Source organism: Hyla sarda, chromosome 4 (genome assembly GCF_029499605.1).
Source record: "Hyla sarda isolate aHylSar1 chromosome 4, aHylSar1.hap1, whole genome shotgun sequence".
Lineage (NCBI taxonomy): Eukaryota > Metazoa > Chordata > Amphibia > Anura > Hylidae > Hyla > Hyla sarda.
In genome coordinates this window covers 278,375,822-278,664,179 of record NC_079192.1, presented here as the reverse complement: position 1 = coordinate 278,664,179, position 288,358 = coordinate 278,375,822, and the positions used below count along the sequence as shown (strand labels likewise).

The 288,358-nt window shown below is 43.7% G+C and overlaps 2 protein-coding genes and 1 non-coding gene across 3 annotated transcripts; all 3 read right to left on the bottom strand.

The window, feature by feature from the left end:
* Positions 1–131,739: 131,739 nt before the first annotated feature.
* Positions 131,740–204,997, bottom strand: EPYC (epiphycan). The gene is made up of 8 exons (XM_056569389.1): positions 204,869–204,997; positions 191,909–192,075; positions 190,076–190,243; positions 165,066–165,231; positions 152,873–153,031; positions 149,970–150,172; positions 149,126–149,221; positions 131,740–132,247 (listed from the first exon to the last, which is right to left on the bottom strand). The coding sequence occupies exons 3-8, from the start codon at positions 190,232–190,234 to the stop codon at positions 132,077–132,079; spliced, it is 954 nt and encodes a 317-aa protein (XP_056425364.1). The 5' UTR covers positions 190,235–190,243; positions 191,909–192,075; positions 204,869–204,997; the 3' UTR covers positions 131,740–132,076.
* Positions 204,998–217,564: 12,567 nt separating this feature from the next.
* Positions 217,565–217,752, bottom strand: LOC130267923 (U2 spliceosomal RNA). Its single transcript, XR_008843337.1, has one exon. It is a non-coding gene; the product is annotated as a U2 spliceosomal RNA (small nuclear RNA).
* Positions 217,753–236,675: 18,923 nt separating this feature from the next.
* On the bottom strand, positions 236,676–274,342 carry KERA (keratocan). Its single transcript, XM_056569388.1, has 3 exons — positions 274,210–274,342; positions 243,722–244,614; positions 236,676–236,845 (listed from the first exon to the last, which is right to left on the bottom strand). Exons 2-3 carry the CDS (start codon positions 244,605–244,607, stop codon positions 236,676–236,678), a joined length of 1,056 nt encoding a protein of 351 aa, XP_056425363.1. The 5' UTR covers positions 244,608–244,614; positions 274,210–274,342.
* Between the last annotated feature and the right edge of the window lie 14,016 nt (positions 274,343–288,358).

Here is a 288,358-nt window from a genome sequence, read left to right as displayed (position 1 = left end):
ACTGCTGATGACAGCTGCGCAGATCCTCCTCCATCAGCAGCCTACGAGGAAAGAGAGCTGCTGCTTGTTTGGCAGCACAGGAAGAAGACCGATTAATGGCCGCCGCTCCCTTATATGGGTAGGGGCAGGGCTGTTTTGAATTGGTCCGTGTCAGCTGTCACTCACCGTTACAATGCATGGTGGGCGATCACCTGACTTCCTCCAAACGTCCTTGAACCATACACCATAGAGTTTTGGAACGCATCAAGTGACCTTGGTCCTGCGACACTACAACAAGGTAAGTACACTTTATCTACATATTTACACATTGAATTTGAATAATTTCAACTATTAAAGAGGTGACAAGGGGCTAACTATTGATGAGGACCCCACCGGTAGCTAAGGATTCTGACTTTGGGGACCTCACCACAAGGTAACGGATGCAATCCGGTACCGGGACACCACAAGGGGATAGGTTGATAAGTACTTTTAGGAGCACAGCGTAACAATTTTAGCTTCATCACTAACAGATCTAGCCACAGCAGGCCTCATCAAGGATGACAGACACACAGGCACAGTCCACCTTTTAGTCTTCTTACCATCACTACTTTTACTATAATTGTATTCAGGTTTACCTACATGTTAACAAGTAGTGATGAGCGACATAGACCATATTCAAATTTGCGGTATTTTGCGAATATATGTACAAATATTCGTCCTATATTCAGGAATTTCGCATATTCGTTCACTTTTTTTTCTTGTAATTAAATTTGCAAAATGCGCATGCACAATTACATCTTTCAACTAACTACTTTCCTATTGGTTGCTAGGGATGTTGCTAACCTCTGACAACAGTATTTGCATCCTTCTCATTGGCCCACAAGCTAAAAGAAGGGAGGGATCAGTGTCCTCTGGAAGTGCTGATATTTGCATTTCACATATTTGCATATTTTACTCCTTTTTACCACAAGCTGGAAGCAGGGAGGGATGATCACTTTTTATTTACACAGTTCACATCATTGTGATGGGTGCTGTGAAAAATAAATAAATAAATATTCATCATAACAAATATATTTTGATATATTCTAAATATTGTCGAAATCGCGAAGTGCCGATATTCGTGATAAAAATTCGCTATTCAAATATTCACGCTCAACACTATTCACAAGCAGATGGCAAGAGTGGTCAGACTAGTCATAATATTAAATCTCTTTCTAATTAATCAGAAATATTTGTCCTTCATAATGAAGCTCCCTGGCTCTTTAGATTACATTTTGTTTGCAAGGTTTACTTGTACTGCCCGAATTCTTCGTAAGAGTGCCCACATAGTAGTGCAGTAGAATGCCCAACAATGCAATCCATTGACCCCAGACTATAGTCAGTAGAAACGGATAACTGCTTTGTCATTATTGGTTGATTTATAGGTAATATTGGAAGAGATCTTGGTCTTTCAGATAACATAACATGACAGCTCTTACTGACAGTTGTATGAATCAATGACAGAAAACTTGTCACGCCGAGCGCTCCGGGTCCCGCTGCCTTCCCGGAGCGCTCACGGCGTTCCTCTGGCTGCAGCGCTCCGGTCAGCATTGCTGACCGCGAGCGCTGCTCTCTGGTCCCCGGAGGGGACGCGATCCGGGGCACGGCTCGTGTCCGACCTCGGGTTGCGCCCCGTCTCACTCACCTCTCGCCCCCGTCTGCTTCCTCCCGGCGCGTGCGGCCCCGCTCCCTAGGGCGCGCGCGCGCGCGCCGACTTGCTTAGATTTAAAGGGCCAGTGCACCACTAATTGGTGCCTGGCCGAATCACTCCCTAACCTATAAAAACCCACTTCCCCTTCCTCTCCTCGCCGGATCTTGTTGCCTTGTGCCCTGAGAAAGCGTTATAGTGTGTCCCAAGCCTGTGTACCTTGACCTTCTGCTGTTGCCCCTGACTACGAACCTCGCTGCCTGCCCTGACCTTCTGCTACGTCTGACCTCGCCTCAGTCTAGTCCTTGTGTACCGTGCCAGTCTCAGCTGCCAGAGAGGTCGAGTCGCTAGTGGGGAACACGACCTGGTAGTTACTGCCGCAGCAAGTCCATCCTGCTTTGCGGCGGGCTCTGGTGAACACCAGTAACTGCTTAGAACCGATTCCCCAGTACGGCCCGCGTCATCGCCTCTCTGGTACAGGGGATCCACCTCCAGTGTCTTCACCAGCCGCTAGTCCTGGACCCTGACAAAACTGTATACAAATGTGGCTAAACCATCAAATGTGATGTGGAAAATCAGCAAGGCAAAGGCCATGGAGATCAAAACTTATGGTGTAACTAGGTATATAAAACAGGTGCAGAGAAATGCAATGTCCCTTTTTACTGGGAGTCTTTAGTCCCATACTTACCCTTTCAGTTCCAACCAACAATAAAAATTAACAGACACTACTGCCCTGGGGTTACCTCATCTGACCACAGGGAATGTCACTGAATGCTGCTGTGACTTCTGGTGTCAGCAGCATTGCTCTCCCAGGCTTCCTCCTGCAGCAGAAGTCAGAGAAGAGGACCAGTTGGGGACCAGAGAGCTGGAAGGATGCAGGGGAGTTAGGGGGGACAGGGTTTAGTTTTTTTTTTTCTTTATTTCATGTTGCCGGGTTGTGGGGGGTTTGACACAATTTTTTTCCACTCCAGGTGACACAACCCTAGTGACACCACTACTAAAAAGCACAGTTTTTTATATCTCTGTTATCTGTGTAAAAGTCTTCATTCTAGTGCGGTCTCAGAGCACTACATACACACATATTACACATATATTACATAATGTTCAAATTACTTAACTCAGACCTGGCTTGGTCATCTTGTGAGAGATGGAGAGCATGTGCACATAACACAGGGCCGCTTTCCCTCCCCTAAAATCCCTATTCTTTATGTAGACCTTCACCCTGATTTACCTTTAGTATTAGTGCTTCATTTGCATACATCATGCCCTATCATGGTTTGTATTCATAGCATTTATATTAATTTGTAATTGTAAAAAACATAATTCAATGCACTAAACATCATATCCACATTTTATATTGATTTTAACAGTATTTAACATTGTTTTTTTTTCTTGTAAAACAGAATTCATCAGAACTGGCTTGAAATGCATTACAAATCAACATGAGTGGGTGGGCTGCTTTATCTGAATACTAAATAGGAACACAAATTGGATTTTAAAATGCCAAACCAACTGAGATTGGTTATTTGACTCTTGGAAGCAATTGCTACTTCTCTTGTATATAGTACTTATTTCTGATTTGCAATGGATGAGTGAGTTCTTTGTGTGGGACTTTTCTTTATACATTTCTTTTTTTTTTTTTTTTTTAACGGGGTATAGATCTCTTAAAAGAGACAACTGCAAAATATCAGGTTTCAATGGCGCTTCCACTCTGAAATATACTCAGACAGATGCAAGATTTCGTGTAAAAGAAGTTATTTTATTGCAGTATGCGCAGACGCGTTTCGGGACCTGCAAGTCCCTTTTTAAATGAGGGTATAGGCTTCATAACAGTCATCATTAAATACAGGGTATTTAAAACAGAAAAAAAAATGCCAAACAGTGATAGTTACGTCCACAATTGTGACGTCATAGGTCCTTAACTTTTCTGTTCATGGAGCTGTATAAGGACTTTTTTTAAAAGGGGTACTCTGCTTTGTAAATTACTACTATTTAAAAATCTTAATCCTTCCAGTACTTATCAGCTGCTGTATGCTCCAGAGGAAGTTCTTTCTTTTTTGAATTTGCTCTCTATTTTGCTTATTTGAATTTGCTTTATGAATTTGCTTACCACAGTGCTCTCTGCTGACACCGCTATCCATGTCAGGAACTGTCCAGAGCAAGAAAGGTTTGCTATGAGGTTTTGCTCCTACTCCGAATAGTTCCTAAAATGGACAGAGGTGTCAGCAGAGAGCACTGTGGTCAGGCAGAAAGGAAATTCAAAAAGAAAAGAACTTCCGCTGTAGTATACAGCAGCTGATAAGTACTGGAATGATTAAGATTTTTAAATAGAAGTAATTTACAAATTTGTTTAACTTTCTGGCACCAGTTGATTTAAGAAAAAAATGTTTTCCAGCGGACTACTCTTTTAAGCTATTCACCATATACTTTATCATTTTAACACATACATGCATCATATCATGTTTATTTTAACCCCTTAATGACAATGGACGTAAATGTACGTCACGGTGACGTGGTATTTAGCGCACCATGACGTACATTTACGCGCCGACATGATCGCGAGCACCGCCATGTCCGGCAGGTCCCGGCTGCTGTTGGCAGCCAGGGACCCGCTGATAATGGCGGGCATCCGCGATCGCGCGGATGTCTGCCATTAACCCCTCCGATGTCGTGATCAATACAGATCACGGCATCTGCAGCTGTGCGGTACTTTGCATGGATGATCGGATCGCCCGCAGCGCTGCCGCGGGGATAAAATCGTCCAGCATGGCGGCCGGAGGTCCCCTCACCGGGCTCCAGGCTGTCTCGCGGGATCTTCTGCTCTGGTCTGCGATCGAGCAGACCAGAGCAGAAGATGACTGATAATACTGAGCAGTGCTGTGTCCTATACATAGCACTGCACTGTATTAGCAATCAACTGATTGCAATGAATAGTCCCCTATGGGGACATAAAAATTGTAAAAAAAAAAAAAAAGCTAAAAAAATGTTAAGTAAAAAAAAATTGAAAAATACCCTCCCCCAATAAAAAAGTAAAACGTCAGTTTTTCCCATTTTACCCCCCAAAAAGCGTAAAAAAATAATTGATACACATATTTGGTATCACCGCATGCGTAAGAGTCTGAACTATTAAAATATATTGTTAATTATTCCGTAAGGTGAACGGCGTAAACGTAAAAAAATTTAAAAAGTCCAAAATTGCTGCTTTTTTGTCACATTTTATTCCAAAAAAATTTATAAAAAATATATAAAAATTAAAACCTAATCAAAAGTGGTACTGACAAAAACTAACGATCATGACGCAGAAAATGAGCCCTCATATTGCCCCATATACAGAAAAATTTGAAAGTTATAGGTAGTCAAAATAGGGCAATATCAAACATACTAATTTTGTTAAAATGGTTTGAGATTTTTTTTAAGTGGTACAATTATAGAAAAGAATATAATCATGGGTATCATTTTAATCGTATTGACCCACAGAATAACAAAACATGTCATTTTTACCGGAAAGTGTACAGCGTGAAAACAAAACCTTCCAAAATTTGCAAAATTTCGGTTTTCTTTTAAATTTTCCCACATAAATAATATTTGTTTGGTTGCGCCGTACATTTTATGGTAAAATAAGTGATGTAGTTACAAAGTAAAATTGGTGACGCAAAAAACAAGCCCTCATATGGGTCTGTGGATGGAAATATAAGAGAGTTATGATTTTTAGAAGGCGAGGAGGAAAAAACGAAAATGCAAAAATAAAATTGGTCTGGTCCTTAATGCCAAAATGGGCCTGGTCCTTAAGGGGTTAACTAAAGAGGAATGTGTCATTTATATATTATATTTAATTATATTAATTGGTTGAAGTTAGAGAAACTTGTGCAGGCTATAGTGTTTATAATTGTACTTTTACAGTTCACAATAAATGCTGCTCATGTGTTCATATTCGTATTAACATGTACATACAGATATAACTTATCATCCTTATGGCTTATTTTGGGATACCAATTTATTCATGTTAATTGCCTGGGATTTTTGGATAAGCTGGGATGAGGCATCAAGTATTGTGCTGTATGATGTACTCTAAAACACAAACTCTAAAATAAATGTATTGTCTATTTTTCAACAAAAGGCACCTCTAAGTAAAGCATAGTGCAGTCTCAAAGGTATCATTACTGGGCTTGTGCAGTAGTTGCACTATATGTCCACTAAACATTTAACTCAGGGGTCTCAAACTCAAATTATCTGGGGACCAATCAGTGGCGGATCCAGGGGGGGGGGGGTTTCTCTCAGCGGGGCAATTGCCCCTCCCCAGATTAATTTCCCCCCGCACATTCAGGACATCCCTGTGTCCCGAAAGATTAACTTTAAAAACGTAGGGGCCGCTGGGAGGTAGTGCAAACAGGGATGTCACTGTCACTGTCCCGTGTGTGCACCCATAGGAGCAGAGCGGAGCGGAGCAGCAAGGACACGCGCATGGTAAGTTACCAGTGGCACGTCATCTTCAGTGCTCCGACCACCGCTCCTCCAGTCCAGGGACCTACTGCTATCATGATCATAGATCATGACCCCGGACTGAAGTGGGGCAGTACACAGACATACAGACAGAAGCAGGGCTAAATGCCTGAAGAAATCATCTGCCCGGCACCCGGGCCGCAAAATGTAATTCCGTGGGCCGCAGGTCGGGAGTTTGAGACCCCTGATCTAACCTAATGATCACTTGACAAGCATTTACTGGCAGGTAAGCAGAGCCATGGCTGGACTGGTTTTACACACAGTGGCCCTCATTTACTATTCTAAACCCGACTTGGTTTTTTTGGCGCATCTTTGTCTGCGACATGTCGCAGACATAGTGCGCCAGCCTGCGACACGATGCAACATTTTTCCCGACGGACCCGATGTGGATTCTCCCAAACCCGAAAAAGGGGGGTAACCCGACATTTCTGAGCTTTCCCACGTATTTATAAAGGTTTCCAACCCGAATTTGTTGAATTGTTGTGGATTTTTTCCCGACAACTCAGAGGAGTTGGAAACCAAAACAAACTAAACCCACGTGCGACAAACAGGATGCGAAATAATAATAAATACCAGGGGAAAAAAGCAGTCGGGTAAGAAAGCAAGATAGACTTACAACCCGATTTTCTAAGGAAATGAGGGCCAGTGTTTTTTTTTTTTTGACCTTTTGTGAACCCTGTCTTATGGCTGTAATAAGTGAAAACAGAAAATAGAACAGTTTCTCTGACTTTTCCCATAATACTTTATTTGTGCCTCTTTTAAAGCTAACCCCTAGACAATACTCAAAATCCATAGACAGTTGGCTTCAGTAAATTGTACTATTTAAAGTATTAAAAAAAAGAAAGCTACTAACCTCTTTTTCTTACAATAGTTGTCACTTGGAAACATTCCCTGGAGTATCTCACTTTGAGGCAATGTCATCAGAAGCTGCCATGTTTCCTGAGCAGTCTCTGCATATATAGAGCATTTATTTGACTTTGTCCTCCTTTTCTTGTATTCCTACAGATATTTAAAAACATTCTGAGACTAAATTAACTACTACTGTTCTGTGATCTGCTTAAAGGGGTTCTCCATTGGAAACATCTTATCCCCCATCCAAAGCATAGGGCATAAGATGTTAGATCGCGAGGGGACCCCTGCAATCTCCAGGCCGGCAGCGGCAGCGTTCAAAAAAAGTCAGGCCCCCTCCATTCATGTCTATGGGAGGGGGCATGACAGCTAGTATAAAAGCCATCACACCTTCTCCCATAGATGTGAATGGAGGGGGCATGGAGGCTTGCATTACCAGTCATCAGGCACAGAGTGGAGTTCGTTCCTAACATCGAATGACAGGGGTGCCGCTGTGGAGATCGTTGGGGTCCCAAGCGGAGGGACTCCTGCGATCTAACATCTTTTTCCATATCCTTTGGGGAAAAAGTTCACACACATTACACATACAGGAAACAATACACTTCATACTCTTTTTACTGTTCCCTGTGTAGGAGAACAACAAGTTCTAACATACTCTGACTGTTGAAAACCTTAAAGGAAATCTGTCATCAGAATCACCCGCACTAAACCTGTTACACAGGCTTGTAGTGCGGGTGATCCTGATTAAAACGCTTCTTACCCGGTTAAAAATGGTTCAGCTGTTCTTCAGATATCTTTATTTTTAGTTTTCTGTTATTCCCTGGCTTGGGACTCAGGGGGAGGTGTTATCATCTCGGACTCGGCTACACGTCATTCTAGCTGGGCGGAGCGGCCGCCCGGCTCATGAATATTCATGAACTTATCCTCGTAATCTATCTCCTTTTTCTAGGTCTGGTGGGGAGGGCCGCGCATGCGCTGCGTTCCGTACACCCGTAAGCGGCGTTCTCCCCCCGACTTCACTCGCGCTGCGGCCCAATACAAGTAAGAAGACGGGCTGCATGAGTGAAAACCTGGGGGGAGAACGCCGCTTCCGGGTGTACGGAATGCGGCGCATGCGCGGCCTTCCCCACCAGACCTAGAAAAAGGAGATAGATTACGAGGATAAGTTCATGAATATTCATGAGCCGGGCGGCCGCTCCGCCCAGCTAGAATGACGTATAGCCGAGTCCAAGATGATAACACCTCCCACTGAGTCCCAAGCCAGGGAATAACAGAAAACTAAAAATAAAGATATCTGAAGAACCGCTGAACCATTTTTAACCAGGTAAGAAGCGTTTTAATCAGGATCACCCGCACTACAAGCCTGTGTAACAGGTTTAGTGCGGGTGATTCTGATGACAGATTTCCTTTAAGCCCTGTTGGGATTTGAGTCCTCCTTGCATCTGTAAAGCAATCCTTCATTAACCCCTTAAGGACTCAGCCCATTTTGGCCTTAAGGACTCAGACAATTAAATTTTTACGTTTTCGTTTTTTCCTCCTCGCCTTCTAAAATTCATAACTCTTTTATATTTTCATCGCCAGACTAGTATGAGGGCTTGTTTTTTGCATGACCAGTTGTCCTTTGTAATGAAATCACTCATTATATCATAAAATGTATGGCACAACCAAAAAACACTATTTTTGTGGGGAAATTAAAAAGAAAAACGCAATTTTGCTAATTTTGGAAGGTTTCGTTTTCACGCCGTACAATTTACGGTAAAAATGATGTGTGGTCTTTATTCTGAGGGTCAATACGATTAAAATGATACCCATTATTACTTACTTTTATATTATTGTTGTTCTTTAAAAAAAAAAACACAAACTTTTTAATCAAATTAGTACGTTTATAATCCTTTTATTTTGATGACCTATAACTTTTTCATTTTTCTGTATAAGCGGCGGTATGAGGGCTCATTTTTTGCGCCATGATCTGTACTTTTTCTATACCACATTTGCATATAAAAAACTTTTAATACATTTTTTAGAATTTTTTTAAATAAAATGTATTAAAAAAGTAGCAATTTTTGACTTTTTTAAAAATATTTTAATATTTTGGACATTTACACACGCGGCGATACCAAATATGTCTATTAAATAAATTTTTTACGCTTTTTGGGGGTAAAATTGTAAAAAACTGACGTTTTACTTTTTTATTGGGGGAGGGGATTTTTCACTTTTTTTTATTTTAATTTTACATTTTTTTACATTTTTTTTTTACACTTGAATAGTCTCCATAGGGGACTATTCATAGCAATACCATGACTGCTAATACTGATCTATTCTATGTATAGGACTTAGAACAGATCAGTGTTATCGGTTATCTTCGGCTCTGGTCTGCTCGATCTCAGACCAGAGCAGAAGACACCGGGAGCCGGACAGAGGCAGATGAGGGGACCTCCGTGCGGCGTTCTGAATGATCGGATCCCCGCAGCAGCGCTGCGGGCGATCAGATCATTCATTGAAATTGCGTACTGCCGCAGATGCCGGGATCTGTATTGATTCCGCCATCTGAGGGGTTAATGGCAGACGCCCGCGAGATCGCGGGCGTTGGCCATTGCCGGTGGGTCCCTGGCTGGAATCAGCCACGCAGCTGGAATCAGCCACGCATGACACGGGCATCGCTCCGATGCCCGCGGTTATGTACAGGACGTAAATGTACGTCCTGGTGCGTTAAGTACCACCGCACCAGGACATACATTTACGTCCTGCGTCCTTAAGGGGTTAAACAGAAGTCCAGTGTTCTGTCCATTCTGCACATGGAGGGAACCTGGACATGCTGGGAGGTATAGTAGCTAAGTGATTTTATTGCTCACACCCTTTTCTAGTTAATAGGACTCATGGGACTCACTGAGCACTGGTACGGTTGCCTCAGGAATAGTGATGTTGCGAACATAAAATTTTCGGTTCGCGAACTGCGAACGCGAACTTCCGCAAATGTTCGCGAACCAGGCGAACCGCCATTGACTTCAATGGGCAGGCGAATTTTAAAACCCTCAGGGACTCTTTCTGGCCACAATAGGGATTTAAAAGTTGTTTCAAGGGGACTAATACCTGGACTGTGGCGTGCTAGAGGGGGATCCATGGCAAAACTCCCATGGAAAATTACATAGTTGAGGCAGAGTCTGGTTTTAATCCATAAAGGGCATAAATCACCTGTTATTCCTAAATTCTTTGGAATAATGTGCTTTAACCCCCTTTAGGCAGCACATAGAGCCCCCCTTTAGGCATCACATAGTTAGATCCCTCCTTTAGGCAGCACATAGATTCCCCCATATTAGGCAGCACATATTTAGAGCCCCCCTTTAGGCAGCACATAGATTCCCCCATATTAGGCAGCACATAATTAGATCCCCTCTTTAGGCATCACATAGTTAGATCCCCCCTTTAGGCAGCACATAGATTCCCCCATATTAGGCAGCACATATTTAGAGCCTCCCTTTAGGCAGCACATAGATTCCCCCATATTAGGCAGCACATAGTTAGATCCCCCTCTTTAGGCAGCACATAGTTAGATACCCCCTTTAGGCAGCACATAGATTCCCCCATATTAGGCAGCACATAGTTAGAGCCCCCCTTTAGGCAGCACATACAGCCTCCTTTTAGGCAGCATATAGCGCCCCTTTAGGAAGCACATATTTAGATCCCCCCTTTAGGCAGCACATAGATTCCCCCATATTAGGCAGCACATAGTTAGAGCCCCCCTTTAGGCAGCACATAGAGCCCCCCTTTAGGCAGCACATAGATTCACCCATGTTAGGCAGCACATAGTTAGAGCCCCCCTTTAGGCAGCACATACAGCCCCCTTTTAGGCAGCATATAGCGCCCCTTTAGGCAGCACATATTTAGATCCCTCCTTTAGGCAGCACATAGATTCCCCCATATTAGGCAGCACATAGTTAGAGCCCCCCTTTAGGCAGCACATAGAGCCCCCCTTTAGGCAGCACATGGATTCCCCCATGTTAGGCAGCACATAGTTAGAGCCCCCCTTTAGGCAGCACATAGTTAGATCCCCCCTTTAGGCAGCACATAGATTCCCCCATGTTAGGCAGCACATAGTTAGAGCCCCCCTTTAAGCAGCACATAGATTCCCCCATATTAGGCAGCACATAGTTAGATCCCCCTTTAGGCAGCACATAGATTCCCCCATATTAGGCAGCACATAGTTAGAGTCCCCCTTTAGGCAGCACTGGTTTTATTTCACAGCCAAAAAAGGTATTTTTTTTTTTTTTTTATTTGAACAACTGTCACACCAAATGTGATTTGCACTAGTGTGACAATGAGCAAAAAAGGCTGCCAGCGGAGTTCCCCTTTTAAGCAGATGTCCCAACCAGGGTGCCTCCAGCTGTTGCAAGACACACGGACTGAACTTATAACCCTTTTAATACTGTAGTTAGTTGCTTGAAGGAACTTAAGTTTTACACTGGAGTACCCCTTTTAACCAGCGGTCCCCTCCCAACCAGGGTGCCTCCAGCTGTTGCAAGACACACGGACTGAACTTATAGCCATTTTAATACTGTAGTTAATTGCTTGAAGGAACTTAAGTTTTACACTGGAGTACCCCTTTTAACCAGCAGTTCCCTCCCAACCAGGGTGCCTCCAGCTGTTGCAAGACACACGGACTGATATTTGAGCCCTAAAAAGGGCTTTTTTTGGGTGCTGTCCTTAAAGCAGATGTTAGACTAGTGCTTTAGGAGTAAACTGGACCCTGAATACACCACCTAGCAGCAACCTAGCTATCGCTTTCCCTATTACAGCAGGAGCAGCTTCTCTGTCCCTCCACTTTCTAAGCCTGCAGCATGCCGAATTAGGGTAAAATGGCGTCCATGCAGGAGGTAGGAGGGTCTGGAAGGGAGGGACTGCTGCTGATTGGCTGTAATGTGTCTGCTGACTCTGACTCACAGGGTCAAAGTTTACCGCAATGTTAAAGTATAGGGGGCGAATCGAACTTCACATATGTTCGCCCGGCGATGCGAACGCGAACATGCTAAGTTCGCCGGGAACAGTTCGCCGGCGTACAATTCGAACATCTCTACTCAGGAACTGTATTACCCAGCGTGTCCAGCATTTCTCCCCGCCAATCTTTGTCTAATGGGTGGGAAAGCTCTCGTCCTGCTTCTCATTCTTTTTCCAGTTGCTCTTTATGACTGATAAAAGTAAGCACATGGTTTATCTGTATTTTGAGCTTATTTTTCTTCATGCTTAATGTTTTTTAATTTTAAGTTGACATTTCGGGGCTGCTAAACCAATTACAAAATTTCTATAGAGTTATGGACTCAACATACAATGATGTTCTGGAACTAATTCATATTGTATGTTGAGAGACCACTGTATTGCTAGCAATGTAGACAATTTTATGAGCCCCTTTTAAAAGAGGGTCATGCTAAGGTGAAACACATGTAGGCCCATAATAGATCCTAATTAACACGTGAAGAATTATAAATGAAAAATATCAGTGTAATAGATTTTTTTTTGTATTTTGCGCTTTTTTCAACAATCTTTATTGCTTTATAAATGATTCTAGTGTCCAATCTGTATGTTTTCTTTTAACAATGTGAAATAACTGTTTTCTATTGTGTCATACATCCATCTGTCTTGGGAATTCCTCTTTTTATCTCTGCAGGGAACAGCTAGAATAATTAGCATATAAATAAGCTGGATAAGTCTGCCGTACTTTTAAAGCTTGAAATATATTCCCTCTGGGAATTGGGAAAAGATGTAGAAAATAATTCACTCTGCCACTAATATTACTGGTCCCACTTTGTGTTTCAATTATCCTCCCGGGCTCATTATGCATTCTGTTAATTTCTCTATGTTAAAGGAACATACACATTTGATAACTCAATTAGTTCCACATTGTTTTAGGATAATTATTAGAGATGTGCCAATCGAAGCTGATGAGCCTGAATTCGTTACGAATTTCAGGAAATATTCGATTCGCAATGAATGCAAATATAGCCGCAATTCTATCGCGCAAATCACTTAATTAAACTCCATTTTACAGCGTTCCAGGCTCCAGGGCATCTAAAATGATGGGAAGGGAAGTATGTGGGATGACCCTGACTCACAAGCAGGATGCAGCCAGTCACCCCTGTGATGAAACAGCCCTATATAATTCACTTCATTCATTACACTGCAGAGAGATAGGATGGACAGCCTCTGTGTGTGTGTGTTACGGCAGAGAAAAGCAGTTTCCAGCAGTGTTAAACTTCCTCCTAGTCACATCAGCGTTCTCGTGGATGGATCGGAGCATTGTTTTTTTTCACTGAAAAGGATTTTTACTGCAGCCATTAACCTCCCAGTCACTTTCTTCGTCATAGTATTACAGAGAGGGGCAGATAGCTGTGTGTTGCCGCATACATTTCAACAAGCTGCTTCAACGTCATAAACCTTAGCAGAGGAGGCAGGAATAATTTTTCAGCGCAATTCAACAAATCATCTTTGTTCAACAAATCATCTACTGGTTATACTAGTCTATAGACAGTATAATACCCAGCAGTCCATTCCTAACAGTCTGTGACAGAGTGTCATTTTGTGTTTTAGTACACAGCTTTTTTTGGCTGCAGCACTGTTGTGTACTGCTGGTGTTTTACAAAAAAATATATTTTTTAAGGGTATTGTAGCGCATTTCTCTGCCCTCATAAGTGCATACCGCATATGTACATTTAAGTAGTGTACTATTTTGTACCTGTTAATCTGTCAAGGGCCTACATACTGTGAAAGGACAGACAAAAGTAATCACTGGCCGATGTTTTAAAAAAAGATTACAGAGTTTTTAGGTGCATTGTGGCGCATTTTTCTGCCCTCATAAGTGCATACCCCATATGTACATCTAAGTAGTGTACTATTTTGTACCTGTTAATCTGTCAAGGGCCTACATATTGTGAAAGGACAGCCAAAAGTAATCTCCTGCTGGTGTTTTACAAAAATTACAGAGTTTTTAGGCTCATTGTAGCACATTTTTCTGCCCTCAGAAGTGCATACTGTATACGTACATCTAAGTAGTGTACTATTTTGTACCTGTTAATCTGTCAAGGGCCTACATACTGTGAAAGTCCAGGCAAACATACTCATCAGCTGGTGTTGTACTCAGATACTTTTTTAAGTGTACTGTAGAGCATTTTCCTGCCCTCATCAGTGCATACTACATACCTACATCTAAGTAGTGTCCCAATGTTGGCACCATGGCCCTGCGTCAACATATGCTTCGCCACCATAAAGTGGCCTGGGAGAACCGTGGCTCCGATGTAGTGGTCCAGCCTGCTGCATCACCCAGTGGCACGCCGCTCCCTCTTTCAGCCAGCCAAGGCTCCACCACCTCAGCCGAAGGAAGATGTGTGTCATACCCTCCTTCTGTCTCTCCAGATGCTCCTGCTCCTCCTACTTTTAGTCAGCCATTCTGCCAACAATCCATCGGCGAAGCCATGTCGAAGAGACAAAGGTATGCGCCCACTCATCCAACGGCGCAGTAGCTGAATGTGCTTGTTTCTAAGTTGCTGGTGCTGCAGTCCCTCCCTTTTCAAGTGGGGGACTCTGCACTTTTCAGAGAACTGATGGCTTGTGCCGAGCCGAGATGGAGAGTGCCAAGCCGTAATTTCTTTGCGAATAAAGCAGTACCAGCCCTGCACAATTTTGTGGAAGAGAAGGTGCTCCAGTCCATGAGGCTGTTGGTGTGTACCAAAGTGCACGGCAGCGCCGACATCTGGATTTGTAACTACGGTCAGGGACAATACATGTCCTTTACGGCTCACTGGGTGAATGTGGTTCCTGCACAGCCACAACAAGAAATTGGACAGGTCACGCCGCTTCCTCCCCCATGCTGTCAGTTCGTTGGTCCTGTGACAGTGTGCGACTCCGTGTCCTCAGCCACCAATGCCCAGACATGTCTCAGTGGCCCTTCAGCATACCATGTGTGCAGGGCACGGCTGTGTCACACTGTTCTTCACATGGTTTGCCCTGGCAAAAAGAGTCACACAGGGGAGGAATTGCTAAAAGTCATTCGTAAAGAAATTGGTGCATGGCTTACTTCACAAAAACTGGAAATGGGAACCATGGTGACCGACAACGGGAAGAACATCTTGGGAAAAGGAAGGGCGAGCCATGTGCCCTGCATGGCACACGTCTTAAATCTGATTTTCAAGCAGTTCCTGAAGTGTTACCCCTATTTGCAAGGCATCGTAACAATGGGAAGGAAACTTTGCATGCACTTCAGCCACTCGTAAACCGCAAAGCACACCCTCCTTGAGCTGCAGCATCAGAATGGTATCCCCCAACATAGTCTGATTTGTGAAGTTTTCCACACGTTTGAATTCCACCCTCCAAATGTTGTACCGACTGTATGAACAGAAAAAAGCCATCACCGATTTCTTGATGATCCAAGCGGATAGGGGTACTCTGTGTAACTTCAATGTGAAACAGTGGCAGCTCATATGGGACATCTGCCATTTGCTCAGGCCCTTTGAGGAAGCCGCAAAGGAATGAAGAGAGTCCAGCTCACCTCCCGTGTCGTGCTATGCACGGACCGGTGCCCGGCCAGGCGCCCCGGATACTAGAAATGAAGAAGGAGTCCAGCACTGCAGTGAAGGCAGCTTTATTATGTGAGGAGCAAGCATTAAAAGCACACTAGTCAGACATGTTTCAAGCGCGAACGCTCTTCCTCGGTGACATCAGTGTGAGCACAGGTGAGCCATTATATACCCAATTCAAAGGGTGGGGCAAGGTGAAACAACGCCCATGTACCTGACATCACACTGATAGACAGGGATCGAGGTATACAGGTAAAATGCACATGCAGGATACAAAATACAAAAGAAGTATATATATAAAAGTGTATCAAAATACATAAATAAAATGTATAATACCACATACCAAAAAGGCTAAAAACTAACAAAGGGTAACAGGACTAACAGGACAAAATATGGGAAATTAATAATGAAACAACAGTTCCCGTCGGATATTTAACCCTGTGGGACTGCGTGTTCCTAAAGTGAACTGCCAGAAAGCTTCTCTGTCAGCTAATTTTTTCCTGATACATCCTCCTCTAATGTTAGATTTAACAAGTTCAATAGCATAGATGGTAAAGCCACTCGTATTACCATGATGCACAGTTTGAAAGTGAGCAGATGCAGCTGATCTGTGTCTGCTCGATGTAGTGGTACTGTCATTCAAATGCTCTAACGCTCTGGAAGCCACATTATTAGTAAGTCGCCAGGATTATGGGATGAACGACGTCATTCCACTGATTCAAGTATTGGAAACGATGGCCTATATCTCACGGCCACATGAGCCCAGTGGGGGCCGAACTGGAGGAGGAGGAGGATGAGGGGCACAGGGGAGCACAGTTTAGGTTTCATGAGATGGGCGGTGCTTCTAGTCATCTGGAAGGAGAGGAGGAGTATGATCAACTAGAGGAGCTAGAGGGTTATGAGGAAGGTGAGACAGAGGACACAGACACACCGTGGCAGTATGCAGTGGAGATGGAGGCAGTGAGTCCCTCTGAGTCACTTGCACAAATGGCACGATGCATGCTCAATTGCTTGCATAGTGACCGCCGAATTCTCAACATTTGGCAGTGGGAAGACTTCTGTCTCTCCACCTTATTGGACCTTCGCTACCTGCACAAAATGGGGACCTCTTTTACACCCACTGAGAGGGAGGGCAAGCTGACCTACTAAAGAGAGATCCTACGTAGTTAGATTGCCATCGGCGCCATTGTCCATCCACTCACAGGTCTTACTCGGGGGGCCCTCTGCACTCACCTTCCACTGCCATGGCTGATGGGGAGGGGGTGGGGTGGCAGAAGCAGTACTAGCTCCATCAGCAGCAGCCGCTGATGAGTACCTTTCTTCACCTGCATAGTGAAGCAACTCATCAGCAGCAGGTAGACATGGAGCAGGACCTAAACCAGCAGGTGGTGTCATACTTTGACAAGGCCATGCCAACAAACATTGGAGATCCACTGGACTTCTGGGCAGCCAAACTGGATTTATTGCAGCAACTAGCAGAGTTTGCCCTGGAAAAGCTGTCCTGCCCGGCAAGTAGTGTACCATCAGAGCGGGTGTTTAGTGCGGCGGGGGCCATAGTCACCCCAAGGAGAATTCATCTGTCCACGAAAAATGTGGAGAGACTGACCTTTGTCAAGATGAATCAGGTGTGGATCAGCCAGGATTTCCACACACCAATGCATCACAGTAGATTGACCATGGTGCTACACCAACACTTCACAAATATGGATAGTGCCAAACAGATTTAAGGCACTGCACCCCATTTACAAACATTCCAGCCACCTTCATCACCGGGTACTGGTATTGTCACCCACCGCACCACTCTGTCATCGGGTCACTTTCAGGACTCCTGATGCTGCTACTGCCACCTCCAGGCTGTCTCATTCAGCCACTTTATGGTCTCTTCTCATTCTTCAGCCTCATCCAAGCTGTCATTCAGCCACTATATAGTCTCCTCATGCTGCCAACACCTCCACGCTGTGTCATTTAGCCACTATATGGACTCTTCATACTGATACCACCTCCAGGCTCTGTCACTGTGCTGCTTTGCTGCAGTGATTCTAAAAGCGATGCCGGTAAACTGAATTTCATTCTGAATAACAGTATTATTTCACTACCCCAGCACACTCCATAAGCATGTTAGAACACAGCAAAGTGTTCTACACCCCTATTGAGGCTCTCTGTACGCCAGAAATAGCTGTTTTTAATATTGATTCGCTGCGAATAAATTCGGATCGCAACAAATTTTTTCGAAAAATTCGGAGAATCGTTTGAATCGAATTTTTCATAAGTTCGCTCATCTCTAATAATTATAATTGCCTTCTTACTCGTCTAATAATTATAAAACAATTTCTACAGAACCAAATTTAATGGGGCTGTAGCATAAACACAATACCTTCTATAGGCCAGAATGTAGAGCCTCTTCTGTATATGGCTATGTTTATAGGGTGTAATGTCCGTACGGAAGAATTCTGTGCAGATCTTCCACAGACAGCAGAGTGCTAGGATTACTCTCATAGAATGCTATGCCTTTCCGTGTGTACTCCACACAAATAATAGGCATATTTATTCTTGCTGCGGACTCCGGAATCAGGATTTCTGAAATCAATAGAACTCTGCTGCAGCGGAATGTCCGTGCAGAATTCTTCTTCTAATTTCATTGTGTAAACATAGCCTAAGATGATCTTATTCTGGCCAGTTCAAGCAATCAATTTTTAGACAGAATTAGCTACCTTTGAAGAGAAAATCTCTTTAATAATATTAATACTAGAGATGAGTGAACTTTTGAGAAATTCGATTCAGACGATTCCCCAGATTTTTTGAAAAAATTTGGTTCGATACAAATTTATTTGCAGCAAATCTATATTAAAAATGGCTATTTCTGGACTACAGAGAGCCTCAATAGGGGTGTAGAACACTTTTCCTTGCTGTAACACACATAGGGTGTGTGCTGGGTTAGTGATATAATACTGTTATTCAGTATGACATGCAGATTAGAGGTATCACTATTAGAATTGCTGTTGCAGAATGGCACAATGATAGAGCCTGGAGGTGGCATCAGTATGAGGAGACCATATAGTGGCTGAATGGCACAGCTTGGAGGTGTTGGCAGCATGAGGAGACCAGATAGTGGCTGAATCACACAGCGTGGAGGTGTTTGCAGCATGAGGAGACCATAAAGTTGCTGAATGACACAGCCTGGAGCTGGCAGCAGCATGAGTAGACACTAGGGCTTCACAATCCCTAAGATTAAAAGATGAATTTTGAGATTTAAATTGAAGATTTATGGTAGCTAGTGCTACCAAAACATTTTTTAGGCCCAGGCCCAGCAGCATCAGTAAACCATATATTGGTTGAATGACACAGCCTGGAGGTGACTGAAGCATGAGGAGACCATATAGTGTCTGAATGGCACAGCCTGGAGGTAGCGAAAGCATGAGGAGACCATATAGTGTCTGAATGGCACAGCCTGGAGGTGGCTGAAGCATGAGGAGACCATATAGTGGCTGAATGGCACAGCCTGGAGTTTGTGGCAGCATGAAGAGACCATATAGTGACTGAATGACACAGCCTGGAGGTGGCTGAAGCATGAGGAGAGCATATAGTGTCTGAATTGCACAGCCTGGAGTTGGCGGCAGATGAGGAGACAATAGGGCCTCAAAATCTCTAAGAATAAAAGATGAATTTTGAAATTTCCATTGAAGATGTATGGTACCTAGTGTGACCATAAACATATATAGGTAATGTCCTAGGCCCAGCAGCATCACTAAAGCATTTAGTTGCTGAATGACACAGACTAGAGCTGGCAGCAGCATGAGTACACAAGAGGGCTTCACAACCCCTAAGATTAAAAGCTAAATTTAGAAATTTCCATTGAAGATGTATGGTACCTAGTGCTACCATAAACATATGTAGGTAATGTCCTAAGCCCAGCAGCATCACTGAACCATGTAGTTGCTGAATTACACAGACTGCACCTAGCTGAAGCATTAGTAAACCATATATTGGATGAATGGCACAGCCTGGAGGTGGCTGAAGCATCAGTAAACCATATGTTGGATAAATGGCACAGTCTGGAGGTGGCTGAAGCATCTGTTAACCATATATTGGATGAATGGCACAGCCTGAAGGTGGCTGAAGCAGCTGTAAACCATATATTGGATGGATGGCACAGTCTAGAGGCAGCTGAAGCATCAGTAAACCATATATTGGATGAATGACAAAGCCTGGAGGTGTTGGCAGCATGAGGAGACCATATAGTGGCTGAATGACACAGCCTGGAGCTAGCAGCAGCATGAGTAGACACTGGGGCTTCACAATCCCTAACATTAAAAGATGAATTTTGAACTTTAAATTGAAGATTTATGGTAGCTAGTGCAACCATAAAATGTTTATGCCCAGGCCCAGCAGCATCAGTAAACCATATAGTGGCTGAATGACACAGCCTGGAGTTGGCTGAAGCATGAGAAGAGATCATATATTGGCTGAATGAGACAGCCTGCAGGTGGCAGCAGCAGCAGGAGTCCTGAAAGTGACCCAGTGACAGAGTGGTGTGGTGGTTGGCAATACCAGTACCCGGTGGGTGAAAAAAGGTTTGATGTGGAGGAATGTTTGTAACTGGGGAGCAGCACCATAAATCTGTTTGGCACTATCCATATTTGTGAAGTGTTGGTGTGGCAACATGGGCAATCTACTCTCATGCATCAGGCATTGGTGGTTGGAAATCCTGGCTGATCCATGCCTGATTCCTCTTCACAAAGGTCAGTCTCTCCACATTTTTCATGGACAGACGAGTTCTCCTCGGGGGTGACTATTGCCCCCACCGCACTAAACACCCGCTCTGATAGCACACTACTGACCAGGCAGGACAGCTTTTCCAGGGCAAACTCTGCTAGTTGTGACTGCAGATCAAGTTTGGCTGCCCAGAAGTCCAGCGGATCTTCAAGGTGTGCTGGCATGGGCATGTCAAGGTTGCAGTCATTGCAGTGGAAGGTGAGCGCAGGGGGCCCCCGATAGGCATCGGCCAACTGACTACATTGGATGCCTCTGTAGTAGGTCACTTTGTCCTCTCTCTCAGTGGGTATAAAAAAGGCCCCTATTTTGTGGCACTAGCGAGGGTCCAATAAGGTGGAGATCCAAAAGTCATTCCGCTGCCGAATGGTAACAATTCGGCTGTAGCTATGCAAGCAAGTGAGCATGCATCGTGCCATTTGTGCAAGTGACTCGGAGGGACTCCCTTCCTCCATCTCCATTGCATACTGTCACGGTGTCTCTGGGTCCTCTGTATCACCTTCCTCATAACCCTCTAGCTCCTCTGGCTGCTCTTGCTCCTCCTCTCCTGTAAGATTACTAGAAAAACTGCAGATTTGGCTAAACCTAAACTGTAGGCACCACATCTCCAGTGCCCTGACCAGCCATTGTTTCCAACAAGTGTTGTAAGAAATGAAGCAGTGGAATGACGTCATTCATCCCGTAATCCTGGTGACTTACCAATAATGTGGCTTCCTCAAAGGGCCTGAGCAAACGGCAGGTGTCACATATGAGCTGCCACTGGTTCACATTGAAGTTACACAGGGGAGTACCCCTATCCGCTTGGATCATCAAGAAATCGGTGATGGGTTTTCTCTGCTCGTACAGTCGGTCCAACATATGGAGGTTAAAATTTCAACGTGTGGCAACGTCACAAATCAGACTATGTTGGGGGATACAGTTCTGATGCTGCAGCTCAAGGAGAGTGTGCTTTGCGGTGTACAAGTGGCTTAAGTGCATGCAAAGTTTCCTTCCCATTGTTAGGATGTCTTGCAAATGGGGGGAACACTTCAAGAATTGCTTCACAACCAGATTGAACAAGTGTGCCATCAGCCTTCCCAGTCACAGTGCATGCAAGATGTTCTTCCCGTTGTCAGTCACCATGGTTCCTATTTCCAGTTTTTGTGGAGTAAGCTGTGCTCCGATTTCTTTACGAATGACTTTTAGCAGTTATTCCCCTGTGTGACTCCGTTCACCAAGGCAAACCATGTGAAGAACAGCGTGACAATGCCGTGCCCTGCACACATGGTATGCTGAAGGGCCACTGAGACTTGTTTGGGCAGTGGAGGCTGAGGATACTGTGGAGAATGAGGAGGCGGAGTCGCACACTGTCACAGGACCAATGGCCTGAGAGCGTGGAGGAGGAAGTGGTGTGACCTGCCCAAGTTGGGATTGTGAGTTGTTAAGGACATGTATTGTCCCTGACAATAGTTACAGCTCCAGACGCACTTCGGTACACACTGACATGCTCAAGGATTGGAACACCTTCTTTTCCACAAAATTGTGCAGGGCTGGTACTGCTTCTTCACAAATTATTGCCTGCTTGGCACTCTCCACCTCAGGTCGGCACAAGCCATCAGTTCTCTGAAAGGTGCAGAGTCCACCACTTGAAAAGAGAGGGACTGCAGCACCAGCAACTTGGACAGGAGCACATTCAGCTTGTGCGTCATTGGATGAGTGGGCGCATACTGTTGTCTCTTGGACATGGCTTCGCCAATGGATTGTTGGTGAAATGGCTGACTAAAAGTAGGAGGAGCAGGAGCATCTGGAGCGACAGAAGGAGGATATGACACACAGCTCCCTTTGGCTGAGGTGGTGGAGTCTTGGCTGGCTGAAAAAGGGAGCGGTGTGCCACTGGATGATGCAGCAGGCTGAACCACTAAATCGGAACCACGGTTCTCCCAGACCGCTTTATGGTGCCGAAGCATATGTTGACGCAGGTCCGTGTTGCCAACATTGGGACCCTGGCCACGCTTCACTTTCTGCCGACATATCTTGCCTGTGGCTATGTGAACCTCATTCGAATGCTTGATGAAAAACTGCCACACCGCTGAGCAGCTGATTTTCCCACCAACAGTCTGCACTAATTGACTGCTACTGCTGCTGTCTCCAGGAACCCGTTCCACTACCTCCCGGGAAGGTAGGCTGCTGCGAAGCAGGTGGTCTCCCGCGGGCACATTTGGCTTCAGAACTCCTCTGTGCACGTCCTGGCACTTCTCTGCCTGACATACTTAGTGCGAATATGAGGGAAGTATAATACGCTTCACTATGCTTAAAACAGTGTTTGTCTAGAACAGCAGCAGGTGTGTGCTTTTGACTGTCCTTTCACAGTATCTAGGCCTTTGACAGATTAACAGGTACAAAATAGTACACTAAATAGATGTAGGTATGTGGTATGCACTTTTGAAAAATGCGCTACAGTACACTTAATGGGGTATTCCAGGAATTCTTTTTATTTGACTATGCTACAGGGGCTGTAAAGTTAGTGTAGTTCATAATATAGTGTCTTTACCTGTGTGTGTTTTCTCACAATTCTTATGTGATTTTCCCCACAATATTTATTTTTAACAGCTTACAAAATGACTGTTGTCTCAGAATTTTCCCAGGTTGCAATGTGGCCGAGACCTGGCTCGCTAGTCAGCTGATGACAGGGAGCCTGTCTGCTTCAATGGGTGGAGCGTTCGCTTGGTGGGAGAGAGATCAAACTGCAACTAATTTAACAGCTGTCGGTACCCTGATTGAAAACCACAGGTCTCATTTATGTTTCAATGGGTGGGGTGGCTGATGTGTGGGAGGGAGGAAAATGGAATTATGGGATTTGTAGTAAAAAAAAAGAGAAGTCAAACAGGAAGTACCAGTTCACAAAAAGCTAATCACAGTATTATGGTAATCTCACAACGTAACCATTTAGGCCCAAGACAAGCGCAGATTCTTCCTAAGCATGTCCATTACTGTCTGCCAGGTACGTACTAAAATCACCTTATTGTGGATAACCCCTTTAAAAAAGTATTTGAGTACAACACCAGCCGGCGAGTACTTTTGCCTGGACTTTCACAGTATCTAGGCCCTTGACAGATTAACAGGTACAAAATAGTACACTACTTAGATGTAAATATTTGGTATGCACTTATGAGGGCAGAAAAATGCGGTACAGTATGCTTTAAAAAAGTATTTTAGTTAAACACACCCAGTGAGTACTTTTTCCTGGACTTTCACAGTATCTAGGCCCTTGATAGATTAACAGGTACAAAATAGTACACTACTTAGTTCTACGTATGTTGTTTGCACTTATGGGGGCAAAAAAATGCGTTACAGTACACTTAAAAAATTATCTGAGTACACCAGCCGGTGAGTACTTTTCCCTGGACTTTCACAGTATCTACGCCCTTGACAGATTAACAGGTACCAAATAGTACACTACTTAGTTCTACGTATGTGGTATGCACTTATGAGGGCAGAAAAATGCGATACAGCGCACTTAAAAATATCTGAGTACACCAGCCGGTGAGTACTTTTGCCTGGACTTTCACAGTATGTAGACCCTTGACAGATTAACAGGTACAAAATAGTACCATTTACATGATGGGTGAATAAACCACAGCGATTTCTCAGCTTATTTTTTAGTGCTGCTTCTTTTTTTTTTAGTACACTATTTAGATGTAGGTATGTGGTATGCACTTGTGAGAGCAAAAAAATGCGCTCCTGGATGCTTAAAATTTTTTTTTAGTAAAACACCAGCCGGTGATTACTTTTGGTTGTCCTTTTACAGTATGTAGGCCCTTGACAGATTTACAGGCACAAAAAGTACACCACTTAGATGTAGGTGTGTGGTAAGCACTTATGAGGGCAGAAAAATGTGCTACTGTACGCTTTAAGAAACATATTTTAGTAAAACACTAGCCGGTGATTACATTTTCCTGGACTTTCACAGTATCTAGGTCCTTGACAGATTAACAGGTACAAAATAGTACACTACTTAGATGTAGGCATGTGGTATGCACTTATGAGGGCAGAAAAATGTGCTACTGTACGCTTTAAGAAACATATTATAGTAAAACACTAGCCAGTGATTACATTTGCCCGGACTTTCACACTATCTAGGTCCTTGACAATTTAACAGGTACAAAATAGTACACTACTTAGATGTAGGTATGTGGTATGCACCTATGAGGGCAGAAAAATGCGCCACTGGATGCTTAAAAAATTTGTTGAGTAAAACACCAGCCAGGGATTACTTTTGGCTGTCCTTTCATAGTTTGTAGGCCCTTGACAAATTTGCAGGCACAAAATAGTACACCACTTAGATGAAGGTATGTGGTATGCACTTATGAGGGCAAAAACATGCGCTACTGTACGCTTAAAGAAACTTATATTAGTAAAACACTAGCCAGTGATTACATTTGCCTGGACTTTCACAGTATCTAGGTCCTTGACAGATTAACAGGTACAAAATAGTACATTACTTAGATGTTAGTATGGGGTATGCACCTATGAGGGAAGAAAAATGCGCTACAGTACGCTTAAAAACTCTGTATTTTTGTAAAACACCAGCCAGTGATTACTTTTGCCAGGACTTTCACAGCATTTAGGCCCTTGAAAGATTAACAGGCACAAAATAGCACACTACTTAGATGTACGTATTTGGTATGCACTTATGAGGGCAGAAAATTTGCTACAGTACGCTTAAAAAAACATATTTTAGAAAACACCAGCTGGTGATTACTGTTGCCTGGACTTTCACAGTATCTAGCCCCTTGACAGATTAACAGATAAAAAATAGTACACTACTTAGATCTACTTAGATGGTCTGCAGCTATGCACTTTTGAGGGCAGAAAAATGTGGTACAGTACGCTTAAAAACGTATTTTAGTAAAACATCAGACGGTGATTACTTTTGCCTGGACTTTCACAGTATCTAGGCCATTGACAGATTAACAGGTACAAAATAGTACACTACTTAGATGTAGGTATGTAGTATGCACTTATGACGGCAATAAAATGTGTTTTAAAAAAACTTATTTTTGCACAACACCAGCAGTACACAACAGTGCTGTTGCACAAAAAAGCTGTGTACTAGCTTGTTGAAATGTATGAGGCAACACACAGCTATCTTCCCCTCTCTGTAATACAATGCTGAAGAAAGTGACTGGGAGGTTAATGGTTGCAATAAAAATACTTTTCAGTGAAAAAACACTGCTCTCTGTCCACCGGAACACTGATGTGACTTGGATGTGAAATGCACACAGCGCACACAGCAATGTCTGTCGTATCTGTATGCAGTGTAATGAACAATTTGACGAGCTGCGAAATGGCTGCCGAATGTAAGACTCAACGCAGATGACAGGTACTCAGAAGGTAGTAGAACTGTAATACCACGGTGGTCTGGAGCAGGAGATGTAGGAGATGCGCTGGTTCTGTGAAGCAGATGACGCGGGCCGTGCCAGGGAGTGGAGTCTAAGGTGCCGCTGGTTTTCACCAGAGCCCGCCGCAAAGCGGCTTGGACTTGCTGCGGCAGGCTGCACCCAGGTTGCTACCCCTGGCACGACTCAACCACACAGGCGGCTGAGGTGAAGCATGGCACAGAAGGAATAGGCAGGATGTAGTCAGGCTGGCAAGAGGTCAGGGCAGGCGGCACAGGAGCGTAGTCAGTAGGGAAGCAGAGGGTCGCTAGGCGGCAGGCGACTAGGATGACGGTCAGGTCACGGAATGCAAAGGTCTGATACATGGCAAGGAACACTAAGGACTGCTTTCTCTAAGGCGCAAGGCAAACAAAGATCCAGCAAGGGTAATAGGGAGGAGCTAGAACTTATAACAGTGGTACAGGTGTGTAACTAATTACGGGCGCTCTGGCGCTTTAAATTTTAAAGCTCCGGCACGGGTGCGCGCTAGGAGGTGGGGGCACACGCGCTGGAGCTGAGGAACAGTGACCGGTGATGGAGGTGAGTGACGGGCTAGGACTCACATGCGGGCACGTCCCGCAATGCGAATCCCAGCCCCGCCGGCAGCAGACATGCACGGAGAGGTGCGCTCATGGCCAATATGTCCGGTCGGAGAGCGGTGCATAACAGTAGCCCCCTTTGGTCCCCCCCTCTTCTTGTGGGACAAAAATTTCTTGAGGAGATAACGGTCCAAGATGTTTTGCTCGGGCTCCCAGGACCTCTCCTCAGGACCAAATCTCCAATCGACCAAATTTCTGCCACGTACCATTTTTAGAGGCCAAGATCTCTTTAACTTGAACAATATCTGAGGAACCGGCGACAGGAGTGGTAACAGAATTTTTTCTTTGAGAATAATGGTAGATAACCAGAGGTTTGAGGAAAGATACATGAAAGGAGTTCGGAATGCGCAGAGAAGGTGGCAAACAGAGTTTTTATGAAACCGGATTGATTTTTTTTAAGACCTTGAACGGACATAGGAAACGAGGAACTAATCTGTAACTTGGGATTTTGAACCAAATGTACTTAGAAGATAACCACACTTTATCATCTGGAGAGAAGGATGGAGGAGATCTTCTTTTCTTGTCTGCCTGGGTTTTCATACGGGAGGAGGCCAGAGATAATGATTGCTGAGTCTGTCGCCAAATGGAGGAGAAATCTCGGACAAGTTCCTCTACAGCTGGGACACTGGAAGAAACTGGAACTGGAAGAGGAGACCGGGGATGATGACCATGAACAATAAAAAATGGAGATGTTTTCGTGGACTCAGAGTCTTTCTGATTGTAGGAAAATTCGGCCCAGGGAAGAAGATCAACCCAGTCGTCCTGACGAGCTGAAACAAAATGGCTTAAATAAGTCTCCAAAATTAGATTTACCCTTTCCACCTGGCCATTGGACTGGGGGTGGTAGGCGGAGGAGAAAGCCAAACTGATGCCAAGGCAGGAAGAGATAGCTCGCCAGAATTTGGACACAAACTGAACTCCGCGATCCGAGATGATATTTTCTGGAAGACCATGAAGACGGAAGACATGAAGTAAGAAGTGCTTTGCCAGTTGTGGAGCTGATGGGAGACTGGGGAGGGGAATAAAAGGAGCCATTTTAGAAAACCGATCATCCTCAACCCAGATGGCTGTGTTATTATGTGATGGTGGAAGATTGGTAGTAAAATCCATAGCAATGTGAGTCCTTGGAGTCTCAGGAATGAGCAATGGCTGCAAGAGTCCTGCGGGTCTTTGTTGAGGGGTTTTGACTCGAGCACAAGTGGCACAGGAATGCACAAATTCAGAGACATCATGTTCCAGACGCGGCCACCAATAGTGCCGGGAGATTAGAAGAAGAGTCTTGCGTACTCCAGGATGGCCAGCCAATAAGGAAGAATGACCCCAGTTTAGGACTTTACGTCTCAATCTGACTGGTACAAAAGTTTTACCAGGAGCTTGCTGTAGAAGATTGGCAGGAGCTGCACTAATCAGACGATCAGGAGGGATAATATGTCTTGGTGTAGGATCCAAACCCACAACGTCAGAGGATCTGGAGAGGGCATCAGTTCGGATATTCTTGTTAGCTGGACGGAAATGAATGAAAAAATTAAATCAGGAGAAGAACAAAGACCACCTTGCCTGACGGGGGTTCAAACATTGGGCAGACTGAAGGTACAGGAGATTCTTGTGGTCAGAATAAATACTGATCGGATGAAGAGATCCTCCCAACAAATGTTGCCACTCCTCTAAGGCGAGTTCTATAGCAAGCAGTTCACGATCTCCGATGGAGTAGTTTCTCTACGCTGGCAAGAAGGTTTTAGAAAAGAATCCACAGGTCACAGTCTTACCCATGGCGCTTTACTGGGTAAGAATGGCACCTGCTCCAACGGAGGAAGCTTCAACCTCCAAGGCAAAAGGTTTTCCCAGATCAGGTCTTGATAGCACGGGGGCTGAAGCAAAGGCAGACTTTAGGCTGGAGAAAGCCTCCTCGGTCTCAGGAGGCCACAACTTAGGGTTAGCATTCTTGGTGAGAGCTACAATGGGAGCGACCACAGAAGAGAAATGTGGGATGAACTGACGATAATAGTTTTCAAATCCCAGGAAAGCCCGTGACCGGTAGGGCAAGGCCATTCCAAGACCGCAGACATTTTTTCTGGATCCATTTGCAGTCCTTGATGAGAGACAATATATCCAAGAAAAGGAAGACTGGATTTCTCAGAAAGGCATTTCACCAATTTGGCATAGAGATGATTCCTCCGGAGGCGTCGAAGGACCAGACGAACATGAGTACGATGCTCCTCCAAGTTGGAAGAAGAAATCAAGATGTCATGAAGATAAACAACAACACAGGTATAGAGAAGGTCGTGGAAGATATCATTGACAAATTCCTGAAAAACAGCTGGAGCATTGCAAAGGCCAAAAGGCACTCAAAATGTCCATTTCGGGTGTTGAAAGCCGTTTTCCATTCATCTCCCTTTCGAATTCAAATCAGATTATAGGCTCCACGTAAATCCAGTTTGGAGAAGACTTTGGCCCCCTGAAGACGATCAAAACGTTCTGAGATCAAGAGAAGAGGATAACAATTCTTGACCGTGATTTTGTTGAGGCCTCTGTAGTCAATACAAGGATGGAGAGTACCATCCTTCTTGCTCACAAAGAAGAACCCGGCTTCGGCAGGTGAAGAGGACTTTCGGATAAATCCTTTTTAGAGGTTCTCTTGGATGTATTTTTGCATGGCTTGAGTCTCCAGGACTGACAAAGGATACATTCTACAACGAGGTGGCATAGTCCCAGGCAATAAATCAATGGGGCAGTCGTAAGGACGATGTGGAGGCATAGTCTCGGCCTGTTTTTCACAAAAGACATAAGAAATATCTTGATAAGGGGAAGGCAGACCAGGCATAGGAGGGAAGGTAGAAACTATTTTAGGCTGGACCAACTCTAGACAACAACTTTGGCAGCATTGTCCCCAGCGGGTGATCTCTCCAGATTTCCAGTCAAGCTGCGGGGAATGGCGCTGGAGCCAATGCTTTCCTTATGCAAGGCTCCAGCCTGCAAAAGAAGAGACTACGTGCGATATAGCACTCTACTGTCCAGATTTTGTCCAGTGACGGAAGAGATGAACAGTGGCTTGGCAAGGCGACTCACTGGAAGCCGATTTTCATGCACAAGAGAGGCATCAATGAAGTTGCCATCAGAACCCAGAGTCCAAAAATGCTGAAGCGAAGAAAGAAGTCTGAGCAGAAACGTGGACTTGAACGGCGATATTCAAACGAAGAGAGACGGTACTCACACCCAAGGATGTCTCTCCCACGTATCCTAGGAGCGAGCGTTTTCCCGGACACAGAGGACGGGAAGGACAGTCTTTGAGAAAGTGCTCCGGGCAGGCACAGTATAGACACAAATTCTCGCTGCGACATCGGGATCTTTCCTCCTGGGTGAAGCGAGTATGATCCACTGGCATAGCCTTTTCGGTAGGTTCACTTTCATTACGAAGCTCCTCCTGTCTTTCGGAAAAACGCACATCAATACGTGCGGCTAAATGGATCAGTTCACACAGGTTAGTCGGAGATTCTCGTGCATAACACTGAATGTATAAGGCTGTGACATCATGGGGTGACTGGCTGCTGATAAGCTGCATCCTGCATGTAATTCAGGGTCATCCCACCTACTTCCCTTCCCACTTTTCCTTCCTGCCTTCCCAGCGTTCCTTGCCCCATGTACTGACATGTGCATCCGCAATTTTAGATTCCCTGGAGCCTGGACTACTGTAGATGAAGTTTAATGAAGTGATTCGCTTGATAGAATCGCGGTGATATTCGCATTCGTTGCAAATCGAATATTTCATGAAATTCGTAATGAATTCGGGTTTGTCAGCTTCGATTTGCTCATTTCTAATTAATACCCTCTATTTCACATGTCCCCTCATTTTGCCGTGTGTCTAATACATTATGTTACTGTAATTAGATCATTTATTGTTAAAACAACAAGACCAGATGTTACACTGATATGAAAGGAACATCTGCAATTTATCTTTGGCAATTGAAGTTTATAACTTGGGAACGGATCCACTGAAAACAACTAGATAATGTAGGATTAAAAGGCTTTGGTATTTATGCAGTTGTGAAACATTAATTCAAAGATTCCATTTGTTTTTGAGATTCAAGGTTTGGTCACATCTGGAGGATCAATGATTACTTAATAAAACATTGGAAATCCCAAACATTCTCTCATAACAACTGGGATGTTGAAGTGAAAACATGACTTTACAGCAGCCGGCACAATTTTATTCATTATCGTACGAGTTGGAAGATTCTGTAGTTGTGAATGCAGGATGATGTTTATTCCAAACACCAGACCTTCAGGCTAAAGAGACTGAATACAACTGAAAGAAAGGACAATGGAGTCACTTATGTTACCAAATATATAAATATTATTCTATTGATGAACATTTAAAATGAGCATAATGTAAAAAAAAGGTTAAAAATGAGGAGTCATATAACAAAAAATACAGTAGCAAATAGACGTAAGTTACGTTGCACTTACCCTCCAATTGGCTCAGGTGAAGAAGGGGATAGGCGTAACCAAGGGGGTTTAACTGTGAAATAGAGCCATAGTTGCTCCCCTGTGCTCTAAGTGAGGTGCTGTGCTTTATTCCCCTGTTCCTGATGTTTTATGCACTTTTGATGTCTGAATAAAGTTTCTTTACTTGAGCTTATTGGAGGGTGAGTGCTATGTTACTTAAAGAGGTACTCCACTGGAAAACATTTTCTTTTAAATCAACTGGTGCCAGAAAGTTAAACAGATTTGTAAATTATTTCTATAAAAAATCCCAATCCTTCCAGTACTTTTTCGATGATGTATACTTCAGAGGAAATTCTTTTCTTTTAGAATTTTCTTTCTGTCTGACATGTTCTCTGCTGACACCTCTGTCCGTGTCAGGAACCGTCCAGAGCAAAAGAGGTTTGCTATGGGGATTTGCTTCTACTCTGGACAGTTCCTGACATGGACAGAGGTGTCAGCAGAGAACATTTTGTCAGACAGAAAGAAAATTCTAAAAGAAAAGAACTCTGTAGTAAATAGCAGCTGATAAGCACTGAAAGGATTGGGATTTTTTTTAATAGAAGTAATTTACAAATCTGTTTAACTTTCTGACACCTGTTTATTTAAAATAAAATGTTTTCCAGTTAAGTGCCCCTTTAAGTCTATTTGCTACTCTAATTGAATTATCTTCTGAACACCAGCACCCCATAGCCTTGCACTAACACTAGTGACTCCTACTATGTGCAACAGCATACATCACTACTATTTGTTCCTGCCGTTCCAGCAATCATCCTGGTGCCGAGCCCTTTGTGTATCTCTACAGTTCTGCTATATATTAAAAAAAATAGCAACATCACTCGGACCTCAACACAAAATATATAAAAAGCATTAACATTCATAATACAAATGCATGTACCAAAACAATGCATAAACAAACCAAAAGAATAAGTACAAAAGAAAGAGAAAAGATACAGCTAACAGATTTCAGATGCTTGCTATTATACAGCCACTTTAGGTGCACAGGTACAACACACAGCCATAAGTGTGATGAAACATAACTCAGAAAGGATTCCCCTGGAAACTGTTCATAGGAAAAAGATATCACACTCTAAAGACAATTAAATCTCTCTAAATTTAATAGAACACAGTTTAAAATGTGTAACAAAAAAATGGAGCACTCCATTTAAAAAATGGTGTGTTTCACTATGGCCTTTGTCAAGGATAACCTTGGCAAAGGCTAAAGTAAAACACGTAGATTTTTTCTACACATACTAGGATTAGGAGTGACATATTAATACACATTTTTCTACACATCCAAAGTACTTGCCTTTCCACATTTCGAGCCAAAATTAATTCAAATTTAAAAATAGGGGTTATCCATCATGTTGAGAGTTTGTACAGTGTTAGCCTTAAAAATATAGGAGACAAGTAGAGTAGCGATGATACCTTTATTGGTAAACTGAGAGGATATAGATTGAAAGCTTTCAAGACCTTTTAGGTCCCTTCATTGGGCATGTAACCTAACATCCTATATCCTCTCAGTTTGCCAATAAAGGTATCATTGCTATTCCATTTGTCTTCAGTGAAACAAGAATTTCTTTAAATATTTTTTTCTGTAAAGTATTTTATTTTCTCCATAAATTAGCACAACAATGATTACTAAGTCAAATGGTATTTTAAGCAAGTGTTGTATCATGTTTTATTAATCAAAAATGCAGTTACTCATTATTGTTGTAGTTAAATTTCTGTGTATACTATGGTATAGAAATCTTCAATGCTTTCAATTATATAAAAAGTGTCTTGATTTACTTAAAAATATATAATTGGTAGTGTAATGACAAAGATACCCTGATTATTTATATTGCATTGTCATGGTTACCTTTTGTATGAAGAATTAAATTGTTCCTGCATTTATTAAAACTTTTCAGGTTACAGAGACATGTAACAAGTTTTGATTGGTTGAAGTGTGTACAGCAAGGTTGGAGGTTTTCTTCAGTGCACAGTGTGCCAAATGTATACATGACTGGAGAAGAAGTTCCACAGAGAATACTACTGTGGCAGATGTGAGCACACATTAGAGATTAGAGAGGAGCAAAATGCAACACTGAAATCTATTGACAGGCTATCTTAAGAGGAGCATTCTGCTCACTAGCGAGTAGACATGGAGGGTGGAGAACTGAATCAGGACCAAATAAGTAGCTAGGATACTATAGTTAGAGGGACTACAATGGGTTCCAAGAGAAGAAATGCTACTCCTGCTTATTTGCTCCCAAGGGCTGCCTACTTCTGATTGCATGGGCACACTTGCTCTTCCTGATTTAGCAACTGCTTGCACCTCAAGAAATGCATTTTTGCCTGCATCATCAACCGGTTCAAGAGGAATATTTCTCATATTTACTTTTTAAATGGGCACTCTCATTAAAACTGATTTTTGCTATTGCACTCCTTATGGTAAATTAAAAATATTTCTGATATACTTTGTTTAAAAAAAATGAAGTTTTCTATGTTTTATTTGTGCTTAAAAAAGCTCAAGAGCACATTTTCCCCCAACTCATGCACAGACTTTGGACCAAAGTACAAACACAGGAAGTGCCGCCTGGAGTGCTGAGGGGGGGGGGGGGGCAACCAACAGCATATGGCAGTTATGTGTGAAAGGAGCTATGATTGGATGAGGCTGGACAGGCCCCCCAGCACTCCAGGCTGCACTTCCTGTGTTTGAACTTTGGTCCAAAGTCTGTGTATGAGTTGGGGGAAAATGTGCTCTTGAGCTTTTTTAAGCACAAATAAAACATAGAAAACTTAATTTATTTTAAACAAGGTATATTAGAAATATTTTTCATTTACCATAAGGAGGGCAATAGCAACAATTAGTTTTAATTAAAGTGACCCTTTAACATTGCTAAAACTTGAAATCAAGTAAAATTGTAACTGTAATTTTTGCACCTGACCAGTCTGTGTATTCTGCTCCCTCTACTCGGGTAAAAGTTACTTGCCTAGGTCAATTAGTAGTGTAGTGGGGGTATTTCTGGGCTCTCCAGCCTTTGTGGCTTTCTGCTGATTTAATTTTCACTTTCACCTTGCTCTCTTGTCTGAGCCTTTGCACACATGTACTTTGTATAGCCATGGCTGATTACTTCTGTCCTGTTGGGCTTTTACCATCTCTAGTTCCTGTAGTTTCTGTTTCTCTAGTTATCTGTCTGTACCTTGATTGGTGTATTCCTATAGTTTTGTGTCTGTTATTTGAAACTGTATCTTGGTTAGTATTCAGACCTATTTTGTATTCCTCCATGTTTGGATTTTGGTTTTGAAGTAAATCCTGTTCCTCCTATGGTTAGGTCCATTCCTTAGCCTTGCTCTGTCCCTAACATGGAGTTTATTTGTTTTTTGTATTTTGTATTCCTTCATTGTTGGAGTTAGTTAGGTAGTTTTTCTAGTGTGAATTGATTCTAGTGCATCTTTGATCTATGTAGTGTTTGACTTAATTTAACCTGTCTATTCCTGCATTCCTTGTTATTCTGGCCACTATACATTTCCTAGTATCTTATTCAGTTCATATTCTCATATCTACCATTTTGTCTTACTTTGCTTATTAGGCTGTTGTCTGTATGCTATATACCTGCTGCCTTGTTACACTAATATCTGTTTACTACTTTGCATTTCCATCGTTATTTAGTATACTGGTTCCCTGTCTGCATGCTATTGTTGTTAACCTTTCATATCCTGAACTGTGGCCCCGAACTTTTACTGTTCCTGTTTATTGTTTTGACTATGTCGCCCCTGCACTTTAGTCAGAGGGACTGGCGCTTAGTTGTAGAGCAGCAGCTTAGGGTGGCTATGCATGTAGGCAGGGTAAGTGGTTCTGGGATAAGCTCAGGGAGCATTCTTTCCTACCCTACGTGACACTATTTGTGACAGCTACACTAAACTTTTTAATAAATGTAAGCATTCTCAGTTTTTTTTTGTTTCCCTTCTTTACAGAACATACCAAAGACATGGTATGTCACATGATCTCAGCAGCCAATTGAGGCCTGCCACTAATGTCATATAAAAAGGTAATGAGTGGCTTGCACAAACTTGTGATATCTTGTTTACTAGACAGAATAAATGGTTTTCCTTAGATTTAATTCAACTTTGACAAGCTTTTTATCTGGAAATTTAAAGGAGTACTGTAGCACACATTAATAGCCACCCATATACATTAAAATCAGAAGTTATATGTGTCCCATGTACTTGTGTTGCATTCATTGTACCATTTACCTGTACTCTGACCTTCTGTGTCACCTGGAAATTCAGTAGTTCTGAATTGTAGCGTTTTCTTCAAGCTCATAGTGAAGCAATAGGCGGCCATCTTAGGCTCAAATCGTCATCAGCTGCACATGATGTAACGGGAGGGTTTTCCCTCCCCATCACCCTCCTGCTCCCTCCAGATGAACCGCACCTCAGTATAAATATGCATGAGTTCATTGAATATTCAGCTGCGATACGCTGTGTAGTAGAACCACTGTATTTTGCGCCCACATCTCACCCTCCTGAGTGCGCAGTGGCTCTTGGGAGATATAGTTTTTGCCACTGCTGCTCTTGCCTGTGTGTTCTGGATCCTTATATGCCAATAATGGGGGAACGCCGGCAGCCAGACATGATCCAAGCACAGCGATGTGTTGATGAGACAGACCTGCATTGCTAGTGGGATTTCATCTTGTAAGGTATTGACATCGCATATCTCCTTTAAGGTTCTTTTCACTGTAAGGATGTGCTCCAATACGTAAACATTCTTTCAGAAAACAAGAAAATTGATGACTTTCTCACTGTATTACTTTTATGTGGAATCCCTCATAGGCATCTCTATAGTTGAATAAAATGAGAGTGACTGTCACATGTGAAACCGGGGAAAGAGATCAGCACATAGCTGCCATAGTTATGAGCAGATAAATTTAGATAGCAATGCCTTCTGCAACCATAAAGCAAAACTAAAATACATAAAGGTGAAACAGAAATTCAATTGTTAAGAATCTGTCCACATTAGCCTACATCTTTTCCCATGATGTATTTTGATATCAACATTTTAAACTTAAGACAATTTTCTTACTGAACAGAGAAAAATGCTTCCAATGGTTTGAAGGAAATGTCAATGTCAAGCCTAGTTTCTATGTAACGGAATCCCAGTGCACTCTCTTGTTTGCCTTTCTGGCATGGAACTGTAGTGTTCAAACACCTGAAAATAGAAACAAGTTTAAATGTCACATGCTTTCAGTGCATAATGAAGAGTACTGACATTGGTAAAGATATTTAATACTGTGTTAAAGGAAAATCTTTTTGTATGAAAGGTGACATGTCAGACAGATAAACGCGAACACACTCCAAGAATTACTTCCAGGAAGGGGATCACTTAGTGATGACACTTCTCTTTACACCAAGGGTGTCCTGAAGAATTGCAATAATGAACTATACAGTAACTGTGTGAAACTAATCTTCAGTATAGGAACCTACCTATCATATTGGTCAAATTGAATTATAATATTTTCAGCAATAATTAATAATGTTATTCCTTGTGGAAAATACAATAGATATCGGACAGCAAATGGACCATTATGGAAATTTATGAAATTACCAAAAGTACCACTAGTTTGTATGCTTGAACTTACCTTTAAGCCCATTTTCATACAAGTTTAATGCAGCCACATTTTTTCATCTTTATTACAGCTAAAACCCACTGGTTAGACCCCTGTCAGGTTAGGACTTGCTTGGAACCAGCCTAAATCTGTATTTGGCTATTTGCACATAAGATTTATACTTTGGCAATAGGTATTTGGAATCTCAGCCACTTTCAGCAGAATAGGATGATTAACCCCTTCCTGCTCTGTGCCATAATGTGCGGAATGACAGGAGGGTAATTAGCACACAGCTCTCGCATGATGTGGTCATAAAGGCTAAGCCCATGCCGTCAGCAACATGAGCTGGCTATAATATACAGCAAGGCTTCCAGTGCAACTGCCAAGATTGTTGCAAGCTCCAATCCAATCAGTTTAACCCCGTAGCTGCAATTTAGGTGGTTGACAGGAGGAGGGAATTCCCATGTAACCTATCAGCACCTGGAGCCCATATCATGGCCTCTGGATCTGCCTTCTACACAAGCCTGTTACATATGTCTGTGTGAAGCTGACAGCTATAATATAATAATATAATATAAGTCTCCTAGAGAAACTAATAAGAATGAATTAGTTTTAAAAAAAAACATTTTTAGAAGAAAATTATTGTCACAAAAAGGATAACTCTTTTCCTATAAAGTCCTTAATTTTTTAAAGAAAACAATTACAAAAAAGAAAAGGACCAAGCCCATTTTGGCCTTAAGGACCAGGCCAATTTTCGTTTTTTTCTCCTCCCCTTGTAAAAAACCATAATGATTTTATTATGCACAAAATCTACGGTGAAACCAAAAAAAAATTGTGGGGTGAAATAAAACAAAACAAAACGCCATTTTGTAAATTTGGGGGGCTTCCGTTTCTATACAGTGCACTTTTATGTAAAAATGACACATTATCTTTATTCTGTAGACCCATACGGTTACAAAGATACCCACCAAAATTAGTATTCTGAAAATTGTCCTCTTCTGATCCCTTTAATTTCTGCATATGGGGCTAAATGAGGGCTCATTTCTTTTTGCTGTGGACTGTAGTTTTTGCCAATACCATTTTTGTTTTGATAGGCCTTTTTGATTGCTCTTTATTCATTTTGTATTGTGTATGAGGTGACCAAAATGCGCAATTTTGGCCTATATTTTTATGTGTAGGACCATGCAATTTAATTAACATTATATTTTATTAGTTCGGACATTAATGCACACGGCTGTTCCACATACCATATTTATTGGGGTATACCACGCACCGGCCTATAACACGCACCCTCATTTTACCAAGGATATTTGGGTAAAAAAAGTTTTTTACCCAAATATCTTTGGTAAAATGAGGGTGCGTGTGTGTGCATGTGTATACCCCGATACACTGTTTCTGACCCCGCAATAGCCCCCAGGAAAGGCAGGGGGAGAGAGGCCGTCGCTGCCCGCTTCTCTCCCCCTGCCTTTCCTGGGGTCTAGAGCCCTGCTGCCGCCTCTTCTCTCCCCCTGGCTATTGGCGCCGCTGCCCCATTGCTGGCGACGCTGCCCCATTGCCTCCCCCATCCCCGGTTTTACAATTACCTGTTGCGGGGGTCGGGTCCGCGCTGCTTCTGGCTCCAGTGTTGTGTCTCCTGTGTCGTTGCTATGCGCTGTGAGGCGCAATGACGAGTGACGTCATCAACGCGACGTCCGCATTTCCGATCCCCGCAGCTCGACGGTTGTTGATCGGAACGGGATGCCTGCTGAAATCATTCAGCAGGCATCAAATGCCAATGCCCAGGGGGGTCAATTAATTCACACCGGCGATTTGCGGCGATTCCGGGTCATACGGGTCTCTGGTGACCTGGAAAATAAGGGGGATGGGGTTGTCCAAGACACCCACGATCCGCCTGAATGGTATAGGAGTGAGGTGGGAGCGGCGACAAATAGCAGATCGGAGGCGGGGGAGGTTAATGTTCAATTCCCCCATTCTGCCCACCCACAGTGGGCTAGGCAGAATGAGGAAACTGAAAGGGATCGGCGCCGAAGGTCCACTTACCCCACGGCGGCAGCAGCGGAAAACGATCAGTGGCGGAAGCGGGCGCCGATCGGCAGAGGATGGCGATGCAGCTCCCTGAATCCTACGGAAGCCGGTGAGTTGCCTAGCAACATCTGGAGGGCTACAGTCTGAGACCACCATACAGTGGTCTCTAATCTGTAGCTCTCCAGATGTTGCAAAGCTACAACTACCAGCATGCCCAGACAGCTTTTTGCTGTTTGGGCATGCTGGGATTTGTAGTTTTGCAACAGCTGGAGGGCTACAGTTTGGAGATTACTGTGCAGTGGTCTCTAAACTGTGGCCCTCCAGATCTTGCAAAACTACAACTCCCAGCATGCCCAAACAGCTGTCGGCATGCTGGGAGTTGTAGTTATGTACCTCCAGCTTTTGCATAACTACATCTCCCAACATACCCTTTGGCGATCAGTACATGCTGGAAGTTGTAGTTTTGCAATAGCTGGAGGCAAAATACTGAGTTAGATAACAGAACCTAACTGAAGGTTTTCCAAAAAGTGTGCCTCCAGCTGCTGCAAAACTACAACTCCCAGCATGTACGGTCTGTCAGTGCATGCTGGAAGTTTTAGTTTTTAAACAGCTGTTATAGTGAGCCTTAACACCCCACAGGTGATTGATGAATTTTCATTAAAGTTGGATGGGAAAATGAGGAGAACATTTTTTTTCACTAAAATGCTAGTGTTACCCTAAATTTTTCATTTTCACAAGGGAAAATAGGAAAGAAAAGCCCTCCCAAAATTTGTAATCCCATTTCTTCTGAGTAAGAACATCCACCATATGTGAAGTGCTCTGTGGGTGCACTACAATGCTCAGAAGAGAAGGGTTTTTAGAGAGAAAATGTGTCTGGAATTAAAGGCCATGTGTGTGTACAATGCCCCCAGAGTGCAAGAACAATGGACCCCCCACATGTGACCCCATTTTGGAAACGACACCCCTCACGGAATGTATTAAGGGGTACAGTGAGCATTTATGCCCCACAGCTGTCTGACAGATTTTTGGAACAGTGGTCCGTGAAAATGAAAAATTTAATTTTTCATATGCACAGCCCACTGTTCCAAAGATCTGTCAAACGCCAGTGGGTAGTAAATGTTCACTGCACCTCTTATTAAATTCTGTGAGGGGTGTAGTTTCCAAAATGGGGTCACATGTGGGTGGGTCCACTGTTCTCTCTCCAAAATTCTCTCTCCAAAAGCTCAATTGAGCTCCCCCTCTTCTGAGCATTGTAGTGCGCCAGCAGAGCACTTGATATCCACACATGGAGTATTTTCATACTCAGAAGAAATGGGGTTACAAATTTTGGGGGCATTTTCTCCTATTACCCTTTTTACATTACATTTTTTTTTTCATTTACACATCTGATTTTAACAAAAAGTCGTCAAAAACCTATGGGGTGTTAAGGCTCACTGTACCCCTTGTTACATTCCTTGAGGGGTGTATTTTCCAAAATAGTAGGCCATGTGTTTTTTTTTTTGCTGTTCTGGCACCATAGGGGCTTCCTAAATGTGACATGCCCCCTAAAAACCTTTTCAGCAAAATTTGCTTTCCAAAAGCCAAATGTGACTCCTTCTCTTCTGATCATTGTAGTTCGCCCGCAGAGCATTTTACGTTCTAACATGGGGTATTTCCATACTCAGAAGAGATGGGGTTACACATTTTGTGGGGCATTTTATCCCATTACCCTTTGTAAAAATTGTAAATTTGGGGAAAAAACTGCACTTTAGGGAAAAAAATGATTTTTATTTATACATCAGATTTTAACGAAAAGTCATCAAACACCTGTGGGGTGTTAAAGCTCACTGTACCCCTTGTTACATGCCTTGAGGGGTGTAGTTTCCAAAATAGTATGCCTTGTGGTGTTTTTCTATTCTGGCACCGAAGGGGCTTCTTAAATGTGACATGCCCCTCAAAAACCATTTCAGAAAAACTCACTCTCCAAAATCCCATTGTCGCTCCTTCCATTCTGAGCCCTCTACTGCGCCCGCCGAACACTTGACATACACATATGAGGTATTTCCTTACTCTAGAGAAATTGGGTTACAAATTTTGTGGGGCTTTCTCTCCTATTACCCCTTGTAAAAATAAAAAAAACTGGGTTTACAAGAACATGCGACTGTAAAAAATGAAGATTTAGAATTTTCTCCTTCACTTTGCTGCTATTCATGTAAAACACCTAAAGGGTTAGCAAAATTTCTGAATGTCATTTTGAATACTTTGAGGGGTGAAGTTTTTAAAATGCGGTCATTTATGGGGTATTTCTAGTATTAAGGCCCTCCAAATCCACTTCAAAACTGAACTGGTCCCTGAAAAATTCCAATTTTGAAAATGTTGTGAAAAATTAGAAAATTGCTGCTGAACTTTGAAGCCCTCTGATGTCTTCCAGAAGTAAAAACATGTCTACTTTATGATGCAAACTTTAAGTAGATATATTGTATATGTGAACCAATATATAATTTATTTGGAGTGTCTATTTTCCTTACAAGCAGAATGCTTCAAAGTTAGTAAAATGCTAAATTTTCAATTTTTTCATAAAATTTTGGAATTTTTCACCAAGAAATTATGCAAGTATCGAAGAAAATTTACCACTAACTTAAAGTAGAATATGTCACGAAAAAACAATCCCGGAATCAAATTTATAAGTAAAAGCATCCCAGAGTTATTAATGCATAAAGGAATAGAGGTTAGATTTGAAAAAAATTCTCCCGTCCTGAGGGTCATAATGGGCTCTGTCCCCAAGAGGTTAAGTACTTACCTGTACTCCTTCATCCTTAAGAGGTTAATAATAATAAATATATTATTTATACCGCACAAATAAGCACTATAAAAAACACCTGTGACAGAATGCCTTTTTTATCCCACCAGATCAAACTGTTCAAAATGTAATATGTAGCCCAAAATTGTACTAATGCTTGTACTGCAAATAAACACATTGGGGGAGATTTATATTTCTATTCAAGCCAGATTAGTAACCAAAACACAGGTGATAAGAAAATGGGGACTCTTAGGGCCCATTCACACAACCTGTTTTCCTTGCTGAATTCCATTGTGGAAAATCTGGTGCAGCAATCTCTCATTGTTTTCAATGGGATTCAGTTCTCCAAGCGTGTGAATAAGTCTCCACTGAACCTAGTGCTCCATAATTTTTCCCCCGGCAGATAAGATTGATTGTATGTTACGCCAATTTGTCCAGGCATACACCACTGATAACTATATTTCTATAGACATATAACTGATATATTTTTTTTAAAGAGGCTTAAAGGGGTACTCCGCCCCTAGACTTCATATCCCCTATCCAAAGGATAGGGGATAAGATGTCTTATTGCCGGGGTACTGCTGCTCGGGACCCCCCGCAATCTCTCCTGCAGCACCCCCTGTCATCTGATGTCTAGGGGCGGAGTATCCCTTTAAATGTATGAAGTGTGTATCTGCAGCGGCACAAGCTTGGCACAACAGATCACACACTGAAAGGGCATATCTCTGGATAAATAGCAATTTTCACTTAATCTGCAACACATGAAGTTCTAGGGTCCAGTGCTCCCCACCTCTTGAGAGGTATAGTGTAAAAGGTATGATGATGCCTCAAACCTTAAGTTTATTTATTATGCAACTTTTTGATTTTTTTCATATACTTAGAAACTGAATGGTGAGTGATGGCGTGCTCAAATGTAAATGAAGCTAAAGAGAAATTTCTAGTCATGGTGAGTTGGTAGTTCACCACAGCTGGAATTGGATTACCTGCAGGCCTGTAGAATAGCCTGTAAACTAAGATATGCAGTTGTAGATACAGTTAAATCATATAGGGTGAGAATAATAGACAGTGAAGGGGGGATTAAAATGACTTCCCTGAAAGTGGGGTCTCTTTAAAGGGGTACTCCGGCGCTTAGACATCTTATCCCCTATCCAAAAGATAGGGGACAAGATGCCTGATCGCAGGGGTCCCGCCGCTGGTTACCAGCGACCACGGGGCAGGCGGCGTGTGACGTCACGCCTCCGCCCCCTGTGACATCACGCTCCGCCCCTCAATGCAAGCCTATGGGAGGGGGCGTGAGGGGACTGATTTTAACTGGGGTGCTGCGTGCAAGATCACGGGGGTCCCCAGCGGATAGAGGATAAGATGTCTAAGCGCCGGAGTACCCCTTTAACAAGACTATTTTCTGGCTGTATTTTGGAGAGGCCAAATGATGATGATTAGAAATAAGAAGCCAACTAGGTAGTATTTGGTGGATGTCGGAAGCCTCAATAGTGGGGTCTGTCAAAGAGACCAGATTGACAGATATTGGAAACTGAGAGATGGGTATGTTCCTGTGGGGCTCTAGTGAAAACAGGGACCAGAGACAAAGTTTACTGGATATTGTTATATACTTCACATTGGATTTCCTGAAGCACATAAGCCATTGTAAATGAAACCAAAACATTTTGGGCATCAGCTCAGATGTGCACCCACTAAGAATGCTTTGACAATGTAAATTTTAGTAAACTTTTTTTGTTTGGATTACAGTGGTCTGCACTTGTCTTCTTTTACAGGGAACCATGTGAAAGGATACGAACCAACAAACTGCACTCTACAATCTGTGTTTCGTTCTATGCAGAATAAAACATATGTTTAATATGTCTGCATCAGCAGATAATTGTATATACAAGTGCACATACAGTATTACCATATATCTCTTGTTGCTATTTTTAAAACCTGTTCACATGCTAATTTGAAAGCAATCAAAAATTATTCTGTCCACATAGTTATGAAAAAGAAAGGATATCACTTCTAATAAATATGCTTAGCTATGCTCCCTTTTTGTTCTGTAAACCATACCAAAGTATTCTATAATTTACTTTATTATAATTTGCCTGGAAAATTAAAGTAATAAACTCCAGTTTGTTGTTAGTCTGATACTGGCTGTGATTGTCACAGTGGGTGGTTGTAAACTCAGAGGAAAAAAAGGATTGTCAAAACCATATGCAGACAACATAAATGCTATTTACTCAAGCCTATTATCAAAGCAGTATTTTTAGATGGTGCACTGCGTTAAAAAATCCCCCCCCCCATGTGATAGAATCTACAGTTAGTGTCAATGCACTTTAAACTCACTAGTGCCTTTTATTTTCATTTCTTCTAGCTAATCCTGGATAAACTCAGCACCAAAACTGCTGTAACCCATAAAGGCATGGACTTGACCACTGGGGTATACTTGGGGAGTTTAGAAACAATGTCAATACCTTAAACTCTTTATCATGTTCTACAAACTATTCCTGAGCAATGATTACAGTGTGACGGGGGCATTTTCCTCCTGACAGAGACTCCTGAAATTAGGGAACCTCATTGCCATGATGGGTAAACTTGTTCTGCATCAATTTTAAGGTAGCTGGAATTTGCCAAAGTAACATCCACATAAATTACAGTACCCAAGTTAATATAGCACAACATTTCCCAAATTATCCCAACACCTTTGGTGGTTTGCCTTCTTTCCATAGTTCATCCTGGTGTTATCTCTTTTCCAGGTAACCAATGTACACTCAGATGTCCATATGGACAAAACATAAAATGTGATTCATCAGACCAGGTAAGATTTTACCATTGCTCTATGGTCCACTTCTGATTATTACATACCATTGTATGTTCTTTTAGGACAGGGACCAGCATGACTGCTGACTGGCTGTAATCCACTACCATGTACAGAGGTGCCTGGAATCAGCCTATGTATTCCTGGTGCATTAAAGGGTAGCTCCCACCATCCCTTTTTTTTCTTTCTGTCCGTGCCTATTGCCCATCTATCCCTAACCCCCTCCCTGCCTTTAATTTTTTTTTTACTATATTAAAAATGCTTTTTTGTCTGCCTGGTAGTGTGCTCACTACCAGGCAGACTTCCCCAGCAGGCATGACGTCACTGATGACTGCTGGGGGCCCGACTTCCGCCCTTAGTTCAACTATACAGGATGCCTCCAGCTGTTTCACCACTACAACTCCCAGCTTGCCCTGACATCTATTGGCTGTCAGGGTATGCTGGGAGTTGTAGTGGAGAAACAACTGGAGGCACCCTGTGGGGAAAACAGTCTCATCCGCAGCTGCCACACATCCCTCTCCCCCAGACCCCGCCGCGCAACACCCCCCACCCTCCTCCTACGCCCGCCCGAAAAAGACATTCCGCTCCCCCAAACTCTGCAACTACATCACCCCCAGACCCCACCACGCAACTACCCCCACCCCCTCCCTCTGCCCGCCCGAAAAAGACATTCTGCTCCCCCAAACTCCACAACTCCATCACCCCCAGACCCCCCCCTGCCTGAAAAAGACTAGTGCAGGGCAGTCCTCATAAAGTTCACCTTACTCCGGGAGCCAGGGCCGCCTGTCTGATTGACAGGCAGGGAGTGAGCGCAGCCTGACTGAATTTGGACCGATGCCCAGCATGGGTCTCAGGTACACACTGGGTGGCACTGGGTGGCACTGCCTTCCATTTTCTTGGAATACACCAATTTAGAAGGGTTTTGTCAATATATTCCCTCCTCTCCCCTTATAGATTGTGAGCCCTCACAGGCAGTACCTTCTTTTGCTCTATATCAATAAGAAAGTTCACCATGGCATATTGACATAGTGCTCTATTTTTTTTTATTTATGTTTTATTTTACAATATGCTTTTGGGGTAAATTTTTAAGTCCCCCTAAAATGAGTTAATACTACAATGCTAATTGTCTACAAACAAGTATAGATTTGATGGTGGTCCCCTGGTTCTTTGTGTGAGCAAAACATTGTGTTTCCTGTGAATTTCTGTCTGAGTTGATTCCCTGATTTGGGGAGTATCCTTGTTCATGCATCCCCTGGAGGGGAATAAGTTAGAGCCCCCTGAGGTTTGTGATCGACCCTGCATGGGTGTATGCTTAGGGTCGTACTGACCCCACTAGTGAGACTAAGTTCCAAGTATTTTTTTGATGACTCTTAGTATATATGAGTTAGCTTCATGATCTCCTTTGTTTACTTTGTTAACATTTTTTGATTTACTTCTACACACCTTTCTTGACAGGTTATAACTGTTAATCTGTGTTTTTAATAATACATTTTTTTGAGCTTTGCAAATAGCAATAAGAGGGGAACTGTTTATTATGCCTTCTGAGTGTGTTTTCAGCAGTTGTCCAGGAATTAGGGATCGGTGTGTAGATAGTAATATTATATGTCTAGTCTATGGGTCGGTAGTTGTAGATTGTGAGCACTAGATGGCAGCAGATATCCCTGTTACTTAGATATTGGTTACAGAAATATATATTGTCAATCAATAAGTAGTTGGCATTCAAGCTTAATATGTGTTTCCATTACACAGGGAAGCCCTTTCCATGCGCAAACCAGTGAGTGACTAGGACTCCGCTCATGCGTAGTGGAGCACTCCATGTTTTTATGTGACACCAGAAATTGGCATCACTATACAGATTAGTGTAGTAAACCGGGGTCTATGCTGGCTCCTGCACTCATTGATTGCACTTATATATCTATATGGGGGCTGGCACAAGATGTCATTTGGCTAATTATCTATGTATATGTGTATATATAGTTGTATTAAACACACTTTTTGTATACTTAAAAAGACCTATGCTGGAATGCAGAGTATATTGAATGTACTTTTTTTTTTAAACTATTTTTGGTGTTGTTGCTTTTTCTTAGATGTCAATGCCAGCATTTCGGGATACTGGCTAACTGACATTGCATCTTTTTCCCTCTACTGGAGGGATGGGTAGCCAATTTTTGTGCTGTTGGCCTGTTCTTTTTTGTGAATGTCACAGAGACATGTCAAACATTTTGATTGATCAGGGTTTTAGTGCAGTGACCCCCACCAATTAGTAGAACTAAAGGGGGAAAAGAGGTAGATCACTTTAAGCTTGTTAGTTCAGCGGATAATTGCATGCTTCTCTTCACGAGTTTTAAGATCGGTGAGGGTCTCTCTGACATGTAATTCAAATTTCATGTTTACCTAGGGTATCCTAAAATTACAGCCTTGCAAGATCCTTAAAAAATAATAAAAATATATAGCAATATCTCACACATGGAATCCCTAATGGGATGGAAAGTAATTACAAGTTATTACAAATGTCTTAACTAGAAAAAAAACTCTGTAACAAATGACCATACAAATTCAGAAATCAAGCATTGCAACTAGTTTTTACTGATATTAGGGTTTTCCAGGTAACAGAACTGGGATCAATTCAAATAGGCAATCAGTACAATTTTTAAACATATCATGACACTAATGTTAATACAAGCAAGGCCACATAGAAATAGGAACAATATAAGGTCCATGATCAGACCCTTCACTCAGATGTCCGCATTTTGAGATTGCTAGGAGAGAGTACTAGGTACTTTGCTTTTTTCCCACATGACAAAAACCAAAATATTCTGAGGTTAGATTGTAGTGCCTAATGTGAACGAAATTAATAATTAGAGATGAGCGAATTTTTGAAAAATTAGATTTGGCCGATTTGCTGAATTTTCCCCAAAAAATTTGTTTCGGTCCGAATTTATTTGAGGTGAATTGCTATTAAAAACTGCTATTTCTTGCCTACAGAGAGCCTCAATAGGGGTGTAGAATAGTGTTGCTCGCGAATATTCGCAATTCGAATATTATTCGCGAATATCGCATATTCGCGAATTCGCGAATTTCGCGAATATAGCGCTATATATTCGTAATTACGAATATTCGTTTTTTTTTTTTTTTTTTTCTTCACAGTATACATCACAGTGATCACCCCTCTCTGCTTCCAGCTTGTGTGGTGTAAAGAAGGCTGTAATACTACTGTGTGAGACTGGCGTGCGTAAATTCGCATATGCGAAAATTAGCATATGCTACTTTTCGCATATGCGAATTTCCACATATGCTAATTTTCGCATGCGCGTATTTTCGTATACGCGAAAATAAAACGAGGATATAACGAATATGCGAATATTCGCGAATATATGACGAATATTTGTCCATATATTTGCGAATATTCGCGAATTCGAATATGGCCTATGCCGCTCAACACTAGTGTAGAACACTTTGCCTTGCTGTAACAGGAATAGGGTGTATGCTGGGTTAGTGAAATAATACTGTAATTCAGTATGACATCCAGATAAGAGGTGTCGCTATTAGAATCACTGTCGCAGAGAGGCACAATGACAGAGCCTGGAGGTAGCATCAGTATGAGGAGACCATATAGTGGCGTAATGACACAGCGTGGAGGTGGCAGCAGCATGAGGAGAACATATAGTGGCTGAATGACACGGCCTGGAGTTGGCGGCAGCAGGAGAAGACCATATAGTAGCTTGATGACACAGCCTTGAGTTGGCGGCAGCATGAGGAGAACATATAGTGGCTGAATGACACAGCCTGGAGGAAGCGTAAGCATGAGGAGACCATATAGTGGCTGAATAACTTAGCCTGGAGGTGGCAGCAGCATGAGGAGAACATATGGTGGCAGTATGAGATAGCTTGGAGATGGCATCAGCATGAGGAGAACATATGGTGGCAGAATAAGACAGCCTGGAGGTGGCAGCAGCATCAGGAGTCCTGAACGTGACCCGGTGACAGAGTGGTGCGATGAGTGGCAATACCAGTAACCGGTGACGAAGGTGGGTGAAAAAAGGAGAACTTGGCATCAGATGTGTGGCATTAGGCAGGTGGCAGGATCAGAATAGTAGCTGAGGCAGGTAGGCAGGAGAAGACAGTCTCTTTTGTGAAAGTGTTAGTGTGCACAAGTAAGTATTGAGGATATGCATTACATAAAACTTAACTTTTACTAAAATGCTTAGGATAAAATATATGGACCCCAAATTTTTTTTTTAATAAAAAAAAGGAAAAGTGTGCAAAAAAAAAAAAAAAAAAAAACATGTGCCGCCTACACCACCAAGTACTCATGTGATGCAAAGACCCTTAAAAGGTGGAAGGGAACAACGTATGGTCCATTGTAACCGGTGGGGGTAAAAACTGCCCCTGTAAGGCCTTACTTTCGCATTATTAATTCCCTTCTTGGCAAGTGTTACTCGCCCTAAAAAGTGTGGCCCCACAAAGGAACCTCTCTCTATTTCCATCTACAAACACTGCCATTTCCCAGGGTTTGTAGGTGAAAATAGGGATTGGTTCCTGTGTGAGGATGCCCTTTTTAAGACGAGTAACACTTTCCTCGAAAAGGTGGAAGGGAACAACGTATTGTCCATTGTAGCAGGTGGGGGTATAAACTTCCCCTGTAAGGCCATACTCTCGCCCTATTAATTCCCTTCTTGGCAAGTATTACTCGCCCTAAAAAGGGTGGCCCCACACAGGAAACTCTATTTACACCGATAAACCCTGGGAAATGGCAGTGTTTGTAGGGAAAAATAGGGAGAGGTTCCTGTTTGGGGCCACCCTTTTTAGGGCAAGTAACACTTGCCAAGAAGGGAATTAATAATGCAAGAGTAGGGCCTTACAGGGGAAGTTTTTACCCCCACCCGTAACAATGGACCATACATTGTTCCCTTCAACCTTTTAAAGGTCTTTGCATCACATCAATACTTGGTGGTGTAGGTGGCACATGGTGTTTTTTGCACACCTTTCCTTTGGGTACATATATTTTATCCTAAGAATATTATTAAAAGTTTACATAATGCATATCCTCAATACTTACTTGTGGTCTGATGCGGAGGAATGTCTGCAACAGGAGAGCAGCACCTTAAATCTGTTTAGCACTATCCATATTTGTGAAGTGTTGGTGTGGCACCATGGTAAATCTACTCTGATGCATCAGGCATTGGTGGGTGGAAATCCTGGCTGATCCATGCCTGATTCATCTTCACAAAGGTCAGTCTTTCCACATTTTTCGTGGACAGACGAGTTCTCCTTGGGGTAACTATGGCCCCTGCCGCACTAAACACCCACTCTGATGGCACACTACTGGCTGGGCAAGACAACTTTTCCGGGGCAAACTCTGCTAGTTGCGGCCACAAATCAGGTTTGGCTGTTCAGAAGTCCAGCCGATCTTCAAGGTGTATTGGCATGGTCATGTCAAGGTATGCCACCACCTGCTTGTTCAGGTCCTGCTCCAGGTATACCTGCTGCTGATGAGTTGCTTCACTATGCGGGTGAAGAAAGCTACTCATCAGTGACTGTAGACTCAGGCTGCTGCTGATGGAGCTGGTACTGCTCCTGCCACCCCACCCCTCCCAGGCAGCCATGGCAGTGGAAGGTGACCGCAGAGGGCCCCCCCGAGTCAGACCTGTGAGAGGATAGAAAATGGTGCAAATAGGCATCGTCAAACTGACTATGTAGGATGTCTCTGTAGTAGGTCAGTTTGTCCTCTCGCTCAGTGGGTGTAAAAAAGGCCCCCATTTTGTGACAGTAGCGAGGGTCCAATAAGGTGAAGAGCCAGAAAACATCCCGTTGCCAAATATTGACAATTCAGCGGTCGCTACGCAAGTAAGTGAGCATGCATCATGCCATTTGTGCATGTGACTCGAAAGGACTCCCTGCGCCATCTCCACTGCATACTGCCACGGTGTGTCTGGGTCCTATGTCTCACCTTCCTCATAACACTATAGCTCCTCTAGTTGCTTCTGCTCCGCCTCTCCTGCCAGATGACTAGAAAAACCACCCATCTTGCGAAACCTAAACTGTGCCTCTCGCCCTCCTCTTCCTCCTCCTCCAGTTCAGCCCCCACAGGGCTCATGTGGCCATGAGATATAGGTGCCAAGTCTCCAGTACTCTGACTAGACATTGTTTCCAACACGCAGTAGATGAAGCAGTGGAATTACATTGTTCATCCAGTAATCCTGGCAACTGACTAATAATTAGGCTTCCTCAAAGGGCCTGAAGGGCCTGAGCAAACAGCAGGTGTCACGTATGAGCTGCCACTGGTTGACATTGAAGTTACACAGGGGAGTCCCCCTATCCGCTTAGATCATCAAGAAATTGGTGATGGTTTTTTTCTGTTCGTATAGTCGGTCAAACATATGGAAGTTGGAATTCCAATGTGTGAAAACTTTGCAAATAAGACTATGTTGGGGGATACCGTTCTGACGATGCAGCTCAAGGAGGGTGTGCTTTGCGGTGTACGAGTGGCTGAAAAGCATGCAGAGTTTCCTTTTCATTGTTAGGATGTCTTGCAGATGGGGGGAACACTTCAGGAACTGCTTGGCATCCAGATTGAACACGTGTGCCATTCAGGGCACATGTCTCAGGCTTCCTTGACGCAGCGCAGACAAGATGTTCTTACCATTGTCAGTCACCATGATTCCCATTTCCAGTTTTCGTGGAGTAAGCCATGCTCCGATTTCTTGAAGAATGACTTTTACCAGTTCCTCCCCTGTGTGACTCCGTTCACGAAGGCAAACCATGTGAAGAACTGAGTGACACCGCCGTGCCCTGCACACATGGTATGCTGAAGGGGCACTGAGACTTGTCCATGCAGTGGAGGCTGAGGACATGGTGGAGGATGAGAAGGCGGAGTCGCATACTGTCACAGGACTAAAGGCCTGAGAGCGTGGAGGTGGAAGCGGCGTGACCCGTCCCAGTTGGTGTTTTGGCTGTGAAGGAAACATTCACCCAGTGGGCCATAAAGGACAGTAATTGTCCCTGACCCTAGTTACAGCTCCAGATGTCAGCGCTGCCGTGCACTTTGGTACACACCGACAGACACAAGGGCTGGCCCACCTTCTCTTCCACAAAATTGTGCAGGGCTGGTACTGCCTTCTTCGCAAAGAAATGATGGCTTAGCACTCTCCACCTCGGCTCGGCACAAGCCATCAGTTCTCTGAAAGGTGCAGAGTCCACCACTTGAAAAGGGAGGGACTGCAGCACCAGCAACTTGGACAGGAGCACATTCAGCTTCTGTGCTGTTGGATGTGTGGGCACATACTGTTTTCTCTTGGACATGGCTTTGTCAATGGATTTCTGGCGGAATGAATGACTAAAAGTAAGAAGAGCATGAGCATCCGCAGCGACAGAAGATGGATAAGACACACAGCTCCCTTTGGCTGAGATGGTGGAGCCTTGGCTGGCTGAAACAGGGAGCAGCGTGCTACTGGGTGATGCAGCATGCTGGACTACCACATCAGAGCCACAGCTCTTCCAGGCCATTTTATGTTGGGACAGCATATGTTGATGCAGGGCCATGGTGCCAACATTGGAATCCTGGCCATGCTTCACCTTCTGCCGACACATCTTGCTATGTTAACCTCCTCCGAATGCTTAATGAAAAACTGCCACACCGCCGAGTAGCTGATTTTCCCACCAACAATCTGCACTAATTGATTGCTACTGCCACTATCTCAAGTAACCCCTGTTCAACTAACTCCCGGGAAGGTAGGCTGCCGTGAAAAAGGGGTCTCCCCCGGGCACGTTTAGGTCCAGAATTTCCACTTCTGCCACACTGCTGACTACCAACCATGCTACCACGTTGCTGGCTCAACTGCTGCCTCAGGGGAAACCTGCATCCCTCTTCTCCTGATGATGATGAAGCCCCTTCTGCGTCCGGCTCCCAATTGCGATCGGCTTTATCATAATCAAGGAGTGTCTGCATGTCACTAATGTCCTCCTCAAGTTCCTCAACAGTGTATGCTTCAGGAGCTGAACGTTGGCAACACCTCATCCCACATCACTCTCCTCATCACTACTTGCCCGCCTAGCAGAGGAAGTGGCGGATGTCTCCTCCACTTCTTGGCTGGGCAGTAGCTGCTGACTGTCCTCTATTAGATCACAGTCAGTGAATAGTGGAGCTGATTCCACAGCATAAGGCAACAGGATAGGACAGAGGGAATGGGAGGACAGGGACTGCTCCCAGGCCATGCCAACTGAGGGTTGTGTCTAAGGAACCCTCTGACTGTTGACTGGGGGTATCAGATTTAACTTGTGATGAAGTGGATGACCATATTAACCAATCGATAACGGCAGAAGGGTTCCTGGTCTAGACACGACTGCTAGCTGATACCGGGAGCTCAGGCCTCTCGCTGTGACTCCTGCTGCCACTTGCCCCTAGTCTGCTGCGACCTCTGCCTGCGCCTGATGAATTTAGGCCTCTGCCACTCCCCTGTGCATGTCTTGGCACTTTTCTGCCTGACATACTTAGTGCGTATGTGAGGGGAGTACAATACGCTTCACTATGCTTAAAACAGTATTTGTCTAGAACAGCAGCAGGTGTGTACTTTTGGCTGGCCTTTTACAGTAACTAGACCCTTAAGACTTTAAAAGGAACAAATTAGTACACCACTAAGATGAACGTATGTGGTATGCACTTATGAGGGCAGTAGAATGCGCTCCACTATGCTTAACAGCATTTGTCCAGAACAGCAGCAGGTTTGTACTTTTGGCTGTCCTTTCACAGTATCCAGGCCCTTGAGACTTTAACAGGAACAAATTAGTACACTACTAAGATGTACGTATGTGGTATGCACTTATGAGGGCAGAAAAATGTGCTACAGTACATTTAAAAAAGGATTTGTGTACAACACCAGCCGGTGAGTACTTTTGCCTGGCCTTTCACAGTATCTAGGCCCTTGAGACTTTAACAGCAACAAAATAGTACACCACTAAGATGTAGATAAGATGGCAAAATGGCAAAATAGTACACCACTAAGATATGGGCTATATACTTATGAGGGCAGAAAAATGTGCTACATTACACTTAAAAAAGTATTTGTGTACAACTCCTGCTAGTGAGTACTTTGGCCTGGCATTTCACAGTATTTAGGCCCTTGAGACTTTAACAGGAACAAAATAGTACACCAATTACATGTTCGTGTATAGTATGCACTTATGAGGGCAGAAAAATGCGCTACAGACACTTAAAAAAGTATTTGTGTACAAAACCAGCCGGTGAGTATTTTTGCCTGGCCTTTCACAGTATCTAGGCCCTTGAGACTTTAACTGGAACAAAATAGTACACCAATTAGATGTACGTATGTGGTATGCACTTATGAGGGCAGAAAAATGCACTACAGTACACTTAAAAAAGTATTTGTGCACAACACCAGCCGGTGAGTACTTTTGCCTGGCCTTTCACAGTATCTAGGCCCTTGAGAATTTAACAGCAACAAAATAGTACACCACGTAGATGTACTTATGTGGTATGCACTTATGAGGGCACAAAAATTCACTATAATACGCTTAAAAAAGTATTTGTTTACACCAGCCGGTGAGCACTTTTGCCTGGTATTTCACAGTATTTAGGCCCTTGAGACTTTAACAGGAACAAAATAGTACACCACTTAGATGTACGTATGTGGTATGCACTTATGTTAAAAATGCACATTATTAAAAATGCGCCAAAGTACGCTTAAAAAAGTATTTGTGCACAACACCAGCAGTACACAGCAGTGATGCAGCACACAGACGCTGTGTACTACACCCAAAATTGCACTCTCTCTCTCAATCTAACTCCGTTCCCTATCAGTGCTTCTAGGCAGGATTTGTGCTTAAGATGCATCGTTGCTATTCTTCTGTGCAACACACAGCTCTCTGTAATAGAACGCTGTAGACAGTGACTGGGAGGTAAATAGCTGCAGTAAGAATTGTTTTCTGTGAAACACACACTGCCCTCATTCTCTCTCTCTTTGCAACAGAACGCTGACTTAACTAGGAGGTGAATCGCTGCTGGAAAAAAGCTTTTCTGTGCAACACACAGCGCTGTCTGTCCCTATCTATCTCTTTGCAGTGAAAGGCTGATGTGACTGTCTGCAATATGGATGCCGATTATATAGGGCTGTGATATCACAGGGGAGACTGGCTGGTGATAGGCTGCATGCTGCATGTGATTCAGGATCATCCCACCTACCCTTGTTCCTGCCTTCCCAGGATTCCTTGCCCCATGTCCTCACATGTGGATCCACCATTTTAGATGACCTGGAGCCTGGACCGCACAAAATGGAGTTTAATAAACCGAATCGCGCAATGGAATCGCTGCAATATTCGCATTCATTGCGAATCAAATTTTTCCTGAAATTTGTGACGAATTTGGATTTGTCACATTCGATTCGCTCATTCCTACTTAAAGGGGTATTCCAGGAAAAAACTTTTTTTTTATATCAACTGGCTCCAGAAAGTTAAACAGATTTGTAAATTACTTCTATTAAAAAATCTTAATCCTTTCAATAATTGTCAGCTGCTGAAGTTGAGTTGTTTTCTGTCTGGCAACAGTGCTCTCTGCTTTTCTCGGTAACTGCACAGAGTAGAAGAGGTTTGCTATGGGGATTTGCTTTTAAACTGTGCGGTTCCCGAGACGAGTGTCATCAGAGAGCACTTAGACAGAAAATAACAACTCAACTTCAGCAGTACTGAACAGATTATTTTTTAATAGAAGTAATTTACAAATCTGGTTAACTTTCTGGAGCCAGTTGATATATAAAAAAAAGGTTTTCCCTGGATAACCCCTTTAAAACAGTTTTTATCTACAACACCAGCAGGTGTGTACTTTTGCCTGGCCTTTCACAGTATCTAGGCCCTTAAGACTTTAATAGGAACAAAATGGTACACCACTTAGATTTACAGGTTACACTTAATAGAGGACAATATGCTTTTAGTGCTCTGCTCACCCTAACTGGCTGGCTACTATTAGCTTTTCAGTTGTTGTACACACCGGTGCTGCAGCACACAGTCGCTGTGTACTACATCCAAAATTGCACTCTCTCTCTCTCAATCTCACTCCCTTTCCTATCGATGCTTCTAGGCTGGATTTGGGCTTGAGGTGAATCGTTGCTGTAAAAAGCTTTTCTGTGCAACACACTGTTCTGTGTCCTTCTCTGCAATGGAACGCTGATGTGACAAGGAGGTTAATCGCTGCTGTAAAAATGCTTTTCTGTGCAACACACACTGCTTTCTGTTCTCTCTCTCTCTCACCAAAGGGGTGGCTGGCTGTTGATAAGATGCATCGTGAAATTCATAACGAATTTGGATTCGTCAGATTAGATTCTCTCATCCCTAGTAATAATCTCTAGACAATACAGAGGAATATGTCAGAATAAATATCTAATATTATGTTTAAAATCGATGCACTGTGGAATTTGTTTAAATGGGCACCCTCATGATCAAAAACATTTTATATAATGTAGATGTATCTTTGTCTACATTGGCTACAAAAATGTGTATTTTTTTGGGTGAAAAAATGCTGTCTTGTCCCTTTGCCAAGACAAATTGCAGGAAGTGAGGCCAAGACAAGTACCGTATATACTCGAGTATATGCCGACCCGAATATAAGCCGTATAAGGCCATTGTTCCCTAACCTCTGAAGACGTCACTTTGGTGGCGAAACATGTTAGGAGGGACAGTGTGTTAGTATTTTAAATATCAGCAAAAGCACCCTTAATCAGCGCATTCTGCAGATGCGCTGAGTAGATTCCCAAATCCAGTTGGTCCCTAGGGACAACAAGTACACTAATACATGTGGTGCTAATATGCTGGATTTTTTAAAATCACTTATAGCTCTGAATATCCACCTTATTGTTTAATTAAAAGTTAAGTTTTAATGAAGTGAGGGATAAAAAGTGGACTTTTTGCTCAGTCCTTTTGGGCTGAGTTGAGGTATAAAATAAACATATGTTTAGTCCACCCCTCACTAGGGTCATTGATCCTTGTGATCATTATTTTTGAGTTTATTTTTTTAATATAAGCCGAGACCCCTAATTTCACCCCAAAAACCCAGGAAAAGTTATTGACTCGACTATAAGCCTAGGGTGGGAAATACATCATCCCCCCTGTCATCATCCAGACCCCCATCATTAACACCCTCATCATCATCACCCTGTCATCATCCCCCCTTCATCATCACCGCCTGTCATCATCCCCTGTCATCATCCTACACCCCCCCCTTCATCATCACCGCCTGTCATCATTACCCTGTCATCATCCCACACCCCCCCTTCATCATCACCGCCTGTCATCATCCCACACCCCCCTTCATCATCACCGCCTGTCATCATCCCCCTGTCATCATCCCCCCCGTCATCATCCCCCCCCTTCATCATCGCCTCCTGTCATCATCCCACACCTCCCCTTCATCATCACCATCTGTCATCATTCCCTTGTCATCATCCCACACCCCCCCTTTATCATCACCACCTGTCATCATCCCCTTGTCATCATCCCACCCCCCCTTCATCATCACCACCTGTCATCAGCCCACCCCCCCCCATCATAATCACCGATTGTCAATGTCTGATTACAGTGGTCTTCAACCTGCGGACCTCCAGATGTTCCAAAACTACAACACCCAGCATGCCCGGACAGCCATCGGCTGTCCGGGCATGTTGGGAGTTGTAGTTTTGAAACATCTGGAGGTCTGCAGGTTGAAGACCACTGCGACCTTCGACATCCTCCAGACCCCCCCCCCCACACCCCCTTTAGTTTTGTACTCACCTCCGCTCGGCGGGACGTTAGGGTGAGCTGGTCCGGGCCATCTGTGCTGCAGGGACCGTCCGGTGGGGAGGGATAGTCGTTGCGGGCTGTCCATCTTCACCGGGGGGGCCCTCTTCTCCGCGCTTCGGGCCCGTAATAGAGACGTTGCCTTGAGGCCGACGCACAGGGACTTTGTTCATGAACGTCCCTGTGCGTCGTCGCCAAGGCAACGTCATTATTCTGGGCCCAAAGCGCGGAGAAGAGGCCCCCCTGGTGAAGATGGACAGCCCGAAACGTCTATCCCTCACCACCGGATGGTCCCTGCAGCACAGATGGCCTGGACCAGCTCACCCTAACGTCCCACCGAGGGGAGGTGAGTACAAAACTAAAGGGGGGGGGGGTCTGAATGATGACGAAGGCCGCAGTGGTCTTCAACCTGCGGACCTCCAGATGTTTCAAAACTACAACTCCCAGCATGCCCGGACTTGCCGTAGTAGTTTTGAAACATCTGGAGGTCCGCAGGTTGAAGACCACTGAGGGCGGAGAGTTCACTCGAGTATAAGCCGAGGGGGGGGGGGGGGGGGGGTTCAGCCCGAAAAATCGTACTGGAAAACTCGGCTTATACTCGAGTATAAATGGTAGGCCTCTGAGGATTGGGGATAAGCAGGGCTCTGTGCACTGAGGACAAGCAGGGCTCTGTGCCCTGAGGATAAGTAGGGCTCTGTGCACTTAGGACAAGCAGGGTTCTGTTCACTGAGGACAAGCAGGGCTCTGTACACTGAGGACAAGCAGGGCTCTGTGCACTGAGGACAAGCAGGGCTCTGTGCACTGAAGCTCTGTTACACGCTCCTGGCTCACATAGAAGGAAGATTGACAATCCAGGAGCCTGCACGGAGCCCTGCTTGTCCTGCCCACAATTCCTATAATTTGTCCCAGCTAAGACACACAGACAATAGCTGCAGGGACAAGACAGAATTGTTTGACCCAAAATATGCAATTTTTTTAGCCAATATACAAAGTTTTTTCCCCCACAAATGACAGTTCCCATGAGGTCTGGGAGCTAGTAAGAGGGGATCTGGTAGATGACGGTGTTATCCAATAGTCCACAGAAAGTCAGTAACCAGGTCTAACCTCCAATCAATCACATTAAGCACAGTGACTTTTTAAATGAAACAGGTGATCACATGTCCAAGTTAGAGAAATAAAATACATAGATGCAGCTGAGCTGGAACAAAACAAGCAACACTGTATTGTTGTGTCTCTGTGTTGGAACACACTTGTCTACCTGTCCTGTCAGGTGAATTTCACTTTACCGTGTCTGCTCCTGCCCATAGCTTAGGTTTATATGTAATATATTTTACAATTTATTATACTGTGATTTCCATTGTTGAATGCACGAATATGTTTCATTGTCTTATAAAGGGTTAAGCTTGTCTGTGCAGGAGGATGCTCAGAGAACCACATGTATGCTTTAGCCAACCAGGGCCTCCTACCCTGCTCCCCTGGGTCTGCCGGACAGGGAGGAATTAGTCAGTTGTGTGGAGGAGAGTGAGTGGAGGTCAAGTCCAGACCTCTGCTGAGGGACCTTACGTCACCACATGAGGACAAGCCTAAGAGACACAGTTGCTGCAACCATATTTGTTCCTGAGCGACATCACCCTTACCAGCATCCCGCCTGTCCATATCAATTTCAGACCGAAATCTGCTGTGGGTAGAAAAGCCAGTGATATGAGAGTGAAAGCCTCAGGCAGCTCCGGTCCATACAAGTCCACCCTGGCGGTAAGCCCTTACACAGGATTACACAAGTGAAGTACAGAGTTAGTGATTGTTAGCTCCAAAGTCAAGTCAAGTTTAAGTCAGTCAAGTCCCCGTCAGCAAGTCAGTCTTTCCAGTTCAAGTTCAGACATCTCATCTGTATTTCTTCAAGTATGGCAAATTTGTTTATCCCTGGGCAAACCACTGAAGCTGCTTATTGTTAAAAGTCTGGATTTCTGCCACAGTCTCAGCCTAATCTAAATCACAAATTAATCTTCAAAGACTACAAGTCCCATAGTGCCAAGCAGTATGTGGTTCTCTGTTATAGCCTTCAGTGAATATTGAATTAAAGTGAGCTGTTCCTGTTTGCACTGCAAATTCTTAAAGATAAGTTAAAGGGGTTTCAATAACCTAGCATTTAAGGTATTTCTAAACCACTTATCCTTGGAGTGTGGTGGTTAACACTACCCAGGTATCACAAACTCCAGTCACAGATATAGCACCCATAGTGTACACAACACACCACCCATTAGTCACGACAGTATGATTCCTGATGGTGAGTGTGCATGACATGGAAAAAAAAAAAAAAAGAAAACGGAGGTCTTCTTTAATGAAAAAGTGCACATTACATTAAAAAGAGACTGGCAAAGAGTTTGTACTGTTTGCCAGAATTAATAAACGTTCTTAATGTTTTCACATGTTCAGAAATAATCTTTAGTAAACTGATGAGACTGGTAAAGGTTATATGCAATATATCCAGAGGTAGGACAAAATCATTTTATGAACAGCTGTTCAGTGTTTATTTCTTGTTCTCTGATCCATTATAATGAGGCTGATTAATACTCAGCGCAGCGAGATCATTAATCTTCTTCTAGTACTTTAGGGAGAAAACAGTTTTCATTTGCTTTCAGTACAGAACTAAAGTATTCTATGGGCAACAACAAGTCGTTAATAAATGTCAATAATACTTGTTTTCCAAAAAGTGTAAATGTGAGGGTTTAAGTTTACTTACCGTGATAAATGAAATCTTTTTTTTTGTTTGTTTTTACACCAGACAGATTTGTTTAGTCCAATGCAAAAAATTCCTATAGTTATTTTACATAATGAGAATTGTTTTATTAGACAGTTTATGTACTTAGATTTTATTTTCAAAGATTAGTTATTGGCAAAGAATGATGTTACATGTTTATTAAATGATGAAAGGAACAAAATTGAATAGTAAAACATCCTTTATATTCATACTGACAATATGTTCACAACTTGATGGGCTTCTTTATTCCAGGTATAGCTTCATTCTCTAAAAATATTAAAGAAACATTGTTATGCAGAGATAACTGAACATTAAAGGGGCACTCCGGTAAAAAAACTTTTTTTTTTTTTATGAACTGGTGCCAGAAAGTTAAACAGATTTATAAATTTATTCTATTAAAAAAACCTTTACCCTTCCAGTACTTTTTAGCAGCTGTATGCTGCAGAGGAAATTATTTACTTTTTTAATTTATTTTTTGTGTTGTCCACAGTGCTCTCTGCTGACACCTCATGTCCGTATCAGGAACTGTCCAGAGCAGCATAGGTTTGCTATGGAGACTTTCTCTTGCTCTGGACCGTTCCTGATACGGGCATCAGGTGTCCGCAGAGAGCACTGTGGACAACACAAAAAATAAATTAAAAAAATAAAGATTTTCCTCTGAAGCAAACAGCTGCTAAAAAGTACTGAAATGATTAAGATTTTTTAATAGAAGTAATTAACAAATCTGTTTAACTTTCTGGCACCAGTTCTTTAAAAAAAAAAAAAAAAAAAAAAAAAAAGGTTTCCACCAGAGTACCCCTTTAAACCCTTAAGGACAAAGCTCATTTTCACCTTAATGACGCAGGCTTTTTTTTTGCAATTCTAACCACTGTCACTTTAAACATTAATAACTCTGGAATGCTTTTACTTATCATTCTGATTCCGAGATAGTTTTTTCGTGACATATTCTAATTTAACATAGCGGTAAAATTTTGTGGTAACTTGCATCCTTTCTTGGTGAAAAATTCCAAAATTCAATGAAAAAAAAAGAACATTTTGCATTTTTCTAACTTTGAAGTTCTCTGCTTGTAAGGAAAATGGATATTCACATTTTTTTTGGTTCACATATACAATATGTCTACTTTATGTTTGCATCATAAAATTTATGAGTTTTTACTTTTGCAAGACACCAGAGGGCTTCAAAGTTCAGCAGTAATTTTCCAAATTTTCACGAAATTTTCAAACTCAATATTTTTTAGGGACCACTTCAGTTTTGAAATGGATTTGAAGGGTCTTCATATTAGAAATACCCGATAAATGACCCCATTATAAAAACTTCACCCCCCAAAGTATTCAAAATGACATTCAGTCAGTGTTTTAACCCTTTAGGTGTTTCACAGGAATAGCAGCAAAGTGAAGGAGAAAATTCAAAATTTTAATTTTTTACACTCGCATGTTCTTGTAGACCCAATTTTTGCAAGTGGTAAAAGGAGAAAATTTTTACTTGTGTTTGTAGTCCAATTTCTCTCGAGTAAGCACATATCTCATATGTCTATGTTAATTGTTTGGCGGGCGCAGTAGAGGGCTCACAAGGGAAGGAGCGACAAGGGGATTTTGGAGAGAACATTTTTCTGAAATGGTTTTTGAGGGGCATGTCAAATTTAGGAAGCCCCTAGGGTGTCAAAACAGCAAAAAAAAAAAAAAAAAAAAAACACATGGCATACCATTTTGGAAACAAGACCCAAAGACTAGACTAGTACAAAGCAATCAAGCACAGATTACATTGATTTATTTAAGCCATTTACTGATGGCTTATAAAAAAAAGTAAAAATCCAAATTAGTCCCCTGTTCTAATTTTTCAAAAAAAAAAAAAAAAAATACTGCTAAAAAAATAAATAAAAATAAATTACGTATTTGGGTCATCATCAAAAAAGTCCCATGATAACATCTATGACTCTAAAGCTTGAGAGCAAAGGTACCTGGAAACATCTTAGCCACTGCAAGAAGCTGTCTGCCTCCTGGATGTCTGCACCTGGGTCAAAAGCTTGATTTTAAAGATTTAAATCAGAAATACTTGTATGTTTAACTTGTTTGCCCCCTTTTTATCTATACATTTATATCTGCACCTCTTGAAAATTAGCTGACAGACTTTATTTAAGTATTGGATATGTAATGTATTCTTTTTCGCAAACCTATTCTGTGACTAAATAAGGAATGTTTTCTGGAGCCTTCATGGTCAGCAAAATAGTTTTAAACCACTTAGGATTTCAAGCGTGTTTCTAATAATACACTTTTTATTACAGAGATACTTCAATGTCAACACACATAGCCATATATCATCAAGCAATGAATGCAACCTTAGAAAAAAAAAATATATATAAATAATATATCTAAATATAGAGTAAAAACTAGCACACTATGACAATTGTATGTATAGCTCACATCAATCATTTTATCCAAATGTCAGGAATGGACATGGAAGGAGTGCAAACTATTCTCGCCCACTCCCCCTGTCCCTGCCTACTTGCGTACCTGTCCTAAATAACAAGTCCACAACCACGAAGACAGTCCTTTCCTGTATACGTGAGGGGTGTATTTGTCAAAATAGTAAACTACAATGACACAGACTTAGGTCTGGGGACAGTAGGATAACAGACAGACTAACAAAGAAAGACTAAACACTCACACAATAAGTCCAATGTCAACTATCTGCGTCTGAAGCCAGGAGATGTCACAGTACAAAATTGCTAATACCAGAGAGAATAGTCAGAGAGAGGAGCCAAAGGTTCAGCTAGCTAGAGTACAAACTGAGCTCTATAGCAAGCACTGACTGGGAGTAGACTGCCAGCTTATATGTAGCCAGAACAGGTTCTCCAATCAAGGTCAGCTGACCAGTCAGACAGCCGGGCGTAACCCAGCAACAAAAATCAACAAAGAACCTGTCAAAACCTTTTAACCCTATAGGTTCTGACACATAGACACATAAATGCATACACATAGGACATGTCATTTTCATAGATTTTTTTGTATTCCAAGTTTTCAGCACATGACCATAACCTAATTTCCTGTAAATGCACATCTAGTAGGAGTGAAACTAATAAAATGGAGGTTGTTGTCACAAAACATGACATGTCAAATAGCCATAATGGATTCTGATGGAGAACATATTCTTTATCTTCCTTTTGGTTTGTGGAATAGAAAGAATAGAGAAATTTTAACTTTATCCTTTAAGCCAGTCCAGGGTTTGGGTTGTCTACTGAGCCTCATAAGATTGCTCCTTAACGAGAAAGTGAGAAGCTGTTTACCCACACAAACCCAATAAATTGGGTTATAGTGCGGGTAAAAAAAAAAAAAAAACTCACTTATGTGTCTCCTTTTTTATATTCCTATTGCACAGCTCTGTGCATTAGAGGTGGGGACCTGAAAAACATTAGCATACTCCTTACGGCAGCAGGACAGACTGGGAATATGGAGGAGCAGGGGAGGTCAGAGAACCTGCTCTCCACCTCCATTGTGCAATGCCCCTATTCTGATCCCTATTACTTTTTATTTTATTTTCCTGTATACAGGACTATATAATTTTTTGCCTCATAAACTTTAGATTTTATCTGTACCATTATTGTTTTGAAGGGACTTTGATACTATAATTTAATAGTTTGGACAACTCTGTGGAAAAATCAAATAAATGTATTTTTTTTTTTGTATAAATAAAAAATGGAGGGGTATTTATGTTTTTTTATTTTTCTAAGGTGAGGGGCATATATATATATATATATATATATATATATATATATATATGTGCAAATTGAAAAAATGTTGCTGCATATTGTAATACCTCTTTTATTGGACTAACAGAATTTTGTTGAGACAAGCTCTTTCGGGATTCCTCCCTAAAGGATTTAGCCAAGAACATGTAAACATTTTTTTAATGTAATGAAAATTTCAAAATGCCTAAACCCAAAATGACTTACTTTAACTCCAAACTTTCCACTTTCCCCAATTAATCTTTTGTACACATTGTATTGTTCATAATCATCATTAACTATTTAAATTCATTTTTTGGGCAAATTTTTGATTGAATTGCTATTTGGCCCGCACACTAAAGAGTGGTATGCCTGGTAACTGCAGCCTGGCTCTCATTAACTCTCATTAAATCACTATGCCTTTTATTTATACCTATATAATGTGGTGGTTACTTGAAATCCAGCTTATGTTATTTGTAGAGATGAGCTAATTTTTGAAAAATTCAATTCGGCCGATTTGCCAAATTTTATAAAAGAATTTAGTTCGATCCGAATTTATGTGCCGCGATTGCTATTAAAACAGCTATTTCAGAGAGCCTCAATAGGGGTGTAAAACACTTTGCCTTTCTGTAACACACATAGGGTGTGTGCTGTGTTAGTGAAATAATACTGTTATTCGGTATGACATGCAGATTCTTTTGGAAATATCCTTCATGCCATGAGAATGTAGTGACAAGAGTTAGCTTCCATTCCGTGACTTCTTAGCTGGCTTTTAAGTATCGAAATTATTTATTTAAGTTATATTACATTTTATTTAAAAATTTACAAGTCACTTTTCATGAATCATAAAATGCCTTTAACCCCTTAAGAATCAGCCCATTTTGGCCTTAAGGACTCAGCAAATTTTTTTTTTATGTTTTAGTTTCTTCCTTCCTTCTCGTCTTCTAAAAATCATAACTCTGTTATATTTTCATCCACAGACGAGTATGAGGGCTTGTTTGCACGACCAGTTGTCCTTTGTAATGACATCATTAATTTACCATAAAATGTATGGCACAACCAAAAAAATGCTATTTGTGTGGGGAAATTGAAAAGAAAACCACAATTTTGCAAATTTATGAGGATACCATATAGTGGCTGAATGACACAGCATGGAGGCGGAAGTGGTGTGACCTGTCCAAGTTGCTGCTGTGGCTGTGCAGGGACTACATTCAACCAGTGAGCCATAAAGGACATGTATTGTCCCTGACCATAGTTCCAGACGTCGGCGCTGCCGTGCACTTTGGTACACACCGACAGGCTCAAGGACTGGCCCACCTTCTATTCCACATAATTGTGCAGGGCTGGTCCTTTTTCGCAAATAAATAATGGCTTGGGACTCTCCACCTCGGCTCAGCACAAGCCATCAGTTCTCTGAAAGGTGCAGAGTCCACTACTTGAAAAGGAAGGGACTGCAGCACCAGCAACTTGGACAGGAGCACATTCAGCTTCTGTGCCGTTGGATGAGTGGGCACATACTGTTGTCTCTTGGAATTGACTTCGCTAATGGATTGCTGGCGGAATGACTGACTCAAAGTAGGAGGAGTAGGAGCATCTGGACCGACAGAAGATGGGTATGACACACAGCTCCCTTTGGCTGAGGTGATGGAATCTTGGCTGGCTGAAACAGGGAGCGGCATGCACCTGGGGGATGCAGAAGGATGGGCCACCGCATCGGAGCCATGGTTTTCCCAGGCCACTTCATGGTGATGCTGCATATGTTGACACAGGGCCGTGGTGTCAACATTGGGACCCTGGCCATGCTTCACCTTCTGCCGACACATCTTGCATGTGGCCAGGTTAACATCCTCCGGATTATTGATGAAAAATTGTCACACCGCCGAGTAGCTGATTTTCCCCCCAACAGTCCGAACTGATTGACTGCTACTGCCGCCAACTCCAGGAACCCCTGTTCCACTACCTCTCGGGAAGGTAGGCTGCAGCAAAGTGGTTGGTGTACTCTGGGCACGTTTGGCTCCAGACTTCCCACTTCTGCCACCATGCTGACTCCCAACTATGCTACCACCTTGCTGGCTAAGCAGCTGCCTCACGGGAAACCTACAACCCTCTTCTCCTGATAATGATGAAGCCCCTTCTGCACCCAGCTCCCAAGTGTGATCTTCATCATCATCGAGTTGCGTCTGCACGTCACTGATGTCTTCCTCAGGTTCCTTAACAGTGTCTGCTTCAAGAGCCTGAACGCTCGCAGCACCACTTCCCACGTCACTCTCCTCATCACTACTTGCTCGCCTAGCTGAGGAAGCAGCAGATGTCTCCTCCACTTCTTATCTGGGCAGGTTAGTAGATCGTCCTCACCAAATAGTGGAGCTGAACCCACAGCATACAATACTTCTGTGGGAGAGGGAACAGCATAGAACAGAGGCAATTGGAGGACAGGGACTGCTCCCGGGTTATGCCAAATGAGGGTTGTGTCTGAAGAACCCACCGACTGTTGACTGGGGGTGTCAGATGTCACTTGTGATTAAGTGGATGACCAAGTTAACCAATCAATGACGGCAGATGGGTTTCTGGTCGAGACACGACCGCTAGCTGATACTGGGAGCTCAGGCCTCTCGCTGCGACTCCTGCAGCCACTCGCCTCTAGTCTGCTGCGACCTCTGACTGCGCCTGATGAATTTAGGCCTCTGCCACTCCTCTGTGCACATCCTGGCACTTCTCTGCCTGACATACTTATACACCAGCTGAGTGCGTATATGTTACACTTATGAGAGGAGGACAATATGCTCCACTCCGCCACAAACTGTATTAGGCTACAAAAACAAGTGTGTAGCTTTGGCTGGCCTTTCACAGTTAGTAGGCCCAAATTAGTTTGACAGGAAAAAAAAAACATACACCACCTATGTACGCACAAGTTACACTTATTAGAGGGCAATAAGCTCCACAACCTGTATTAAGCACTAAAATCAGGTGACAATGGCTTTTAGTGCTCAGTGCTCTCCCTAACTGGCCCCTATTAGCTTTAGAGTTGTACTACACACTAGTGCTGCAGCACAGAGTCGCTGTGTAGTACAGTCCAGTACAGTAATATTCACTAATAGCAGATGACTATGGCTAATAGTGCTCACCCTTACTGGCCCCTATTAGCTTCAGAGTTGTTGTACACTGCAGCAGTACAGAGTCGCTGTGTAGTACACCCGAAAGTGTACTTTCTCTCTCTCCCTTTCCTGTCAGTGCTTTTCTGCAGGGATTTGGGCTTGTGGTGAATCCCTGCTGTAAAGCTATTTTTCTGTGCAACATACACTGCTCTCTCTATGCAATAAAATGCTCTCTCTGAATTAAAACACTGAAATGGCTGGCTGCAAGATGGCTGCCGATTATATAGGGGTGTGACATCACAGGGTTGGCTGCTGATAGGCTGCATGCTGCATGTGATTCAGGGTAATCCCGCCTACTAGTCTTCCCAGAGTTCCTTGCCCCGTGTCCTCACATGTGGAGCTGCCATTTTAGATGCCCTGGAGCCTGGACCGCACTAAATGGAGTTTAATGAAGTGATTTGTATCTTGACAATATTCGGATTCATTACAAATTTGATCCGCTCATCCCTAGTTATTTGCACAGTAATAATTATAAAATATATATGGAATATGAAATATGATTATAACTGAAGTATATTATTGCTGTCCGTAAGAGAGTTGAATACATCACAACTGCTTTCTGCCAAACTACAAGCATTAGTTGTTATTGATGCAGGTAAGATTTGTTAATGATGTTGCAAGTAGAAAATATCATTGTCCCTGATGAAACATTTCATGCTGTGTTGACATCGACATATGCTCAGCCCGTATTGTTCATTGCTTTTTGATTAAGATAACAGTGAGCACCATCAACCTAAATATCTCAGCGCTGCAATTATGTTGTGTTAAATTATTTCAAGTGATTTTAATAAAACCACACATCAACTCATTGTCTTCAGGGACATAGTGATATAGCAATGTAACAATTAAATAAGATGAACTCTTCAGCGAGACAAAAAAAAAAAAGATAAAAAAGAATATGCCTTTTTTCTATGTTTACAAGTGAAAAGTTTTGTTAGAGCTTGTCTTATAACTGATAACCTCTTTAAAGGGGTATTCCAGGCCAAAGCTTTTTTTTTATATATAAACTGGCTCCGGAAAGTGAAAGGGTACCTCTCATCAAATAAACTTTTGATATATTTTAGATTAATGAATGTTGAATAACTTTCCAATAGCATGTTAATGAAAAATATGCTTCTTTCTATTGTATTTTTCCCGATCAGTCCTGTCAGCAAGCATTTCTGACTCATGCTGGAGTCCTAAACACTCAGAGCTGCCAGCCTGCTTTGTTCACAGCCAAACAGGCTGTGAACAAAGCAGGCTGGCAGCTCTGAGGGTTCTCCTTTGTGAACAAAGCAGACTGGCAGCTTGTAGTGTTTAGGACTTCAGCATGAGTCTGAAATGCTTGCTGCCAGGACTGGTAGGGAGACCTCTAGTGGTCATTTCTTCAAAGTGTAAAATTAAATAGAAAGAAGCATATTTTTTAATAACATGCAATTGTAAAGCTATTCTGCATACATTAATCTATAATATATCAAAAGTTTTTTTGATGAGAGGTACCCTTTAAACAGATTTGTAAATTACTTCTATTAAAAGATCTTAATCCTTCTAATAGTTATTAGCTGCTGAAGTTGAGTTGTTGTTTTCTGTCTAACTGCTCTCTGATGACTCACGTCCCGGGAGATGCGCAGTTCCTATGGGGATATTCTCCCATCATGCACAGCTCCCAGGACGTGACATCATCATTGAGCAGTTAGACAGAAAACTTCAGAAGCTAATAACTATTAGAAGGATTAAGATTTTTTAATAGAAGTAATTTACAAATCTGTTTAACTTTCCGGAGCCAGTTGGTATATATAAAAAAAGGTTTTGCCTGGAATACCCCTTTAAGAAAGATTGTGATAAATAACTTTTGCTGTGGGTCCAGTACACGAGACCCATGGCAAGTTGGTTTTGCAAGAGGATACATCAGCCGCTCATTGTAGACTGCTAAACTAAATGTCTTGTTACATGTGGTCATTCAGATTAATAGCTGTCCATGTAATTTATAGACTGACATAATCAGCCAGAGCAAGAGATGCTGAATGTTTCCTAAGCACAGTCTTCAAGTCTCCCCCAACAGGTAATGTTTTCAGGATTTATTTAATCTTTCACAGGTTATATCATTGTGGTCAGTGCATCAGACATCACCACAAGTGTTCTATGTATGGGATCTCTTCAAATCATGACTGGCTGGAGAACTGTGAACTGAGAACTGTGCTTGGGATACACTAGCTCATAGAGAGGGGAAACCCTCTCTACGATGTCCATGTCACCTAATAGAATGTATCCAATAGGCTTGTCAAGATGCAGCCACACACTTCACTCAATACATCCCATAATCCATGTAAATTGTATAGGAACTGTCTCTATTTGTACATATGTAGTAGAGGAAACAGCCATATGACTAGGTGGTCACTATGCATAGAAAGCTATATACAGAACTTTCAGTAAAATGTAAAAGGTGGGGGACTGAGAGGGGACGAGCCACTAACTTAATTGGGGAAAACTCTTTTATTCAAGTTTCAATGGTGCAAAATATGTTAAATTGACATGTGGTGTGTGTGAAGGCTAACGCAGTTAGCCTGTATTTGTGAGAGGGGGCGGGGTTAATCACTATAAGAACCCGCGGTGCCCCTAGCACAGTACGCCGCGGGTTCTTCACGTCCCACCCAACCCCCCCTCTTTTAAAAAATTCATTTAATCTCTTAGGAGTCTTTTCTATCTAAGGTATGCCCTCTATTTTATTCAGGTGTACCTACACGCGGCAGTATATGGCACAACTCAGACTGCCTGTTAGTTTGTTTATCAGTGGTTAGGCTGTTAGGTAGGTACGCTACGCATTTGAGCCACCGATCACAAATGATGATTTAACATTTTTTAATGTTTTTGTCATGTAATTTAGCATTTTTTTTTAAGTTGCATATAATAAATGTGTCTTTAAAAAACCACAACACTTAAACCACCACACCACTTTTGGTGCAAAACGTATCTTTAACCTGCTTCTATACCTAAAGGTAATTGTTGCAAATATTTGGATATATCTTTTAATAGAATATGTAGTGTTGGTTTTTATGGGGAATGGGGTGGCAATAAAGGGACATAAAAGAAAACCAGAAAAAAGCTAAATAGTCAAAACCAGAAGAGCAACACGTTAAATAATCGGAACCAAAAGCAAAACTAATAATACTCAAATGTCAAACCAAGTGTAAAGAGTAGGATTAGGTTCTAAGTTCAGAGTTAATTTTTCTGACTTTATGGTAGCATCGTACGTTGCTGTTCAGACATCCGGTCCTATCAGTGGGCTTCGACCTAGAAGCCTATTAAATCTGCTCTTAGCATCCACACCCATCCCATGTGCACGTGGTTACGTTTCTAGTCTGCTCAGGCTGATTTGTTCTATTCTGTATATTCTGACCTCGACTTCCTATATGTTTATTCTCTGTTTAGTGATTTGGTACCTTATACTCCTATCTCAGTTTTGACCTGGCTTAATTAGACTACTCTTGTTCTGTCTGTCTGTTTTGTATTTTGTTATGTACTTTTTAACTTATTGTGTCCTGACCAGTTTCTATGACCTTCATACAGTTTTGTTTATTGCTTTGGACTATTTTACGCTCCATAGTTTTACTCCAGCGCAGGGACTGTCATCCAGCTGTGGATCTTCAGACAGGGGCGGATATGTCAATAGGCAAGGAAAGTTGTGCGAGAGCAAAGTTGCACTTCTCCCTGCCCACAAGCAAAATCAGAGTCAAGAAACAAGCAAACAATAAAGACTCTGTAAAAGCTTAGCAGATATGCAAAATGTTGGCTAAGGCTATAAAAGACCAATTCTGTGCATATGTAGCTAGGAGATGCCTGTTTAAATACACACTGAAAGGAGGCATAGCGTCCCAGCCTTGCAATTGGTCCATTACTCTTGCCTATAACCGTATAACCGCTATGGTCAGCGCCATGTCACACAGCACGAGTGCCACTAACAACTTGGGAATGCTGTGTGTCAGAAGACAGGAGCATTGCCGGACACCTGAGCAGATGTGGTGCATGACTGAGGTTAGGTAAGTTCCTGACAGTGAGTTTATATATGTTCCCTAACTACGTCCTCCTATACCATATACTGCATACGCCTTTTTAAGAATGACATTAGCAGATTATTTACAATATTATACAATATAACTGTACTGTAATTTACACAAATTATTCTCTTACATTTAAAAGCAGTTAAAAATTGAAATAGCATTCTGATAATTCTGTAAAACCTACACATTCTCAGAGGTTGAGAACATGCCCTCTACTAGCGTTTAATATCTAAATGAAAGATACTGTATGGGATTTAGAAATAAGCGCTTAAAGCATGATTTAGATATTACATATGAATTAAATATTAAATCTCATTATGCAGCCATCTGCCATCTAACACGTTGTCTACTTGTTTTAAGGTCATATTCATAAAATGTATGTGCATGGGTAAGGTTTGTTTTCAGAATCATATGTATACTTACATACATACCAAATAACTTAAAATACATATTAGTGCTGATAATTGTAAAAATAAATATTTCTGTTCTATAAAATATAGTGAAATACTAAGGGTCTGTAGGCACAGGCACAAACCTGTGAAACAAGTCAGTGGAAGCAGGGTTTTAGACAGTAACAAGATGCTATTTTTGATGTGACAATTGTCGGAAAAAGTGCTTTTTATGCTCGTGTAAATGTACCCTTAAACTCTCTGCAGGGACATATGTAGGGCTCATGGATAATTTATTTAAAAAATCAATATAAAGCTTTGGCCATACTTTCCCTTAATCTCATAGCCCATGCTACAGCTGCCTAAGCATAGGTTGTGACTGCTAGTTATTGGGGGAGAAAGGTTCACAGTCTCCTCTACTGGTGAAGAGACTGGGATTCTTGCTTTTGAACCCTGACAGCCATGTGCTTTGCTAAGCAAAGTTTGCTGTACTGCATAGGCTTTGTTTCTTGTCCCAGCTTTGCTGTATCCAGAGAAAGGAGTTTCTAACAATAGAAGCAGATAGCAAGTGTTCAGGGCTGGATAGGTACAAAAAAATAGCCCTGGCACAGATTCCCCATCAGCACACATATACTACTTATGCCTTATGCTACTGTGGTATCCCGGTACCGTATCCTATCTGGTACTTGCGTGTGTGGGTCCCCTTAGCCAGAGTCCCTAGGACGTCGGGGTCCCCATTGTCTAGTTCACCCCTAGTCACCTCTCATCCAGATCGTTATTGCTCCAATAGCTTATTTAGGAAGCATGTAAATATTATATAAATGCCCTATAAATAGTTAATTACCTGTCTATAGCATAGCAGGACCTGCAGGTCACGTGGTTAAGTGAACTCTAGGGTATTTCTGCTTGAGGACCTTTGGAGGTCCTTTTGATGTAGTTAATCCCATCACACTGTGTAACAGTGAGTGACAGATGTTCGGACCAATCAGATTAGCCCCGCCCCCTGCCCATATAAGGGAGCGGTGGCCATGTTCTCGCTATCTTGTTCCGGTGCAAGCAAGCTAGAAGCATCTGTGCTGCTGAGATCAGTGAGTCTAGGCCTGAACCTTTAGGCGACGGCCGATAACTTCTAAATTCTGAGTGTATCAATCCCCACGCACTCTGCAAGATCACCGGACCTTATCTATCCCCTAAATCCAGACGGATCTGCAATAATTACCCTAAATTCAGAGACTTTAATTTATTTCAAGGTCCGCAACAATTGTCCCCAAGTTCAAGTACATTGTGGACCTTCAGTCATTTCATTACATGCACCTGTCTTTTCTGGGAAGGGCGGCGATAGGCCGGAGGATTACCTCAGCATACTAGCCCTCAGCCTGCCGTCACGAACTATAGGGTTAACATTAACCCCTCATCTACCGAAACAATACCCCCACTACCAACACCCCCCAAGGGCTACCACACTACCAGCATAAAGTGACATGAAATATCCATAAAGCAGGGACTCCTGTCAAAAAATGACAGAATTCTACTGCTCCACTTACTGGACAGGAATGATTCATACATCCCTGGCTAACTGTGAATAGATTTTCTGAGCTGGACCCACTTTCATGTAAGCAAGCAATATTTATATATTGCTAACTTATTGTAGCTGGTTACTGCACACTGTGTTTCCTTGGCAAGAGCAGGTTTGCTAGATTGTGGCACCCAATCCACGTGCACAGAGATCTTGAGCCAAAATCTAGTGCACCTTTTGCTCTTGCTTAAGATACCTTGTGGAAGTGCTCAGGGCTGGGTGTGCACTGGACCAAGGAAAGGTCAGTACCATAATTGTTACCCTATTTTTTCATAGCCCGGAGATTGCGGGGGTCCAAATGATCAGACCCCCACGATCAGCTACTTATCCCCTACAAGTTATCTTTTGCTGGAGTCCTCTTTTAACTCCCCCTGCCCCCTCCATGCTCTTATCCTCTTCCTGTAATGTGTACTGCTGGAAGCTCTGCAGTTGGGACATAGAGGTGGGGGGGGGGGGGGGTGTATAGACTGGAATTAAGTAATTGAGGCAAGGCTGCTAGTTCTCACATCAGTGCCATGATACAAGCACTGCAGTCATAAAAGAGAGAGTGAAGCAGATGCTCACTGAAACATTCAGGGCACCAGTCATTTAAGCTGGGGATTGTGTCCTGGACCTTACTGCCTGGAGACACCCCTGAAGTCAGCCCCGGCAGACAGCCCCCATGACTCAAGCCCCCCTTCCTGACCAAGGATATAACTATGCCTACTCTGAAATTGCACAGCCATTAAGAGTGAATCCTAGATCATCTGTCAGTGTTTTATACTGCCAGTGGTTTGGGCTGCAGAAAACTTACAACAAGATCCCTTTAAGGGGTTAATGTGATAAAAAAATATTTGATGTACTAATGGCGCTCACTCTAATTCTGTTAATTAATGTAAAATGAGATTTAGTATAAAGAAAGATGACTCAAATTTTACCATTGCTTCTTTCCTACATTAAATGCCACTATGTCAGCCAGGATGTTTATCCAGTATGACTACTGAAATGTGATCAGCGTGGGAGGTAATTACTGCATATGCACAGCTACAATACTGTAGATCTGTACCCAGAATATTATAATGATACAGGTAATAAAGAATTAATATCAAAATATTACATTGAATCAGTGAAATTATTTAGTGTGGGCTAAGTAGATTAAAATGAATAATTCATATGGTTAAATACTGTAGTTATAGGGAGACAGGAAGTGTAAGACTTGCATTGACCAAATTAAGACACTGTGTCTAGATGTTCTTATTTCCATGTGGTACACCTTTTGCTTTCATGGCATTTTTTTTTTTCAGACCTGCTTAAAAATGCATGTATAGATTTGCAATATTCACTTTGTGTAGATTTGTTTGAACATTTTTCCAGTACAGATCGCATAATTCAAAAAAGGGATTGTAGAATTAATCTAATCTACAAATCACATGATTTGTTCTAGAAAAAATGGCACATAAAAAAAAAGAAAAAAAAACAGGTACTATAAAACAAAATAAAGAAAGCTTGCTGAAAGAAAATAAAGTTGCATAAAAATGGCATTTTAGCAGATTTTTTTATGGCAAAAAATCACAAAAACTATCTGGAAGTGAACTACAGGGTCTATTCACACTGCAGAATTTTCACATGCAGAATTCTGTAAAGATTCCACAAGCAGATTCCACCTCAAATTAAAGGGGAACTCCACCCCTAGACATCTTAACCCCTATCCAAAGGATAGGGGATAAGATGTCTGATCACCGCTCTGTGCGTAATGACGGGCGATACAGGGGACGGAGCAGCGTGACGTCATGGCTCCGCCCCCTCAATACAAGTCTATGGGAGGGGGCATGGTGGTCGGCACACCCCCTGCCATAGACTTGCATTAAGGGGGCGGGCCGTGGTGTCACGAGGAGCAGAGCCATGATGTCACGCTGCTCCGTCCCCTGTATTGCCCATCATTACGCACAGAGAGAACTCGCTCTGTGCAGTAATGATAGCGGGGTGCCGCAGCGGAGATCCCAGGGGTCCCCAGCAGTGGGACCCTGGCGATCTGACATCTTATCCCCTATCCTTTGGATAGGGGATAAGATGTCTAGGGGCGGAGTACCCCTTTAAAGCCCAATAGATTTTTATGGGATTCTGCACTCCCATTCACACTTCAGAATTTCCGCCTCCGGATTCTGCACCAATTCTGCACAAAATCCGCACAAGCCAGAAACCACTCAAATGAATGCAGAAGCGGAATTGGTGAGGATGTGTGGAAATTCTGCCATGTGAATAGACTCTAACAGGAAGATTTATCAAAAACTGTGCAGAGGAAGAGTGATCGCTTCTTTCATTTTTCACAGGTTTCTTTAAAAGTGAAAGAAGCAATCTGATTGGTTGCCATGGGCAACTGCACCACTCTTCCTCTGCACAGTTTTTGATAAATCTCCCCCTAAGGACCCAATTACACAGTGTGATTATCAGCCTGTTTGCCTGAAATCACCCAGTTTAATAGGGTCAGCGATCAGCTAACAAACAAGCAAACATTTGTTTTGACATGTCAAAAAATCCTCAGGTGTCAGCTACACATCTCCCCTGACAGCATTATAGATCCCTAAGATAGATTCATATGATAGATCCCTATAATGCTGTCGGTTCAGGACTTAACCCAGTTCTTCTCCCACTAAATCTAACATTTATTGGGGTCTCTACATCTAGACCCCGACCGATGTCAATTATTTTTTTTTCAATTACATTAACCCCTTAACCCCTTGTGGAAGGAGCCCATTATAACCCTAAGGACCCGAGCATTTTTTGCACATCTGACCACTGTCACTTTAAGCATTCTCTGGGATGCTTTTACTTTTCATTCTGATTCCGAGATTGTTTTTTTGTGACATATTCTACTTCATGTTAGTGGTACATTTTTGTTGATACTTGCATAATTTCTTGGTGAAAAATTCCCAAATTTTATGAAAAAATTGAAAATGTTTTTATTTTTGGAAGACATCAGAGGGCTTCAAAGTTCAGCAGCAATTTTCCAATTTTTCACAAAATTTTCAAAATCAGAATTTTTGAGGGACCAATTCAGTTTTGAAGTGGATTTGAAGGGCCTTCATATTAGAAATACCCCATAAATGACCCCATTATAAAAACTGCACCCCTCAAAGTATTCAAAATGACATTCAGAAAGTTTGTTAACCCTTTAGGTGTTTCACATGAATAGCAGCAAAGTGAAGGAGAAAATTCATGTGGTGCCAGAACAGCAAAAAAAATGTCATAATATTTTGGAAACTACACCCCTCAAGGCACGTAACAAGGGGTCCAGTGAGCCTTAACACCCCACAGGTGTTTGACGAGTTTTCATTAAATTCGTATGTGTAAATGACAAAAAAAAAATTTCACTAAAGTGCATTTCCCCCCCAAATTTACCATTTTTACAAAGGGTAATGGGAGAAAATTCCCCCCAAAATTTGTAACCCCATTTCCTCTGAGTATGGAAATACCCCATGTTAGGATGTAAAAGGCTGTGCGGGCGAACTACAATGCTCAGAAGAGAAGGGGTCACATTTGGCTTTTGTAAAGCAAATTTTGCTGAAATGGTTTTTGGGGGGCATGTCGCATTTAGGAAGCCCCTATGGTGCCAGAACAGCAAAAAAAACACATAACATACTATTTTGGAAACTACACCCCCCAAGGCACGTAACAAGGGGTCCAATGAGCCTTAATACCCCACAGGTGATTGCCGAACTTTCGTTAAAGTGGGACGTGAAAAAGAAAAATTTGATTTTTAACACTAAAATGCTAGTGTTACCCCAAACTTTTCATTTACACAAGAAGTAATAGGAGAAAATGCCCCACAAAACCCCATTTCTCTCGAGTAAGGAAATACCTCATATGTGGATGTAAAATGATCTGCGGGTGCACTAGAGGGCTCAGAAGGGAAGGAGCGACATTGGGCTGTTGGAGAGCGAATTTTGCTGAAATGGTTTTTGGGGGCATGTCACATTTAGGAAGCCCCCATGATGCCAGAATAGTAAAAAAAAAAAAAAAAAAAACACATGGCATACTATTTTGGAAACTACACTCCTCACAGAATTTAATAAGGGGTGCAGTGAGCATTTACACTCCACTGGCATTTGACTGGGCTGTGCAAATGAAAAATTACATTTTTCATTTTTACGGACGACTGTTCAAAAAAATCTCTCAAAAACCTGCGGGGTGTAAATGCTCACTGCAACCCTTGTTACACTTCGTTAGGGGTGTAGTTTTCAAAATGGGGTCACATGTGGAGGGGGTCCACTGTTCTGGCACCATGGGGGCTTTGTAGACACACATAGCCTTCAATTCCAGTCTAATTCTTTCTCAAAATGCCCAATGGCGCCCCGTCTCTTCTGAGCATTGTAGTTCGCCCACAGAGCACTTTACATCCACATATGGGGTATTTATATACTCAGAAGAAATGGGGTTACAAATTTTGGGGGGCTTTTTTCCTATTACCCCTTGTGAAAATGAAAAATTTGGGGTAACTCCAGCATTTCAGGAAAAAAAAAACACAAAGTTTTAATTTTCACGTCCAACTTTAATGAAAATTTGTCAAAGACATGTGGGTTGTAAATGCTCACTATACCCCTTGTTCCATGAGGGGTGTAGTTTCCAAAATGAGGTCACGTGGGTGTTTTTTTTTTTTTGCTTTCATGTCAGAACCGCTGTAACGATTAGCCACCCCTGTGCAAATCACCAGTTTAGGCCTCAAATCTACATGGGGCTCTCTCACTCCTGTGCCTTGTTGTGCGCCCACAGAGCATTTTACTTACACATATGGGGTATTTCCATACTCGGAAGAAATTGCGTTAGAAATTTTGGGGGTCTTTTACCTCTTGTGAAAATGAAAAGTATGGGGCAACACCAGCATGTTAGTGTAAAAAATTTTTTTTTTTTACACTAACATGCTGGTGTAGCCCCCAACTTTACCTTTTCACAAGAGGTAAAAGGAGAAAAAGACCCCCAAAATTTCTAACGCAATTTCTTCCGAGTACGGAAATACCCCATATGTGTAAGTAAAATGCTCTGCGGGCGCACAACAAAGCTCAGGAGTGAGAGAGCGCCATGTACATTGCCACCTCGCTCCTATCCTCTAGGATGGTCGGAGCTGTCTCTGACAGCTCCGATCATTGTTATTTTCCAGGCGATCGGGTAACCTATGTGGTGGAGTCTGTCTGTATGTAAGAAGTGGTATGAAAGTCAGTGTGAACGATGCCATAGTGTGTGATGATTCTGAGGATGTGGAATCATTGTGGGTAGAATTACAAAAGGAGGGAAATACTGAAAAAATAGTATTTGGTGTAATCTACAGACCCCCTAATATCACTGAAGAGATAGAAGTTCGGCTTCATAAACAAATAGAGAGGGCCGCCAGGGCAGGTACAGTGGTAATAATGGGAGATTTTAACTATCCAGATATAGATTGGGGTCCGGGGTTGGCTAAAACTACAAAGGGGCGACAATTCCTAAATTTATTGCAGGATAATTTTATGGGCAGGTTTGTGGAGGACCCAACAAGAAGTGATGCCTTGTTGGATCTGATCATTTCCAACAACGCAGAGCTGGTTGGTAATGTAACTGTGCGGGAAAACCTTGGTAATAGCGACCACAATATAGTTACTTTTGACTTAAAATGTAGAAAACAAAGACAGGCGGGGAAGGCAAAAACATATAACTTTAAAAAGGCAAATTTCCCTGGGCTGAGGGCTGCACTACAGGACATAGACTGGGGGAGGTGTTGTCAAATACTGATACAGAAGGTAAATTGGACATCTTTAAATCAACTCTACATAACTATACAGCTAAATATATACCAAAGGGGAACAAATATAAACGATTAAAACTAAATCCTACATGGCTGACACATGATGTTAAAAGAGCAATAAACAACAAAAAAATAGCCTTCAAAAAATACAAATCTGATGGGTCAGCTATAACATTTAAACAGTACAAGGAGCTTAATAAAATCTGTAAAAATGTAATAAAAACAGCAAAAATTCAAAATGAGAGACAGGTGGCCAAAGAAAGCAAAACTAATCCTAAATATTTTTTTAGATATATAAATGCAAAAAAACCAAGGACGGAGCATGTAGGACCCCTTAATAATGATAATGGGGAGGTTGTCACAGGCGATCAAGAGAAGGCGGAGCTACTGAATGGGTTCTTTAGTTCTGTATACACTATGGAAGAAAGAGCTGACATTGGCCAGGTCAGTGCTGGTAACACATCATGTAATGTACTGAACTGGCTTAATGTAGAGATGGTACAAGGTAAGTTAAGTGATATAAATGTAAGCAAATCCCCAGGACCGGATGGCCTACACCCAAGAGATCTTAGAGAGGTAAGTTCAGTAATATCTGTACCCCTGTTCAGGATATTTAGAGATTCTCTGGTGTCTGGTATTGTGCCAAGGGGCTGGCGCAAGGCGAATGTGGTGCCAATCTTCAAAAAGGGCTCTAGGTCTTCCCCAGGAAACTATAGACCGGTAAGTTTAACGTGCATTGTGGGTAAATTGTTTGAAGGACTTATAAGGGATTACATACAGGAATACATAGGGGATAATTGTATTATAAGTGATAGCCAGCATGGGTTTACTAAGGATAGAAGTTGTCAAACCAATCTAATTTGCTTTTATGAAGATGTGAGTAGAAGCCTTGACAGAGGAATGGCTGTGGATATAGTGTTTCTGGATTTTGCTAAAGCGTTTGATACTGTCCCTCATAGACGTCTGACAGGTAAGTTAAGGTCTTTGGGTTTGGAAATTTTAGTTTGTAACTGGATTGAACACTGGCTCATGGATCGTACCCAGAGAGTGGTGGTCAATGATTCGTACTCTGATTGGTCCCCGGTTATTAGTGGTGTACCCCAAGGTTCAGTACTGGGACCGCTGTTGTTTAATTTATTTATCAATGATATAGAGGATGGTATTAACAGCTGTTTCTATCTTTGCAGATGACACCAAGCTTTGTAGCACATTACAGTCTATAGAGGATGTGTATAAGTTACAAGATGACTTGGATAGACTAAGTGTCTGGGCATCCACTTGGCAAATGAGGTTCAATGTGGATAAATGTAAAGTTATGCATCTGGGTACTAATAACCTGCATGCATCGTATGTCTTAGGGGGGATTAAATTGGCAGAGTCACTGGTAGAGAAGGATCTGGGTGTACTTGTTGATCACAGACTACAGAATAGCATGCAATGTCAGGCTGCTGCTTCCAAAGCCGGCAGGATATTTTCATGTATCAAAAGAGGCATGGACTCAAGGGACAGGGACATAATACTCCCCCTTTATAAATCATTGGTACGGCCTTACCTGGAATATGCTGTTCAGTTTTGGGCACCTGTCCATAAAAGGGACACTGCGGAGTTGGAAAGGGTGCAGAGACGCGCGACTAAACTAATATGGGGCATGGAACATCTTAGCTATGAGGAGCGATTAAAGGAGTTACAATTGTTTAGTCTTGAGAAGAGACGTTTAAGGGGGGATATGATAAACGTATATAAGTATATTAATGGCCCATACAAAAAATATGGAGAAAAACTGTTCCAGGTTAAACCCCCCCAAAGGACGAGGGGGCACTCCCTCCGTCTGGAGAAGAAAAAGTTTAGTCTCAAGGGGCGACACGCCTTCTTTACCGTGAGGACTGTGAATTTATGGAACGGTCTACCTCAGGAACTGGTCACAGAAGGAACAATTAACAGCTTTAAAACAGGATTAGATACATTCCTGGAACAAAATAAGATTAATGCTTATGAATCTTGAAGAAATATAAAATCTCATCCCTTCCCCAATATCGCGCCACACCCCTACCCCTTAATTCCCTGGTTGAACTTGATGGACATATGTCTTTTTTCGACCGTACTAACTATGTAACTATGTAACTATGTAACTATGCGCCCTCTGTCCCATTTTTTTTAAATCAACTGGTCCCAGAAAGTTAACCAGATTTGTAAATTACTTCTATTTAAAAATCTTAATCCTTCCAGTACTTATCAGCTGCTATATGCTCCACAGGAAGTTCTTTTCTTTTTGAATTTCCTTTCTGTCTGACCACAGTGCTCTCTGCTGACATCTCTGCCCATTTTAGGAACTGTCCGGAGCAGGATAGGTTTTCTATGGGGATTAGTTCCTACTCTGAGGTGTCAGCAGAGAGCACTGCGGTCAGACAGAAAGGAAATTCAAAAAGAAAAGAACTTTCTCTGGAATATACAGCAGCTGATAAGTACTGGAAGGATTACAATTTTGAAATATAAGTAATTTACAAATCTGTTTAACTTTCTTGCACCAGTTGATTAAAAAAATATTTTTTTCAGTGGAGTAACCATTTAAGGCCAGTTTTTGCACTTTTGTTTTTCCCTCCTCCCCTTCTAAAAATCATAATGCTTTAAATTTTGCACCTACAGACCTATATGAGGGCTTGTTTTTTGCATCACCAAGTGCACTTGGTAATGACATCAATCATTTCATTACAAATTCAAAGGCAAAAAAAATATATTTGTGAAGTGAAATTGAAAAAACAAACAAATGCCATTTTGTACCTTTTGGGGGCATCCGTTTCTATGCAGTGCACTTTTCAGTAAAAATGACACCTTATCTTTATTCTGTAGGTCCATACGGTTACAAGGATACCCAATTTATGTAGGTTTTATTTTATCTTACTACTTAAAAAAAAAAATATAACTACATGCATAAGTATGTTTAAAAATGCCTTCTTCTGACCCCTATAACTTTTTTATTTTTCAGCATACAGCTCTATATAAGGGCTAATTTTTTGCACCATAGTCTGTAGTTTATATCAGTACCATTTTTGTTTTGATGGGAATTTTTTATCGCTTTTTATAAATTTTTCATAGTATATAAAGTGCCCAAAATGCACAATTTTTTACATGTAAAAAGGGGGAAAAGGGGAATGATTCTAAATTGTATTAGGAAAGGGGTTAATTTACATTTATTAAAAAGTACCTGTCAACAAACTAAACTTTTAATATGTTATTACTTGTGTAATTATAAGACGCTGCTCTTTACTTGCTGTTAAAATTCTCAACCTTTCTTTGTTTTTAATGTATTTGAAAAAACATCCACTAGGCGGCTCTGTTCTGTCCCCTGCCACAGCTCTTGCAGGATTCAGTGATGTCCCGCCTGCTGGGGAATGCCCACTTTCTCCTGCCGGTAGCTCACACATTGTATGTATAACGTATGGTTTTTAAAGCTTAGAATTTTTTTTTTAAGGCAGCAGGGGTGTTAGAAGTAGTAAGGGAATATAATCTGAGTTAGTTTAGAAAAAAATGTTTGATGAAAGGTAATCTAACTTTTTTTTTACTTCTTTTCCACTATTTTTTTAGTCCCCATAAGGAACTACTACATGCAATCCTTGGATTGCATACTCTGTTCAATGCTATGCCAATGCTATGCTGACTGCCATGGCTGACTGGGAGCTTCCGGGATAGTTTTTTTAAAAACATTTCAGATGCCGCAATTAACATTGATCACGGTGTCTAAAAGGTTAATGCCTGACATTGGCCCAATTGGCAATACCCAACATTAACCCTGGGTCCTGGCTGCTCATAGCAATTGGGACCCACCGGTATAAAGCATGTGCAGCTAGTGAGCACGCTAAAAAAAACTGTAACGGGACCAGGGCGTAAAGGTACGCCCATGGTCCTTAAGTACCATGACACAAGGGTGTCGTCCTTAACAGGTTAATGATTCTACTATCTCATGTGATCATCTCATATTGCTTTGTAATGCCTGCCCTGCACTATTCTTTTGATTTGATATTTTTATGATTTTAAGGACTTTATACCCACGTATACACAATTCTGCAGCACTCACATTATACACACAGCACTGATGCAAACACATTGGCCCTCATTTACTAACAGCATTCTGACTCTTTTTGCCAGGTTGTGCGCCTAAATTCTGTGTACATTCTGAATGTGCAACAGAAAAAACCCGACAGAATCGGAAACTAAAAAAAAAACTAAACACTACAAAATGGGCGTGGTTTTCGTCATGTGCCCTACATTTCATCCAAAATCACTCATCTTTTCTGAAAACCACTCTGAAAATCATGTGAATTTTCTGGGAAGAAAACCCTACACTTTAAAGCATGTATAATGTTTCAGAAAAGCGGAATAAATTAAGAAATACCATAGGAAAATAAGGTCGGAACAGCAAAAAAAACAACAAAACCTACACTCTACCCTTAGTAAAGGGCCATTATGTGTGTGTATGTGTGTGTGTGTGTGTGTACGCTCTGCTACAATGCCACTGCAAAATGAAAGAAGCCATCTGATTGGTTGCTATGGGTAACTGGGCAACTATTCTTCTGGACAGGTTTTGATAAATCTCCCCCAAAAATCTTCTAAACACGCAACTTTGCTTCATCCACAAAGTTCAGAACCATATACAAATACAGCTCAGATATGTATACACACAGCTAAGGCTACTTTTACAGTGCTGTTAGGACACGGCAGTGTGACGGCCATCGGGGGAGCCCGGGGGAATAGCAGGAGAAAAATTACTGCATGTGCCATCTTTTTCTCCCGCTACTCCCGCTACAAAACAACGGGTCCCGAAGAATCCCATTATAGTAAATGGGATCCATTGGGACCAGTTATTGCCTGTTGTGTCCCATCCCGATAAAGGCCTAACAGTCGTTTGAGGACAGGGCACAGCGTATGTAGACTTTCCTACACATACACACCGACAGGTCTGCTAAACACATACCAACACAGTATCTTTCAAGAGGATGCACAGATGCCTAAAACAGTTCAAAAGGGGCCTGGATGTATTTCTGGAGTGTAAATATATGACAGGTTATGGTCACTAGATTATGGCCAGGGGTTATTAATGCAGGCCCCTCTGTGCAATGGCCCCATAGTCAGGCCCCTTTGTGCAATGCCCCTATAGTTACATCCCTCTGTGCAATGCCCCCTTAGTCAGGCTCCTGTGTGCAATGCCCCCATGGTCAGACCTTTCTGTGCAGTGCCCTCTTAGTAAGGCTCCTCTGTGCAATGCCTTCATAGTCAGGACCCTTAAAGGGGTACTCCGGTGGAAACAAAATGTTTTCAAATTAATTGGTGCCAGAAAGTGAATTACTTCTATTAGGAAATCTTAATCCTTTCAGTACTTATCAGCTGCTGTATACTCCAGAGAAAGTTGTGTAGCTCTTTCCAGTCTGATCACAGTGCTGCCACCACCTCCTTCTCTGGACAGTTCTTGACATGGACAGAGGTGTCAGCAGAGAGCACTGTGGTCAGACAGAAAATAACTACAATTTCCTCCGGAGCATACAGAAGCTGATAAGTACTAGAAGGATTAAGATTTTAAATAGAAGTAACTTACAAACCTGTTGAACTTTCTGTCACCAGTTGATTTGAAAACATTTATTTTCCACCAGAGTGCCCCTTTAGCATGTTCTCTGTTACCAAAATTAATTCCTAGAGCAGCAATTCCAACCTGGGTTATGCGGACCCCCAGTAGTACGCAGAAGCCCTCCTTGGGGTACGCATAAAAAATCCATAATGGCGGCTGCTCTAATGCCAAATGGCAAAATTGGGACAGTTCATATTAAAAGCAGTAGGGTGGGAGTGAGAGGTAAAATCAGGACGGTCATGATCAAATTGGTCAATTGGAAGGTATGGATTTGGAGTCAGGAAATAATTTTCTTCCTTAAAATAAAAATAAAAAATCAACTTCTGCCTCATAGTGGTTTGTTGCGGGATAACAGGCTGAGCCTGATGTTTCTTTTTTTTTAATCTTACAAACCATGTAGTTGTTTTAGACATATCTCCTCCATCTCAGTGAAGCTCTCATGCTGAGAGCAGTTTGTAGTGCTATTAACCCTTGAGTAATTGCTATGTTATACACTGCTCGAAAAAATAAAGGGAACCATTAAACAACACATTGTAACTCCAAGTCAGTCACACTTCTGTGAAATCACACTGTCCACTCAGAAAGCAACACTGATTGACAATCAATTTCACATGCTGTTGTGCAAATGGGACAGACAACAGTTGGAAATTATAGGCAATTAGCAAGACATCCCCAATAAAGGAGTGGTTCTGCAGGTGGTGACTACAGACCACTTCTCAGCTCCTATGCTTCCTGGCTGATGTTTTGGTCACTTTTGAATGCTGGTGGTGTCTTCAACCCACACAAGTGGCTCAGGTAGTGCAGCTCATCCAGGATGGCACATCAATGCGAGCTGTGGCAAGAAGGTTTGCTGTGTCTGTCAGTGTAGAGCATGGAGGCGCTACCAGGAGACAGGCCAGTACATCCGGAGACGTGTAGGAGGCCGCAAGAGTGCAATCACCCAGCAGCAGGCCTGCTACCTTTGCCTTTGTGCAAGGAGGAGCAGGAGGAGCAGGATGAGCACTGCCAAAGCCCTGCAAAATGACCTCCAGCAGGCCACAAGTGTGCATGTGTCCACTCAAACAGTCAGAAACAGACTCCACGAGGGTGGTATGAGGGCCCGACATCCACAGGTGGGGGTTGTGCTTACAGCCCAACACCGTGCAGGACATTTGGCATTTGCCAGAGAACACCACGATTAGCAAATTCGCCACTGGTGCCCTGTGTTTTTTACAGATTAAAGCAGGTTCACACTGAGCACATATGACAGACATGACAGTCTGGAGACGCTGTAGAGAACGTTGTGGCGCCTGCAACATCTTCCAGCATGACCGGTTTGGCAGTGGGTCAGTAATGGTGTGGGCTGGCATTTCTTTGGGGGGCCGCAAAGCCCTCCATGTGCTTGCCAGAAGTAACCTGACTGCCATTAGGTACCGAGATGAGATCCTCATCCACGAACGCCACATTGCACCACAGACTGTCCAGGAGTTGGTGGATGCTTTAGTTCTGGTCTGGGAGGACATCCCTCAAGAGACCAGGAGACTGCCACTTCATCAGGAGAATGCCTGGGTGTTTTAGGGAGGTCATACGGGCACGTGGAGGACACACACACTACTGAGCCTCATTTTGACTTGTTTTAAGGACAATTACATCAAAGTTGGATCAGCCTGTAGTATGGTGTTCCACTTTGATTTTGAGTGTGACTCCGTATCCAGACCTCCATGGGTTGATAAGTTTAATTTCCAGTGATAAGTCAGCACATTCAACTATGTAAAGACGAAAATATTTCATACAATTAGTTCATTCATTCAAATCTTGGATGTTTTATCTTAGTGTTCCCTTTATTTTTTTGCACTCAGACGGATCCCTCCAAGGAACAGACCAGGATAAAGGCAGCGCACAAGACTTCAAAGGTAAAATGGTTTATTTACCCGGCATGCCGGGTAAATAAACCATTTTATCTTTGAAGTCTTGTACGCTGCCTTTATCCTGGGCTGTTCCTTGGAGGGACCCGTCTGAGTGCTTCACCTGTGTGTCCAGGAGCAGCTGCCTTTCTTCGCCCGTTGCAGGGTTACTTCACGCCTTCACCATAGTTGTACTTGGTCGTAGTACAACTATACTTGGTGAGCAAGTCTTCTTGTTTGTTCATCTTCTCTTTGCATTACGGTATCACACTAGGAGCGCTCTCCTTGTTTGTATATTGCTTTATTTTTTGAGCAGTGTATGATAGGTTAAATCTAATAAATTGGCAGTTGCTCTAATAATAGAATTTTAAGACTGTCTTAACTTACACTTAACTTCCAGGATTAGCTACTTTGGCTTTTGAAACAAATAAAGGGTGTTGGCTGCATTTCCTTGCACAGATTGTTGGCTGGTGGCACCTGCTCATGGCTGTGCAAGGATTTTTGCTACCCTAGGCAAAAGCTTATTTTATGTCCGACAGGAGACTCCCGATATATGCAAATCTTTCTTTACTGACTCACATCAGCGAGGTACTTAATGAAAGTTTACAGGTAAGAAAACAGGTGCAACCAAACATTATAGGTAACAACAGGTGAACTAATCATGCTTCAGGACAGGTGATAAATAGTCTGCAAGGTGTAGTCCCACTCTCTTTCTTCGCTGCTCACTCAGAGATATGTGTCACAGATTTTTTTCTCTCAGTAACATTATTGTATTGCCATTATCTGCTGTGTTATATACAGGGTGAGCCATTTATATGGATACACCTTAATAAAATGGGAATGGTTGGTGATATTAACTTGTGGCACATTAGTATATGTGAGGGGGGGAACTTTTTAAGATGGGTGGTGAACATGGCGGCCATTTTGAAGTCGGACATTTTGAATCCAACTTTAGTTTTTTCAATAGGAAGAGGGTCATGTGACACATCAAACTTATTGGAAATTTCACAAGAAAAACTCTGGTGTGCTTGGCTTTAACATAACTTTATTATTTCATGAGTTATTTACAAGTTTCTCTTTGTTTACAGCCATTGACATGTCGTCGAGGTTAACATGTGAGGAGCGCATAGAAATTGTGTTGATGTCTGGTGAACGCAGTAACCGGGTCATTGCAGCAGATTTCAAGGCAAGACGCCCTACGAGACCACCCATCTCCAACAGTTAGCAAACTGCTTGCTATGTTTCGTGAAAATGGTTCAGTGTTGGATTTGCCAAAATGTGGACGCATGAAATCTGTCACTAATGAAGAAACATCAGTGGCTGTCCTAGCTTCATTCAGCAAGAGTCCACAATGTAGATGTCACTGGGGAGTCAAACATCCCTTCGGCGGATATTAGCTACTCACAAATGGCACCTTTACAATTCCAGCTACTGCAGCATCTCAACGAGGATGACCCAGATCGGCGCACTGAATTTGCAGAATGGGCAAAACTAAAATTGGAACAGGACCCTCAGTTTACGCAGAAGATTTTGTTCAGTGATGAGGCAAACTTTTATGTTAATGGTGAAGTTAACAAACAAAACCACCGCTATTGGTCTCACACTAACCCACATTGGATAGATCCCTCCAAGACTGTTGGAACACAAAAATTGATGGTATGGTGTGGTATATGGGGTACAAAGATAGTGGGGCCATTCTTCATCAATGGAAACCTCAAGGCCACTGGATATGCGAAATTGCTACATGATGATGTGTTTCCCTCTTTATCCACTGAAGCTGGCACGTTCCCTGAGTTTTGTGCACCACCACATTATGGGTGTCAGGTCTGAGCATTCCTAGATGAACAGATTCCTGGAAAGTGGATTGGTCGTCGTGGGCCAGTTGAATGGCCCCCAAAGTCTCCCGATCTGACCCCCTTAGACTTTTATCTTTGAGGTCATCTGAAGGCTATTGTCTATGCTGTGAAGAGACGAGATGTGCAGCACCTGAAACTACGGACACTGGAAGCCTGTGCTAGCATTTCTCCTGCGGTGTTGCTATCAGTGTGTGAAGAGTGGGAGAAGAGGGTTGCATTGACAATTGAACATAATGGGCAGCACATTGAACACATTTTATAAGTGGTCAGAAACTTGTAAATAACTCATGAAAGAATGCGTTAAAACCAAGCACATCATTGTTTTTCTTGTGAAATTCCCAATAAGTTTGATGTGTCACATGACCCTCTTCCTATTGAAAAAACAAAAGTTGGATTCAAAATGGCCAACTTCAAAATGGCTGCCGTGGTCACCACCCATCTTGAAAAGTTTCCCCCCTCACATATACTAATGTGCCCTAAACAGGAATTTAATTTCACCAACCATTCCCATTTTATTAAGGTGTATCCATATAAATGGCCCACCCTGGATATATATATATGTGTGAATATATATATATATATATATATATATATATATATATATATATATTTTACATTGTATACATCTGTTTTATTGTATTACATCCCCAGTTCCATAAGCCCTCCGTTAACATTGTATTTTGTATTCCCTGTACCTGTATCTCCCTTCCCTCCTTTTCATTCCCACTTATAACACTATCTACAGTATATATTATCCCTCCCTTATTATGTTTATTCTTTGTATTTTTCAGATTATTAGATGTTTTCATTTACATCAACTGGTTAATCTTCGTTGAAGTTTCTTCTCCCAAGTATCGAACATGGTTCAATCTAGGATCTTCATCCGGATCTACTAGACTTCAGTTGTTTAGACAGTTTATGTTCATACCCAAATCGATAGCCTATAAAGTTTATCTCTATACTTACACTTCAAGGATTGTCGCATCTTCGAAAGAGGGTGGAACTACACCTGGCAGACTATTTATCACCTGTCCTGAAGCATGATTAGTTCACCTGTTGTTACCTATAATGTTTGGTTGCACCTAAGTTTTCTTACCTGTAAACTTTCATTAATTACTTAGCTGCTATGGGAGTCAGTAAAGAAAGATTTGCAAAATTTGCTCGCCTCCTGTCATTAATAAAATCTATATTTTCCGTCATTAAAACTAGGAAAATCTTCAATTTTGCTGCTCCCTTGACTCCGCCCATTGGTCCTCCCTTTAACACGCCCTGCCTTACTACTGGGGTGACACACTGTAACAAGCCCTTTCCTCATGTAATTAGCTTACTACTGGGGTGACACACTTTAACAAACCTCCTCCTCATGCTGCTGGCTGAGCGTGTGGTTTGGATGCTGGTTGTCTAACTTTCTTGTGGCAGACAGATTGGTGCCCCCCCATCAAGAGGGCGCTCTAGGCGGCTGCCTATAAGCAGAGCCGGCCCTGCACTTGCTATAGAGCTATACCAATGTGTACAGCCTTCAAATGGAATGGAATGGAACCTTACTGATCAATTGGGGATACCCTTATCAAGCTGGTAAATCTTACGCATAGCTTATATGTATAATATATTTATATTTACATAATTTCACATCTACTTCATGAGTCATAAAGAGAATGTAATATTTCCATTGAATATGAGCAGAGATATCCAAGTGAATAGAGTGGCTGAATACTGTGCATATTCATTATGAATCATCAGCTCCAATCTCTATTATTTGCTTCATATTCTAAAGCCTTTCTACATGAACAGCAAGCTGTGATCAAATAGAAAAGATAATATGTGATAAAGTCAGCTTCCAGAAACACTGATACATAAAATACGGCAGACATTTTATGTATTTGGTACTTATTGTGATAAAGGCTTTAAGAGGATTTTGGGAATAACTAAAAGATTTCACTTTCCAGCCCTAAAACAAAAGTCGTTTATGAGAATAGCTGGTGCAGGTCATGATGACATGCACTTAAAGCGGATTCCTTGGATTAGAGAAATATGGCTCCATTTCTCTTAAAACAGTTCCACGACTGTGCACAGGTTCAGGATCAGTCAGCTCAGGATCAGTTACTTCAGTGGAGCTGAACTATAATATTAAATACAAACCATAGACAAGTGTGTGCTGACAAGGAACTGATCGACTCTTTGTATAGATTCAAGCACCAAAAATATCCAAACCATATATTGCTCACGCAGATGTTTGGTTTAACAGTTGTTTCCATAAGCACCTAAAGTACCGTATTTTTCACCCTATAGGACGCACCGGCATATAAGACGCACCCAATTTTAAAGGTGCAAAATCTAGAAAAAAAAGATTTTAAACCCAACAGTGATCTTCAACTTGCGGACCTCCAGATGTTGCAAAACTACAACTCCCAGCATGCCCAGACAGCCGTTGGCTGTCCGGGCATGCTGGGAGTTGTAGTTTTGCAACATCTGGAGGTCCACAGGTTGAAGACCACTGGAGGAGGTAATACTCACGTGTCCGGTCGTCCGCTCGTCATCGGTGCCCTGGATTTCGCTCCATCGCCGCGTCCCCGACGCTCCGGACGTCTTCTTCCCCAGGATCCACGCTCTCCGTCGCCGTCATCACGTCGCTACACACGCCACTCCTATTGGATGACGGGACGGCGTGTGCGACGATGTGATGACGTCGAAGGAGAGCGCCGGCCATGCAGAGGATCCCGGGACGGAGCAGACACTGAGGAGGCAGGTAAGGTCCCTCCCCGTGTCCTGTAAGCTGTTCGCAATTTCGCAGCGGCGGTCCCGAACAGCCCGACTGAGCAGCCGGGTTAGTGTCACTTTCCCTACAGACGCGGCGGTCAGCTTTGATCACCGCGTCTGAAGGGTTAATACAGGGCATCACCGCGATTGGTGATGTCCTGTATTAGCCACGGGTCCCCGCCGTTGATGGCCGCAGGGACTACCGCGATAGGTGTGTATTCGCCATATAAGACGCACCAACTTTTTCCCCCCAGTTTTGGGGAAGAAAAAGTGCATCTTATATGGTGAAAAATACGGTTAGTGCCAGGCTAGGTGAAATAATTATTCTCTTGCTATTGTTAGTAGGTTGCCTATAAATCTGTTGGTTGAAAATAGTGTACAACCCCATTGTAATTAATGAAAAGCCTCTGTGTGGAACTTGAGACAGGATCCCGATCATATATCATTATAAAGGAATCATGTTGTGGACTTATAATGTAGACAAATCAGTGTAGAAGGTGCCTCAGGAGAACAGTAATCATTCTTTTTTTTTATAATATATTTTTCATAGATTTTCTGAAGAATATAACAGGTGGCAGAAAGGAAACATAATGAGGAAGTTGTAGCAGCCTCATAAAATTTAAGAACATTCTCATACATATAAGAAATGCATGTAAATAAGTACACATTAACAAGGTGTAAGGAAAAAATAAAATAGTACAATAACTGGTTCTTACATATTACACAATCTAAGAGCATAAGCAACGAACCAAGGTAAGAGTCGCAGATCTCCAAGGTTCCAAAGGATTAAAAAAAGGGGGGGGAAGGGGAGGAGGGAGGGTATAAGAAGTGGAATGGGTGCAGGTGGAGGGGGGGATTGGTGGTGTAGTTCTGTAACCCAAAACCACGGTGACCGGGCTTCACAAATCCCAATATCTAAGGGGTGGTTGCTGACCACAACCGCCACATGTCCAAGAAGACGTCATGAGTCCTCATTGCTCTATGGGACATTTCCTCAAACCTGCACACCTGGTGAACCTTTGTAGACCATTCCTGAAGCGTAGGTGGGTCTTTTTGTAACCAGTGGAGCGGAATAAAAGCTTTCGCTTGGAACTAAGTGAGTAATCAATGAGTGCTTATTTGGAGTGAAACCACCAGATGGCAGACCGAGAAGCACTGCCTCTGGGGTTAACGTGACCTTATTTGGAACAATAGAGTTAATTTTGGAGTTAATTTCATGCCAGTAAGAAGCTATTATAGGGCATGTCCACCAAATGTGCAGGTGAGTGCCCACATGCTGTGTACACCGCCAGCAGAGGTTTGAGTCAGACAGGTCATGGTTAAATAAAAATTCCGGTGTCCTATACCAACTGGATAATACTTTGTAGTGAGACTCTTGGAGTCTAATACATCTTGAGAACCCCTGTGAATTACGCAATATCACCCCCACCTCCTCCTCAGAAAACGTTCTCCCTAATTACTTTGCCCAAGAGGCCACAAAGTGTGGAGGTGACTGGCTATGTGTGTTTTCAATACATTGAAGACATCTGGACAAGTTGCGGTGTTTGGGGTGCGAACCAGACATAATGCCCTGTTCAAATTGAGTGAGATTTCTTAAAGGGAGGAATTTTTGTTGGAAGAGCATGCAGCAATGATCATAGTGTCTAACGTGTAGGAATAAGGGCTTCCATTGATGCAGCACAAAGCACAATGTGTTTAGAGCAGGCGCCTCTCCGTCCCTAAAAAACTGAGCGACTGTGATATCACTCATCTTGTCCCACATGGGTTGAAAGTCACCTGAGCAGCAACCCACGGCCGCAGGTATGAGGCTAACAGGAAGAAGAGGGGAGACAGGAGGAGAAAGAGAGGCCGAGAGGTCTGCCCAAGTGGACACCACGCCCTGGTAGAGAAGATTATCCGAATCAGGTCTATATCTCGCTGTCTTTGGGAACCAGAGGTCCCCCAGTATAGTAAAAGAGTGTATAGTGTCACTAGCTCCTTGTAGTGGTTTCACTAGGTCTAGCCACCTCTGCAACTGTATGGATTTATAAAGGGCTTTGATATCGGGTAGACCCAATCCCCCCAGTTTTGGGCATCTACACAGCAAGCTACGTGTTGACGTAGGTCTGCTTGATCTTCACACATACCTGGAGATCATTCTCTGCAACTGGAGGAATAGCGATTGAGGGAGAGCTATGGGCAACATCCTCATTTTATGAAGTATTTTGGGGACTATGTAGCATTTAGCTAAGTTTTTCCTAACTGAAAATGAGGGGGATATCATAGTCAGAGAGGAGCTGTTTAACCTCAGATAGCAGTGGCAAGAGATTGGTGTTATAAATCTGTCGTAAGGATGGGGGTATGCGGACACACTCGTTAGGTGATGTATGCCTGAGCCCAAGGGAATTGGGATTTACTCCTGAGCCTAGTCACAAGCATGGTGGAAAGTGTGACATTGAGCAGCTCTTACTTACTGATGTTTACTTTAAAGTTAGATATGTGTCCGAAGTCTATGAACAACCGGGCCAGTCGTCCGCAAACGCAAGGACCTTTAGTTCCCCTACCCCAGAGGCTAGTCCCCTGATCGAATCCAGCTGACGGACCCTTTGCAGTAACGCCTCCATCATTAGAATAAACAGGGTGGGTGAGAGAGGGCAACCCTGTCTGGTCCCGTTGCTAATGTTGAAGGGCCTGGAGATGGTCTCATTAACTAGTAAGGATGCTGTAGGGCCTGTATACAAGGAGAGTATCGCGTTAACAAAGACGGGAGGTAAATTTAATTTCTCAAGTACCGATCTCATGAAGGGCCAGCTGACCCTATCGAAGGCCTTTTCTGCGTCAACTCCTAAAAGAACCAAGAGGCATTTAGAAATGTGTGTCTCATGTATACCTGTCAGGAGCCTAATGGTGTTTGCCCTTCCCTCTCTCCCCGGGACAAAGCCTGATTGCTCATGCCCAATCAGCAGAGGAAGGTAACGCTTAATTCCAAGCGAGAGCAACTTGGCCCAAATCTTTAGATCCAAATTCAGGAGGGAAATAGGGCGGTAGCTACCACATTCTTCAAAATTCTTACCCTCCTTAGCTAACAGAGTCACATGCGCCTCCAGGGTCTGTGTGGGGAGCAAAGCACCCTTTATGAGTGATTCACATAGAGCCGTAAGCTGGGGATTTAAGATAGTACCAAAGGCCTTATAGTATGACATGGGTAGTCCATCAGGACCAGGACTCTTACCAGGGGGAAAGGAAGCAATAAGCCTCTTAATTTCCTCACCTGTTACTGGTGTTAAGAGATCCTGTCCCATTTGTGTGCTCAGAGTAGGGAGCCTAAGGTCCCGGAGAAACATCTCCATGAGTTTCCCCCATTCCACACGTTGGGACTCCGTATCCCCACCTTGTAAATTGTAGAGTGCTGTGTAATACTTTCTAAAGATCTCAGCTATGGCCGGGGATGAGGATTGAAGTGTTCCAGAATCTGACCTGATAGCATGGATGTGCGTTTTTTCCCGTGCCTTTTTTAACAAAGCCAACATCAGCTTCCCACCTTTATTCCCATGAGCGTAAAGCTTATGGCTAAAATTCAGGTATGCTTTAGAGTATTTCAGTTGAAGCAAGTCCTTCAGCTTTTCTCTAAGAGCCTGTAACTCCCCCAGCACCTCAACCATCCTAGACCTCTTGTGTGAATTCTCCAGTTCAGAAATGCGCGACATCAGGGAAGAGACAGCCTCATTTCTCTCTTTTTTAATTCTACCTCCCCATGAAATGAGGATACCTCTTATATACGATTTATGGGCCTCCCATACTACAGGGGTCGGGGGTCCTGACTCCACGTTTAGTTCAAAATAAGTAGTAAGATGCTTTGCTATGTCAGCATTCATTCTAGGGTCCTCTGGAAGGTGTTCATTCAGGTGCCATCTAGTGGGAGCGGGGACGGAGGAAGAGAAAGATAGAGAGATAGAGATAGGAGCGTGATCAGAGATAGTGATGTTATCAATACCTGCGGACGTGAGTGAACTGAGCAGTGGCTTCTGAATGAACAAATAGTCCAGTCGCTGATATGAGTTTTGGACGGGAGAGAAAAACGAGTAGTCTCTACCAACGGGGTGGAGGTAACGCCATGAGTCTAGAAAAGAAAAATCAGACAGTTTAGATTGAAGTCTGGCTATGGCACGGAATGAAGTATGAGATTTACTGTCGGTGGAGTCCAGAAGAGGGTTCAGTGTAATATTAATGTCACCCCCCAAAACAACAGGGCCATCTGCAAATAAAGCTAGGTCATCTAGGGTTTTAAGTAGCCAATCTACCTGTCCCTGGTTTGGGGCATATATATTAGCTAGTGTGAGCTTGCGGGTTTGCAATTGTGTTTTCAAAAAAAGGTCTCTCCCCTCAGCATCAGTAAAGGTGTCTAAAATTTTCAGCGGCAAAGTGTGATGGATAGCAATAGAGACCCCTTTTGAGGAAGAGGATGGGTTTGCAGAGTGAAACCATCTGTCAAAGTGTCTGAGTGGTAACTTGGGGATTTTTCCCTCTTTGAAATGAGTTTCCTGCAGGAACAGGACAGAGGCCCCAGATTTTTTTGTAACTTCTAAAATCAGATGTCTCTTACAGGGGGCATTGAAACCTTTTACATTAAACAATAAGAATTTGGGGTAAGAGGGAGGTAGGGAAGGAGATCTGCGACTAGTATTTGATTACAGGTGAGAGAAGTGGACTCGAGTGGAAAATATACTGAGTCCACTAAATTCCCTCTGAAGAACAAGAAAGTAAACTAGGTATTCTCTGAGGGTTTCAGGGGTAGGAGGTAAACAGCTAAACTTAACTGTAGTCCCAGCCTGTGAGGCACAGGTCTTGTACCTAGCCAATGGGCTACGGACTGAGAGCAGCCTCTGGGCCAGGGAGGTAGGAAGAGGGTAGAGGGTCCAGAACCCGAGGAAGGGATGAGAGGCATAAAGTGTGTGTGTGTGTGTGTGTGTGTGTGTGTGGGGGGGAGTCAGAGAAAAGGAGAAAAAAATAAGAAGAGAGGCATAGGAAAGAGAGAGACAAATTATGGTGCACACTGGAAATGAGCACGGAGTAACGCTAGCAAAGGGAGAGGAGAGGAAGGGAAGTGAAGGGAAGGAGCATGAAAAGAGAAGAAGGAGATCTAGTCATAGAAAGTAGGAGTGGCGAACAAACCGCAGGAGTAGAATCATGGAGAGGGAGTGAGATAAGGTGCAGCGACGCCCAGCCCGAGCGAGAGAAGGAGGAAAGGAGGGAAGGATGAGGAGGAAAGAGAGAGGAGAGGAGAGGAGAGGAGGGAAAGGAGGGCAAGGGGGGGGGGGGGCGGGGAAAGCGAGAGATATCCAGGAATGAGGGGAATAGCTGATGGGAATGGCAAAAAGAGCTAGAAGTGTAAAACAGAATCTAACATAGTACACTTTACACTGGTACATCAGCGCACAGCTAGTCATAGGAAGATCAGTCTGATTCACCTAAGCACAATATGCAGAGTTAGCATGCAGAACTGAACTCAAACTGCAGCCTAATTGTGGTACGCTAGAGGGTTAAACATCTGAGTGTAGCAACTATCCTCCGACAGCGCCATTCATCATGTAGCTCTCCTACCTCCCTAAATTCCTAAGAAGGCTAGAGTCTTTTATAACACTGAGCGCAGCCGAACATGCAAAGGTTAAAGGGTAGCTCCCACCATCCTATTTTTTTTTTTGCTAGCCCGTTTCCCCCCCCCCGCTACGGCATTGGCCTTTCCCTCCTCAATCCCCAACCCCCCGCCCCCGCCCCGCATACCCCGTTCCCTCATTACACTTGCAGTTACTGCAGAGTCCGGCAGCGGGTGTGCAGGGACAGCGGCGGCAACGAGGCGGCGGTGGCGATGTGCGGGAGGAGGGGCCTCCCAGCCAGTGGTCGGGGAGCCAATGCGCTCGCTCCCGCCTGTCTGATTGACAGGCAGGGAGCGAGTGCAGCCTAACTGAAAAAGGACTGATTGCCACTCCAAAATCAGTCCTTTTTCAGTGGCCGGTTTTTGTAAATTAAACCTTTTTAATGAAAAAAAAAATAATAAAAGTATATTAGAGATATAATGTGCAAGGAGAAGGTGAAAAAGTCGGCAGACTCACCAAGGCTTCTTTTTTCAGGGTTGCTTCTTTATTAAATACTCACATACAAAACTTTGTGCGAAAGAGGAGAGAGGATCACATGGAGGGGGGTATTCACTGTCTGGCGACAGAATCTGTTTCACTCGGTAATCGAGCTTCTTCTGGCCATGAAGAAGCTCGATTACCGAGTGAAACAGATTCTGTCGCCAGACAGTGAATACCCCCCTCCATGTGATCCTCTCTCCCCTTTCGCACAAAGTTTTGTATGTGAGTATTTAATAAAGAAGCAACCCTGAAAAAAGAAGCCTTGGTGAGTCTGCCGACTTTTTCACCTTCTCCTTGCACATTGTATTTGACTCGTCTCACAAGTCAGAGCACTACCTCAGCTTCGGGGATTACTCCTATTCATCCTAGATCCAGGTCCTTTTCGGTGGTCAGCAGCAGTGCCGGACATTGATATCTCTGTTTTTTGCCTATATTAGAGATATGTTGTAGTACATAAGTACTACAACATATCAAAAAATAAAGTTGGTGACAGTGCCCATTTAAGTAACGTTCCCAACCAGCTAATGCAGTCAGCTTTAACATCGTTCTCAAGAACTAGTGTGTAATCTGGATGTACGGGACCCTCTAAAATAGATACCACCAACCCACCATAAGTCCCCAGGTCCCGAGTCCCCACAAACCATCAAACAAATGAGAGACTCCAATCACAGCTGCTCTCTCCAGGACTCCGAAGCCCGACAGCATTATCAGGAACTCCAGGGAACATCTAGGAGGACGGAGACATCAATCACCCTCAGCGGGGCGGCGGCGGACCCTTCACTGGAGTTTTCTAACTGCTTGTTAGCCTTCTGTATGGAGACTAATTTCCAATCCTCCTGCCTAGGAAAGGGAGGCAATGCAGGTTAGTCCGTCACCGGTAGCCAGGAAGGGAGATCCAGCGGAGGTATTTCAAGAGCAATCCAAACCGCCCCGAGGTCCTTCGGGTAACGGACAGTCAGCCGACGTCCATTAAGATTAATAGACAAGCCAAATGGGAATAGCCAGGCGTAATTTATGCCTTTACCCCTCAGATACTCTAGAAGCAGCTTAAGAAGCCTGTGTTTCGCCAACGTTGTCAGTGATAAGTGTTACGCCGAGCGCTCCGGGTCCCTGCTCCTCCCTGGAGCGCTCGCGGCATTCTCCTTTCTGCAGCGCCCCGGTCAGACCCGCTGACCGGGAGCGCTCCACTGACATTCACAATGGGGATGCGATTCGCATAGAGGGACGCGCCCGCTCGCGAATCGCATCCCAAGCCACTTACCCGTCCCGGTCCCAGGCTGTCATGATCTGGCGCGCACGGCTCCACTCTCTAGGGCGCGCGCGCCAGCTCTCTAAGATTTAATGGGTCAGTGCACCAGTGATTGGTGCCTGGCCCAATCAGTCTAATTAGCTTCCACCTGCTCCCTGTGTATATAACCTCACTTCCCCTTTCCTTCCTTGCCGGATCTTGTTGCCTTGTGCCAGAGAAAGCGTTTAGTGTTGTCCAAAGCCTGTGTTTCCAGACCTTCTGCTATTGCTATTGACTACGAACCTTGCCGCCTTCCCCGACCTTCTGCTACGTCTGACCTTGCCTCTCCCTAGTCCTTCTGTCCCACGCCTTCTCAGCAGTCAGCGAGGTTGAGCCGTTGCCGGTGGATACGACCTGGTTGCTACCGCCGCAGCGGCGGGCTCTGGTGAAAACCAGTAGCAACCTAGAACCGGTCCACCGACACGGTCCACGTCAATCCCTCGCTGACACAGAGGATCCACATCCAGCTAACCGAATCCTAACAGTAGATCCGGCCATGGATCCCGCTGAGGTGCCGCTGCCAAGTCTCGCTGACCTATCCACGGTGGTCGCCCAGCAATCGCAGCAAATTGCCCAACAAGGACAGCAGCTGTCGCAGTTGACCGCCACGTTACAGCAACTTCTGCTACTGCTACAGCAGCAACCATCTCCTCCGCCAGCTCCTGCACCTCCTCCGCAGCGAGTGGCCGCTCCTAGCCTCCGCTTGTCCCTGCCGGACAAATTTGTTGGGGACTCTAGACTCTGCCGTGGCTTCCTGTCTCAATGTTCCCTACATATGGAGATGTTGTCGGACCAATTTCCTACAGAATGGTCTAAAGTGGCGTTCGTAGTTAGTCTTCTGTCTGGAAAGGCCTTGTCTTGAGCCACATCGTTCTGGGACCGCCAGAGCCACAGTCCAGTCCTTCTTCGCTGAAGTCCGTAGTGTCTTCGAGGAACCAGCCCGAGCTTCTTCTGCCGAGACTGCCCTGCTGAACCTGGTCCAGGGTAATTCTTCAGTAGGCGAGTACGCCATCCAATTTCATATTCTCACCTCCGAATTATCTTGGAATAACGAGGCTCACTGCGCAACCTTTAAAAAAGGCCTATCCAGTAACATCAAGGATGTGCTGGCCGCACGAGAGATTCCTGCCAACCTGCAAGAACTTATCCATTTGGCCACCCGCATTGACATGCGTTTTTCTGAAAGACACTAGGAGCTCTGCCAGGAAAAAGACCTTGATCTCTGGGCACCTCTCTCACAGTATCCTTTGCAATCTACCCCTGTGCCTCCCGCCGAGGAGGCTATGCAAGTGGATCGGTCTCGCCTGACCTATGAAGAGAGGACTCGCCGTAGGGATAAAAATTTATGTCTGTACTGCCCTAGTACCGAACATTTCTTGGTGGATTGCCCTATTCGTCCTCCACGTCTGGGAAATGCACGCACCCAGCTCACGTGGGTGTGGCGTCTCTTGGTACGAAGTCTGCTTCTCCACGTCTCACTGTGCCCATGCGGATTTCTCCTTCTGCCAACTCCTCCTTCTCAGCCGTGGCCTTCTTGGACTCTGGTTCTTCTGGAAATTTTATTCTGGCCTCTTTGGTGAATAGCTTCTGCATCCTGGTGACCCGTCTCGTCAAGCCGCTCTACATTTCTTCGGTCAACGGAGTGAAGTTGGACTGCACTGTGCGTTACCGCACAGAGCCCTTGCTTATGAGCATTGGACTGCATCACGAGAAAATATAATTTTTTGTCCTGCCCAACTGCACCTCTGAAGTCCTCCTCGGTCTGCCATGGCTCCAGCATCATTCTCCCACCCTTGACTGGACCACCGGGGAGATCAAGAATTGGGGTCCTGCTTGCTGCAAGAAATGCCTCACGTCTGCTCCCAGTCATGTCTGTAGGGCCTCAGTGTCTCCTCCTGTGCCTGGTCTCCCCAAGGCCTATCAGGACTGTGCAGTGCCTCCTCATAGCCCCCATCCTGGTGACACTCTGCCCCGTGACAAGCTTCACCCTCTGCCCCCCCTCCCCATTCCCAATTCTTCTGAATTACCGGCCGCTGATGTAGCTACTTAGGACTTTTTTTTGTATGTTCTATGTTCTCTTCTCAGTTAAAGGGACAAGGAGACAAAGAGAGGGGGAGACCTAAGGGGGGGGGTACTGTTACGCCGAGCGCTCCGGGTCCCTGCTCCTCCCCGGAGCGCTCGCGGAGTTCTCCTTTCTGCAGCGCCCCGGTCAGACCCGCTGACCGGGAGCGCTGCACTGACATTCACAATGGGGATGCGATTCGCATAGCGGGACACGCCCGCTCGCGAATCGCATCTCAAGCCACTTATCCGTCCCGGTCCCCGGCTGTCATGTTCTGGCGCACGCGGCTCCGCTCTCTAGGGCGCGCGCGCCAGCTCTCTAAGATTTAAAGGGCCAGTGCACCAGTGATTGGTGCCTGGCCCAATCAGTCTAATTAGCTTCCACCTGCTCCCTGTGTATATAACCTCACTTCCCCTTTCCTTCCTTGCCGGATCTTGTTGCCTTGTGCCAGAGAAAGCGTTTAGTGTTGTCCAAAGCCTGTGTTTCCAGACCTTCTGCTATTGCTATTGACTACGAACCTTACCGCCTTCCCCGACCTTCTGCTACGTCTGACCTTGCCTCTGCCTAGTACTTCTGTCCCACGCCTTCTCAGCAGTCAGCGAGGTTGAGCCGTTGCCGGTGGATACGACCTGGTTGCTACCGCCGCAGCAAGACCATCTCGCTTTGCGGCGGGCTCTGGTGAAAACCAGTAGCAACCTAGAACCGGTCCACCGACACGGTCCACACCAATCCCTCGCTGACACAGAGGATCCACATCCAGCTAGCCGAATCCTAACAATAAGTCCTGGAACAAGGCTAATTCTTCTCCATACCACAGTGGACGGTGGTCTCTCGCAGCTTGTAAGATAGCTGAGGTGTCCACATATGAGAGGAGACCACAAATCACATCCCTCGGCGGCTCAGAGGGTTTGGGTTTAGGGCGCAATGCCCGGTGTATTCTTTCAATGACCACACTCGCAGCTCTCTCTGGACCCAGCAGCATAGTGAAAATGTCCATAGCTACCTTGCGGAGTGTATCAGGTGCCCAGGTTTCTGAGAGACCTTTGAAGCGAAGATTCTTTCGTCTGCTTCTATTTTCTTGGTCCTCAATGAGTGACAGGGCCGAGTTGACGTGGGCTTCTAAGCGGTGCTGTCTCCCAGTTAGTATCTCAGAGTGTGCCGCAGTGCGGTGGCCGATATTATGCACCTCAGCTTTTATCTCCGCAAGGCCAGCAATGACAGGTTTAAGGGCTTCAAGCAACGCTTTTCTCAGGAAAGTCTTTAGAAAATGCTGTGTAACAACTGCAGGGGCCACGTCTTCACCCTCTCCCTCCGAACACACGTCGTCCTCATATGCCTGATGAGAGGCCGCCCCCTATGCCATCTTGGGTTGTCTGGCGGGAGACACAGCGCCCTTCTTCTTCAAGAATTTCACCATGTCGGCCTGGTTTTTCCCCGGTCCAGGCGGCTCAGTGGGGTCACAGTAGGTTCCGCGACAATCTTGCCCATTGTGAAGCCAGGAAAAAGGAAATGATAGGTAAAAGAGTGTGCCAAGGAGGAGAGCTCTACACTCACACTTCCATTGCAGTCCGCGGCTAGGCTCCACCGAGAACAGTAATCATTCTGATACAAATCTACAGTATAGCAAGATATTGAGATCCAAAATCCATGTGATGCCCAAATCACAGAGTGAGAAACAATTGTAAAATAATTCTAAAATACTGATTATTATGTACCTTAAGATAGAAATGATAGTTTTATAGACCTTTTCACAAGATAATGGTAGTTATCACTTAACACGTTATAGACTAGAATTACTAAAGGGGTAAGTTAATAAAACAAAAACACCCCCCAAAACTTTATGAGGCAGGGGAGCTGGGCAAGCTGAACAAAAGTATAAAAGTAGTGTATGCTGCATTGTTTATATATTTGCATATTTTATACACCCATGGGACTAGCCCCTTAACTTTATATTCTATTTATACATTATATAACCACAGTGCTCACTCACCTTCAACTAATCAGTCCACAAAAGTGCTGGACTGGGACTAAAAAGCCTCCCTGGCATAAAAGCCTTAACAGTCTACATACAATATCATCTCTCCAAAACGAAAAAAAAATAGCAATGCACAACATGCTCTGTGGCAAATTTTGCATTATTTGGTCATGTCCCTAGCCTCCTCAGCCAATTTGTTTGACCTCAGCCTTAGAACTCATAGAATCCCTTTAATATGAGTTCTCTGTGCTATCATATGCTGGGTATAGAATACTTTTTTAGTACTAGTTGTCACAGCTCCAGGAACCTTCCTTTTGCCTTATGTGATTAACATTGCTTTAGAAATGTTGAATAAACCTAAGTGTGGTGGCCCAGTACGGGAGGTGTTACCCCTTACCCTTGCTGCCCTGTCGGGCAGCTTTCTGCAGTGTCCCCGGGGCCCCCATGCATCTGTTTATTGTAATTGTATATAATCCCTTTGTTATATATGTAAGAGTGTTATACCTTTAAGACTTTTTACCCTGTGATTTTTCATGTGATTGTTATCCAGGAGGTATCAGTGACCAGGGACCTAGGGGAGACCAAAAGGACCCCATTAGAGCCTCCCCCATATAAGCCTTGGGTGGAGCCTCTGCCCTCTCTTAGCCTTTGCTGAGGTCCAGTCAAGTCATGCCTAAGTGTGTGTCCAGAGTCATAGGAGGCCTAAAGTCCAGTCTGCAGCAACAAGCTACAAACCTGCAAATAAGCCGCAGTCACAGTTTTGTCAGTCACAAGTCAGTCAAGTCACAGTCATCTGTCTAGTCAACGTGGCCTGCACTAAATTGTCCACTTCTACTACAAGTCCCAGGAAGCCCTTAAGGTCTCTGAAGTCACTGGTCACCTTAGTGGGCCTGACTGAACTGTATAGACTTTTCCACCTGCCTAACCTCAGTAAAGCTACCGTTCTCCGTAACTTGGCGTCAGAGTCATTATTGCCCCCAGTGCCCAGCCCAGGATCTAGCGGTATACCTTTGGGTAGTATCGAGGATAAACCTCACCCTGGCGTCACAAATACAAGGGGTTAATGCCCTCTGCCCATAGGGTAATTCCATCTGCCCTTTGCATCATACCCTCTACCACATAAACAGCATAAAGGATAGCAAGTTGGTAAATCTACAATCCATGTTTATATCATGATGCTCCTAAAATTATTTATTTCCCCCTTGGAACCTGACATGAGTATAAAAACATAAGAAACAAAGATGCAGAAGCTTCTGAAAATGTCATTAGGGCAGTGAAGAAGGAATTTGTTGCATGAAAGTTGAAGCTGATGTGTTTTCTTCTCTCCTGTTGCCTAAAGCATACCTGTCATTTGAAAATATTTTTAATCCTTCAGAATAGTAACAGGGTGAATTTAGTGTTCTCACTGTGGTTATTGAGCCCTGAGAGACCATTTTGTGGTTCAAAGCTATTTATTGTTCTTTTTATTTCAGGAGACAAGCCCAGAGTTGAGCTGTTTGCCTCTAGCACTTACGTTGTTACCTGTTCTTACTATTCTGGCCAAGCACAGCACATCATATTATATACTCTTTCCCGCTATGCCATGACATAGTGCTGGTGAAGTGCACTAAACAGGCTATACAGTAAATTAGATGGCATGTGGGGGGAGAAGGTTGCTAATGCACTGGCTTTGCAAAGTCCTGTTCAAAGTCCTGCGAGTGCCGAAAAAAATACAGCAGCATGACAAGAAAAAAGCGTTAGATTTACACTTAACTGCTGCTGAGAAGTTAAAGGGAAGTGAGATCACTCTGCAGCACTGTGGACATAAAGCAGTAGGTAGACTGGAGAGAGACGAGAGGAAAGCTTTGAATTACCTTTCAAGAATAGTGTGGATCGTCTACAGCAAGCAGACCGCCCAAGCTGGCAGATACATAGCCCAGGCTGTAGAACATGCTAAGCCCCCTATGTTTTGTCCTGATCTAGATATTTTCAATAATAGTAAGTAGGGGGGATATTCAACACTGTTGGAGTTTCTGACATGGTAAAATCATGGATGCATAATAATGCACATATACATGCTGTGTTATGTGATCCCATTAGAACACATTATATGCTATATTGCCCAATAGGATGACTTTTCAAGGGAGATTTTCACATTCCATAAATAAATGTGGAGATGTGGCTTAATTTTTTTACTGAGCTTCAGAGTGCTGAATAAAAAGGATGTTATTTATCTTAAGTAAATTTTGTGTAATTTTGGGTAAACAATTATAACGTTTTGTGTGGAAAATCTCAATGAGGCTACCTGTTTGACAGAGTCCTTAAAGGGGTACTCCTCCCCTAGACATCTATCCAAAGGATAGGGGATAAGATGTCTGATCACAGGGGTCCCGCCACTGGGGACCCCGCGATCTCTCCTGCTTCACCCACCCCGTTTCTCAGCTGCACAGAGCGAACAGGGGATGAAGTATCGTGATGTCACAGCTCCACCTCTTCTTGATGTCATGCCCCGCCCCTTCATTGCAAGTGTATGTGAGGGGGCGTGCCAGCTGTCACGTCACGATATTCTTTCCCTTGTATCGCCCGTCATCAGCCATAGAGCGATCTTTGATCTGTGCAGTTGGGGAACAGGTGTGCTACAGGAGAGAACATGGGGTTCCCCAGCGGCGGGACCCCTGCAATGTCTAGAGGCGGAGTACCCCTTTAAGGAGACCATAAAGGCTTAGGTTACTTAGATAGGAAAGGAACATAGAAAGTTGGCATGATTTAATTGCACCTTTCTCCATCCATTACTTTCACATTAGCCAGCTGACATTGCAATCGATGCTACCACATTAATCCAGCTTTATAGAAAATATGGCGGTATGTATATGAAGAAACGCATTAGCAAGCGTATTGCCTTTAACTTCCAAAACTGTAATAATGCAACTAATATTTCACACTTTCTAAAAACTATTGTTTGGATTTTTATTCTTTTAAAACCTCAATCCAAACTATGGTGTCGTACCGGTGTGAAATAATATATTGCTTCTTGCAATCTTTGAAATATAATTGTTTTCAGATTATCTAGACAAAGAATGATACATTTGTGTGATTTGACAAGTGCAGAATAATTATTATTGTAAGAAAGAGCAAGACCAGAATGTGTTCTTAACCTTTATCTACCTTTTCATCATTTTAGAGAAAATGTGACTGAAATCACTCTCCAGCTATACAGTGCTACCTGGGGTTCCTAGGTTATTTATTCCCGGCACATTTTAGACTTCTAGACTACTTGATCTTTTATTAGCTTGGAAATTTTCAGGATGTGCATTGGTCTGCATGTGCATGGTTTTCAGAAGAAAGAAATTATATATTATCAAGTTCCAAATTCCTAAAAACTTGTGTGGTTGTAACATGTTGTATAGATGACCCTAAATTTTGTTGTAATAATTTGGTAAATGTCTGATTAACCCCTAGATGATGTAGGACTCACCTGTACACCCTGGTTTCCTGGTACTTGGTGCATCAGGACATAAATGTACGTCCTTGGTCTCATCTGGACTATGAAGCTAGCACTGGACCGGCCGTTAATGGTGGACATCAGCGATCATGCTGATGCCCACCTATACCTTGTGTAGGTAGAAAGGCGTACAATTCACACTGTCTCGCACCCACTGTGAAATTTAGTGGAGGATGGGTGATGATCTGGGGATGCTTCAACAAGGCTAGAATCAGGCAGCACCCTTGAATCAAGCCAAATAAAAGCATATCCTGGAGGAACACCTGCTAGCTTCTGCTCTGACAATGTTTCCTAACTATAAGTATTGATTTGTCCAGCAGGACAATGTTTCATACCACACAGCCAAGTCAATCAAGGTATGGATGGAGGGTTATCAGATAAATATCTTGTTATGGCCAGCCCAATCTCTAGACCTAAACCCGTTTGAAAGCCTCTGAAATCTGATCAAGAGGAAGATGGAAGGTCACAAGTAGAGATGGGCGAATCTTTCAAAAATTCAATTCGGCCGACTTGCCGAATTTTCCATAAAAATTTGGTTCAATCCGAATATATTTGCGGCGAATTGCCATTAAAAACTGCTATTTCTGGGCTACAGATAGCCTCAATAGGGGTGTAGAACACTTTGCCTTGCCGTAACACGCATAGGGAGTGTGCTGGGGTAGTGAAATAATACTGTTATTCAGTATGAAATGCAGATTACAGGCGTCGCTATTAGAATTACTGCCACAGAGCGGCACAATGACAGAGGCTGGATGTGGCAGCAGGATCGTAAGACCATATGCTTCCTGCAATGATCTCAATTGACAGACTATGAAATGACTTCTAAACACTCTGGTCAATGGATTTCCCTTGTGCTGATCTGTATTGTCAGTAACGCCCAAAATTCACCCATTTCTACTTGTGACCTTCCATCTTCCTCTTGATCAAATTTCAGAGACTTTCAATGGGGTTTAGGTCTAGAGATTGGGCTGGTCATGACAAGGTCTTTATCTGATGACCCTCCATCCATACCTTGATTGACTTGGCTGTGTGGTATGGAACATTGTCCTGCTAGAAAAACCAATTCTTATAGTAACACTGATTAGTGACCTCACAGTGTTTGCCCTCTCTCTAGTCAGAATGAATGCGGACTTGAGGTGAATGGATTCGCAGCTGTAAAGATCTGTATTGTCAGTAACGGTGATTAGTGTGCACATACAGTCTCTGCTCTTTCAGCTAATGCCGGTCTTCGGCAATGGCTGCTGAATATATATAGGGCTGTGACATCACAGGGCTGGCTGGCTACTGATAGGCTGCATGCCGCCATGTGATTTAGGGTGATCCCACCTACACGCCTTCCTGCCTTCCCAGACTTCCTTGCCCCATGTCCTCACACATGTAGCCACCATTTTAGCCCCCTGGCATGCACAAAATGTAGTGAATGAAGTGAATCGTTACTGCGAAGCGCGAGGAAATTCAGATTCGTTCAGAATCAAACTTTTCATGAAATTCGGAACAAATTCGCCTTCGTCAGCTTTGATTCACCCATCTCTAGTCAAAAGCCATCAAGCAAAGCCAAAGTATGTACAGTATGTTCCAGGACGACCATTGTATGTTGAAACCATTATATGTTGAGATCATAACTCTATGGAAACCTGGTAATTTGTTCTGAAGCCCCCAAAATGGCATCCAAAAATAGGAAGAAGTGAGGATTAAAGAAAAATAAGTAGATAACTAATTCAGATAAAGCAAATCCTTACATATAAAAGTAAGAAAGATCTGCTGGGAGCTGAAACTCACTGTCTATGTAGAGAACAGGAGCGTCTTCAGGGTCCTGTACAGTACATAGTTTCCCAAAAAAAAGTAACATGAAGCCTCCCGCACTTGGAGAAGCTAACCCTGGCACAGGCATAGAGTAGTACAGAACATGTAATACATCCCTGTACTGTAGGGAGGTACTACTAGGCAGGAATTCAGTGCATGCACTTCAGTAATACAGGTTTTTTTTCAGTGAAATGCTCCTGAAAAGACCATTGTGTGTTGAAAATATTGTATGTTGAAGCCATTGAAAGTTGAGGGATCACTGTATATACATTAGTTAGCATTAGGTAGTGGGTGAATTATTAGTGTCGGGTATATGATGTAGCTAGTGTTAGGCTTGGGGTGTTAGATGGGAAAAGATAGTTAGAAATATCTAGTTACATTTATTGTTAAATAATGTCTTTTAGCATTAGGTTTAGATGTTAAAGTGAGCATAAGAACAAAACTAAGGAATTTTTAGTATCATCATTCTCTGCCACAAGAGCAGTGTTGAGGAGTAAGAAAAACTAGGGTTTTCACAGGATTATATAAACTATGGATTCCAGAATTTAATTCCATTGTTGTAATCTGTATAACTGTCATGGGGTTTGTTGAGCTTGATTTTTTTTTTGTTTGTTTAGTCAGTAGCTTTTCAAGTTGATGATCGTGCATACGAATCTGTATACTGCACAATTCATGCATAATAACTCCATCTCATATTATGTGTAGCATCTTGTGGATGGTAGAAATGCTTAAACTTTGCTGTCTCCTGCCAAAAAATTTGGTTAGTTAAGGGAATTTGCATTCAGAAAATGACCTCTTGTTTAAATTAAGTTTTTATGTTAAAGGGGTACTCCACGGTGTGTCTGAGTTCTTTGTTTCGCCTTCCTCATAACCCTCTAGCTCCACTGGCTGCTCTTGCTCCTCCCCTCCTGTCAGATGACTAGAAAAACTGCAAATTTTGTGAAACCTAAACTGTGCTCCACTGTGCCCCTCCTCCTCCTCCTACAGTTCAGCCCCCACAGGGCTCATGTTGCCGTGAGATATAGGCACCATCTCAGGTGCCATGACCAGCCTTCGTTTCCAACACGTGTTGTAGGAAATGAAGCAGTGGAATCACGTTGTTCATCCCGTAATCCTGGCGACTGACTAATAATGTTACTTCCTCAAAGGGCATGAGCATACAGCAGGTGTCATGTATGAGCTGCCACTGGTTGACATTGAAGTTACACTGGGGATGGTGTTTCTTGCTCGTATAGTCAATCCAACATATAGAGGGTGGAATTTTTAAAGTGTTGAAACGTCACAAATAAGGCTATGTTGGGGGATACCGTTCTGACGCTGCAGCTCAAGAAGGGTGTGCTTTTCGGTGTACGAGTGGCTGAAGTGCATGCAAACTTTGTTAAGGTGTCTTGCAGATGAGGGGAACACTTCAGGAACTTCTTGACAAACAGATTGAACACGTGTGCCATGCCGGGCGCATGGCTAAGACTTCCTTGTCGGTCACCATGGTTCCCATTTCCAGTTTTCGTGGAGTAAGCCATCATTCAATTTCTTGATGAATGACTTTTATCAGTTCCTCCCCTTTGTGACTCCATTTGCCACCTTGCCGGCTCAGCTGCTGTCTCATAGGCAACCTGCAACCCTCTTCTCCTGATGATGATGAAGCCCCTTCTGCACCCGGCTCCCAAGTGCGATCGGCTTCATCATCATTGAGTTGTGTCTGCACATCACTGATGTCCTCCTCAAGTTCCTCAACAGTGTCTGCTCCAGGAGCCTGAACGCTCACATTACCACCTCCCACACCACTCATCATCACCACTCCTCATCACTACTTTCCCCCCTAGCGGAGGAAGCAGCGGATGTCTTCTCCACTTCTTGGTTGATTCAAGACAGAACACAATGGGAGTTTAGGGAAGTAATCCTGCGCTGCCAAACCTCCAGGAAAGGTCTGGTTTGGTTTGGCAGCGCGGGATTACTTCCCTAAACTCCCATTGTGTTCTGTCTTGCATCGTTGTACGCCATTGTGGCGTGGGAAGCCTGCAGCAGCCCAGAAGCAATCCACGCGATCTCCATTTTCTGTCCTCTGAGCGTTGTGCCTCGTTATTGCACAATTGTGAAAGGTGAGCACTATATTCACCTTTTTCTATATCTATATGCTGGTGGTCTTGCACATGGAAGCGGTCCTGAAGATACTTCTGTGGGGGAGGGAACAGCATAGGACAGAGGCAATGGGAGGACAGGGTCTGCTACCGGGCCATGCCAAATGAGGGTAGTTTCTGAGGAACCCCCCCTAACTGTTGACTGGGGTTGTCAGATGTCACTTGTGATGAAGTGGATGGCCGTGTTAACCAATTGATGACTGCAGATCGGTTGCTGGTCGAGACACGACCACTAGCTGATACCGGGCCTCTCGCTGCGACTCCTGCTGCCACTCACCCCTAGTCTGCCATGACCTCTGCCTGATGAATTTAGGCCTCTGCCACACCTCTATGCACATCCTGGCACTTCTCTGCCTGACATTCTTAGTACGTATATAAGGGGAGGACAATACGCTAAACTACTCTTAAAACAGTATTTGTCTACAACATCAGCAGATGTGTACTTTTGGCTGGCTTTTCACAGTAACTAGGCCCTTAAGACTTTAACAGGAACAAAATGGTACACCTTAGATGAACGTATGTGGTATGCACTTATGAGGGGAGTACAATGCGCTCCAGTACGTTTAAAACAGTATTTGTCTACAACACCAGCAGGTGTGTACTTTTGGCTGGCCTTTCACAGTAATTAACCCTTAAGACTTTAACAGGAAGAAAATGGTACACCACGTAGATGTACGTACGTGGTATGCATTTATGAGAGGAGGACAATGTGCTCCAGTATGCTTAAAACAGTATTTGTCTACAACACCAGAAGGTGTGTACTTTTGCCTGGCATTTCAGAGTATCTAGGCCCTTAAGACTTTAACAGGAACAAAATGGTACACAACTTAAATGTACGTATGTGGTATGCACTTATGAGGGGAGTACAATGTGCTCCAGTACGTTTAAAACAGTATTTGTCTACAACACCAGCAGGTGGGTACTTTTGGCTGGCCTTACACAGTATCTAGGCGCTTAAGACTTTAACAGAAACCAAATGGTATACCACTTAGATGTACGCACAGGTTACACTTGTAAAGGACAATACGCTTTTAGTGCTCTGATCACCCTAACTGGCTGGCTACTATTAGCTTTTCAGTTGTCGTACACACCCGTGCTACAGCACACAGTTGCTGTGTAATACACCCACAATTGCACTTTCTCTCTCAATCTCTTTCCATTTGCTATCAGTGCTTCTAGGCTGGATTTGGCCTTGAGGTGAATTGCTGCTGTAATTCAACCACAATTGCACTTTCTCTCTCAATCTCTCTCCCTTCCCTATCAGTGTTTCTAGGCTGGATTTGGGTTTGAGGTGAATTGCTGCATTAATACACCCACAATTGCATTTTCTCTCTCAATCTCTCTCCCTTCCCTTTCAGTGCTACTAGGCTGGATTTGGGCTTGAGGTGAATCACTGCTGTAAAAATGGTTTTCTGTGCAACACATACTGCTCTCTGTCCCTCTCTCTCTGCAATAGAACACTGATGTGACTGGCCGCAAGACGGCTGCAGATTAAATAGGGCTGTGACATCTCAGTGTCAGATGGCTGGCTGCTGATAGGCTGCATGTGATTCAGAGTCATCCAGCCTACCCGCCTTGCTGCCTTCTGAGAGTTCCTTGCCCTATGTTCTCACATGTGGATCCACCTTTTTAGATGCCCCCTGGAGCCTAGGATGCACTAAATGGAGTTTAATGAAGCGATTCCTGTGATCGAATCGTGGCGATATTCGCATTTGTTGTGAAATGAATTTTTCCTGAAATTTATAACGAATTCAGATTCACCAGATTCTATTCGCTCATCCCTAATAACAGTGCACAAGAAGATCTATCAAATTCCTTGACCTCCGATATTCGATGGCTGGTAAGTACTGTCTGAGTGTACTGTTACATGTCAACAACTGGCAATATTTTGACATTGATTGTTTCATCTTATGACATCTTGAGTTTTAAGTAGAAATAAATATTACTCTCATCCCTGATTCTAATACTGTTCAGGGTCTGAAAAGCACATCCCTTGGTGTATTCCTGGCTTGCCAGTTGCCTCTTGCAATGGATTTCTGATTGTACCCACTTTTCTGCAATCTTCTGGGGAGATCCACCAATTGCTTCTCAAACATCCTTTCATCTGAGCAGATTCTCTTCATTCTTAAGAAGGAATATTGTTTATCAAAAACTTAGGATGTTAGGAATCAGTGTGGAACAATTACTGCTGTTCTCTTCCTATAAACATCAACCAAACTTGCATAATAGGGAGGGCGCACATACCATCCCCATACCTTTCACTGTACTGATACTGTATTGTGCTGTTCATAAAAAAATTTCAATGCTGAGACCCACATGATCATCAGTAAGAGTGGGAAGAATGTTTGTATTATAACCTCACTAAGGGTTTTCTTGTAATACCGTATATACTCGAGTATAAGCCGAGTTTTTCTGCACGATTTTTCATGCTGAAAACGCCCCCCTTGGCTTATACTCGAGTGAACAAAAAAAACTTTCTGGCTTTAGCTGTGAGGGGATGGTCCCGGATGTCCATCTCTGCCTGTCAATCCCTTCTCAGTGGTCTTCAACCTGCAGACCTCCAGATGTTGCAAAACTACAACTCCCAGCATGCCCGGACAGCCATCGGCTGTCCGGGCATGCTGTGAGTTGTAGTTTTGCAACATCTGGAGGTCCGCAGGTTGAAGACCACTGCGGCCTTCGTCATCATCCAGACCCCCCCTTTTGTTTTCTACTCACCTCCCCTTGGTGGGAAGGAAGGGTGAGCTGGTCCGGGCCGTCCATATTTGATCACCTATGCTGCAGGAACCATCCGGTGGGGAGGGTTAGTCGTTCCGGGCTTCACCGGGAGGCCCTCTTCTCCGCTCCGGGCCCGCCCCAAACTAGTGATGCTGCATTGACGCCACCATGCGCAGGGACGTCACGGACGTTTGCAGTGCACGGACATCCTTGCGCGTCGTCATCAAGGCAACATCACTAGTCCAGTGCCGGCCCAGAGCGGAGAAGAGGGCCTTCCGGTGAAGATGGACAGCCCGGAACGACTAACCCTCCCCACCGGACGGTTCCTGCAGCATAGGTGGTCGAATATGGATGGCCCGGACCAGCTCACCCTTCCTTCCCACCGAGGGGAGTAGAAAACAAAAGGTGGGTCTGGATGATGACGAAGGCCGCAGTGGTCTTCAACCTGCGGACCTCCAGATGTTTCAAAACTAAAACTCCCAGCATGCCCGGACAGCCGATGGTTGTCTTTCCCACCCTAGGCTTATAGTCGAGTCAATCAATTTCTTTTTTTTTTTTTTTTTCCCCTGGGTTTTTGGGGTGAAATTAGGGGCGACAGCTTATACTCGAGTATATACGGTAACCTCAACTAAACACTCTTTTCTATGCTTAGAAGAATTCAAATCTTACAATCCAAAATATCAAAACATGTTTAAGAGATCTAAGAAAACTTCTTACCAGATTATCCTTATCTTGTGATTCTTTGGGGCAGTGGTGACTGAAGGGTTCTCTTTATGCAAGGTTTATTCTATCTGTAGAGAGGCTCATGTTCATATAGGTCACTTGTTCTAACAAAGACAGTGAATACAAACGTTGTCCTAGTTGAGCCCAGTTCACACGGTTTAGTATTCTTCATTTACATTATTGCATGCTATGTTTATTTCCAGTGAACTGATAGATTACTATCATCCCTAGAACTTTGATTCCTAATACAAAATTGTATTAACAGCGACTAGGAAAAAAGACTGTGTTTAATGGAGGCCAGCATTAAATTGCATCATTCTTTATTTGATTCTACACATACTAATGAGAATGAGATCATGGAACTCAATTTTTCTTGGAATAAGAATGCTGACACTTCGGTTATCTGAACGTCTGGACTTATACAAAAGGCCATAGTGCAAAAGGACGACTGTGATTATTATTCCGCTTCAGAGACAGTGCTACAACTGTCATTAAGTGCTTTTCCAGTTGCCTTGCCAGGTTTCTCATCTGAGGATATCATAAGATGAAAGCTTATGGTTTTCTTTAAGGCATAATGTCTTTCAAGACTGCTATCCACTTCAAACTGAATTCTATCAATCAACATGTGTAACGTTTTGTAAGAAAATATCTCTATGATTATCACAAAAAAATATTTTTAATTTATTGAAAAATGGTAAGAAAAAAGAAAAGCATTTGCAGTAACTGCGGTCCAATATAACAACACATCCTGCTTCTGCGTGTATCTGCAAGACATCAAACCAATATTATCTCAGTCCTTGGAAACAGCGCCATCTAGTGAGGAAACGCAAACAATGTAGCCTGAAGACAGCTATGGTATTAGTTATAATATTGTCGATAACGTTAACTTCAGGACCACCTGCATTACTAAATACATAGAATTGAAAATTCATATTACAAAACGTATAAAAATGTTGTAACATTCTGTTACAGATTCTTCCAGTACTTATCAGCTGCTGTATGTTCCAGAGAAAGTTCTTTTTTTTTTTTTTTACTTTGCTTTCTGTCTGACTACAGTGCTCTCTGCTGACACCTCTGTCCATGTCAGGAACTGTCCAGAGTACGAGCAAATCCACATAGCAGACCTCTCCTGCTCTGGACAGTTCCTGACATGGAAGAGAAGGATTAAGATTTTTGTTAATGAAAAAAATTATAATAATTCCCGGGGGGGAACCCCTTTAAGGATGCCAATTTCTATTTTTGGGTTTTCCTCCACACCATTCAAAATCCATAACTCTGTTATTTTTCCATCCACAGACCCATAGGAGGGCTTGTTTTTTGCGGGACCAGTTGTACTTTGTAATGACTGCTTTTATTGTACCATAAAATGTATGGTGCAACAAAAAACTATTATTTATGGGGGGAATATTGAAAAGAGAGAAATTTTGGGGAATTTTTGTTTTTACGCAGTGTACTTAATGGTAAAACTGACAAGTTCTCCTTATTCTGTGGGTTAATATGTTTAAAATGATACCCAGCTTCATATGCTTTTCTATGTATTGTACTGCTTTAAAAAAATAACTCTTTTAACAAAATAAGTATGTTTAAAATTTCACTATTCTGACCCATACATTTTCTTTTTTTCATTATTTTTAGTTTTTAGCTTTACCACTTTTGTGTAAATGTGACTTTTTGATGACTTTTTAATTCCATTTTTCTACCAAAAATCTGCAGTTTTGTACCTTGGTATTTTTTTTTTACATTTAAGCCGTTCTCCGTATGGGATTGCTAACATGATATTTTAGTGGTTCAAACATTTCTGCACTTGGCGATACCAAACATGACAATGCTGAGACCCACATGATCATCAGTGAGAGTGGGAAGAATGTTTGTATTATAACCTCACTAAGGGTTTTCTTGTAATACCGTATATACTCGAGTATAAGCCGAGTTTTTCTGCACGATTTTTCATGCTGAAAACGCCCCCCTTGGCTTATACTCGAGTGAACAAAAAAAACTTTCTGGCTTTAGCTGTGAGGGGATGGTCCCGGATGTCCATCTCTGCCTGTCAATCCCTTCTCAGTGGTCTTCAACCTGCAGACCTCCAGATGTTGCAAAACTACAACTCCCAAAAAGTTCTTTTTTTTTTTTTTTACTTTGCTTTCTGTCTTACTACAGTGCTCTCTGCTGACACCTCTGTCCATGTCAGGAACTGTCCAGAGTACGAGCAAATCCACATAGCAGACCTCTCCTGCTCTGGACAGTTCCTGACATGGAAGAGAAGGATTAAGATTTTTGTTAATGAAAAAAATTATAATAATTCCCGGGGGGGAACCCCTTTAAGGATGCCAATTTCTATTTTTGGGTTTTCCTCCACACCATTCAAAATCCATAACTCTGCTATTTTTCCATCCACAGACCCATAGGAGGGCTTGTTTTTTGCGGGACCAGTTGTACTTTGTAATGACTGCTTTTATTGTACCATAAAATGTATGGTGCAACAAAAAACTATTATTTATGGGGGGAATATTGAAAAGAGAGAAATTTTGGGGAATTTTTGTTTTTACGCAGTGTACTTAATGGTAAAACTGACAAGTTCTCCTTATTCTGTGGGTTAATATGTTTAAAATGATACCCAGCTTCATATGCTTTTCTATGTATTGTACTGCTTTAAAAAATAACTCTTTTAACAAAATAAGTATGTTTAAAATTTCACTATTCTGACCCATACATTTTCTTTTTTTCATTCTTTTTAGTTTTTAGCTTTACCACTTTTGTGTAAATGTGACTTTTTGATGACTTTTTAATTCAATTTTTCTACCAAAAATCTGCAGTTTTGTACCTTGGTATTTTTTTTTTACATTTAAGCCGTTCACCGTATGGGATTGCTAACATGATATTTTAGTGGTTCAAACATTTCTGCACTTGGCGATACCGAACATGTTCACTTATTTTTTTCATTTGCTATTTTTGAAAAGTGGAAAAAGGTATATACTGTATATACATAGTAACATAGGGGAGACATGTATCATTGCCTTTACACCATTTTTCATGTCTACAAATTTTGCTAAATTTTTTGCATTTGTGTTGCTTTTTTTTTGCTAGATGCTTTTCTAAAGTTGTCACCTGTTTGGTGTGCTATACACCACTTTATGCAGTGCACTGGTATGTATCATCTGCGCAAAAAATGTATGGATGTTTTTTTTTTTGCGCAATTGCGCTTTTGTTGGCAAAAAAAACTAAGACTGCTAGCAAGGACACGTAGAAAAGTGTCAGACGCTTCACTGTTTTAATCCAAGCAAGAGCGGCTCTTCAAATTGCTTTTTTTGTGTGGGGTTTCTTTTTGGAAGTGGTTTGTTAATATGTGATGTCATTGCACAGTGTTTCCCCTTAGGTTACTTCCCAATTATAAGTTGATTTTGCTTCTTAATGGTGTATTCACACGTACATTTATTCTGCGCAGATTTGATGAGCATGATTTTCTGCTGCAGATTTCAATGCAAACAGAATGACTGAACGCAACTTAAAATCCTGCGCATCAAATCTGCGCAGAATACTGTACGTGTGAATAGACCCTAAATGCGTTTATTTTTCAAACATAAATAATCACCAACATAAACCAGAAAAACAAGACATCATATTGCAAACACATTAAAACAAGCACAATAAAATATAGGGATATAATAAAAAATTAAAAATAAACATTTTAAAATCAGATTTGGCCATTTTGTGGTAACAGAAACCAAAACCAATGATTCTCGCTCGGAAACATTTTCCTTCTTAGTATATCCTAACTTGCGCCTATGAGATGCACCAATTTCTTGAGAGGGACCAGGTGTAGGAGAAGAATCTCCCTCTAAGGCAAACTCACAAGCAACATCCAGCGACTGATGATCTAAATTTATAATTAATACTAGCTGAGTACCCGGTGTTGGGGAGGAAAAAAAGGAGGAAGCTTTTGACTTCATATCCCATACCTATATATTGTTGTCATATCCCAACCCCATATCCTGTCCTCATACGCCGACCTCCTATCTTGTCCTCCTATCCCTCCTCCTATCCCGTCCTCCTACCCGTCCTCCTATCCCGTCCTCCTATCCTGACCTTCTATCCCGTCCTCCTATCCCGTCCTCCTATCCCATCCTCCTATGTCCACCTCCTATCTCCACCTACTATCCCATCCTCATATCCCATCCTCATATCCCCACCTCCTAACTCGAACGCCAATCTCGACCTCTTATCCCGACCTCCTACCCTGACCATTCCGTCCTCCTATCTCGACCTGCTATCTCGACCTCCCATCCCGTCCTCTTATCCCGACCTGTAATATGTGTAGCAGGTATTGAAATATCTCCAGCTGTACAGAAGTTCTGTTAGAACATATATTTCCCATTGATTTGCATGGGACTTTAAACAAAAAACCCCGACCCTCACAAATGGGGGTAGTTAAGGGTTAAATTAAATATCCTATATTTTAAGTGGACATATAAGAAACATGTGACCAAGTATTATCGAAATATCTTCAGCTGTTTGGAAGTTATGCATTAATATATATTTCCCATAGACTTGTATGGGACTTTAAACAAAAACCCTGACCCTGGCAAATGGGGGTGAGTAAGGGTTAAATTACCTATTCTATGTTTGTTGTTGACATATAAGTAACATGTATACCAAGTTTCATGTTAATATCTTCAGCCGTTTGGACATTTTTGTGGAACATACATACACACACACATTGGACCTCATTTACTAACAGGATCCTGACACTTTTTGTCGGGTTTTGCGCCAGAATTCTGTCTGCGCCAGAATTTGCACCAGAATTTGCACCATAATCTGGCGCACAACCCGACAAAATCAAAATCATTCAGTGAATGAAAAGAAAAGAAAACCCAACAAAAGGGGCGTGTTCCCGACAAAAATAGAAAAAACACTCCGAGTGTGAAGAAAACTCACAGGAAAACCTGTGAGTTTTGCTTCACAGAAAACTGACAGCTCAGAGCTGTCGGTAAATTCCTCAAAATGGAGTGAATCCTGCTACCCCCAGCATGGAACAGGGTCTGTTCCATGTTGGGGGTAGTAGTAGAGGGGCTGAGGGATTGATCGCACCGGGTCTCACTTTTGAGACATGATCCGATCAGATGTTATTAAGCAGGGGAGCAGGCGGCATGTTCCGATTCCCTGCAATGTAAAGTAAACTTTCATTTTTAAATAACCCACCAGTCCACCAGGAGCCCTGAATGGCCGGGGCCGAGGAGCCAATCAGGGCTCCTGACAGGGTTTTAATATAGAAGCGCTGTGGTGGGCAAAGATGTATAGAATCGCTGGGGGGTATATATCTGGCCCCTCCAGCTTTTCTATATATCTTTCCCCCTGCTGCACTATATCAAACTTAGTGCCCGCTGTGCTTGAATAAATGTACTGCACCCCCCAGCGCTATTATATATCTATACTGACCCCCGCTGCGCATATACTGACCCCCGCTGAGCATATTTATATATATATACTGACCCACCCCCCCAGCTGCACATATTAATATTCATGCTCTCCCTCCCCTGGCTGCCAATGAATGAAAACTCTATTAGCGGCGGAGCGGAAGGCTGCTGCCCGCTAACGTTGCTAAGAGTTTGTCATTCATAGTAGGCATATATATATAAATATGCTCAGCGGGGGTCAGTATATGCACAGCTGGGGTCAGTATCGATATATATAATAGCGCTGGGGGGGGCAATACATTTATTCAAGTGCAGCGGGCACTAAGTTTGATATAGTGCAGCAGGGGGAAAGATATATAGAAAAGCTGGAGGGGCCAGATATATACCCCCCAGCGATTCTATACATCTTTGACCACCACGGCGCTTCTATATTAAAACCTTGTCAGGAGCCCTGATTGGCTCCTCGGTGGGGAATTTAAAAATGAAAGTTTACTGTACATTGCAGGGGATCGGAACATGCCGCCCGCTCCCCTGCTTAATAACATCTGATCGGATCGGGTCTCAGAAGTGAGACCTGGTGTGATCAATCCCTCAGCCCCTCTACTATTACCCCCAACATGGAACAGAGCCTGTTCCATGATGAAGGTAGTAGTACAAGCACTAATGTAGTAAGAATTTGCAGAGACTTTTTTCTGTTGCACAGAATACATTTTGTGCGACAGAAAAAAAAAACCTGCGACAGAAAGAAAGGGAAATTGGGCAACAGATTAGTAAATAGCATCAGAAAAAAAAGAAGTAAAGGACGCGCAAAAACACAAACCGACACTCCACTCTTAGTAAATGAGGGCCGTTGAGTTATATGTATATATATATATATATATATATATATATATATATATATATATATATGTTCAAATAATATCTTTACTATAAATTAAATAGCAAAACAGAGAGAAAGATCAAACAACAATTATTTAAGCTGACTTTGGAAAAACAGACATGTGCCATTGAATAGAGCAAAATACCTTGATGCAGGATAGACCTTTTTGACAATCTTGTGCACTTTTGAAAATTTATCACGAGGCTTGTATTAAATGGTAAATTTGGTGCAATTGAGCAAAATTTGCACATCTTGAAAGCGTCCACAATGTAGTCCAAAATACAAACATAAAAAAGAATGATAGCATGCAATCCTTTCATTCCATTGTATCCGAGTTGTGTGCATATAGGAGTGCTCTCCCCTATATTCCTTCTCTATTGCATAGATAGTCTAAAATACACCAACATTGATGCATGTCCCCTTAGTAACATACCTATAATCCTAATGAGTCCCTACTGAGTTGATCCAGAGGAAGGCAAAAAGCTCTCATACTAGAGGTAGAAATTCCTTCCCGACTCCAAATATGGCAGTCAGAATAAATACCTGGATCAACGTTCTGTCCCTATAAATCTAGTATCCATAACCTGCAATGTTATTACTCTCCAAAAATGCATCCAGACCCCTTTTGAACTCTTTAACAGAGTTCACTATGACCACCTCCTCAGTCAGAGAATTCCACAGTCTCACTGCTCTTACAGTAAAGAACCCCCGTCTGTGCTGGTGTAGAAACCTTCTTTCCTCTAAACATAGAGGATGTCCCCTTGTTATAGATAGAGTCCTGGGTATAAAAAATCATGGGAGAGATCTCTGTACTGTCCCCTGATATATTTATACATAGTTATTAGGTCTCCCCTAAGCCTTCTTTTTTTCTAAACTAAATAACCCTAATTCTGATAATCTTTCTGGGTACTGTAGTCCTCCCATTCCCCGTATTTCTGATTGCCTGTCTTTGAACCCTCTCCAGCTCCACTGTATCTTTCTTGTACACTTGTGCTTAGTACTGTACACAGTATTCTATGTGTGGTCTGACTAGTGATTTGTACAGTGGTAGAATTATTTCCTTGTCATGGGCATCTATGCCCCTATTGATGCACCCCATGATTTTATTTGCCTTGGCAGCAGCTGCCCGACACTGGTCACTACAGCTAAATTTACTGTTAACTAAGACCCCTAAGTCCTTTTCCACGTGAGTCATCCCAAGTGTTCTCCCATTTAATACATAATCCCAGCCCGGATTATTCCTCCCCATGTGCATAACATATCAGTGTTGAACCTCATCTGCCACTTCCCAGCCCAAACCTCCAACCTATCCAGATCAATTTGTAACAGTTAACTGTCCTCTATTGTGCTTACCGCTTTAGTATCATCTGCAAATATTGCTACTTTACTGTTCAACCCCTCTACAAGGTCATTAATGAATATATAAAATAGGACAGGACCCAAGACTGACCCCTGTGGTACCCCACTAGTAACAGTCACCCAATCAGAATAAGTACCATTAATAACCACCCTCTGTTTCCTATCACTGAGCCAGTTACTTACCCACTTACACACATTCTCCCCCAGCCCAAGCATTCTCATTTTATGCACCAACCATTTATGTGGCACCGTATCAAATGCTTTGGAAAAATCCAGATATACGACATCCAGTGATTCCCCCTGGTCCAGTCTGGAACTCACCTCCTCATAAAAGATAATCAGGTTAGTTTGACAGGATCGATCCCTCATAAAACCATGCTGATATGGAGTCATACATTTATTTTCATCAAGATATTCCAAAATAGCATATCTTAGAAAACCCTCAAACAATTTACATACAACAGAGGTTAAACTTACAGGTCTATAATTCCCTGGGTCACCTTTTGTCCCCTTTTTAAATAGTGGTACCACATTTGCCATTCGCCAGTCCTGGGGAACAGTCCCTGTTACTATAGGGTCCCTGAATATTAAAAATAGGGGTCTGTCTATTACATTACTTAATTCTTTTAGAACACAGGGGTTAATGCCATCTGGACCTGGCGATTGGTCTATTTTGATTTTTGTAGGCAGCACTGTACTTCTTCCTGGGTTAGACAGGTGACCTGTACTGGGGAGTTTACCTTATCACACTGTATTTCACCTGGCATTTCATTTTCCTCGGTGAATACAGTGGAGAAGAATTTGTTTAATATATTTGCTTTTACCTATTACAGCCCACAGCTCCTGCTGTCCATTGCCATCTCCAAGCTCCCCTTCTCATATACACTACCCCAGTTTCACAGTTCATGCAGTCTGCTACCACCTACTGGCCTATCTGTTACAGGCAGTAGAGATGAGCAAAGTTACAGTGATTCGATTAGTCACGAACCTCGCGGCTCAGCAGTTGCTGACTTTAGCCTGCATAAATTAGTTCAGCTTTCAGGTGCTCCGTGGGCTGGAAAAGATGGATGCAGCCCTAGGAGACTCTCTCCTAGGACTGTATCAACCTATTCCAGCCCACCGGAGCACCTGAAAGCTGAACTAATTTTTGCAGGCTAAAGTCAGCAACTGCCGAGCCGCGACGTTCGTGACGAATCGAATCACTGTAACTTTGCTCATCGCTAACAGGCAGCTTACCATTCTTTGTATCAAAACATTTCCCACACTCCTATGTTTACTACACACTCCTTATTAGGGGCTCACATCAAACTCAATATGTCATTATCAATTAACCTACTTATACATATAAGGTATGCTCGTTAACACAGTTTCCCAGATATGCCAATCTCAATTAAACATTTACCACATTGTTAAAGTAATACCTACCTCAACCGGGCTTGATCCCACTCTAGGGTTTCCCATACTCACTCCAGCCAAACTCTCCCCTGCTTAGCTTGATTGCATTGGCCACTGACTTCCCATAGGTTATAATAGGCATGTTAAAGTCAATGGGCGTGCAGACATTTACAATGATACAGCTGTCTCATCAATACAAAAAAAAAACTAGTACAGCTTACATTCTATGAGACCACGGGAAGAAATTGACGTCACTCCTGACCCCGCGACCTCAACTCTCGCCATTATTTGAAATTTTCATGTGTATATATAGATTTATTTACTGTTTGTTGTGTAACGGACCTGAGGAAGAAGGGTTAACCCTTCAAAATGCATTGTCCACCAAGCCTTTTGTCATTCTGAATAAAGACACAATGTCTGCACCAATTGTGTCCTCGGATGAATGCACCATGAGCAAGAAGTCAGATTTTTCCTCTCCCAGTAAAAGGAAAATCCTGCCAGGTTACCCTTAAATGAGACTACTTACCTTCATCTAGCACCGTAGTGCCAACGCTACTGACGGACGGCTGCCTCCCAATACCATCCAATCACTGCTTCCCAGTGTTGTGCCTGCCAGCACAATACCCCAAGGTGAGCGAATCAGTCAGACCGCATAAATAATGTCTTACCATCATACAATTAGAATGTTCTTAGTTTATATGGAAGACTTTTCCAAAACTGCACTTAAACTGACTTTTACTTGGGTGGTAAGAAGGAAAAAACTGTGATGGCGGCCAGTGTCACCTATATCTACACTGCCTGCCATTTCCATTGCTTGAGCAAGTCCCCGTACCGTACCTTCTATACAGCTAATTTCTGCAGTGTCGAAACACTGATCTACACAGAAATGAAATGGCCGTCCAGCTGTTCAGATCAGTGTTTCATGGTGGGGATAGATTTAGTCTGCTGTCTGACTATGAGGGTGCATATTAGTGGTTAAAAGGGGTTGAATATGAGTAGAGAGGGCATATGATATCTGGCTAATGTCTATAGAGGGAGCATTATGACTGTACAGTCATAATGCCTGATCTGTAGCCACTATGCTCCCTTTGAAGTAATAATGCCACCTATGTAGCCAGTGCCACTATGCCCCTTTCACAGTCATAATTAGAGATGAGCGAATCGGAGCTGACAAAGTCGAATTTGTTCTGAATATCATGAAAAATTTGATTTGGTATGAATCCGAATTTCCTCGTACTTCGTGGTAATGAATCACTTCATTTACATTTTCTGCGGGCCGGGGGACTAAAATGTCAGCTACATGTGTGAGGACATGGGGCAATGAACTCTAAGAAGGCGGGTAGGGTACACCCTGAATTACATGGAGGCATGCAGCCTATCACCAGCCAGCCCTTTGATGTCACAGCCCCATATATTCGGCAGCCATTACAGAAGACGTGCATTTTGCTGAGAGAGCAGAGACTGTTACTGACAATAGAGATCTGTCTACCGGCAAATCCATTCACCTCAAGCCTGCATTCGTTCTGGCTAGAGAGAGAGCTGGCACTGTTACTGAAAATACAGAGAGATCAGCACAGGGGAAATCCAGTGACCTCAAGCCCACATCACTGTAGGCAGGCAGGGAGAGTTTAGAAGTTGTTTTATAGTCTGCCAATTGAGATAATCACAGGAAGCACTCCCCATTCAAAGACTGCAAGCAACCATAGTGCAGGCAGGCAGAGTTCAGAGAGAGTACGCTTATTTCTGGTGCAACCGTACTGGGGTGTATTACTCTAAAAAAAAGTCAAATATATATGTACTCAGCAGTTCAAATTTTTTCTGGTTAAAGCTAATAGGGGGCACTAAGTGTAAAAGCACTAAAAGAAAAAAATTGAAATATATATGCACTCAGCAGTTCTATGTTTTTCTGGTTAAAGCTAATAGGGGACAGTAAGTGTAAAAGCACTAAAAGACTTCCGCACTAGATTGTTATGCTTATTTCTGGTGCAACTGTACTGGGGTGTATTACCCTAAATAAAAGTTAAATATATACACACTCAGCAGTTCAAATTTTTGCTGGTTAAAGCTAATAGGGGGCACTAAGTGTAAAAGCACTAAAAGAAAAAAATTGAAATATATATGCACTCAGCAGTTCTATGTTTTTCTGGTTAAAGCTAATAGGGGACAGTAAGTGTAAAAGCACTAGATTGTTACGCCTATTTCTGGTGCAACCGTACTGGGGCGTATTACTTTAACCCCTTAACGACCACGGACGTAAATGTACGTCCTGGTTTGGCGGGACTTCCCGCACCAGGACGTACATTTACGTCCTGTGTATGACCGCGAGCATCGGAAGGGTGCTCGCGTCATACACGGCAGGTACGGCAGGGACCCGCCCGTAATGGCGGACATCCGCGATCGCATTGATGTCCGCCATTACCCCTCCGATGCCGTGATCAATACAGATCACGGCATCTGCGGCATTGCGGCACTTTGATTGGATGATCGGATTGCCCGCAGCGCTGCCGCAGGGATCCGATCATCCAGCATACTATAGATAGTCCCCTATGGGGACATAAAAAGTGTAAAAAAAAAGTTGAAAAATGTAAAAATAAAAAGTAAAAAAAAGGTGAAAAATCCCCTCCCCCAATAAAAATGAAAATTGTCCGTTTTTCCCATATTACCCCAAAAAAGCGTAAAAATGTATTTTTAATAAACATATTTGGTATCGCCGCGTACGTAAATGTCCGAACTATCAAAATATGATGTTAATGATCCCGTACAGTTAATGGCGTAAACGTAAAAAATTTTAAAAGTCCACAAATTCTGCTTCTTTGTCACATTTTATTTAAAATCTTTTTTATAAAAAATGATCTAAAAGTTTCATATATGCAAATGTACTATCTAAAAAATTACAGATGACGACGCAAAAAATTAGCCCTCATACCGCCCTACATACGGAAAAATGAAAAAGTTATAGGTGGTCAAAATAGGGCGATTTTAGATTGTTGATTTTGTACAAAAAGTTTTAGATTTTTTTTAAGCGGTACAAAAATATAAAAGTATCTAGCCATGGGTATCATTTTAATTGTATTGACCCACAGAATAAAGAACACATGTCATTTTTACCGTAAAGTGTACAGTGGGAAAACAAAACCCTCCAAAATGTGCAACATTTGGTTTTCATTTAAATTTCCTCCTTAAAAATCTTTTTTTTGGGGTTCGCCATACATTTTATGGTAAAATGAGATGTTTCATTACAAAGTACAATTGGTCATGCAAAAAACAAGCCCTTATATGGGTCTGTACATGGAAATATAAAGGAGTTATGGATTTTAGAAGGCGAGGAGGAAAAAACGAAAATGCTAAAATAAAATTGGCATGGTCCTGAAGGTGAAAATGGGCTTGTTCATTAAGGGGTTAAAAAAACAAAGTGAAATAGAAACGCACATCACTGTTTTACAAGTATGTCAGGCAGAGAAGTGGCAGGAAGTGCACAGAGTAGTGGCAGAGGCCTAAATTCATCAGGCGCAGGCAGAGGTCGCAGCAGAGTAGGGACACATGGCAGCAGGAGTTGCAGCGAGAGGTTTAAACTCCCGGTGTCAGCTAGCGGTCGTGTCTCAACCAGCAACCCAGCAGCCATGATTGATTGGTTACATCGGTCATCCACTTCATGCCAAGTGACATCCGACACCCCGAGTCAACAGTCGGTGGGTTCCTCAGATGCAACCCTCAGTTGTCATTGCCCTCATGCTGCTGCTGCCACCTCCAGGCTCTGTCATTGTGCCGCCATATGGTCTCCTCATGCTAAGGCTGCCACCTCCAGAATATTTTATTGTGCCGCCATATGGTCTCCCCATGCTGATGCTGCCACCTCCCAGCTCTCTCATTGTGCCACCATATGGTCTCCTCATGGTGATACTGCTACCTCTAGGCTCTGTCATTGTGCCGCCATATGGTCTCCTCATGCTGATGCTGCCACCTCCAGGCTCTGTCATTGTACAGCTCTGCGGCCTACATAGGCTGCCGCCACCTCCAGGCTCTGTCATTGTGCCACCATGTGATCTCCTCATGCTGCTGGCACATTAAACTTGTTAAAGGGGTACTCCGGGGAAAACATTTTTTTAGGTCTTTTTAAGTCAACTGGTGCCAGAAAGTTAAACAAATTTGTAAATTATGAATTCAGGTAGAAGACAGACATGGTCGCACATCTACAATCTTGTATAATGATCTAATTGCTTCTCAGCATAATTTCAAAAACTAACAGGTTGTTAGTATATACGTTTTGATCAAAAAGTACAAAGCCCACTCGCCACGTCAAGGCCACCTATTTAGAGTGGGTCCCTAACGTCCCTAGCATAAAATGGTGTAGCACTGAGCGGCGACCACCACTGCCGCGACACCAGTGCCCACAGGGGGAACGACCCACTGGCAGAGCGGCCCCATTGCCACTCAAAATCAGTCTATGGGTCGCACCTCCCCACAGACACGGTGCCACGGCAGCAACAGACGCCGCACAGCACCACACCAGTGTGAACAGGGTGCTACAGCTCATTTACCATGCTCTCCCAGTCAGACTGGGAGGCTGCTAGGAAAGAAATGGCCCATGTGTAGCTAACTACTACTTATATAGGGTTGGGCTGAGAGGGTGGGGAAGAGTGCAGACACGTTCAAACAAAAAAAAAGAGGGGATAGAAAACACAATGGCCCTCATTTACTTAGAAAATCAGGTTGTAAGTCTATGTTGCTTTCTTACCCGACTGCTTTTTTCCCCTGATATTCATTATTATGTCGCATCCTGTTTGTCGCACTGGGTTTTGTTGGTTTTGGTTTCCAACTCCTCTGAGTTGTCTGGAAAAAATCCACAACAATTCAACAAATTCGGGTTGGAAACCTTTATAAATACGTGGGAAAGCTCAGAAATGTCGGGTTCCGCCCCTTTTTCGGGTTTGGGAGAATCCACATCGGGTCCGTCGGGAAAAAATGTTGCATCGTGTCGCAGACTGGCGCATGATGTCTGCGACATGGCGCAGACAAAGATGCGCCAAAAAAACCCGACAAAACAAGTCGGGTTTACAATAGTAAATGAGGGACAATGTGAATTCAGGTAGAAGACAGGCAGGGTCGCACATCTACAATCTTGAATAATGATCTAATTGCTTCTCAGCATAATTTCAAAAACTAACAGGTTGTTAGTATATACGTTTTGATCAAAAAGTACAAAGCCCACTCGCCACGTCAAGGCCACCTATTTAGAGTGGGTTCCTAACGTCCCTAGCATAAAATGGTGTAGCACTGGGTGGCGACCACCACCGCCACGACACCAGTGCCCACAGGGGGAATGACCCACTGGCAGAGCGCCCCCAATGCCACTCAAACCAGTCTATGGGTCGCACCTCCCCACAGACACGGCGCCACGGCAGCAACAGACGCCTCACAGCACCACACCAGTGTGTGTAAATTACTTCTCTTAAAAAATCTTAATCCTTCCAGTACTTATCAGCTGCTCTATACTACAGAGGAAATTGTTTTCTTTTTGGATTTCTTTTCTGTCTGTCCACAGTGCTCTCTGCTGACACTTCTGTCCACATCAGGAACTGTCCAGAGCAGGAGAAAATCCCCATAGCAAACCTATGTTGCTCTGGAGAGTTCCTGACACAGACATAGGTGTCAGCAGAGAGCACTGTGGATAGACAAAAAATAAATTCAAAAAGAAAACAATATCCTCTGTAGTATACAGCTGCTAATAAGTACTGGAAGGATTAATGGGGTATTCTACTGGAAAACATTTTATTTAAATCAACTGGTGCCACAGATTTGTAAATTGCCTCCATTAAAAAAAAAAAACAATTCTTCCAGTACTTATCAGCTGCTGTGTGCTCCACAGGAAGTTAATTTGTTTTTGAATTTCCTTTCTGCCTGACCATCAGTGCTCTCTGCTGACACCTCTGTCTATGTCAGGAACTGTCCAGAGCAAGAGAGGTTTGCTATGGGGATTTGCTCCTGCTCTGTTCAGTTCCTAAATTGACAGAGGTGTCAGCAGAGAGCACTTGTGGTCAGGCAGAAAGGAAATTCAAAAATAAAAGAACATCCTGTGTATTATATAGTAGCTGATAAGTACTGGAAGGATTGGGATTTTATTAATAGAAGTAATTTACAAATCTGTTTAACTTTCTGGCCCCAGCTGATTTAAAAGAAAATGTTTTCCAATGGAGTACTCCTTTAAGATTTTTTAATAGAAGTAATTTACAAATATTTGTAACTTTCTGGCACCAGTTCATTTAAAAAAATGTTTTCCACCAGAGTACGCCTTTAATCTCTTCAAAATCTTCAATTGACATCTCAAAAATATCTTTAATCTCATCAATTGTGATGCCATATAGTCTTCCGACCCTGCTGCAACCTCCAGGCTCTGTCATTGTGCCGCTCTGCGGCCTACATAGGCTGCCACCACCTCCAGTCTGTGTCATTCTGCCGCCATATGGTCTCCTCATGCTGCTTCCACCTCTAGGCTGTGTCATTCTGCCGCCATATGGTCTCCTCATGCTGCTGCCATCTTCAGGCTCTGTCATTGTACCACCATGTGATCTCCTTGTTATATTGATTTTGTGGTAACACAGTATTTTTTCAAAGTAAACACTTTGGGCCCCCGGGACACTCAGTCATGAGCATCGGGGGGGGGGGGGGGGGGCTAAGAGGCAGGGGCTGGAACAGGTGGTAGCTCACCTCACGACAGACCACCAGCTCGATTTTAAGATACAAGCACAAGCTTTTTCATAGTTTACACTACAGCAATTATTCACTACAGTATTGGAGCTGGAATTACCACGGCTGCTGGCACCAGACTTGTCCTCCAATGGGTCCTCAAAAAAGGATTGAAAGTTTACTCATTACAATTACCAGGCTCTGTCATTGTACCACCATGTGATCTCCTCATGCTGCTGGCACATTAAACTTGTTAATATCTTCAAAATCTTCAATTGACATTTAAAAAATCTCTTTATTTTCTTCAATTGTGACGCCATATGGTCTCCTGACACTGCTACCACATCCAGACTCATCACGTTATTGTGCCGCTCTGTGGCAGTGATTCTAATAGCCACGCCTGTAATCTGCATGTCATACTGAATAACAGTATTATTTCACTACCCCAGCACACTCACTATGCATGTTACGACAAGGCAAAGTGTTCTACACCCCTATTGAGGCTCTCTGCAGCCCAGAAATAGCTGTTTTTAATAAAGATTTTTTAATAACCAAATTTTTGGGGAAAATTTGTGGAATTAGCCGAATCATATTTTTCTAAAAGTTGTCCAACTCTAGAAATTATGACTTTACAGGGGCACATTTAAATTAGGCAAAAATAAAGGAAAAGGTGGAAACCCTAGCTGATAAGAAGAGTTGATAAGAAGGGGAGACTAGTAGCTCAGTTGTTTCCAGGCAACAGGTAGTGTGGGTCCATAGGAGCAGAAATTGGCAGTGCCAGTGCCGCCTGTAGGGCATGTAGACACCCTGTAGTGTAGTAAATTGACGCTTTGACACATGCTGCGGTGTGTTGTGTACGAACTGCAGCCAGTCATACATATAGTCTTCCCTGCCCTGCTGACTCCAAATGATGTGACAAAATGCAGATGACGTGTCACAGTGTTCTCTGTTATCAGCCAAATCTTTTGTGCTGCTGGCTGTAGTGTGTTTAATTTCAGGAGAGAGAGAGAGAGAGAGAGAGAGAGAGAGAGAGAGAGAGAGAGAGAGAGAGAGAGAGAGAGAGAGATGCTATGGGCAACTGGGCAACTTTTCCTCTAGACAGGTTTTGATGAATCTCCCCCTGTGTACATAGAATAGCAGTTGGCATGTTCTGTGTCCAAGTCTGTGGAATCCCCTCCCAACCCGCGTTTCATTCTTGGACCCAGGCAGCACAATGTTGTTGGCCAGCCCTGTCTGTCATTAACGTGCCCCCCAATCACAGAGTAATCAATAACTGCTGGATCACAATGTGAATCCCCAAAGGGCCAATTTGTGGAATTGAGGAGATGTCCATAGGTCTGCTCAGTGTGGTGCTGAGCTTAGGCATTGATGTCTCTAACATTGGGCTGGTCTAAAGAGAGAACAGAGTACGCGGTGAGCCCCTAAGACAGAGCAAGGGGTGCACCGTACATGGTGACAGTCATCCCGAGTCGGGCACCCATCAGATTCAGAAAGCACAGAATATATGTAATATGGAGGCAAGGGTACCATATAATATGGGGACACAGTATAACAGGGGAGCACAGTATTTTATTAACAAACATCTAAAATAAAAGTGGGTACAGTTAGCAGGGGACTCAGGTAGGTAAGAGCGTCAGGAGGCCTGGGAAGATAGTGAGAGGAGCAGGGGGCCTGGGCAAAATGGGAGAAGAGCAGAGGGTCAGGGGAGATAGAGAGAGGAGCAGGAGGCCTGGGGCTATAGGGAGAGGAGCAGGAGACCTGGGGCTATAGGGAGAGGAGCAGGAGGACTGGGGCTATAGGGAGAGGAGCAGGAGGCTTGGGAAGGTAGAGAGAGGAGCAGGTGGCCTGGGGCTATAAGGAGAGGAGCAGGAGACCTGGGGCTATAGGGAGAGGAGCAGGAGGACTGGGGCTATAGGGAGAGGAGCAGGAGACCTGGGGCTATAGGGAGAGGAGCAGGAGGACTGGGGCTATAGGGAGAGGAGCAGGAGGCTTGGGAAGGTAGAGAGAGGAGCAGGGGGCCTGGGTAGATAGAGAGAGGAGCAGGAGGCCTGGAGAGGTAGGGAGAGGAGCTGGAGGCCTGGAGAGAATGGGAGAAGAGCAGGATGCCTGGGGAGATAGAGAGAGGAGCAGGGGGCCTGGGGAGATAGGAAAAAGAGCAGGGGGCCTGGGGACAAAGCGTCAGGAGCAGGGGGCCTGGGGAGATAGGAAGAGGAGCAGGGGGCCTGGGGAGATAGGAAGAGTAGCAGGGGTCAGGAGGAGATAGGCAGAGGAGCAGGAGGCATGGGGTGATAGGAAGAGGAGCAGGGAGGATGTGGAGAGGATATGGAGTAAAGAAAAGCATATACATTTGAAATACCAACTACATTTATGACAAACATGTTGTTAATATGGGAGTTACAATTTTTGGAAATGGGCTGCCAAGGGAAACTCAGGCAAGAAAAGATTGTGAACAACTAGTCTATATAAATCTATAGTAGTGTGCTTTTACTGGTTACTGGTTTGAGCACCAATAAAAAGAATCACTTTACAATTTTTATAATATACAATCATGAAATCCAGTAAAAACTATTTAAAAAGGAAGAAAATTCTTAAATGAATAGAAACATATGGCAGTGGCATGGGAAATGGCCAGGTGGTGGCAGCAAAGCCAAAGAATAATTGAATGTGCAGAATCCAGTGTTCTAAGGACTCTTGCAAATGGCTTTATCATGGCTCTGTATTATACAGAACAGTAACAGGGCTGCAAAAGAGGAGGATTTCAGCCTCCTTATCTTCAAAGAGTTTTTCACACCAAAAATAATCATGGCATGCTCCATCAGATGCAGCGTAGGCTTATTGACCATAGCAAGCAGCCAGCTTTCAATGTTTCTATCAAAATAATAGTGGTGACCTGACTGGTTGGTGTAGGAGAAACTTTAGAGAGACCTCCAAAACTCGCGAAAGAGTATGATTTTTCTCTATATTACCCACACTACATTGGTGGCTCACTGATGGCAGCATTTGTCCTAGCAGCTGGTAGAAGTGCGTAAATTACTCATGAACACACATAAACACATGAAGGACATGTCCACTACTGTGTAGGCCGCAGGGACAAATGTTGGCACCTGCTTCGATCATTCAGCCACTTATGGCACCAGATAATAGATGAGGCCATGTGGTTGACACTTTAAAGATGTCACCTTTAACTGTAACTACTGTGGAGTATACTGTTGCTTTCCCTGTTATGCTTTTCATTCAGGAGTATGGACTGCGTCTTAGGGCACCGTGTGACATATGTAAAGTAAATTTCTGGAACGTATCTAGCAAAATTATACAGAGAAAAAAGAGCAGTATCAGTGTACAATAAAATATCACACAACCTTTATGTACATTTTTAGTCCAGCTGTAACACATTTCACATATACTCCACTTGAAATGAAGTAATTTAGCTTGAAACTATTAGGTAGCAAATACCAAAAAATAGACAAATTCAAGATTACGTACTTTAGTTACAATGTTAGTTGATCAGAAGAGAGTACATTATGTACATTTGTCAGCATATTATTTTCCAGTTTTTAGTATATTTAATGTCAAACTTCTTTAAGATTGCATTTTATTTAGGGAAAACACAGTAGAAACTGTCATTGGAAGTTACATACTGTAGTATTTATGTGTTTTAATAAGCCATGTATATATCTTATTTGTGGGTGATTTATGGAGTTAATGTGTGGCCTTCTGACTTAAACCAGTCTGCCAACTGGTATACGAGGTAGACACATAAAGGCCTGGGGTGTCCTACTCAGGTTAATAGGATTTCCATCTAGCCTGACGTCTTCAAGAGATCTTCTGGCATATGAGAAATCTTTCATTTTACAGAAGGTATCTTCATGCATTTCCTGAATGTTGTTATCCTGAAACAATATAAAAAAATGTCATCATTATTTTGTTACCCGATAAGCCAATAAAAAGTTTACAAACATTAGTGTCAGTTGATGAAGAAATTTTTACTGAAGCACAAAGAGGTTGATATGGAATGCCTTTATTGTTTTCAAAACGAAGATCTGCAGAATCTGCGGTGAGTATTTTGATGTTTTGCAGCAGCTTTGATACAGTACTGTTTAATTTACTCTGCAGCTGCTGAAGAACTTCTTTTAAAATGTCAGGGAGTGTTACATGTCAATTACTGGTTGGCAAAGGAGGAGGAACGCCCTACAAAATGATATCTGTGAGGTATGTAGCGCATATGTATTACTAATCTCTAGATATATCACTCATCACTATGATTATATACAGTGGGGCAAAAAATTATTTAGTCAGCCACCAATTGTACAAGTTCTCCCACTTTAAAAGATGGCCTGTAATTTTCATCATATGTATACCTCAACTATGAGAGACATAATGAGAGACAAAAAAAATATCAATAAAATCACATTGTCTGATTTTTAAAGAATTTATTTGCAAATTATGGTGGAAAATAAGTATTTGGTCATCTACAAACAAGCAAGATTTCTGGCTCTCATAGACCTGTAACTTCTTTAAGAGTCTCCTCTGTCCTCCATCAACTGTTGGAGCAATTATTAGAAAATGGAAGACATACAAGACCACTGATAATCTCCCTCGATCTGGGGATCCACGCAAGATCTCACCCCGTGGTGTCAAAATGATTACATGAATGTGAGCAAAAATCCCAGAACCACACGGGGGACCTAGTGAATGACCTGCAGAGAGCTGGAACCAAAATAACAATGGCTACCATCAGTAACACATTAGGCTGACAGGGAATCAAAGGAACTTTGCTAGAGAGCGTTTGGATGATCCAGAAGAGTATTGGGAGAATGTCATATGGTCAGATGAAACCAAAGTAGAACTTTTTGGTAAAAACTTAACTCGTCATGTTTGGGGAAGAGAGAATGCTGAGTTGCATCCAAAGAACACCATACCTACTGTGAAGCATTGGGGTGGAAACATCATGCTTTGGGGCTGTTTTTCTGCTAAGGTACCAGAACGACCAGATTCGTGTAAAGGAAAGAATGAATGGGCAATGTATCATGAGATATTAGGTTTGAGATTTCAGCATGACAATAATCCCAAACACACCGCCCGAGCAAAGAAGCATTTCAAGGTCCTGGAGGGGCCTAGCCAGTCTCCAGATCTCAACCCCATAGAAAACCTTTGGAGAGAGTTGAACGTCCATGTTGCCCAGCGACAGCCCCAAAACATCACTGTTCTAGAAGAGATCTGCATGGAGGATATGGGCCAAAATACCAGCAACAGTGTGTGAAAACCTTGTGAAGACTTACAGAAAATGTTTGATCTCTATCATTGCCAACAAAGGGTATATAACAAAGCAGTGAGATGAACTTTTGTTATTGACACAATACTTATTTTCAACCATAATTTGCAAATACATTCTTAAAAAATCAGACAGTGTGATTTTATGGATTATTTTTCTCATTATGTCTGTCATAGTTGAGGTATACCTTTTAAAGATAAGCAAACTTTTAAAAAATTAGATTCGGCTGATTCTCCGAAATTTCCCCCAAAAATTGTTTCGGTCCGAATTTATTTGCCGCAAATCTGTATTAAAAATGGCTATTTCTGGCCTACAGAGAGCCTCAATAGGGGTGTAGAGCAATTTGCCTTGTCCTAACACGCATAGGGAGTGCGCTGTGTTAGTGAAATAATACTGTTACCGTATTTATCGGGGTATACTACGCACCGGCCTATAACACGCACCCTCATTTTACCAAGGATATTTGGGTAAAAAAAGTTTTTTACACAAATATCCATGGTAAAATGAGGGTGCGTGTGTGCGCGTGTATACCCCGATACATCCCCAGGAAAGGCAGGGGGAGAGAGGCCGTCGCTGCCCGCTGCCGGCCCTTCTCTCTCCCTGGCTATCGGCGCCACTGCCCGTTCTGTCCCCCTGACTATCGGTACTGGCGCCCCATTGCCGGCGCCGATAGCCAGGGGGAGAGAAGCGGCGCCGACAGCCAGGGGGAGAGAAGGGGCAGCGGCACCCATTGCCGGCGCCGCTGCCCCGTTGCCTCCCCCCATCCCCGGTAGCATAATTACCTGGGTCGGGTCCGCGCTGCTGCAGGCCTCCGGTGTGCGTCCCCTGCGTCGTTGCTATGCACGGCGCGGCGCACTGACGTCATGCGCCGCGCCATGCAGCGCATAGCAACGACGAAGGGGACGCACACCGGAGGCCTGCAGCAGCACGGACCCGACCCAGGTAATTATGCCACCGGGGATGGGGGGAGGCAACGGGGCAGCGGCGCCGATAGCCAGGGGGTGAGAAGGGCCGACAGCAGGGCTCTAGACCCCAGGGAAGGCAGGGGGAGAGAAGCGGGCAGCGGCGGCCTCTCTCTCCCCCTGCCTTTTCTGGGGCGGTATAGGCGTATAACATGCACATAGACTTTAGGCTAAAAATTTTAGCCTAAAAAGTGCGTGTTATACGCCGATAAATACGGTTATTAGTATGACATGCAGATTACAGGCATTGCTATTAGAATCACTGCTGCAGAGTGTCGACGTGGCAGCAGGGAGACCATATGGTGTCAAAATTGAAGTGAATGAAGAGATTTTTTTTATGTAATTTTAATTTAATTTAATTAAATTAGTACCCATTCTGGTGAGCATCGAGCTGGCGGTCCTCCACCAGGTGAGATACCACCTGTTCCAGACCCTGCCTCTCAGCGCCCCCCTGACTATGAAAGTGCAAATGTTTCATTTAATTAGTTATGCTCCAAGCTGTTTCATTGCTCTATGCTATTGCAGTGGATTCTTGAGAAAATTCCACAGGTAATGTGACATAGACAACCATAGGGCCTCAGTCTTGAAAAGATTACATCGATTTTTTTAAATTTAAGATTTATATTAGATTCCCAAGTTTAATGTCCCGGGGTTAACTTTGGAATAATACTGTATGACCACAAAACCCAATCTAACAAGGAGTCCCATGGCAGCACAATGATAGAGCCTAGAGGTGGCAGCAGCATGAGGAGACCATAATCTGGCAGAATGACACAGCCTGGAATTGGCGGCAGCAGGAGGAGACCATATAGTTGCAGAACGACCCAGTCTGGAGGTGGCAGCTGCCTGACAAGACCATAGGGCCTCACAATAGAGAAGATTAAAGATATTTTTGAAATTTTAAATTGAAGATTTTAGTACCCATTCTGGTGTGCATCAAGCTGGCGGATCGACGCATGGTGAACTACCACCTATTTCAGCCCGTGCCTCTAACCACCCCCGCCCACCCCTCCCACTGTCTTACTCTTTTCTGGAACTGCACATGTTTCATTTAATCAGTAATGGTTCATTGTGATCGCTCCAACCTGTTGAATTGGATTATTGTGGTAATTCCACAGCTACTAAATGACGTTGATGACCATAAGGCCTCAGTCTCGAAAAAATTACATCAATTTTTTTTATTGAAACTTAAAATTTAAATTTAAGATTTTGAAATCGAAATTTGATTTTAAAATTGAAATAAAAAATTTTGAAATTTAAATTTAAGATTACACTCCAAAGTTTTAATGTGCCGGGCCCCGGCCTGTGGTTACAAAGGACCAAATTTAACATGGAGTGACATGGTAGCACAATGACAGAGCCTGGAGGTGGCATCAGTATGAGGAGACCATATAGTGACTGAACGACGAGTTTGTGAGAGCATGAGGAGACTATATAATGTCTGAATGGCACAGCCTGGAGTTGGCTGAAGCATGAGGATACCATATAGTGGCTGAATGGCACAGCATGGGGTTGGTTTGAGCATGAGGATACCATATAGTGGCTGAATGGCACAGCCTGGAGTTTGTGGCAGCATGAGGAAACTATATATAGTGTCTGAATAGCACAGCCTGGAGGTGGCTGGAGCCTGAGGAGACCATATAGTGGCTGAATGGCACAGCCTGGAGTTTGTGGCAGCATGGGGAGACCATACAGTGTCTGAATGGCACAGCCAGGAGCTGGCTAAAGCATTAGGAGACCATATAGTGGCTGAATGGCACAGCCTGGAGTTTGTGGCAGCATGAGGAGAACATATAGTTTTTGATTGGCACAGCCAGTAGTAGGCTGAAGCATGAGGACACCACATAGTGGCTGAATGGCACAGCCTGGAGGTGGTGAAGCATGAAGAGACCATATAGTGGCTGAATGGCACAGCCTGGAATTGGCAGAAGCAGCATCAGGAAAAAGGTCTTGAAAATGACCGGGTGATAGAGTGGTGCGGTGGGTGGCAATACCAGTACCCGATGATAAAGGTGGGTGAAAAAAGGTCTGATGTGGAGGAAAGTTTGTAATTGGGGAGCAGCGCCTTAAATCTGTTTGGCACTATCTATATTTGTGAAGTGTTGGTGTGGCACCATGGTCAATCTACTCTGATGCATCAGGCACTGGTGGTTTGAAATCCATGCCTGATTCATCTTCACAAAGGTCAATCTCTCCACATTTTTCGTGGACAGACGAGTTCTCCTTGAGGTGACTATGGCCCCTGCCGCACTAAACAACGCTCTGATGGCATACTACTGGCCAGGCAGGGCAGCTTTTCCAGGGCAAACTCTGCTAGTTGCGGCAATAAATCAAGTTTGGCTGCCCAGAAGTCCAGCATATCTTCAAGGTGTGTTGGCATGGGCATGTCTATGTATGCCACCACCTGCTGGTTCAGGTCTTGCTCCAGGTCTACCTGCTACTGATGAGTTGCTTCACAATGCCGGTGAAGGAAGGTACTCATCAGCGACTGTAGACTGAAGCTGGTACTGCTCCTGCCACCCCTTCCCTCCCCAGCAGCCAAGGCAGTGGAAGGTGAATGCAGGGGGCCCCCCGATTCAGACCTGTGAAAGGATGGACGATGGCGCCGATAGGCATCGGAAAACTGACTACATAGGATGCCTTATGTCCTCCCTCTTAGTGGGTTTAAAAAAGGCTTCTATTTTGTGGCGGTAGCAAGGGTCCAATAAGGTGGAGAGCCAGAAGTCATCCTGCGGCCGAATGGTGAAAATTCGTCTGTGGCTACGCAAGCAAGTAAGCATGCATCGTGCCATTTGTGCAATTGACTGGAGGGACTCCCTGCCTCCATCTCCACTTCATACTGCCACAGTGTGTCTGGGTCCTCTGTCTCGCCTTCCTCATGAGCCTCTAGCTCCTCTGGCTGCTCCTGCTCCTCCTTCTTTCAGATTACTAGAAAAAACACCCATTTGGTGAAACCTAAACTATGCTACACTGTGCCCCACCCCTCCTCTTCCTCCTTCAGTTCAGCCCCCACAGAGCTCATGTGGCCGTGAGATGTAGGCGCCACGTATCCAGTGCCCTGACCAGCCATCGTTTCCAACACGTGTTGTAAGAAATGAAGCAGTAGAATGACGTTGTTCATCCTGTAATCCTGTAAACTTACTAATAATATGGCTTCCTCAAAAGGCCTGAGCAAACGGCAGGTGTCACATATGAGCTTCCACTGGTTCACATTGAAGTTACACAGGGGAGTACCCCTATCCGCTTAGATCATCAAGAAATCGGTGATCGGTCCATCATATGGAGGGTGGAATTCCAATGTGTGGCAACGTCACAAATCAGACTATGTTGGGGATACCGTTCTGATGCTGCAGATCTAAGAGGGTGTGCTTTGGGGTGTACGTGTGGCTGAAGTGCATGCAAAGTTTCCTTCCCATTGTTAGGATGTCTTGCAAATGGGGGAAACACTTCAAGAACCGCTTGAAAACAAGATTGAACACGTGTGCCATGCAGGGCGCATGGCTCAGCTTTCCTAGTCGCATCGCAGACAAGATGTTTTTCCCGTTGTCGGTCACCATGGTTCCCATTTCCAGTTTTCGTGGAGTAAGCCATGCTCCGATTTTTTTACGAATGACTGTGTGACTGTTCGCCAAGGCAAACCATGTGAAGATAAGCTTGACACTGCCGTACCCTGCACACATGGTATGCTGAAGTGACACTGAGACTTGTCTGGGCAGTGGAGGATGAGGACACAGTGGGGTATGAGGAGGTGGAGTCGCATGCTGTCACAGGACCAACGGGCTGAGAGCTTGGAGAAGGAAGCGGCGTGACCTGTCCAAGTTGGTGTTGTGGCTGTTCAGGAACCACATTCACCCAGTGAGTCGTAAAGGACATGTATTGTCCCTGACCATAGTTACAGCTGCAAACATCGGCACTCAAGGACGGGCCCACCTTCTCTTCCACAAAATTGTACTGGGCAGTACTGCCTTCTTTGCAAATAAATGACAGCCTGGCACTCTCCACATCGGCTCGGCACAAGCCATCAGTTCTCTGAAAGGTGCAGAGTCCACTACTTGAAAAGGGAGGGACTACAGCACCAGCAACTTAGGCAGGAGCATATTCAGCTTCTGCGCCGTTGGATGAGTGGGCATATACTATTGTCTCATAGTCACAGCTTTGCCGATGGATTGTTGACGGAATGACTGATTAAAACTAGGAGGAGCAGGAGCATCTGGAGCGAAAGAAGTAGGGTATGACACACAGCTCCCTTCAGGCTGAGGTGGTGGAGCCTTGGCTGGCTTAGAGAGGGAGCAGTGTGTCACTGGGTGATGCAGCAGGCTGGACCACTTCATCAAAGTCACAGTTCTCCCAGGCCGCATAATGGTGCAAAGCATATGATTACGCCACGCTTCACCTTCTACTGACATATCTTGCATGTGGCTATGTTAACCTCCTCCGGATGCTTGCTGAAAAACTGCCGCAACCCCGAGTAACTGATTTTCCCACCAACAGTCCGCACTAATTGACTGCTACTGCCGCCGTCTCCAGGAACCCCTGTTCCATTACCTCCCAGGAAGGTAGGCTACCGCGAGGCAGGTGGTCTTCCCCGGACAGGTTTGGCTCCAGAATTTCCACTTCTGTCACAATGCTGACTGCCAACCATGCTTCCACCTTGCTGGCTCAGCTGCTGCCTCACGGGCACCCTGCAACCCTCTTCTCCTGATGACGATGAAGCTCCTTCTGCATCAGGCTCCCAAGTGTGATCGACTTCATCATCATCGAGTTGTGTCTGCATATCACTGTTCTCCTCCTCAGGTTCCTCAAGAGTGTTTGCTTCAGGCCTGGAATGCTGGCAACACCGCCTCCCATGTCACCCTCCTCATCACTACTTGCCCGCATAGTGGAGGAAGCGGCAAATATCTTCTCCACTTCTTGGCTGGGCATTAGCTGCTGACTGTCCTCTATTAGATCGTCCTCACTGAATAGTGGAGCTGAACCCACAGCATAAGATATTTCTTTAGGGGAGGGAACAGCATAGGACCGAGGCAATGGGAGAACAAGGACTGCTCCCGGGCAATGCCAACAGAGGGTTGTGTCTGAGGAACCCGTCGACTGTTGACTGGGGGTATCAGATGTCACTTGTGAGGAAGTGGATGACCATGTTAACCAATCGGTGATGGCAGATTGGTTGCTGGTTGAGACATGACTGCTAGCTGATACCTGGAACTCAGGCCTCTCGCTGCTACTCCTCCTGCCACTCAACCCTAGTCTGCTGCGACCTCTGCAGCTCCTCTGTGCATGTGCTGGCATTTCTCTGCGTGACATATTTAGTGCGTATATGAGGGGAGTACAATACGCTTCACTACGCTTAAAACTGTATTTGTCTAGAACAGCAGCAGGTGTGTACTTTTCCCTGACCTTTCACAGTATCTAGGCCCTTGAGAGTTTAAAAGGTGAAAAATAGTACACTATTTAGATGTAGGTATGTGGTATGAACTTATGAGGTCAGAAAAATGTGCAACAGTACACTTAAAAAAGTATATGAGTAAAACACCAGCCATTGAGTACTTTTGCCTGGACTTTCACTGTTTGTGGGCCCTTGACAGAATAACAGGTACAAAATAGTACACTACTTAGATGTAGGTATGTGGTATGCACTTATGAGGGCAGAAAAATGCACTACAGTACACTTAAAAAAGTGTCTGAGTAAAACCACCAGCCGGTGAGTACTTTTTCCTGGACTTTCACAGTGTCTAGGCACTTGAGAGTTTAACAGGTACAAAATAGTACACCACGTAGATGTAGGTTTGTGTTATGCACTTATGAGGGCAGAAAAATGCACTACAGAATGCTTAAAAAAATTACTTTAGTAAAACACCAGCTGGTGATTACTTTTGCATGGACTTTCACAGTATCTAGGCCCTTGACAGACTAACAGGTACAAAATAGTACACTACTTCAATTTAGGTATGTGGTATGCACTTATGAGATTAGAAAAATGTGCTACAGTACACTTAAAATACGTATTTTTTCACAACACCAACAGTACACAGTCGCTGTGTACTAAACTCAAAATTGCACTCTCTCACAGATTATTAGGAATGGAGTGCTGGGTATGTATTTTACCATCTACAGACTAGTATAATCAGTAGATGATTTGTTGTGGGGAAAAAAGGGCAGAAAATGCGCTACAGTACGCTTAAATATTTTTTTATTGGAGTAAAACACCAGCCGGTGATTACTTTTTCCTGGACTTTCCTGGTATCTAGGCCCTTGACAGATTAAAAAGTACAAAATAGTACACTACTTAGATGTAGGTATGTGGTATTCACTTATGATGGCAGGAAAATGCGGTACAGTACGCTTAAAAAATAACTTTTTTTGCACAACACCAGCAGTACACAACAGTACTGCAGCACACAAAAGCTGTGGACCAAACCCAAAATTGCACTCTGTCAAAGACTATTAGGAATGGACTGATGGGTATTAAACCGTCTACAGACTAGTATAACCAGCAGATGATTTGTTGTGGAACAAAGACACAGAATTGCGCTGAAAAATTATTCCTGCCTCCTCTGCTAAGGTTTATGAAGTTGAGGCAGCTTGTTGAATTGTATGAGGCAACACAAAGCTCTCTGCCCCTCTCTGTAATACAATTCTGTAGAAAGTGACTGGGAGGTTAATGGCTGCAGTGAAAATCCTTTTCAGTGAAGAAAAGCACTGCTCTTTGTGCACCAGAACGCTGATGTGACTAGGAGGTGAAACGCTGCTGTAAAAAGCTTTTCTGTGCAACACACAGCGCTGTCTGTCCCTATCTATCTCTCTGCAGTAAAAGGCTGAAGTGACTGGCCGCAATATGGCTGCGGATTATATAGGGCTGTGACATCACAGGGGTGACTGGCTGCTGATAGGCAGCATCCTGCATGTGATTCACGGTCATCCCTCCTACCCTTGTTCCCGCCTTCCCAGAGTTCCTTGCCCCCTGTTCTGACATGTGGATCTGCCATTTTAGATGCCCTGGAGCCTGGACCACATTAAATGGAGTTTATTGAAGTGGTTCATGCGATAGAATCGCAGCGATATTCGCATTCCTTGCGAATCAAATTTTTCATAAAATTCGTAACGAGTTTTGATTCGGCAGCTTCGATTTGCTCATCTCTAATACCTATTGTTACGCCGAGCGCTCCGGGTCCCCGCTCCTCCCCGGAGCGCTCACGGCGTCTCTCTCCCTGCAGCGCCCCGGTCAGTTCCGCTGACCGGGAGCGCTGCACTGTCATGGCCGTTGGGGATGCGATTCGCACAGCGGGACGCGCCCGCTCGCGAATCGCATCCCAGGTCACTTACCTATCCCGGTCCACGGCTGTCATGCTCTGGCGCGCGCGGCTCCGCTCTCTAGGGCGCGCGCGCGCCAGCTCTCTTGATTTAAAGGGCCAGTGCACCAATGAGGGTGCCTGGCCCAATCTTCCCAATTAGCTTGTTTAGTTTCCACCTGTGCACTCCCTACTTATACCTCACTTCCCCTGCACTCCCTTGCCGGATCTTGTTGCCCTTGTGCCTAGTGAAAGCGTTCCCTTGTTTGTTCCTAGCCCGTGTTCCAGACCTCCTGCCGTTGCCCCTGACTACGATCCTTGCTGCCTGCCCTGACCTTCTGCTACGTCCGACCTTGCTCTTGCCTTATCCCTTGTACCATGCCTATCTCAGCAGTCAGAGAGGTTGAGTCGTTGCCGGTGGATACGACCTGGTTGCTACCGCCGCTGCAAGACCATCCCGCTTTGCGGCGGGCTCTGGTGAAAACCAGTAGCTACTTAGAACCAGTCCACCGACACGGTCCTCGCCAAACCCTCTCTGACACAGAGGATCCACCTCCAGCCTGCCGATCCGTGACAGTAGATCCGGCCATGGATTCCGCTGAGGTGCCGCTGTCAAGTCTTGCCGACATTTCCACGGTGATCGCCCAGCAAGCCCTAAAGATCACCCAACGAAATCACCAGCTGGCATACTTGACCACCGTGACACAGCAACTTCAGTCACAGATACAGCAGCTTCAGTCACAATTTCAGTCACAGCTACAGCTGCAACAACCATCTCCTCCGCCGGCTCCTGCAACTCCTCCGCAGCAACCGGCCGCTCCTAACCTCTGCTTGTCCCTGCCGGACAAATTTGATTGGGACTCTAGACTCTGCCGTGGTCTCCTGCCTGGGAAGGCCCTGCCATGTGCCACACCGCCCGGAGCACCTCTCTTACAGTATCCTTTGCAATCCACCCCTGTGCCTCCCACCGAGGAGGCTATGCAACTGGATCGGTCCCGCCTGACCCCTGAAGAGAGGACTCGCCGCAGGAAGAAAGAAGATTTACTTCTACACTGCACTGTGCGTTACCGCACAGAACCCCTGCTCTTCAGCATGGAACTTTTTGTTTTGCCCAAATGCTCCTCTGAAGTCCTCCTCGGTCTGCCATGGCCCCAACCCCCATCTTCTGCCCTTGTCTGGACCACCGGGGAGATCGGGAGCTGGGGTGCTTCTTGCCACAGGAAGTGCCTCACGTCTGCTCCCAGTCCCGTCAGTCAAGCCTCTGTGTCTCCCCCTTTGCCTGGCCTCCCCAAGGCCTGTCTGGACTTTGCTGTGTCTTCTCCTCACGGCTCCCGTCCTGTTGACACTCTGCCCCGTGCCGGGCTTGACCCTCTTCCCTCCCTCCCCACTCCCACGCCTTCTTGTGTGCCCGCTGTTGATGTGGTTTCCCGGGGCTTCGCCACCATCTGGAAAAAGACCCTGAAATTCCTCATGCTGGCCTCATCCTGGGTGAAAAAGCTGGCCGGAAAAAAGAGAAGAGCTCCTCCTGTTTTTGTGTGGCTCTCCGCCAAGTATTTCGGCTTCCGTGTCCCCAGTTTGTATCTCGGACCACGTTATCTTGGACCCTTTGGAGTTGAGTGCTCAGAGGAGAGATCTTGGGAACCTGAGGACATCATCCTGGACAAAAGTCTTATCCTCAGGTTCTCAGGCTCCAAGAAGAGGGGGAGACCCAAGGGGGGGGTACTGTTACGCCGAGCGCTCCGGGTCCCCGCTCCTCCCCGGAGCGCTCACGGCGTCTCTCTCCCTGCAGCGCCCCGGTCAGTTCCGCTGACCGGGAGCGCTGCACTGTCATGGCCGTTGGGGATGCGATTCGCACAGCGGGACGCGCCCGCTCGCGAATCGCATCCCAGGTCACTTACCTATCCCGGTCCCCGGCTGTCATGCTCTGGCGCGCGCGGCTCCGCTCTCTAGGGCGCGCGCGCGCCAGCTCTCTTGATTTAAAGGGCCAGTGCACCAATGATGGTGCCTGGCCCAATCTTCCCAATTAGCTTGTTTAGTTTCCACCTGTGCACTCCCTACTTATACCTCACTTCCCCTGCACTCCCTTGCCGGATCTTGTTGCCCTTGTGCCTAGTGAAAGCGTTCCCTTGTTTGTTCCTAGCCCGTGTTCCAGACCTCCTGCCGTTGCCCCTGACTACGATCCTTGCTGCCTGCCCTGACCTTCTGCTACGTCCGACCTTGCTCTTGCCTTATCCCTTGTACCATGCCTATCTCAGCAGTCAGAGAGGTTGAGCCGTTGCCGGTGGATACGACCTGGTTGCTACCGCCGCTGCAAGACCATCCCGCTTTGCGGCGGCCTCTGGTGAAAACCAGTAGCTACTTAGAACCGGTCCACCGACACGGTCCTCGCCAAACCCTCTCTGACACAGAGGATCCACCTCCAGCCTGCCGATCCGTGACACCTATGATGAAAATTACAGGCCTCTCTCATATTTTTAAGTGGTAGAACTTGCACAATTGGTGGCTGACTAAATACTTTTTTGCCCCACTGTATTATTTACAAAAAATAAATAAATAGTGTATCATTTCAGTACATAATAAGAATCAATTCGAAGGTCCACAAGAAATCATGCAGTATATTGGCCCTTGGCAGTTTCTGTAACTCTGGCAAGCCAAAACATGCCAAGTACCTGTAGCCATATAATTTATAGGGAAGAAACTCCTCCAACCCATCCAAGGTTGGATTCACACACTAAATTTCTGTGCCTTTTTTACACAGTTTTTGTACCAATGTCAGAAAAGGAACAAACATTGGGGGAGATTCTCAAAAACTACTGTCATTTCTGTTCCAGCGATATTATTATTAGTAACGAAGGAAAGTGCCTAATAATTAACTTTTAATCGGTATGCATTAAAAACCACCAACACAGATAATTATAGATATTAGGGAAGTGTACCCCAACAGACATAAAATCTTATTAAATTAAACCAAATCACACATAGGTGATAGACAAACTATATATCAGCAGTGTCTGTTCGCACATAGCAAAATTCACTGATAATAGTAATTATACAGAGATCAGCTTCTTGTACAGAAATCAGTTCCACTAATTTCAATACTAGATTCCACACATCATATTTCATATAAAAATAATACCGGGTACTGGAGAGTCACCAATTACCATTCCCAACGTACGTTTCTGTCCCACGGTGTGATGCATGCACACCAGGATGTCCTCAGGGGAATCAATCACAAAGAATGTATATATGATAGTGCCATATAAGTAGTGTGTCATCAACACATTCCATATAAGTGACCACCAAAAATCTTAATATGTTGATATGCAGAGAATAATGATATACCATATGCAAGCTGGTTACATTCCGCAGTTAAAGCATAAAAGCTGTGATGCATCAAATTATTGCATAAGGAGAAAAGGTAATATTCCGTCAGGTAATCAGAATTCTAACTGTTAGTGCTGGGATCGGTATGCCTGCCACTGCAGGACTAACAGTTAGGATACTGATTACCTGGCGGTAATCCTTATGCAATAATTTGATGCACCGCAGCGTTTATGCTTTAACTGAGGAATGTAACCAGCTTGTATATGGTATCTCATTCTCTGCATATCAACATATTAAGATTTTTGGTGGTTACTTATATTTGTGTTGGTGACACACTGCTTATATGGCACTGTCATATATACATTCTTTGTGATTGATTCCCCTGAGGACATCCTGGTGTGCATGCATGACACCATGAGACAGAAACGTACGTTGGGAATGGTTCTTGGTGACTCTCCAGTACCTGGTATTATTTGTATATGAAATATGATATGTGGAATCTAGTATTGACATTAGTGGAACTGATTTCTGTACAAAAAGCTGATCTCTGTGCAATTACTATTATCAGTGAATTTTGCTATGTGCGAACAGACACTGCTGATATATAGATTGTCTATCACCTATGTGTGATTTGGTTTAATTTAATAAGATTTTATGTCCGTTGGGGTACACTTCCCTAATATCTATAATTATCTGTGTTGGTGTTTTTTTATTTATTTATTTTTTTTCAAACATATTTTATTGAAATTTTCACCAAAATAACAATATACAGAAAATAACACACAACATACATACATGCGATGTCTTGCAAGATCACAAAGGCAACATCTCAAGCTTAGCATAGTAACATTAGAAATTTCACCCTTAAAGGGGTACTAAGGTGAAAACCTTTTTTCTTTTAAATCAACTGGTGGCAGAAAGTTAAACATATTTGTAAATTACTTCTTTTAAAAAATTTTTATCCTCCCTGTACTTATTAGCTGCTGAATACTATAGAGGAAATTATTTTCTTTTTGGAATGCTCTCTGATGACATCACGAGCACAGTTCTCTCTGCTGATGTTATTATAATAATAATAATGCTTTATTTATTGTTGTCCTTATTGGGATTTGACCCCAAGTCCCCAGCACTGCAAGGCAGCAGTGCTAACCACTGAGCCACCATGCTGCCCTTAGCATACATCTGCTATGCATCTGCTATGCATCTGCTATGCATGGTTGCTAAAATGGACAGAGATGTCAGCAGAGAGCACTGTGCTCGTGATGTCATCAGTGTTCCAAAAAGAAAGGAATTTCCTCTGTAGCATTCAGCAGCTAATAAGTACTGTAAGGATTAAGATTTTTCAATAGAAGTAATTTACAAATATGTTTAACTTTCTGCCACCAGTTTATTTAAAAGAAAAAAGGTTTTCACCGGAGTACCCCTTTAACAATCTAAGTGGTGGTTTTTAATGCATACCGATTTTAATTATTAGGCACTTCCCCTTCTTTATTAATATTATCTATGCTGGGAATTCTACTAGGTTATTCGGGTCTACATAGGACCTATAATTTTCTATGGTCTATATTTCCAGCGATATTATTCACACCTTTTTTTTCTCCCACATTTTCAAAGGTATTTTGTACTGATTTAAAAAGATAAAAATATGTGAAAATTCATTTTTGCGCCACTTATATTTTTTTCGCGCCCACATTTTTTTTGTTGCAGCCATATTGTATTTTTTTTGCACCAAAATTGCAGAGTTTGGCACCAAAATTGCCGATTTTTGTGTCAAATATTACATCCCAGAAAATTCTGGCAGAAGCATTTCACAAAATATTTAATGGTTACTAGTGCCCAGAGAAGCAATAACTGTATAAATACAACATTTCTGAGCTTAACCCCTTAAGGACCAAGGACGTACCGGTACGTCCTTGGTCCTGCTCTTCCGATATAACGCGGGGTTACACAGTAACCCCGCGTCATATCATGGCGGGCCCGGCGTCATAGTGAAGCCGGGACCCGCCTCTAATAGCGCGCAGCGCCGATCGCGACGCCGCGCGCTATTAACCCTTTAGCCGCGCGCTCAAAGCTGAGCCGCGCGGCTAAAAGTGAAAGTGAAAGTTCCCGGCTAGCTCAGTCGAGCTGTTCGGGATAGCCGCGGCTAATCGCGGCATCCCGAACAGCTGACAGGACAGCGGGAGGGCCCCTTCCTGCCTCCTCGCTGTCCGATCGCCGAATGACTGCTCAGTGCCTGAGATCCAGGCATGAGCAGTCATCCGGCAGAATCGTTGATCACTGGTTTCTTATGAGAAACCAGTGATCAACATAGAAGATCAGTGTGTGCAGTGTTATAGGTCCCTATGGGACCTATAACACTGCAAAAAAAAAGTGAAAAAAAAAAGTGAATAAAGATCATTTAACTCCTCCCCTATTAAAAGTTTGAATCACCCCCCTTTTCCAATAAAAAAGAAAAACACAGTGTAAATAAAAATAAAAATAAACATATGTGGTATCACCGCGTGCGGAAATGTCCGAATTATAAAAATATATCATTAATTAAACCGCTCGGTCAATGGCGTGCGCGCAAAAAAATTCCAAAGTCCAAAATAGTGCATTTTTGGTCACTTTTTATATCATTTAAAAATGAATAAAAAGTGATCAATAAGTCCTATCAATGCAAAAATGGTACCGTTAAAAACTTCAGATCACGGTGCAAAAAATGAGCCCTCATACCGCCCCATACACGGAAAAATAAAAAAGTTATAGGGGTCAGAAGATGACAATTTTAAACGTATTAATTTTCCTGCATGTTGTTATGATTTTTTCCAGAAGTCCGACAAAATCAAACCTATATAAGTAGGGTATCATTTTAATCGTATGGACCTACAGAATACATATCAGGTGTCATTTTTACCGAAAAATGTACTACGTAGAAACGGAAGCCCCCAAAAGTTACAAAACAGCGTTTTTTTTCAATTTTGTCGCACAATGATTTTTTTTCCCGCTTCACCATAGATTTTTGGGCAAAATGACTGACGTCATTACAAAGTAGAATTGGTGGCGCAAAAAATAAGCCATCATTTGGATTTTTAGGTGTAAATTTGAAAGAGTTATGATTTTTTAAAGGCAAGGAGCAAAAAACGAAAATGCAAAAACGGAAAAACCTCCGGTCCTTAAGGGGTTAAATGTGACAAAGTGACCAAGAAAAGTGACCAGTGACCAAGAAAATAAATAAATAAATAAATAAATAAATATGTATATTTTTTAATAACATTTTTCAATAATAATTATTTCTTTTTTTTTTATAATTACTTATCACCCTTTCCCCAAAAAAACAAAGAAAAAAAAAAATAAAACTACAACCATTTCTGTGATTTCTACACTATCAAAAAGCTGGTGTGAAATTTTTTATGTAAACTGGACTCTCATTCCTTTGAAAATATTATGTAAAGCAGACAATATACGTGGACACATCCACTTTTACAAAACTGACGTGAACACATGAACCGTGGCACAAAGCTCTTTGAAAACGTGATCAATACTGTTCGTGCCAAAATTTTGGGGCAAAATAGATTTTTTGAAGACTGGCTCTTCTCTCTTTTTTTTGGCTATACAGATAATATAATTGTTGGCTGAATGTTTGTTTGGGTGCCACTATGTCTCCCAACACCCCATTCACATGTGCACGTGCCCAAACAGGCAGGGATTCTCAAAGGGAATGAAGCCCCTGCCAGATACCACTGTCACCAATGTATTTCCTAGAGAATCAATGGATTGGGCAAATACTGCTTTGTCTTTATCTCTGCCTAAATGTGCTTTTGAAGAAGAGTTTTCCAGTTGTACAATATTTAGCTTATGTGCATGGCTGGCTAAAATGTTAGATGATCCATGCAAATCAATAAAATATGTGAATGTCAATATGCAATCATTATTAGTTACCTGAAGATGAAGAGCCTGCAATGAATCAGGAAGAGGTATTGGGATATGGTCTAAGCTGTTGTCATTTAAGTACAAGATATGAAGATCTTTCAGGTCCTGGAAAATGAAATGCAACATATTAACCTAATCAACCAAACAGATCAAGTAATAATAATAATAAGTAAGATGTTTATTTTTTCTTAAATCTAATTTATCTAAGATGAAAAACGAAAATTTCACATGGACATAAGTATTCAGACCCTTTGCTATAACACGTCTGAATTAAATCAGGCACTGTTCATCACGTGCCCAATACTATCCTAATGGTGAAGCATGGTGGTGGCAGTATCATGCTGTGGGGGTATTTTTCTCTGACTGGGACAGAGAGACTGTTCAGGGTTGGGAGAAAGCTGAATGGAAGAAAGCTGAATGGAGCAAGCATAGAAATATTCTAAATGAAAACCTGATCCAGAGTGCTCTGGACCTCAGATAGGGCTAAAGGTTCAACTTACAACAAGACAATGGCCCAAAACCCACAACCAAAACAATACAGGAGTGGCTTAGGGACAACTCTGTGAAAATCCTTAAGTGGCCCAGCTAGAGCCCTGACTTGACCTAAAAATGGCTGTCCACTGACGTTCCCCATCGAACCCGACAGAGTGTGAGGGATTTTTTAAAATTAACTTAGCAAGGATTTATAACATTATATTTTTACCATTATGGAGCATTAAGTGCAAAATTCTGGGAGAAAAAAAAATGTGCACAAAGCCGCATCATAACAAAGTGTAAAAAAGAGAAAGGGTCTGAAAACTTTCTGAATGCAGTGTACATGACCCCTGTATTTTGCTTGATGTTATCTACATACTTTGAATGCCTCCTGTTTAATTCCTTTGCGCCCAAGTCTATTCTTGCTAACGTCAAGGAAGTTCAGAGAATTTGGCAGTTCTGGAAGCTGTCTTATCCTGTTATCCAAAAGTGATAGCTCATTAAGCTGTGGCAAGCTTCTGAATGCATCTTCATCAATTTCTGATATGATATTTGATGTCAGATCAATCTTCTGTAATTTGCCTGAAAGAAAGTAAATAGTCAAAGTTATTACTGAATTAAAGCAACATCTGTGCAGAGCTTCAGAACAAGAATTTATATTTTACACAGCTCCATTAAAATGAAAAAAGAACAGAAGTACTGAAGTTAATTGTGAACAAAGTAAAAAGTGCTAGAATTATGGTTGCAATTCTGCAAAAAGCCAAAAAAAACTGGCATACATACCATATGCCAAATTAATTATGCTTTTAGACACTTAATTCACTACTAGAAAAGGGGATGTGGCTAAGTGGAGTTGTAAATTTTGCCAGATTTATTAATGGCGCGTGTCATTATTTTGCCACCAAATATTCAGGTAAAAAATCTAATCAAGATGGGGTAAAAGCATCTAATATATTTAGTAAGATAAGCCAATCTATCACAATGAGTACACTGTGACACATTTAATGCATATTCAGCCTGTCTTGTCCTGTATTATTCAGTCAAAATTAAAAGGGGTACTCTGGAGGAAAAAAAAAATTCAAAGCAGAAAGTGCCAGAAAGTTACACAGTTTTGCAAATTACTTCTATTTAAATGGTTTAAATCTTCCATTACTTCTCAGCTACTGTATACTTTAGAGAAGGTATTTCCAGTTCTCTCTGCTGCCACCTTTGTCCATGTCAGGAACTGTCCAAAGCCGGAGAGATTTGCTATAGGGATTTACTCCTGCTTTGAACAGTTCCTGACACGGACAGAGGTGGCAGCAGAGGGCACTCTAATTGGACTGAAAAGAACTACACAACTTCCCCTGTAGTACACAGCAGCTGGTAATTACTAGAAGGCTTAAGATTTTCAAATAGACATAATTTACAAATGTTTACAGTTAATTTGAAAAATTATTTTCCACCAGAGTACCCCTTTAAGTATCAGTAAATCTACCGCATTGTTTTTCATAAGTATGGTTGTATATATTGCAGTATTTTAGAGTGTTTTTTCTTTATATATTACCTTAAAGTCTATAAAATATCAACTGTCCTACATGAAACATATTTTCGTTTTGGGCTATGGTTATATTGTATTTTCTGTCACTTGCCCTATAAGCTTCTCTATTAGACTTTAAACTGGTGGCAGAAATGTAAACATATTTGTAAATTACTTCTATTAAAAAATCTTAATCCTTCCAGTACTTATTAGCTGCTGAATGCTACAGAGGAAATTCCTTTCTTTTTGGAACACTGATGACATCACGAGCACAGTGCTCTCTGCTGACATCTCTGTCCATTTTAGCAACCATGCATAGCAGATGTATGCTAAGGGAAGCAAGGTGGCTCAGTGGTTAGCAGTGCTGGGGACTTGGGTTTGAATCCCACTGAGGACAACAATAAATAAATAAAGCGTTATTATTATTATAATAACGCCAGCAAAGAGAAATGTGCTCATGATGTCATCAGAGAGCATTCCAAAAAGAAAATAATTTCCTCTGTAGTATTCAGCAGCTAATAAGTACAGGGAAGATTAAGATTTTTTAATAGAAGTAATTTACAAATATGATTAACTTTCTGCCACCAGTTGATTTAAAAGAAAAAAGGTTTTCACCGGAGTACCCCTTTAAAACATCCACACAAAAAAAAAAAAAAAAACAATAAAGCATGTGTGTATTTTTGGTAATATTTCAAGATAAATTGTAATGTGTGTAAATGGGGAATAGCAATAATTGTGGCCATTGCAAACTCATTTTCTCTTTTTCAGTTGCCTCTGAGCTAGTGTGTGGAGACTAGCCGCCATGATGTCTCCCATACACTACATGCAGACAGAAGAGGTGACACTAAGCCTTTATATCTTTATAGAACACCCACAGAAGCAACATCACTAAGGACATTTTAGAACAATATTGAGCAATGTAAGCTGGGAATTAACCAGAAGGGTCAAATTTCATACTCTAGAGCTATCAACTGTGCTTCATTCTCTCCTGCTCCTCCCTTCTTCATTGACATCTATGGACAGCAGGAAAACTGGGAATGGAATTGTCACAAGATGGATTGCAGCAGAGCTCCAAAGCAGCAGTTTATGAATACTGTGACCAACAGAGAACATGCTGGCTCTGTAATCTGCGGTATTAAACTTCATTCACACAGGAGCTACAGTATTGTAGGAGAAAATAAACTGCACTTGAATCAGGAACTGAAAGGAAATCTGTCTAAGGGCAGCACAAACTCGGAGACAGATTCCCTTAAAGGGGTACTCTGGTGGATTATTATTTTTTTTAAATCAACTCGTGCCAGAAAGTTAAACAGATTTGTAAATTACTTATATTTAAAAATCTCAACCCTTCCAGTACTTATCAGCTGCTGTATGCTACTGATGAAGTTCTTTTCTTTTTGAATTTCTTTTCTGTCTGAGCACAGTGATCTCTACTGACACCTCTGTCTATGTCAGGAACTGTCAGTAGCAGGATAGGTTTGCTATGGAGATTTGGTTCCTGCTCTGGACAGTTCCTTACATGGACAGAGGTGTCAACAGAGAGCACTGTGGTCAGAGAGAAAAGAAATTCAAAAATAAAATAACTTATTGTGGAGCACACTGCAGCTCATAAGTACTGAAAAGATTAAGATTTTTAAATAGAAGTAATTTACAAATCTGTTTAACTTTCTGGCACCGGTTTATTTAAAAAAAATGTTTTCCACTGGCGTACCCCTTTAATGTACATTATTTATTCATAACTCTTATTCCTCTATAACACATACTTAAGTATGAAAAATCATTCTTGTTTATCTTGCTTATCTTGTTAAAACGTAGGTAGACGTGTGTAGTGTCTTTAGGAAGTTGTGGAACTGAATCGAGGTTGTGGTCATCGCAGTAAACAGTGGTGCGAATGCATGCACAGAGGATACAAGTTGAGATTCCTGAAAAACAACGACAGTAACAAAATAGATTGAGAAGAGCACATTGCAACGGCAATACTACACATTCACCACTAATTGTACATTGTGAAGTGCATTCACAGTATGTAGCTCAAGGACCCTGTCTGTGTGCCCTGGGGTGCAGATCAGTAATGGAAGTAGCAAGATAGGAAGAAAATTAGAGTACAGTATGAGAGCTGCTGCTGGGTATGCACAAGGAATTTTCAGGCCACCACGGTTGCACAGGACATAAAGATTTATTTGAGAAAAAGTTCCAACAATAAACACTAAAATGAATAAATAGACACATACATATATTAATATATTGATTCAAAAGTCAAACATTTAAAAATATAAGCAAAAAATTAGGGATGTCCCAATACTGATACTAGTATCAGTATCGTGACCGATACTTGACATTCGCATGAGTACTTGTACTTGTGCAAATGTCCCCAAATGGCTCCAAACCGTCCCGGATCCAGAAGACATTTTGTGGTGATGTCTTGCGCTCCCGAAACACCACCCATGTGTCCCCGCATTTAACTGTAAATGCCTCCTAATGAGGCACCTACAGTTTAATGTGGCACATGGTGGGAAGTTTGACACGGTGAATAGCCATTGGCTCCTCACCCTGTCCATAACTCTTGTGCCACCAGCTGCATTTAGCCAGCAAACACAAGAGACTGAGCTCTTAGGAAGAGAAAAGAAGAGGCCATGCTGAGGGAGCTGTGGAAGCCATAAGGGGAAGAAGACCAGAAGGAGGTCAGTATGCAAGAGGGGGGGGGGGGCAGTGAACTGTTGCCTACTCTAAGGGAACTCCTGCTACTAGGGGGTAACTGCTACCTACTGTGGGGGAACTGTTGCCTACTATGGGGAGCTGCTGCCTACTATGGGGAACTGTTGCCTACTATGGGGGAACTGTTGGCTACTATTAGGTAACTGCTGCCTACTATGGGGAAACTGTTTCCTACTACGGGGGAACTGCTGCCTACTGTGGTGGGAATTTGCTGCCTTCCTTATGTGGGGGACATCAACTGTCTACCTAATGTGGGGGATGTCTGCTGCCTACTAAGGGGTAACTGTTGCCAACTATGAGTGAACTGTTGCCTACTATGGAGGAACTGCTTCCTACTAAGGGGAAACTGCTGCCTACTATGGTGGAATGTGTTTCACATCTAATGTGGGGGACGTACTTCCTTCCTAACGTGGGAGCCATCTGCTGCCAACCTAATGTGGGGGACATCTGCTGGATACCTAATGTGGGGGACTTCTGCTACCTACCTAATGTGGGAGGCTATCTACTCAACTCAATAGGGACTTATTAGGGTTATAGGTTGAACTTGATGGACTCTGTTCTTTTTTCAACCTTATGAACTATGTTACTATGTTACCTACAAGCTATTATGGAGACTAACTAAAAAGCTAATAGGTGGCTATAAACTACCTACAAATTTATATGCTGCAAATTGCTATTAAAAACGGCTATTTCTGGCCTACAGAGAGCCTTTAATAGGGGTGTAGAGCACTTTGCCTTGTCCTAACATGCATAGGGAGAATGCTGTGTTAGTGGAATATTGGAATAATACTGTTATTCAGTATGACATGCAGATTACAGGCATTGCTATTAGAATCACTGCTGCAGAGCATCGATGTGGCAGCAGGGAGACCATATGGCGTAAAAATTTAAGAGAATAAAGATATTTTTTATTTAACTTGAATTTAATTTAATTTGAATTTATTTACATTTTTTGAGCACCCATTCTGGTGAACATCGAGCTGGCAGTCCTTTGCCAGGCGAGATTCCAGTGCCCCCCTGACTATGAAAGTGCGAATGTTTCATTTAATCAGTTATTGCTCATTGTTATCGCTCCAAGCTGTTCCATTGGATTCTTGTGATAATTCCACAGATAATATGACGTAGACGACCAAAGGGCCTCAGTCTTGAAAAGACTCAATCTTGTTTACTTTCAACTAATACTGTATGATCACAAAACCCAATCTAACAAGGAGTCACATGGTGTCACAATAACAGAGCCTAGAGGTGGCAGCAGCAGGAGGAGACCATAATCTGGCAGAATGACACAGTCTGGAGGTGTCCTCACAATAGAGAAGATTAAAGATGTTTTTGACATTTTAAATGGAAGATTTTAGATATATTAACATTTTGAAAGTTTAATTTAAGGTAACAACAGCATAAGGAGACCATATGGTGGCAAAATGACACAGCCTGTATCTGGCGGCAGCATGAGTAGGGCTTCACAATCTCTAAGATTAAAAGATGAATTTTAACATTGAAATTAAAGATTTTTGGTAGCTAGTGCTACCATAAAATATTTTTAGGTAATGTCCCAGGCCCAGCAGCATCAGTAAACCATATAGTGGCTGAATGGCACAGCCAGGAGCTGGCGGCAGCATCAGTAGACAATAGGGCTTCCCAATCCCTAACACAAAAAGATGCATTTTAAAATTGAAATTGGAGATTTTGAAATTGAAATGTAAGATTACACTCCCAAGTTGTAATGTCCTGGGCCCCGGCATGTGGTTACAAAGGACCAAATCTAACAAGGAGTCACATGTCACATGGCGGCACAATGACAGAGCCTTGAGGTGGCATCAGTATGAGGAGACCATATAGTGGCTGAATGACCGCCTGTAGTTTGTGGCAACATGAGGAGACAATATAATGTTTGAATGGCACAGCCTGGAGGTGCCTGAAGCATGAGGAGACCATATAGTTTCTGACTGGCACAGCCTGGAGGTGGTGAAGCATGAGGAGACCATGTAGTGTCTGAATGGCACAGCCTGGAGGTGGTTGAAGCATGAGGATACCATATTGTGGCTGAATGGCACAGCCTGGAGTTGTCTGAAGCATAAGGAGACCAAATAGTGGCCAAATGGCACAGCCTGTAGTTGGCGGCAGCATAAGTAGAACATATAGTGTCTGAATGGCACAGCCTGGAGGTGGCTGAAGCATGCAGATACCATGTAGTGGATGAATGGCACAGCCTGGAGGTGGCAGCAGTAGCATCAGGAGTCCTGAAAGTGACCCGGTGATAGAGTGGAGCTGTGGGTGGCAATACCAGTACCCAGTGATGAAGGTGGGTGAAAAAAGGTCTGATGTGGAGGAATGTTTGTAACTGGGGAGAAGCGCCTTAAATCTGTTTGGCACTATCCATATTTGTGAAGTGCTGGTGTGGCACCATGGTCAATCTACTCTGATGCATATGGCATTGGTGGTTTGAAATCCATGCCTGATTCATCTTCACAAAGGTCAGTCTCTCCACATTTTTCGTGGACAGACGAGTTCTCCTTGGGGTGACTATGGCCCCCGCTGCAATAAACACCCACTCTGATGGCACACTACTGGTAGGGCAGGACAGGTTTTCCAGGGAAAACTCTGCTAGTTGCGGCCACAAATCAAGTTTGGCTGCCCAGAAGTCCAGTGGATCTTCAAGGTGTGTTGACATGGGCATGCCACCACCTGCTGGTTCAGCTCCTGCTCTAGGTCTGCTTGCTGCTGAAGAATTGCTTTACTATGCAGGAGAAGAAAGATACACATCTGTGACTGTAGACTCAGTCTGCTGCTGATGGAGCTGGTACTGCTCCTGTCACCCCACCCCTCCCCAGCAGCCAAGGCAGTGGAAGGTGAGCGTAGGGGGCTCCCCGATTCAGACCTGCAAGAGGATGGACGATGGCTCCGATAGGCATCAGCCAACTGACTACAAAGGATGCTTCTGTAGTAGGTCAGTTTGTCCTCCCCCTCAGTGGGGGTAAAAAAGGCGCCTTTTCTGTGGTGTTAGCAATGGTCCAATTAGGGGGAGAGCCAGAAGTCATCCTGCTGCCGAATGGTGACAATTCGGCTGTCACTAGGCAAGCAAGTGAGCTTGCATCATGCCATTTGTGCAAGTGACTCGGAGGGACTCCCTGCCTCTATCTCCACTGCATACTGCCACGGTGTGTCTGGGTCCTCTATCTTGCCTTCCTCATAACCCTCTAGCGCCTCTGGCTGCTCCTCCTCTCCTGTCAGATTACTAGAAAAATCGCCCATTTGACAAAACCTAAACTGTGCTCTTCTGTGCCCTCCCCCCCTCCTCCTCCAGTTCCGCCCCCACAGGGCTCATGTGGCCATGAGATGAAGGCGTCACATCTCCAGTGCTCTGACCATGATTTCCAACATGTATTGTAAGAAATGAAGTAGTGGAATGACGTAGTTCATCCCTTAATCCTGGTAACTGACTAATAATGTGGCTTCCTCAAAGGGCCTGAGCAAACGGCAGGTGTCACGTGTGAACTACCACTGGTTCTCACTGAAGTTACACAGGGGAGTACTCCTATCCACTTGGATCATCAAGAAATCGGTGATGGCTTTTCTCTGTTCGTACAGTCAGTCCAACAAATGGAGAGTGGAATTCCAACATGTGGCAACATCACAAATCAGACTATGTTGGGGGATACCGTTCTGACACTGAAGCTCAAGGAGGGTGGGCTTTGCGGTGTGCTGAAGTGCATGCAAAGTTTCCTACCCATTGTTAGGATGTCTTGCAAATGGGGGAACACTTCAGGAACCTCTTGACAATGTCAAGGCATGGCTCAGCCTTCCCAGTCGCAGCGCAAGATGTTCTTCCCGTTGTCATTCACCATGGTTCCCATTTCTGGTTTTCACGGAGTAAGCCATGCTACAATTTCTTTACGAATTACTTTTATCAGTTCATCCCCTGTGTGACTCCATTCGCCAAGGCAAACCATGTGAACAACAGCGTGACACCGCCTTACCCTGCACACATGGTATGCTGAAGGGGCACTGAGACTTGTCTGGGCAGTGGAGGCTGAGGACACAGTTGGGGATGAGGAGGCGGAGTCGCACACTGTCACAGGACCAACAGCCTGAGAGCGTGGAGGAGGAAGTGACGTGACCTTTCCAAGTTGGTGTTGTGGCTGTACAGGAACCACCTTCACCCAGTGAGCCGTAAAGGACATGTATTGTCCCTGACCATAGTTATAGCTCCAGACATCGGAGCTGCCGTGCACTTTGGTACACACCGACAGGCTCAAGGACTGGCCCACCTTCTCTTCCACAAAATTGTGCAGGACTAGTACTGCCTTCTTCGCAAAGAAAACGTTCACCACTTGAAAACAGAGGGACTACGGCACCAGCAACTCAGACAGGAGCACATTCAGCTTCTGTGCAGTTGGATGAGTAGGCGCATACTGTTGTCTCTTGGACATGCGTAATGGCTGACTAAAAGTAGGAGCATCTGGAGCGACAGAAGGAGGATATGACAAACAGCTCCCTTCGGCTGAGGTGGTGGAGCCTTGGCTGGCTGAAAGAGGGAGCGGTGTGCCACTGGGTGATGCAGCAGGCTGGACCACTACATTGGAGCAACGGTTCTCCCACGCCGCTTTATGGTGGCAAAGCATATGTTGATGCAGGGCCGTGGTGCCAGTACCCTTCACTTTCTGACAACATATCTTGTATGTGGCTATGTTAACCTCCTCCGGATGCTTGATGAAAAACTGCCACACCGCCGAGTAGCTGATTTTCCCACCAACAGTCCGCACTAATTGACTGCTACTTCCGCCATCTCCAGAAACCCCTTTTCCACTACCTCTCGGGAAGGTAGGCTGCCGCGAAGCAGATGGTCTCCCCCGGGAATGTTTGGCTCCAGAATTTCCACTTCTGCGACCATGCTGACTGCCAACCATGCTACCACCTTGTTGGCTCAGCTGGTGCCTCAAGGGCAACCTGCAACCCTCTTCTCCTGATGATGATTAGGCCCATTCTGCACCCAGCTCCCAAGTGTGATCAGCTTCATCATCATCGAGGTGTGTCTGCACGTCACTGATGTCCTCCTCAGGTAAGTCAACAGTGTCTGCTTCAGGACCCTGAACGCTGGCAACACTGCCTCCCACGTCACTCTCCTCATCACTACTTGCCCGCATAGATGTCTTCTCCACTTATTGGCTGGGCAGTAGCTGCTGACTGTCCTCTAATAAATCGTCTTTACAGAATAGAGGAGCTGAACCCACAGCATAAGATACTTCTTTAGGGGAGGGAACAGCATAGGACAGAGGAAATGGGAGGACAGGAACTGCTCCTGGGCCATGCCAACTGAAGGTTTGTCTGAGGAACTCACCGACTGTTGACTGGGGGTATCAAATGTCACTTGTGATGAAGTGGATGACTGTGTTAACCAATCGATGACGGCAGATGGGTTGCTGGTCGAGACAAGTCCTCTAGCTGATACCAACAGCTCAGGCCTCTTGCTGCGACTTCTGCTGCCACTCGACCCTAGCCTGCTACGAACTCTGCCTGATGAATTTAGGCATCTGCCACTCTTCTGTACATGCCCTGGCACATTTCTGCCTGACTTATTTAGTGCGTATATGAGGAGAGTACAATATGCTTCACTACGCTTAAAACAGTATTTGTCTAGATGTGTATTTTTGGCTGTCCTTTCACAGTATCTAGGCCCTTGACAGATTATCAGGTACAAAATAGTACACTGCTTAGATGTAGGTATGTGGTATGCACGTATGAGGGCAGAAAAATGTGCTACAGTACACTTAAAAAAATTTCTGAGTACAACACCAGCTGGTGAGCACTTTTGCCTGGCTTTTCACAGTATCCAGGCCCTTGACGGATTAACAGGTACAAAATAGTACACTACTTAGATGTATGTATGTGGTATGCACTTATGAGGAAAGAAAGATGCGCTACAGTACGCTTAAAAAAAACACCAGGCAGTGATTACTTTTGTCTGGACTTTCATAGTATCTAGGCCATTAACAGATTAACAGGTACAAAATAGTACTCTACTTAGATGTACATATGTAGTATTCAATTATAAGGGCATAAAAATGCGCTGCAGTACGCTTAAAAAAGAATTTGAGTACAACATCAGCTGGTGAGTACTTTTGCCTGGCCTTTCACAGTATCTAGGACCTTGACAAATTAACAGCTACAAAATAGTACATTACTTAGATGTATGTGCACTTATGAGGGCAGAAAAATGTGCTACAGTTCGCTTAAAAAACGTATGGGAGTAAAACACCAGCTGGTGATTAATTTTGCCTGGAATTTCACAGTATCTAGGCCCTTGACAGATTAACAGGTTTAAATAGTACACTACTTAGATGTACGTATGTGGTATGTACTTATGAGGGCATAAAAATGCGCTATAGTATGCTTAAAAAAACGTATTGGAGTAAAACACCAGCTGGTGATTACTTTTGCCTGGGCTTTCACAGTATCTAGGCCCTTGACAGATTAACAGGTACAAAATTGTACACTACTTAGATGTACATATTGGGTGTGCACTTCTGACGGCAGAAAAATGCGCTACAGTACACAAAAATTTTTTTTGTACAACATCAGCAGTACACAACAGTGCTTGACACACAAAAGCTGTGAACTAAACCCAAAATTGCACTCTGTCAAAGACTATTAGGAATGGACTGCTGGGCATTATACCATCTACAGACTAGTATAATCAGCATGTGGTTTCTTGTGGAAAAAAGACACAGAATTGCGCTGAAAAATTATTCCTGCCTCCTCTCCTAAGGTTTATGAAGTTGAGGCAGTTTTTTTAAATATATGGGGCAACACACAGCTCTCTGCCCCTCTCTGTAATACAATGCCTTAGAAAGTGTCTGGGAGGTTAATGGCTGCAGTGAAAATCCTTTTCAGTGGAAAAAAAAGTTATTTTTGTCCACCAGAACGCTGATGTGACTAGGAGGTGAAACGCTGCTGTAAAAAGCTTTTCTGTGCAACACACAGCGCTGTCTGTCCCTATCTATCTCTCTGCAGTAAAAGGCTGAAGTGAATGGCCGCAATATGGCTGCTGATTATATAGGGCTGTGACATCACAGGGGTGACTGGCTGCTGATAGGCTGCATCCTGCATGTGATTCAGGGTTCAACTGCCTACCCACCTTCCAGTCTTGCCTTTCTGCCTTCCCAGAGTTCCTTGCCCCATGTCCTTACATGTGGATCCGCCATTTTAGATGCCCTGGAGCCTGGACCAAACTAAATAGAGTTTAATGAATTGATTTGCGCCACAGAATTTTTCATGAAATTCGTAAGGGATTCGGATTTATCAGGTTCGATTAGCTCATATCTAATTACCAATGTCTGGTGAAACTTTAATGTCAATGGCACCTTTGGAAATATATGTAGTGAGAAAAATGGTGGTGTGTTCAATACTTATTTCACCCGCTGTATATACTGTATACTGTAAATATCTATCTATCTATATTTGAAAATTACGTGAAATATTTATTGCATTTCCATAATCAAGGAATTTGCTGTCTCTCCTTTTTAAAATATGACTATGGGATCTAGCTAGGATTCACATTAATGAATATACAGTACATAGAAGCAGACCAATAGTTTGTATGACCCATTAAAGCTCAGAAATACTCTTTCAAGATAAGGGGTTGCTATTAATTCCTGGAATTCGACAGCAGTGTATTCCCCATTTTCTGACTTCACTTTGGGAGGAGGTGGGTAAGCAGGGGTGGGGTTAACATGTTGCCTGTTTCTACTGTAATAATAAAAAAACAACACTCATTCAGTCTGGTTAAAATGTGCCATTGAAGTTTGAAGAATGTTAAACTACAGCTTACAGTTGGGTAGATTTAACAAAACCTGTCTAGAGGAAAAGTTACCCAGTTGCCCATAGCAACCAATCAGCTCACTTCTTTCCTTTTTTAACAAGGCCTCTGTAAAATGAAAGAAGCAATCTGATTGGCTGCTATGGGCAACTGGGAAACTTTTCTTTGCACAGGTTTTGATAAATCTCCCCCAGTATGACGTGAACAATATGAATTGCAGAGTAAATAACTTGGAGAGAATGATACTGTATTACACACCCATATTTTATTAAGGACATCCTTCCTAGACGTTAAATGTCTGGTCAGAAGTAATATAGAGATGAAAGTTCAGTTAACCCACAGGTATAGAGTGTAAAGTCCAAAATCTACAGAAAGCCTGGGTCACATCGGCTTATACCCAATAAAAAAAAAAAAATAAATTACCTAGTGAGCAAGGATAACAGTATATATACAAGTGCCTTTTGCAATCCAGGACCTGTTGGCCTTCCTGCTGGGCTTGGTAAATTTACAGAGCATGAACAGTTCACAATCCATAGTATACACTCCACAGTAGAGAACTGTAGAAAGGTTGAGGAAGTACAAGTACAAGAAGTATATGAAGTAGCCTTTACCCTTTGGGAAAATTACCTTTGGAGCTGGAAGTAGCCCTAATAATCTGGTAATCTGTCATCAGATTTTGCCATGTATAACTGTGGCAACACTCTATAGCGTCAAATATGCTTTCTTACTATGTTACTATGTTTGCTTTTTGGATTCACATCACAAGGTTTATTAAAGCACAACAAACAACGCGTTTCTTGCCCGAAAAGGGCACTTCATCAGGCAATGTGCATGCAAGAAACACATTGTTCGTTGTGCTTAAATAAATCTTTTGATGTGAATCCACGGCTACAGTCCCCTTCATTTAACACTGTAATCGCACCAGGTGAAGATCCACTTTTCTCTGCTGTTTTTCTTCTACTGTGTGAACCGGTGAGCGAGGACCTGACCGGAGGATCTAGGATGCTTACAGTGTACTACCTATCAATACACTTCATGGTGTTGTACCCTTACAACATCATTTGGTAAGTGTAATTCTTTTACAACTGCCAAATATCTCACAGTACTGCACTAAGGGCGCGTGTGCCTTTTTTTCTCTTTTTCTCTGCTACATTTTTCTTCTCGGCATCCTCACTGGTGAGGATAAGGAGTTTTAAAATTGTCCTGTGTCATATGGTATTGCCCCATAAGGATTGTACGCCATACTCTGTCAACGCTGCTCTAGGCTGTAACCACTCCTACTAGGTGTGACAGCTCGAGCACCGCCAGTGTGACTGCTCTGCTTAGGGAGCAAAGCAGTTACATTAGAGGTGCCTGGGCTCTCAATAACACCTAGTAGGAGTGATTACAGCCCAGAGCAGCAGTGACTAGATGAAGATGCTGCATGCCCCTGGGGCTACTTACAGGACACGTGCAGGGCAGCAAACTGGGCAGTGGTCTGATTTAAACCAAGAAGAAAAGGAAAGAGAACAACACCAAAGAGAGAAAATGTCATCTGTCTCTGTCTGCAGCAAGATGACATCTGGCACCTTTCAAGGAAAACTACAACTTCTTGAATTTACTTATTCAAAAAGTTGTAGTTTTTCAAGCTAGAAGCAAAGGTCTTCACCCTCTATACTTACTCCAAATGCTTCTTTTACGCTATGCCTCTTGAAAACACGAAAGTTACACATCATGCCCTCTGAATAGTCTCTGTCAATGTCAACAATGTTAAAATAGCACTCAGCATGGCCAACAGAAATGGTCCCACACACTGTGCGCCCTGAAATAAGTAATAATATACACTACACATAACTCAGATGTAAATAATAGCTTCCATTTTGTCCCCTGAAATAAATTTAAACTACCACTGTGCCTGTGCCCCTTGACAACATTTACTCATCCTAGTGTCCACCCTGCAGATCTGGCCTCTTCTCATTGGGCCTAGATACTGTAGAAAGATGCATCCTAAGGATGCACATACAATTAAAGGGGTATTCTGGCTTTATACATCTTATCCCCTTTCCAAAGGAAAGAGATAAGATGTATGATCGCAGGGGTCCAGCCGTTGGAACCCCGTTATCTCGGTGCAGTCCCCGACATTCTGGGCCGGGTGCTACCTCCGAGACATATATGGAGTGTGCAATTTTGTGTAGTCCTGGTTGGAGATCCTGCAGGCCGCCTGCAGGATCTCCAACCAGGACTACACAAAATTGTTTATGTGGACCTGAGGAAGGCACGAGTGTGCGCCGAAACGCGTTGTCCAGTTTTACTTTTGACTTCTTTTACCAATAAAAGTTAGTCCTGCATAAGTGCTGGCTTGTTTTCTGTTGCATTCGACTCCCGTCTATATACAGTAGCGCTCTCATACAAAACCCCTTTCTTTTTGCACACTCCATATTACCTTGTATCAGTCTCCCTTGGGAACATGGAAAAAAAGGGGTGAGAGCAGCACACTGTGACAATCCTATCTGTGCATACACTGAACCACACATCAGAGGCCCTTCTGACCTCTCCACACATCCACTCAAGGTCAGTGTGTCACCTTGGGCACTGGTGGTGGGTATTTGCATCATTCACTTACCATTCCAGAAATACTATACGAGGGAACGCCCCGTTGTTTTTTCTCCTACCTTTTTCCTCTAAACCACCGAGACATGGCGTCCCAGCCACACCCCCTCGTCCGTCACTCCCCATCCCATACACATGAATAGAGGGGGCTTGCCGTGATGTCATGAGGGGGCGTGGCCGTGACATCACATCTCAGTCTCTGCAGCGGCACCCCTGCGATCATTTGTCTTATTCCCTATCCTTTGGAATACACCTTTAAATCCAGTAAGAACCCCTTATCTCCTGTTCCTTGAAAAGGCTGTTAGTTTTAGAACCCTATAGGGAGAATTATTGCATATTTTTATTTATGTGAAAGCTTTGAAAATGAAACTTGCAAGATATCTGATCCCACTGGAGTAACCAGCAGGGGGTTCCCTTCTGATTTTTGCTATGAGGCCCCTCTGCTCTGTGCATATCACTGTACTATAGGCACCAGAAAATAAATAACATACTACCGTTTTACTTCCAGATGTGAAAAAAATTTATACAGTTTACATCACCACAAAAAAAAAGCGATAATTTAAATTGTTGATACAAAACCCCATACAATAACTGACCTAAATTAACATCCCCCCCCCCCAAAAACAAAAACAAAAAAACAAGATAGCATAATTAAATCAGAACAGAAAAACAATAAACTGTGTTAAGATAAAATATATAAAATATTAAACATGCAGTGTTAAATTCAGTGTTCAATGCAGCTTTAGTTCATTTATAGGTCACTTTAAACTATTTCTTTGAAAAGTGAATTACATCTGTGTGCTCAGCTCATGTAACTGAATACTAATGACACAAACCTCCACTTGCTTCCGGAGTTTGGACTCCAGGAGACAAGGGCCCCTGTGGTGAAGATCCATCAATCAGCTTTGGTGTAGATTCCTCCTCTTCTTCTATTTCTTCTTGAACTGGTTCTGGAGATAGAATGGGTCTATTCACAATAGGCAGTACAGTTCCAATTTCTATCTGGAAGAAGAAAAGTACATTTATTGATCAGAAATAATACTCCAATACATTCACTATTAGAAGATGTGGGTAAAGCGATATAAAGTTGGTCACAAGGTGTCGCTGTGTAACAAATCCTCATTTACTTGCTTACATAATGTTTTACACAGACACAGGCTGAGGCAGATGCTGTACTAGAACCTAAGAAACATTTTCCTTTTCAAGCAGAAATATTAAAGAAATGTACAAAGGTACTTTACCCAGATACGATATTAAGCGCATGCTGTGGTGTTGATCTTGACAATTGTGAGAGATTCAAACATAAGTGAAATCTCTATTTTATTTATACAGTGTTTAAATTGTATTCACACAAGCCTAGACAATAGTGATGAGCGGCATTGCCCATATTCGAATTTGCGATATTTTGCGAATATATGGACGCATATTCTTCCTATATTCGCAAATTTCGCGTATTCGTTATATTCGCATATTCGAGGAAGAAAACAGACAATAGACAATCACTACTAGACAATACCTTCAAGTACTGTTAAAGGGGTACTCTGGTGGAAAACATTTTTTTAAATCAACTGGTGACAGAAAATTCAACAGATCTGTAAATGACTTCTATTTAAAAATCTTAATCCTTCCAGTACTTATCAGTTGCAGCATACTACAGAGAAGTTCTTTTCTTTTTGAATTTATTTTCAGTCTGATCACAGGGCTCTCTGCTGACACCTCTGTCCATGTTAAGTACCACTTCACCAGGACATACATTTACGTCCTGTGTCGTTAAGGGGTTAATATTTTTAAATGGAAGTAATTTTAAAAATCTGTTTAACTTTCTGCCACCAGTTGATTTAAAAAAAAATGTTTTCCACAGGAGGACCCCTTTAACTTCCTCTGTATTATACAGCAGCTGATAAGAATTGGAAGGATTAAGATTTTTTTTTATAGAATTTAACTTTCTGGCACCAGCTGATTTAAAAAAAAAATGTTGTTTTTTTTACTTGAGAAACTTTTCTCTATATAAGGCAATTTTCTGTGTTGTGCTTGCAGTAGGGGAGACTATCACTTTGGGTAATACCCTTATTTTAACCCAAAATAACAACACATGTTTGGGCAATCTGTGTCCCCTTTTTTCCCATTCTGTATACTGAGTGTAGTAAGACTGTCACATAGAAACAGTAAATAGAAACATAGAATGTGTCGGCAGATAAGAACCATTCAGCACATTATTCTCAATACTATGAATAGCCACTGGCCCTATCTTATATGAAGGATAGCCTTATGCTTATCCCATCCATGCTTAAAGGGGTACTCCGCCCCTGGCATCTTATCCCCTATCCGAAGGATAGGGGCTAAGATGTTAGATCACCGCGGTCCCGCTGCTGGGGACCCCGGGGATCGCCACTGCGACACCCCACCATCATTACTGCACAGAGCGAGTTCACTCTGTGCGTAATGACGGGCGATACAGGGGCCGGAGCAGAGTGACATCATGGTTCCGCCCCTCATGATATCACGGCCCGTCCCCTTAATGCAAGTCTATGGCAGGGGGCGTGACGACCGCCACGCCCCCTCCCATAGACTTGTATTGATGGGCCGGGCCATGACGTCACGAGGGGCGGAGCCGTGACGTAACGATGCTCCGGCCCCTGTATTGCCCGTCATTACGTGCAAAGCGATCTCACTCTGCGCAGTAATGATAGCGGGGTGCTGCAGCAGCGATCCCCGGGGTCCCCAGCAGCGGGACCCCGGCGATCTGACATCTTATCCCCTATCCTTTGGATAGGGGATAAGATGTCTAGGGGCGGAGTACCCCTTTAAACTACTTCACTGTATCTGCACCTACCACTTCTGTAGGAAGGCTATTCCATGCATCCACTACTCTCTCAGTAAAGGAATACATCTTCATATTACTTTTAAAAGTTAATGGATAGGTGATGAAAGTGGGCACCATCACATTGTGCCTGTCTATTTTATGCCGGTGCTTGAAGAAACAGGAGGCATGATAAATGTGTTATGCTGAACTATATTATTGAGGGAAGTTTGCTCTATTTATTTCATCATGGGGAAGAGTAGGTGGAGACTTGAAGTAAAGGTCTTCTGGAGATATTCTTTCCTAACTGTGCTTTGCTTACTGATAAATTGAATAGAAACACTGCCGCCGTTCTCATGATATGTGTCTCAACTAAGCAGCATTTCCTTGTTTCAGTGTTGGCACAAGTACCTGCTGAGTAAGCAGGTCCTTGTACTGACAACACTGACTTTTAGGGAAGTGCTGCACAGCAGGGACAGTTACTATGAGAATGGCCACTGAAGGGAAGCGGGAAGGGTAAGTATAGTCTATTTTACTATGTATCAGCAGTCTGAGAGCAGTTAAAAACTAAATCTCTGAAATAATCCTTTAAAGCAATCATTAACACCTGCTTGCTGATGAAGAAATATAGCAGAAAAAAACTTCAACATATTTTTCAAACAGATAATTCCATGCTGCCTATCTTTAAAGGGAACCTTCTAGCTAAACAAGTCATGTGATCACAGAAGCATCTGCACCGATTTGTGAAGACAATTTGTTTCAGAATTATCTGCACCAGCAGACTTGAAGAACAATGAGACACTTGTCCCAGGACCAGAGTTAAAAAATGTTAGGAGGGTACGAGAGGGAGGTCCTTTTCTTTGCTCCAAATTTTCTCTGAGGAGTTTGCATGCGTGTGTATGTATGTGTATGTAATGTTTTTATGTTAATGTATGTCAGCGTAATGTATTTAAATATCAATAGTGTAGTTTACGTTCAGTATAGAGATTAACTTTGTGTGATTTTTGTGTACAATATAGCAGATATTTATATATAAAAAAAATTGAAGAAAAGCAGCACAACCCAAATGGTGAAGGTAGGTAAGTAGGTGCACGCAGATTCTCAAGCCTTGGTTAGGGGCTCCATCACAATAGATAAACAGAAGCTCTCCATAGCACTCAATTGCTCAAACAAAAGTGTGTTTATTCCATATAAAGTGTTTTACATAAGCGACGTTTCAACCAGCTCCTCAAGTTGAGAAAGACCAGGAGGAGCTGGTTGAAACGTTGCTTATGTAAGACACTTTATATGGAATAAACACACTTTTTTTGAGCAATTGAGTGCTACGGAGAGTTTCCAGTTATATATATATATATATATATATATATATATATATATATATATATATGGTGCAGCATCACTGTTCATGTGTAACGTACAGTAATATTTTCTATGTGCTTGGCTAGTACAGGGTAGAGTACAGGGTTACCATCATGCCATTATGGTAGAACAGCTTTAAAAAAAAAGGCCTGTTCGCTGCTCTCTACTTTCTGCTACTTAGTAATTTGGATGAAGGCCCTAGTGGGATTTACTTTGGAGAGAGGAATGGGTTGTGCAGTGTAAAAGGGCCCAGTTAAATTTCCTACATAAGTATTTCCTACATAAGTAATGTTGTGTAATTTTTGGGTACAATATAGCAGATATTTATATATATAAAAAATTGAAGAAAAGCAGCACAACCCAAATGGTGAAGGTAGGTAAGTAGGTGCACGCAGATTCTCAAGCCTTGGTTAGGGGCTCCATCACAATAGATAAACAGAAGCTCTCCGTAGCACTCAATTGCTCAAAAAAAAGTGTGTTTATTCCATATAAAGTGTTTTACATAAGCAACGTTTCAACCAGCTCCTCCTGGTCTTTCTCAAGCTGAAAAGACCAGGAGGAGCTGGTTGAAACGTTGCTTATGTAAGACACTTTATATGGAATAAACACACTTTTTTTGAGCAATTGAGTGCTACGGAGAGTTTCCAGTTATATATATATATATATATATATATATATATATATATGGTGCAGCATCACTGTTCATGTGTAACGTACAGTAATATTTTCTATGTGCTTGGCTAGTACAGGGTAAAGTACAGGGTTACCATCATGCCATTATGGTAGAACAGCTTTAAAAAAGGCCTGTTTTCTGCTCTCTACTTTCTGCTACTTAGTAATTTGGATGAAGGCCCTAGTGGGACTTACTAAAGAGGAATGGGTTGTGCAGTGTAAAAGGGCCCAGTTATATTTCCTACATAAGTAATGCTGAAGCCCTGCTTAGGAAGACTGTGTAAATGTCCGAACTATAAAAATATATCATTAATTAAACCGCATGGTCAATGGCATATGCACAAAAAAATTCAAAAGTCCAAAATAGCATATTTTTGGTCACTTTTTAGATCACGAAAAAATGAATAAAAAACAATCAAAAAGTCCGATCAATACATAAATGGGACCGATAAAAACGTCAGATAATGGCACAAAAAATGAGCCCTCATACTGCCCTGTACACATGAAAATAAAAAAGTTATAGGGGTCAAAAGATGACAATTTTAAATGTATCAATTTTCGTGCATGTAGTTATGATTTTTACCAGAAGCAGGACAAAATCAAACCTATACAAGTAGGTTATCATTTCAATCGTATGGTTCTACAGAATAAAGAGAAAGTGTCATTTTTACCGAAAAGGAAGCCCCCAAACTTACAAAATGGTGTTTTATCTTCAATTTTGTCGCACAATAATTTTTTATTTGGTTTAGCCATAGATTTTTGGGTAAAATGACTGATGTCATTACAAAGTAGAATTGGTTGCACAAAAAATAAGGCATCATACGGATTTTTTTGTGCAGAATTGAAAGGGTTATGATTTTTAAAAGTAAGGAGGAAAAAACGAAAGTGCAAAAACGGAAAAACCCTGCGCCCTTAAGGGGCTAAATTGCACTTTTTGTTGCCCTATAGAACTAACTGGTGTCTTACACCTTCTAATTTTAGCGATTTCCTATTATATCCATCGTGTGTGAAGCAGGCTTATAGCCTTGAAAGGGTACTCTGCTGTAAACATCTTATCCCCTATCTAAAGGAGGGCCACTGTGGAGATCACAGGGGTCGCCAGTGGCGGGACTCCTGCGATCTAACGTCTTATCCCCTATCCTTTGGATAGGGCATCAGATGTTTACAGCAGAGTTCCCCTGACATAGTAGGGCTTTAAAGAGTTATGCCATGAATCATTTTTATAACAAAAATCAACAGTGACTGTGTCTGTAACAATAAAAAATATCCTTTTCATAATTTTTTATTTTTTTTTCTTGAATTTGTCCTTTTTGGAGTTGCTGAGGGCAGGCTCTGGGATTCATTAGTTTTCTCCCCTGGAAGACAATCTTCTTAGCTATGCTGTCATGCTATTGCTGAGAACTTCATTCACAAGAGATAAAGAAGGATATTTATGAAGCCCTATACAGTGAGTAGAATAGAGAATCACTATGTAGGGACCTGGCTGTAGAGAGAGTGACTGAGCCATGTGTCCATGCACTTAGCTCAGTAGGTAGATGTGCACATTGCTATACACTTTGAACACTAACATGGGTTTTTCTCATGCTATTTACATCACTTCTTGGTTTAAAAAGTGACAAATATTTGTGTTACATTTACATTTATTTATTTTTTTTGTTCAACTTCCAAGTTTAGTTTCTGATACTTATTGGATTTGTTACTGATACTGATTGGATTTGTTTTTTTTTTTTTTTTTTTTTGCTACACTAGTCCATTTATGGTGTCTGCTAAACTTTGTACTCACGATTGTTTGAATGTATTTTCTTTTTGAAGAAACCTTAAAGGAAAACGGTCATCCTGTTCACCCGAACTAAACCCAATACACTGTGTTATATTGTGGGCATGATCTCTGACTAATATACGTACCTTCAGTCCAGCACCTGGTCCCTCTGAAGGGCCGCTTCTTTCTTTGACGAATTGTCCACTGGAGAAGGTCCTGCCAGGGGAATTTGAATATTTATAGGTGCTGATCACGTGATCGCTCAGTAGGCGCAATCGCTCACATGATCAGCGTCACATGAATATTCAAATTCAACCGGCAGGCCTGCCTCCAGTGCAGACTGAAGGTACTTATGCTATTTAAAGACCCTGCATCGGTCTCCTGTTCACCTGCACTATAACCCAGTGTATTGGATGTAGTGTGGATGAACGGGATGACCGTTTTCCTTTAAAGGGAAACTGACAGCAGAGTAACCCTCAGTTAAATGAATATACAGGTAGATAGTGCGGCCGACCCTGTTTCCAATGCTTCTTACCAGGAGATATTTATCTTGCTGCTAATATGGTTTTTACTTCTTAACTCTGCTGGAGGAGGCTGCTGCTGTAAATGCAATGCTTTATCGCGCCCACTTCGGTGATACCCCAGCCCCTTCTGCTGGTAACCTTTTCTATATATATTCATCCCTCTTCTTCAGCAGGACCATGAAGGGGCAGATTTATAATTCAAAGGAGGCAGTCTGTTCGGCCTGAGCAGACAGGAGAAAACAGTGCACATACAGCAGCCTGCCTCCAGTGCAGTTAAGATGCAAATACCATATTAGCAACAAGATGAATATTTCCTGAATGGCGGCACTGATTTTCACACGGAAAGAAGCACTAGAAACAGGGTCCCCTGCATCTAATTGTATAATCAGGTTAGTGTCAGTTTCCCTTTAATCTTTTTGAACACTAAAAGGCACAATATTATGTAAGTAAATGTCATAACTCTTTTACTGAATTTTGTTTAAAACAATATATATGGCAAACGTAAATGTTTGGTGTGCCCAAAATATAAAAGTGTGTTGCCCAGTGATAAGAGGCGATGCTGTAGGCATGGCCCAGCAAGTGTGCAGTGAGCAGTGTTCAGGGCTTACAATATACATATATATCCTGCTCAGTATGTATACATTTCTGTGGTGGGTGCAACAGAAAATACATTGAGGAGCAGGGAATCCTGCTTCTGTACAGTAACCATTAATGCTCTATACATAGCTGCTTACTCTGTGACCTAAGGAGGTAAGAAACAATGTTGTGCATTGTCATCTATCTGTTTACACTCTGCACCTGGCCGTTCGAGTGTAGAGGAAAATCAGAATTGTTCATGAAACCCAAAATTAATTTTATGGTTGATTTCAATAAAATGTTTTCAGCAGTTTGGGAAACAGTAGCTCCTCTTTGAAATTGGATGAGACATGGCTAGACTTTGCTCTCCACATTGAGCCTTGGACACCCAAACACTGTTGCCACCTCACCAGTTGTCTTTCTTTCCTTATTTGGACCACTTTTTGTAGTTAAACCACTGCATACAGGAAATACGCTACAAGACCTTCCATTTTTGAGATCCTTCAAATCAGCTATTGAATATCAAATGTTGACCATTGTCAACTAAAAATTGTGGCTCTTCATGTTTTATCATAAATCTTTAAGTGTACCTGTTATTAGCAAAACATTTTTAAATACTTTAGAAAATAACATTATATGTATGTAATATACATTGGTTACAAAATATGTATATTTTTGTCCCTGCGGCTATTGCCTGTGTGTCTGTGGGAAGACCAAATACAGAAAGTGTGGGTGGACAAGCAGGGCTCTGTACACTGAGGACAAGCAGGGCTCTGTACACTGAGGACAAGCAGGGCTATGTTCACTGAGGACAAGCAGAGCTCTGTTCACTGAGGACAAGCAGGGCTCTGTGCAATGAGGAAAAGCAGGGCTCTGTGCATTGAGGATAAGTGGGGCTCTGTTCACTAAGGACAAGCAAGACTCTGTACACTGAGGACAAGCAGGGCTCTGTATACTGAGGACAAGCAGGGCTCTGTACACTGAGGACAAGCAGGGCTCTGTACACTGAGGACAAGCAGGGCTCTGTACACTGAGGACAAGCAGGGCTCAGTACACTTAGGACAAGCAGGGCTCTGTACACTGAGGACAAGCGGGGCTCTGTGTGGTGAGGACAAAAAGGGCTCTGTACACTGATGACAAGCAGGGCTCTGTACACTGAGGACAAGCAGAGCTCTGTGCACTGAGGACAAGTGGGGCTCTGTGCAGTGAGGACAAGCTGGGCTCTGTGCACTGAGGACAAGTGGGGCTCTGTGCAGTGAGGAAGAGCAATGCTCTGTGCAGTGAGGACATGCAGGGCTCTGTGCACTGAGGACAAGAAGGGCTCTGTGTAATGAGGCTCAATGACATGCCTCAGGCTCACATAGCAGGCTGATGACAAGCCAGGAGCCTGCAAAGAGCCCTGCTTGACCCGCTCTCACTTCCTGTATTTGGACTTCTCATAGAGACACACAGGCAATAGCTGCAGAGACAGCATTTTTTCACCTTAAAAATACAAAATTTTTAACCAATGTATATTATCTTCATTATATAAAAAATTTTTGCTAACAAAAGGTAAACTTTAAACTCCCATCATGTGAAACAAGTCCTTTGCAGTATATCGTTACAGAGTAAGTAAACAGATGCAGTGACTACACTATTGTTTGCTATATACAAATTTGTGTGATTATTTTTTGCAGTCAGGATACAGGGAATTTGAGACAGCCTCAATATTTTATGTGTTATAACCTGGCACATGCAACTGCTGGCATCTGGAACAATAACTACTACATTCAGAGCCAATTTACATCTATTTTAATACTCTAGGTAAAGATTGAGTAGTGATAACAAACTTCAGCTGCCCTTCCTACACCAGCTACCCTTCGAATAAATATATGTATTGCCAGGTACTGCCATGTCATACTTATGAGTTTGAGGGAGAAAGCAAAATGGCAGGTGTATTGCTAATGTATATCCAATAGAGATGAGCGAGTTTCTGAAAAATTTGATTTGTCCAATTGCCGAATTTTCCGTAAAAAAAAAAAATTGGTTCTGTCCAACTTTATTTGCAGCGAATCACTATTAAAAATGGCTATTTATGGTCTACACAGAGGCCTTAAAAGTGGTGAAGAACACTTTGCCTTGCCCTAACACGCATAGGGCATGTGCAGTGTTAGTGAAATAATACTGTTATTCAGTATATGTGCAAATTACAGGCATCACTATTATGTAATTTGAATTTAATTAGAATTTAAAAAAACATTTTTGATTACCCATTCTGGTAAGCATCAAGCTGGCGGTCCTCCGCCAGACGAGATACTATCTGTTCCAGCCCCTGCCTTCAGTGCCCCCTGATTGTGAAAGAGTCCAGTTATGGTCCATTGTTATCGCTCCAAGCTGTTTCATTGGATTCTTGTGATAATTCCACAGCAAATATGACGTTGATGGCCTCAGTAGGGCCTCAATCTTGAAAAGATTACATAGATTTTTTTTTACATTTAAGATTCATATTAGATTCCCAAATGTATTGCCCCGATGTTTACTTTGAACTAATACTGTATGATCACAAAACCCAATCTAACAAGGAGTCACATGGCGGCACAATGGCAGAACATAGAGGTGGCAGCAGCATGAGGAGACCATAATCTGGCAAAATGACGCAGCCTGGAATTGGCGGCAGCAAGAGGAGACCATATAGTGGCTGAATGACACAGCCTGGAGTTGGCGGCAGCATGAGGAGACCATAGGGCCTCACAATCCCTAAGATTAAAAGATGAATTTTCAAACTTAAATTAAAGATTTATGGGGGCTAGTGCTACCATAAAAATGTTTAGATAATGTCCATGGCCCAGCCACATAAGTAAATATATGGTGTGTGAATGACACAGCCTGTAGCTGGCGGCAGCATGAGGAGACAATAGGACTACATAATCCCTACGATAAAAAGATTCATTTTCTAATTTAAATTGAAGATTTATGGTAGCTAGTGCTACCATAAATTTTTTTAGGTAATATCCAAGGCCTAGCAGCATGAGAAAACCATATGGTGGCAGAATGACACAGCCTGGAGCTGGTGACAGCATGAGGAGACAATAGGGCTTCACAATCACTAAGATTAAAAGATAATTTTTCAAATTTAAATTGAAGATTTATGGTAGCTATGGCTACCATAAAACATTTTCGGTAATGTCCCAGGCCCATCAGCATGAGTAAACCATATAGTGGCTGAATGACACAGTCTGGAGGTGGCAGAAGCATGAGATGAGCATATAGTGGCTGAATGGCACAGCCTGGTGTTGGTGGCAGCATGAGAAGAACATATAGTGGCTGAATGACACAGCGTGAAGGTGGCGACAGCATGAGGAGACCATATAGTGGCTGAATGGCACAGTCTGGAGTTAGCGGCAGCATGAGCCGAACATATAGTGAATGAATGATACAGCCTGGAGTTTGCTGCAGATAGAGGAGACCATATAGTGGCTGAATGACACTGCCTGGAGGGTGCAGAAGCATGAGGAGACCATAAAGTGTCTGAATGGCACAGCCTGGAGTTGGCGGCAGTATGAGTAGAACATATAGTGGCTGAATGATACAGCGTGGAGGTGGCGACAGCATGAGGAGAACATATACTGGCAGAATGACACAGCCTGGAGTTGGCAGCAGCATGAGTAGAGTGTACAGTGGCTGAATGACATAGCGTAGAGGTGGTGGCAGCATAAGGAGACCATATAGTGGCTGAATGACACAGCCTGGAGGTGGCAGCATGAGGAGACCATATAGTTGCTGAATGGCACAGCCTCGAGTTTGCGGCAGCAAGAGGAGACCATATAGTGAATGAATGACATAGCCTAGAAGTGGCGGAAGCACGAGGAGACCATATAGTGGCTGAATGGCAGAGCCTGGAGTTGGCTGCAGCATGATTAGAACATACAGTGACTGAATGACATAGCGTGGAGGTGGCAGAAGCATGAGGAGACCATTTAGTGGCTAAATGGAACAGCCAGGAGTTGGCGGCAGCATGAGGAGAACATATAGTGGCTAAATGGAACAGCCAGGAGTTGGCGGCAGCATGAGGAGAACATATAGTGGCTGAATGACACAGCGTGGAGTTAGCGGCAGCAAGAGGAGACCATATAGTGGCTGAATAGAACAGCCTGGAGTTGGCAGCAGCATGAGTAGAACATACAGTGGCTGAATGACTTAGCGTGGAGGTGGCGGCAGCATGAGGAGACATATAGTGGCTGAATGACACAGCCTGGAGGTGGCAGCATGAGGAGACCATGTAGTGGCTGAATGGTGGAGCCTGGAGTTGACGGCAGCATGAGGAGAACATATAGTGGTTGAATGGCACAGCCTGGAGTTAGCGGAAGCATGAGTTCACAGAAGTAGAATAGTTAGCTCATTTAAACTTAACCTGTTTTTTTAAAGTATTTATTTATAACTTTTAACAACTAAAAACACACAAGCAATTGGCTTAGACCACAGTCCCCCTGCCCACCAACATAGTGGAATACCAAAAGGAGTATAGCAAGGACATGTACACAAAACAGGGAGACTAGAGCCAGCCAACAACAGACAACCAACAAATAGACACACAACTCATCCACACCCACACTCCCAGAGCCCCACCACCCGTCTCCTGCCCAGTCTGAATTAAAACTTAACCTTCAATAGTATTTTGTGATAAGATAAGTAGTCCTCAAAAAACAATTACAAGTTTAAATAAGGTATAGGTCAGATGGATGGAGAGCCAAGACAAATCAATGTAGTTCCAATACCATCACCTATCACAACAGTATTATCTACAATATGCAACCTGTGCAATAAAACACTAGGAATAAGTAATCAATCCTGACGCGTTCCCCAGCCCCCCCCCCCCCCCCACCTCCAAAACAGATAAAGTGGAGCAATACAGGGTTCATCAGGGGATATAGAAAGTAGGAAGCAATAACCAAGTATGATACAGCTGGTCAGTATTCGCTGCCAGCTAAAGTTAGATATAAGGACCACTCATTCAGACCCAATGGTACAGTCCTTAACCCGGAGTGGTTGTCAGGGTAGCCAATTGATGATGGCTGACCTATACCTTATTTAAAGTTGTTTCCATCAGAACTATACCTTGTTTTAACCTTTTTCCATCTGACCTATACTTTATTTACACTTGTTTCCATCTGACCTATACCTTATTTAAACTTGTATCCATCTGACCTATACCTTATTTAACCCCTTAAGGACTAAGCCCATTTGGGCCTTAAGGACTCAGACAATTTTATTTTTACGTTTTAGTTTTTTCCGTCCTCGCTTTCAAAAAAATCATAACTCTTTTATATTTTCATCCACAGACTATTATGAGGGCTTATTTTTTGTGAGAGCAGTTGTCCGTTCTAATGCCATCACTCACTTTACCAAAAAATGTATGGCGCAACCAAAAAAATATTATTTGTGTAGGGAAATTAAAAAGAAAACCGCAATTTAGCAAATTTTGACATGTTCTTTGTTCTTTGGGTCAATATCATTAAACTGATACCCATGATAACATACTTTTCTATTTCTGTTGCGCTTAAAAAAATCGCAAACTGTTAAACCAAATTAGTATATTTTAAAATACCCCTATTTTGAAGACCTATAATGTTTTCACTTTTCTGTATAAGTGACGATATGAGAGCTAATTTTTTGTGCCGTGATCTGTACTTTTTATTGATACCTTATTTGCTTACATAAAACTTTTAATACTTTTTAAATTATTTTTTTGGGAATAAAATGTTATAAAAAAGCAGCTATTTTGGACTTTTTTTTTTACATTCACACCGTTCACCGCACGGTATCATTAACATTTTATTTTATTAGCAGAAAAGGGTTTTTAGCAGAAAATACCCCCCAAAATTTGTAACCCCATCTCTTCTGAGTATGGAGGTACCCCTATGGTGGTATCCCATAAGTTGGCCTGAAGTGCACTACCGGCGAACTACAATGCTCAGAAGAGAAGGAGTCATATTTGGCTTTTTGAGACCAAATTTTGCTCGGGGGGCATGTCGCATTTAGGAAGCCCCTATGGTGCCAGGACCGCAAAAAAAAAACATATGGCATACTATTTTGGAAACTAGACCCCTCGGTGAACGTAACAAGGGGTTACGTGAACCTTTATACCCCACAGGTGTTTCACGACTTTTGCATATGTAAAAAAAAAATTATTTTTTTTACCTAAAATGCTTGTTTTCCCAAAAATTTTACATTTTTAAAAAGGTTAAAAGCAGAAAATACCCCCCAAAATTTGTGACACAATTTCTCCCGAGTACGGCGATACCCCATATGTGACCCTAAACTGTTGCCTTGAAATACGACAGGGCTCCAAAGTGAGAGCGCCATGCGCATTTGAGGCCTAAATTAAAGATTGCATAGGGGTGGACATAGGGTTATTCTACGCCAGTGATTCCCAAACATGGTGCCTCCAGCTGTTGTAAAACTCCCAGCATGCTTGGACTGTCAACGGCTGTCCGGCAATACTGGGAGTTGTTGTTTTGCAACAGCTGGAGGCTCCGTTTGGGAAACAGTGGCGTACCAGATGTTTTTCATTTTTATTGGGGAGGGGGGCTGTGTAGGGGTATGTGTTTATGTAGTGTTTTTTACTTTTTATTTTGTGTTAGTGTAGTGTAGTGTAGTGTTTTTAGGGTACAGTCGCACGGGCGGGGGTTCACAGTAGTTTCTCGCTGGCAGTTTGAGCTGCTGCCGCAGCTCAAACTTACAGCCGGATACTTACTGTAAACCTCCGCCCATGTGAATGTACCCTGTACGTTCAAATTGGGGGGGGGGGGGGGGCATCCAGCTGTTGCAAAACTACAACTCCCAGCATGCGCTGACAGACTGTTTATGCTGAGAGTTTTAGTTTTGCAACAGCTGTAGGCACACTGGTTATGTATCACTGAGTTTGTGACCTAACTCAGTGTTTCACAACCAGTGTGCCTCCAGCTGTTGCAAAACTACAACTCCCAGGATATACGGTGCATGCTGGGAGTTGTAGTTTGCAACAGCTGGAGGCACACCGGTCGTGAAACACTGAGTTAGGTAAAAGAAAACTCTGAGTTTCACAACCAGTGTGCCTTCAGCTGTTGCAAAACTACAACTCTCAGCAGTCACCGACAGCCAACGGGCATGCTGGGAGTTGTAGTTATGCAACCAGCAGATGCACCACTACAACTCCCAGCATGCACTTTAGCTGTTTGTGCAAGCTGGGAGTTGTAGTTATACAACAGCTGAAGGTACACTTTTCCATAGAAAAAATGTGCCTCCAGCTGTTGCAAAACTATAAGTCCCAGCATGCCCATAAGGGAATGCTGGGAGTTGTGGTGGTCTGCCTCCTGCTGTTACACGTCCACGTCCCGCACCCGCTCACGTCCTCCGGAAGATGGGCGGAGCGGGTTGCAGGAGTGACACCTGCAGCAGGCGATCTGATTGGTCGGCCGGTAAACCGGCCGCCGAATCAGGGCGATAGTGAGGTGGCACCAGTGGCTGACGGCTGGCTGTTCGGGGCCGTCAGCCAGTAATTCCGGGTCACCTGGTCACTGGAGACCCGATTGACCCGGAATCGCCGCAGATCGCTGGACTGAATTGTCCAGCAATCTGCGGCCATCGCCGACATGGGGGGCATAATGACCATAATTTCAGCAGGCATCCGGCTCCGGTCCCCAACCGGCTAGCGGTGGGGACCGGAATTCTCACGGGCGTATGGATACACCCTGCGTCCTTAAGGACTCGGAATACAGGGCGTATCCATACGACGTGCATCCTGAAGAGGTTAAAAGAGAAATGCGGCAAAAAACTTTTAACTCTCCCTGTGCCCGGGCTGTAAAAACAAAAAAAACAAACTTTAAGTTATTTTCCTATGTTCGCCCGTTGCGCTAATATCGGTGTCCCATTCCTCCGGAGCTGCTCAGCTCCCTGCTACTTGTCTTCGAAACGTCACACTGTGGTCAGCGTATCACCAGCTGCAGCGATGTCCCACCTTGGCCAGTGATAGGCTGAGCACACTGTCATGTAAGGAGATGTCCAGAGCTCCTTACATGACAGTGCTCTCAGCCTATCACTCGACAAGGAGGGATATTGCTGTGGACAGCGATACGCTGACCGCAGTGTGACGTTCCGAGCCTCAGAAGCAGGGAGCCGAGCAGCACAGGAGGAACGGGACGCCGATACCGGCACAACAGGGGAACGTAGGAATGTGAGTTTAAGTTAGTTTTTTTAGTTTTTGCAGCCCTGGCAAAGGGAGAGTTAAATGTTTTTCGCTGCATTTCTCCTTTAAGGCTGGGCTCACATGTGTCCGGCATCCGGTATAGGTGAACTCAGCCTAGATCTTGAGGCAACTGATGCCACAACTGATGACAAGTTGTCATCAGTTTTATGGCATCTGGTGTCCATTGTTTCTGCACTGCCGGTGCCCTCCGGCGTGTCCAACCCTCCTGTGTCAAAATTGAGATGCTGGATGATTGTGAACTGCCAAATGAATGGCATTAGTTTACCTCTGTTGCATGCCAGAGGGAAACTGCCGGACACCTGATATATGTGAACCCAGCCTAAGATAGAAGCAACGCCACCAGTAGTCAATTCATTATTATTGACATTGGGGGACATTTATCAATATTTGCTTATGTATTCGTTTTTTTAGTTATTTTTTTCTTACAATTTTTTTTGCTTATGTGTGCCTTATTTATCAACTGCTTTCAGCCTGTTGATAAATTTCTTTCATGTAAGCAATTTTTCTTTTTTTGCTTAGGTAGAGCCTTTTTCTGCTCCATGTCTGAGCTGGAGTAAATTTAGTAGGTTTTTTCATGTAATGCGACTTTTTAGCGACTTTCCCACTTGATAAATCTCTGACCACTGCAAGTCAAAAATCATTTTTTGCTTTGGTAAGCAAGATTTTTATTTTTTGCTTTGGACACTGCACAGTCAAAAAGTCACAGAAAAAAGAGAGTAGTCGCAAGTGTGACTTCTTTGAGACAATTTTAAGCAAAAAAAAAAACTACTAAATGCTTTGATAAATGTCCCCCATTATTGTTAGGGATGCTTTCAATTGCCTTGACAGCATGAGACAGATGGCTTTCTTCAGGTAGCAGTATTATAATCCATGGTAGATCCTATCTTTTCTGTGCTGCAAAACCAATAAATACCTCATATAATATATACAAAAACTATATACATATATACACACATATGAGGAATTCATCATTGGTTTTACCCTGGTTTTGTGGTGTACATTTGTCTCACAGTTTGTCTCAGATGCTGTTGAGACTTTTCATTGCGACTTTTGCTTTAGAAGGTTTTTCTAAAAGAACATACCAAGTCATGAATTCAGGTGATGTAATGCAGTGGTCAAAAATTCATGAAGTGCGACTTTTCAGTTTTGTCGCAACTGCACTACATTAGGTGCACATCTACACCAGCCCTTATTTGGCTTACAAAACTGACTGCAAACAGCATTATTAAAAAGTCGCACATTTTGTCACACGGGATAAAAAGTCGCACATAAAGTCGCAGAGGGGCACCATATAGAAAGTGGTGTACTGAAGTAAGAGATGTGAGCAGCACCAGATTTATCATTCACCCTGCATAATGTAATAAATCTGGTGCAAGTACACAGTTTTCACCACATGAATTAATGGGGTAAAAAGACGTTCACCTACACCACTCTTGATGAATACCCCCATACTGTATATTAAGACATTCAAAGTTTCCCTGCTAGCATGGTCCCAAGTTGCTCTGTAGTGCTAAAGCCATGGGTGGGATTTGAGCAGGTCTTCAAATGTCAAGACTACAGTCTTTCTAGTAAGTAGAAGGTGGAAACGAAAGGTGGCCTCAGCAATTGAAGCTCAAGACTAGAAACACTGATAGGGACCCAATGCAGCTGCATTATTAGTAAAATGGCCATAATCATTACAATTAGAGATGGGCGCATTTTTCAAAAATTTGATTTGTCTGATTCGCCAAGTTTTCCTAAGATTTGGTTCGATCCAAATATATTTGTGGCGAATCACTATTAAAAAACTCTATTTCCAGGCTACAGAGAGCCTCAATAGGGATGAAGAACACTTTTCCTAGCCATAACATGCATAGGGAGTGTGCTGGGGTAGTGATTTAATACTGTTATTCAGAATGACATGCAGATAACAGGCGTCGCTATTAGAATCACTGCTGTAGAGCGGAAGTCTGGAAGTGGCAAAAGTATGAGGAGACCATATAGTGGCTGAATGACACAGCGTGGAGGTGTTGGCAGCATGAGGAGACGATATAGTGGCTGAATGACACAGCGAGGAGGTGTTGGCAGCATGAGGACACCATATATTGGCTGAATGACACAGCGTGGAGGTGATGGCAGCATGAGGAGACCATATAGTGGCTAAATGACACAGAGTGGAGGTGTTGGCAGCATGAGGAGAACATATAGTGGCTGAATGACACAGCGTGGAGGTGTTGGCAGCATGAGGAGACCATATAGTGGTTAAATGACACAGCATGGAGGTGTTGGCAGCATGAGGAAACCATATAGTGGCTGATGATCTCAATTCGCAGACTATGAAACGACTTCTCAACTCTCCCTGCCTGCCTGCCTGCAGTGATGCGGGCTTGAGGTCAATGGATTTCCCCTGTGCTGATCTGTATTGTCAGTAACGCTGACCACACATTGTCTGCTCTCTTTCTAGCCACAAAGTATGCGGGCTTGAGGTGAATGGATTTGCCGCTATAAAGCTTTGCAGCACACACACAGTCTCTGCTTTCTCAGGAAAACGTCCGGGAATGAAATGCCCGTCTTCGGCAATGGCTGCCGAATATATAGGGCTGTGACATCACAGGGCTTGCTGGCTGCTGATAGGCTGCATGCCGCCATGTAATTCAGGGTGATACTGCCTTCCCGCCTTCTTAGACTTCCTTGCCCCGTGTCCTCACACATGTAGCCGCAATTTTAGCTCCCCGGCCCGCACAAAATGTAGTGAATGAAGTGATTCATTACCATGAAGCACGAGGAAATTCGAATTAGTTCAGAATAAAAATTTTCATGAAATTCGGATCGAATTTCACTTTGTCATCTTCGATTCGCCCATTTTTAATTACAATGCCTAAAAAAGCAAGGCAAACAATAAACCTAAGGTACAAAAAAAGCTAAAAGATACCAGGATATCCTTACAATAGAAAGCTCACATCCTTATGAAATCTACTATGTGGCTAACTAATCGTTAGTTAACTAATGTAAACAAAAATTAAAATATATTTGGTATTTCTGTGTGCGGAAATATCCAAGCTATTAAAAAATAATGTTAATAAAACCACATGGTGAATGGTGTAAATGTATTATGAAATGTCTTGGTGTTTTTTTCGTCACTTCATATATCAGAATAAAATAATAAAAAGTGATTAAAAAGTCCCAACAAAGCAAAAGTGGTACTTATAAAAACTGCTAGTTGATATATTCAATCCATTCCTAGTAACAGAGACAGTGAGATGGAATAGTAGGCTATCATCATAGTCAGTGTACAGAGCCTATCTCTATTACCAACCTTTGGCCTGCCATTCTCCTGCCTATGCCACCAGCCATAGGATTGCTCATGTATTGTCTCTGCTATCAGCTATAAGATTCCCATTGTCCTGCCTTTTCTATCAGCCATTGTATTGCTGTTGTTATGCCCCTGCCTCTGCTACTGTGGTGTCCCAGAGCAGGAATACCTTTGCTACCTGGACTCTGTTCAGGTGGTTGCTGTCCCCTAAGGAACCTGTCTCTGATGAAATGTAGTCTTATTGTGTCTTTATCTGAAAAATGTTTTTATTTATGTTTTTCAACATTTTGACCTACTGTGCCTTTAGCTCTGCTATGTCAGAGTTAATTGTTTTCCACTGCAAAGAACTGGTGAGTAGCCACGGCAACAGCCCTCAGCCAAGCAGGTTGAGACTAGTCTTCCTCCACCCTAGTCCCCTGGGACAGGGAGGAGTCCAGTTTTATTTAGTTTTTGGCCTGACTTTTGCTAGATGTGAGAAAACTTCTCCAGCTTCAGTCTCCTGATCTCATACTTTTCATGAGAGTAGGCCCCAACCAACCTCCCCAAGCTCCTGTGTTAGCTGAAGTTCTTTCCCACAGATCTCGCTGCAAGGTAAAGTCAAGTCATCATCTTATTGATGCTTTAGAGACAATAGCACCTCTGATGGGTTCTATATCAAAGGGGTGGGAATACTCTATCCCCCTGACAAACTCGCGTCCAGAGCCCCTCTGCATGGTGCCCTCAAGTTAGTGGTGTCCAGGCTCACACTCAATGAAACGTAGGTGAGGAAGGGGGACCTTTCAAGTTTCCATGGACTTCCCTCGTGAGGACATCGGTGAAAAGCCCGACTAATGGAACTCCGTCAGTTAAGAACCCAGTTTGTGTCTGCCGTGTCCAGCTAATTCCTGTCAGTCATCTCCAGTCATATTCAGTCAAAGTAAGTCAAAACCAATAGTCATCAGTCAACTGTATGCCGAGTCAGGATAAAGTCTACAGTACTACATGTCATGCACTTTCCAGTAGACTGCGACTGTGGCTTCTCATTAAGTTCATCTACTCCTGTGTAATTAGTTTACTTTATCCTTGATTCCACGCCTACCACATTACCAGTCACAGGCTTCCTGTTTTCCTGCCTATGCTACCAGCCATAGAACTGCTGCTCTCCTGCCCATGCCACCAGCTACAGGCTGACCGTTTATCTGCCTTTGCTACCAGCCATAGGATCACATCTCTTGTGCCTCTGCTACCAGTCATAGGATTGCTTCTCTTCTGCCTGTGCCACAAGCCATAGAATTACTGCTCTCATGCCTCTGCTACTAGCCATAGGATTGCTTTTCTGCTCAATACCAACTTACTTGACTATACCCATAGAAAATCCAAGAAGGAGAGAGCACACCAGATAGCAAACCAAATAAAGGTGGAAGGCAAACATACAATACCGCGAGGTAACTGTTGGGAGCGTCCGGACTCACTTCAATATATACACAGCACCTGCGGGGTGCACAAACTAGGTAAAATATCAATATATGCAGAAACAAAGAGATAGTATGCACTCACCGCGGGTAAGCTGCTACGGGCTCCGAGTCCGGGATCACCACAGCATGAATGGAGACGATAAGGGGCGCTCAGAGGCTACGCCGGCTGTTTCGGACGTAGGAACGTCCTTCTTCCGGCCTCAACGTTCACGTCATCGCGTTTACCTTGTAAAGGTGTCTGCAGGAAACGTGAGTAACCATAGTTACATGTAAACTACGGGTCCAAAATTGGATCAAAAAAGTAATTAAAGCAAGAAGGTAATTCAAGCAGATAGGAACCCAGAAACCAAGGAGAACCATACAGCACTAACACCAATAGCTATATATAACGTGACATAATAAAAAAGCTGCGATTCACTATGATAATAATAATTATATAAAGAGGGACTAGTGAAATAAATAGACCAGAAAAAATAATACAAAAAATAGTGTATTAATAAATATTAGTACAAAAAAAGAAGAGGAAAAGAGAGAAATAGTGCTGGAAAAAATTTACTATTAATTAGTTAGGAAGGGAGACATATCGAGTCGCTCATTCAGCCCAGCCGGGCCTTGAGCATTACACTTGAGAATAAATCTTGCCTCACGTTGGAGGAGAATATTCTCTCTATCGCCACCTCGATCAGGAATTGGAATTCGTTCAATGCCACCAAACTTTAGTACTTCGATATTATTATTATGGACCTCACTAAGGTGTGCTGCCAGCCTGGGGGGGACCTATCCCTTTAGAGAGTGTATACCTGTGCTCACGAAATCTGGCACAAAGTTGCCTCTTTGTCTTGCCAATATAGAATCTTTGGCAGGGGCAGGCCATGAAATAGACAACAAATGTAGACTTGCATGTAATTAGCTGCTTGACGGTGATGGAAAAACCTCCTAGGTTGAGATATTTTGCCCCAGTGTTATATTTGCAGAATTTGCAAGATCCACAGTGGTGGTTGCCAGTGGGGGAGAGGTTTGATAACCAGTTGTCCCTGGGTAACGGAGTATGATGTTTAACTTTTTGAGCTATTGTTGTGTTCTTACGGTATGTAATCAAAGGACGTTGTGCTGTGACCTGTCTAAGGTCTTCATCCGTAGACAGGATACTCCAATAGCGTCTAATAGTTGAATTTATGACCTCATTCATTTGAGTATTCTTAAATGAAAATGTGAACCTTCGTTCATTGCTCCGTTCTTGTTTCCTCTTATTTTTAATATACTGCAACAGATCCATCCGATAAATTTTTTTCTACTTTGTCATAAGCAGTCCGGATGGTGTCTAAAGGATACCGGCGGTCCAATAGCCGCGTCTGTAATTCATTTGCTTGTAAATGATACGATTCCTGTTCGCTATTCAGCCTCTTAAGGCGCATAAATTGGCTCAGTGGGATGGCCCTCTTTGTGTGTTTAGGGTGAGAGCTATTAAAGTGGAGAAGACTGTTGCGGGCTATTTCCTTTCTGTAACCCTCAGTTTTCAGACCATGGGGTGTGTTTAGTATCTTCATATCAAGAAATTCCAAATTACTCTGACTGAACACGCATGTAAAACGCATGTTCATAGTGTTTGCATTTAAATAATCAACGAAGGTCTTAAAACTATCTTCTGACCCCACCCAAAACAACAGTACGTCATTGACATAGCGTTTGTAGCCCTTTATGTTCTGGATGAAGATGTTTTAGTGGAAAACATGTAGTTGTACTCGAAAACCGCAAGAAAAATTTGCTTACATTTTTCTTGCGTTTTTTCCCAGCACTATTTCTCTCTTTTCCTCTTCTTTTTTTTTTTTTTTTTTTACTAATATTTATTAATACACTATTTTTTGTATTATTTTTTCTGGTCTATTTATTTCATTAGTCCCTCTTTATATAATTATTATTATCATAGTGAATCACAGCTTTTTTTTTATTATGTCACGTTATATATAGCTATTGGTGTTAGTGCTGTATGGTTCTCCTTGGTTTCTGGGTTCCTATTTGCTTGAATTACCTTCTTGCTTTAATTACTTTTTTGATCCAATTTTGGACCCGTAGTTTACATGTAACTATGATTACTCACGTTTCCTGCAGACACCTTTATAAGGTAAGCGCGATGACGTGAACGTTGAGGCTGGAAGAAGGACGTTCCAACGTCCGAAACAGCTGGTATAGCCTCTGAGCACCCCTTATCGTCTCCATTCATGCTGTGGTAATCCTAGACTCGGAGCCTGCAGCAGCTTACCAGCGGTGAGTGCATACTATCTCTTTGTTTCTGCATTACTTGACTATACCTTCTCTTATTTTATGGATTTACAAGCTGCCTGTGTGATTTTTCTGAGCTGTTATACTATCATTTTTGTTGGCTAACCAACATTAGCCTTAGCACTAAATTATATTTTTTATCAGCCTTTTTCTGTGTTCTGGATTGATCTTGCAGACTTCTCAAAATTTTTGAGACTTGTTCATTTAGCATCACTGTGGATTTCTATTGGTTAAGTCATCATCACTGTAAGGTCATCTATTAAGTCATCATCACTGTAAGGTCATCTCTAAGACATTTGGCTGAAAAATGCAGAACATCTAGCTAGTAACTAGTAGGTAGAACATGTATGGGAATGATATTGGGGTAAAGCATAGATTGTAGTGGCTTATTAGCAAAAAGCAAAGTTTTTACTAGCAATGTGATGATGCATTCAGATGGTGGCAGGCAGTCTATTGGTCTATAGTGCTGTCAGTCTCCAGATTAGGGTCACATTCCCTTCTTTAGATAGAAATGCAAAAAGCTGATCAGCAGAAAAAGACACTAAATACAAATAATGCAACTGAAAAAAAATGGTTAAACCAGCCTCCGATTCTAAGACAATAAGGCCCAGGCCTTTTTCAATGAAAACACCTTTTTAAAATCCTGCCATTTTAAGTTCAACATTCTGTCAAAAGTAACTATCATTACTTTAAGCACCTATAGCTTGCTACAGCTCATTTTTCTTTTACAGGGCCCAAAAGCCATTGCATCTATGAACATTTTGTCTGTCTGCAGCCACCATATGATGTTTAGAAACTTACTTCATTCTGCTTATATATTGAATTTAAAGATCAAGAAGTATGAAGTAAACTCCTAAACTCCTCCTAGAGCAGGCCCAGACTGGCAATCTGCCTAAATTGGCAGATTCTCTGGTGCTGCTTTTCTTCATGACACAGTGGGCAGCAACACTTCCAAAGCATACAAAGTACATTCAATTAATCAATTCTAGTGTACTTCATACAGCTGCAAATGTTGTTGGCTCCGCCTCCCTCAGGAGTCCTAAACTTCTTATATTTTTACAGGTCAAGTCAATGATTTGTGCAATTTTAGAGTGGTCTGGTCTAGGGTCTGTATTAGCTTAGATAATCAAAATTCAGGGGGTCACTTCTGGAGTTTGTATTAGTTTAGATGGAGGCTTTGGTCTGGAATTTGTATTAATTTAGGGAGCCTGGTCTTTGGTCTTTATTAAGTTATGGGGTCTGGCCTGGGATTTGTATTTTATTAGGGGTTCTTGTCTGCAGTCAGTCTGTATTAGTTTAGTGGTCTGGACATAATTAGTATTGCGCGCGAATATTCACATTTCAAATTTTTATCGCGAACATCGCAAATTTGCCAATTTGCAAATATTTCGAATATATTCACTATATATTCGAAATTGTGAATATTCGCTTTTTTCAGCATATGCGCATTTGTGAATATTCACATATGTGAATATTCGTATATGCGCATATTCGCATATGTGAATATTCACATATTCATTCTTTTCACTTGTGGGCCAATTAGAATGATGCAAATACACTTGTCAGAGGTTATCAACAACATCCCTAGTAACCAATAGTAAAGTTGTCCACCCCCTCACTGTTTTCTTCCTCGAATACGTGAATATGCGAATATTCACATATGCGAATATTCACATATGTGAATATGCAAATATAATGAATACGCGAAATTCGCAAATATAGGACAAGTATTCATGAAATATTGCAAATTCGATTATAAGGCAATGCCGCTCATCACTAGACATAATGTCTGTATTAGTTTAGGCCTGCTCTTGAGTCTGCATAGGTTTAGGGGGTCTGGTCTAAGGTTCCCCGGTCTGTACAGTGGTCCCTCAATATACAATGGTAATCCGTTCCAAATGAACCATCGTTTGTTGAAACCATCGTATGTTGAGAAATCCGCCCAATGTAAAGTATAGGAAGTTGTACTCACCTGTCCCCGCTACTCCGGACCGTCACCGCTCGTCACCGCTGCCTTGAATGTCGCCCTCCATCGTTGCCGCCGCGTCCCTGTGGTGGTCACGTCGCCGCCATCATGTCCCTACGCACGCTGCTCCTATTGGATGACTGGACGGTGTGCGTGGCGCCGAGATGATGATGAAGGAGAGCGCCGGCGATGCAGGGGATTGGGAAGTGGAGCTCCGGAGCCCCAAGGACAGGTAGGAGACCATCACCGGAGCACATGGGGCACCGTAAACGGCTATCCAGCAGCAGCTGAAGCAGTCAGCACTGCCGGATAGGCGTTTATGTGATGGCCCCGACATGCAAAAGCATCGTAAGTTGATACTGCCTTCAACATGCGATGGTCTCTGAAAGGCCATCGCATGTTGAAATTGCCGTATGTCGGGGCCATCGTAGGTTGGGGGGTCACTGTATTTGTTTGAGGAGAATGGTCTAGGGTTTGTATTAGTTTAGTGTGTTTTGCCTGTGGTCTATATTAGTTTAGGGGGTCTGTATTTGTTTAGGAGGTTTGGTCTGGAATTTGTATTAGTTTAGAAGGTGCAGTCTGGGGTCTGCATAAGTTTAAAGGATGCTGTGAAACTGGTTGTAAGTGAGTGACCAGTGTGACCAAATTGTTGTATAGGCATTACCTAGCACTATATTTCCATAGGGGGAAGACCATATTGTATCTGGACAGTTGGGATTTTGGTGCCAGGGTTGCTTCTAAATCCCAGTCTGCCCCTGCCCTAGAAGTTGCTGCCGGTAGACAGATTTTTATCATTTAACTCTTATCATCACATTAATTAATCATTACATTTACTGTAAATTACAAACGGTTCTTTGTAATAAATGGTTCTTTGCATCCTTTCAAATTCCATAAATAAGAAGTTCAAAAGACTGGAAAAATTATGAAGAAAAATTAATACCTCTCCTTGGTCAATATTACTGTTTTCATCATAGTCGTAATTGCTATATAGATCCACTTCATATGTATCTGTGTCATAGTTAATGGAATCCGTTGGAGGAGCAGCTGCTGCTGCTTTAAGTATAAAAAGTCCCAAGAAAATATTTGCAAATGTCTTCATTATTCAAAGCTTTGGAGGGAAAAAAAATGTGAATAGGAATTATGATTACTGATGCATGATAAGCAAAGGAAAATAAGCTTAAATTCTAGCATATTCTGAGCAAGTAACATAACCTGAGTTCTGTCTTTTAGAGGGGAAAAACATTGCGAGAATCCCACAGTTACACAGTAGCATTAATTCAATGAATTTCCTCTCTGCATATAAATGGGAGTACACATAGATTTTGGATGGATTCCACAAAGTCTACAAGTCAACATCCCCAAGCCAGGCAGTTGACATTTATGGATAGATTTTCAGATGCTAATAGCCCTTATTCTAATATTTTTGCTGTTCACAGGTTAAGGTTGGATACCTTGCACAATGGATGATGTAGGTACAAGACTATCATAAGCCATTTTGTTAATTTTAAGGAGCCATGACATATAACTTCATATATGTATCCATTGAGTATAATTTAACTGGTCCATAGTAGTAGTACCTGGGTCACATTTAAGGGACATTTCCATTTTACATATGTTTAATTGGTTACATAAAATATCTTCAACTAGTTGTTTTTATATGCCCCCCTCTAGTGGGCATTTTTTTAAAGAAAAACATTCATAGCAATGTTTGAATTAGGCTTTAAATTGCCATGTTAGTTTTTTAATTAAGGGATTATTAAAATGAAGGTGTATATTTCTTTTTGTAATGATTGTTGTTTTAGTTAATACTTCTCTAACTAGCTTTTTGGATATGTGGTTACAACGCTAGATAAACAGAGAACATATTTGCCACATATACACTCCGCCTGCTTGGATAAATAAGCCTGTGACATGTGGTGTCTTCAAGAATGACAGTTCTCTTTAAGATGCTAAGAGTTGCATAGTCCCATACACTTGTTCTATTCATCTACAGTTCCTAGTGCCTCTAGTCCAGATACATTACCAATTCATGCGCCAGAATGATCTGACACACAAACTCAATTTCAGTAAGTTAAAAGAAAGAAAGCTTTTATGAAGCAGCTTTAGGCATGTGGATATGAAATTCCACTGGGAAAAGAGAGCAGTACAAAGCTCTCATTTATGTCAGGTTCTCAAAGATACTTTATGCAGTGCACCCATCATGAGAACTCTGCCTGAGTTACCTATTTCCATTGCAAAAGTTGAAACAGCAGCTTCAGTGTGAAATCTGCATGGTTTGCAAATATTATATGTAACCAAAATAGAAAATCAGTAAATAAAACAATAAATAATGTGTTGATATTCAAAGATAAATATACATACATGATATATGTATATATATATATATATATATATATATATATATATATATATATATCTATACACATACATTTAATTTTACCTTATAATATTTGACAACATAACCAATACAAATGTGTCAAGGAGTAAGCAATTGTTAATAAATACAAGTAACAAGTAATTATCTATTTATAATAATGCATTTAAAATGGCAGAAAATAATCAAATATAATTTAACATAGTGTAAGACCTATTCTACATAATCAATATCTAAATTGATTTACCCATGTATCCATTTTGAAATTATAAGCTTGTTTAATGTTTTGGGAATCGCCATTACTTACTATGCTTTTGGGTGGTATTAAAATGATTTCCTAAGTAAATAATTATTGTACAAAAACAATTCGTATAAGGAGATAGCAAGAAGGAAACTTACCTTGGCTCCTGTTTTTTGGAATGGCAGCAGGTTAGATGGTGTACAGTGTAAGTGGGATGTGACCTGACCACTTACAAGTCATATCTCAGTCTGAAGGAGGGTGGTACACTGACTGCTAAATATCAACTTGGAGTTCACACCATGAGATCTCTTTCAGTTTTTGCATGCTAGAATCGGCAGTATTAACAATTTAAATGTCTAAATATGGTGTCCACTATGCATTGACATTGGTTTATAAAAACATGAGTTAACCAAGTAGTTTGTTTTACTATATGAATACCTTCATTGTGGCTTCCTGGTTTAGGGACTTTGAATTGATATCATTAGGTTACAGAAACAACCTCTTAAAATATCAGCAGCAGCAAGAGACTGAATCTTTAGTTTACAATTTACATTGCAGATTGAATGTTTTCAAACATAAATTCACATAAACTGTGTATAAAAATATGAAAATGTAAAGGGATCCAAATATGATGCATGTGTATCACCAACTTTAGTCCATAGTGTAAAGTTTTGACACTAAAACCTTTTAAGATATCCTGACATTTCTTTGTTAGTTGGCCAGTTTAAACTTATCCTTCCTACATCGTTGTTTATTTTCAGAACAGTTAATTTTGCAGAAGAACCAACAATATAATTGTATATTTTTTCTGTGCTTCTGTGAGACATACAAACAAATGATGAGAACTCATTGAAAGCAGGAGGCCAGTATTGAGTTTTGTTGTCTTCCTGAATAACATTCTGTTGTGTTATCCTAATGGGAATAGCACAGAATGTTGCTGTCCATTATGGCTAATAAATTAGAGCTTTTCTGGTCTGGCTGTTTCCGCTTCTGTCCCATACTGCCTTGACTGGTCATCATGGCCATCTTAGTGACCATCATCACTATCATGTTGTGAGGGTGCCCTGTCCCCTATACTTTCAACTGATTCCATCTCTAAATACTCCCCAGGTCCCACTTCCTTATCCTTATCCAACTCCTCAACATTCATAATGCAGCAAGCCAGATGTTAACCTTCTTTTTTGCCTTCCGTAATCATCACCATGAGCATGTGCTCCAAAAGGAATATAAGCAGCATAATATTATTCATTCTGCCATTGTCCCTGCTGATACATTTTGTTGCCTCTTCAAAAGGCCATGGCACGTGTCTTTGATCAGTTTCCAGTGCCTGAGCTGAAAGTCACAGGGGCTTCAATAGCTGTCCATCTGCTGCATTAGGAAATCAGTTGCCACTTTTTGCTGCTGGTACAGACAGTCCAATATGTGTAAGGTTGAGTTCACAAATTGCAGATTAAGCAATCTTGCGAAAGACCTTTTTGGTCCTGTAAGTCTAGTAAGTCATGCCTAAAGCATCACTCTCATTTGTAAATATTTTTGACAGGTCGTTCAGACATGTCAAAAGTTTAGATCTTGGTCAGGAGATACAGCTGGATGAAGTACGCAGAAGCTCCTGTCACGATTCGGCTTACGGGTTGTGGATCCGCTGTGTCAGCGAGGGATTGGCGTGGACCGTGCTAGTGGACCGGTTCTAAGAGGCTACTGGTTTTCACCAGAGCCCGCCGCAAAGCGGGATGGTCTTGCTGCGGCAGTAGCAACCAGGTCGTATCCACTAGCAACAGCTCTACCTCGCTGACTGCTGAGAAGGCGTGGGACAGAAGGACTAGGCAGAGGCAAGGTCAGACGTAGCAGAAGGTCGGGGGCAGGCGGCAAGGTTCGTAGTCAGGATGGGTAGCAGAAGTTCAGGTACACAGGCTTTGGACACACTAAACGCTTTCACTGGCACAAGGCAACAAGATCCGGCAAGGGAGTGCATGGGAGGAGGTCAGATAAAGGCAGGGAGCAGGTGGAAGCCAATAAGCTAATTGGGCCAGGCACCAATCATTGGTGCACTGGCCCTTTAAGTCTCAGAGAGCTGGCGCGCGCGCGCCCTAGAGAGCGGAGCCGCGCGCGCCAGCACATGACAGCAGGGGACCGGGACGGGTAAGTGACCTGGGATGCGATTCGCGAGCGGGCGCGTCCCGCTGTGCGAATCGCATCCCCAACGGCCAAGACAGTGCAGCGCTCCCGGTCAGCGGGACTGACCGGGGCGCTGCAGGGAGAAAGACGCCGTGAGCGCTCCGGGGAGGAGCGGGGACCCGGAGCGCTAGGCGTAACAGTACCCCCCCCCTTAGGTCTCCCCTTCTCTTTGTCCGGTAACTGCCTCCCCTGGGATGAGGACACCGGGAAAGAATGGAGGGTTTCCTCAACGGCAGGCAGTACAGCAGGAGTGGGAATGGGGAGGGAGGGCAGAGGGCGAGGCCTGGCACGGGGCAGTGCGACACCAGGACGGGGGCCATGGGGAGGCACAGAGGCTTGCCTGACGGGACTGGGAGGGGGGGAGAGGCACTTCCTGTGGCAGGCAGAGTCCCAGTTCCTGATCTCCCCGGTGGTCCAATCAATGGTGGGGGAATGAAGCCGGAGCCATGGCAGACCGAGGAGGACCTCAGAGGTACAGCCGGGGAGAACGAATAGCTCAATCCTCTCGAGGTGGGGTCCAATAGACATGAGGAGGGGTTCTGTGCGGTAACGCACGGTGCAGTCCAATCTGGCTCCGTTGACCGCGGAAATGTAGAGCGGCTTGACAAGACGGGTCACCGGGATGCTGAATTTATTAACAAAGGACTCCAAAATAAAATTCCCGGAGGCACCAGAGTCCAAGCAGGCCACGGCTGAGAGGGAGGAGTTGGCTGTAGGAGAAATCCGCACGGGCACCGTGAGACGTGGAGAAGAAGACTTAGAACCAAAAGATGCCACACCCACGTGAGCTGGGTGCGTGCGTGCGTTTCCCAGGCGTGGAGGACGGATAGGGCAATCCACCAAGAAATGCTCAGTACTGGCACAGTACAGACAGAGATTTTCTTCTCTACGGCGATTCCTCTCTTCCTGGGTCAGGCGAGACCGATCCACTTGCATGGCCTCCTCGGCGGGAGGCCCAGGCGAAGACTGCAAAGGATGCTGTGGGAGAGGTGCCCAGAGATCTAAGTCTTTTTCCTGGCGGAGCTCTTGGTGTCGCTCAGAAAAACGCATGTCAATGCGGGTAGCCAAATGGATGAGTTCTTGGAGGTTGGCAGGAATCTCTCGTGCGGCCAGCACATCCTTGATGCGACTGGATAGGCCTTTTTTAAAGGTCGCGCAGAGAGCCTCATTATTCCAGGATAGTTCAGAAGCAAAAGTACGGAATTGTATGGCGTACTCGCCAACGGAAGAATTACCCTGGACCAGGTTCAGCAAGGCAGTCTCAGCAGAAGAGGCTTGGGCAGGTTCCTCGAAGACACTTCGGACTTCAGCGAATAAGGACTGGACTGTGGCTGTGGCAGGATCATTGCGGTCCCAGAGCGGTGTGGCCCAAGACAAGGCCTTTCCTGAAAGAAGGCTTACTACGAACGCCACCTTAGACCGTTCTGTAGGAAACAAGTCCGACAACATCTCCATATGCAGGGAACACTGAGACAAAAATCCACGGCAGAGTTTAGAGTCCCCATCAAATTTGTCCGGCAGGGACAAGCGTAGGTTAGGAGCGGCCACTCGCTGCGGAGGAGGTGCAGGAGCTGGCGGAGGAGATGGTTGCTGCTGTAGCAGAGGCAGAAGTTGCTGTAACATGGCGGTCAACTGCGACAGCTGCTGTCCTTGTTGGGCAATCTGCTGCGATTGCTGAGCGACCACCGTGGGAAGATCAGCGAGACTTGGCAGCGGCACCTCAGCGGGATCCATGGCCGGATCTACTGTCACGATTCGGCTTACGGGTTGTGGATCCGCTGTGTCAGCGAGGGATTGGCGTGGACCGTGCTAGTGGACCGGTTCTAAGAGGCTACTGGTTTTCACCAGAGCCCGCCGCAAAGCGGGATGGTCTTGCTGCGGCAGTAGCAACCAGGTCGTATCCACTAGCAACAGCTCTACCTCGCTGACTGCTGAGAAGGCGTGGGACAGAAGGACTAGGCAGAGGCAAGGTCAGACGTAGCAGAAGGTCGGGGGCAGGCGGCAAGGTTCGTAGTCAGGATGGGTAGCAGAAGTTCAGGTACACAGGCTTTGGACACACTAAACGCTTTCACTGGCACAAGGCAACAAGATCCGGCAAGGGAGTGCATGGGAGGAGGTCAGATAAAGGCAGGGAGCAGGTGGAAGCCAATAAGCTAATTGGGCCAGGCACCAATCATTGGTGCACTGGCCCTTTAAGTCTCAGAGAGCTGGCGCGCGCGCGCCCTAGAGAGCGGAGCCGCGCGCGCCAGCACATGACAGCAGGGGACCGGGACGGGTAAGTGACCTGGGATGCGATTCGCGAGCGGGCGCGTCCCGCTGTGCGAATCGCATCCCCAACGGCCAAGACAGTGCAGCGCTCCCGGTCAGCGGGACTGACCGGGGCGCTGCAGGGAGAAAGACGCCGTGAGCGCTCCGGGGAGGAGCGGGGACCCGGAGCGCTAGGCGTAACAGCTCCTCTCACTCACTGGCTGTCACTCAAACCTGACTCATTCTCCATAGACTGTATGGAATGAACTAGACTTGATGGTTGACAAGGCAGTGGAGTTTGCTGCCATGCACTTCACAGGTTTATAACTTGCGGTCGCAGTGGGTTTCAGGACTAAGATCCAGTGTGATCTAAACTTTTGACATATCTGAATGTCAAAATCTTTTACAAATGACAGTGATGCCTTAAAAGCATAAGAATGGCTAAAGTGAATGCAAACTCTCCTGGACATAGCCAACACATCCTTTGAACCGACATACATTTTTAAGAAACATCTTAAGACCAGATTGTTATTGGCAGCACTCCGGACATTCAGCCCGGCCGTGAGTGCACCCCTTCTGATGGCTGCGGCGGCTTCTGGACTCACTGTGTGGGATGCACCAGCACCTGACCTTGCTCCTTTGCCGCCTTCCTCCTGACCTAGTGCTTGTGACCCGACCACGCTTCCTAGCTGCCTGCCCTTCTGACCTGTGCTTCGTCTGACTATGTCATCCAACTGTGCCGAGTTACATCTGGGCAACCTGTGTGGATGGACCGTGCTAGGGGTAGCGACCTGGGTGCAGCCTACCACAGCAAGGCCATCCCGCTTTGCAGCGGGCTCTGGTGAAAACCAGTGGCACCTTAGACTCCGCTCCCTGGTACGGTTCAGTCATTGTCCACACAGGCCAGCGGATCCACTTCCCAGCCCCTTACAGAGATTTAGCACATGAGCCATACAAGGAGAATGTATCATGCCACCTAGACGCAGCGTATCCACAATGTTCTTGCTGTTATCAGTAACCCCAATGTCCTGTTTCAGGTTACAAGCAAGACATTTCCTCCTGCAGACAGGGCAGCAAGCTGTGTGGCTTTTCTATCCCAGCTTCACTTTGCACTGATGAAAGTAGGGGGTGGGGGGAGCTACATTCTATCCTGTGGGGAATTTTAAGATATCCATTGAGGAGGACCTGGATGAGGAGGAGAATAAGTGGAAGGTGTCCGAAGTTGAACAGGATCAGATTGTTACGGTGGAGCATCGTACTGAAATATGTTGACCTAGTGGGTCGTAAAACATATATATTGGCCCTGGCTATAACTACAACTATCTACCATCTCATATACTGTGCTTCACACTGACAACTGCATGAAGTGACCCATCCTCCTCTCAACATGATTGTGCAAAATGGTACAGCATTTTTAGAGAAGGGACTTGTAGAGATCAGCGAATTGAGCTGAACAAACCAGTTCTCTTTTTTTTTTTCAAACTTTATTTAAGTTTTCATATAATAACAAACAAACTCCATCACGGAGAAAGAAAAGTACATTAAAGGGATATTCCAGGCCATCAACTGGCTCCGGAAAGTTAAACAGATTTGTAAATTACTTCTATTAAAAAATCTTAATCCTTCCAATAGTAATTAGCTTCTGAAGTTGAGTTGTGGTTTTCTGTCTAACTGCTCTCTGATGACTCATGTCCAGGGAGCTGTGCAGTTCCTATGGGGGTATTCTCCCATCATGCACAGCTCCCGGGACGTGACATCATCATTGAGCAGTTAGACAGAAAACTTCAGAAGCTAATAACTTTTGGAAGGATTAAGATGTTTTAATAGAAGTAATTTACAAATCTGTTAAACTTTCCGGAGCCAGTTGATATATATATATATATATATATATATATATATATATATATATATATATAAGGTTTTGCTTGGAATACCCCTTTAAACATCGAACATACAATCAAACAAACAGTCCATCTGGTGTATAGCATACATTACAAGTTATCCATCCAAATGAAAGCATCATCACATTAGAGAATCTTAAAGAACCTCACGCCACGAAAACCATTGCTCTATCCGGGGTTTGGGTAAGCCCAGTCTTTTAGCTATTAATCCCTCCATTGTGAGATTATGCTTCACCATAGCTTTAACGGCAGAGATCTCCGGTATCTCAGCCGATTTCCAAAGCTTTGCGATGGAGGACCTAACCACAGTAAGAACCTGAAATATCAAGGTTATCTCCCCTAAGGGGAGGAGTTCCAAGTTCAGGGATAACAAGGCAACCTCTGGTCCCCAGTTAAGGTGGGTATCTATCGCTGTGTCCAGAAGGCACGCAATCTCATGCCATAGGGGTACCATATTTGGGCAGGACCACCAGATATGTAGGAGGGACCCTTCAGGATCCCCACAGTGCCAACAAGCAGAGGAGACATTAGGATAAATTCTGGAGAGCCTAACAGGGGTATAATACCACCTATATAACAGTTTGCGGGATGTCTCAAAATGATTGGCACATCTAGAAAATCTCTTAGGAAGGTGAAATGCAAACTCCCATTGTTCGGGGGTAAATGTACATGTGAGATCCTTCTCCCAACGAGCTTGGAAATTGTATCGCTCATGTGAGTCTAGTTTCAGAATATGATCATAACCAACCATAATGCCCTTCCTGAAGGTCCCTCCATTGAAAAAGTGAGATTCAAACTGTGTCTTGGGCAAAGCGTCAGGCCAACGAAGGGACCCCAAGAAGTGGCGTAGTCTAAGGTACTTATAGAAATCTCTATGGACAAGGAGTATCTGGACACCAGAGTAGAAATGGCAATAGGCCATTCTCGTCCACCATATCTGCCACACATTTTATACCATTTGCAATCCAGACTGTGAGATCTAAATCCGGCAGGTGAGATGCAATTGCTTCTAGGGGAATATGAAATTTGTGGAGGGGAATCAATGAACTACCAACCGTGGATCTACTCCAAAGTCTAATCGCAGCCGCAATAGTAGAATAAGGCGAAGAGGGGCAGGAAGCGGGGTTAAAGCGCAGAGACCAGAGAAAACAACAGAGGGAGGGGGAGGCTAATAAATCAGCTTCAATGTCGACCCAGTGAAGGGAGTCCGTCTGCCACCACCATCTCTTGAGTTGGTCTAATATGACTGATTGATAATATGCCCTAAGGTTGGGGACACCCATACCACCCCTGCTAATGGGCTGATACAGAATAGAAGCACTAACTCTAGAACACTTGCCCGCCCATATAAAGATAAGTAAGAGCCTCTGTAGCTGGGAAAGATAAACAGCAGGGAGGACTACCGGTAAGTTTCTAAAAAAAGAAGAGGATTTTAGGCAACAGCATCATCTTCGATGCGGCAATCCTACCTGCCCACGAGATTGGCAACATAGAGTATCCCTCAAGGTCCCTAGTAAGATGCGACTGCATCAGGGCAAAATTTGTTGACACTAATCTGTCGGGTCTCGAGGTGAGGACTATGCCTAGGTACGGTATTTGCCCCTTTGCCCATGTGAAGGGAAACTGCCTCCTCAAGGCCTGCTCCATCTCACCAGGAATATTGATGGGTAGTATGCTGGACTTGGAGGCATTAAGTTTGTAATAGCTCACCCTACTAAACTCTTCAATGACATCTACAATTGCAGGGAGAGATTTTTCAGGATGGGAAGTGCATATAATGACGTTGTCGGCAAACAGACCAATACGATGCTCGGTGGTACCTATTCGGATGCCTTCAATAGCAGACAACATCCTTATATGCTGAGCAAAAGGCTCCATGACCAAGGTAAAAATAACTGGGGACAGGGGACATCCCTGCCTGGTTCCGTTGCTAAGGGTGAAACTCTGGGAGAGGGCTCGCTGAGGGGGTGGTGTACAGGGCCATAATCGCCCCCTCAAATTTGGGAGGGATCCGGAACTTTCGTAGTACGGCTCGTAAGTATTCCCAATGTACCCGGTCGAACGCCTTCTCCGCATCCAAGGAAAGGAGAAGAGAAGGCGTCCGACCGGCACGGGTTCTGGTTATCAAGTCAAGGAGGCGTCTCGTGCCATCAAGGGTCTGGCGACCCTGCACAAACCCCACCTGGTCCCTAGCAATGAGTTTCGGCAGCAATGGGTTGAGGCGCTGAGCTAGTAGCATTGCATAGAGTTTAATGTCGCTAACAGTTAAATGGGCCTATAACTGCTCATCGTGTCAGACGGTTTACCCGTCTTAGGAATGGTGACCACTAGTGCCTCCAACATCTCATCAGGGGGGTGGCCCGTTCCTGCAATATAGTTGAAAATCCTAGGTAAGATCGGAGATATCTCGGGGCAAAACCTTTTATAGAAGTCATTCGTCAGACCGTCCGATCCGGGTGATTTAGCCACTTTAAGGGAACGAATACAATGAGCAACCTCTTCTTCAGTAAACTCTCTATTTAAATCCTCAGTTTTCTCAGGGGACAAAGAAGGGAGGGACACAGAAGAAAGAAAGGAAGAAATAGCTGCGCCTGACGGTTGTATAGCTCAAATTGTATAGCTGTTTATAGTAAGAAGCAAAACTGTCGGCAATACCCTGGGGATCAGATATCTTAGCACCATTGGGGCAAGTAATGTAGGCTATTCTAGATTTTGCGGTAATGCACTGGATTTATTGCCCTGCCAATAATAAGACATTTTAAAGGGTAGCTCTCATCAAATAAACTTTTGATATATTTTAGATTAATGAATGTTGAATAACTTTCCAATAGCATGTTAATGAAAAATATGCTTCTTTCTATTGTATTTTTCCCGATCAGTCCTGTCAGCAAGCATTTCTGACTCATGCTGGAGTCCTAAACACTCAGAGCTGCCAGCCTGCTTTGATCACAGCCAGACAGGCTATGAACAAAGCAGGCTGGCAGCTCTGAGTGTTCTCCTTTGTGAACAAAGCAGACTGGCAGCTCGTAGTGTTTAGGACTCCAGCATGAGTCTGAAATGCTTGCTGCCAGGATTGGTAGGGAGACCCCTAGTGGTCATTTCTTCAAAGTGGAAAATTAAATAGAAAGAAGCATATTTTTTAATAACATGCAATTGTGAAGTTATTCTGCATACGTTACTCTATAATATCTCAAAAGTTTTTTTGATGAGAGGTACCCTTTAAGTTTCCTAAGGGCTAATTCATAAGAGTGTAGGGAGAGCTCATGCAACTGGGAACTAAGCTGCGAGATTTCAGTAGCAACCTCTGATGAGAAGGAGATCTTGTTACATCTATGGAGTTCAGCTATTTTCTGCTGGAGTTCTAGGGACCGAGCAGTTCTCATCTTCCTCTCCTCTCGGTTTATCTAATAAAATGGCCTCTGATGGTAGCCTTGAAGGCACACCACATTACGGAGTCAGAGACATCCCCTGTGTCATTAACCCGAAAATAAGAGGAAATAACCGTAGAGGTAGCATCAGCATACTCAGGGTTATGCAGGACCATGGGATTAAGCCTCCAAACCCTTGCTGGGTGCTGTAAGTACGTTTCTCTAACGGAAATACTAATGGGGGAGTGGTCTGACCACTCAAGTGGAAGAATCTGGGTGTCCGCTATTAGGGGCAGCAAGGATTGCGAGACAAGCATATAATCAATGCGAGAATATGTACGATGCGCAGAGGAGTAAAACGTAAAATCTTTTTCAGTAGGGTGCAACACCGTCCACGCATCGTGCAATCCAGCTCCCAAGACCAGTGAGAAGAAACCTGAGGTTCCCTCCCTAACATGCGTTGTAGTGGAGTCAACGTGAGGCCACTTGGACATATTAAAATCCCCTAAGACTACTATGTGTCCTCTAGCTACCTCCTCCACCCTCTTCAATACAGATCTCAAAAAAGCACATTGTTTGCGGTTCGGAGCATAGACAGCAACTAGGGTATAAAGCACACTGTTTAGGAGGCATACTAGGATAATATACCTTCCACCTTCGTCAATCACACTATGCTGTACAGATAAGGCTAGGGAGTCCCTGATCGCCAGACACACACCTCCTCTCTTACTAAGGGCAGGGGCATGAATAATATGGGGATACCTCTTATGCAGAAGACGACCGGCATCCTCCGGCTTCAGGTGCGTCTCCTGTACACACAAAACATCTGCGCTCAATCGCTTCGCCTCCCTCCATAACTGAGAGCGCTCGAAAGGGGAATTGAGCCCCCTTGCGTTAATACAGATCAGCTTAACAACCATTTATACGTAAAAAACATATCTCTCATGCCGATTCCCATAGGTTGGACACGAAACAGTAGCATTAAGGCGCTAAGTACATATATTGAGGCTAGAGGCTTATATGGGAGGCTAGTGATGGATATGGTATACAGCAGGCACCAGACAGAGCAATAGGGAAGTAAAAAAAAAAAACAGAACAGGAGAATCCAAGTAAAAACAACAACTGAAAAAGAACAGCAGACATACAGAAAATACCGTAAAGGCCATGTGGTAAGCCTTAAGTGGGGACAGTGGTAAGGAGAGTCCGCAGCTAGGCCTTAAGGAAGAGTATAGGTATTGAACATAACCCTAGCAGAGAGTCCTAAAGAAGGGTACACAAGCACCCACCCGAAGTCACTGACACCTACAGTAAAGGTATTATAGCTTAAGTAGCAGTATGAAGGCTAAGCGGGCACACTCGGTCCAAAAAAGAAGAAACACAGTTATTTGGCACTTTTACGCTTACGGCTCTTCCCCAGTTCCCAATCCGCCTCCACTTCAGTAATCAGGGGCACTCCAGATGAACGGGGCGGTGAGGCAGGACTGGGTAAATTCCATTTCAAACACAGCTGGTCCAAATCCTCAGGTGAAGAGACCACTATCTTGTCGCCGTTTTTAGTGACAATCAGCTTGACGGGGAACCCCCATTTGTATGGAATCCCGTGGTCACGTAAAATCTTCACGCCGGAGCTAAAATCGCGCCTCCTCGCTAATGTTGCCTCTGACAGATCAGTGAACAGCTGTAATCAGAGGAATCGCTCTGGCAAAGATGGGGAGGCACGTGCAGCTGGCATCAATTGATCTTTAATATGGAAGAAGTGCATGCGGAGAATTACATCTCTTGGGACCGTAGCAGGTAAGGACTTAGGCTTCGGGAGCCTATGCACTCTGTCCATGAGGAGATCCATGGAGGAAGCCTGGGGCAGGAGCAAAGTGAAGAAGTCCGTCAGGTATCCCTTCAGGTCCTCTGTTTTAACAGATTCCGGCACTCCACGCACCCACAAGTTATTTCGGCGGGACCGGTCCTCGATATCTGCGATCTTAAGTTTCAGGTCTGCCACCTCATCCTAAAGGGTATAGGCAAGGTCCACAACGGTGTTATGGGAGGCCGTCAGCTCAGACATCTTATTCTCTATATGGGAGGTACCATTCCCTAAGGAGGCAATCTCAGTCTGGATGCTAGTTACAGCCTGTTGTATATCAACTTGCAGGGAGCTCTGCAGTTCAGCCAGAAGCACTCTCATTATGTGCTAAGTCACAGGAGGTTGCTGGGGCGCCATAAACTCCCTGCTAATGTGGCCTCCGGGGCTCTGCAGCACAGAAGGAGCAGGGGAGAAGCGTACCTGTTGGGAGCTGCGAATCCCAGAGGAGCGCCCAGCTGGAATCGGGGATTGGTACAGTCCAGCGTCCGACTTGGAGAGCGAGGAAGCCGGTGAGGCACTACCCGCGGCAGGCGAGGCGGAGCCGCTAGGAGACGGAGCTCCGGTCAGGTGCGCAGGAGAAGCATCCGTGCCATCTTTAGCTTCATCAGGCTTTTCTTTTTGCCCTTCTTCCTTGTCATGGCCATAAGGACTGAATGTTCCCCTTTCACTCTCGGTAGGTTTCAGGCGAGTAGCGAGGATTAGGTAGCTGTGAAGCTGCTGTAAGGCCCAGGTAGTAGCGGAGCACTGGGATTATGCATCCGCCGCCATGCGCTGCTAGACACGCCCCCCCGGCAAACCAGTTCTCATTCAGAACTTTGGGGTGAAAGTGACTCGCCAAACTTTTGAACATTGCCAGGTTCAGTTCAAGTGAGCCTGGCAAGGGCAGTAATAATAGCAGAAGGCATGAGGAAAACATGGAATTTTGGCACCTGAATGAGGAGGGAGTGCTGGGAACACTGAGATGACATCACAGTAGCTCAGGATACCTTGCAGCTATCAGCAAGATTGCATGACCCAATCATTGCTTTGCAATATGAGCCATACAGCTCCCAGACCAATGAGGACACAGCATAGGGGTGGGTTATAAAGTCTATGCACTGCTTCGCAGCCACCAATTTAGAGAGAGAAAACTGAGACAGACTATTGATCCCATAAAGCCTTTATAAATCAAATTTCAAAGCAAGTTGAGCAAATCATTATTCAGTAGGCTGACCTAGGACTATAACCTCCTGTCGACTGCAGTGCTGTGTCCAGTTGGTACACTACAAATAACTTTTGAAAACATAAAGTAAGCTGTGGCCAGGGTACGAATAAAAGAAATATGGGGGATGCTTATTAAATCCCGTCCAGAGGAAAAGTTGGTGAATTGCCCATAGCAACCAATCAAATTGCTTCTTTCATTTTTCAGAAACCTTTTCAAAAATAAAAGAAGCAATCTGATTGGTTGTTATGGGCAACTCACCAACTTTTCCTCTGGACAGGTTTTGATAAATCTCCCCCATATGTCTCTACGTAGGCACATTGAGCAGCATCACAAGGCCACATTGGACAGTCAATATTTCTCACAATATGAAGAAAGCCTTGCCCCTGCTGCTGCTCCTCCAAATCCCTCTTATCTGTCTAGCAACCAGGCCTTGTCCACAAGCAGTACATTCTCTGTCTTTATCAGTGTGTGTCCTCCTTCTTTATCCTGTCAGTTATTTGGCTGTCTGTGAATAATGAGAGTTGTTGTTTAGCAACAGTGAGCCTCCAACTGTTGCTAAATTACATTCACATCACTCCTAGCTCCTACACAGCCTTTGACTGATGACTCGCTGTTGCTAAACTCCCATACTTTTTAACATGCCTTTTCAAAAGAAAAAGGCATGCTGTCTGGGAATGATAGGAGTTAGAGTTAAAGGGGTACTCCAGTGGAAAACTATTTTTTTTTTAAATCAACTGGTGCCAGAAAAATGAACAGTTTTTAAAATTTCTTCTATTAAAAAAATCTTAATCCTTTCAGTACTTATTAGCTGCTGTATAATACATTTTCATTTTTAATTTATTTTCTGTCTTTCCACTGTGCTCTCTGCTGATGCCTCTGTCCATATCAAGAACTGCAGAAGTATAGGAGAAAAAAGCTGTGATGGCGCTCCCAAGGAAGTAACCCAAGTCGTGGGTATTGATGCAAAATAATTTATTCTTACAGCACAAGAAAAACAAAGAAAATAATAAATAAATATAAAGCAAGACGCATTTCGGGAGTCACAGCTCCCTTTTTCAATTGCAGGTGGTTGCTGTATGGCAAGATAACAGGTATACGTGTTTAAATACATGAAAAAAATGGCGCCAAAACCAGGTAAGCTGGTGACGTCATGTGGGGTAGATGCTGGGGCCAGGTAAGGGCCAGGCATTAAAGACCTAAATAATAAAACATATTCAAAGAAGGGGCATGAAAACCACATAAAACATGTAAAAAAACATAGGTATAGTCTTTTACAGGAGTATTTGATAGTTCAAACTGAACCGCGAGAAATGTCCGTGGTGGCGACCAATCAGGAAGCTGCCGGCGTCCGTGGGACCAAACAGGAGGCAGTAGGAGGAAGCTGTCATTGCTGTGCAGGGTTGCCGCTGTAGGGAATGAATGGAGACGAGCCTCTTGAAGCTGATTGGCCGCTTGCTGCCAGAGGTGAAGAGGTGGCCAATCAGGAGCGAGCCGTACTAGGCTGTGTACAGTTACGATGTCATAGGGGAACATAGGCCGTATGGGGATATAGTCCAAAGATGTGTAAGGGGATAGTGGGCGGGATGCTGATTGTCTGTCCGAGATCTTAGATGAGCCAATCAGAGGGGGGACGTATAAATCCGGGTTGCAAGTCTTTGTCGCTGGTGGCGGTAGAATAAAGTAAAAAAATGTCAGCCAATCGCTGTTGGACCGGTCCGGGTGGCGGCCAATCAGAATGAAGACGTGTATATCCTCTACGGGAGATTCCTAGAGGCATCAGCGGCAAATCCATTATGAATAATACGACCAATAGCTGCTGGGCAGGTCTCGGCGGCAACCAATCATGAAGAGGGATGTGTTGTAGTGCTGTCAGGATGCCGGTGTCAGACTTTATCACCGTCCGGGCGGGCTGTCATCTAATCTGGAGGTCATCGAAGTCCGAAGCACACTCGGAACTTGTCATGGAGGAGCTGGAAACCTGTAAGGGAGTAAAGAGGTAGAAGGGGAGGGGAGAAACAGGAGGTACTGGCGGCGGCTTGCTGTCAGCTTGTCCCGCAGTGAGGAGGCATCTGGTGTGGCTGTCATGATGTCATCGGGACCTTGTGCTGCCATTATCTGGCATCAGTGGGTGGGCTGGGGGTATGTATAACGTGACATTTTCGATGTATTCATTCAGACCAGAGGGTGTCAAAGTTTTGAGGGTGAAGATCCAGAAATCTTCACGTTTCCTCAGTACTGCGAAGCGGTGGGCGGTGTCGGCGGAGATGTGTTCAATGGGTGTGATGGTGTGACACCTGAAGTCGCTGCTGTGCTTTTCCGCTGCATGCCTGGAAACACTGTGGAGTTGGTACCCCTTGGTGACATTGGATCTGTGCTTGTTAATGCGCTGATTCAGTGGTTGGATGGCACATCCGATGTACTGGAGACCACAGGGGCACTCGAGGAGGTAGATCACGTAGGAGGTGCTGCAGTTGATGGAACTCTTGATGGGGTAAGTGATGTTGGTGATCTTGCAGGTGAACTTGGTGCATTTGTTCGCAATGTTGTTGCAGCATTTGCAGAGGGGTTTGCTGCACTTGTATGAGCCGGTGACAGGTGGGGTGTCCAACAGGGTAGTTTGTTTCTTTGGTGCTTTGAGCTTATTGGGTGCCAGCATATTTTTGAGAGACCTGTTCTTTCTGAAAGTGATAATAGGTCTGGGTGGCAAAACGTCTTTAAGGAAGGGGTCCAGCAGGAGGGTCTTCCAGTGGTCAGTGATGATTTTCTTGATGCTCTTGTGGTCATCATTGTAGGTAGTGATGAAGTTGAAGGAGTGGGTATGTTCAGGTGGGTCATTGTTGGTGACCTTAGGTTTCAAACACTCTTTCTGTGAAAATTTGCTAGCCTTGAGTTTGCTCTGGTTGATGAGTGAGGTGGGGTAGCCTTTGGATTTGAAGCGCTGGTCCAGGATTCTACTTTGGTCCACAAAGTCTGAGGGTTCGGTGCAGTTTCTTCTGATTCTTTTGTATTGACCAAAGGGGATGTTCTGAGTCCACTTCTTAAAGTGGCAGCTGTCATAGTTGAGGTAGCTGTTCCCATCCACTGACTTGAAGTAGGTCTTAGTCTGGACCTGGTTGTCCTTGGTGTGGTGGACAATGTTCTGTTCTGTTAAGTAGGACGATGCCGCCGCCTTTGTCAGCTGATTTAATGACGATGTTGGGGTCATCTGCCAGTTCTTTGATGGCTTTTCTCTGTTGAGATGTGAGGTTGCTGGAGCCCTTAGGTCTGTTGGAGGGTTTGCAGAGTCTCTCAAAGTCAGTTGATACTCCGGCGGTGAAGGTGTCGATGAGGTTGCCTTTATGATGAGCTGGAAAGAACAGGGACTTGGGTTTGAGTCCACTGTGATGTGGTGGAGGATCAATCGGTGTGGCAGGTACCGATGTCTGTGCAGCTGCAGGTGTCTCTTTCGCCTAGTGGCGTAATTTCCTGATGTAGGCATTGAGGTCCAGGAACAGGGTAAAGTCATTTGGTCTGGCTGATGGGACACTCTCATGGTGTTTAGTGAGAGTTTTGCTGGACAGATTGAAGATTTTTACTGTGTCCAGGTGGGTGGAGGATGGAGTAGGTGGTTCAGAGTCTTTTACTGGAAGTGTTGTTTCTTTCTTTTTCCTCCTCTGCATCCTCTCTTTCTTTTCTTTTTTGTGTTCTGGTTTGTAGTGATGCCTGCAGCGGCGGGGCCAGTGTGACTTTCTCCAGGTACTGGTTGATGATCCCCGCTTGTATGGCCTTCACCTGGAGCGACATGGTGTTGCAGTTCAGGGCTGGGGGAAGGACTAAAAAAGACTCGGCCAGGGAGGCGTTGACCGTAGAGAAGTCCCCCAGGTCGGTGACTTCCTTTCCCTGGAAGTCGGGGGGAGATAGCGGGTAGCCGGCTGTGGGGGTGAAAAAAGAGGGAGGGTGGTTGGCGTGAGTGTCCGGTGTTACGCTGGGTGCCACGGTAGTTGAAGGTACCACCGGGCAGGGAGCGGGGACCGCTCCACTGGGTGCCACGGTAGTGGGAGGTACCACAGGGCGGGGAGTGGGGGGGTGGGGTCGCTCTGCTGGGTGCTGCAGTAGTTGAAGGTACCACCGGGCGGGGAGTGGGGGTGGAAGGGATAGCTCCGCCGGGTGCCACGGTAGTTGAAGGTACCACCGGGCGGGGAGCGGGAGGAGCAGGGTGACGGGGGGACGCTCCTTGATGGTAGGTACGCCGGGGTGGGGGTGGGCGGCGGGTCGGGGGAACAGTGAGCAGGTGGGTGCCTGGGTGCTGTGGGGTTTTCTTCTTTTTGTTGCAGCCAGTATTTAATATTGCCGGTATTGTAGTCCGTGTGGTCGCGGTTCAGTTTCTTGAGTTTGTTTGCAGCGGTCTCCTTCTCAAATTTGTGGATTTTTTTGGAGGTGCCCCTGTCCCAATCAGGGTATTCAGGTGTGTCACGATAGTCCGCTAGTTTCATGATGCAGTCATCGATTTTTGTGGATACATCCGAGACCAGTGAATCCCTTTTCTCGATAAGCAGATCGATGATGGTGTTGGAGCAAACAGAGAGTGCTGTTTCGAATCTGCTGTGGAAGTCAGGGTCGTCGGGAAAAGTAGGTGCAGTTCGTATGCGGAGACCTCGGGGTATTATATTCTCCGCCCTGTATAGGGACAAAAAAAGGCTGTCCATATGGTTCTGGATTTCTGTCTAAGGCTGGGTTCACACTACGTTTTGTCCCATACGGGAGCGCATACGGCAGGGGGGAGCTAAAAGCTCGCGCTCCCGTATGTGACCGTATGCGCTCCCGTATGCCATTCATTTCAATGAGCCGACCGGAGTGAAACGTTCGGTCCGGTCGGCTCATTTTTGCGCCGTATGCGCTTTTACAACCGGACCTAAAACCGTGGTTGACCACAGTTTTAGGTCCGGTTGTAAAAGCGCATATGGCGCAAAAATGAGCCGACCGGACCGAGCGTTTCACTCCGGTCGGCTCATTGAAATGAATGGCATACGGGAGCGCATACGGTGACATACGGGAGCGCAAGCTTTTAGCTCCCCCCTGCCGTATGCGCTCCCGTATGGGACAAAACGTAGTGTGAACCCAGCCTTAGACAGGTTTTCGAGTTCAAAGAACAAATCTCTAATTTCTTTAAAGTCCATGATGTTGGTGGCACCTGTGTCCATGGTGTTAGGGTCGGCCACAAGTGGTTGTTCAATGAGGCTCCTGAAGAGGCAGTCTCTCTTTGTAAAGTGAGTAGTGTTGAGCGGCATAGGCCATATTCGAATTTGCGAATATTCGCGAATATATGGACGAATATTCGTCATATATTCGCGAATATTCGCATATTCGTAATATTCCGTTTTATTTTCACATATACGAAAATTTGCGTACGCGAAATTTACCATATGCGAAAATTAGCATATACAAAATTAACATTAGCAAAAATTTGCATATGCGGAAATTAGCATATGTAAATTTCCGCATATGCGAAAATTCGCACACCAGTCTCACACAGTAGTATTAGAGCCTTCTTTACACCACAAAAGCTGGAAGCAGAGAGGGTTGATCACTGTGATGTGTACTGTGAAAAAAAATAAAAAAATAAAACGAATATTCGTAATTACGAATATATAGTGCTATATTCGCGAATATTCGGGAATTTGCGAATATGCGATATTCGCGAATAAAATTTGCATTGCGAATATTCGCGAGCAACACTAAAAGTGAGTAGATTTTAGATCCATGTTGGTGGTTTTAGGAAGTTGAAGGTTGTTGTGGTTGTTGTAGTGCACCGTCGCTCGAATATCCTGGTTGCCGGTGTGCCGAAGGCAGTGCCGGATATGAAGAGCAGTAAATGGAGGAAAAAAGTGGAGGTAGTGCCGGGTGCGGTGTAGGTCTTTAGCAGGTATAGGTGGGTACCCAGGTAGGGGTAGCGTATTCCTTGCCGGTGATGGTAGCTTGGTATGCAGCGTGAGGACGGAGCCCAGAGGAGAGTCCGTAGAGAAATGCAGAAGTATAGGAGAAAAAAGCTGTGATGGCGCTCCCAAGGACGTAACCCAAGTTGTGGGTATTGATGCAAAATAATTTATTCTTACCACATAAGAAAAACAAAGAAAATAATAAATAAGTATTTCTCCTATACTTCTGCATTTCTCTAAGGATTCTCCTCTGGGCTCCGTCCTCACGCTGCTGGCCTGCATACCAAGCTACCATCACCGGCAAGGAATACGCTACCCCTACCTGGGTACCCACCTATACTGGCTAAAGACCTACACCGCACCTGGCGCTACCTCAACTTTTTTCCTCCATTTACTTCATGTCAAGAACTGTCCAGAGTTGGAGAGGTTTGCTATGGGGAAATGTTCCTGCTCTGGACAGTTCCTGAAATGGACAGAGGTGTTAGCAGAGAGCACCATGGACAGACGGAAAAAATGTTTTTAAAAGAAATGAACTTCCTCTGTTTAATACAGCAGCTGAAAAGTACTGGAAGGATTAAGATTTTTAAATAGAGGTAATTTACAAATATGTTTAACTTTCTGGCACCAGTTGATTTAAAAAAAATTTTTTTGCACTGCAGTACCCCTTTAAGCCATTGGGAACATCCAACGGTTGCTAAACTACAACAACCATCATTCACATTGAGCCACAGGCTTTCTGGGAATAATGGGGAATGTAGTTTAGCAATAGAGAGCCTCCAACTGTTGCTAAACTACAATCCTGTCACGATGCCGGCTGGCAGGTAGTGGACCCTCTGTGCCAGAGAGGGATTGGCGTGGACCGTGCTAGTGGACCGGTTCTAAGCCACTACTGGTTTTCACCAGAGCCCGCCGCAAAGCGGGATGGTCTTGCTGCGGCGGTAGTGACCAGGTCGTATCCACTAGCAACGGCTCACCTCTCTGGCTGCTGAAGATAGGCGCGGTACAAGGGAGTAGGCAGAAGCAAGGTCGGACGTAGCAGAAGGTCGGGGCAGGCAGCAAGGATCGTAGTCAGGGGCAACGGCAGAAGGTCTGGAAACACAGGCAAGGAACACACAAGGAACGCTTTCACTGGCACTAAGGCAACAAGATCCGGCAAGGGAGTGCAAGGGAAGTGAGGTAATATAGGGAAGTGCACAGGTGAAAACCCTAATTGGAACCACTGCGCCAATCAGCGGCGCAGTGGCCCTTTAAATCGCAGAGACCCGGCGCGCGCGCGCCCTAGGGAGCGGGGCCGCGCGCGCCGGGACAGAACAGACGGGGAGCGAGTCAGGTAGGGGAGCCGGGGTGCGCATCGCGAGCGGGCGCTACCCGCATCGCGAATCGCATCCCGGCTGGCAGCGGGATCGCAGCGCCCCGGGTCAGAGGACGTGACCGGAGCGCTGCAGCGGAGGGAGTGAAGCGAGCGCTCCGGGGAGGAGCGGGGACCCGGAGCGCTCGGCGTAACAGTACCCCCCCCCTTGGGTCTCCCCCTCTTCTTGGAGCCTGAGAACCTGAGGAGCAGACTTTTGTCAAGGATGTTGTCCTCAGGTTCCCAGGATCTCTCTTCAGGACCACAACCCTCCCAGTCTACTAAAAAAAAATTTTTCCCTCTGACCTTTTTGGCAGCCAAAATTTCCTTGACCGAGAAGACGTCCGAGGAGCCGGAAACAGGAGTGGGAGGAACAGATTTGGGAGAAAAACGGTTGAGGATGAGTGGTTTGAGAAGAGAGACGTGAAAGGCATTAGGGATACGAAGAGAAGGAGGAAGAAGAAGTTTATAAGAGACAGGATTAATTTGACACAAAATTTTGAAAGGACCAAGATAGCGTGGTCCCAACTTGTAGCTAGGGACACGGAAGCGGACATATTTAGCGGAGAGCCATACCTTGTCTCCAGGGGAAAAAACGGGGGGAGCTCTTCTTTTCTTATCCGCGAACCTCTTCATGCGTGAAGAAGCCTGTAAGAGAGAATTTTGGGTCTCTCTCCATATAATGGAAAGGTCACGAGAAATTTCATCCACAGCGGGCAGACCAGAGGGCAAGGGGGTAGGGAGGGGGGGAAGAGGGTGACGGCCGTACACCACGAAAAATGGGGATTTGGAGGAAGATTCAGAGACCCTGAAGTTATACGAGAATTCGGCCCATGGAAGGAGATCTGCCCAGTCATCCTGGCGGGAGGAAACAAAATGTCGCAAATAATCACCCAGGATCTGGTTAATTCTTTCTACTTGTCCATTGGACTGGGGATGATATGCAGAGGAAAAATTTAATTTAATCTTGAGTTGTTTACAGAGAGCCCTCCAGAATTTAGACACGAATTGGACCCCTCTATCCGAGACAATCTGCGTAGGCAACCCGTGAAGACGAAAAATGTGTACAAAAAATTGTTTAGCCAACTGAGGCGCAGAAGGAAGACCAGGAAGAGGGATGAAATGTGCCATTTTGGAGAATCGATCAACGACCACCCAAATAACGGTGTTGCCACGGGAAGGGGGTAAATCAGTAATAAAATCCATACCAATCAGAGACCAAGGCTGTTCGGGGACAGGCAGAGGATGAAGAAAACCAGCGGGCTTCTGGCGAGGAGTCTTATCCCGGGCACAGATAGTGCAGGCTCGCACAAAGTCCCCAACATCCGTCTCCAGAGTCGGCCACCAATAGAAGCGGGAGATGAGTTGCACAGATTTCTTGATGCCCGCATGACCTGCGAGATGGGAGGAGTGACCCCATTTGAGGATTCCGAGGCGTTGGCGTGGAGAAACAAAGGTCTTTCCTGGAGGAGTCTGCCTGATGGAGGCAGGAGAAGTGGAGATCAGGCAGTCAGGTGGAATGATGTGTTGCGGAGGGAGATCAACTTCTGAGGCATCCGAGGAACGAGAGAGAGCATCGGCCCTAATGTTCTTATCGGCAGGACGAAAGTGAATCTCAAAATTAAATCGGGCAAAGAACAGAGACCACCGGGCCTGGCGAGGATTCAGCCGTTGGGCCGACTGGAGGTAGGAGAGGTTCTTGTGGTCGGTGTAGATAATAACAGGAAATCTTGATCCCTCCAGCAGATGCCTCCATTCCTCAAGTGCTAATTTAATGGCTAGAAGCTCTCGATCCCCGATGGAGTAGTTCCTCTCCGCTGGAGAGAAGGTCCTAGAGAAAAAACCACAAGTGACAGCATGCCCGGAAGAATTTTTTTGTAGAAGAACAGCTCCAGCTCCTACTGAGGAGGCATCAACCTCCAATAGGAAGGGTTTGGAAGGGTCAGGTCTGGAGAGCACGGGAGCCGAAGAAAAGGCAGACTTGAGTCGTTTAAAGGAGTCTTCTGCTTGAGGAGGCCAGGACTTGGGATCAGCATTTTTTTTGGTTAAAGCCACGATAGGAGCCACAATGGTAGAAAAATGTGGAATAAATTGCCTGTAATAATTGGCGAACCCCAAAAAGCGTTGGATAGCACGGAGTCCGGAGGGGCGTGGCCAATTTAAGACGGCAGAGAGTTTGTCTGGATCCATCTGTAGTCCCTGGCCAGAGACCAAATATCCTAGAAAAGGAAGAGATTGGCATTCAAACAGACATTTCTCAATTTTGGCATAGAGTTGGTTGTCACGAAGTCTCTGAAGAACCATACGGACATGCTGGCGGTGTTCTTCTAGATTGGCAGAAAAAATTAGGATATCGTCCAGATATACCACAACACAGGAGTATAACAGATCACGAAAAATTTCATTGACAAAGTCTTGGAAGACGGCAGGGGCATTGCACAGTCCAAAGGGCATGACCAGATACTCAAAGTGTCCATCTCTGGTGTTAAATGCCGTTTTCCACTCGTCCCCCTCTCTGATGCGGATGAGGTTATAGGCGCCTCTTAAGTCCAATTTAGTGAAGATGTGGGCACCTTGGAGGCGATCAAAGAGTTCAGAGATGAGGGGTAAGGGGTAGCGGTTCTTAACCGTGATTTTATTAAGACCGCGGTAGTCAATGCAAGGACGTAGGGAGCCATCTTTTTTGGACACAAAGAAAAATCCGGCTCCGGCAGGAGAGGAGGATTTACGGATAAAGCCCTTTTTTAGATTCTCCTGGACGTATTCGGACATGGCAAGAGTCTCTGGGGCAGAGAGAGGATAAATTCTGCCCCGGGGTGGAGTAGTACCCGGGAGGAGGTCGATAGGGCAATCATAAGGCCTGTGAGGAGGTAGAGTCTCAGCTTGTTTTTTGCAGAAAACATCCGCGAAGTCCATATAGGCCTTAGGGAGACCGGTTACTGGAGGAACCACAGAGTTACGGCAAGGGTTACTGGGAACCGGTTTTAGACAGTTCTTGGAACAAGAGGACCCCCAACTCTTGATCTCCCCAGTGGACCAATCCAGGGTTGGGGAATGAAGTTGAAGCCAGGGAAGTCCAAGGAGAATCTCCGAGGTGCAATTGGGGAGGACCAAAAGTTCAATCCTCTCATGATGAGATCCGATGCTCATAAGAAGGGGCTCCGTGCGGAAACGTATGGTACAGTCCAATCTTTCATTATTTACACAATTGATGTAGAGGGGTCTGGCGAGACTGGTCACTGGGATGTTGAACCTGTTGACGAGAGAGGCCAAAATAAAATTTCCTGCAGATCCAGAGTCCAGGAAGGCCACTGTAGAGAAGGAGAAGGCAGAGGCAGACATCCGCACAGGCACAGTAAGACGTGGAGAAGCAGAGTAGACATCAAGGACTGTCTCACCTTTGTGCGGAGTCAGCGTACGTCTTTCCAGGCGGGGAGGACGGATAGGACAATCCCTCAGGAAGTGTTCGGTACTAGCACAGTACAGGCAGAGGTTCTCCATACGGCGTCGTGTCCTCTCTTGAGGTGTCAGGCGAGACCGGTCGACCTGCATAGCCTCCATGGCGGGAGGCACAGGAACAGATTGCAGGGGACCAGAGGAGAGAGGAGCCGAGGAGACGAAACGCCTCGTGCGAACAGAGTCCATATCTTGGCGGAGTTCCTGACGCCTTTCAGAAAAACGCATGTCAATGCGAGTGGCTAGGTGAATAAGTTCATGTAGATTAGCAGGAATTTCTCGTGCGGCCAGAACATCTTTAATGTTGCTGGATAGGCCTTTTTTGAAGGTCGCGCAGAGGGCCTCATTATTCCAGGACAATTCTGAAGCAAGTGTACGGAATTGTACGGCATACTCGCCAACGGAAGAATTACCCTGGACCAGGTTCAACAGGGCAGTCTCAGCAGAAGAGGCTCGGGCAGGTTCCTCAAAGACACTTCGGATTTCCGAGAAGAAGGAGTGTACAGAGGCAGTGACGGGGTCATTGCGGTCCCAGAGCGGTGTGGCCCATGACAGGGCTTTTCCGGACAGAAGACTGACTACGAAAGCCACCTTAGACCTTTCAGTGGGAAACAGGTCCGACATCATCTCCAGATGCAGGGAACATTGGGAAAGAAAGCCACGGCAAAACTTAGAGTCCCCATCAAATTTATCCGGCAAGGATAAGCGTATCCCAGGAGCGGCCACTCGCTGCGGAGGAGGTGCAGGAGCTGGCGGAGGAGATGACTGCTGAAGCTGTGGTAGCAACTGTTGTAGCATAACGGTCAGTTGAGACAGCTGTTGGCCTTGTTGCGCTATCTGTTGTGACTGCTGGGCGACCACCGTGGTGAGGTCAGCGACAACTGGCAGAGGAACTTCAGCGGGATCCATGGCCGGATCTACTGTCACGATGCCGGCTGGCAGGTAGTGGACCCTCTGTGCCAGAGAGGGATTGGCGTGGACCGTGCTAGTGGACCGGTTCTAAGCCACTACTGGTTTTCACCAGAGCCCGCCGCAAAGCGGGATGGTCTTGCTGCGGCGGTAGTGACCAGGTCGTATCCACTAGCAACGGCTCACCTCTCTGGCTGCTGAAGATAGGCGCGGTACAAGGGAGTAGGCAGAAGCAAGGTCGGACGTAGCAGAAGGTCGGGGCAGGCAGCAAGGATCGTAGTCAGGGGCAACGGCAGAAGGTCTGGAAACACAGGCAAGGAACACACAAGGAACGCTTTCACTGGCACTAAGGCAACAAGATCCGGCAAGGGAGTGCAAGGGAAGTGAGGTAATATAGGGAAGTGCACAGGTGAAAACCCTAATTGGAACCACTGCGCCAATCAGCGGCGCAGTGGCCCTTTAAATCGCAGAGACCCGGCGCGCGCGCGCCCTAGGGAGCGGGGCCGCGCGCGCCGGGACAGAACAGACGGGGAGCGAGTCAGGTAGGGGAGCCGGGGTGCGCATCGCGAGCGGGCGCTACCCGCATCGCGAATCGCATCCCGGCTGGCAGCGGGATCGCAGCGCCCCGGGTCAGAGGACGTGACCGGAGCGCTGCAGCGGAGGGAGTGAAGCGAGCGCTCCGGGGAGGAGCGGGGACCCGGAGCGCTCGGCGTAACAAATCCCCATCATTTTTTTTTTTAAAGCCGAGGAATGTGCTCTCAAATCACCCAAAGTGCAAGAAAAAGTGCAAACGTGTTACACTAAAAAAACGTGCACAAAGGATGCGGTCTATCGCAAGCCCTTCTCCGATAGGAGAGAGGCCCCCCAACAAACCTTACCCTTCGCCTCCGGACCAAAAGGTACCTACGAGGTTCCAGGTTCGATGTCCCTTTTCGCCGAAGCTACTAGGGGACCACAAATGCTCCCGGCATCCCCCTTGGCGTTAGCCAAGGTATCTGCCCGCAGAGCCGATAACGGTAGGTACCCTGCCAAAGCAGGAGTACCCGGGGTGTTTGCAGGGAGGTGTGGAACCTAATGGCCACACACACCTCCCCTAGACCGCCAGGAGGGACACCCAGAAGGGCTACCGCATCCTGACAAATCCTGTGGACACACAACACGCAAAAAGTGACACAAAAAGAAATAAATAAGTGAATGTGTGCAGATATACTGCCCGGACATCCGGCCGGATCTATAAAAATGTCTGATCCTAGCCAGAAGACCGGGAATCAAGAGGTGAGTGCCACAAGGTGAAGAGATTATGGTGCCCGTGCTTCAACTCAGTGAGCCAGTATTCCCAGTGAGTTTCGGCACCTCGGGGTCACCACTCCCAGAGGCACAAAGGTACCTCGGCTCTAGACCCTCTCAGCCTCATGGCGAGACCCGGAGGGAACAGGTCACATCGGGGCAGCCGTCGAGCTGATTCCTCAGAACCAGCCCCGGAAAGCCCCGGTACACCTGCACCCTCCATGCAGCACCCATCCCCACCAGCCTCATACCGGCGTTACTGCCCACCGCCATGAAAAACTGATAAGAACAGATACTACACTTGATCTTAGCCAAAAGGCTGAGAAGCCAAAATCCCCATCATTCCTAGAGAGCTGAAGGCTGTCTGAGAATGATGAGGGTTGTAGCTTAGCAACAACTGGAGGCTCCCAGTTTGGGAACACACTGCTTTCTTCCTAGGGAGAGCACTCTAAGTACTTACCCTTTTTTGTGTTTTTGTCTTCTTCTTGTTTCAGATCCGTGTATGCGGGGAACTATGTTGGATTCGAGGACTACATAGAAGACTAGCGTATTAATTTTTTCAATAAAATGGTTAACAAGGACTTGTGGGGAAGTGTTTTTTCTGATAACAATTTTTAAAACTTGACTTTACTAGTAGTGGAAACTGTCTTATAAATGGAATTCAGTTGTAAGCCGGAGCTTAGTGTTAGCCTCAAAAACAGCTAGTGTTAACACCCAATTATTACCCCGGTACCCACCTCCACAGGGGTAGCAGGAAGAGCTGTACCAAAAGACCCGAAGCATCAAAAATAGCACTACTGGGCCTAGCAGGTATTAGGCTGACATCATTTAGGCTGAAGAGGGCTAATAACAATGGTCCTCGCCCACCCTGGTAATGTAAGGCTCCTGCTGCTTGGTTAGTATTTGGCTAAGAATGAAAATACAAGGAAGACTTCTGTTAGTCTGTTCTAAAGTCTAATGGGCCCCTTGCCCCCCTCACCATTAGTGTTGAGCGACATAGGCCATATTCGAATTTGCGATATTTCGTGAATATATGGACAAATATTCGTCATATATTCGCTAAATTCACATATTCCTAATATTCACATTTTATTTTCGCATATGCAAAACTTTGCATAATTGAAACTTCGCATACACGAAAATTAGCATATGCGAAAATATGCATATGCGAAAATTTGCACACCAGTCTCACACAGTAGTATTAGAGCCTTCTTTACACCACACAAGCTGGAAGCAGAGAGGGATGATCACTGTGATGTGTACTGTGAAAAAAAACTAAAAAAAAAAGCGAATATTCATAATTGCAAACATATAGTGCTATATTCGCGAATATTAACGAATTTATGAATATGCGATATCCGCAAATAAAATTCGCATTGCGAATATTCGCGAGCAACACTACTCACCATATCCACCCTTTCTTAATTCCTACCACCAGTCCCACTATTTAGCTTTGCTCGGCCACTGCTCTACACCTACACCACCTCTGCAACACATTCCAAAAGCTGACTGTCCTCCTCACACAATGTTATTTTTATTTATTTTTTACCATCATTCTCTATGCAGTATAAATAACATGTTATCTTTATTCTGCAGTTCGGTATTATTAAGGCGATACCAAATTTATATATTTTTTATGTTTTATCACATGTCCAATGTTAAAAATATGTGTTACCATATTCTGAAAGCTGTAACTTTTCTTTTCACCAATGGTGAGGGCTTGTTTTTATGCACGATAAGTTGCTGTTTTTACTGGGACTATACTTCAAGAAGACATGGAGCCAGAAAAAGCATGTTTTAATCAATTTCTTTAGTATATGTACAGCATGCACTATTCCTTTTCTTAAATCATCTTAAACCACCTCATTCCAGTGTGCAACTTAAAAGTCATTGTCATAAATCTCTGTTCTCTTCCTATTAGCTGCAGGGGAGATTTCTCGTAACCCTAGTCTACATCCTTTTTCTGCAAACTTCAGCGTATTACCTTACAATGCAAGAAAAACCCCTACAAATCTGATAAACATTCCATGTATGTCTTCTCCGAAATATTTAGTTGTGCATTCTGTGATTTCCAGTATAACAAAATCATCTTCATTCAAGACTTATTCCATTCTTATTATGTTGGTTGTCACAGAAACATAGCCTCAATATTCCTCCCTTGCTGCTCTATTGCTGACATTTTTCTTACTCCCGCAGACTTGGGCATGGTGAAGAAGTAGACATATTTTTCCCCACACTCTTCTTTCCAGGTCATTCCCTAGGTACTCCTTTTCGTTTCCAAATTCAACCTTGAAGACCATGGAGGTATCTTTCTTAAAGTACTAGTAGAGTAATCTGGTGGATACTATATATATATATATATATATATATATATATATATATATATATATATTTTTTTTTTTTTTTTTTTTTTTTTAAATCAATTGATGCCAGAAAGTTAAACAGACTTGTAAATTACATCTCTGTCCATGTCATGAACTGTCCAGAGCAGGAAAGGTTTGCGGTGTGAGCATAGAGCACTGTGGTCAGACAGAAAAGAACAACTCAACAACTCAACTTTCTCTGTAGTATACAGCAGCTGATAAGTACTGGAAGGATTTAGATTTTTTAATAGAAGTATTTTACAAAACTGTTTAACTTTCTGGAGCCAGAGAGAAGCCAGAAGTAATAAAGAAGTAAAGTTCAAAAGTAACACAAAACAGAAACACTTTTGAGTAAAGATTGGCCACAGTCATTTATTGAAAGGTTGCCATTATTCTAACCCCTTTCCAACCCCAAATGTACTTGAACATTATGGATTGGATGAGGGGAATATGGTGTGGGCCCACTAGATGGGACCGAGTCATAACTGGCAGACAGGGCCGTTTGAAGGAATATAGGGGCCCCAAGCAAAATGGACATGGAGGCCCCCCCCTCTTGAAGTTCACGCACGTCATGCTCTAGGGCCGGCGTCACGATGTAGTTACACCGGCCCTTGAATTCTGGGAGCGCGACGTGAGCAAACGTCGATACGAGGCCCCCACATTAGGTGCAGCAGAGTTCCCTCCACACTAGGTGCAGCAGAGTTCCCCCACATTAGGTGCAGCAGAGTTCCCCCCCCACATTAGGTGCAGCAGAGTTCCCCCCATATTAGGTAGGCAGTGTTCCCCCCACATTAGGTGCAGCATAGTTCTCCCCACATTAGGTTGGCAGTGTTCCCCCCACATTAGGTGCAGCATAGTTCTCCCCACATTAGGTAGGCAGTGTTCCCCCCACATTAGGCAGGCAGTGTTCCCCCACATTATGTAGGCAGTGTTCCCCACAGACATACAGCCTTCAGTCTTATACAGTGTATGGCTGGAGGCTGTATGCCTGTGTACTGCCAACTTCAATGCTCCGACCACCGCTCCTCCGGTCCAGCCTTAGCATTAGTTCCCCGGATCGGAGAAGCGGAGGTCGGAACACCAAAGATGATGTCCCGCTGGTCACTTACCAAGCTGGCCAACGCACGTCTTCCTCCTCTTCGATGCTCCGGTCTTCTGCGGCTCCATCTCCCGGCGGCCCCTGCATTTTTAAACTTAACGCGGGGCCGCAGAAAGTTAACGGAGGCATCCCTGTGTCCTGAAAACATCTTTCGGGACACAGGGATGTCCTTAATAGTGATGGGGGGAATTGCTTGGTTTGCCTGTCCTGTAGCGACGTGCCTGCTGGCAGATGCCCATTGCTATCAGCTGCTGACATTTGCCCGTACTGTCAGATATCAGAGATTGCTCTGATGACCTTCCTTGAAATGGATAACCCCTTAAGGACTGAGGGTTTTTCGGTTTTTGCACTTTCGTTTTTTACCTCCTCACCTTTTAAAAATCATAACCCTTTCAATTTTGCACCTAAAAATCCATATGATGGCTTATTTTTTGCAACACCAATTCTACTTTGCAGAGACATCAGTCATTTTACCCAAAAATCTACAGCTAAAACGGAAAAAAAATCATTGTGCGATGAAATTGAAGAAAAAAAGCCATTTTGTAATTTTGGGGGCTTCCGTTTCTATGCAGTACATTTTTGAGTAAAAATGAGACCTGATCTTTATTCTGTAGGTCCATACAATTAAAATGATACCCTACTTATATCTTCTTATACGTTTGATTTTGTCGTACTTCTGTAAAAAATCATAACTACATGCACGGAAATTTATACGTTTAAAATTGTCATTTTCTGACCCCTATAGCTTTTTTATTTTTCTGCGTATGGGGCAGTATTAGGGCTCATTTTTTGCGCTGTGATCTGAAGTTTTTAGCGGTACCATTTTTGTATTGATAGGACTTTTTGATCGCTTTTTATTCATTTTTTTGTGTTATAAAAAGCGACCAAAAATAAGTTATTTTGGGCTTTGGAATTTTTTTGCGCATATGACTGTGCGGTTTAATTAATTATATATTTTTATAGTTCGGACATTTACGCACGCGGCTATACCACATATGTTTATATTTATTTTTATTTACATGGTGTTTTTTTAATGGGAAAAGGGGGCGATTTGAACTTTTATTAAGGAAATGGTTAAATCACAGGCTTGGAGCAATCAATCGCCGAATGGACGCACCGGAGGAAGGTAAGAGGACCTCCGCTCGTGACCCAGCTGATCGGAACACCGCATTTTCACTGCGGTGGTCCCGATCAGTCCCACTGAGCCGCCGGGCAGCTTTCACTTTCGTTTTAGACGCGGCGTTCAACTTTGAACGCCGTGTCTAAAGGGTTAATAGCGCACGGAAAAATCTCTTTGTTTAAAGGGGTTATCCAGGAAAAAACTTTTTTTTTTCTATAAAAAAATATTAATCCTTTCAGTACTTGTGAGCTGCTGAAGTTTAGTTGTTCTTTTCTGTCTAAGTGCTGTATGATGACACCTGTCTCGGGAACCGCCCAGTTTAGAAGCAAATCCCCATAGCAAACCTCTTCTACTCTGTGCAGTTCCCGAGACAAGCAGAGATGTCAGCAGAGAGCACTGTTGCCAGATGGAAAACAACAACTCAACTTCAGCAGCTGATAATTATTGAAAGAACTAAGATTTTTTAATAGAAGTAATTTACAAATCTTTTTAACTCTCTGGAGCCAGTTGATATATAAAAAACAGTTTTTTCCAGGAATACCCCTTTAAGCTTTGATTCAACCACTCTCACACTATATATAGTCGCTAATCTAAGTGGCTGATGCTATGGATCCCTGCTGACAAAATGTACATGGCCATAGTAAAGGAAACTTTCAGGTATTACCAGGGCCGGTTTTAGACTTAATGTGGCCCTGGGCAAAATTAAAAGTGGGGCCCCACAAAAGTCGAACAAGTCAGTCACATTTAGTTCATTCAGGATGTAGCACGCCAAGAGTGTTGCAAGTTTTCTAACCTCTTAAGAACGCAATGCATACCTGCATGCCCTGCACCCACTCCCCTGCTATGATGCGAGCTCACGGGCAGACCCTGCATCATAGCTGGAAGGTCCCGGGGGCTATCAGCCTCCAGGATCCATGTCTAATGCTGTATATCACCGATCACGGTGATACCCAGCAGTAACACATTAGATGTGGTGATCAAAGTTGATCGCCAGCGTCTAACGGAAAAGTAAAACCATTCCTGTAAGCTCAGTCGGGCTGTTTGGGACCTCTGCGGGGAAATCGTCTGGATCAGCAGAGCGCCGATAACACTGACCTATGCAATGGCATAGCATTGAACAGTGTACGTGATTCAACCCCTTCCCTAATAAAAGTTTGAATCACCCCCCTTTACCCATAAAAAAAAATAATATGTAAATAAAAATAAACATGTGGCATTGCCACGTGCATAAATGTCAGAACTATAAAAATATAATGTTAATTAAACCGCATGGTCATAGGCATATACGTAAACAAATTCCAAAATTTTAACTTAAATTTTTTTTTATAAAAAGCGAATAAAAAGTCCAATCAAAACAAAAATGGTACCAATAAAAAGTACACACCACGGCGCAAAAAAAAATAGCTCTCATACACCCCCATATATAGAAAATAAAAAAGTTATAGGGGTCAGAAGATGCCAATTTTAAACATACTAATTTTGGTGCATGTAGTTGTACTTTTTCTAATTAGTATAATAAAATAAAACCTACATAACTTGGGTATCCTTGTAACCATATGGACCTACCAAATAAAAATGTGTCACTTTTACTGAAAGTGTACAGCGTAGAAACGGAAGTCGCTAAAAACTACAAATGGCGTTTTTTTTCCATTTTTTTCACACAAATAATTTTTGGGGGTCCTTCATAAATTTTGTGGAAAATGACTCATGTCATTACAAAGTAAAATTAGTAGCTCACAAATCGAGTCTAGAAAGGTTTAACCCCTTGGGGACGGAGCCCATTATGACCCTAAGGACGGGAGCATTTTTTGCACATCTGACCACTGTCACTTTAAGCATTAATAACTCTGGGATGCTTTTACTTATTGTCACGATGCCGGCTGGCAGGTAGTGGACCCTCTGTGCCAGAGAGGGATTGGCGTGGACCGTGCTAGTGGACCGGTTCTAAGCCACTACTGGTTTTCACCAGAGCCCGCCGCAAAGCGGGATGGTCTTGCTGCGGCGGTAGTGACCAGGTCGTATCCACTAGCAACGGCTCACCTCTCTGGCTGCTGAAGATAGGCGCGGTACAAGGGAGTAGGCAGAAGCAAGGTCGGACGTAGCAGAAGGTCGGGGCAGGCAGCAAGGATCGTAGTCAGGGGCAACGGCAGAAGGTCTGGAAACACAGGCAAGGAACACACAAGGAACGCTTTCACTGGCACTAAGGCAACAAGATCCGGCAAGGGAGTGCAAGGGAAGTGAGGTAATATAGGGAAGTGCACAGGTGAAAACCCTAATTGGAACCACTGCGCCAATCAGCGGCGCAGTGGCCCTTTAAATCGCAGAGACCCGGCGCGCGCGCGCCCTAGGGAGCGGGGCCGCGCGCGCCGGGACAGAACAGACGGGGAGCGAGTCAGGTAGGGGAGCCGGGGTGCGCATCGCGAGCGGGCGCTACCCGCATCGCGAATCGCATCCCGGCTGGCAGCAGGATCGCAGCGCCCCGGGTCAGAGGACGTGACCGGAGCGCTGCAGCGGAGGGAGTGAAGCGAGCGCTCCGGGGAGGAGCGGGGACCCGGAGCGCTCGGCGTAACAGTACCCCCCCCCTTGGGTCTCCCCCTCTTCTTGGAGCCTGAGAACCTGAGGAGCAGACTTTTGTCAAGGATGTTGTCCTCAGGTTCCCAGGATCTCTCTTCAGGACCACAACCCTCCCAGTCTACTAAAAAAAAATTTTTCCCTCTGACCTTTTTGGCAGCCAAAATTTCCTTGACCGAGAAGACGTCCGAGGAGCCGGAAACAGGAGTGGGAGGAACAGATTTGGGAGAAAAACGGTTGAGGATGAGTGGTTTGAGAAGAGAGACGTGAAAGGCATTAGGGATACGAAGAGAAGGAGGAAGAAGAAGTTTATAAGAGACAGGATTAATTTGACACAAAATTTTGAAAGGACCAAGATAGCGTGGTCCCAACTTGTAGCTAGGGACACGGAAGCGGACATATTTAGCGGAGAGCCATACCTTGTCTCCAGGGGAAAAAACGGGGGGAGCTCTTCTTTTCTTATCCGCGAACCTCTTCATGCGTGAAGAAGCCTGTAAGAGAGAATTTTGGGTCTCTCTCCATATAATGGAAAGGTCACGAGAAATTTCATCCACAGCGGGCAGACCAGAGGGCAAGGGGGTAGGGAGGGGGGGAAGAGGGTGACGGCCGTACACCACGAAAAATGGGGATTTGGAGGAAGATTCAGAGACCCTGAAGTTATACGAGAATTCGGCCCATGGAAGGAGATCTGCCCAGTCATCCTGGCGGGAGGAAACAAAATGTCGCAAATAATCACCCAGGATCTGGTTAATTCTTTCTACTTGTCCATTGGACTGGGGATGATATGCAGAGGAAAAATTTAATTTAATCTTGAGTTGTTTACAGAGAGCTCTCCAGAATTTAGACACGAATTGGACCCCTCTATCCGAGACAATCTGCGTAGGCAACCCGTGAAGACGAAAAATGTGTACAAAAAATTGTTTAGCCAACTGAGGCGCAGAAGGAAGACCAGGAAGAGGGATGAAATGTGCCATTTTGGAGAATCGATCAACGACCACCCAAATAACGGTGTTGCCACGGGAAGGGGGTAAATCAGTAATAAAATCCATACCAATCAGAGACCAAGGCTGTTCGGGGACAGGCAGAGGATGAAGAAAACCAGCGGGCTTCTGGCGAGGAGTCTTATCCCGGGCACAGATAGTGCAGGCTCGCACAAAGTCCCCAACATCCGTCTCCAGAGTCGGCCACCAATAGAAGCGGGAGATGAGTTGCACAGATTTCTTGATGCCCGCATGACCTGCGAGATGGGAGGAGTGACCCCATTTGAGGATTCCGAGGCGTTGGCGTGGAGAAACAAAGGTCTTTCCTGGAGGAGTCTGCCTGATGGAGGCAGGAGAAGTGGAGATCAGGCAGTCAGGTGGAATGATGTGTTGCGGAGGGAGATCAACTTCTGAGGCATCCGAGGAACGAGAGAGAGCATCGGCCCTAATGTTCTTATCGGCAGGACGAAAGTGAATCTCAAAATTAAATCGGGCAAAGAACAGAGACCACCGGGCCTGGCGAGGATTCAGCCGTTGGGCCGACTGGAGGTAGGAGAGGTTCTTGTGGTCGGTGTAGATAATAACAGGAAATCTTGATCCCTCCAGCAGATGCCTCCATTCCTCAAGTGCTAATTTAATGGCTAGAAGCTCTCGATCCCCGATGGAGTAGTTCCTCTCCGCTGGAGAGAAGGTCCTAGAGAAAAAACCACAAGTGACAGCATGCCCGGAAGAATTTTTTTGTAGAAGAACAGCTCCAGCTCCTACTGAGGAGGCATCAACCTCCAATAGGAAGGGTTTGGAAGGGTCAGGTCTGGAGAGCACGGGAGCCGAAGAAAAGGCAGACTTGAGTCGTTTAAAGGAGTCTTCTGCTTGAGGAGGCCAGGACTTGGGATCAGCATTTTTTTTGGTTAAAGCCACGATAGGAGCCACAATGGTAGAAAAATGTGGAATAAATTGCCTGTAATAATTGGCGAACCCCAAAAAGCGTTGGATAGCACGGAGTCCGGAGGGGCGTGGCCAATTTAAGACGGCAGAGAGTTTGTCTGGATCCATCTGTAGTCCCTGGCCAGAGACCAAATATCCTAGAAAAGGAAGAGATTGGCATTCAAACAGACATTTCTCAATTTTGGCATAGAGTTGGTTGTCACGAAGTCTCTGAAGAACCATACGGACATGCTGGCGGTGTTCTTCTAGATTGGCAGAAAAAATTAGGATATCGTCCAGATATACCACAACACAGGAGTATAACAGATCACGAAAAATTTCATTGACAAAGTCTTGGAAGACGGCAGGGGCATTGCACAGTCCAAAGGGCATGACCAGATACTCAAAGTGTCCATCTCTGGTGTTAAATGCCGTTTTCCACTCGTCCCCCTCTCTGATGCGGATGAGGTTATAGGCGCCTCTTAAGTCCAATTTAGTGAAGATGTGGGCACCTTGGAGGCGATCAAAGAGTTCAGAGATGAGGGGTAAGGGGTAGCGGTTCTTAACCGTGATTTTATTAAGACCGCGGTAGTCAATGCAAGGACGTAGGGAGCCATCTTTTTTGGACACAAAGAAAAATCCGGCTCCGGCAGGAGAGGAGGATTTACGGATAAAGCCCTTTTTTAGATTCTCCTGGACGTATTCGGACATGGCAAGAGTCTCTGGGGCAGAGAGAGGATAAATTCTGCCCCGGGGTGGAGTAGTACCCGGGAGGAGGTCGATAGGGCAATCATAAGGCCTGTGAGGAGGTAGAGTCTCAGCTTGTTTTTTGCAGAAAACATCCGCGAAGTCCATATAGGCCTTAGGGAGACCGGTTACTGGAGGAACCACAGAGTTACGGCAAGGGTTACTGGGAACCGGTTTTAGACAGTTCTTGGAACAAGAGGACCCCCAACTCTTGATCTCCCCAGTGGACCAATCCAGGGTTGGGGAATGAAGTTGAAGCCAGGGAAGTCCAAGGAGAATCTCCGAGGTGCAATTGGGGAGGACCAAAAGTTCAATCCTCTCATGATGAGATCCGATGCTCATAAGAAGGGGCTCCGTGCGGAAACGTATGGTACAGTCCAATCTTTCATTATTTACACAATTGATGTAGAGGGGTCTGGCGAGACTGGTCACTGGGATGTTGAACCTGTTGACGAGAGAGGCCAAAATAAAATTTCCTGCAGATCCAGAGTCCAAGAAGGCCACTGTAGAGAAGGAGAAGGCAGAGGCAGACATCCGCACAGGCACAGTAAGACGTGGAGAAGCAGAGTAGACATCAAGGACTGTCTCACCTTTGTGCGGAGTCAGCGTACGTCTTTCCAGGCGGGGAGGACGGATAGGACAATCCCTCAGGAAGTGTTCGGTACTAGCACAGTACAGGCAGAGGTTCTCCATACGGCGTCGTGTCCTCTCTTGAGGTGTCAGGCGAGACCGGTCGACCTGCATAGCCTCCACGGCGGGAGGCACAGGAACAGATTGCAGGGGACCAGAGGAGAGAGGAGCCGAGGAGACGAAACGCCTCGTGCGAACAGAGTCCATATCTTGGCGGAGTTCCTGACGCCTTTCAGAAAAACGCATGTCAATGCGAGTGGCTAGGTGAATAAGTTCATGTAGATTAGCAGGAATTTCTCGTGCGGCCAGAACATCTTTAATGTTGCTGGATAGGCCTTTTTTGAAGGTCGCGCAGAGGGCCTCATTATTCCAGGACAATTCTGAAGCAAGTGTACGGAATTGTACGGCATACTCGCCAACGGAAGAATTACCCTGGACCAGGTTCAACAGGGCAGTCTCAGCAGAAGAGGCTCGGGCAGGTTCCTCAAAGACACTTCGGATTTCCGAGAAGAAGGAGTGTACAGAGGCAACTGGCAGAGGAACTTCAGCGGGATCCATGGCCGGATCTACAGTCACGATGCCGGCTGGCAGGTAGTGGACCCTCTGTGCCAGAGAGGGATTGGCGTGGACCGTGCTAGTGGACCGGTTCTAAGCCACTACTGGTTTTCACCAGAGCCCGCCGCAAAGCGGGATGGTCTTGCTGCGGCGGTAGTGACCAGGTCGTATCCACTAGCAACGGCTCACCTCTCTGGCTGCTGAAGATAGGCGCGGTACAAGGGAGTAGGCAGAAGCAAGGTCGGACGTAGCAGAAGGTCGGGGCAGGCAGCAAGGATCGTAGTCAGGGGCAACGGCAGAAGGTCTGGAAACACAGGCAAGGAACACACAAGGAACGCTTTCACTGGCACTAAGGCAACAAGATCCGGCAAGGGAGTGCAAGGGAAGTGAGGTAATATAGGGAAGTGCACAGGTGAAAACCCTAATTGGAACCACTGCGCCAATCAGCGGCGCAGTGGCCCTTTACATCGCAGAGACCCGGCGCGCGCGCGCCCTAGGGAGCGGGGCCGCGCGCGCCGGGACAGAACAGACGGGGAGCGAGTCAGGTAGGGGAGCCGGGGTGCGCATCGCGAGCGGGCGCTACCCGCATCGCGAATCGCATCCCGGCTGGCAGCAGGATCGCAGCGCCCCGGGTCAGAGGACGTGACCGGAGCGCTGCAGCGGAGGGAGTGAAGCGAGCGCTCCGGGGAGGAGCGGGGACCCGGAGCGCTCGGCGTAACACTTATAAATTTGATTCCGAGATAGTTTTTTCGTGATATATTCTACTTTATGTTAGTGGTAAATTTTCGTCGATACTTGCATCATTTCTTGGTGAAAAATTCAAAAATTTCATGAAAAATTTGAAAATTTTGCATTTTTCTAACTTTGAAGCTCTCTGCTTGTAAGGAAAATAGACGTTCCAAATAAATTATATATTGATTCACATATACAATATGTCTACGTTATGTTTCCATCATAAAGTTGACATGTTTTTACCTTTGGAAAACATCAGAGGGCTTCAAAGTTCAGCAGCAATTTTCCAATTTTTCGCAAAATTTTCAAAATCAGAATTTTTCAGGGACCAGTTCAGGTTTGAAGTGGATTTGAAGGGTCTTCTGGTTAGAAATACCCCATAAATGACCCCATTATAAAAACTGCACCCCTCAAAGTATTCAAAATGACATTCAGTAAGTGTGTTAACCCTTTAGGTGTTTCACAGGAATAGCAGCAAAGTGAAGGAGAAAATTCAAAATCTTCATTTTTTACACTCGCATGTTCATATAAGGGGTAAAAGGAAAAAAATTCTCTCAAAATTTGTAACCCAATTTCTCTCGAGTAAGAAAATACCTCATATGTGTATGTCAAGTGTTCGGCGGGTGCACTAGGGCTCAGAAACGAAGGAGCAACAATGGGAATTTGGAGAGTGAGTTTTTCTGAAATGGTTTTTGGGGGGCATGTCCCATTTAGGAAGCCCCTATGGTGCCAGGACAGCAAAAAAAAAACACATCGCACACTATTATGAAAACTACACCCCTCAAGGAACATAACAAGGGGTACGGTGAGCCTTAACACCCCACAGGTGTTTGACAACTTTTTGTTAAAGTCGGATGTGTAAATGAAAAAAAAAAAATTTTCTCACTAAAATGCTGGTTTTTCCCCAAATTTTACTTTTTTACAAGGGGTAACAGGAGAAAATGCCCCCCAAAATGTGTAACCTCATTTCTTCTGAGTATGGAAATACCCCATGTTTGGACGTCAAGTGCACTGCGAGCGAACTACAATGCTTCTGAGAAGGAGCATTATTGAGCTTTTAGAGAGATAATTTGTTTGGAATGGAAGTCGGGGGCCGTGTGTGTTTACAAAGCCCCCCGTGGTGCCAGAACAGTGGACCCCCCCCCCCCCACATGTGACCCCATTTTGGAAACTACACCCCTCACGGAATGAAATAAGAAGTACAGTGAGCATTTACACCCTACTGGCGTTTGACAGATCTTTTTCATTTTCACTGACCACTGTTCCAAAAATCTGTCAGACACCTGTGGGGCGTAAATGCTCAGTGTACCCCTTGTTACATTCCGTGAGGGGTGTAGTTTCCAAAATGGGGTCACATGTGGGTATTTATTTTTTTGGGTTTATATCAGAACCGTTGTAAAATCAGCCACCCCTGTGCAAATCACCAATTTAGGCCTCAAATGTACATGGTGCACTCTCACTCCTGAGCCTTGTTGTGCGCTCGCAGAGTATTTTACGCCCACATATGGGGTATTTCCGTACTCAGGAGAAATTGCGTTTCAAATTTTGGGGGTCTTTTTTTCCTTTTACCTCTTGTGAAAATAAAAAGTAAAGGGCAACACCAGCATGTTAGTGTAAAAAAAAATTACTAAACGTCATGAGCTTTCCCGGCCCCCCGCAGCCAGCTGGAGCGGAGCCCGTGCCCGATGCCTGCTAAAATCGTTCAGCAGGCATCGCGGCATATCACCCAGGGGGGTCATGATGACTGGGTCAATCGGGTCTCCAGTTACTCAGTGACCCGGAATTACTGGCTGATCGGGGCCGTCTCTGACGGCCCCGAACAGCCATAGCCAGCAGGGGTGAGGTGGCACCAGTGGCCGACCAATCAGGGCACCTGCTGCGGGTGTCACTCCCGCAACCCGCTCCGCTCCTCTTCCGGACGACGTGAGCAGGTGCGGGAAGTTGACCCCGGCAGCTGGGGACCCCGATCCCCGGCGTCCCTGTTGGGATCGGGGCCCCAGGAGTGGTGGCGATGAGGGACTGACCTGTGTGCTGGAGCAGTAGTTGGAGCTGAGTGACAGCCTCCTGCTGTTGCTTAGCAACAGCTCCCAGCATGCAAAAAGGGCATGCTGGGAGCTGTAGTTATGCAACAGCAGGAGGCAGACCACCACAACTCCCAGCATTCCCTTATGGGCATGCTCGGACTTATAGTTTTGCAACAGCTGGAGGCACATTTTTTCTATGGAAAAGTGTACCTTCAGCTGTTGTATAACTACAACTCCCAGCTTGCACAATCAGCTAAAGTGCATGCTGGGAGTTTTAGTGGTGCATCTGCTGGTTGCATAACTACAACTCCCAGCATGCCCGTTGGCTGTCGGTGACTGCTAAGAGTTGTAGTTTTGCAACAGCTGAAGGCACACTGGTTGTGAAACACTGAGTTAAGTAGCAAACCAGTGTGTCTCCAGCTGTTGCATAACTACAATCCCCAGCATCCCCAGCCAAAGTAGTATGCCTCCAGCTGTTGCATAACTACAACTCCCAGCATGTACTGTCTATCAGTGCATGCTGGGAGTTGTAGTTTTGCAACAGCTGAAGGCACACTGGTTGCAAAAGACTGAGTTTGTTACCAAACTCGGTGTTTCACAACCAGTGTGCCCCCAGCTGTTGTTAAACTACAACTCCTAGCATGTACTCATAGACCGTACATGCTGGGAGTTGTAGTTTTGCAACCGCTGGATGTTTCTCTCTCCAATGTGAGCTGTGGCAAATTTTCTGCCACAGCTCAAACTGCCAGCGAGAAACTACTGTGAACCCCCGCCTGTGTGACTGTACCCTAAAAACACTACACTAACACAAAATAAAATGAAAAGTAAAAAACACTACATATACACATACCCCTACACAGCCCCCCTCCCCTCCACAATAAAAATAAAAAAACGTCTGGTACGCCACTGTTTCCAAAACTGTGCCTCCAGCTGTTGCAAAACAACTACTCCCAGTATTGCCAGATAGCCACTGACTGTCCAGGCATGCTGGGAGTTTTACAACAGCTGGAGGCACCCTGTTTGGGAATCACTGGCGTAGAATACCCTTATGTCTATCCCTATGCAAGTCCCTAATTTAGGCCTCAAATGTGCATGGCGCTCTTTCGCTTTGAAGCCCTGTCGTATTTCAAGGCAACAGTTTAGGGTCACATATGGGGTATTGCCGTACTCGGGAGAAATTGTGTTACAAATTTTGGGGAAACCAAGCATTTTAGGTAAAACATTTTTTAATTTTTTTTACATATGCAAAAGTCGTGAAACACCTGCGGGGTATTAAGGTTCCCATTAGCCCTTGTTACGTTCCCCGAGGGGTCTAGTTTCCCAAATAGTATACCATGTGGTTTTTTTTTTTTGCTGTTCTGGCACCATAGGGGCTTCCTAAATGCGGCATGCCGCCGAGCAAAATTTGCTTTCAAAAAGCCAAATGTGACTCCTTCTCTTCTGAGACCTGTAGTTTACCAGCAGAGCACTTTTCACCCCCATATGGGGTGTTTTCTGAATCAGGAGAAATGGGGCTTCAAATTTTGGGAGTTATTTTTGTCTATTACCCTTTTAAAAAATGTAAAATTTTTGGGAAACCAAGCATTTTAGGTAAAATTTTTATATATTTTTTTTACATATGCAAAAGTCGTGAATCACCTGTGGGGTATTAAGGTTCACTTTACCCCTTGTTATGTTCCCCGAGGGATTCCAAAATGGTATGCAATGTGTTTTTTTTTTTTTTTGCTGTTCTGGCACCATAGGGGCTTCCTAAAGGTGACATGCCCCCCAAAAACCATTTGTCGCTCCTTCCCTTCTGAGCCCTCTACTGCGCCCGCCGAACAATTAACATAGACATATGAGGTATGTCCTTACTCAAGAGAAATTGGGTTTCAAATACAAGTAAAAATTTTCTCCTTTTTACCCCTTGCAAAAATTCAAAAATTGGGTCTACAAGAACATGCGAGTGTAAAAAATGAAGATTTAGAATTTTATCCTTCACGTTGCTGCTATTCCTGTGAAGCACCTAAAGGGTTAAAACACTTACTGAATGTCATTTTGAATACTTTGGGGGAGCAGTTTTTATAATGGGGTCATTTGTGGGGTATTTCTAATATGAAGACCCTTCAAATCCACTTCAAAACTGAACTGGTCCCTGAAAAATAGGGAGTTTGAAAATTTTGTGAAAAATTTTAAAATTGCTGCTGAACTTTGAAGCCCTCTGATGTCTTCCAAAAGTAAAAACTCATAAATTTTATGATGCAATCATAAAGTGGACATATTGTATATGTGAACCCAAATTTTTTTTATTTTGAATATCCATTTTCCTTACAAGCAGAGAGCTTCAAAGTTAGAAAAATGCAAAATTTTCTTTTTTTTCATCAAATTTGGGGATTTTTCACCAAGAATGGATGCAATTTCCTACAAAAATTCACCACTATGTTAAAGTAGAATATGTCACGAAAAAACAATCTCGGAATCAGAATGATAAGTAAAAGCATTCCAGAGTTATTTATGTTTAAAGTGACAGTGGTCAGAATTGCAAAAAACGGCCGAGTCCTTAAGGTGAAAAAGGGCTAAGTCCTTAAGGGGTTAAACATAAATTTTCCTGCATGTAGTTATGATTTTTTTCAGAAGTACAACAAAATCCAAACTATATAAGTAGGGTATCATTTTAACCGTATGAACCTACAGAATAAAGACAATGGCCCTCATTTTCTAAGAGTGGAGTGTAGGCTTCTGATCTGTCTGGTTTTCCTCAGCTGAAATCCACCACATTTTCTGTGGAAACCTTAGTAAATATGTTGGGTTTTTGTGAAAACCCGTTTTTGGAGGCCATGCCCCCTTTTTCCGGCGACTATGCCCCTTTTATTGGGTTTTCTTAGCAAAATGGAGTTAGTCTGGGTTTTTTCAATTCTGGCGCAATTTTTTCTGGCGCAATGCGACAGAATCTGGTGCACAACCCGACAAAACATGTCAGGTTTTCAATAGTAAATGAGGGCTAATGTGTGATTTTTACCGAAAAATTTACTGCGTAGAAACGGAAGCCCCCAAAATTTACAATATGGCATTTTTTCTTCCATTTTGTCGCACAATTATTTTTTTTTCCGTTTCGCCGAAGATTTTGGGGTAAAATGACTGATGTCATTACAAATTACAATTGGTGGCGCAAAAAATAAGCCATCATATGGATTTTTTAGGTTCACAATTTAAAGTGTTATTATTTTTAGAAGGTGATGAGGAAAAAACTAAAATGCAAAAACTGAAAAACCCTCCGTCCTTAAGGGGTTAAAGATGGATGTTTAAATGTAATTGTGTAAATTAAAGGATCTGAAAGTGGATCCTACTGTAAGACACCTTCTGCCATGTTCTTTTGAAAGGCCAGAGGAAGTGTTTGGTAGCCTTTAATGACGGCGCGCGATGTGAAAGTAGAGCGATAAGTGAGTATCAATGGCAATTAATTGACAAATACATTGTTTACTCACATATCTTTGCCACAACTGTTTCCAGTACCAAAAAGGCAAAGCTTCCCCTTACCATTCCTAATGTAGCTTAAATCCCCTGTAACACTACTTACCTCCAGCTCTCTTCAAATGGAAAGGCACTTAAAGGGGTACTCCGCTGCCCCAGCATCCGTAACACTTTTTGAGAACACTTGCAGCAGACGTGGGGGTCATGACATCACGGCCACACCCCCTTGTGATATCACAACATGCCCCCTCAATGCAAGTCTTTGGGAGGGGGCATGACGAACAAGCTTATGTGCCGGCCCCACCTTGTACACAGGGCCGCCATCAGGGTGGTATAGCCAATATTCCAGTAAGGGGTCCAGGCTCCCAGGCCCCCTCAATGCAAGTCTATGGGAGGGGACGTGACAAACAGGCTTATGTGCTGGCCCCACCTTGTGCACAGGGCCGCCATAAGGGTGGTACAGCCAATATCCCAGTAAAGGGTCCAGGCTCCCAGGGCCCCTGGCCCCTACTGCACCATTTAAACAGTGGTGTCCTGCTTCTGTACGTCCTTCAGCCACACCATTCGCCCCTCCTCCCCCTCACCCCTTGTGCCACATTACTTTTCCTCTTCTCTCCTCCCCCTGTTGTTCTTCTTACTTGGCCAGCAGGCTCAGGTGCAAGGGCTCTCAGCGGTTTGACATTCTCCTGACATCCTATGTGCTGCACCCACTGAAAGGCTGTGAGCAGCATCAGTGCCTGTAGCTGCTGCTGCTCTCAGTAAGTGCAGCACAGAAGACTGTCAAGAGAACGTCAAACCCGCTGAGAGCCTCTGCACCTGAGCCTGCTGCCTAGGTAAGAAGAACAACAGGGGGAGAAGGGAAGGGGAAAAGTGATGTGGCACAAGAGGTGAGGGTGAGATGATTTGGCACAGGGCACAGGGGGAATAAAGTGGCACAGGAGGATAAAGGGGGAATGAAATGGCAATGGGGGCAGGGGAGAAATGGCACAGGGAGTAATAAAGAGGGGGTGATGAATTTGCACAGAGGGTAATAAAGGGGGAGTGAAATGGCACAGGGCACAAGGAGAATAAAGTGCCATAGGGGTAAAGGGGGGAATAAAATGGCACAGGGGATTCAAGGGAGAAGGAATGAAGTGGAATTGGAGGGATCAATAAAATGGCATGGTGGATGAAATGGTACAGGGGGTGATAATGGGTGATTGAATAGCACTAGGAGATACTACTGTAATATTGCTTTTTTTTAATCATGTTTTATAGGTAATTACACTCTGGAGTGAATACAGCATTCAGTAATTTAGAAAGATTTTTGAGCCTTTTTTTTTATACTAGACACCTCTCAATAGCGGACACTTTTTAAATTTTTTTATTACAAAGTTATTTTTATATTCACTTGTACAGTGATATATGCAAAGTTTGTTGTAAAGTTTGACTTTGTATTACAAAGCTTACAAATAATAAATAAGAGACTATAAACATGTATTTTATGTTACTTTAATGTTTTTACAGATTTACAATTGATTTGTCACCACTTACAAATAAAACAGAGAGGAGAGGCATATAAACATGAATCTACCATTAAATTACTGAGGTGCTTACTTTCCATGTACAGTAACATGGTAAAACCCCTAGTCAGTCAGATGTATATTTCCTAACTACTAGCATCTGTGACTTTAATACATTAATATTGTAAAGATTTCCATAAGGAAATGTTATAATATCACTAATACATTACTTAAGGCATATCTAGATTATCATTGTTTAATCAAAAATAATGTTTAACAGTACACAATAGAACAATGTGGGCTGTATTCCTGGAACCCCACTGTTTATAGCATAATCTACCAAAGCTCACGCTTTTGTGAAAATACGTGGATTACCTTTGGATTCCAGGAAAGGTGACCCTTCAGCTACTTTAGAGGGATTATTTTACAAAAAATAAATGTACCCTACCCCATTAAATTCATACAAATTTCCCTTGAGAAATTATTTCGAACTTAAAATGATCTATGTTAATCCTGTTAACTTGAAATTTTCTTGAAGTTAATGCAACTGTAAAAACCTAAATAACTATGGCCTGAAGAAGTCTAAAGCAAATGATAAGATCTAATGGTATTGGTGGCTGAACTTCATTTCCATCCAGACGTAAATAACGAAGTCGGGGTCCATGTGGAAAATGGGGGTCATGTTCTTCTTTGACTACATTAGGACATCTTATTGCTCCACTGATATCTGAAAAACATAAGACATTGTAACAAATACATTTTTCTTCTAATGTATTTTATTAAAGCATGCCATTTTAAGACGTTATATATTTCATAATATCTTGATTTTTTTTACCATGATATATAAAAAGGGCAGGTAGATAAAGAACTAACGTGGTGAAACCGCTTTGGAACAACTACACAAAATTGCATAAAAAGATGCTCTCCTAGAGGGGCACCCATCGGAGAAAATGTTTTGTATGCATAGGATATTAAGAGACTCAAATAGAGGAAATACTGTGTATACTTTTCATGTGTTTTGTAAAGGACCTATGGCCTTTCCTGATCTGTCTAGTTAATACTTGTATTCCCAACTTTTTTTTAAAGATGTTACCAGTGGGGGATGTGTCACCGCACAATTTTAGGGTAAGTTTCCACTTGTTTTTTTTTTTCTGACACTTTTTGAGCCAAATCCAGAAATGTATTCAAAAGGAATAGGACATATAAAGGAAGGACTTACACTTCTCCTCCCTTATGGATCCACTTCTGACTTTGCCTCAAAAACTGCAGTGGCAGTTCTCCAAAAACTACCAGAAAAAAATAACAAGTGGAAACTTAGCCTTATACTGTCAACAGTGTCAGACAGTGTAGAGACACAACCACCGATAACTTCCACTTGGCTATTTAGTAATATATTTCTAGTAAAAATAACTGAACAGCATAACACAGAGCCATATGAGAATATGTTCACATGGCTCACATTTTTTTCGTCCTCACATTCTAAAACCCATAACTTTTTTTTTTATCTTTCCACTAACAAAGTTGTATGAAGACTTATTTTTGCAGGACAAGTTGAAATGTTCATTGGCATACTTTATTTTATCATAGAATGTATTACAGATGCAGAAAAAATATATAAACTTGAAAAAATCTGGAATTGCTAAATATTATGGGGAAGTAATTGTTTCGAAGTTCACAATTTGGTAGATATGACATGCTAATTTATTCTATGGGTCAGTATGATTCCAATGATACCGAACTTAAATTTGTGCTTGGTTTTATAGTTAAAGAAGCCTTCAGAAATCACTGAGCCAGGGAAGCCTGAGGAGCAGAGGTAGCAACCCATCGTCTCCTTGTGATTACATATCGGAGTATCAGAGTAATCTCAGCAAGGCCTGTGTGGGCCTGCATCATGTCTGCTCCTCTGACCCATAACATATATGTATTTTATGGGTCGGGAAGATGTTCATGGGACTACAGGTCCTCATTAAATGGATAGCCTGCAATGGAAAATCAATAATCTTTTTAACTATTAGGGCCTGCTAAGTTGACAGAGAAGGTCTCCTTCTTGGAATACCCCCACCAGTAGCAAGAGCCAGAACCTTGACTTTGTTATTTTTTCTGGAGATTGTGATTGATTGCAGTGGATTCAGTAAATGCAGACAGTATAGCACTTGCCAATTCAGGCTCCAAAGTATGCTGCAGATTATTTGAATTAATAGTGTGAATGCACTGCACATTCTTGATCAAACCCTAGATATCAATGAAGTCAGATAAAAAAAAAAAAAAAACACTTTCACAATAAAAAGATTTCAAAAGCCATCTAGGGTAAATGGTTTGCCAAGACACCATATGGTCCAAAACCATTCTATTTCCCATCTTACAGGGGTACAAAATAGTTTATTTAAAAAAAAAAAAACTAGAGAAGTAGAAGTTTAAATGTTATGACAGCAAGCGTAGGCCTTTTTCACACAATACCGTTTTTGTTAAATAAAGGAATGGATTGTGAACAGAAGAAAAGTACAAAAGAAGGTCTCCTAACATTTATATATTTTTTGATGCAATTCCAGTTCAAGAGAGAAGAAAATGAAAGAATACATGTATTCAATTTCAACTGTGTACATTGAATAGGTTCTGAATATTTACTGTTTGGCTACTTTCACCCTGCCATTGCGCCCCGTCAAGAACGGCTGTCAAACTCTTTTTTTTTTTTTTTAGTTTGACGGCCGTCATTTTGACGCGGCGCAACAGGCAACATAGTCAATGGGGTCCGTCGGGCGGCGCTTTTTTCAGAGGGATTAGCGGGAGAAAAAGAGGGTGGCCCCGACGGCTGTCACACTACCGTGTGACACAGGTAGTGTGAAAGTAGCCTTTTTTTACATGACTGTGGGTCTCTTGTTTTAGATTTAATGAATAGATAAAACTATTAATTAGGAAATTCAGGGAAAGACACTGACCAAAGAAGAACAAAAGAGCCTGTATTTGGGGCTTAAATGGGCACTGTCAGAGACAATTTTGTTTTTTATATGTTTTACATCTTGGCAAAACATTAAAGGGGTACTCAACTGGAAAGCATTTTTTTTTTAAATCAACTGGATCCAGAATCCTCTGTGCTCTCTCCGGTCTGATAGTACTCCTCTGTGCTCTCTCCTGTCTGATAATACTCCTCTGTGCTCTCTCCTGTCTGATAGGACTCCTCTGTGCTTTCCCCTGTCTGATAGCACTCCTCTGTGCTCTCTACTGTCTGATAGCACTCCTCTGTGCTCTCTCCTGTCTGATAGGACTCCTCTGTGCTCTCTCCTGTCTGATAGTACTCCTCTGTGCTCTCTCCTGTCTGATAGGACTCCTCTGTGCTCTCTCCTGTCTGATAACACTCCTCTGTGCTCTCTCCTGTCTGATAGCACTCCTCTGTCCTCTCTCCTGTCTGATAGGACTCCTCTGTGCTTTCCCCTGTCTGATAGCACTCCTCTGTGCTCTCTCCTGTCTGATAGTACTCATTTGTGCTCTCTCTTGTCTGATAGGACTCCTCTGGTCTCTCTCCTGTCTGATAGTACTCCTCAGTTCTCTCTCCTGTCTGATAGGACTCCTCTGTGCTCTCTCCTGTCTGATAGTACTCCTCTGTGCTCTCTCCTGTCTGATAGTACTCATTTGTGCTCTCTCTTGTCTGATAGGACTCCTCTGGGCTCTCTCCTGTCTGATAGTACTCCTCAGTTCTCTCTCCTGTCTGATAGCACTCCTCTGAGTTCTCTCCTATCTGATAGGACTCCTCTGTGCTCTCTCCTGTCTGATAGTACTCCTCAGTTCTCTCTCCTGTCTGATAGCACTCCTCTGTGCTCTCTCCTGTCTGATAGTACTCATTTGTGCTCTCTCTTGTCTGATAGGACTCATCTGGGCTCTCTCCTGTCTGATAGTACTCCTCAGTTCTCTCTCCTGTCTGATAGCACTCCTCTGAGTTCTCTCCTGTCTGATAGGACTCCTCTGTGCTCTCTCCTGTCTGATAGGACTCCTCTGTGCTCTCTCCTGTATGATAGTACTCCTCAGTTCTCTCTCCTGTCTGATAGCACTCCTCTGAGTTCTCTACTGTCTGATAGTACTCCTCTGTGCTCTCTCCTGTCCTATCAGACACAGAGCAGTGCTAGCCTTCCTCACTTACTAGACTTTGTCTATGCCTATATATATAGTATTATACTACATCATGAGCTGTAATGTAAAAGGAGAAATTGAATGCTCCAGTTTAATGGTCTGTTTAAGAAAATATTTTGGATAGATGATGCTATTATTGATTCTTTACTGTTCCTGTAAGTCTACTGATTTTGTTTTTCTTTTTACCCCCTGGCTTTTCTGACAGAAATATTTTCCATATTTAACCATGATTTACTTCAGTATTTGACATTTATGTCCATCTCAAGTCACATTTTCCAGCTAAGTCTTAAATGAGTGCCCCTCAGACATGCATTAACTAGGTTTGTGTTAGTTCTAATTTATTTCAAACTGTTCTGAGCCATCCATTGGGATTCTCGGTGCACAATGTTTTTAAAAAATTTTTTTAACTCTCTCTAAACAGGTGGTGTTTTTCTTTAAGAAAGTATGCATATAAGCCTGGAGGACATGAGTAATTGGAGATAACATCTCTCATTCTGCCTGGTCTGACATCAAAAGATGAAGAAACAAATGTCATTTTTCTGTGTCTGAATCTGACAGAGGTTATTGCTGATGAGCTACTGGAGATTTCTTCTTCCCCTGGGGTATGTTTGCAGGTGGTTTTGTAAAAGACTTGTTGAAAGGTGTAAATTAAAACAAAAAACTAAACCTTTTAGCCTAAAGCCATGCATAGCAATTTCTAGACACACAATATGTTCAGAGGAATCAGTCCACAAACATTTTTTTTTACTTCTAAGTTGTAACAATAAAAAGTATGCAAAAAGTATGCAGATAGCATGATAGCAGTTATCTACATATCTACAGTCAGTTGGAAGTTGCAGTCTAGAGAGTATCCCATGTTCTAAGACTACATTTTTATATACTATAACCCAAATAATGATATTGCAGCTTGTGAACTGGATGTAACCTTCTGCATACAGGACAGATGACTTCAGATTTGTCATATACTATAATGCTATGATTCCATGACAGGCAGCTCTTCTATCTACTATATGCAATGTCAAGTGACAGCATTTATTCACCAAGGTCTCCTAAACATCGTCCATGCAGCAACAGTATGGCTAGGTTAAAGGGGTTATCCAGGAAAATAACTCCAGAAAGTTAAACAGATTTGTAAATTACTTATATTAAGAAATCTTAATCCTTTCAGTACTTATCAGCTGCTGAAATTGAGTTGTTCTTTTCTAGGTGCTCTCTGATGACATCTGTCTCTGGAATTATCCAGAGAAGAAGCAAATCCCCATAGCAAACCTATTCTACTCTGTGCAATGTCCAAGACAAGCAGAGATGTCAGCAGAGAGCACTGTTGCCAGACAGAAAAGAACAACTCAACTTCAGCAGCTATTAATTATTGGAAGGATTCAGATTTTTTAATAGAAGTAATTTACAAATCCATTTAACTTTCTGGAGCCAGTTGATATATAAAAAAAGTTTTTTCCTGGAATACCCCTTTAACACTTTAAGCATATGTTTACAATTGCATGACAGATTCTAAGAACATTTAATGGGGCCTGTTAGGGTTCATCCTTCCAAACGATGACCTACATGAATTAATAAGGTCCATCTGATCCAGCTGAGGCTCTGATATATTTATGGTTTCCGTTTACAACAGAATCCATAATGCTGGTCTAGATCTGTAATTTTGAAAGAAACCTTAGCTAAGCCATTCCATTGAAAGTGGGCAAAACAGATGTGAACATAGCTTACATAAAGCACACTGCAAAAACAGCACTAACTCACCTATACTATTACTATTGCTTAAACAAGGCTTATATAACAAAATCTATTAGCATTTACAAAATGTTAATATTGGTTTTAAAGCTACTTGCATTTTTTTTCTTCAAACACCAACATGGAAAAAAAGGATTATGAATCGGCAACTGGATATTCGACTTGCTAGGTGGCTGGTAATAGGACATGCTATCATAAAACCGGGAATACGGGAGGTGCTCATGTGAAACAAAGATACTCCACTATAAGCAACACCAAGAATATGAAGAACGGAGCACTCATTCGGTGTGTATCCCAAATTGGCAGATCAATACAACAATGGTCAACCTTCAGCAGGGAGGCGGTAGATGGTATGGGGGGAGCTCAGATGTCGGCCGGTATCTGAACTCCCCCTGTACCATCTACCGACTCCCTGCTGAAGGTTGACTATTTTTTTTTTTTTGTAGTTGTCTAAAAAATGGCAGGCCATAAGCCTTCTACATTTCCATGTTCATTCATATTATGTTATAACTACAAACACTCAATGCAAAAGCATATCTTGTATTTGGTAGACGGGTCTTTGGGACCCCCTTAAGATCTAGGATCTTCGTGCGACAGCTATCACTTTAACTCCTATAGCTCCACATGCATGTGGTAATTTTATCAACTGCATTAAAATTTTACTGTATGTGATCTGAATTGTCAATGGCATTGTGTAATTGTGTTGATAAGGAAATATTTCTCCTATTGTTTCAGTCTCTTTCACTTTCTTCCCATACTATAAAAAATGGGTACCCTGAATTAGGCAAATTAGATTGTTAGCCCCAGTGGGGACAGGCTATGATGTAAGTGATCAATTCTGTATAGCCCTGTGGAATATAGTGTACTATAGCAACACATATAATGAAAGTGTCTTTGTCACTTACAAAAACTTTACACATGTCAAAAGTTTAAATCGGTCAGGATCTAGGTGATCGGACAGAACACCAGAAAGAGGCAGGAGAAGCCCGCGGCTTGAGCACTCCTCTACCGTCTCACTTGTTGCTGCACAAGTGACAAATATACTTTCAAGATTCAAATACATTTACAGACAGGAAAAATACATCTTACGAAGCATAAAAGTATGTACATCACACTTCAGTTCCTTCACCTGTCAAAACATCCTTATATAGAACTTATTTTTAAGCACATCCACAGAATTTGATCATACTTAGCTTGCTTTACTACTTCTTAAAGGGGTACTTCCCTGCTAGACATTTTATCCCCTATCCAAATGATACAGGATAAGATGTCTGATCGTGAGTGTCCCGCTACTGGGGCCCCCTGCGTTCTAAACAAACGCCATGATGTCACAACACGCCCCCTCATGACATCACGCCCCCCCAATTCATGTCTATGGGAGGGGGCGTGTCGAATGACATGCCCCCTCTTATAGAAATAAATGGAGGGGGCATGGTGTGAGCTCATGAGGGGCGTGACCGTGAAATCACGATCACGGCCTCTGGCTCCGGCTCAAAATGTTCAGAATGCTGAAGTACCAGAGCGCCCCTTTAAATAGCCCCACATTCATAACTATATCTGTAACATATAACAGTGTCAGAGAACTTATCTTGTCTTATTCATTTGCCTAAGGCATTGCACCTGTCTCCATATCATTATTCACTAGACCTACTGTTCCTCTCCTTTACATCTGAGGCTATTAAAAATTCATCCTCCAGTTCATTCATTACCGTACAGTAAAAAATTTACTTACTTTTAATCTTGTTGTTATTAAGATAAAGGCGCTCCAGATGGCCATTAACAATGGGCAGAGTTGTTAGTTCATTGTGTGACAACTGCAAGTCTAGGAGGGAAGTTACGTTAAAAACATTTGCTGGTACGCCACTGTCTGATAATTTGTTGTAGTTTAGCCTTATAAAAGAGATTTTGGGTGCATTATTAAAGTAATCAGTAGGTATCGTTTCTATATTATTGTTGTCTAAATAAAGTTGCACAGTATTAGAAGGAAGGCCTTGTGGCATTTTCTTGAGGGCATTTTGGGCCACATTGAGCTGCACCAGATTTTTGAGTCCTGCAAATGCATCAGCTTGAAAGGAACCATCTGAGAGCTTGTTGTGGTGTAAATCCAGTAAAGTGAGGTTTTCTAAGTTGCTAAAAACACCTTCAGGAATCTTTGAGACTTTGTTTCTTGCTAAACGAAGTTGTTCCAGGCTGCTAGGTAATGGTGCAGGCACTCCGTCTAAATCATTGTCCTCTAGAAATAGGAAAAGTAAATTCTTCATATCTCGAAAGAAATTTTTTTCAATACTTTGACTTGTGATTTTATTTTTGTTCAAATTGATCCACCTAAGTTGTGTAGCGTTAGAAAACTGTTTTTCATTAAGTTTGTCAATTTCATTATTTTGCAGGTACAAGTACCAAATTCTTGATGGGATAGGAGGAACTTCGTTCAAACCTTTGTTTTCGCAATATAGAGCACGCGGAAAGCTAAGAGGACAGGTACACTCTTTGGGACAGTCATTCGAAAGCAAATAAGAAGGTTCCAGGTCAAAATAGTCATAAACTTGACTTTCAACAACAGAAAAGACGATAGTGGCCACAAAAAGTACTAAGGTTCTACCAGTGATATGTGGGTCCATTGTCAACCTTAAAAATGATAATGAATGAGGTTATTTACATATTGACAATACAAGTCTCCAGCTCTATAATAACATTTCCAGCTTGAAAACTAAGTTTACATTTCCTAGTCATCAATTAAATTGGCATTGCATGTAGGCATAATGGTTGTCAAGTGGCCCTGTAAAATGTCTACAGTGTAATGTTAAACCCCATACAGAGGACCAGATGTTTTAGTCTTTACATCACAGTCAACTCTAGCTAGAATGAACTCACTACATCATCTAATTCTTTTTCTCTTCCACAGTCCCAAATGGTTTACAATACAAAGCTCTTTACTGTTGTAGATTTCCATGAATTCATGTGATGTGTGGGTAGCTGGATTAGTCTAATGGGAATAAGGACAACACAGATTAACTTGTGTAAATCAGGTATGCTTTCTTAAATGTATTCCAGTTATAACCATTCTACAATATGAAAATTCATCTGGATAGAATTTTGAATAAACATGTTGTGCTTTAGTATAAAGGATCAAAGGGCATTCAAACAGCTGTTTCTGGTGTATGGCTTTGAAACCTGGAATAGACTATGAGAATCTTTGCCCCCCGGCTATATGAATACACTTAGACAAACAATCATTTTTAATCATATCTTTGAACATGTTGTTCCACTTAAATTTCAATTGTTAATTTAGTAATATTTATATTTTAACATTAAAAATCTCTCTCTGTATATATATATATATATATATATATATATATATATATATAATGTGGTATTCTCAAGGACAACACATGAAACAGTAAAAAATTACTATGTATTCATATGAAAAAATATATAGGTGTTAGCCCTATAGATGAGCATCTTTGTACATCTTTAGCATCTTTGTAAACGACTTTGACTCTACATTCTTTTCTTAATCTGTAACTAAAGCTCAAAGACTCAATGACAATTTAGCTGTAGCTGCTGTTACATACATAATGCATATCTATTAAATAACTCACTAAGAAAATTACACAACCAGTGTCACGTGAATAACAGTTCTACCTATCATTTGACATTACAAATATTTCCAAACCTGGACTCACTCCAAAAACAACTACAGATGCAATGAAAACAAACATCAGCTACTATGCTTAAATAATGAGGGTTATCATTTTAAATATTACTGTAATAGGTAATTAGAGTGCTATGAAAATTGTACCTTATTTTTAGGAATGTAGATGTTCTTCCTCACACTATCTGATGCCTCCTAAGATTCACCTTAAAGTGGGAACTCTTGGCTCTTAACAGAATGTTTTGATTCTGTCCTTTGAGGTTTATCTGCCTCTTACATCAACTCTACTCTTGTTACACTCACAAGCAGCTCCTTACGTTCCCAGTATAGTATAATCATAGCCATTAGCCATTGTGCTTAATCAGCTGATGTTTTGGGCTTACCTCTTCTTTCCTCACTGCTCAGTCGTTTTGTGTTGCTCCCTGGTCAGACTATGACAGAAGTAAAATGCCTAAGTTTATGAATGCTGACTGCCTAATATATATGCACCAGTGACTACAACAGTTAACCCATAAAGCAGCCTTAGACATTTCAGCACCTAAGATGACATATTGGTCTCTTAAATAAATTGCTTAAGGGAAGCATGTACTAATCTACTTTATCATCGGAAAATGGCACAATTTTATGCCTGTCACTATAGTATATTATTTGTATTTACACTTGTAATGACAAAAACAGACAGATAACAAAATGTTTTGACAAATAAAAAATATACTATACTGGGTACACAAATGCACTCTATAATATAGATACATCTAACATTAACATAACATTAAAGCCATGGACAGGTTAAGGAAGCTAAAATGTATTATCTTGTTACACTAGCACCTGTTATACGAAGGAATAACAAGTGAAAAAAATTGGTAGACGTAAGGATCTGAGTGAGTTTGACAAGGACTGAGTTCTGCTGTACATCTTGTGGGGTTTTTCTAGTATGCAATTGGTAGTAACTACCAAAAGTGGAAACACAACTGAAAGGCTAGTCTATTAGTTCAAATCTCATAGAAGTGCTACTATAGTACAAATTATCAAAAAATATAATGCTGGATAGCATAGAATAGTGTCAGATATCATAGAATAGTGTCAGATGCAGCTGCATTGTGTTCGGGCTGCCCATGTTGACCAGGTCCACCACTGAAAGTGCCTACAATAGGCTCAAAACTAAACTATTGAGCAGTGGGAGAAGGGCTTTTGGTAATTTTCTTTCATCATGTGGATGACCATGAGCATTGTACTGGAAAAGCAGGTCCAATTCATTACATCCTAATTTACAGGACCTGCTGCTAATGCCTTGGTGCAAGATACAACAGAATATCTTCAAACGTCTTATGGAATGGATTCTTCAATGGGTCAGAGCCGTTTTGGTAGCCCAAGGGGGACCTACATATTATTAGGGTTTTAATGTGATAACTGATAAATGTATGTGGTTCAACAGTCACTGAAAGTTGTCTGTTGTTTGAGCCATACTTCATTGGACACATTGGTACATCTACTTTGTGCATTTCAAATTATAGAAAAATCATATAATAAAACTCACAGCACCTCTTTTACTGAGCCTGTCTAATCTATATGCATATTTAAAGGGGTACTCCACTGTAAACATCATATCCCATCCCCCCAGCAGCAGGAAATGTAGATGGCCACAGTCACGGAAGATTTTGCCTTCAATATTCTAAGAATCATAAAAAAGATTCCAAAAATGTCTGTCTAGATCTACTGATTGGCCCATATTTACTAAGAGTGGAGTGTAGGTTTCTTTGTGGGTTTTAATTCCATACAATTTATTTTCCACAATATTTACTAAGGTTTCCCTACATTTTCCACTTTCCCTACATTTTGCTTGTTTTACACATACTCTGATCTGTCGGGTTTTCCTCAGCTGAAATCCACCGCATTTTATGTGGAAACCTTAGTAAATATGTTGATTTTTGTGAAAATGTCGGGAACACGCCCCTTTCAGAGACTGCGCCCCCTTTCCCAGTGACCACACCCCTTTTTCAGGTTTTCTTAGTAAAATGGAGAGTTAGTCAGGTTTTTTTTTCAATTTTGGTGCAAATTCTGGTGCAAAATCTGATGCAGACAGAATTTCTGGTGCAATGCGACTGAATCTTGCACACAACGCGACAAAACATGTTGGATTTGCAATAGTAAATGAGTGAATGTCTTCACATATCAATGGCTAGCAGGATAATAGTGGTAGGTGTGAACTATGTTGTCAATTGTTAGTAGAATGTTATATGACTACCTTGTTATGATGCTGGAACGTAATAAAGGACTACTCTATCTTAAAGGTACTCTCAGGAGAATGTCTATGTATAAAATTTACACACAGTATATTCTCCCACTACTGAATTCACTGCTAAATTCATTGTAACTGGTATGATAAATAGGCATAAAGTATTTATATTTTCCTCATAACTGATCTAGTTATTTTCTTTAACCTCTCCATAATTTAAGTCAGAGAATGTTTAAATGTTGTTTGTTAGTCAATAGGTACTTATTACTAGCACCTCTTACCACATTACTTAGTAGATCCAGCAGATCATAAAAAATAAAAACTCTTGTTACATTGCTAAAACACAACATTGCAAGGTCTTAGGCTGTGCTTATTAAATTTCCAGGCTGACATTCCACCAACAGAGGAGAACAGGCAGAACATGCCAGCGCTAGGACTGATCAGAGATGCGCTGTCTCATATAGCTCATGCATTTCCGTGTGGCCTCTGCAGAAAGAATAGACATGTCTATTCCTTCAGTAGGCTCTGGAGTCAGGAAATTCTGTCCCGTGCACAGTGCAGCAGAATCCTATTCAATGGGGCTATGTGGCTCCAAAATCCCAAGTTGAAATTCTGCACAGAAATTCCATTGTGTGAACATAGCCTTAGGATATAAAGTCCAAAAAGGATTGCACTTGATGGGTGAATAAAGACACCATATTTTGGATTTTTGGAGTGCCGCTTCCTTTTTGGACTTTGTTGGAAGAAGGTTTTGGAGTTTAAGCTGATAAAGGCTGAGCACCCACCTGTGACAAAAAGTCATTTTTACAGTGCCGGCTCTCTCCCTTATCTATGTTATCTAGCCTTAGGATATAGTGCACACGTCTACCTGGCAATGTGGAGAAGAGTGTGCAGCTGTTAAAACTCCCTGTGGTAAATGTTGTATGTCCCCCTTACATGTACATTTTGTATATATATTAATTTGGGACTGTGTTCATTTGTTGATCATATGCATTACAAAAAATCTGTAGTGTGAACATAACGTTACATGAAAATCTTTCAAGATAAAGTCTGTGTGTAGCTCTAGTCTCCCTCTGTTTGATCCGCCTCATGTTTTGTTTTAACTTTTTTTACTAACTTAATTCTTTTTGTTATTCCACCATTCTTTATCTGAGTTGCTAGACTCTGCATAGTTTAATAGTGCAAGCAAATATGACAAACTTTGTCATATACTGTATCCTATTAGAGGAAATGCCCTTTTCTCCGTTTATCAGGCTTCTTTTTTTCCTCTAAATTCTTTATTCACTCTAAAACACTGCTAAAATCTGTGTCTAGAGGTGTGTTTCTTCATCTTTTATACGTGGGGTAGCCCATGGACATACCTCAGGACACCCATAATAAATAATTTTCTACAAAACCCAAAAAAGAAAAGAAATAATGCTAAAAAGAATAAATGCACAATACCTATATATCTCTGTAAAATATGTAGATTACAATGCTTTTATATCCAGTGACTTTTGTGTGAGGTTTTCTTTGATCGTAGAAAGAATGACGATGCAATCTTTACAGTGTTTATTAACATCTTATTAAACAGAGTTCAGGATGCATTTTGCAACAAAAGCTACAGGACACTTTTAAGCTTTCTTTGCAGCCTGTACCATTTTTTTCTAAAAGTGACTAAACACTCTAAAGATTTCCTCTTAATTGTTGAGTTCCAGGATTCATTTTCTACTTTCTTTGGGTTTGACTCCACCATGTTCACCAACCCAGGTAGCTCTGCTGACACTTGCTACTAATATTTCTCTATCGGCTCCATTGGGGGACACAGACCATGGGTGTATGCTACTGTCTCTAGGAGGTATGACACTATGGCAACAAAAAAAGTTGTCTCCTCCCAGCAGGATATACCCGCCTCCAGGCCCTGAGCTAATTTGTTTTAGCTTAGTGTCTTAAGGAGGTGGACATAGTCTGGATTTCTCCAGACCAGGTCTTCTGTTTTATTATTTTCCTAGTTAGGGAATGTGTTAGTTTTTTATTCCTTTTTCTTTCATGTTTTCAGGTGGGGACTCAGGAACCGCGGCTCACTGTTTTCCCATTGCGAGTAAGGGAGCACAGACATTGCGTATATGTATCTTCACCTCCTCTCGCCAACGGTCAGCGCCTGGTATTGTACCTCATGGATCCGGGTCCCCCTATTCCCTGCTCGCCTCGCTCGCACATGGTAGCTTGGCGTGATGCAGGTAACAGAAAGCTGACTGAAGACTTCACAGAAGACTCCATTAGGTAAGTTCTTCTGACTGAGGTGAGAATATATTCTTCTCCCTTTAGGTGCTGACTTGCAACCTCTGGAGACCCTCATTTTTTGGCCCACCTTTCAGGGTCCAAGGGGCTGGCCTGTGTTAGGGGCTCTATCTTTTATTCTAAAAAAGGGGCGAGCAATGGCATATTGGGAATGAATGGTTTACTATATTATTATGCTCATGTGTGTGTGTTATACTATGCGGCTGGCAGCCGCAGCGCTTACTATGAGGCTGACAGCCGCGGGGCTTGTGCTGTTCAGGCGCATGAAGCGCCAACTTACTTTAGCTTTGGCAGCAGACGGCTGCCGGCAAATATGTGTATCGCCCCGCTCACTTCCACGCGGGCGCATATGCGGCTGACATGTACGCTCGGGGCAAGGAGCGGGCGCCATTGCTATTGTTCTTCTCGGCAGCCGGGGCGCTATAGCTCCGCCCACAGGGCCGCCGGAGCTTACTGGAGGCGCGAATCGTCCTCCAATCAGTGCCGTGTGCGCAATTTTCGGTGGCAGAGGCCAATCAGACAGTGCCCCTCTCTGGCTATTGGCTGGCCTCTTTCTCCCTCTCTATCTACACAGAGCGGAGTTGTCCTCACAGCAGCTGCCACAGGGGACACAGACTGGGGGTGCATCTTCTGACTCTTCCATTGAGTCTTCAGGTAGACGTGGGTGCTCCCCTCGTGGGTCCCGCCCCGTGTCATCTGGTCACAAACGTCGCTCCTCCAGAGGACGTTCCCGAAGTCGCCACTCTGCCTCGCCAAAGCCGCGTACCCGGTCAGGGTCGCCCCCCTCCAGGGCTACCTCCACTCGTTCACATTCTCCTGGTGAACTGGCAGATGAGGCTTTCGAATCGGCATCTGACTTGGAGGACCGCTCTGATACAGTTGAAACGGTGAACTCATTGGTTGCGACCATGAGATACACCTTTCACTTAGAGGACCCAGGATCTTCGGACGTGACTCCTGAAGTATCCTTTCATCATGCTAAACCGGCATCTCAAAGGTTCAGCTCTCACGCTGAATTTGACACCCTTCTGGAATCTGCATGGAAACATAAAGGACAAGAAGGTGGAGTCCTTAGCGAAGTTTGCCTCTGAAGCAGCAGGCTCTTCTCTGCTTCCCACCTTCACCTTGGCTTGGGCGTCCAAGGCCCTATCGGTGTGGTGCTCAAAACTCCGTCAGGCTATCCTGGCGGGATCCCCCCAGAGGATCTGTCTGCTTTGGTTCTCCAATGCTCTAAAGCTGGGGACTTTCTGTGCACAGCTTCCATGCAGTCAGCCCGTTGTGCTGCCTTTGCTGTGGGTCACCTGGCAGCCCTCCGCCGTTCAATGTGGCTTAAGGCTTGGAATGCCACTTCCAAAAGGTCTCTCACCGAGCTTCCTTTTACTGGTGCCCGTCTTATTGGCAAGCGCCTTGGCGAGATTATCTCTGAGGCAACAGGGGGTAAGAGTTCCTTGTTGCCTCAAAATAAGGCTCGCTCTACTTCCCAGAGGAAGTCCTCTTCCTTTTGGTCCTTTCGGACTTTTGGCCCCAATAAGGGGTCTGGGCAGGCACCTTCGCGGGACAAGAAGGCTCCCTCGTTCCGGGCGCGCCGTTTTGCGGCCAAATCGGGCAACCGCAAACCCACTTCCGCATGAAGTGATGCCCCACCCACAGATTTTTCTCGGGTGGGAGGTCGTCTCTTACTTTTTCGAGACATCTGGACGTACACATTCAGGACTCTTGGGTCAGGGACGTGGTGTCCAACGGATACCGAATCGAATTTGCCTCCCTCCCGAGGGATCGTTTTTTTCAGTCCCGAGCCCCCCTGTCTCCTTCTCTGGTGAAGCAGTTTCGAGAGGCTCTCCGGTCCCTGCTTCTCCAGGGAGTTATTGTCCCCGTTCCTCCAAGGGAACATATTCGGGGTTTCTATTCCAATCTTTTTGTGGTCCCCAAGAATTGCGGTTTTGTGCGGCCAATCCTGGACCTCAAGCATCTCAACCGTCATGTCATCCGCCACTTCCGAATAGAATCCCTCTGTTCGGTAGTGGCATCTATGGAACAAGGGGAATTTCTTTACATCCGCGTTTGCATGGAAGTCTTGGGTCGGATCGTAGCGGCCATGGAGGCCGTACCCTTTGCCCAGTTTCATTATCGCCCCCTTCAACTGGCAATTCTCTCTCGGTGGGACAGATCTCCTATGTTTCTCGATCGCAAGATTGCTCTCCCTCGTCAGATCCATCAGTCTCTGCTCTGGTGGCTCCGCTCCCCCCTTCTTCTTCAGGGGCGATCATTTCTTCCCCTCCACTGGCAGGTAGTTACAACTGATGCCAGTCTGTCGGGCTGGGGCGGTGTGTTCAGGGACTGGATGGTTCAAGGCCTCTGGTCTCCCCGGGAAGCCCTTCTTCCGATAAACATCTTGGAACTGAGGGCGATTCTTCTTTGCCTTCTTCATTGGGAGTCCCTTCTTCAGTCCCGCCCTGTCCGCATCCAGTCGGACAACGCCACGGCTGTGGTGTGCATAAATCGGCAAGGTGGCACTCGCAGCTCGGCAGCCATGGCCGAGGTGACGAAGATTCTCATCTGTGCGGAAAACAAGGTTCCGGCAATTTCGGCGATTCACATTCCGGGTGTGCTCACCTGGGAAGCGGACTTCCTCAGCCGGTCCTCAGCCGACCCCGGCGAGTGGTGCCTACATCCAGAGGTCTTTGCGCAGATCTGCGACCTCTGGGGCATTCCAGACGTGGACCTCTTCGCGTCTCGGCACAATTGGAAGATCCTTCCATTTGTGGCGAAGTCCCGGGACCCCCTGGCGCTAGCTGTGGACGCCCTAGTTATTCCTTGGCGGGGTTCGCTCTGCCCTATCTATTTCCTCCCCTTCCACTCCTTCCCAGGGTTCTGAGGAAGCTCAAAGCGGAGGACGTTCCCGCCATACTGATAGCTCCATATTGGCCCCAAAGGTTGTGGTGGACGACACTCCTACGCCTTCCACTTCGTTCAGACCTGCTGTCTCAGGGTCCTCTTTGCCACCCCAATTTACAGTCGCTGCATTTGATGGCGTGGCGGTTGAGACCGCGGTTTTGAGAGCCCGCGGTTTCTCTTCACAAGTCATTCACACCATGCTCAGGGCTCGTACCTGTACCTGGCGGTCTTATTTTCGTTGGTGTGAAGATCAGGTCTTGTCTCCTGTTACTTTTTCTATTCCCAGTCTTCTCTCTTTCTTGCAGTCGGGATTGGAACTAGGGTTGTCTCTCAGTTCCCTTAAGGGTCAGGTTTCGGCTCTTTTTATTCTTTTCCAGCGTCCTCTGGCTTCTAATTCTCATGTCCGGACCTTCCTTCAAGGAGTGGCGCATGCTGCCCCATCTTATCGGTCACCTTCTCCCACTTGGGACTTGAATCTGGTTTTGGGGGTCCTCCAAGGTGAACCTTTTGAACCCCTTAGGGAGGTGTCCCTGCGCCTCCTTTCTTGGAAAGTGGCGTTTCTTGTTGCTATCACCTCCATTCAGAGAGTGTCTGAATTGGCAGCTTTCTCCTTCCGTTCTCCGCTTCTGGTGCTTCACCAGGACATGGTTGTCTTCCGGCCAAATCCTTCCTTTTTGCCTAAGGTTGTTTCGGCTTTTCATCTCAATGAGGACATTGTTCTTCCGTCCTTTTTTCCCTCTCCTTCTCATCCTAAAGAGCATTTACTCCACAAACTGGATGTGGTTCGGGCTGTTAGGTCTTACCGCTCTATCACTTCATCGTTTTGTCAGTGTGATTCCTTTTTCATCCTTACGGAAGGTCGTCGCAAGGGACATCCTGCTTCCAAGGCCACCATTTCTCGGTGGATCCGGTCTGCCGTTTCGGAAGCCTATCGCTGTAGGGGGAAGGTTCCTCCCTTCACGGTTGTGGCTCATTCTACCCGTTCTGTTGGGGCATCCTGGGCTCTCCAGAATAAGGCCTCGGCCTCGCAGATTTGCAAGGCGGCTACTTGGTCGTCTTTGCACACTTTCCCGAGGTTCTACCGGGTTCATACCTTTGCATCGGCTGATGCTAGTCTGGGCCGTAAAGTGCTGCAGGCGGCAATGGAACAGCCGTCTGCCTGACTGATTATCTGCCCACCCAAGGGACGGCTTTGGTACGTCCCATGGTCTGTGTCCCCCAATTGAGCCGATAGAGAAAAGGAGATTTTTTAACACTTAAAATCTCTTTCTCGAAGGATCAGTTGGGGGACACAGCTCCCACCCTTTTGGGTTCCTCTTTGGTTCTCTGTCCGAGGGTGTGTTCAGTTATATTTTTTTCTTCTGGTTCTCGGACAGTTCGTGTTTTTTCCTTGACCTGTCGGTCCTCTTCTATTGCTCTGGTACTAAAACTGATTAGCTCAGGGCCTGGAGGCGGGTATATCCTGCTAGGAGGAGCCGATTTTTTTTGTTGCCATAGTGTCATACCTCCTACCTCCCCCAATGGATCCTTTGAAAAAGAGATTTTACGGTAAGTGTTAAAAATCTCCTTTTTCTTATCATACTTGTTCACTTTTTTCTTCTCCATTTGTCCCAGACCACCATGACAATTTCTTAGAGCCACAACTCACCTCTGTAGAACCTGCCAGGTAGACATCACCACTTTTACCACCTATAGGGTCTCAAACAGTAATAATTCTGCCATTTAATGTTACATGCATAGGTAGTTAAGTGGGTTGGGGGGGAGGGGTAGGTAAGTTTTAGAAGAGCAGGGAGGTTCCCCAATTAGGTAGTCAAGTTGCACCAGTAGGCAGTTTTTCCATTAAGGTATGTGCTTACCTCTTTATGTAGGTGCCTCCAGTATGGTGTTTCATATATTAAGTTGTCAGCAGGAAGTTTCCCTCAGTATGTTGGTTCCCCACCTGGTGGTTTGTCCCCCTGTATGTAGTAGTTTGCCCCCCCCCCCTTGTAACATATTGCTTTCTTCTCATATATGTAGTTTTCCCCTCTATGCACAACGCCCCTTAAGATTTAAGAAAAACGAAATAAACATACTTCTGTTTTATCTCTGGATATTTTGGAACTGTAATGGAATGTAATATACACCTGTAAAGGTACATGCACGTGTCTAAATTGTTATGCATCAGTGAATATAATGAGAGCTGCATTAATAAGCATAAATGATGGCATAAAAACAAGACAGTGACATACATCGAAGGGAGGGAGCCACATAGTAAAGATTAAAATGAGTTCCTTTCTGGTGCCAGATTTTCTACCCAGGACAGAAGGCCTGGTGTTTGTTTCCTGTTACACGCCATTTCCACAAATCTTGGGCCAATTCTCCACCCTAATGTTTGTATAAACCCAGTTCCTCTAGAGACGGAAGTCCATGACAGAATGCTAACATCTTGTAGCAATGGGTACCTAGGGAGTTATGGCTAGTCTTCCACTATATGTCAGTGAATAACTACAGACACTTTCCTGGCAAATTTGACAAAATTCGGCTGCTATGGTATATCCGGCTTTTTATAAATGTTGCTATATAAGCATAATTATTCCAAACTAAGATTTGAAAGCACAATAGTTATATCTCAGCATTCAAAAAATGTATTAAACATACCTTAAAAAATATACTTACTTTCCCGACATACACATTTAATAAAAGTGTACCTATCATTTTAAAAGCTTAACAAAAAAAAAATTTGCCTGGTATTGTTAGATAAACTAATGTGATCTTGTACTGTCATTACTGTTATTAAGCCCCTTGAGAGTCCCCTTCATGGTTGTTACGCCTAGCGCTCCGGGTCCCCGCTCCTCCCCGGAGCGCTCACGGCGTCTTTCTCCCTGCAGCGCCCCGGTCAGTCCCGCTGACCGGGAGCGCTGCACTGTTTTGGCCGTTGGGGATGCGATTCGCACAGCGGGACGCGCCCGCTCGCGAGTCGCATCCCAGGTCACTTACCCGTCCCGGTCCCCTGCTGTCATGTGCTGGCGCGCGCGGCTCCGCTCTCTAGGGCGCGCGCGCGCCAGCTCTCTGAGACTTAAAGGGCCAGTGCACCAATGATTGGTGCCTGGCCCAATTAGCTTAATTGGCTCCCACCTGCTCCCTGCCTTTATCTAGTCTCCTTCCTTGCACTCCCTTGCCGGATCTTGTTGCCTTGTGCCAGTGAAAGCGTTTAGTGTGTCCAAAGCCTGTGTACCTGAACTTCTGCTACCCATCCTGACTACGAACCTTGCCGCCTGCCCCCGACCTTCTGCTACGTCTGACCTTGCCTCTGCCTAGTCCTTCTGTCCCACGCCTTCTCAGCAGTCAGCGAGGTAGAGCCGTTGCTAGTGGATACGACCTGGTTGCTACTGCCGCAGCAAGACCATCCCGCTTTGCGGCGGGCTCTGGTGAATACCAGTAGCCTCTTAGAACCGGTCCACTAGCACGGTCCATGCCAATCCCTCGCTGACACAGAGGATCCACTACCTGGAAGCCGAATCGTGACAGTAGATCCGGCCATGGATCCCGCTGAGGTGCCGCTGCCAAGTCTCGCTGATCTTCCCACGGTGGTCGCTCAGCAATCGCAGCAGATTGCCCAACAAGGACAGCAGCTGTCGCAGTTGACCGCCATGTTACAGCAAATTCTGCCTCTGCTACAGCAGCAACCATCTCCTCCGCCAGCTCCTGCACCTCCTCCGCAGCGAGTGGCCGCTCCTAACCTCCGCTTGTCCCTGCCGGACAAATTTGATGGGGACTCCAGACTCTGCCGTGGATTTTTGTCTCAGTGTTCCCTGCATATGGAGATGTTGTCAGACTTGTTTCCTACAGAACGGTCTAAGGTGGCGTTCGTAGTAAGCCTTCTTTCAGGAAAGGCCTTGTCTTGGGCCACACCGCTCTGGGACCGCAATGATCCTGCCACAGCCACAGTCCAGTCCTTCTTTGCTGAAGTCCGAAGTGTCTTTGAGGAACCTGCCCGAGCCTCTTCTGCTGAGACTGCCTTGCTGAACCTGGTCCAGGGTAATTCTTCCGTTGGCGAGTACGCCATACAATTCCGTACTTTTGCTTCTGAACTATCCTGGAATAATGAGGCTCTCTGCGCGACCTTTAAAAAAGGCCTATCCAGTCGCATCAAGGATGTGCTGGCCGCACGAGAGATTCCTGCCAACCTCCAAGAACTCATCCATTTGGCTACCCGCATTGACATGCGTTTTTCTGAACGACACCAAGAGCTCCGCCAGGAAAAAGACTTAGATCTCTGGGCACCTCTCCCACAGCATCCTTTGCAGTCTTCGCCTGGGCCTCCCGCCGAGGAGGCCATGCAAGTGGATCGGTCTCGCCTGACCCAGGAAGAGAGGAATCGCCGTAGAGAAGAAAATCTCTGTCTGTACTGTGCCAGTACTGAACATTTCTTGGTGGATTGCCCTATCCGTCCTCCACGCCTGGGAAACGCACGCACGCACCCAGCTCACGTGGGTGTTGCATCTTTTGGTTCTAAGTCTTCTTCTCCACGTCTCACGGTGCCCGTGCGGATTTCTCCTACTACCAACTCCTCCCTCTCAGCCGTGGCCTGCTTGGACTCTGGTGCCTCCGGGAATTTTATGTTGGAGTCCTTTGTTAATAAATTCAGCATCCCGGTGACCCGTCTCGTCAAACCGCTCTACATTTCCGCGGTCAACGGAGCCAGATTGGACTGCACCGTGCGTTTCCGCACAGAACCCCTCCTGATGTCTATCGGACCCCACCACGAAAGGATTGAGTTCTTCATTCTCCCCAACTGTACCTCTGAGGTCCTCCTCGGTCTGCCTTGGCTCCGGCTTCATTCCCCCACCATTGATTGGACCACCGGGGAGATCAGGAACTGGGACTCTGCCTGCCACAGGAAGTGCCTCTCCCCCCCTCCCAGTCCCATCAGGCAAGCCTCTGTGCCTCCCCATGGCCCCCGTCCTGGTGTCACACTGCCCCGTGCCAGGCCTCGCCCTCTGCCCTCCCTCCCCATCCCCACTCCTGCTGTACTGCCTGCCGTTGAGGAAACCCTCCATTCTTTCCCGGTGTCCTCATCCCAGGGGAGGCAGTTACCGGACAAAGAGAAGGGGAGACCTAAGGGGGGGGGTACTGTTACGCCTAGCGCTCCGGGTCCCCGCTCCTCCCCGGAGCGCTCACGGCGTCTTTCTCCCTGCAGCGCCCCGGTCAGTCCCGCTGACCGGGAGCGCTGCACTGTTTTGGCCGTTGGGGATGCGATTCGCACAGCGGGACGCGCCCGCTCGCGAGTCGCATCCCAGGTCACTTACCCGTCCCGGTCCCCTGCTGTCATGTGCTGGCGCGCGCGGCTCCGCTCTCTAGGGCGCGCGCGCGCCAGCTCTCTGAGACTTAAAGGGCCAGTGCACCAATGATTGGTGCCTGGCCCAATTAGCTTAATTGGCTCCCACCTGCTCCCTGCCTTTATCTAGTCTCCTTCCTTGCACTCCCTTGCCGGATCTTGTTGCCTTGTGCCAGTGAAAGCGTTTAGTGTGTCCAAAGCCTGTGTACCTGAACTTCTGCTACCCATCCTGACTACGAACCTTGCCGCCTGCCCCCGACCTTCTGCTACGTCTGACCTTGCCTCTGCCTAGTCCTTCTGTCCCACGCCTTCTCAGCAGTCAGCGAGGTAGAGCCGTTGCTAGTGGATACGACCTGGTTGCTACTGCCGCAGCAAGACCATCCCGCTTTGCGGCGGGCTCTGGTGAATACCAGTAGCCTCTTAGAACCGGTCCACTAGCACGGTCCACGCCAATCCCTCGCTGACACAGAGGATCCACTACCTGGAAGCCGAATCGTGACAATGGTGCACTGCTATTTCTCATTTTCGCCATTTCAGGGGCTGGGACCAAAACCTTTTCCTTACTTGTCTGGCCATTCATTGCACAGCACCTAGTCCTTACTGGTATTCTATGATATAGTACTGGTGAGGTGGCTCTGGAGAGTGAACAGACTGGCACTCTGAAGGGTGATAATTTATAGTACACTAACATAGATGGCATACGGAGGATAAAGGGGTTATTGATAAACTTGCTTTGCAAGAAATTAAAGGAACATGAGTTACACTAAGCAGTGAACTGCTTAGAGGAAGGCCTATATTTACCTTTTAAAGATAGTGTGGATGCTCTGGAGAATGGAGGTCCACTGCAGCAGCTAAGCCCTGCTACCATGTGGTGTCTCTGTTATTAGAGACAGACGAAGCCCAACAACAGGCAGTGAAAAGTAGATTGCAGTGAAATGAGACACCTTGTGGCCAATACTTCAAAGCTTTATCTGAGGTAAGAAGTCATTTTTTGTAAATGAAGTTATGTGCAAAAATGTTACAGATTACATAGACTATCAAATGAAGAGAAGTTGTGTGAAGCAACTGTGACTATTTAAATTGATTAAAGCAATATCCTCATTGACATAGAGACAACACATTTTCATACGTTATTAAGTGTCATTTTGCGTGTGGAGCTTTTTGATTGCTTATGGTCAGAAACATTTTCTTTCATGAATATTTTACATTAATATTAATAGGTATTTTAAATGACTGAAATGTTCTTGTTGCTCTTTGAGACATTACACAATCATAAACATTATTTGTCTGGCACTGGAGGAAATGAAAGGTCATTGCTGGCATTAACTAAACGTCTTTAGAAAAAGTACCCAGTTTTATAAACAGGGCTACCAGGGAAAGAAGTACACAAGAATAAATAAGTCCTGGGATAGTTTACTTACCTTTGTTCATAAAGTCACTAGTAAAGGTAATTTCATCTACTCGCCTATAAAAAAAATTTTATAAGAATTTTCTGCATCTGTCTTCGTATAACGTCAGCTAAAGTGCTGAGAGAATCTGTGTGAAAGCTATTGTAAATTCCAAGTACATTTACAGTAGCTGAAAATTCCCAGAACTGAGATCTACGTATAATATAGGTTAAGTAAAACAAAACGTGTGCTTTTTATTAGAAAACACATGTATGATAGAATGGGTTCAAGTTGTATGGAAACTGTAAGAAAAAAATCAGCAAATGTGATTTGGTTTATGTAAGGCTTACATGGATATTTATAATCTATCTATCAATAATGCAATGACACTTTACCATGCTTATTTGCATAGCAAGGGTGTACATACCAAAATAAGAGACCATGAGGCCTTTGGAGAGGGAGGTCGCAGTCCTGGTAGGTCCCATCCCCTTTGTGATAGGGTAATGAGAACCTGTGCAACACTCTCCTGCCCAGAGGACTTGCCTTGTCAGGGTACATTCACTAAACCACACACGTCTTCAGAATATGAGATTGGGATATGGGTTTGGGATATGATGTCAGGATATAGGAAGAGATCTGAGGTCGGGATATGAAGTCAGAATATGAGGTCAGAATATGAGGACAATAGCGTCATTGTTGTTTTTCCCCACAAGGTTAAAGGAAAACTGTCAGCTTTCTCCCCCCCCCCCCCCCACTAAAAAAACTGTACTGGCTTGTAGTGTGGGGGACGCTGATCAACTTGATTTTTATCGTGCCTGGATCCGCCGCACCGTTCGGCCCTAATCTTCTATTTTCGGGATATGCTAATGAGGTGCTAACTGGCACCGGCCGGGCTAACTGGCACTCTGACGCCATTACCGCCTGCCACAGCGCCGCCCAGCTCATCAATATTCCTTCCCTCCCTCCACCTCTCCCTCTTCTCCCCGCTCTTTAATGAAGAGAGAGGGGAGCAAAATTGATGAGCTGGGTGGTCAGAGTGCCAGTTAGCCCGGCCGGTGCCAGTTAGCACCTCATTAGCATATCCCGAAATAGAAGATTAGGGCCGAACCGCATGGTGGATCCGGGCATTGTAAGCATCAAACTGATCAGCGTCCCCCGCACTACCAGCCAGTACCGCTGGTTAGTGTGGGGGGAGAAAGCTGACAGTTTTCCTTTAAGGTAAAAAACTAAAAATTGGGAAATTAGGAAATTCTCATGAATGCTAGCCTTTGAGAAAAAAAATATAAAGTTAAAGCAAATTTTGTTTGGACAAATAAAATATTATCCTGTTCCTCTAAGTATCATGGAGTAATAGTCTGGAAAAAGTGTTAACATTAGTAAAGCTCTGTGCCACAATATAATAGCTACAAACCAGTTATCAAATTGGACACAATATGACATGCAAAAAATTATATGCAGTGCTCTAGATGATTCACTTGGGTTTTTTTCTTGTACAGTCTCAAAATGTAATTTACTTTCAATCTTAAAGAACACAAAATGATGACATTTTTCTTTCAGTCATGTATTAAGTTAGCTAACTAGCAATATTCCCAAAATTTCATTTGTTTCATCCCAGTTGCAGCTCAGTTGCATTTATACATTCAGAGCCCTTCACTACTACAGCTGGGTCATGCATGTATTGATAGAAGATACGGCACTCTCTGTGGGGGCATGGATGCACAGTTAAGGTCCCAACCCGTGCAATATTCAAGGAAATAATAACATAGAACTCCACTTGCGGGGAAAATAGTAGTACATTTTATTCTTGCAATCCAAAAATATATATGTGACGTTTCAGTCAAAAATGACCTTCTTCAGACCAGATTGCTGCGGAAGAGAGAAGAAGTTAAGGAAGAACGGTATCGGATAACCGTGTGACAGGTAAGTAGGTAGGGCGACAGTAGTCACATGCGACTACTGTCGCCCTACCTACTTACCTGTCACACGGTTATCCGATACCATTCTTCCTTAACTTCTCTCTTCCGCAGCAATCCGGTCTGAGGAAGGTCATTTTTGACCAAAACATCACATACATATTTTTGGATTGCAAGAATAAAATTTACTACTATTTACACCCCAAGTGGAGTGCTATGTTATCATTTCCTTGAACACAGCTGGGTCATGTGATCATTACATAACTTTCCAATAAAATTATATCCAGTCACTAACACCGGCTGCCACCAGTAGGGTTGTAAGCATGTATATATAGTGGCTGTTTCTCCATGAATTATATAGAAATCTCTATGGTTATATTGAATCAGTTTTTATTGTATGAGACATAAAAAGTAATTTTTAAAAATGTTTTTATTAATTTTTTTTATCAGTGCCACTATTCACTTTAGTTCTAAATCCATAGTGTCTTTCACATAATGTGATACTGGTTCCATCAATTATACAACCTTGTAAATGGACCAATTCCATTGCGTTGTAAATGATACACCTACATTTTATGTGTTATTTCATGGTCCCTGTTTCTATCAGTGCTTATATTAATCCAGTAGAGAGAACCCACAAGTTAGGTTTGATTGAGTTTGTTACTTTGTCATGTGACCACCACTCAAAACCCCAGCAAATTAAATACTTTCAATGGTAAATGGAAGACCAGTCTCTCCTTTATGGTTGGCTTCCTGTGACTAAAGGGTTACATTATCTTCAATCAGGTCCAATCAGGTCAATCTCTGTTCTCTTTGTTTCATCTCTGTTCATCTTTGTCTTCCTATGTGTGAAGTGCTGTTGAAGATGTCATATTTGTGCTATGTTAGAGAACAGTAATGCAGTGATATAGTAGATGACTCCATAGAATGATTAGCTGCATATATAAACTCACCTGATTAGCACAGCCTTTCTATGCTATCTGCTGTGTGATGTGTACTGATTCTCCATTGTGCCCTATGTAACTTCCCTTTGCTCTTCCCTGTTTGCAAGAGCATGACTTAGAGGAAAGAAGTCATATGTCACTAATATATCCCTTGCTACCCTAAATGAAAGGGGTACTCCACCCCTAGACATATTTTTCCCCTATGGGACCCCCACAATCTCTATGCTGCACCCATCATTCTAAACAGTATGTTTAGAATACTGGGTTCCCATGTCTATGGGAGGGGGCATGATGTGACATCATGTGGGGGCGTGGCATGACATCACCACCCGCACCGGGGGAACCCAGCGTTCTAAACATACTGCGGGACCCCCACAATCAGACATCTTATTCCCTATCCTTTAGATGGGGGATAACATATCTAGGGGTGGAGTATTCCTTTAAGTCTCAGAGAAAGTGCATTGTAAATATTTCACCAACTCTGAAAAGCTACATGTATCACGAAATGCAAGCTGCATTAGGAAAGCCGTACCAGTGGGCAAGGAAGAATCGAGATAACAGAAAACCCAAAAAAGGCACATCTGCTAACATAGGTAAAAGCAAGTCATACTCATGAGCCTCCACAATATTCTCTACTGATAGCCTATGCTACACTGTATAAGCATTTTTGATCCTGTATGATGGCCCAACCATGGTCCTGGCCCAACCATGAGTTTACTGACCTGAAATAACAGCATCATAGACCCATTTTGTGCTGTAAATTTAAGTCAGTAGACCCAAACATCAGGCAATAATATGCCAATGTGAAACTGCCCTTATAGATTGGCGAATTACAGTTTGGCAAAAAAGTATTTAGTCAGCTACCAATTGTGCCAATTCTCCCACTTAAAAAGACGAGAGAGGCCTGTAATTTTCATCATAGGTATACCTCAACTATGAGAGACAGAATGAGAAAAAAATCCTTAAAATCACATTGTCTGATTTTTTAAAGAATTTATTTGCAAATTATGGTAGAAAGCAAGTATTTGGTCAATAACAAAAGTTAATCTCAATACTTTGTTATATACCCCTTGTTGGCAATGACAGGTCACATGTTTTCTGTAAGTCTTCAAAAGATTTTCACACACTATTGCTGGTATTTTGGCCCATTCCTCCATGAAGTGATGTTTTGGGGCTGTCACTGGGCAACACAGACTTTCAACTCCCTCCAAAGGTTTTCTATGGGGTTGAGATCTGGAGACTGGCCACTCCTTCATTGCCCGGGCGATTTGTTTGGGATCATTGTCATGCTGAAAGACCCAGCCATGTTTCATCTTCAATGCCCTTGCTGATGGAAGGTGGTTTTTACTCATAATCCCACGATACATGGCCCCATTAATTCTTTCCTTTACACGGATCAGTCGTCCTTGTCCCTTTGCAGAAAAATAGCCCCAAAGCATGAGGTTTCTACTCCCATGCTTCACAGTAGGTATGGAGTTCTTTGGATGCAACTCAGCATTCTTTCTCCTTCAAATATGACGAATTGAGTTTTCACCAAAAGGTTCTACTTTGGTTACATCTGACCATATTACATTCTCCCAATTTTTTTCTGGATCATCCAAATGCTCTCTAGTAAACTTCAGATGGGCTCGGACATGTACTGGGTTAAGCAGGAGGACTCTTCCGGCACTGCATGATTTGAGACCCTGGCGGCATAGTGTGTTACTGATGGTAGCCTTTGTTAGGGTGGTTTCACACCACATTTTGGAATTATGGTTCCCGTATACGGCTGGGAGGAAGGGGGGGGGGGAAGCTTAATCGTGGCGCCCACACTCAGCCGCATAGGGGAACCGTATTTAATGCATGTCTTTGAGCCGACCGGAGTGAAACGCAGCCTCCGGTCGGATGCGTTTTCGGCCATATGCGGTTTCCCGACCGTAGGCAAAAACGCGGTTGACCACGTTTTTGCCTGCAGTCGCGAAACCGCATACGGCCGAAAATGCAGCCGACCGGAGGCTGCGGTTCACTCCGGTCAGCTCATAGACATGCATTAAATACGGTTCCCCTATACGGCTGAGTGCGGGCACCGCGATTAAGCCCCGCCCCCCTCCTCCAAGCTGTATACAAGTACAAAACTTGGTGTGAAACCACCCTTACTTTGGTCCCAGCTCTCTTCATGTCATTCACTAGGTCCCCCCTTGGGGTGAAATCTTGCGTGGAGCCCCAGATTGAGGGAGATTATCAGTGTTTTTTTATGTCTTCCATTTTCTAATAATTGCTCCCATTTCTTCACACAAAGCTGCTTGCCTATTGCAGAATCAGTCTTCCCAACCTGGTGCAGGTCTACAATTTTGTTTCTGATGTCCTTTGAAAGCTCTTTGGTCTTGGCCATAGTGGAGTTTGGAGTGTGAGTGTTTGAGGTTGTGGACAGGTGTCTTTTATACTGATAAGTTCAAACAGGTGCCATTAATACAGGTAACGTGTGGAGGACAGTTACAAGTCTGTCAGAGCCCGAAATCTTGCTTGTTTGTAGGTGTCCAAACACTTATTTTCCGCCATAATTTGCAAATAAATTCTTTAACCCTTTAAAGGGGTACTCCCGTATAAAACTTTTTTTTTTAATCAACTGGTGCCAGAAAGTTAAACAGATTTGTAAGTTACTTCTATTAAAAAATCTTAATCCTTCCAGTACTTTTTAGGGTCTGTATACTACAGAGGAAATGTTTTTCTTTTTGAATTCCTCTTATGTCACTACTCACTACCACAGTGCTCTCTGCTGACTTCTCTGGTGTCCATTTTAGGAACTGTCCAGAGCAGCATATGTTTGCTATGGGGATTTTCTCCTGCTCTGGACAGTTCCTAAAATGGACAGCAGAGGTTAGTAGAGAGTACCGTGGTTGTGAAATAAGAGAATTAAAAACAGAAGTCATTTACAAATCTGTTTAACTTTCTGGCACCAGTTGATCTAAAAACATTTTTTTTCCATGGGAGTATCTCTTTAAGGACGCAGGGTTTTTTCGTTTTTGCATTTTCATTTTTTCCTCATCACTGTTATGGCTAATTTTTTGTGCCACCAATTCTACTTTGCAGCGGCATTAGTCATTTTACTAAAATATCCACGGCAAAGCAGAAAATAAATTAATTGTTCGACAAAATAGAAGAAAAAATGCCATTTTGTAACTTTTGGGGGCTTCCGTTTCTACACAGTGCACTTTTCGGTAAAAATTCATCTTATCTTCATTTTGTAGGTCCATACGGTTAAAAATGATACAAACCTCACAAACTTCAAAAAAATTCATGCTACACTACATGCAGGAAAATTGATATGTTTAAAATATTTCCGCATATGGGCCAGTATGAGGGCTAATTTTTTTTGCACCGTGATCTGAAGTTTTCTTGGTCCAATTTTTATATTGATCAGACTTTTTGATCGCCTTTTATTAATTTTTTCATGATTTAAAAAGTGACAAAAAATACGCTATTTTGGACTTTTGAATTTTTTTACACGTACACCAATGATCGTGCGGTTTAATTAATTAATGATATATTTTTATAGTTCGGACATTTTCACACGCGGCAAGTTTTTTTTGTAAATGGGAAAAGGGGGGTGATTCTTACTTTTATTAGGGAAGAGGTTAAATGATCTTTAATAACTTTTTTCACACTTTTTTTTTTGCAGTGTTATAGTTCCACCTAGTGGCTAGTACACTGCACACACTGATCTGCTACACAGATCATTGCCATTCATTGACAGGGCAAAGATCAGTGTTATCGGCGGTCGATTGCTTAAGCTTGGATTTCAGAATATAAGGGGTTAATTTAACCCCTGTCACTCGTGACGCTAGGGTGTGGGTTAATACACTGAGGTAAATCTACGGACTATCGCCACCCTGCCCAGGAACGATAGGTGCGTATTTAAATGAATGAAAGTCCACAATAGAGATGAACTTGAACTTGCATAAACTTTACTGAAGTACTTGCGGTACATCCAATTAACAGCAACAGTCTTAGTAATACAGTCTTAATATAGCACGGTAGTGATTGACAGATGCTGAGGACCATTGACTTATCCAAAGAGTTATTAGATTTAGGAGTTTTGCAGAGATCCATCCTGATTTAGGGGAATATTTAGGCCCGGTGATCTTGCTGAGGTAATAGGGATTGAAGCAACTCACAGTTTTGAGAGATGACCATTGCCGCAAGGCTTAGGCCTGGTTACTGCTGATGACAGCTGCGCAGATCCGTCCTCATCAGCAGCCCACTAGGAAAGAAAGAAGGACTAGTCATGGCCACCGCTCCTTTATATGGGCCGGGGCAGGGCCGTTTTGGATTGGTCTGTGTCAGCTGTCACTTACTGTTACAAGGCATGGTGGGTGAACACGTCACGGGGACCTCCAAAGTTCCTTAAGCAAAAAAAACATAGAGTTTCTACCTGATCACGTGACCCGCAGGTCCTGCTATGCTCCGTACAGGTAAATAACAAAATATATACAGTTTCTATACCTATAGCTATACAAATATCAAATAGAACCACTATATATCTACTGACTAAGTGAGAGGTGACAAGGGGAAGACTAGAAAAGAGGGACCCGACGTCCCAGGGACTCTGGCTATGGGGACCTCTATACAGGTAACGTATAGAATACGGTACCGGGACACCACAAACCCCCTTACTTAAAATAAGTCGACCTCGACGCCTGTCCCCTAAGGCAGAGGAACTAGGACTAAAACAGGATTATACCAATAAATTTGCTATACATCCTAAGTAAACATTGAACACATTTACATTCTCTGATACTCTTACTGGTATCTGGACTAGACAATAGGAATCTATCTAGACATTTGGATAAAGCTATCTAGATATTCGGATACAGCTATCTAACCTTTAGTTTCTATCTCCTTAGACATTTTTATTTTAGCTTACTATACAATTAAGCAGCTATCTGACATTTAGTTGCTAGCTTCTAAAACATTTAGTTTTAGCTGTCTTACACATTTTATGAGGCTAACTAGACATTAGTATAACTCTCTATACATTTAGCTTCAAGCTGACTAGACATTTTTATTATCTCAAACATTTTTTTTCCAACAATAAGTTACCTGTTAGTACACGAAAGTTATACTGGCTAGCCGGAAGCTAGGTCACAGTAAGATGGCTGCTAGGGTCTATCGGCTACATGTTACTTACCCCTATAGCACTTCCAAATAACCTACCTAGGTTACCTTTAGAAATGTGTGTTTAATTTTATACTCACAAGAGCACCTACTGGCCAGGTAGAGCATCTCACACACATAATACAGAGAAAAGAAATATGAGTGTACCTAACAGTGGCAGGAATTGGACATCAATAGGCTACAATTCCTAAGTGTTTCTTGAATGTGAGATATATTTTATTTTTGTGTATGTACTGAAGACTGAGGTAGTACATTTAAGTGAGTAGTCTAGAGTACTATGTGTGCAAGTACTATCCTAAGGGTGAGTTCAATACACTGACATTTTTCGTGTACAACTCTTACCTACTTCTTTATGTACATAGACACTAGGTTATTTTTCTATGCACAACCTTTACCTGTTTTTATGTACATAGACACGAGGATACCTTCCTGTGTACAAGAACCATATATATATTTACTATACAAACTTACACAATTATCAACACTCCAACAGGGTTCAGGCGCATTCACCTGATTAGTGCAACATTTAACATAAGAGTTCTTATGAAGCTGCTGGTATATACATAAAAAAGACGTGTAAGGATCAGCAGTCCACCTACACTAAGAGTTTATGGGAAAATATACAAATTGGCGTGTAAGGATTAGCAGTCCACCTACACTAAGAGTTCATGGGAAGGGAAAGGAAACACGGCTTTAGCACAAATCAGCCGGGTAAAGTCCTTATGAATCTCCTACTGGCTAGGATTCTCTTGACTTAATAGTCAGGTACAAAGCTTTATGGTTACATTGCTGAACTTAAAACTGGAACAATCTTAGCACAGTCCTGCTAGGCACAATTCTTGAACTTTGTTACTGAAAAACAAAAGTGGTTAGTCAGAGAAACAACAGGACATTACTTTAGAGTCTCTTTAGAGGATGTTCTTCCTCACTCTTGTTGTGCCTCTCCTGGTTCCTCTGTACCTCCCAACATCAGGGGCAGGTATGGAGTTAACATAGCTCTGCCACACCACATTGGTGAGGATGGAGTGGTTGATGGTAGGATTAGGCTTACTAGCCGGAATGTAAGTGGGGCAATAGGGCTTGAGCACCATCTCCAAACTAGGATGGACCCATGACCCTTTAGTCGGTACCCTGGAAGCAGGTAAACTCTCCATGTCAGAAGAGGGCCTTGGTACATATGTTGGTACCTGTGCAGGAGGCAAACTCTCATTGCTCCGAGAGGGCCTAGGTACGGTCTTTGGTGCCTGCAATTTGGGATTACTTTCTTGAACTTGAGCAGGACTTGGCACTTTACTGTACACAGAAGATGACGAACTTGACTCTTTGCTGTACACAAAATATGATCTTTGCTGTTGAGGCTACTCCTCCTTGGGTACGTTGATGGAGGTTTTAGGAGCGGACCATTTTGGCCTCAAGTTGAAGGGGTCTGATTCCCAATCAGTTGACGGGAAATACTTGAAGGGAAGCTGTGTTGGGGCAGTTGGTCTTGTGACCGCAGCAGCCCATTCTCCACGCAGGCTCTGGAAGGGGGTGTACTCCACAATTTCACCCACCTCCAAGGAGTAGAACTTTTTATGAAGATATGGCCTCTGTACTGCTCGCCGGTTTATGAGGATGGTCTGCCCAGTGTGGCAGTCAAGAAGTGTCCCATAACCTCTGACCTTGTCAAACTTGGCCACAGTTGCTCTTCTTCTTTCTAATGGCTCCTCCCCTTCCCAGGGATGATCCCATTTGCGTATGTACAATGCCTCCATTTCTTTGGTATTTTCTTGATATCGCATTTTTTCTTCATAAGGCAAATGCACGTACTTAGGGGCATACAGTTCTGTGTGTCGGGCCTTTTACTTTTCCATCAATTCGGCCAGCTCAGCTTCTTGATGGGCCCTTTCTCTTTGTGCAGCTGGAATTTGTGGGAGTGGCTTCCCAGGTATTGGCTGAAGTACCTTGTGCATATATTTGATCAGCTCCGGCTCATCTCCAAACACCCACTGCTGCAATTTCGCTGAGCACAGTTGTGCACTTGGCAAATCAGACAGAGGAACTTTAGCTTCAGGGCTGGAGGAGGAAGAATAGGTCGCCTCTGGCAGGGTACTCACTGCAGACTGTCCCGATGGGATCTCGTCCCACGAGCCCCAAGTTCTGTGGTGAGGGGACAATCTCACCAGCGATGCACCTCCAGGTGTCCCTGCGCTCTCCGCTGGAGGTGTGTCTGACCAATCGTCGTCATCATCAGGCAGTGGGGGAAGATTGCAGGCCCCCTCTTCGTCTAATGACAACCGCTGCAGAGGGTCAGCAAGTTCTTGAAAAAGTCGGGCTGCTACTGCCACGACTTTTCGTTGTTCCGGTGCCATTTTGCCATCTTCACCACGTGGAACGCTGCTCTCCGCCATGTCTGTACTCTCCGGCTCTTTGTGCAGACTGAAGAGGTCGCTCTACGCGGTGTCTTTTATAGTGGGCTTCCCCAAAATGGCGGCTGGCAGGAAGGTTGTCATCGGTACAGCCCCGACTTACGGTCCCTCCAGAGACAACTCTCTTTCGGCTCTGATACAGCGAGTTGGCAGACACATTTTTGTAGAGATCGGTCCGGATTTAGGGGAATATTTAGGTCCGGTGATCTAACTGAGATAATAGGGATTGAAGTAACTCACAGTTTTGAGAGATGACCGTTGCCGCAAGGCTTAGGCCTGGTTACTGCTGATGACAGCTGCGCAGATCCGTCCTCATCAGAAGCCCACGAGGAAAGAAAGAAGGACTAGTCATGGCCATCGCTCCCTTATATGGGCAGGGCCGTTTTGGATTGGTCCCTGTCAGCTGTCACTCACCGTTACAAGGCATGGTGGATGAACACGTCACGGGGACTTCCAAAGGTCCTTAAGCAAAACCATAGAGTTTCTACCTGATCATGTGACCCGCTGGTCCTGCTACGCTTCGTACAGGTAAATAACAAAATATATACAGTTTCTATAGCTATACAAATATCAAATAGAACCACTATATATCTACTGACTAAGTGAGAGGTGACAAGGAGAAGACTAGACAAGAGGGACCCCAACGTCCTAGGGACTCTGGCTATGGGGACCTCTATACAGGTAACGTATAGGATACGGTACCGGGACACCACAACAGCTTGTAAAAAATCCCTTTTCTTTTCTTCATTTTCCAGGCACAAAACCTGTTGCTCTCTGCCAAAAAGGGATAATTTTTGAACCACTTAGTAAAAGCCACTGCTTCTTTCGCTACCTCTGTGTGCATATAAACATCGGCAGGCATGTGCTACCAAAAAGGGTTCATTTTTAGACCACTTAATCAAAGCCATAGCTTTTTTGTTATACTTCTGTGTGCATGTAAACACTGCCAGGAATCTGCCTCTAAAAACAGATCATTTTTGGACATTCATTTTAAGAAGCATAAAAGATTTGCTTTTGCAGTGTGTTTTTATTCAACCTTTTAGTTGGGGGGAGCGATCCACTGCTGAGGTAGCTGGAGGACTTACCTCTCTTCCTCCGCTGTCCATGTCTCTGAGATTTATAAAGCCTGGCTGGACCAGGCTTTAACAATCGAGTGCAGAGCACACAGATCAATGTAGTTCTATGGAACTATATTGATCTGTATAAGGAATCTGATGATTCCTCCTAAAAGTCCCTTAAGGGGGCTAATAAAGTGTAAAAAAAAAAAGTTTCATAAAAGTAAAAAGTTTTTTATAGTGGTCTGTGTTTTCTTGTGTTTGGTTGTGCTCTTGTGTATTAATTAGTAGGTTTTTAAATAACCTTTTTTGTCTGGCCGGATGTTCTGTGGTTTTTATGCGCCCTCATTGCTGTCGACCACCGTTTTTTTTCCGTTTTGGCCCCTCATGTTGCGGTCGGAACATATCTCTTAATGTTTCTGACTCTGTATGCACCGGCCCCCAGCGTGATCTTTTCGGCTCTCTCCCTTGATGAATATTCATGTGTATTGCTCTTTGACACCTCTGGGTGTTGCTTTCTTTCTTTGCTGTTTTGTAATTGGATGCCTGTTAGCGAATCAAGCTTCTTTTGTGATGTTTTTTCATTTTTTTTTCAGCCTAGGTAGTTTGGTTGTCCATGTGCTGCCCAGATCTGTTGCTTATGCACATGCGCAAAACTTCTTTCTATGCTCCGTGTACAGTATTTGTCGATGCTGTTTTGTCAATGGAGCGCATGCCTAGCATGTTAGGCTGACACTCATCAGCCGCAAGGCACCACTGGGAGAAAAATCAAGGGTGGGCGGAGCAGACACATACTAAGGAGCTGAGGAGGCAAGATTAGGCAAATGAGGAAACAAAACAAAAGGGAAGATAAAGTGGAAAAGAGGGCTGAGCTAGAAAAAAAAGGGTGGAAGCAATAATGACGCTGCGGCCGCAAACACTCCTGGGAAATGAAGTACACAACAACCCCGAACACAGGAAGTCATGCCAAACTAAACAAACAAGACAAAATAAATGGTGGATCAAGCATGCTGCAGGTACAGCACAGAACAAAAGTAAAGGGGAAGGTAAGCTGGCAATTAGAAACCGAGTAGGGGCACACAAAAAATAAATTAAGTAACCCTTCAACCCCATCCTTTTTAAAAGTTGAAAACACCCCCCTTTTCCCAAATTCCATAAAAAATATTTAAACATAATAAAACTAAACATATGTGGTATCACTGCATGCATAAATGTCCAAAGTCTAAAAATATAACATTAATTAAACCACACGGTCAGTGGCGTATACGTTACAAAGTACCAAGGTCCAAAATCGCATATTTTTGTTCATTTTGTATACTCAAATTTTTTTTTAATAAAAAACGATCAAAAAGTCCTATCAAAACAAATATGGTACCGATGAAAACTTAACATCATGGCGCAAAACAAGGAGCCCTCATAGCACCTCGTATATGGAAAAATAAAAAGTTATTGGGGTCAGAAGAGGAAATTTGAAACCTACAAATTTTCGTGCATAAAGTTATAATTTCTTAACAGACGTAAAACAAAATTAAACCTGAATATATATATATATATATATATATATATATATATATATATATATATATATTTGGTATCATTTTAATCATATGGACCTACAGAATAAAGATAAGGTGTCATTTTAACCAAAAAGTGCGCTGCATAGAAACAAAAGCCCCCAAAAGTTACAAAATTAACTTTTTTATTTCAATTTAGCCCCATAAATATTTTTTTCATTTTTTTCCGTACATTTTGTGATAAAATTATTGGTTATTGATTTCATTACAAAGTAAAATTGGTGGCTCAAAAAACAAGTCCTCATATGAGTCTGTAGGTAGAAAATTTAAAGCATTATGATTTTTAGAAGGTGAGGAGGAAAAAACAAAAGTGCAAAAATTAAAAAAAACTGTGGTCCTTAAGGGGTTAACTCCTTAACGACGTAGGATGTATATTTACGTCCTGCGCCAACTCCCGCGGTATAAAGCGAGGTCATGTGGTGACCCCGCGTCATATCGGGTCGGTCCCAACGGCCATTAACGGCCGAGACCCGTGGCTAACTCTGGACATCACTGATCCGGAATTAACTGGATGCCCGTTATTAACCCTTCAGAAGCGGCAATCAGAGTTGATCGCCGCATCTAAAGTGAAAGTGAAACCTTCCCGGCAGCTCAGTGATGCTGTTCGGGACTGCCGCTGTGAAATTGTGGCATCCCGAACAGCTTGCAAGACGCAAGGAGGATCCCTACCTGCCTTCTTGCTGTCCGATCATCGAATGAATGCTCCGTGCCTGAGATCCAGGCAGGAGCAGTCGAGCGGCGATAACACTGATCAGTGATCAATGTAGGAGATCCGTGTGTGCAATGTTATAGTCCCCTATGGAAGCTATAACATTGCAAAAATAAAGCTTTAATAAATGTGATTTAACCCCTTCCCTCATAAAAGTTTGAATCACTCCACTATGTAAATAAAAATAAATATAAAATAAACATATGTGGTATCAACGTGTGCATAAATGTCTGAAGTATAAAAATATTTAATTAATTAAACTGCACTGTCAATGGCATAGTGTACAAGTAAAACAATTCCAAGTCCAAAATAGCATATTTTTGATCACTTTTTATACTATAAAAAATGAATAAAGAGCGTTAAAAAAGTCTGATCAAAACAAAAATTCTACCGATAAAATCTTCAAATCACGGCACAAAAAAAATGAATCAATTTTGTCGCACAATTATTCTTTTTTTGTTTCGCCATAGATTTTTGGGTAAAATTGATATCATTACAAAGTAGAAGTAGAAAATTGAAAGGGTTCGAAGATTTCAGACTCCGAAATCTTAGACTGCAGCCGGGACACGTGACCAGCACAGTGCTGTTCCCTGCCTGTCAATCAGACTGGCGGGAGCGAGCGCTGTGCCCGCAGCAGCTGCGGATATGGCCGGCCGCCTGGAGACAGGTGACAGAGCTGTGGAAGAAGTTCTCACCTTCTCCAAGCCGGCCTGCAGCTTCTCCGCTGCTCCTCCTTGTTCCAAACTCCCTCGGGCTATCGTGAACTGAGGGCGGAAGCAGTCCCCCCCAGCAGGCTTCAGTGACGTAGCACCTACTGGGGCATGCCCCATTCCTCCTGCCGGCAGCTCACTCTGTGAGCAAGCAGAAAAGGTATGAAACAGAGCTTTTTAAAGCTCTTAAAAAATGTTTAAGGGCAGGGGTTGTAGTTAGGGAACATAGCCTGAGTTAGTTTAGGAAAGTTTATTTAGTGACAAGTACTATTTAATATATTCTTTGGACTACAATTGTAGTTCAATAGTTAAAAAAAATCAGTCAGCAGCACTACCAATAATCTAAGAGTATCCATGGCAAAGAACAATATTATCACTCTGAACAGCTGAAATATGCAAAAGCCACATGCCAAGTTCCGGTTTATTGTTGACCCAAAGCTTATCTAACATCTCCTCTGATATTTCATCTGTTTCCTGTTGACAACTTCCAAACTTTCCATTTATGGATCTGTTCTTCTAGTAATACCCTTTAAAAAGCCTCCTTTTTTTATATATTTATTTTTTGCCTATATAGTGCAGCATAGACCATTATAATTATTATAAGAAAATAGAAGAAGTTCTTGTGTATTCCTTGTGCTTACTTGCTTTAGCTGATGTAGCATGCATGAGTTTGCAGCCATACTGATTGTAGTTTAGTCATGGACATGATTTCCTAATTCTGCATACATTTTCAATGAATCCTCTGACTTCACAGAAAGTTTTATCAGTGCAGATTGTCATCTAATAAGACTTCTGGTGCTGGAGTTCACCCAGATGAACTGGTTAGGCTTCTCTCAGCAATTTTTGTTGCAATTGTCCTAAAGTTTGGTAAACATTAAAGGAGTACTCCAGGATGGAATTGTCCTCCATACTGCCAGCAGTAAAAAAAATTATAGAGATACCTTCCTTCGCTCCCCCAGTGCCTCCGGTAACCCACTCAGGTATCCGCCGTGATCCTCCTCCTGGTTTCCGGTGGTCAGCGAGTCATACTGCACTCAGCCAATCACCGGCCGCAGCGAAATCCCAACTCGGCCAGCGATAGGCTGAGCGGCAGTGTGACTTTTTGACACCTGCTGCCGGGGCTGAAAATGTCACACTGCCGCTCAGCCTGTTGCCGGCCGAGTCAGGACTTCGCTGCGGCTGGTGATTGGCTGAGTGCAGTATGACTCACCGGCAACCAGGAAGAGGATCGCGGCGGAGACCAGAGTGGGTTACCGGAGGCACCGAGGGAGCAAAGGAAGGTATGTATCTCTTTCTTTTTTTTACTGCCAGCAATATGGAGGACAATTTTCCCATCTTTAAGGGGGAGCGTTATCAAAACCTGTCCAGAGAAAAAGTTGCTGAGTTGCCCATAGCAACCAATCAGATTGTGTCTTTCATTTTTCAGAGGCCTTTTCAGAAATGAAAGAAGCAAACTGATTGGTTGGTATGGGCAACTAAGCAACATTTCCTCTAGACAGATTTTGATAACCCCCCCTTTGTTTTTACAATTATTTGTAGGCTTGCAGTAAATTAGCAAAATTTTACAACTATTTGTGAAAAATCACGAAAATAAATGCAATATATGAACTCAGCCTCAGGGGAGGTGTGCGACTACTATATAGCCTGATCCCATAGAGATAGCAACAACATCTAGAAGGTTCTATCTAGGTGAATATGTCATCTTGTAGTACACAGGAAGTCACCTGACCCAGGACAAATAACTTCCTCTAATCCATTAAGCACTGTGATTTTCTGTGGGTCAGACTGGTAAACACATGACATGACAGCATTACAGCAATGAAACACATGGATGGAGCTGTGCTGAAATAAACCACTGAAGATTTTCACCAGAAAAACTGTATTGTGACTGTCCTGTGTGAAAGTGGCCTTCCCCTTTACTGCCCCATAATGTAATAGTTTATCAAGATTCTGGTTAATCCCTTTTAACCTCCATCAGATCACATTTTATTAATGGTGTGAGCATAGGAGCTGTACCCAGACCATAATGTGATGTTTCTTGTTGTTTCATACAGCAAACATTCAACCATTAACCCCCAGATACCACAGTTAATTGCAACTGTGGCACAGCATTTATAAAAAAAAAAAAAAGTATAAATCACATCTAATTTTACAATTTTTAAGTATATAAAAAAATCCCTGTAACTACACAGTTATCCATTTTCCAAATGTAAAAAAATAAATAGAAAAATAAATGAACATAACAGTTATTGTCATGTGTAGTTATGTCCAAACTATTAATATACAAAGTTATTTATTTCACATGCGTAAAAGAGAAATAAAAAGTCAGTTTACCACTTCCACTTACCTGATAGAAAACATGGATTAAAAAGATATAAGAAAAAGTTTTATCTACCTCATTGGTTGCTACTGCTACAAATCACTTTACAAAAATGAGTATTCAGGATAAAATATAGAAATGTAAATAGTAAATATGTGCAAAACATACAAACAATTCATATCATACTGTTCTTTTTGCTGACTATGTCTGGAAGCAGACGTGCCTTTTTTGTGTGTTTGATTTTTACCCGAAGTTCCTGCTCCTAGTTAATCACCTCATCAAGTCTTGTCTCATTCCCTTCAGCTATGTTCTGACCTGTCTGGTCCTGAAGATGATTCCCTTAATCTTCAAGAAGTATTCCAAGTGCTGTCTGAGGAGACATCTTTGAAGGGGCCCTATAGGGGGTTCTGTTAGGTAAAGCCTCAGCATCTGTTTGCTTTCTTTCCCTTACAGTGCCTTCAGGGCCGGCTCTGCCTATAGGCAAAATTGGCAGCCGCCTAGAGCGCCCTCGTGATGGAGGGTGCCGCTCTTCCTGCCACAAGAAAGTTAGACAACCAGCATCCAAACCACTTGCTCAGCCAGCAGTATGAGGAGGAGGTTTGTAACAATGTCACCCCAGTAGTCAGCTAATTCCATGAGGAGGGGACTTGTTACAGTGTGTCCTCAGAAGTAAGGTGGGGCGTGTGAAAGGGCGGGTCAATGGGCAGAGTAAAAAGGGGCAACAAAATTGGCTTTTGCCTAGGGTGGCAAAACTCCTTGCACCAGCCCTGACTGCCATTTTCCTGCATTCTTTGGCATGTCACTGGCAGGTCACCATTTGACCCACTAATTCTGTCCTAGACTGTTTTGTTCCTAATTTTAACCTGTGTTGTTCTGTCACCATTCAATTGACCACATCCTGCTGCTTCAACTATTTTTGTTAACCCTTTTCTTAATTCTAGCTCCATTGCTATGCAGCACAGTGTTTGCTTTTGATGAGATCATAAAGTTCTGTTATTTTAACTCAGCCATTTCTCTTTTTCACTGAATGTCATTGCATATTATTCTGTCTCCTTTTCACTTTCTGTCCTGTCATAAAAAAAAATGTAAAATTAAGATGTCGCAGAGACACATCAAAAGTTTTGATCAGCTGGGGTTTCAGAGCTGAGGTCCCCCACACTGATCTGGAGAATGAGCAGGGAGAAGCATTTAGTAGTATACTTTACTCCCTGGCTCGCATCAATCTCCATCCTGAGTGGAACAGCCGTAAATAGGTAGCGTCAGGAAGGAACAGATGGAGTATACATTAGAAATGTGCTCACTTGCCCCTTAAAGGGGTACTCCACTGGCTAGCGCTCAGAACATTTAGTGCCGAACGCTGTGTGTGCACTTTGGAGGTCAGCCACGCCCCCGCACTAAATGTTCCGAATGCTGGCCAGTGGAGAACCCTTTTAAGCTTGAGCCAGAGTGTATGCATCACCCAGCCAGAGCAATAGCTGCAGCCAAGAAGGAAAAAGTAAGAGGAGGACTGGAGGAGAAAGTTAGGACCTGACAGTGGGTAAGTTTATCAGTGAGGGTGCATGCACACCACGTTTTCACTGTTCAGGTGCCGGATCCGGCTGAGGGAGGGGAAAACCGTGCGCTCCCGTACCCCAGTTGGACTAGCGCTGAAATCCATTGGCTTTAATGAGCTGACCGGAGTCACCATTTTACTCCGGTCCGCTCATTTTTTACCTGTATCCATTTTTTTGACCGGACCTCAAAACGTAGTATACTATATTTTGAGGTCCGGTCAGAAAACCGGATATGGGTCAGCGCCGGTCCAGTACAGTGAAAACGTGGTGTGCAGGTACCCTGACTGTGACTCAGTGACAGATAGGCCGTGTTCACACAACAGAAATTCTGCATGTGTTTTCTGCACGGAATTCCACATAAGTTTATTGCCCATTAACTTTAATGGGATTCCACAATCTCATTCACACAGCAGAATTTCCGTATGCGGAATTCCGCTGATAAAATTCTGCCTTCCGCAGTCCGGAAAAAGATAAGTCTGGTCTTGGAATGAATGCAGATTCCGCACCGATTCTGCAAATGATCAAAAACTGTGGAATTCTGCACAGAACCAATAAGGATGCAGAATTCATGAAGATATGTGGAATTTCCACCGTGTTAACACGGTCTGAAGGTTGGGACAGGTCATATGCTGAAGGGTACGGACTTCTTGTGTACTTACAGCTTACAATGTACTTAAAATGTTGCTTTACACCTTTCTTCATAGGAACCATGGCATCTTTCTATTACTATCTTTCTTCCTGTGCAATAGATGTCATTTATTACATTGACATGTGGTACAATGGACAATGGTGGAGTCACACCCACACCAGGTTGCATGTCATTTAGTTCTTTCTCCTGGACTTCTAAACTGAGTGGAGAATCTATCCTAAACAGCTGAATAATGGTCTCTACTGGACCTTGCTCCTTACCTGCATCAGGTTATATATAGCTGGCAGACCCCTCTAGCCAGGGCTGGTGCAAAGAAAGCTAATTATGCTGCCCCTTGACTCTGCTCATTGGCCCCACCCTTTAACATGCCCCACCTTACTGCTGGACTGACACACTGTAACAAACCTCCTTCTCATGTCATCACCTTACTACTGGGATGAAACACTGTAACAAACCCCTCCTCATGTAATTACCTCACTACTGGGGTGACACACTGTAACAACCCTCCTCCTCATGTAATTGTGGTGTCCCAGCACCAAAGGCTGTCCTGTGGTTTTGGACTTCCCCAGGCAAGCCTGAAGCACAGGTGTGGGGCCCACTAAAGGACTGAATGTTATTACTATTGTGTTCAAGCACTTTACCAGAAGTTTAGTATATTTTCATAAGTATTATGTTATTTCTATATATGTGCTATCCCTTTAAAAGAGGAGCATTAAAACCCCATGTGACCGTGCCTGCCAATGGAAACCCCTAAATTTTAGCATATAGTGTAGGGGGGGGGGGGGAGTTACCTCAGTCTAGTTTAGTCTGAGCACAAGTGTGGTAAAGGTGTGAGGTGTGTGGAGAAGCTCTGAGGGAAGGCCTAGAACAAATCTAACTTCTCAAGTCTTATCCAGTCATTCATCTCCCTGGCGGAGAAAGCTATAGAACCTTGACAGAACCGTAGCTACCTGGAACAATCATCAATCTCATCTGAAGTCAGTATTAAATCTATTGGGTGAAAAGCACCATAAGTCCTAGCAAGTCAACAGGGGTCCCAAGGTGTTACACTGCATCCTCTCTATCCAACACCCCCCTTGGCACCATAACTTTTGGCATCACAAATAGGATTCGGGTGTGCCTAACCCCCCCCCCCACCCACCCCGTCTGAACTGTATCCTAGAAAATGCACAGAGCGTGCAACATATTGTGTGCCAGAATATTGTACGGGACTTTGTTAATGTTGACCAGAGCTACCGGCACTTTATTAATGGCCATACAAACAGCGAAAGTTGTGACCAAAGACTGTGTGAATCAAGACTGTCCAAATGTGTAAGCAGCACACAGAACTCATGCTGCACCACAAATTTCAGCCCACCCCAGGAGGGGTTAACCCAGGGAGTGAGAAGCGCGCAAAGAATTCCCACCAGACAAAACATCCTGCCCCTGGGCGTGGGAACCAAGTTGCTGTGCCAAAGCCAAAGTGGAACTCAAAGGGCCGCCCCCTTGTTGCACAGGGGATGGTTGAAGAGGTTGCATAGCTGATGCATTTCCTGTCGGCGAACATTTTGGGGGAGCCTGCAATAAAGAAAACAGCAGAACTCCGCCCCCCAGCTTTACCTCGTGTGACCAGAGCAGAAAAGATGGTGAACACCTCGCCTGAGAGCACAAAGATGGCGGCTTCTGTTTCACCAAAAACCCAGAGTGACATCGTCAAGCTGGCGCAACTTCTTTTGGTGCTCCTGTCCATTGAGGAGAGCTGGCTGACTGTCCCGCTGCCAGATGATGATGCCTGGTCGGACGCCCCAGCACTTTAGAAGGCGGAAGAGCCTGCAGCCTCACAAGTTGGGTTCTCTCTTGGACCTGGCTGCAAAACCAGAAGCAGAAGTCATCGGAGAAGTCTGTGGCTGGACCCAGTAAGGGACCCAAGTCACCCCTGCTGCCGCGATGGGTGTTTGGCAACAAACCAGCGGTCATCTGGGCCATGCACAAGTTCCTGATTCCTCTGCCTGACAAAGAACACCCTCCAATTCCCTTCGGCCTGACTCCAGAAGCAGAGCGGGAGGCTCGCATTGCAGTCATCATACAGGAGATGCAGGAGGCAAAGAGAGCCGGAGCCCGCCAGCGACGACTCCCACCAGAGGTACATCAGCAACAACAAACTGACACCAAATATTCAGAGCATGTGTACATCCACATTCTTGAACACCCTCTCCCAGGTGAAGCACCCTTAGCATGGCAACGAGCCACTGTGGGCAAGTTTGACAAACAGAGGGGATTGGGGACACTGATGGGCTGTCACAATGGTGGCACCATTCTCGTAAACAGAAGAAGGTGAAAAGGGACTATCTAATCCGACCCCTGCACAACCTGGAAAGTGGGGAAAATGTAGAGTATATATCCCTGGACAAAGCTCCAGAGGAGAGTGGGCGGTTTCGATGACCGGACCTAAAAATCCAATGCAGCTGCCATTTGTCTATTTCACCTCAAAAGATTGGTCCTCTGATCCACATGGACTGTTCACCCCTAAGGTAGCTGCAGAAAAAAATCTCAGTCACCCCCCTCCAGCGGAAGCAGATGAAGGAGCAGCTGCTGCAGAACCTCCCACCCCAGCAGCATCAGCTGCCTCTGTACAAATGGTAGTTACTATCAGTCCAACTGTATCTCATTCTAATCTCTCTAGAGTATCATGGACCAACACGCCAGAAGGTTCTCATGGAAGAGAAGCAAGATTTCTGTCCCAGCCAAGGGGAGGTGGCGACCGCCGTAACTGGGATGGTAAGTATCCTACTGATTAAAGAAAAAGGGAGCAACCCTCTTCTCAAAGTGTCATATCTCCAGACCTGAACTTTCAAGTGTTCTACCCTCGTCACTCCTCGCCAGGACTGGGTGCCGAGGACAGCTGTGTTTAAGAGGGGGAGTTTGTGCGGTCCCAGCACCAAAGAATGTCCTGTGGTTTCGGGCTTCATGCGGCACAGGTGTTGGGCCGAATAAAGGACTGAATGTTATTACTATTGTGTTCAAGCACTTTACCAGAAGGTTAATATATTTTCATAAGTAATATGTTATTTCTATTTATGTTATTTCTATATATGTGCTATCCCTTTAACCTGTTGGGGACGGAGGGCGTACCTGTCCGCCCTCCGCCAACTCCCTTTCTATAATGCATCATAGCGGGTCAGGCCCAGCCTCTAACAGCCGGGACCCGTGGCTAATAGCTCGTGGCACTGATCGTGGTGCCGTGCTATTAACGCATTAGACGCGGCATTCAAAGTTGAATGCCGCATCTTAAATGCAAGTAAACTTCTCCTGGCTAACTCAGTGGGCTGTTTGGAATCGCTGTGGCAAAATTGCAGAATCCTGAACAGCTTTAGGACAGCAGGAGGGTCCCCTACCTTCCTCCTCGCTGTCCGATCGCCGAATGAATGCTCAGTGCCTGAGATCCAGGCAGAATCATTGATCAATGGTTTCCTATGAGAAACTATTGATAAATGTAAAAGATCAGTGTGTGCAGTGTTATAGCCCCCTATCGGAGCTATAACACTTACAAACAAAAGTGAAAGAAAAAGTGAATAAAGATCATTTAACCCCTTACCTAATAAAAGTTTGATTCACCCACTTTTCCTAATAAAAAAAAACTGTGTAAATAAAAATAAACATATTTGGTATCGCCGCGTAATTAATTAAAATAATTAAAACACACGGTCAATGGCGTACTCCAAAGTCCAAAATAGCGTATTTTTGGTCACTTTTTATATCATGAAAAAATTTATAAAAAGTGATTAAAAAGTCCGATCAATACAAAAATGCAATACAAAAATGCAAAAAATGAGCCCTCATACCACCCCGTACGCGGAAAAATAAAAAAGTTATAGGGGTCAGAATATGACAATTTTAAATGTATACATTTTCCTGCATGTAGTTATGATTTTTCCAGAAGTACGACAAAATCAAACCTATATAAGTAGGGTATCATTTTGATAGTATGGACCTACAGAATAAAGATAATGTGTCATTTTTACCGAAAAATGTACTGCGTAGAAACGGAAGCCCCCAAAATTTACCAAATGGCGTTTTTTCTTCAATTTTGTCGCACAATGATTTTTTTTCTGTTTCGCCGTAGATTTTTGGGTAAAATGACTGATGTCATTACAAAGTAGAATTGGTGGCACAAAAAATAAGCCATCATATGGATTTTTAGGTGCAAAATTTAAAGGGTTATGATTTTTAAAAGGTAAGGAGGAAAAAACGAAGTGCAAAAACGGAAAAACCCTCCGCTCCCAAGGGGGTAAAAGAGAAGCAGTACAACCCCATGTGACCCTGCCTGCCAATGGAAACCCCTAAATTCCTTAGCATATAGTGTAGCAGGGAGGAGTTACCCCGTCTAGTTTAGTCTAAGCACAAGTGTGGTAAAGATGTGAGGTGTGTGGAGAAGCTCTGAGGGAAGGCCCAGAACAAATCGATCTTCTCAAGTCTTATGCAGTCATTCTGCATGGAGGATCACCCGCATGGAGAAAATTCATGCCCTGGCAGAGAAAGCTACAGAACCTTGAAAGAACCCTAGCTACTTGGAACAATCGTCAATCTCATCTCAAGTCAGTGTTAAATCTATTGGGTGAAAAGCACCATAAGTCCCAGCAAGGCAACAGGACTCCCAAAAGGTTACACTGCATCCTCTCTAACCAGAACCATGCTGTCTGTGTGTATTGACATCTGCACCCTGCTCAGTAAAGACAGTTATCCTTAATCTGATGTGTGTGTGTTCCTTTACTCCTCGTGTCTGACCTAGTAGAAGCTGTCTCCAACCTCGGACCATGTATAGGCTAATGGTTCCCTAGTGTCAAGAAGTGATAAGGTATTCCTTACACCACCTGTGGCACCACATAATTACCCTACTACTGGGGTGACACACTGTAACAAACCCCCTCCCCATGGAATCTCCTTACTACTGGGGTGACACCCTGTAACAAGCCTGCTCCTCATGTAATCTACTTACTACTGGGGTGACACACTGTAACAAGCCTCCTCCTCATGTAATCTACTTACTACTGGGGTGACACACTGCAACAAGCCTGCTCCTCATGTAATCTACTTACTACTGGGCTGACACACTGTAACAAGCCTCCTCCTCATGTAATCTACTTACTACTGGGGTGACACACTGTAATAAACCTCCTCCTTGTGTAATCTTCTTATTTCTGGGGTGACACACTGTAACAACCTCCGCCTTGTGTAATCTTCTTACTTCTGGGGTGACACACTGTAACAAACAAGCAGTACATAATTGTGCACTTACACATGCTGTTAGAATCAACACACAAGCTCCCATCGACTGTCAGTAGTGCCATCATTGCCCTCTATAGCCCTAGCGGTGGCAGAGGAGGGGAGACAGATTTGTGATGTTATGAGGCAGAGAACATCAGCGATTAAGCCTTTCTGCCTCTGAGGAGCATGTTGCTGCTGAAAGCAGTACTCCTCAGACAGAAGAGAATACTTAGGAGAGGCTAGGGGGTTGGGGTTAATGTATGGAAGCAAGCATGATGTCAGGATGCTGGACTGACCTGCCTGTCGGCCTCAGAACTGGCATTGCGCTCCTCCAGCAGGCTGAAGAATGCAGATTATTATGGTACTGGGGGTAAGGGGGAAGGATTTAGTCAGGGGCTGTGATGGCTGTGCTGGCTGGGCAGGTGATTTGGATGAGCAATGGGTGCTTCAGATCTTGACTGGCTACTAACTTTCTTGCAGCAAGCAGAGCGGCGCCCCCCATCAAGAGAGCGCTCTAGGCAGCTGCCTATTTTGCCTATAGAAGAACCTGCCATGACTCTAGCTTTGCAACTATATCCTTGTGCTGGTTTGCATTGCACTAAACTCTAGCAGGAGTACCATTCCTTCCTTGCCTGCTTTACTCCTCCCCATACCACCATGCCTCAGCTGAATCTAAGGTTTGCAGACACAGCCGCTTCTGAAGTATAAGCTCTAGGAGAAAGATTTAAAGGTGAGCTAAGGATACTTGACAGAAAAGCACAGGAGCTTTGAGTACTGTATCTGCTTTCAAACCAGAACCCACACAGAAATCATGCATTCACATTTCTTAATATTTAATTTAAAAAAGCTTTGCCCCAAGACGATAAAAAAAATCATAAAAATATTATATAGTATTTAAAAGAAACAAAAATTGATAAATGGCAAGGCCATAAATATAACAAACCATTGCAAAGATTATTCTAAGGAATAGTGGGCAGATCCCGTAATACACAATGGAAGAAATAAAAGGATGGGTGCACGGATCGAAGTATGAGTATCCACCAAACAGAAAATTAATATATTTCACAAAGCCCAGTGGCATATTATAAATACCCAGAACCAGATAATGTAGACATATTCAATATCTAGTAATTATTCCTTACAAATGATCATTTTTTTGTGTGCATATTTTAATGTTAGATCATCGTGGACTATTATGATGTACCACAAGCTCTATAGCTTGCAATCTATATATATAAAACTCAACGTGTGTGTGTGTGTGTGTGTATGTATGTATAGGATAGGTGATTTAACCCTTACTCACCCCCATTTGCCAGGGACTGGGTTTATGTTTAAAGTCCCATACAAGTCAATGGGAAATATATGTCACTGCATAACTTCCAAACGGCTTGAGATATTTCGATAATACTTGGTCACATGTTACTTATATGTTCACTTAAAATATAGGATAATTACTTTAACCCTTAATTACCCCCATTTGTGAGGGTAAGGGTTTTTGTTTAAAGTCCCATGCAAATCAATGGGAAATGTATGTTCCTACATAACTTCCGTACGGCTGGTAATATTTCAATAACTGGTACACATATTACGGGTTGGGATAGGAGGTCGATATAGGAGGTCGGGATAGGAGGACGAGATAAGAGGTCGGGATAGGAGGTCGGGATAGGTGGTCGGGATAGGAGGTCGGGATAGGAGGACGGGATAGGAGGTCGAGATAGGAGGACGGGATAGGAGGTCGAGATAGGAGGATGGGATAGGAGGTCGAGATACGAGGACGGGATAGGAGGTCGTGATAGGAGGACGGGATAGGAGGTCGAGATAGGAGGACGGGATAGGAGGTCGTGATAGGAGGACGGGATAGGAGGACGGGATAGGAGGACGGAAAAGGTGTACGGGAAAGGAGGATGGGAAAGGAGGTCGAGGACGGGATATGAGCACGGGAAAGGAGGACGGGATAGGAGGACGGGATAGGAGGACAGGATAGGAGGACAGGAAAGGAGGACGAGATAGGAGGACAGGATAGGAGGATGAGATAGGAGGATGGGATAGATGGACGGGATAGGAGGACGGGAAAGGAGGACGTGAAAGGAGGTCGAGATAGGAGGACGGGAAAGTAGGTCGAGATAGGAGGACGGGAAAGGAGGTCGAGATATGAGGACGGGATAGGAGGGCGTGATAGGAGGACAATATAGGAGGACGGGATAGGAGGACTGGATAGTAGGTCGGGATAGGAGGTCGTGATACGATGACGGGATAGGAGGTCGGGTTATGACAACAATATATGAGGACAGGATATGAAGTCAAAAGCTTCCTCCTTTGTTTATTTTCCTCCCCACCAAGGATTAGGAAGGAAAAACCGGGCAACGCCGGGTACTCAGCTAGTATTATACTATAGGTCATATACAGGTAAAACTAAAAAAAATTTGAATATCGTGCAAAGTTAATTTATTTCAGTAATGCAACTTAAAACGTGAAACTAATATATGAAAGAGACTCATTACATACTCATACTCATTGCAAAGCAAGATAGTTCAAGCTGTGATTTGTCAGAATTGTGAGGTTTATGGCTTACAGCTCATGAAAAGCCCAAAGCCCATTACTATGATTTGGGAAGCCATGTCATCTGCTGGTGTTGGTCCACTGTGCTTCATTAAAGGGGTACTCCGGTAAAAACCTTTTTTTTTAGAAAATCAACTGGTGCCAGAAAGTTAAACAGATTCATAAATTGCTTCTATTAAAAAATCTTAATCCTTCCTGTACTTATTAGCTTCTGAATACTACAGCGGAAATTCTTTTCTTTTTGAAACACAGAGCTGTCTGCTGACATCATGAGCACAGTGCTCTCTGCTGACATCTCTGTCCATTTTATGAACTGTCCAGAACAGCATATGTTTGCTATGGGGATTTCCTTTTACCCTGGACAGTTCCTAAAATGGACAGAGATGTCAGCAGAGAGCACTGTGCTCATGATGTCAGCAGAGAGCTCTGTGTTTCAAACAGAAAAGAATTTCCACTGTAGTATTCAGTAGCTAATAAGTACAGGAAGGATTAAGATTTTTTAATAGAAGTAATTTACAAATCTGTTTAACTTTCTGGCACCAGTTGATTTAAAAAAAAAAAAAAAAAAAAAAAAAAGGTTTTCACCGGAGTACCCCTTTAACCCCTTCATGACCCAGCCCATTTTCACCTTCAAGACCTGGGCATTTTTTTTAAAATCTGTCCACTGTCACTTTAAACATTAATAACTCTGGAATGCTTTTACTTATCATTCTGATTCCAAAATAGTTTTTTCGTGACATATTCTACTTTATGTTATTGGTAAAATTTCACTGATATTTGCATCCTTTCTTGGTAAAAAATCTAAAAATTTAATGAAAATTTTGAAAATTTAGCATTTTTCTAACTTTGAAAGTCTCTGCTTGAAAGGAAAATGGATATTCCAAATAAATTACATATTGATTCACATATACAATATGTCTACTTTGTGTTTGCATAAAAAAATTGACAAGTTTCTACTTTTGGAAGACACCAGAGGGCTTCAAAGTTCCGCAGCAATTTTCCAATTTTTCTCAAGATTTTCAAAATCGTAATTTTTCAGAGGCCAGTTCAGGTTTGAAGTGGATTTTAAGGGTCTTCATATTAGAAATACCCCATAAATGACCCCATTATAAAAACTGCACCCCCCAAAGTATTCAAAATGACATTCAGTAAGTGTTTTAACCCTTTAGGTGTTTCACAGGAATAGCAGCAAAGTGAAGGAGAAAATTCTAAATCTTCATTTTTTACACTCACATTTTCTTGTAGACCCAATTTTAGAATTTTTACAAGGGGTAAAAGGAGAGAAATCACCCTAAAATTTGTAACCCAATTTCTCTTGAGTAAGGAAATACCTCATATGCGTATGTAAAGTGTTCGGCGGGCGCAGTAGAGGGCTCAGAAGGGAAGGAGTGACAATGGGATTTTGGAGAGTGAGTTTTTCTGAAAGGGTTTTTGGGGGCATGTCCCATTTAGGAAGCCCCTATGGTGCCAGAACAGTGGACCCCCCCACATGTGACCCCATTTTGGAAACTACACCCCTCATGGAATTTAATAAGGGGTGCAGTGAGTATTTACACCCCACTGGCGTTTGACAGATGTTTTAAACAGTGGACTGTGCAAATCAAAAATTTTATTTTTCATTTTCACAGACCACTGTTCCAAAAATCTGTCATACACCAGTGGGGTGTAAATGCTCACTGCACCCCTTATTACATTCCGTGAGGGGTGTAGTTTCCAAAATGGGTTCACATATGGATATTTATTGTTTTGCGTTTGTCAGAACTGCTGTAACAATCAGCCACCAGTGTGCAAATCACCTCAAATGTACAT

Excerpts from the sequence above, each read along its gene's own strand:
- EPYC (XM_056569389.1), bottom strand. The coding sequence starts at position 190,234 with ATGAAGACATTTGCAAATATTTTCTTGGGACTTTTTATACTTAAAGCA. Across the intron at positions 153,032-165,065 it reads AACTCCGGAAGCAAGTGGAG|GAATCTCAACTTGTATCCTC; the intron begins GTTTGTGTCATT and ends GTTGTTTTTCAG. Across the intron at positions 150,173-152,872 it reads GAATGATTTTTCATACTTAA|GCAAATTACAGAAGATTGAT; the intron begins GTATGTGTTATA and ends ACTTTCTTTCAG.
- KERA (XM_056569388.1), bottom strand. The coding sequence starts at position 244,607 with ATGGACCCACATATCACTGGTAGAACCTTAGTACTTTTTGTGGCCACT. Across the intron at positions 236,846-243,721 it reads TAATAACAACAAGATTAAAA|ATATCAGTGGAGCAATAAGA; the intron begins GTAAGTAAATTT and ends TATGTTTTTCAG.